General features: G+C 39.6%; 3 protein-coding genes across 27 annotated transcripts in view; all 3 read left to right on the top strand.

The window, feature by feature from the left end:
* ATP11A (ATPase phospholipid transporting 11A) overlaps nt 1-100,636 on the top strand; it is a 128,311-nt gene extending 27,675 nt beyond the window's left edge. The window contains exons 1-30 of one of the 5 annotated variants that reach the window (XM_066990520.1): nt 14,117-14,258; nt 33,383-33,505; nt 48,079-48,168; nt 49,163-49,243; nt 52,769-52,876; nt 56,041-56,169; nt 57,016-57,119; nt 60,725-60,775; nt 63,071-63,135; nt 64,684-64,765; nt 65,871-66,021; nt 66,850-67,047; nt 69,227-69,400; nt 70,812-70,975; nt 71,254-71,325; nt 72,491-72,564; nt 72,781-72,884; nt 74,117-74,298; nt 75,011-75,262; nt 77,825-77,999; nt 78,679-78,781; nt 79,032-79,177; nt 80,119-80,178; nt 80,852-80,979; nt 82,816-82,951; nt 87,541-87,606; nt 87,906-88,009; nt 89,785-89,950; nt 94,396-94,511; nt 96,390-96,529. In XM_066990520.1, the coding sequence (XP_066846621.1) occupies nt 14,154-14,258; nt 33,383-33,505; nt 48,079-48,168; nt 49,163-49,243; nt 52,769-52,876; nt 56,041-56,169; nt 57,016-57,119; nt 60,725-60,775; nt 63,071-63,135; nt 64,684-64,765; nt 65,871-66,021; nt 66,850-67,047; nt 69,227-69,400; nt 70,812-70,975; nt 71,254-71,325; nt 72,491-72,564; nt 72,781-72,884; nt 74,117-74,298; nt 75,011-75,262; nt 77,825-77,999; nt 78,679-78,781; nt 79,032-79,177; nt 80,119-80,178; nt 80,852-80,979; nt 82,816-82,951; nt 87,541-87,606; nt 87,906-88,009; nt 89,785-89,950; nt 94,396-94,485 (3,483 nt within the window). In that variant the 5' untranslated portion in view covers nt 14,117-14,153 and the 3' untranslated portion in view covers nt 94,486-94,511; nt 96,390-96,529. Of the gene's footprint in view, nt 1-14,116; nt 14,259-24,595; nt 24,651-24,782; nt 24,841-33,382; nt 33,506-48,078; nt 48,169-49,162; nt 49,244-52,768; nt 52,877-56,040; nt 56,170-57,015; nt 57,120-60,724; nt 60,776-63,070; nt 63,136-64,683; nt 64,766-65,870; nt 66,022-66,849; nt 67,048-69,226; nt 69,401-70,811; nt 70,976-71,253; nt 71,326-72,490; nt 72,565-72,780; nt 72,885-74,116; nt 74,299-75,010; nt 75,263-77,824; nt 78,000-78,678; nt 78,782-79,031; nt 79,178-80,118; nt 80,179-80,851; nt 80,980-82,815; nt 82,952-87,540; nt 87,607-87,905; nt 88,010-89,784; nt 89,951-94,395; nt 94,512-96,389 lie in introns of those variants that run through there. The other 4 variants (XM_066990521.1, XM_066990519.1, XM_013197443.3 and 1 more) reach the window with 4 other exon arrangements.
* Nucleotides 100,637-110,142: 9,506 nt separating this feature from the next.
* On the top strand, nt 110,143-271,754 carry MCF2L (MCF.2 cell line derived transforming sequence like). Of its 21 annotated transcripts, none has more exons than XM_066990508.1 (34): nt 110,143-110,264; nt 118,033-118,231; nt 205,041-205,124; nt 213,106-213,220; nt 231,466-231,556; nt 239,905-240,024; nt 240,663-240,779; nt 241,273-241,422; nt 242,119-242,243; nt 244,029-244,143; nt 245,013-245,132; nt 246,019-246,210; nt 246,430-246,621; nt 247,484-247,643; nt 247,792-247,862; nt 248,888-248,964; nt 250,017-250,083; nt 253,102-253,217; nt 254,277-254,346; nt 256,071-256,163; nt 256,289-256,381; nt 257,787-257,912; nt 258,559-258,780; nt 259,342-259,434; nt 261,211-261,289; nt 261,443-261,509; nt 262,801-262,916; nt 263,549-263,635; nt 264,491-264,550; nt 264,899-264,973; nt 268,270-268,400; nt 268,994-269,106; nt 269,226-269,329; nt 269,451-271,754. In XM_066990508.1, exons 2-34 carry the CDS (start codon nt 118,054-118,056, stop codon nt 269,543-269,545), a joined length of 3,714 nt encoding a protein of 1,237 aa, XP_066846609.1. In that variant the 5' UTR covers nt 110,143-110,264; nt 118,033-118,053; the 3' UTR covers nt 269,546-271,754. The 21 variants fall into 21 exon arrangements, with proteins under 21 accessions (XP_066846609.1, XP_047933826.2, XP_047933830.2 ...); XM_048077869.2 differs by having other exon boundaries at nt 262,798-262,916; XM_048077873.2 differs by lacking the exon at nt 263,549-263,635 and having other exon boundaries at nt 110,144-110,264.
* Nucleotides 271,755-276,655: 4,901 nt separating this feature from the next.
* Nucleotides 276,656-287,400, top strand: F7 (coagulation factor VII). The gene is made up of 8 exons (XM_013197422.3): nt 276,656-277,581; nt 279,657-279,817; nt 280,417-280,441; nt 280,525-280,638; nt 281,926-282,066; nt 284,784-284,890; nt 285,369-285,489; nt 285,659-287,400. The coding sequence occupies exons 1-8, from the start codon at nt 277,512-277,514 to the stop codon at nt 286,198-286,200; spliced, it is 1,281 nt and encodes a 426-aa protein (XP_013052876.3). The 5' UTR covers nt 276,656-277,511; the 3' UTR covers nt 286,201-287,400.
* Nucleotides 287,401-288,358: the final 958 nt, after the last annotated feature.

The following is a 288,358-nucleotide window of genomic DNA, read 5'->3' as shown; positions in this document are numbered from 1 at the left end:
CAGATGTCATTTAACTGAGCCCTTCGTCCTTTGTCTGACCTGTTCTTGTCGCACGTGCAAGCTCTTCTGCTCATCATTTCCCAACCTCACCTGGAGTCTGAGGAGGAAGGGCCAAATTCAAAAATAACTTGCAAGGTGAATGTTAACTGTGGGAAAGATGATATTTTTTTTTCCAGATAATATGAAAAGCAGTGTATGATGCCCACTGTTCTCAGGATAAGAATAGGTCTTTCTACTGACATGACCTTTATTTGCCTGTACTGTGTGTTTATTGAGAGTAACTGCTTCTAGTAAAAAAGACAACCTGAGAACAGTAAGTATAAAAATAGATATTTCCACTGCATCTCTCTCTCTCTCTCTCTTCTCTAATTGATTTAGAATCGAAGGAAAAACATTTTGGAGACTGTCAAGCACAAGGTAAAGCAGCTTGTAAAGCACAAGGCCAGAGTTAGTGAGTAATAAAAAATGTCCCGTAGCTGCAGTACATAAACAGCAAAAGCAATACTGACAGTAAGTAAAAACTGATAAATGCCACGTTGTAAACCACAGTAGAGAGACAGCTGGAGACAACTGCCGTTATACCTGATGACTTGGGGTATCTTGCTTCTGTGTTTTCAGCGGTACATCTTTTTTTGAGGGGGAGCTGTTTAGGTTGTTGTATATCAGTTTAGCTCATCACCCTTTGCAGAACATCAAGTTGCAATTATAATAAGTGTTCTTTCTGTAAAAGTGTGGGGAGAAGACACCTCAAATCTTTCAAAATCTTGTTCTTGTCTTTTAGGATCTGTATTCAGGAGAGGAGAGCAGCAGAGAGGACAGCAAAGAATAGGATTGTATTTTGAATTTATGCAACTTTAATGGGCTGAAAACATTGAAGAAGTCTTGTTCTCGACGCGTTCTGCAACTGATTATTTAAAGCAGATGCGCTGAAATAGTTACCCTAATGGAGAAGGATTTCTGAACAGTCATCAGTGAAATGTATGAAAAAATTGAGGTCACTTTTTAGTGCGACAAACTCTGAACTAAGTTTTACGTAAACAGAGATAGCCTGATTTAAACACGGTGTTATATTTAGAGCTACATCCAACAAACTCAGAAGGGGGAATTGATACAAATTGAGGATTTTGCTTTACAGTGTTAGAAATTGTATCCTAAGAGGACTGCTTCTGAAAGACTTTTTTCTCCGTCAGATGAAAATCAGTGAAAAGAAACTAAAGCAGTAGTTGAGTCTTCTGGTATGCTTCAATCTGTTACAACTGAGGATAATCTGCAATTCTATGAAACTAGCTTTTTTCCATATGGAATGATTTACATAGAAATAAAATGTAATTATTCAAGCTGGGTTTTTGATTTTGCATTTTTTAATCTTGTTATAATTTCCTGGTCTAGCTTTTTTGAATTAGATGTCTATTTAGTAGTAGAAAAATAAGTTTGCAACTTTTATTTTTTGTTGAACTGAGACAATAGTCATTTTCTTTAATATGGAGATTAGGATTGTTTACCATCTCTAATGTCTGATGTACTGAACTTTTTCCTTAAGAATGGGAGGTGACCTAACTTTCAGATATCTATATATAGCTCTCTAACATTTTTATGTACTCTTCTGAAGATTATCCCATTTTTATCTGCTTCAGGGAAACTCCAGCCTTTTCAAAGCTTACAAAACACTTCCTCTGATAGTAATCAGGGTTGTTTTTCCAGCTGCTCTGAAAGTTTAGTACTGGCCCAGCACTGCTCTTAAACCTTTGAATGTGCAGAATTTCTTAAAGGCTCTCTGTTACAGGGCAATTAAACTCCAGTTTAAAATACAGCCTAGTCCATACTAGGTCCAGATTTTTTGAATAAAAATGAGGTTTTTCAGTCTTTGCACTGGTTGTGTTTCTTGCAGGAGTGATCTACAAACCGTAGACAAACGTTTCTTGAGTTTAATTTCAAATATTCATTACTAATTTGCTGCCACAACTTAAAATTTTCATATAGGAAGAAATACTTTAGTTCGTGCAAGAATATATGTGGAAGTCAGCTATGACAGGTTTAAGATTGCAGCGGACTGGAGCAGGTTTGCCTTCAGGGACTGTGACTGAGAAATGATTTATTTAGAGGTAAAACCATTTGGCTTCATTTGCAGTTTGTGTGGATGCCAGTTTTATCTCTAGGCAAAAAGCTTCATGAAATCAACCCCTGATAATTCTTCTTTGTGAAAAATGCCAAACTTTATTGGTTAAAGTAATTATGAATCCTTTTATTTTTGTTCTGTGTGCTAACTGACACTCGACAAAAACATGACCGCTAGATTGCTTCTGTTGTGTTGTTTTTGTGGTTTACCATTTACACAGTAAATTGCTTAATCCCATTTCCTACTTAAGCATTGTCAAAGCAGTCAGTGCTGTGTGATACGGGTCACTGCCTAAAATGATATACACGTCTTTATCTGAGCAGAACAAACAATATGTGAAGTGGTTAAGACTGGTAGCCTTTCTGAAATGTAGATTTTCAATGGTTTTTGCTTTTGTCATGTTTTTTTTCCCTCTCTCCGCCTTACCTTAAGGCATTGGATGCATCAAATAGTTGAGAATTAATCACGAAATACTTTCTGGTAAAGTCAGGGTTTGGACTATTGCCTTATTTTCAGATCGGAATGAGTCTTGGTGATTCTGTCAGTGTATGTACCTGTATTGTTACTGGGGGAAGTAAGCTCGTGTGACTTCCTGCCCATGCCACGGCAGTGGAAATTATCTGAAGGATTTCGTGCTTCACAGAAGGGTTCTGCTTTCAGAATTAAAAACTGTCCTCTCAAAGCTGCAGTCATCATTGTTCTCTCACTTAATGTGTGGGAAGAATAAAGCTTTGTATTCTTAAGCTAGCTTCTAGGTCCCCTTTTTAAAATCAGTGTATGGAAGCATCAGTGCGAGCAAATTGCAGTATTTGTGGAAGTGCTTAAAAATAAGCAGTTCCAGCAACGTTGCTATCTCAGTTTACTACCACAAACAAACAAACTTGGAAAAACAACAGATAAGCATTTATAAAATTATGGAGTATAAAGTAAAAATCTTATCTATGTATTGTTTGAGTGTCAGTGCCACTTAGCAATTTGCTAGTAGAGCACATCTGTCTGAAATGGATTTCTGTCAGGAATAGAGTAGTTTCTCTGTTTTGTGTATTGCTTTTCGTTTTAAGGTAGCATCATGTTTACTAAGAATTTTAGTTGGGTAACATCTAAATGTGCCATGCTTAGAAGAAATAACGTTTCTCAGAAGACTTCTACTTATTTTCCATTTTTCTCTTTATGACCCCTCCTTTCCTTCAGGAAATTTTTCCTCTTGACTCCAGCCTCTCTTGCTTCTGGCATTCAGCATTGTGGTGCTGTTTCACAGACAATACTGTTGCCTGAAAGGGCTCATGAATTGCATTGAAAATGAGAATACTGGGCCTAGTGATCTTCATCCGCTCAGAGCATGCTTTGCCTTTTGAGATGATTTATATTCCTCAACGTCAATTCTTTTCTCTCTCTCTACACAAAATGCTTTTGCTCCCGTGCCATCCTAAACTATTTTCTTTAAGAATATATTTTGTTGGAGCTTGATTTGAGTGTCCATCTGTTGCTCCAGAGGAGCAAAGTTCCTATATCTGATGGCTATCCTGGTGAATCGGCATGTCTGAAAAGTGCTTAACAGTGCTAATAAAGTTAGGCGGCATTTTTAGCTTGTTTTCAGTTGAGTATCAAATAAGCTTTTGTGGCGACTTTTAAAGACAACTTTTATATTTATTGCTATTTCTTTACTGTAAACTTCTTGTATGTTTTCATTGGCTTCCCTTGTCATACACACTGTTATGATGTTTGGGCTTCTGGGTGTTGCACGTGCATATATATATATCTATGTGTGCAGTTAGGATATAGTTTAAAGCCTTATCTTTTTCATTTCATGGCAAGTTGAAGCTCAGTGCAGTCAAACTGACGTTAGATGATCTTCTGGTGTAAACCTGTACTTCTGGCCCTTTACCCAGTCACTTCCTGTGAGCTAGGAGTCATCTACCTTTTAGTGTTGAACACACTTTATCCAGGGAGCCATTAGAGATGCCAAGTAGTAGTGCCGTTCTTGGTAACTGTTAAAAGCTTAGGCAACACTAAAACTTCAACTGCTGCTGTCTGCAGCCACTAAATAACAAGGGGTTGGTGGCCTGTGAATCAAATGCTGTTAGAGACCAGCTGTTTATTTTGAGCGAGCACATCAGTTTTACCTCTCACACATCGGTAGGCCACTCTTATAGTGGAGGCTTGTGGGAGATTAAATGCATTACTCTTGATATGGCAGCCCCCAAAAAGCTTATCTGTAGGTCTTCTCAAACTTTTAGGTGGCTTTCCATTAGCCATAGCTTAGCAAGTTTAGACAGGTTGCCATCACTGTTTTGCTCATTTTCCTCACTAGAATAACCTGTTGAATTGAAATTCAGTGACAGTGGCACAAGCAAAATGTTCCCTCCAAGAAGCATAATCGCCTTCCGAGGCACAAGAAATTCCTGTGGAATTGCTCTTGTCCTCTTTTTTCTTATCTGTGTCTTGCTGCAACAGCTGCATAGTCAGAAGTGGAGCGCTTCATCTAGCAGTACCGAGTCTGCAACAGTGACTTGATCGTACAGATGCAAGAACAGAAGTTGCGTCATTTGTCTGTGCTGCAAGCTAAGAATGGCCCAACAGGAAACCAGGAGGAAAAGACAGATTGCCTTACGGACTGTGATGACTCTTCTCAGGGTGCTCCTAGTTGGTCACCTTTTTAACCCTGAAAACGTTGTGTAGAAATCCTGTTGCAAAACTACTGTAATTGTAATGTAAGTATAATTACAGGAAGATGTTTGAGACATCTGACATCATGCATCATCCCCATATAATACTCTCGGGATACTCCCAGTCTCAGGCACTGTTTTCTTGGGCAGGAATCCACTGATACCTTATGGATAGGTTTTTGTTTATGCAAAGAAAACACTTGCACTTGTTTTTAACCCTAGGCTCTTTGTTTCGGTATAATACTGCCACTCATCCAGGAACTTCAAAATCATTTCTATAAAAATTATGTATTTAGCTATGGTGCTACTGATTATAACAAAATACCCTCACTGATAACCAGAGGTCATTTCAGTAACTATAGTAGTAGTAGTACTGTAGTTCAGCAGCTTGAACTTAAATTCTGCAATCATGCTGGTCTCCATGTATTTTTGCATTTTCTCCTCGGTATCCAAAGCTGTTCCATAGCAATTGGTAAAGGCTCCACTTCTTAGTGTTGAGGTGGTTCTGAGAGTGTGAGGTCTGTAACTCTTCTGCTTGGAGGCTACATACACAGCATGCTGGACTTGCGTAATTGAAATGAGCAAAATCTGAGCTGCTTCTCTTTATCTGAGGAGGGAACTAATTCTCAGTGCTGACGTATTGCCAATTCTGACTGCTCAAAAGGTATGTCCACGAAATACAGATGTATAGGTGTAGTCCTCTGTCTAGTCATGTGTTAGCATGTTTGTTAAGGAAGTCTTCTGGGATGGAAGAACGTTTCAAGTATAGACTTGAAGAGCAGTTTGGGATGCTAGGTTTGGTATTTTTTCATCGTTTCCTTCTTATTCTGATGTATTTTGTACAACCATACCTTTTTAGACTTCAATTTCCTAGACTCCTAGGTTTCCTAGACTTTCCCTAGACCAAGGTAGAATCATAGAATCATTCAGGTTGGAAAAGACCTCTAAGATCATCTAGTCCAACCTTTAACTGAGCATTGACAAGTCCACCACTAAACCATGCCCCTGAGTTCTAAATCTGCAAGTTTCTTGAAGACCTCCAGGAATGGTGACTCAACCACTTACCTGAGCAGCCTGCTCCAATGACGCACAACTCTTTCAGTAAAGAAATTTCTCCTAATATCCAACCTAAACCACCCCTGTGCAACTGAAGGCCATTTCCCTGCATCTTACCACTTGGTGCTTGGGAGAAGAGACCAACCCCCACCTCGCTACAGCCTCCTTCATGGTAATTGTAGAGCGCAATAAGGTCTCCCCTGAGCCTCTTTTTCTCTAGACTAAACAGCTCCAGCTCCCTCAGCCACTCCTTACAAGATTTGTTCTCTAGACCCTTCACCAGCTGCACTGCCCTTCTCTGGACTTGCTCGAGCACCTCGATGTCCTTCTTTAGCGAGGGGCCCAAAACTGAACACAGTACTCGAGTGTGGCCTCACCAGAGCCAAGTACAGGGGAACGATCACTTCCTCAGTCCTGCTGGCCATGCTATCTCAGATACAAGCCAGGATGCTGTTGGCCTTCTTGGCCACCTGGGCACACTGCTGGCTCATATTCAGCTGCCTATCAACCAGTACTCCCAGGTCCTTCTCTGCCAGGCAGCTTTCCAACCACTCATCTCCCAGCCTGTAGCGCTGCTTGGGGTTGTTGTGCCCCAGATGCAGGACCCGGCACTTGGCCTTGTTGAACTTCATGCAGTTGACCTCAGCCCATCGGTCCAGCCTATCCAGATCCTCCTGCAGAGCCTTCCTTCCCTCGAGCAGATCGACACACGCACCTAACTTGGTGTCATCTGCAAACTTACTGAGGGTGCACTCGATCCTCTTGTCTAGATCACTGATAAAGATATTGGAGAGAACTGGCCCCAGTACTGAGCCCTGGGGGACACCAGTAGGGACCAGCCTCCTGCTGGATTTAACTCCATTCACCACAACTCTTTGGGCCCAGCCACCCAGCCAGTTTATAATCCAGTGAAGCACACACCCATCCAAGCCTTGGTAGTTTAGGTTCTTCTCATTACAATTATTTAGTTTCATTACAATTAGTTTCTTCTCTAATTATTGACATAACCCAGTTCTGTGTCTGTGTTACTGTAAGTTGATGCTATTTGAATAAGGAGGACCAGTGTCAAATATTTCACACATCTCACCCGTGCCTTGTATAGTGACATCAGTACAGTACTTTCTCTACAGGCTGCAACTCATCCCCTGTCTCGTTCCCAACTAATAAACTGTCAGCTTATAACCACAATTCTTGCTGTTAGTCATTAGAAGCGCTTCATCTTGTACACTGTACAATTAAATTTTATTGCATTTTTTTGCTATAGTTTTCAAGGTTTTCGATTGTAATACTAATTCCAGGCTTTTTATTGAAAACCCTCACTTACTGTATCCATGAAAAGTTATGTTTTACCTAATCAGTGGCTTTGTGGTACTTCATCAAATGCTGAATCGATGTCCAGACAAACCAGACAGATCTGCATCACCCAAGTATTTAAATTCAGGGGAAAAAAAAGCCTGTGTTGGTCTGGTCTAGTTCCTGTAAGGTAAATCCATACTGCATTTTGTGCTGTCTTCCATTTGCCTCTACCCTTAATTATTCTTTCCTTCAAAACTTGCTGCAGACATTGTTTACCACTGTGGCCTAACACATACCGTTCCCAGCCCAAGAAATTAAGGTGTGACACTTGCCCTTGTTCAGGTACGTGGCAACACCTGGACTTGGTTGATCTGCATATAAAACCGTCTCCCTGACTTGTTTCCTCATACATCACTGCTCTCTGAATTTTGGGGAGGTCATTATCCAGTTTCATTCTAAAGATGAAGTCATCCCACGTGTGTGCAAATGCACTCTAAATATGATACTTCTGTCCAGATGAAGTTAGTGTGTGTATATAAAAAAAAATATATATATATATTTTTTTTTTACCCCTATATCACAGACCCTCAGCATGGTTGGGAGGGACCTCTGGAGGCTGTCTGCTTCAAGCCGCCTGCAGAACCTTGTGCCATCTGTGCTGTTGTAATGGAAGGAACAGGTGCTTTGTATTTGCTGCATGTATGGGTTGAGATGTTGAAACCTGATAGTCACAGATTTGGGAAGGGGATCACAGTTTATTTGTGGGTTTCCTTTGTCGTTCTCATGCTAGTAAATAAAGCAGTCTGGGGGATGTCTCTGACCTGAAGAAGTGTCACGGAATAGTTCCCATCCCTACAGCAAAACACCTCCCTGCCAAAAGAGGGTGAACTCCACCATATCATCTGGTGGGGAAATCGTTTTTGTCCTCTGTTATTCCCTACGTTGTTCTCAGGCATCTTACAATGTGGTAGCGAGCACAAGCTAGAACTGTGCTGGGAATAAGCTAATTAATGGTATGGGTAATCCTAATTTCACCCGAGCCCTAGCTCTGTTTCGTCTACTGTAGTCGTAGCCTTTGCTTTGCTGGTCGTCCTGCCATGCAGAATGTCTGTCTCCCAGTTTGTTTACTTGCTTGACTTTTTTGCCTGGCATTTTAAGGACCACTGGGCACATGGTTTTATACCACTTAGTCTACCTGGCAGATTGCAGCTTCCAGTCTTTCATTTTGAGGCACTTCTCCACAAAAAGAAAAAAAAAAAAAAAAGATTTGTTGTTCTATTCTGAATTTCATTTGGCTTTGCTGTAATAAAATGCAGGACTATAGGCTGTATTCTTTTCCTTGCTCTGGCTTAGGAGGAAAGATATCAAGCTTGATTTTCTATTTATAAAATTGGTTTAAAAAAATAGAAAACCCAGAACAGATCATGCAGCACTCCTTATCTTTTTTGGGGGACTGATGCAAAAGCAACAGACCATGCTACGCGTCGGTGTGTGGTCCTGCTGCTGGCTGGATCCTGGACTTAATTCAAGCCTTCCATTCATTATTAAAACGATATCCTAAACACTGCTTTCTTGTGTTGACCCACTCTCATCTTGAGTGGGAAGATTTTCAAGGTAAAACTGTTCTTATGGTCAGTTTTTTGGTCTTTTGTGTTATTGTTGTATACCAGCAAAGAACAGGATGAGCCCACTTCTTTGCAAGAACAGGATGCGACTGACTGATGGAAACCTTTCTTCAGGATGGATGTGGAAAAATGCTTTCATAGGGGGAAGACAATAGAAGAAAACTTAACTGAAATTAGAAGTATAAACAGTGGAAAAGCAGAGGAGGATTTTATTAAAATACTTATATTTTTTCATAAAAACAAAAAAAAAATCTCATGTGTGGCTGTCTTGAAAGAATAAAAATGTAGAGCTAAACTTAAAAGTAGTGTTTAGAGGTCCTTTCATATGTCCTACAAAAGAAACTTTTTTTGTTCAGCTTGTGTTGTATGCTTTGTTTCCCTTGCCGTGCATCTAGGTCATGGCAATTTAAGCTATATTAAATATTGAATAAGTGACACATTGCATACGGGGATGCTTCTTATTGTATTATGTGTGGGTGACTTAACAGCTTATGCTATGGCTTACTTCTCTTTCGTGAAAGAGGAACTGTTTTTGTTAATAAAATCATTTTCTTCTAGAATAATTCTGAACAATTCCCACCACAGCTGCTTAGATTATGACCCTTTGAACACAATTAGGAATGAAGCTGAATAGAAAACTTGAAACCCTAAATTTCTTTTTAACTTGGCACTGTGTAGCACTTTATGACGTCCTGATTGAAGAATCTTCCTTTCTGATGTCTAGCAGAAAACCTGCAGCATTTCTGCTTTGTTCTTGCAGATAAATAGATTTAGTCATTTTGCAAACATTTGCAATGGATTTATGCATTAATATTAGTAGTTATCTTGTTTGTTTCAACAAGTAGGTCTTATCTGTAACAGCTGGTGCTCTGTTAACTTCTGATCTCTTATTATGCTATTACTTGGAGCACAGAAACTGATGTTTGAAATTTCAAGTGCTTTGCTTTTTCAAGAAAAAAAGAAAGTAGCACAGTCCTGCAACAAAGGTGTTTGTGTTAACTTAAAATGAAGAGGTGGAAAAAGTTTCTGACTTCTATATCAGGCAATGCTTGGGAATATTCTGTATTTTTCTGATGACGTTTTTTCCAGTAAGGAATAAGAATTCATATTGTCATTGACTGGGTTTATAGTAATTCTCAGTGAAGGATGCTATCAGATTTGATTTTGTCCAGTGGTATATAGATCCCTGGTAGAGATGGAAGTGATACTGATAAGTATGAGGACCTTCAGAGGAGCGAAGTGCTTTATCTGTGCTTGAGGCTGCTCATGTTTGGGGCACTTTGTTTTTGCTGTTTCTGAGTTTGCATAACAAGCCAAGCACCAGGACCTTTTGGAAGCGTGAAGTATCCTCCCCTCTGTGTGGCAGGTCTTTATTTTTGGTGTCATGTGGGAAGTTCCCTACCTTTTATCAGCTTCAGCAGTGTTTCTTATCATGCCTAACATGCTGCAGAACCTTCAAAACCTTAAGTCAGAGCAGCAGCTGCTGAGTGGAACGGAATTGTGTGACAGCATCATACTGAAGTGCAGCAGTCTGACAACCTGCTGAATTTACAGTTACTTTTTTTGGTAAAATGAATAAAATAAAAATAAATCTGTGGTCAAACAACCTTTCCCGACAGACACTGGGGACTTTGTGGACACTGTCCACTTTTCTTCTGGGGCTTCTCTCTTGTTTGTGCTTGGAGGCTGGACATTGAAGGTCCTCTGACCTTGGAAATTGATCCCCTGGAGCTCTCTAGAGCCTGAACTAGGGAACCTTTAGATCCTGCTCCAAGGTTTCTTTGCTCAGCATGTATAGGTTTTTTCCTGTTTAATTAGACTTCTCATTTCTCTTTAGCTAGTTGGCTGTTTGGTTTGATACTTTGTGTAGCTAAAGAAACATACAGGATAAGCAGACAGAAGATTTTTAAGTGCTAGACTGAAATGGTTATTATAGGTACTCTGATACAAGCTAGATGTGCATGGTTGATTCTTGGCTATGTCTGGTAGTGGGAGGAAAAGCAAAATATGTTTAGCTGAATGTAAGTGATAATGCAGTAGGTGATTTTTTTTATTTTTCTAGGGCAAAAAAGGTATCATACATTTGCCCCAGTCTCAGTAATTACGAATACTTAGAAATAGTACTTGTATTTAAATAACCTGTAGAAAATACCTGAAAACTTACCTTTAGAAACTGGTATAGTTCTAAGCAAGAAATACCTTTAGTGCTTTTTTCCTCTTCCATTTCTATGTGTTGGAAAGAAGCAGCAACGATGAGCTTGCATGTGTAAGCTCCTCTGTTATCATATCTGGTCTACAAGATGCAGCTGGTGCATTTAGTATTGAGCGTCCATCTATGAATGTTTCTAGAGGGCTCAAGAGGGAAAAGTAAAGTGTTGGGGGGGTGATTTTCAAGATGTTCCGAAATGAATGTCAGCTAGTCAGTTGTTTTAGTTTTGGGACTCTGGTAATAATCTCTTTAAACCCACCTCAAATTATTAATTTTAAATTTGTCTTATTTGCTTCTCTGAAAGTAATTGTAATTGGAGCAACTTGTAAAAGCTGTAATCTGTTATTTTTTCCCTCATTCTCTTTTACCGAAATAATGAAAGTAATGACTTGATGTGTGTTGATTTGCATTACTTTTTGTGACTTGAAGAAAATATGGGCCTAATGTTGGCCTTCTCACTCATTTATTAATTTTAAGGAATCACCAGCATGATTTCTATTCTTAGTCTGTTCTTGTTCTGTAACCTAGAGAATTTTTGAACAAAGGTGATTGGACAATCCAATAAATTTTATCGTATGTCTGAATTTAATGTGTTCTTACTGGAGTGGAACTTCTCAAATCAATAGGTTTTAGTGCTAGTTTTTTTGTTGTTTTTGAAGGAAATGGCACCAACCAATAATGACAAGCTAGCAATAAAAGAAGAATAGCCTTTTTGGAGAGATTTCAAAAGAATAAGAGTGTTCTTAGATCTTTTGGTGTGTGATCATTTCAGAGACGTAAACTACTTAAATAATGTTGGAGAGTCCAAAACAGAAAGCTGATTAAATGCTGGCTCTATATATAATGGGAAAGATGTAAGTTCTTGCATGGTGATTGAAGATGCCATCCTCAGTTTAGATGTCTAATACTTTAAAGTGAAATACCATGTTGAAAGACCTTCAAACTTTATTTTAATTTAGGGAGTTCATTAACTTGTGGCAATTTGTGTACCAATACAAAAGACAATGGCAATCTAAGAATAGTGTAAATGAGTTTTAGAAGCCCATCAACACAGGTTAAATGTGTTTTTTAAAAAAGCAATGAAAACACTGTCCAATTTTCAGTTGACGTAACTGGTTCTGCATAAAAGTAAGGGCTTTCCAAGACTTGTAGCTACTGATTTTTTTCAGGCTTACTGTGAAATGAAGTGATGAAATCAGTGCAATATTTAGTATTGGCATCACCTTTTTTTGATGCTGAGAGGGACGACGTTGTTTCACGTTCAGTTCCAGTATTAATAGTTTAACTGATTCAGTGATATAAATCAGTCCACAGTATTTAAAAAGCTCAGGCTCAAAGACACTAATAGAAGTTTGAGATGAATGATGTAGCGATATGGGGCTAGACTGTGTTTTGACTCTTATGTATAATTCCATGCTAATTCAGTTTTAACACTATATCATTGAACAAATTTTGGTCCCATAGGTGCAAGTCTTATCAGGGGCTAAAAATAAATATTTCAGCTAATTTAAGGCTGCCTCAAGAAAGATTTATGATCACTTTTCATGAGCTGCTTTATGACTTCAAATATTGTATGACTCTTGCTCAGCGTAAGTTATTTGAAAAAGGTAGCAAATACCTTTCGTTTCTGCTAAGATATCTGATATTTTTCAAATGCATACATACGTTTGTGTACAAGGTGGGAGGGGAAGTTTTATCCCCTACAGCAAGGGAAAATACCCATATCTTTAGAAGCCCAGAACAGCAAAGGCAGTGACCCTTTGCAGTGTTAAGGTTGTAGCTGCTACATAACACGCCTTCCACATCACTGCATCCCCAGTGCAGGTTGAAACTTATTGCAGATGTTGTCTACCGGATTATGTGCTTCACTAGGTGGTATGCGTGACCTTCTCTGTAAGATGACATTCCTATCTCCAGGCCTGTAAACTAAGTTCTAAATTCATGAATATCTCCAGTGCTATATTATTTTTTTTTTTTGGTAGAAATTCTTTTCTTGCTTTTACAGCATCTTATGAAGATTTGGCTGAGAAGCTTTCCAAACTGATAGTAATCTTTGTCTTACATAGAATTTGCTTTTTCGATGCTTGTTCTGCCTTGTGGTGGTGGCCACTGTGTAGCTCATGGCTACAGAAGGCTCTTCAGGTAGCTAATGGCACTATAGCAGAGCAGAATTACAGCTCGTGCCAGTGGATTTGTATGGAAGATGCAATTTTCCTGTGTCCACTTTTTCCTTCAGATAAAGTTTTTTTTTGTTTGTTTTTTAATAATTTGAGTGCATCTGTACACTGGTGTTTGTCACATGAGTGAGGGCATGGTGACTCTCCTGGATGGTAGCATTACTTGTGTGTGACCAGCACTGCCAAACTCACCTGAAATCAACTGTAGAGGTTGTAGGGTCAAGGTTGGGATTTCAGCAGATGCTGGACAGTCACTGCTTTTTGACATGATCCAGCAGTATCTCCTATGGTGGCCCCAGAGATTCAGAGCTATTCTACCTGTTTCCTATGTTTCATTTGTAGTCTGAGAGCAGTCGTGTTGTATGTTTCAGGCCAGACTTTAGTATATATCCTCTGTCAAACAGGTTGGCAGGTGCGTTAATACAGCAGAGATACCGAACTCACTGTTTTTGTCAGATCTTCAAAAATACGTTTGTTTGTTTTTTTAACAGGAGAAAATTCAATATTGCATGAACCCAATTCCTTCCTCCAGATGCATACACAAAAAGTGAAACCTACATACTCCTGAGTTAAAACCTGACTGCCTAGAAGAAAGCGTAGAGATAGTTCTTTATAAGATCAGAGTGTGAGTTCCCCTTTCTGTTTTACTCTGGTTTCTGTCTTACTGTCTAAACACGAACTACATCAACTGCCTGCACACCCCTTTACTTTCAGAGCCGGTGCTCAGGGGTGCTGCTGTTCAGCCATGTCAGTCAGGGGCCCTCCCCTCCTCTTTCCCCACAGCACAATGAGTTTGGCCACCTCTCTGCCCCTTCCTTTCTCCCTTTGCTTTGCTCTCCTTTCCTGCCATTTTGGGAGCTCTATGTTAAGCTAAATTTCCCCTAGTGAGGAACAGAGGCCGTAAATGGAGCCAGTCTCTGTGCCCAGGCCTGTCATGCTCCTGCCTTCTGGAAGGTTCTGTGGGGCCTCTCTGGCAGCCCCAGCTCCCAGTAGGGGTGAGCGGGCGCCATGCCAAGCTTAGGCTGCATCTTTCTGTCTGCTGAGAGCCAGCAGCCTCCGGAGCTGGGTGCTGAGACAGGATTACCTCATGGCAGATCCCCCTCTGGTCAGCAGGTTAGCATCTCGCTTGCTCGCCAAAGACTTTTGAACTGTAGGGGCTTTTTCCCTTCTAGTGTTTGTGATAGCTCTTACCTAGAATTACTTCCCTCTGTTGTAAGTACATGAGATAATACTGGGGAATTAAAAAATTTCATAGATAGCAAAGCTTTTTACTTGTTTCAGGATTCTTCTCAGGGACGTACATTTCTTCTACCTTGACTATGTAGGTCTAATGTCTTCTAACACAACCCTCTACTTGCTGGCACTTCTTTCACAGGTCAGTCTTCAACTGAATTTGCTTCACAAGTCCCATCATAAATAAATTAGGAAAAAGAATGAAGTCGATGTGATTTCCTTTCTTTGGGCTGGACGGGTTGTAAAACATAACAGAAAGGGTGTCCAGTGTGTATAGTTTCCTCTCTGAGATACACCAAGACTGGCAAATTCTATGTATTTGTCATAAGTGTATTCCTAAATATTTAATATTTAGTAAATCTAGTGCTGTGTTCTTTAAAATATTCAGAAATACTGAGACCTTCACCTCAGAGTGGAGATGTCAATAAGGAGGTTGATATTAACTGATTAAAAAGAGGGGAAAATGCTCAATTTCATCTTGAAACTGAAATATTTATTAACAGATGGAGTTGCTTTTGTTTTTTTATCCATGCAGGTTCTAGCTGGCATTACATCTGAGGAAAATCCTTTCCCATCTGTCCAGTTTCATATCTGCACAGATGTATAAATGAGGCATAAAAGGATTTCTAAATACTTCACTTACCTCCAATAAGAATGTAACATTAAAAATGGAAACACTAGGAGTAAGCAGATTTCTGTACCATTAAGAATGATGCTAGTATGCTATTTCTTCTTTTCTGGTACTTACATTGTAAGACATTTAAGTGTTGGAGAGAACACAATGAAAAGCCAAAAGTGCTGTCTGAGAATTAGAAGGAGGATCTTACACTGATTAAATTGAAAGAAACATAGAAACTAGCATTCTGTTGGGTGTATTATTATCTGAGACTTAAATACCTTATGAGTTAAAATCCATCTTAATAATATTTATTCTTTTTTTTTTTTTTTAAGATGTGATGACCTGTTTCTATGCTGAATATTCATCTATCCAAAGTGTTTTCAATGGTGGAATAGTTTCAGGCTTCAATTGTAAAATATTTTTGTCCTTGACAGTATTTCATTCCACTAAGCCAACAAAGTTTTATTTTTTTCTGCCACCTATTCAGGTGTACATTTTTTTTATTCTGTTTCTGTTCTTGATTGTTCATATGTGAATACAGAGTATTGATACCTGTTGGATGATGCAAGCTCCCCAGTTAAGAATTGCTTCATGACTCCTTCTTCCTTCTGTCTCAATTGCCTAATTCACTTCCCTTTTTGCACATGCATGAAAAGAAAATTTCTTCTGATGTGCATCCTATTTCAGCTTCCTGAGCAAATGAAGATGAATTGTCTGAAATCAATCCTATGAGTTTTTTCTGCTGCAAAATACTTGAAGAAAAAGTAGAGAATATGGCCGTAACCTCTGTATGTTTTGACTAGGTCTGCAGCAAGCAGCTTCATTTAGTTAGACATGAATAACTCTGTAGAAGAAGATATGTTTACTGTTTTTGGTCTGAGTGAAACATTTAGTCATTCCATGAGTAATCAAAATTTAGATATTTTTCTAAAACATCTAATTTTTGATACTAAACTTGCAGATTTGTGGCAGAGGGGCTTTTTAAGAATAATTACTACTCTAGAAAGCTAAACAGCTTTCAAAGAAACACTAGTTTTTTCAGGGCCCTTAGGCCAGCATGGCTTTTATATATGGGACAGAACAAGCCTTTCTTACAGCATCTCCCAAGTCTCTCTACTGTGTTGCTACAGATTACATGAAAGCATACAGTTTAGTATTTTGTATTGGTTCTCTAGTAACAGTCCAATGTTAGCATTGTTATGTGCAGGGATAAACCTTTGCATTTATCTAGTGCTAAGATTTCATTTTATAGCTCTGTCATTTATAGAGTGTATATATAAGGGAAGACACAGGCTCTGATGCAGACAATGTAATGTTTGATTTATTCAGGTGTATAGATTTTTTTTTTAATCAAGATGTTGACTCATACAAAAGAAATCATGGTTATTCTTCGTTGGTATTTTAAATCTATTTACAAAGGACAGTGAGCCAAGAGGATTCTGTGTATGATGTATGTGTCTGCAGACAGAAATCTGTCCTGTACTTGTGCACTGTACTATAAAGTGTCTTTATAAAACGTTGAGAGGTATAGTCCTCTGGGATGCATGATGATTCTAGGACTTCAACACTTTTTTGGAAAGATTAATGTTAAGGGCAAATATTATCTTGGCATACCTTCTATGCTTTCCTCTTATTCTTTCTGTGAATGTAAAAGAAGATTGCTGTGCTTGTGAAGCATTATCTGCTTTGTAAGTTTGTCAGTGTCCTCACAAAAACACCCGGGGGTCTCGTCTCTAGAAGTTTGCAGCTGAAGTCAGATTTCTTCATTCTAGATTTCATCCTCATCATTTTTTTTAAGTGTTTTTGACTAATTTAATAGAGTTATCAGTAGTGCATCTTGTTAAGAGTTGTAGTTTTTAAGTCAGAACAGTAGCATATTTAACTCGCTTGTGATGGAACTTGCCACTTAATATCCTTATTCTTTGCATGTGCCAGAACTTGTCAAACTGGTGTGAACGTGACTTTAACTGCCTTCGAAGGGAAATTCCAGTTCCATCTCCACCAGGCAGCGCTGCCTTGGCTATAGGCACTGGCTCAGCCCGAGTAAAATGTTCCAGTTGCCACCGGATAGCCTCTTACATAAGCACATAATCAACTTATTGTAAGAAACAAAGTAAGTAATTATCTCTTACACAGTCAGAATATTTACTCCATTTGAATTCAACTTATAAGGTATTATTGACCCCTTAGGAACCACATGTACTAGCCAAAAAAAAAAAAAAAAAGGCAGGACGACTGGTAGCCTCCTGATCTTTCTCTGCACTAGATTTGCAGCAACTAACTAGTTCCAGGGCACGTTTGTTGGATATCGTAACTGAGCTTGCTAGCTCTGGCAAGGCCTCAAATGCAGTCATATTCTACGAAGTAAAATAAACATGGAAGTATTTCCTGCTTTCCTTGTTTTTAGTCATAGCAATTTATTTCAGACACAGGTTGACATTTTCTTTGTGCTGTACGTGCTAAGAGAATTCAAGTTGGGATCTGTGCATAGAAATCCAATCTGCTTTTATTAAACGTAGTCATGTTTAATTTTCCAAGGAATTTTTCCAATAGAGTGCTTCCTAAAACAAAAAGGGCGATTGTTTCTAGAAGGCAAAAGTAAATTAGTTTTTCCCTCTGAAATTGCCTCTTGTTTATGGATTAAATCTTCTTACCTTTAGCAGGGGTGAAGAAAGGGAAGTATTAGGAAGTAGACAGAAATAACTCCAGTAAGGCACTGTACTACCAACCAGGGCAGTGCCAAGGATTAGCTTATCTTATTTGTAGTAATATTCCTTGGGCTGTCACCTGAAATTTTATTTTTGGCACTGGAAGTTTGGTATCTTGCTTCATCTTCTCTGCCTTCAGGGTGGCTGGTCCTGCCTGCAGGATGCTTGTTGTGAATTGTGCAGCATGTAGTCAAAACTATTTGGAAACATACAGATTTTACAAAACTGATCGTATGATTTTTGTGCAGAAGCCAAGCCATGCCTCTTGCATTCTGACTGCATGTTTGTGATAAGACTGCAGTTAAATATTTGATTATCCTTTTTATTTTTTAAACGGGTACAAAACATTGATTCTGACTTAATTTGGGCTTTGTCTTTGGTTTTCCTTTTTTTTTTTTTTTTTTTTTGTCTTAAGGCCTAAGGTAAGGTGGGACTCAGTACAGAATTGTTATGGCCATGTATTTTCAAAATAAGCATTGTTTGGAATACATGTTACAGTATAGTAACGGTATTTGATGTTCACTTTAGTTTTTATGCTCATTTATTTCCTGGATGTAGGAACATAAAAAAAACAAAAGCATAGCAAGCTAGCTAAAAATTCCTTATTGCCTTTTCTGGCCCAGTTTTGCAGCACCTGAGCATTTGCAATTTTGTTTTCTGTTCCCTGGCCTGGTTCCAGGAATTCCTGGTCAAGAGACAGCCTGGGGGGGGGGGGGGGGGGGGGGGGGGAAGTGCACACCACTCCTTTCCGGGAATAGGTGAGTTGTATTGAGCAGAGAAACTAAATTTTTAAAAAGCAAATCTGTCTACTGGACTCTTTTCAAAAAGATAACACTAAGAAAGGAAAAATTCTTAAATATTTTCACTGCTGTTTTAATGACTTCATTTCTGAAGTACGTGTGTACATTTTAGGTTCTGTCAAATGTTGCTGAAGGAAAAAGTATATAAAATAGGTTATTTTTCAGTTTTTACAACTGTCTGTTTCAGTTTGTGTGTTCTTTAGTTTGTCACGTACAGCAGATTAAAATAGATAATACTACAAATGTTGATGGTTTTGATGCTTGTTCAGTTGAAGTAACACTTCTCAAGTATTCTCCTTCTGTTTCAAGCTGAATTGTTTTTTTCCCTAAGATCATCAGTCAGAGAAAATCCATAAGCCTGATGCTCTCAGCTTGGTTCTTTAAGGGCCTGTGGGGCCTGCAACGTCCTCAAGGACGTGTATGCTTTTTCAGGTGCACTGAAGAAGCACGTTTCCTGCTGGTATGTACTTTGTACTGGGGAGTTATTTATGGCAGGGGTTCCTAATATGTGGGCTGTGGGAGACTGCCAGCCTTCCGTAAGATGCTCTTGCCTAAGGTTGGTTTTCTTTGTGCTCTTCTACTGAGAAGATGTGTTCAGTGTTTTTCTTATTGTTGACTAAGGGAAGTGATGGCAGATGGAAACACTGGCCTCCAAAGTCTGAGAAACACTTCTTTAGGGAGTAGTTCATTAGTTCTTTCCAGATGTGACTTAATGTTGTGGGAAATTTAAAATTATCTGGGGTAAAAAGGGGGAATTTTTTAGATTGCTACAAGCCCCTAGGGAGGTTTTATGGCAAAGAGAACATGTAATCACAAGCTTTTTTTGGAGGGTGATGTATTGTAAGCACTCACCTCCACCCCTCCCACATCAAAGAAATGACAGCAGTAAATCAAAGCCTAGAATAGGTGCTTTCTCCTGTGCTTTATGTAAGCTTTTACTGCTGAATAGAAACCTCAGAAGGTTGCAACATCAAAAGGTTGTTTAACCTTTTCTGCATCACTGAATGGCAGACATGTGGAGGTTGAGATTATACTTATCGTCTCATCCCAGACAAAGCTACACAACCTCCTTTGCCTTTATTGTCAAAATCATTGCAGCTCAGAATATATTAATCTCAATGTACAGTACAGTTCTAGACTTGATAGAAAAGTCTTTAAAAATATCTTGGCGTTCCTGCATGAAGGACACAGAAGAGTTTTGATATATTCAAGTTGAATACAGACCTTTCTTCTTTCATGGATGAATAAAATACAGGAAGCATCAAAAGCTTTCAAAAGCATGTTTCCCATGTTCTTTAATTATATTGACATCAGTCTTATGGTATTATTTAGGAGCTTGCATGCTGAGCTATAGATAAGTGCTGCAGTGCGTGACTTGCATTTTCAAGTGGGAAGTAGCCACGCTTTTTACTAAAATAGTCATTTGTATCTAATAGCCTCTAGGATGGACTTTCCCTTTAAGCTTTGAATTTCTGTCTGTGGTCCAGGACTGTCTGTTGGCTCCAGGACTCAACCTCGGGAGCATGTCTGGTGAAACCGCCCTGCTTGAAGCAGGGTTAGCTGGAGCAGGCTGCTTGGGGCTTTGTCTAGGAGGGTTTTGAGCATCTCCAAGGACGGAGACCCCTCAGCTGCTCTAGGCAACCTGTTCCAGTGTTTGAGTACCCTCATAGGTTTCCTGTATTTCAATTTCTGTCTGTTGTGTCTTGACCTTTCATTGAGTTGGTTGTCTTCCTTGGCTATCTTCACTCTACTCATGAGGTATTCGTGCACTCTGATAAGACCTCCTCACCCTTTTTCACTCCAGGCTGAGCAGACCCAGCTTCTCACCTTCCCCTTGTATGTCAGGTGCTCTAGCCCCATATCGCCTGTGTGGCTCTGCGCTGGACTCACTCCATTATTCCCACATCCCGTGTTTGGGAGCCCAGCAGCGGATCCAGCTCTCCGGATGTGGCCTTACCAGTGCTGAGTAGAGGGACAGAATCTCCTGTCTCAGCATTGTGGCGGTGCTTGTCCTAATGCAGTCCGGGAGGCTGTTGGCCATGTTTGCCACAGGGGCACGGTGCTGGCTCATGCTCAGTTTGGTGTTCATGAGGACCCCCCACATCTTTTCCTGCAAAGTCGTCTACCAGCAGGTCAGACCCAGCCTGTTATGGAGCATGGGATTTCTCATCCCCAACTACAGGACTTTGCATTTCCCTTTGCTGAACGTTGCGATGTTCCTGTGGGCCCATTTCTCTGGCATGTTGAAGTCCCTCTGAACAGCAGCTGAAATATCAGCTGCATCGAGCACAGCTCCCAGTCTTCTACCATCTGTCAGCTTGCTGAGGGTGTGCTCTGTCCCATCATCCGGTTTAGTTCTTAGCACTTAGTAAAAGTTGGCTCCAGGTTAAAAATTGAGTTCCATTTCCCTGTTGGTCCTATTGTTTAGTGTGTACTCCTTGTCAAAATTAGATATGCAGGTGGTCAGCAGCTCTAAAACTCAGGCCAAGCTTTAATTTTCAAGCAGTTTAGTTTTTCCTTTCTTTCCCACAAAAAAGAAAAATTGTGTTTCAAAAGTTCTGTTTCAGTTTCTAAAATCAGAATTTAGGAAGAGTGATAAATCTGTTCATTTTCTTTTCATACTGTAGTAATTTTTTTAGTACCTCAGACTTGGAGGGAAGTATCTTCAGAGTGAAAGATGAAAATGTCCTTTGTGAATAAATCAATGTTCTACACCTGCATGCATTAAAAATGAATGCTGCAATTTGGCGTTAAGCTTGGGATTCTCTTGTCTTTATAGCAATTTTTCAGTGTTCGGTAGAATTTTTATTGGCAACCTTATGTCATCTTGGCTCCACTTCCATACTTTTGTTCAGGAGATGGTCATGGACACGGGATTGAGTATACTGGGACTTGGCTTCAGGTGTGTTGGGCATACCATGTTGATCTCATTATGAATTTCTTGGCTACCATTAATGCTTTTATTAGTATTCTGCTAATAAGCAATAGTCAGTAAGTATGGTTTATCTACTCAGATCAACCAGTCATTGCAAATCAACTTCTAATACCTTGCAGGTCACCAAATCCAAGTTGGAGAAGTGTTTTACTTAAGCGTTCCTCACTTTTATTATAGCAGAAGTTCCCTATGTGAGTTATTAACGATTTTTGATTTAAACTTCACCCAGTCTGCACTGAACTGTTTAAGTTGCTCAAAACAAAGTCTGTCCTTTATTTTCTGTGTCCTGTCTTGATGTCTTGTAATGTTCACTGATCAGTTAGGAATTGGTTTCTCCGATCTAGCTAAGTTCAGTTACTGAACTTCCTTTCCATGGGTTTGACTGTTAAATGAAAGGCACTATTTTCTTACTACTCAACTTAGTACTTTTATTAATTTTGTGTTGTAGACTAATCTTTTGAAATTTTGCTGAGAATATATATGGCAAAAAAAAAAAAGCTGGAATATAAAATACTGATTTTGTATGAACATCTAGCTTAAACTAGTAAAAACAGTAGTTTACTTTTTGTAAATATTTGACAGGTTACTGTGCAATTTGGTTCTTGAAATAAATCTTTTGACGTTTGTAAATGTAAAAAGTTGTGAAATCTTTATTCTACTTATTGTACATATTGTTCGGTTGCAAATCCTCAAGTCTGTTCTTTGAGAGTAGAAGTAAATATTTAAAAGCTCGGTGCATCAAAGAAGCTGTCAAGTAATATTTAGTCTTAATGGAATTCACATTCCTCAAGTGCAGTGAAAACAAAATATTCTAAAAATCTTGTGATTGTTGGTGTCAAAGCTTTTAGTGTATTACGAGTAGGTTTATTCATGATCCTGACGTGAACACCCAGAGGTGCTGGATATTCTCCATGCCATTTAATAAGATACTGATGGAAAAAGAACTTTTTAAAAGCTTTTATCTGAAGTCAGATTTATTATCCTGATCCCCGCTAGTTTTGGAAAATATGAAAGATTGTCATGATTATGCATAGGGATTGAACAGGATATTATTTCATCTGCAGCATCTATATGATGGTAGGTAAAACTAATGGCATTGTTCTGCAGTGTTAAAAGAAGTGATGTTTTCTATTTTTTTTAGTGTGCTACAGTTGTGCTGGAGTGCAATTGGATAACTGTGTAAGAGATTGAAGCTTGCTGAAGCTCAAATAGCTTCAAAAAATGTTTTAGTAACTGTTTAAACCACCTGTATTTAGGGTCCTTTCTGATATCCAAGTACACTGTGTCTCTGTGGTGGTGGTCACCAAACTAAAATTTACCTAACATGGGATTTGGTGCTGGTACCCTGTAAAAAGTAAGGAAATAAAGGAAAGTAGTTTCTAATGCTAAATGGTTAACCATTTGTCTAACTGAATAGCCAAGCTCTTCTTGAGGTGTGTTTGTTCAAAATGAAGTTATGCTGGGTTTATGACGCGACTTCTAATAGCTCGCAAAAGCAATTACATATAAGAGAAAGTGAGGTAAATAATTTGCAGTTTGCACCACAGGGGGATATGGAAAATACAATTGCCCGTGGTAGAAATCTGGCTATTAATATTGTCATTTTGACTAATGCCAATGTTTCCAGGCTGTTGATAAACATACCAGTAATGCAGGGAAGATGTCATTTGTGTCTTACCTATTTATTTCTGTGGGTAGTATGTAGGCCAGCAGTCTGGCCCTATTTAGAGGCAGTAAAGTTTGGCACTGGTTTAAACTGAGCAGGATCTTCATTTTAAACTTAGTAAAAGTAGTTTGTGTGTTATGTTTTGACAAAGACTAGGTTTTTCCATACAGGGGTGGAAAACTAGCGTGTACTAACTACATTAGCTGTTCCACTTTCTGCAGCATCCATGCAATGCTTTTTCTCTTCCATTTTTCTTTGGAAGTTTGATTCTGATAAGGTTGCACCTCAGGTAAGCATACACTGATAAACTGAAATGCAGGTAAATATTCCCCTGAAAGGCCCCTTGTTGTGGTATACTGCAACAAATAATATTTGGGAGAAAAAAAAAAAAAAAGACAACTTTGCCTTCAGCAACTTAGTTTTTCTGTAAATTCAACTTTGCATACATGGTGCAGACTGTGATAAGAACGTTGTGTTTTGGTGTTTGTTCTGGACACATGTAATACTTGAAATGTATATAATTTAACTGATGCTAACAAAATGCTATTTCCAAACTGGTAATAAACTGAATTCTGATAATGATTTAGATAAAACTGCATTCACGAAGCAATCATTAGATGAAATAAACTATGCATTGTCAGCTCTCTTGAATCTCAGAGGTCTAAGGCTTGATTGATCTTTCCCATAATTAGCCTTTGTGTAGCAAAGAGAAGAAGAAGGTGTTGCAAAGTAAGTCACTGTTCAGTAAGTGTTAATACTGAACTGTAATTCAATATTTAAGTATAAATAGATAAGTATGTCAAGATGTATTGAATTAAATGAGCTTACAATAAATATCTTGGTAGATTTCCAGTACAAAATAGTAAGGACTAAAGCCCTAGAATATTACAGGTGTTACAACATTTGCATCACCACTAATTCAGTGGCCTGGCAGACCATCATTTTACAGATTGTTACACTTATTAGAATATAAAATACCACAAAATAGCCCACCTTCTCTCTACCAGTATCAAAGTTTCACTAGCTGCGTGTTCACTTAGGAATGAAAATCCTTTTAAACAAGAACTGATGAGTCACAACAGTGAGTGGTTACCAGTTACCTAGAACTTGTGTTCTAGGTTTAAATGTGTTTGTGTGGGGGAGAAAACAAAAGTAGATTACTGTAATGTGGATAGGGGGAAAGCTTCAAAATATCAAGCTAGGTCCCACAGTGTGTGAAGCATCCTAGCTCATGGTCTCAAGTGGCAACAACATCTTGAAAGGCTTCCAGGGTGACTGAAAGTTCATGTCTGGTGTACAAAGAAAGAGGAAGCTAATTTTCATAGGGACAAACTTGCTTTATATTTCTCTAGCGGAAATTAATACAGACGTTTCCTGCTTAGGTGCTTTGCCAGTTGACTGCAGAGTACAATAGTTGGCTTTCTCGTTCATAGCTCACCTGCACAATTAGGGAGCTGGCTAGCTTAGATGAGATGTTTTTTTGCAGAATTGCAGAAACATTCGCCTGAGTTGGAAGGGACCACAAGGATCATAAAGTCCAACTCGTAAGTCCTAGATATCTCTTATACTGAACGTGTAATAAATAATACTGAAAGATATGGGCTTTCGTGTACTTTAACTGGCTTTGCTCTGGAACCCAAGCCAGATATCTGACAATTCATTTTTTTTTTATTTAGGTGTAGTCATAGCAAGATTTTGGCCTGAGGGTCTGCCAAAGCTACCATCATGTTACAGGTAGGATAGGTATTATATGAAAATGCAGAGTTTCCTCTTGTGGCTGCTTAAAGGAGAGCGGCACTTCCATGAGTGTTTTAACAGAAGACTGGCAAATAAAACTGAATGTCAGGTTCACTATTTGCTCAAGTCCTTGCAGAGGATTTTGCCGCTCTGGCCAGCTCTGATCAAGTCCAAGTGAAGGCTGATGGTGTAGAGTAACTTACTGCTCTAAATTTAAACCATACTTTAGAGTATTTCCCCCTTGAATAACCTGAAGCTCTTCTAAGAACACCACTTAATGGCTTTTAGTTGCATCTATCTCATCAATATCATCCTAGTGTGCATTAATTTGTGCTTTTGAAAAGGTTTATAGCAGGTATTTTCGCTCAATTTTTTTTCTTATTCATTTAGTGTCTCTATGTAAAACAAAATAGTTTGTATCTGTTTGTTTTGTTTTCACTCATTGAAAAATAAGTAAAAATTTGCTCCTTTGCCTCTGTCCTCCTGTTTCTTTAGAATCTGTATTTTTCAATTCACTTTCTGACTTAAACTGTTTGATCCCTCTCAAATGTTTCTTGATGAATTACTGAAAATAAAATTATTTCCTGGCAACTATGAGGGTAAAATAACCTGCATTCTGAAGTATCTGTAAAGTGTTTTCTTTAAAAATCTCTCTTTAAAAGTGTCTTTACAGATACTGAGGTTGGTTGGCAGGGCGTGCAAATCTTAGTGCTCTTTAGTTGCCTTGCAAAAAACAAAATTGTTCTTGTTGTTTTGTAGCTTCAGATAGCACCCAAAGAAGCTGCAGAATTTCTGCACAAACCTGAATTTGTTGGCCTGGAGAAACTTGGATGTAAAGTTGATTCATAATTAAAGTGCCAAGGCCACCAAGTATTGTGTGTCTCGTGACACTTTCCTTTCTAGCTTCTCTTATCAGCTCTGCTTAGTGTTGTTTGTTTCTCATTTGCCTTTCTAATTGTGAGATGCTCTTGAAAGGATTTCCATGTAGCGATTCTTCCTGGCTTGGGCCAGGGAGATGCACAAGGAGGCACAGTGTCTCTTTGCCACTGTATCTTGTTGATACAGGGACAGCAAGGAGCAAAATGTTTCAGACGTAACAGTGGGAGAAAGGAAAAGAAAGGAAGTGAAAGCATTTTTCCAGCTGTCCACTAATTCACATATTTTATGGATCTAGCTTTTGCCATCATTCCAGTGATTCCTTGAAACCTGGGGATGGCATGTGTGAAAGGAAAAGACTTCTGTCGGACTATCTGTATTGCTTTTGTTGCTACTTTTCTTGGAAACAGGGAAACTCTATTTCATCACAAGCACCACAAATAGCTACATCTAATGGGCCATGTCAACAAAATTTGGAGTTTAAGCTCATCACTTGTGAAAGATCTTAATCTTGCTTGAATAACTTAGATTAGTTTTTATATATTTGAAACAAAGAATTACTGTAAATTTTAAGAGGAATACAGATCACAGTGTTGGGATCTGTGCCGTCATCACATCATCCGTCAAGTATAGATGAGATGGACTTCAGTTAATTGTGACATGCTAAACTGCAGATCAGAAAGAAAAACTGGACTGTCTACTATGCTGTATTAAAATATCAGCATGCAAGATGATGTTCTAATACAGTTATCCCCAGATCATGGCACATCTGCAGAGACCTTTTCTTCTGAGTATGGAGCTTAGGAGGAATGGTGTGGAAGTAAATCTACATTAAGTATGTGTCCAGAAAAGGTCATATTTTACAGAAACTTGCATATCTGCTCTCGTGTCAGAACATTTGTTCTAACTAGTGTGTTACCAAAATGTACATGATTCCATCATATTTCTGTACTTCCTCTTTCAAGGTTCAGGCAATGTCACAGCGCTTTATGCAGCCATTTCCCCAACTGCCTGCGTGCACAAGAAACCTTGCAGACAACAGTAGGTGTCCATACTGGAAAGAAGGATCAGAAAAGCAGGATCCAACAAGTGGTATAGGCAGGGCTTGGTCAGAAAATGTACTGGTGGACCTAAAGTCATTTTGTATAGTTAAGGCATACCAGACTTTGCTTCTTAAACTGCACTTGCTAAAAAGAAATGCACCAGGAAATATTCTGTAGCAGCAGTACAAAACAACAGATCCCGTGACCGTGACATCTCCCATAGGAAATGTGTTAATTAAATCATGGGATTTTCCAAATGCCACAGAAGGAGTTTTTTGGGGGATGGGAGTTGTTCTGTGGGTTTTGTTGGTGTTTTTTTTTTTTTCACTGGTTGCCTCTGAAGTGCTGTGCTTTAGTTCTTCATTAAATTCTTCATTAAATTAGTGGTTTAATGGCGTGTGTTCCTATGGCTTACAATTGCATGAAGCAATTCACTTTGTTTATAGTACCTAATATTGAGGCGGTTGTTTTTCAGATTATGAAAGTTTACAGGGAAATTAACCGATAACTATATATTTGAATTACTTTATGTGCTTTTATGTATTTCTATGAAACAGGTGTAAACAATTTTAGCAGCTTTTGAAGTCGCATTTATTCTTCATTCCAAGCTTGCTCCTGCCACTGCCATATGGCGGGCTGAAATAATCTTGTCAACAAAACTTAATTCAAATGCTCCATGTAAGTCTTGGTGTGTTTGCCTAGCATTTAAAATCTTACTAATGTCCTTTAAGTGGACAAGAATTTCACTCTATTTCCACAAAGAATTGTATGTACGTTCATGAGATTTTATGAAGTGTGCAATTTTGCTTCTCCTTTACTGGCTAGCAATTGGAGGAAATGTAAAGACTTTTCTTTAGAAATAGTCTGCTTTGTAACGTTTAGAGGGATTCAGCTTTTTATGATTTATAGATCAGATCTGCCTTTAAAATACTGTGGATTTCATCGGGTCTAGGACGGTTGGGTGAAAATTTGCATGCTGCACTGTTGTTTGCACAGGGAGATGGCTGACATTTACCTACAGAGTGGTGCTGAGTGAAGTGTAAAAGAGCAGGTACTTGGGACACTTGAAAATCCAGGCACAGGTGAGCTTGTATGATCTCATGGTTTGGTGATTAGGGTATGATAAGGAAGTCAGTATGCTTCAGAAAATTGAAATGAGTTTTTTTCTACTTCAGAGTTACATCTTTCTGAGATCCTGAAATTGTTTTTTCTCTCCACCAATTGAAAAATTGGAAACTGAGGGCATTTTTGCCATGGAGACCTGTTGTAATGTATCCAGTTAGATGGGAGCAACGTATTCTACATGTGAAAGATTTCTTCAACTGTGTGCCACTATTCATGTAGATTAAATGATAATAGCTTATCAGTATCTGTTATCCTAATATCCTAAAGTGATGAGCAGCTCTGTTTGGTGTGCAGTTTTAACAATGGTGTTGACTGTTTTATGGAGATCAAATAGTGTCTTGCTGAAGCACCCAGACATTTGCCAAACCTGCCTCCACGAACGCAAAGTATTTGTATGAAGGAACTTTGACTTACAGCCTGGATCCACAAGGTTACAACTGATGTGGAGAACTCATTGCCGGCAAATCTGTACTTACTGTATAGTCTGTTTATGACTCTGCGAAGGCATTTAGCAAAAAAGTAGGAGAGAATGTTGTACAACAAAACACACCTACAGCCTGACCAGCAGAGATTTTTAGCTGAGTTTTCAGCTGTACTTAATGCGTTATTAACTTTTTAGTAGAGTTCGTGATTACTTTATTTGGAGAGCAAATATAATTTTGAATCTAAGATTGTTGCTTCCAATTACACCCAAATTAGTAGTTCAAGTGAAGAGTCAGGAAATGTCCTTCAGTGCTCCCATTGATTCCTGAACCATGAGTTAAATCTCTACTAAAAATACTTGGAAGATCTGGGATCTTTCAAGGTCAGTTACCTTCCCAGGATCTACCCACAGTACTGATGACCCTCGTATACCCAATTTTAGTTAATGGGCTAAAATGATTTTCAGATGGAAGGAGCTAAAATAAAAAATGAAGACAACTTAACTGGTTAATCTGCTGGACTCCATCACATTGTTGTTTTTTTTTTGTTGTTGTTGTTGTTGTATTGTTTTTTACTGTGAAAAATTTTAGGGGCATTTTCAGGTTAACCTTGTAACAGGCCGAACAGCTGCCAGGGTCCTCCTGTCGTCTTCTTATTGTCATCAGTTGAACACTAACCCCTCATCTTTTGAAATAATACGCTTTATTTAAATTTAGGTAAGAATAGCATGAAGGTGAATCTTAAGCTAGTCTCAGATTGACGTATATATTTATTTTAAATCAGAGATAAGCTGTGTGAATATTTGGTATTTTTGTGTGAAGTTGTACATGTATTAAGGTATAATCCTGTTAACTGTCTCTGTTCAGCATTACATAAAGTCTTTTGCTGGTCTTTGCTTTCTGCATTGCTGACCCTGCTTGAAAGAATAAAAGCTAAGTAATGCTTCTTCACTGATGTGCCAATGGAACTTGGTTTCAGTACACTGAGCTTTATACTATTAATAGAAGCAGATAATGCTAAGATTTATTCATGGTTTCTTGCCTATATCCTTAATGGACTTGAGTAAGCTTAAGTAATAGAACTCAAAAAAAAAAAAAAGGCAAATATAGTTTATTGTACTGGCAGCGGCATCAAATTCCTTTCTTTGAATTACCCTGGTGTCATTCAGTAAATGATCTCATGTGAAGTATCTGAGAAGTAAAATAATTGTTGGTTCAAAGTGTATGGCATTGTAGGTTAGGATTACCAGACATTAAAATGTTGTGGTTTGATTTCTAAGTGCATGGCATTTGTGACTTAGTGCTGTTCTTTTTCTGCTTTGTGAAAGTGAGTTAGTTTCCTTGCGGTCTTACTGAATACTGCATTTTACTTCTTGTATTGCCCTGGTACCTCACTGCACAATATAGCCTTTCCTCCCTGATAAACTTTGCACTTGGACTGGGAATGTGTTGGAGTTTTTCAGTTTTTGTCAACTTACTGAATTGGGTTAGTAAAGTCCATTTGATTTTGATTCTCTGTTAACATGCTGGAAAATAAAAATGTTCTGAGTTAGCAGACAACTAAAATTAAGTTAGATGTGTTGTTGTACTTTGCAGTGAATTTATCACTTCCAAATAAAAACCAGATCCAGTTAAGCTGTAAATTCTATCGAATCTTTCTTTAGGGATGCCAGTTCTGGGCTGTGACATCAAGCTAGTTTATGGGGTGATAACACAATACTCCAGGGGCATGAAACCTTTAAAAATTGACAGTAGTGCAGGAGAATTCTGTTTAAAGAGCTCTGTCTTCTGTGCTTCCTAGCTTGAGAAGTAATTTCTCAGAAGACTGTTTTAACTAAGTCAGGATAAAGATCAGCTTATACTGTGAAATTAAAAAAAAATAAATGCTTATTCAAACTAATACCTTTGTCAGGTTGACTTAGATTGTCAGGCTGGGCCTGTGTAGGAGGAAGGAGAAGCTGAAGGATTTATTCTTGATGTTCAAAGATTCATGCATTGAATTCCCATTAGCCCTTTACGCAATCATCTATGAAGTCAGGCACTTAGCTGTATTAGGAGTAATCTTTGTGTTGCTTTGATGTTTGGAATGTCCTTCTTAATGAAAAATTAATCAACACTCTACAATTTGATTTACTGCTTGGGAATATCTCACACTCTTGCATTTCCAGGAGTTGCTTGCTCTTGCTTGGCACAATAGTCAGTAAATCACTTGTGTGCGCTGTACATTCAAGTGTACCAAAAAGGTAAAAATGTCATCCAATAAAATAATAAAAGATACTGGGTTCCGTTCTTGGCGCAGAAAGATGTTGGAATATGGGAACATCTTTACTGCTTTACTTCCTTCTGCAATAATCTGACGTGCTAAAAGAATCCTAGCTCGTCTGCAGGAGTGGTCTGAGCTTTTAGTATGGTGGTCCCCTTGTATTGCAACAAGCCACATGAGAGATCTGGGACTTGTTTGGTGGGATAATTAGTGTAGTTTTTTCAGAATAACCCACATTCTAACTCCAGGTCCATGCTGCAAGGATCCGACATGTCAGAGAAATTGTATGTGCGCTCCCGCTGAAATCAGTGATAGTTTAGCACAAGCTGTGACTAGGCCATTGATGTTTCTTAAGAATGGCTGCCATTTTTCCCTTCCTTTAATTTGTATTCATATGTTATTTAAGTGGCTCTTTCAAATTAAGTAAAATAAAAATTTGCATATTAAAGGAGATAAGAAAAGCAAACTTTTACCTTTGAATTTTTTGTTTAGTTCTGTAACTTCGGCCTTCAATAGCTTCTGAACATAATACCTTTGTTTTTTTTCATAAGCAAGAATTAGTAATGATTTAGGGTCCTTTTCAACTAGTTCTAGTGTAAAGTTATGGGACATCAGAAGTTCTTGTTGAAGCCTCTTATTTCACTTACATTTTACTTCTTGACTACTCAGCTATTCTGTGGTTAATAATCTGAGTTCAAATTCAAGCTTTTCTTTATATATATATATATATAAATAATTTATTTATTTTGCCAAGAAAGCCATTCATGCCACATAAGTAACTTTTAAAAGCATAGCTGCTCCAGGTTTTCAAGGTATTACAAGATTTCTATACACACATTTAAACAATTTATGTTGAAACTTTGTTCTTCACATATGTGTTGCACTTATGACAGAGGAATAATCACATAGAAGTGAACCAATGAAAGAAATGTTAGGGTGTATATTTTTGGTTAAGTTTGAGATTTAAATTTTATTTTAGACTTAACAGCCACGTCTGTACTAGTAAAGAATATATGTCCAGAGCTATTGGCAGCAAGGCTAACTGGAAAGGAAGAGGCTATGTCTACATAATGAAACTCTCATATTGTCAAGAATGGTGTGGCTGCATCCTGCTGCTCAGGGCAGTGACACTTTGGCTATGCTGACTCCCAGACTGCTCCTGGTAACTGTCTGATGGTAGCTTGTTAAGCAGCAGTCAACCTTAGAGACTTGAAACACCAGTGCCCAGGAGGACTTTGGGGCAGTATTTACTGTACTATATAGACAAAGATGTCGTAGATGCAGAAAAGAAGCTTCCGTCTCATTTGTAAAGTTGTGAGAACTCATGAGTTGACATAAAGACTATTTAGTAGATAAAGCAAAAACTGCATGCAAGCAAAGCAAAACAAGGAATTAATTTGCTGTTTCCTGTTGGGAGACAAATGTCTAGGCAGGAACATGGGGCTCCATCACATGTAACATTTACTTGGGAACACAAACATCATAACTCTTATCATCCCACCCCCCTGCTGTCCTTTTCCCCCAACTTTTATTGCTGAGCATGATGCCATATGGTATGGGATATCCCTTTGGGCCAGTTTGGTTCAGCGGTCTTGGCTGCTGGCAGGGTAACACGAGAAGCTGGACGGTCCTGGAGTCAGTGTAAGCATTGCCCTGCAACAACTGAAACATGTGTTATCACTGCTATTTTCATCACAAATCCAAAGTGAAGCCCCATATAAGTGTTAACATTCTTCACAGTAGCTATCCCAGCCAAAACGAGGACATACACTTAAAGGATGTATACATATATGCATCGTTACAGCATAAAACTGATTTTAATTGTAAATTGGTTACACATTTAAACATTTAATTTACTCCACACTGGCCTAGTGATGATGTTAAAGTAGCTGATGCATGGTATCTCCGTGCAGATCAAGAGATCATGAAATGTATTCTCTACCTGAAGTATTTTTCATATGGTAGATGGGAATTAATAAAACTGTAGACTAAGGGATGAACATTTTACAATCCAAGTCCCTAAAAAAAAAAATTGGTCCTTTTGTTTTTATGCAAGTGTTTTTCTGCAGTGAGTTGTGCTTTTTTTTTTTTGCAGTGACTTGAAAGTTTAAAATTACTAATTAAGATATAGATGGGGGTTTTCACGAACGAATAGGAAGATTTCTCTCATCTACTTTTCTTTACTTGCAGACACAGCTTTCATTAAAGAGCAAGGAATTCTGAGCTGACAAGCTGAGTTCTTTTCTGGCAGTCTAAGGTTCCCTAAACTTGCTGTGTGTCTCAGGAAATCATTACTGCTTGTATTTCAGAGAACACAGGGCTTCTTTCTAGAAACAAAGACAAAGACATTTTTTTTCTGCAAATAAAAAAAACATATTATGGCTGGCTAGTGTTAAAAATGAGATTGTACTTGTCGTATAAAAAACATCTCAAGTTTGATTTTTATTAGTGGTAAAATGAGTAGTGACCACTTGGTAAATAACTAATTTGACTGAGAATCTTAAACCATTCTTCTTTGTTCAGTTATAAAACTAAAAAGAATAGCAATTTTCATGGATTCTATTTTTTTTTTTTTTTTTGCCTTGGGGAAAGTGGTATTTGGTGCAGTTGATGAATTTGGACAATTGACTTAGATTTGTCTTTTAGTGGTCTTGATTGTACAGAGAAATTAGGGGGAAGGTAAGTAAGGGGTCATGTGTTGATGGCTCTGTGTGCACTGATGATTAGACACCTGATTAGTTAATTCAGTCTGTGAGTCATCTTACTGCAGAAATACAAAGTGAACTGAAGTGACTTTTTTCCCCCCATAGTGTGCTGGAGAAGAGAATTGGGTGGACAGTCGGACTATTTATGTGGGGCATCGTGAACCACCTCCCGGCACTGAAGCATACATTCCACAGAGATTTCCAGATAACAGGATAGTCTCATCAAAGGTATCGTGTTGTAAAAGTGTTCTTTAACTCATTTACATAAATCAGCTTCAGTTATGGTACATGTGTTCATTTATTTCCCCCAAGGTTTCCTTCTTATACTTCCTATATTTCTCCTATACCATGACTGGCAAAGGTAAAATGAGTGTGTCTCAGATTTCTTCTACAAAAACTAATTGCCAGATTGCCTCTGGATGAGTAATTTTATTCCTGTTCATGTTGTTGTTTAATGTTTTACGTAGCAAAGTCTTAGAACGATGCTGTGTTTTTTCACAAAGGAGTGAGCAAGTCATTTTCATTTGGGGTGATGCTGGAGTAAAAAACATCTTCCCAGGGTATGACCATATCCTTGGTAATCTAGAGCACCACCTCAAAGTACTAGAAATACTATGATCAGAGAAAGTGATCTCCACAATAACAGACCTGTTCCCTTCAAAAGCTCAGACTGACAGAAACCTTTTGAAATCGATTTTGTTACCCATCTATAAGTGAATCATTCTTGGTAGTTATGATGCATTTATGCCCTTTAGAAACCTTCCAGTTGCCCTTCACTCTAACTAGTTAACTTGCTCCTTCTGCTTCAGCAGTTTTCTGCGAACATCTCAGATGCTGGTTTATACTGACTGGGTTGCTTTAGCAAAGGTCTGTTCCTCCAGTGGCGTAGAAAACTGAATACTTGCAGCTTTCTGTATGGCGAACTCCCCAAGAACTTCATGTTTTTCATGTGCTCAGATCTTAATCTTCATGAATGTACACCTGCAACCCAGTTAGGAAATAGCTCTTTTACTGGGAAAAATTCTGTTTAAACAGTGGCTTAGATCCACAGGATAACTTTAAGAAGCTTACTAGACTAGCTTTGTAATCTCAAGGGGCTGAAGGCTCTCATACCTTAGTGGATCTGAACACTTGCCTTCCATTAATGTATGGTGAAGCTGTAATAAAACCTGTACTTCTCTCAAACAGTCTCATTTCTTAACATGATTTTTTGTATTTTATTGCCTTCCTTGACTACAGTTTTTCCTACCTTCTTACTTCATTCAAAGACACTGTGTCTAGACAAACAGCCTAGTGTCTAGGCATCTTCAATTAGATAGACTATTCAAAAGGCAATGAAGTAAAAAATCTAAGTGGAGTATGACCAAACTAGTACAAGGGGAAATCCTGTGCTCCACATGTCAATTTGTATTACCTCTTAGATTATTGAAGACTAAACACAGTTTTCGCAGATCTTTGTACTTGTGTGACACTTTGCGTATGTTTCGTCTCCTACATGTCATCTGGGATATGCATAAATAAAGCAGTAAGTTACTGCCAACATTTTTTTTGAAATATAAAGATTCTACTACATTCTGGAAGATGTCAAACATCTTTTTTGATAGTAAAATTGGAAGATTCAAGTTACCATGGTTTGCAGTATGGTTTGAAGTATGGTTTAGCGTGCAATTGAGCTAAGGATCCTTGCCAGCCATTATTAAATATGTAGGATTTCAGCTAGTTATCTATATTTCAGCTATTTATCTATATTTCTCAAACTTCTTGTTTGTTTATTAAAGTTGTTGCACTTTAAATAAATAATCTAAGCCTTCATTGTAAAAGTAAACAGTGGTGATTATTTCAGGAGGGAATAATTTATATAAATCCTTTATAATCTTGTACAGTTCCTTAGACTGCTTAAAGGTCAGCTTTAATGACAGTTGTTTTTATATGAGAACTTGCCTGCACTGTCTGTTTCAAGTAAACTCAATTATTCACGTGTTCCTTCCCAGACGGACTGGGTAAAGCACTACCCTGACTTGGCTTGCATTGATTCTGGTTCTGTAAGCCAGTTAGCTCATAACCTTTCACTCTGTCCTTGTCATCCGCTCCCTTAGAAACCTTCCGCAGGGGCACCTAATGCAGCTTAATAAACACGGCTTTAAACTTTCTGAAAAATGATGAAACGTACAAAATTATGATGGTAAATTGATAGTTGTTAGATTAAAATAAAGATACATGCACACAAGCACTCTGTATAATATTACTTCAACCATGAAGGATATTTTTGTAGTCCTTCATCAGTAAGATAGACAGTAACTTTCAGCTGTGGTTTTATAGGACTTTAATGCTTATACAGGAAAGAAGATGATTGTTCTTCAAGGATGAGAAACTCTGAACTTCCAAGTACAACTTTTGCCAAGTTAAGACAAACCGAGTTTCTAAAAAGGGTAGCTCAAAACCATGAGGAAACCTCATCAATTGTACTGCGTTACTGTAGAATCGCAGAATCATTAAGGTTGGAAAAGACCTCCAAGATCATCTGGTCCAGCCATTGCCCTACTCCCAATGTCACCCACTAAATCTTGTCCCTAAGCACCAGGTCCAAATGTCCTGAATAAATACAGCTGCTTGAAATAACTAGGAAAGGCAAAAGCTCTTCCTTCAGAGGTAAACTTCCTGTTGTCAGCAAGATAATAATTTGATTCCAGTACATAGGGATATTTCTTGTATATTGCAGTGTCACTGTGAAATGTGGTTAATGCTCAGCTTAACGGCATATTCCTGGTGGTGAAAAATTATATCTAAACAGACCTTGGGCAGGCAAAAATGCTCTTTTGGTTTGATGTGTTATAATTCAGTTATGATTTTTAATGATGTATTATAAAAAGGCTGTGCTGAAACAGTAAGAAGCAAAAATTTCTCCTTTGGCTTGTGCATGTAGTTGCCTTATGTTCAAAGTTAGTGATCTTTGTAAGGTGGATTCTTATGTTCTGTTTTTTTGCTACTTTACCTGCAGGAGCTGTCAGCCTTTAATGTAGCTGTTGTGTGTCCTTGATTGGAGTTGTCATAAGATAGTGATGCAGCGTGGCCAAATATAAGCTGGTAGAAAAATCCTAATGTTTCAAATGAGGGGGGAAAAAAAGTAATTGAAGTGGCAGGAGCTTATTTGCTTTTTTCATTGAAAAGTTTTCACATTTTGAAAGTATTTACTGATTATTAAAACTGTTTCAAAAAGATAAGTTAAATTTTATAGCAGTAGCAGTTAAAAGAATTTGGTGGAAATCAACCTTTTCTTCCTTCTTCTGAATCAGCATAACATCAAGTTTTTATCATTTTTACTTCTAAAGAGCGACAAATTACAAAATAATTAATATGAAACTTGCTTAAGGTCCACACTTCATACTTATGTTGTGCTCAGAGTATCCCAAGCAGTAAGCACAGGATATCTTTACATACATAGAAGCATGTGGATGTGCCAGACCAGTTAATACAATGACGTAAGAATTGTCAACGGCCCCTCTAGCACCAGTGGTAGATGCCTAGGTAAGAAAGCAAGGAAAGCAAGGAAAACAAGTAAGCACAGAGTGATACTTGCCGTCAACTGAATCTTAGTATCACAGAAAGGTTTGGGTTGGAAGGGACCTTAAAGCCCAACCAGTTCCAACCCCCTGCCATGGGCAGGACACCTCCCACCAGACCAGGCTGCCCAAAGCCCCATCCAGCCTGGCCTTGAACATCTCCAGGGATGGGGCAGCCACAGCTTCTCTGGGAAACCTGTGCCAGTGCCTCAGCACTCTGGTAGTATTTGCTGATCTGTGATTTAGCCATTTGTGAGCCAAAAGCGATGACTTTGTATTTAATTGCTTTTAATGAATTTCTAGAATTGCTTTTAATGAATTTCTAGACTGAATTTCTTCAGTGCATTTTGAACCTACTTGTATTTTCAGAATACATATTTAATGCACAATTAAACTGTAGAAGTGTTTGCCAAATAAAACTATAAACCTTCATTTTGAAATTCCCACTTCCTCATTTTATATGACGACTACAAGTTCTTGAATCTGAGAACAACCAGTATGCTGTTTATCTTCTTGATTCTGTTAATGGTCTTCTGCCATATTCCTTTCCAGGCTGAATAATTTTGGTCTGTTCAACAATCCTGTACAGAAGCTGGTTTGTGCCTTTGCTCAGATTTGTCTGTACCTTTTCACAAGCAAGCTGTAGAGTTTTAAGATTGAGAAATGCACAGAGCTTTCAATGTATAGGCTAACTATGCGTTTATACAATGGCATAAGTCTTACTTTTTTCATTTGTTAGTAATTTGTAACATACCATTTCCTTTCCCTGACGTTGATGTGGTATTTTCATAGAACTGCTGTGTTTCAGGAATCTCGTTCATTTGTAGACAAAGTAGGTATTTGCAAATTCAATTCTAGCTGAATCAGTGAACTAATAATTGGATAAATACGTTTGTATTTCTTGAACAGAGGAGAAGTCACGTAGAAAACTAAAATCTTGGAGAGAGTAGTGTTAAAGAAGTCCTGTGAGAACATGTTTAATGACAGCTGCTTACTGTTTTAGACAGAGAACCTAAAGGATGAACCACAAGAACTAAAGATATCAGAGATGCCAAGACAGTGAGTGATCCTGAGTGAAGGATCAGACAGATTCACAGATTCACAGATTTCTCTAGGTTGGAAGAGACCTCAAGATCATCGAGTCCAACCTCCGACCTAACACTAAGTACTCCACTAAACCATATCCCTAAGCTCTACATCTAAACGTCTTTTAAAGACCTCCAGGGATGGTGACTCCACCACCTCCCTGGGCAGCCCGTTCCAATGCTTAATAACCCTTTCGGTAAAGAAGTACTTCCTAACATCCAACCTAAAACTCCCCTGTCGCAACTTTAGCCCATTCCCCCTCGTCCTGTCACTAGGCACGTGGGAGAATAGACCAACCCCCACCTCTCTACAGCCTCCTTTCAGGTAACTGTAGAGAGCGATGAGGTCGCCCCTGAGCCTCCTCTTCTCCAGGCTGAACAAGCCCAGCTCCCTCAGCCGCTCCTCGTAAGACTTGTTCTCCAGACCCCTCACCAGCTTGGTCGCCCTTCTCTGGACTCGCTCGAGCACGTCCATGTCCTTCCTGTAGCGAGGGGCCCAAAACTGAACACAGTACTCGAGGTGCGGCCTCACCAGAGCCGAGTACAGGGGCACAATCACTTCCCTCGACCTGCTGGCCACACTGCTTCTTATACAGGCCAGGATGCCGTTGGCCTTCTTGGCCACCTGAGCACACTGCTGGCTCATATTCAGCCGACTATCCACCAATACTCCCAGGTCCTTCTCGGCCAGGCAGCTTTCCAGCCACTCATCTCCCAGCCTGTAGCTCTGCTTGGGGTTGTTGCAGCCCAGGTGCAGGACCCGGCACTTGGCCTTGTTGAACTTCGACATTCCAGTGTCCAGTGTGTCAAACAACTGACAAATTCAGGAACAGTGGGAACTCTGTAGGAGGACTAATTGTTTTTTCTGTACCACTCAGAGATTTACAAAAACTTTGGGTTTGGAAGCTATGTAAACATAACTTTCATTCTTGTTTTCAGTTTGTGGGTAAACAGTCCATACTATTTTGCCTTGGTGAACCTGTCTAGCTGCAAACTTTTACTGTCATCATTTTGTACAGTTTTTACAGCTACAAAAGACACTTGGGCCTCTGTCACTTAACTGGAAGCAGTAGAGCTTAAGCCTCCAGAAAGACAGTGCTGAAAGTAGAGGGATAAGACTACAAGTGAAATGCAAAATTTATTCTACAGTGGACATAGAACAGTTACTTGAAGAGCTTGTCCTTGCAAAAAGATTTCATTCAATTTAAATTACCATATGAAACTATGAAATGCAGACTGGTACTATAGCTTTATTTCCTGTGTAGGTTCTTAAAAAGAAGCAATAATGTGAATTCTGGATGGCAAAACAATACTATTACCAACTCCTGCTTTGAAATGCTTTATGGCAATGTTCACTGACCAGAATACTCCCCGCGTTTCACAAAAATCATTTTGTTTCACAAACCTCTTCGGTTGCTTGCATGCTTCCTTGGGGCTTCTCTTCACATACTGATCCAAACACTGATTTGTATGAGAATCGCCTGAAACGATAATGCTGCATGTTGAGAGTCCTATCAAATTGAAAGCAGAAGCTTAGCTACTTTCAGTGCTAATCTGATTAATTGTGAGTCATCTTGATCTCAGTGACTAATAGATAAATAAAGCTAAGTAACTCTGGCATGTTTCAGAGGATGTTGAAACGTTGCCTTCTTCCAGCAGACATTCATGCTTGCTTCCATGCAGCACTTCCTTCCAGCGTCATGCTATTAAACCACAAAGACTGGAGGCAGTGAGGCTCTAATTTCTCCTTTTTTGCCACAGTTGGAAGAAATCTTAATTCTGAAGCTTATTAAAATATTAAAATACCTCCGCCCTACAGTGCTACTTAGAACCCCGAAGAGACCCAGGCTGTCCCAGACCTCTCCAAGGTCATACTTCATAACTGTGAGGATTTGTCTGGCCTCTACAGGGACGTGACACAGCAGCTCTAAGTTGAGGAGTTCAAACACAGCCCTGAGCAGTGATATTTGAAATTCAAAAAAGCATCCTAGGCCCACAATGGGAACTGGCATAGTCATCTGTGTGAAATGCAAATATTTGTACAGCATGCCTTGTGGGGCAGAGAGGTCTGGTAGACGTAAATGCGCATGGGTAGGTACCGGTGTAGGGAAAGTTTTGTGTGCCTTTCAGCGTGAACATATTGATCTGCTCTAAAAGCAGCCACAATGCAGAGCTCCCACCTTGTGCCCTGGCACTCCACCTGCTCGCAGCTGTGCTGGCTGGCACAGAAGGTAGATTTGATGCTGCAAGAGTTAAATAGTCAGGTTTGCCCAGCTGTCCCTAAGGGTGAGTGGGGCAAGAGCTGTCAGCAATATAGAAGAGTAAATGGTCTCAATCTACAGTCAGTCTCATGTGCTTCTGAATGAATCAGCTCGCTCTCTGGTGCCAGCTCAGAGGCAGCAGTACCTGTGATGGGACGGAGTGCACGATAATACAGTTTTCTTCAGGGAAAACCCCCAGTACCTAGAGAGAACTAAGAAGAGCTGCAAGCTCTTCATGACCCTCTTCAGCATGGGATTTCCAGAATAATGGCTCCCTGCAACCCTCTTGTGTTCCCAGGAGAAGCCATTTGCCTTCCCACTAACTCAGTCCAGGATTAACAACCATCTTTTATTCTCGGCTGGGGCAGAGTTAAGTTTTTCATACAAATATGAAGTCTGCACTTTAGGGGTGGGGTAAGAGGGGTAAGGGAGAAGAAGGAAGACAACTTAAGGATGGGTGTAATTCTCCACACTTTATATGTGAGAAAGTGAAGCTTGTTTGCCCTCATTCACTGTCTCACATCTCTTTTGCTAATGCTCTCTGAGACTTGTATCTTTAGACAGTCATCCTTACTGTAAGCTTTTTTTTTTTTTTAATTGTAATTGAATAATATTTCAGATGCTGGAGGATGCATTTGTCAGAGGATTTCCTGAAGATACAGGAACAGGATTCATGCTATCTGATGAATCTGATGAAATTGACTATATTAACAGAGAGCTATGAAAGATAAAATGCTTGTTTTGGAGTAGGAATACTATTTTTTGTAGTAGGAATCCTATTTTACCACTAACTGTTTTTAAGGAACCATATAACAAAATGTTAATCTATTCATGCTCCTACATTCACTAGTCTGACAGTTAAGAGATCGAATTTATGACTATCGTGATGTGTGCGCCTCACTGGGCATTAGAGCCTTCCCCTGCATGCTTGCTACCCTTGACCTGAGAGACCCTGAATGTGTGCACACCATTTGAACTAATTTCCCCAAATCAGTTTCATTTCTGCACTCCAAGTATACATGTGACTCTTAATCACATGCAAAAGCCCTACATTTAACAGAGGTTACTGTGATTGATGTGATGTAACCTGCCCTACATCATGTGGTGTGGAGAAACAAGGGTGCCTCCCTTGATAGAGTCACAAAGAGTGTGCAGATGAAGTACAAGTTTATACTTTTACTAAAATATAGCTAACTACTTTTTCTATATTCATTCAAAGTTGTTTTCTATACATTGCAAAGTGCTTTTCAGAATTCTGTGGATATTACAATTCCATTTTTATTGAGTCTTATGTAAGTATAGATGTCTGAAACTTTTTGTCTGAAGAAGGTAGAGAGGTGAGACTGATTTAGCACATCAAATATCATGGATCAGTTCTGCTGCAAACTTCTGATACAGTTATAAAAGCAAGTCTCTTGAGATAAACAGGCCTGGACTCAGTGCTTAGGACTTCAGCTAACTTGATTTTCTTCTTCCACAGTTATTATAGTTGCCTCTGCCAATTCTCTGATCTATCAAACTTCGACAAATTGTTTAAAAAAATAATACTGATATAAATAAAACTAATTTTAAAGAAATTGTCAAACTTTTGATCGGTTCTTTTTATCTATTCTGTTGAAGGAGGATGGCTGTATGTGTGTGTATGTAATATTTATGTAGTTATAAAATATGTGTATATATATGCACACATACACATGTGTCCAGTTGTTAAACTGGCAGCTTAAGAATATATCACCTCCAGATAATTGATAGGTACTATAAAAGTCTCTATATCAACAATACTGAAGTTACTATGATCGTGCTTAAGTCTTGTGCACGTTTCTGGATTTATTAAAAGAAAGACATTGAAAAAGTTGAAGTGACTGCAAGCATTTATTGTTTAGCTTTTTTCTGTTCTTCCATGAGTTTATTTTTCCTGAAGGTGGATCTTGTTTTGCAGAAGGATTTAGAATTCAGCACAGCAGGATGTCTGCAAACCAGGACTGAAGCAACACAGGGAAATTTTTGGCAGAATAGTTCTAAGCACCTACAAGAAACAGTGAAAAGTATCTAGTAGTATTGAGGGAGAGGAGTGTCAGAATATGAAATCGGAGCAGGTTAGCAGGGTGACAATGACTATTGGAAAACAAATACAAAAAATACGCTATAAAAAAATGAGATGTTGACAGAATTCAATAATGCAAAATGGAGTGTTTTTTATTTTTTTTTTACAGCTCCAGCTTTTTATGTCAAGTAATTACATGAGAAACCTTTACTTAAGAAAGTATTTGTCTCTTAGGATGAAAAGAGAAGCTTGAGATGTGAGCCAAAAATCTGAAATGGAGATATCAAATGAAAAGATCAAAATGCAATGTTTAAAACTAAATCAGTTCATTGTTATGAGGACCCTGTTTTATATTTTTGAATACATGGGACTGGCTGTAGCAAGGCTGCAAGCCAACAAGGCATTAGCAAAGTGACAGGATAGAAGAGTTAGTAAGATGGGGCAGGTGCCTGTAGCTGGGAATACTGCTGAGGTGTGAATAAGGTTAGCAAGCACACAGTTAGAGAAATGCATCAGCCCTGCAGGTACTATCACGATAATAAATTGAAAGAAAATCTACTTAAATTATGCTCATTTGACTTAAGACAGACTGATTTTATGTTCCTTGCTCAGTGCTTGAGATGCATCTATTCATCTTAGAGATGAACACAGCTCTACTACTTGCTGTCTAACATATTACATCTTGTCTGTAAAATTCATAGGTCCTTTGATCTCTTTTATGCAGCTATTAAAAAAGTTTAGTTAAGCCTTCCCCAACTTAAAAGCTTTGAGGGCATTACTGTTCGGATACATTTATTTCCTTTAAGCGAATTATAGTTTTATACATACCCTTTTTTCACAATGTTTTTCAGAGTTTACAGAAAGTGTGACTAGAAAATATCAGAGGATATCAGGTGGTATTAGCTCTCTACCTGCACACAATCTGAGATACTAAAAATGAACATATTTAATGTCTTTTCTTCAGAGGCTTTTATTTTGTTCCTGCCTTGCTAGAGTAGAGCAAGTGCCTTGAACAGAGTCATGAGATCTTGTTCTGAGCGGCAGCTACTCTGTAGTTTCTCCTGGGAGTGATTATGGAGGTTAAATGTTAACCATCAATTTGTAGATTCTGGTCTGAGCGACTGGTGTTTGGGGGAGTGAGGAAAGGGCAAGATCTGTCTAGGCATCTTAGTGATCTTTCTTTCTTGCCTAAAATCTTTAAAAAATTGTTACTTCTTCTGTGAAGAATAGACAGAATACAAGTGTACTTCGTATGTCTGAAATGCAGTATAACGAAGGATTATACTAAAATTTATGAGGTTCAATGAAAATAAAGTTTCAAAACACTTTGTGTTAAAAGGAACATCTATTTTACATAACATCTCTCAGACCATAAAAATGTGCGCTTGCAGCCCAGAAAGACAGCCACATCCTAGGCTGCATCAACAGAAGTGTTGCCAGCAGCATAAGGGAGGTGATTCTCCCCTTCTGCTTAGGTATCACAAGATCCCACTGGGAGTGCTGCATTAAGTTCTGGGGCCCCAACACAAGAAGGACACAGAGCTCTTGGACTGAGTTCAGAGGAGAACCATGAGGATGATCAGAGGGCTGGAGCAGCTCCTCCATGAAGACAGGCTGAGAGAGCTGGGGATGTTTAGCCTGGAGAAGAGAAGGCTTCAGGCAAACTTCATTGTGACCTCCCAGTACCTAAAAGGGCCTACAGGAAAGCTGGGGAGGGACTCTTTGTCAGGGAGTGGAGTGATAGGACGAGGGGGAATGGCTTTAAACTAAAAGAGGGTAGGTTTAGATTAGATATGGAAGAAATTCTTCATTGCTGAGGGTGGTGAGGCCCTGGCACAGGCTGCCCAGAGAAGCTGTGGATGCCCCATCCCTGGAGGTGTTCAAGGCCAGGCTGGATGGGGCTTTGGGCAGCCTGGTCTGGTGGGAGGTGTCCCTGCCCATGGCATGGGTAGGTTAGAACTAGATGATCCTTAAGGGTCCCGACCAACCCAAACCTTTCTATGATTTTCTGAAAATGGTCTGCTCCCAGTATGTTCATATTTATTGAGGTAAGAGAGATGGTGAGGAAAGGTGAAGCTGCAGGAAGGAACACTGCTTCACTGGGAAAGCAGTAGATTGAAGTTGGAATATAAGGAAGATCAGATACTTTGGGTAAAGATGAACATTCAAACTTTTTTACAGGTTGTTTTAACTAACTTACTTGACTTTCTGGTGTTTTAAATATCTCGTCTCACAAAAATATGCTGCCAGCACATCTTTAGTTAAACACACTAGCACATTTAAACAGAAAGTTATTGCAAACCAGAAAAATGCAAGCAGTTCTAAACTGAAACCTATTTTTTTCTTTTCTGCAAGCAAAGATTCATAATGAAATAAATGCATTAAGATTAGAAAATAGACATAATTTTGTAGTTAATCAAAGATAATGTTGAAAACACAGAATTACTATAACCGGTTCATTCTCACATACCATTATTTACATGATAGAAAGTAACTGAAGATGACACTTCAAAGTACATTTTACGTGGCCCAGTGGAGTTTATATTTTTGCAACAGAGAGCTATTTTGTAGGTTTAAACTATTCGTCAAACTGTAGTGGCCAGAGGTAACAAAAAAGTGGTTAGGAACCTCTTAAGAACCTCTTCGGAGCCACTAATTTTGTTTAGTTACAGTAGTAATGCTTCTGGGAAGATTTCACGTGATAACCTTCTCTTAAGTTGTTTCACTTCTTAGGATGTTTTCTGAACACTGGAGTAGCAAAAATGTGGAGCAAAAGATCTGGCATCATTTCTGCAGCCCAGGGATACATTCTTCTAAGTATAGACTTAGTGTGTTCCTTCTAGGTGTGTGTCAAAAGCTGTAGTATATCACCGGGCAACAAACCCAGCTCTGAATAGGTTCATCTCAAGCCGTGATTGACTTAATCCCGTCTTTCCATGACTGGAATTGTAAGTTTAAGTTGTGTTACACTACATATGATTTTATGCGTATTGTTTTCAGAAATTAGAGAAGAAATGTGGTATTTTGATGATAGAGAAAAAAGAAAAATTATTTGGATGTCTCTGTTGTGGCTTGCAACCTCTATGCCTACAGTCATCAGAGGTACAAAACCAACCAGTCGGAGCTTTATTGCTGTGGGTAGCCGTTGAAGAGTCTGGTGAGATCACCACAGCAGTCGGCTCTAGTGGTGTGCTAACTTACATTTTGTTGGTGTGTCTGTATCACTGTCACCACTTCAGCTTCTCACTGATGTATCTCTAAGATTATAAGGAACAGGTTTCCTTGTTGCTGATACTGCTGTCTGTCACTACCAGGCAGAAATCGTGTTTGGGACTTCCCTTCTCTGTATTGTCACGCATCACAACAGCAGCTTTAAAGGACTGGGACTATTGTACAAGGAGAATTCTTAATCAAGTCTAACTGGTTCTTTCTAAAACTCTGCAGCCAAAGCAAGTAGCTGGGAAGTGGGCAGTGTGAATAGCATTCCAGCCCGATGAAGGTATTCTGATTGCAAGAGGAGAGCACTTGACTTCCCAGCTTTTGCATGTACGCTTGCATGGGTTTTGGCTCGCTAACAGGTGATACAATATTTAAACAACTTCTTAAGCAGTGTAAGTGCTTACTTAGGGAATATTTAGAATATATACTGATTTTTGGGACATCATAGAAAAAGAACATTTTGTTCCTATGAGCTACGCATGTGCAGGCTTTAAAACCAAACAAATAAAAGGATTGCTCAGGGGTCTGTATTGGGACTGGTATTGTTAAACATCTTTGTTAGCAACATGGACAGGGGGATTGATTTAACCATCAGCAGCTTTGTGGATGACACCAAGCTGAGTGATGCAATTGATGTGACAGAAAGAAAGGATGCCATCCAGAGGGACCTGGACAGGCTTGAGAAGTAGGCCCACGGGAACCTCAGGAAGTTCAACAAGGCCAAGTGCAAGGTGCTGCACCTGGTTCAGGAAAATTCCTAACATGAGTACAGACTGGGAGATGAATGGGTTGAGAATGGTACTGCAGAGGACTTGTGGGTGTTGGTAAATGAAATACTGAACGCAAGCTGGCAATGTGCGCTTGCAGCCCAGAAAGCAATCGTATCCTGGGCTGAATCAAAAGTAGCGTGGCCAGCAGGGTGAGGGAGGTGATTCTCCCACTCTGCTCTGCTCTCACAAGATCCCACCTGGAGTGCTGCATTCAGATCTGGGGCCCCCAGCGTAAAAAGGGCATGGGGCTGTTGGAGTGAGTCCAGAGGAGAGCCACGAGGATGATCAGTGGGCTGGAGCACCTCTCCTGTGGGGATATACTGAGAGAGTTGGGGTTGTTCAGCCCAGAGAAGAGAAGGCTCCAGGGAGAACATAACAGTGGTCTTCCAGTATCCAAAGGGGGCTACAGGAAAGAAAGCAGGAGAGGGACTCTTTGTCAGGGAGTGTAGTGATAGCACAAGGAATAATGGCTTTAAACTAAAAGAGGGTAGATCTAGGTTAGATAAGAAATTCTTCCCTCATAGGGTGCTGAGGTACTGGCACAGGTTGCCAGGAGAAGCTGTGGATGCCCCATCCCTGGAGGTGTTCAAGGCCAGGCTGGATGGGGCAGGGGGGTGCTTTGGGTAACCTGGTCTGGTGGGAGGTGTCCCTGTCTGTGGCAGGGAGGTGGAACTGGATGGGCTTTAAGGTTCGTTCTAACCCAAACCTTTCTGTGATTCTGCAGTTTTATGATTCTATAGTCTGCATGGTAGGGGTTTCACATACAAAGAAGGCATGTTTCTTGGAGATCCTTTTTACCCTCAGATAGAACTGAGGTACTTCCCTTCTAGACCTCTGGTTGTCTTTGCTTTCAGGGCCAAATTCAGAAGATGTATAGCTCATGGCATAATTTGCTAACAGTATGTATCAGTGTAATCTGAGCAAATAATTAGTGGAAGCTTCTTAGCCTGTCTTCTTCTTCAAAACAAACGTTACATTGGAATTGTCATTTTATGATATGTCAAATGAGAATTTGAATAATAAGATAATAGTGTTACTTTTCTTAAGCCATTTTTCATACATTTTCACTCAGTTCTAGATGACATTTTTCACATGCATTCTAAAAAGCAATGCTCTGATCCAGTTTTTGGAGCTACACAGGGAGCTATATAAGCAAAGTAAGGTTGAACCCCCTGCAGGGCAAGGGAAGGGACTAAATGATGGAATGTCCTTCCTCCTGAACTTCTACGTTTTTTCCTTTGAAATTTTTGCATTTTCAGTTTGCACTTTTATATACTGTTTCTTATTTTATTAAGCCTTAGGTATCTGTAAGATCATTAGAGAAATATGCAGCCATGTACTCTTATGCAGTGCTAGAGTTTATTTTGAGAAGTATGTTTGCATCAAAGTCAAGGAACAGGGGCTGGCAACTTTTACTTAGTACTCAGTTTGCTATGACTTCATAATTAACTCTCAGAGTGCCACGTACCTCCTTAAGTCACACGTATAAAATGGAAATGAATTAAAAACAATGTTAGGAGCTACTAAGATGTTTTTAAAAATCCTTCAATACCTTCAAATGAGCTGTTCTGTAAATGAATCTCTGGATGAGCATTGTTACTGTTCAAAAACCTTAAGTCCCTAGTACCAAGATTATCACAATTCACAAAGTCCTACCTGAAGCAAATGGTATGGTTCCAGGAATACATGATTTCAGTTAAGATCCCATATCAGTGAACTATTAAATAAAGTAACAAAAACAAGACAATTTTTAGTCTAATTTAATCTTAGATTGTGACTTCTGAATTTGTCTGATTCTTTGAACAAAAGATGTGAATAATATTTCTCTCACAAACAGTGATAATCTGTGCATTTGTTTTCAGTACACATTTTGGAACTTTATACCGAAAAATTTGTTTGAGCAGTTCAGAAGAATAGCTAACTTCTATTTTCTCATCATTTTTCTTGTTCAGGTAAGCTATCCCCATTTTTAAATAAATTTCTGGATTCTTCCTAAAAGACTGAACAACTGAAAAAGGTTAAAAAATCCAATGTTTTTATGACCAGGGAGGTAAATGGTTGAACTTGGGTAGTTTTTTGAATTATTGATATGACAAAAAAGGTTTTATTTCATTCCCAGGTTGTAAATGTGAATCTAACCTAAAGAGAAATTGACACCGTCACTGGTTTGATAATTGAATGGCGAGGCATCTCTTGATGAAGTTAAATATAATGAGCATCATTTTTAAAATTTTATTTTGTAGTAAACAAGCATCCAAACGAGTAAAACCATTGTTATAAATTGTTGATAATAAAATACTATTAGTTATGCTAAAAGTTACATTTTTTTATAACAGAATCATCCCATGGCAGAAATTTTTCAACTGCACAGTTATCAAGGCCTGTAGAGAAAACAAATTATGGATGCTTATATAATTCTTGCTTAGCAGAATACATAAAATATTTGTTTTTGTAATTATTATCTCAAGTAATTTGTTTGCTGCTTTCTCAGTGTCTTTATTCTGAACCATTCACAACACTTAAATGTATTAAACAATAAAAATTGATTAAGTGAAAAGTTCTATCACTTGACACGCTAGACTGCATAGAAAGAAAAACCGTGCAGATTCTCAGAATAACTTAGTTTCCTCCGGATTCTACCTCTTATATAATTACAGAAGACACAGCTCAGTATTTCAGGATTTACTGCTGGCGTGCTTAAGAACAGCTGTATTGTATAACATGAGAAAACAGCAGTATGCTGATTTCAAATGCTGCTTAGTGGTTTTGCCTCCAAAGCTCCCTAAAATCCTTAAAATTATATTAAAGTACTGTTCTCTATAATTAAAGGTCCTTGGTACTTTGTAACATACTGGTGAAAACACTACCTGAAACATCTTGTTTGAATAATTCACTGCTTACATTCACAAAAATATAACCTGAAGATATTTGTTCCTTTTGTTGCAGTTAATTATTGATACACCTACTAGTCCAGTTACAAGCGGACTTCCACTTTTATTTGTCATCACTGTAACAGCTATCAAACAGGTGAGCAAAAGTAAAACTAAAGATAACTTTTCTATTTGTTTAGCATTTCATTTTAACCCCACCTTTTTGTGTTAGACTGTCTCAGGGAAATGCCTATAGAATTATTGTGATGAACTTTGACAGGAAAATAGTTTTTCTTATGTAGGTAAAGTAGAAGTTTTTTGTTACATGATGATGTCTCACTAAGCTCAATTATAAGCTCAACACAAGCTTATAAATTATTTTATAATTCCTTGCGTTCCAAGGAATCATTTACATTCTTGTGTTTACTCAGCACTCTTGTGTGTTTACTTTGACTTTTGTCTATTTCTTAGTAGCTCTCCACATCCTGTTACATTTTTCCACAGTGACTCAAAATGAGTTTAGTAAGAACCAGAAAAAAATTATAAGATAAATCTCCTTTCTTTTACCTTTGAGATTTCTGTAGCCTCTACGGAATGAAGAGATGATAAAAATTATTTTGGCTCAAGTCTTCAGTATATGCTGATGGTAATGTACAGTTGGTAATGATAGCTGCTGTGCTTTCTGCAGATTAGCATTGAAAAGATGTGATAGTATTATCTCATTTTTAATGTGAAAATTAATACGTAAAATTGAAGTAATTTTTAGAAATCTGTTATTGCCACATCGAGTATAAAAGATCCTAATAAAAGTTGGTTTGTTGAATTTAAATTGCATAATACAGGTAAGGGATTGTACAGGTTTGTTATTCCATTTTCAAGGTAGTACTACCAAAATGAAAAGATTTAGTTAGTTTTTCACCTGGAACCCAAATGCTGTAGTGTTCCAATTAACAAGAGCCCTTAAATGTAGATGGAATCTTATTAAAATTAGTGGACTCACAGATGAATATAGAATGTTTTAATTCATATGGAGACAGAGTGTTCAGATCTATGCATTATCAGAGCTTGGTCTGGGTCAGAATTGAATCAGGAATGAGCATGGTTGCATATCTGTTGATTGAGCTGGACCCAAATTTATTGACTTTAGCAGTTTCAGGCCAGCTACTGAAGGACAGAGAATACCTTATCCTGCATAAACCTTGCAAATACAAATTTAACTCATCGAAATTTTTACTATATTTAAATTAGCAAGTGAGTTTATAAGCAGTACATATTGCATTCTTCATTTTCATTTACTTCATTACCATTTCAGTATAGCCACAGAACAGTTTCTAGAACTCTGGGCTTCCAAAGTAATAGTCACAGATATTGGTCTTTAGAGTATTTCTATTATTTGTTTGGCTTTTTGCGTTCAGTCCGATCTAATGATAATTGCTCTTGCATGACAGACATCAGTGTAAGAACTTAGTGGCTCAGTGAATTTCATTGCATGGTTCAATCTTCACTCTGTCAGTGGCCCAGACAGACATGGCCTGCTACATAGCAGCAAGATAAAACCAGCAAATAGGATGTGAATGTGTAAGCAAAATTTGTGCAAGCAGCTTGATGTTCAGCGTCTTTTACTGGGCCACTCAAAGGAATTAATACTCTTGATGGGCACAAGAAAGGTCTATTATTTTGTGCTTCAGTATTAATATTCTGTCTTTTGGGGAAAAAAAAAGTGTAATGAGGAAGCTGGACATCAAGACAGTGTCTATGTCAGAATGCTCCAAATTTTATCTCAAAACTTCTATATGGGGGTTCTGTATTACCTATCTTTAGTCATGCTCCAGGACTATGATGGCTAAAACTGTAACAAAAATGAGGATGTTGTGGGTTGACCCTGGCCAGCAGACTCTTACTCAATTCCCTCTCCTGTGCGATGGGGAGAAAGAGAAGGAAGGCAAAAAGACACATCAGTTGAGTTAATGATGGTTTGATAGGGAAAGCAAAAGCTGTGCACACCAGCAAAGTAAGACGAGGAATTCATTAACTACTTCCCATCAGCAGGCAGATGTCCAGCGACTCCCTGAAGCACAGGGCCTCATCATGCTTCATGCTTGGGAAGACAAACGCCATCACCACAAATGTCCCCACTTCCTCCTCTTTTCCCTGAGTTTTTCTTTCTGAGCACACCACACTGGTATGGAATATCCCTTTGGTCTGTTGGGGTCTGCTGTTCAGGCAGCGTCAGTTCCTAGCCTCTTGCCCACGCAGAGCCTACTGGCCTTTTGGAGAGGAGGGAGGTTGGATAGAAATCCTCAATGCACTGCAAGCCCTGTTCAGCAATCACCAAAATATTTGGGGTGTAACTACGCTGCTTTAATCCCAAATGCAAAGCACAGCAGCATATGGGCTGATATGAAGAAAGTTAACTCCATCCCAACCAGACCCACTACAGAGGGTAGTTTTGATTGTCCCTTAATAGGATACTGACTGCCTTCATTGTCTTCATACTAAATGCAGAATTTTCCTACATTAGTTTTCAAAAAAACCTACCATGTAGTGTTTTCATTTCTTTACAGTGCTAACTATGCATAGTTGAGTATACTCTATCGTAGGATTCAGCTCTTGATGCGCAGAACTTACGGTAAATGAAAGCCATGGCTAGTAATTTAGGTATACTTTCCTTCTCTTACTATTTTAATTGTTGCACTTAAGAGTCTTAATGTAGTTCGACAGTGGTCCATCAAAGCCTGGATTATGACATGCTGTGCATATTACTGCAGTTGTATCTCCCTGAGTCTTTATTTGGACAGCTGGTGTAGACTTTGGGGCCTGCTTGAACAGCTGTACCAGCTTCTGTATTACACTGGAGTTATAAAGACTCTGTGAGTTCCCATATTATCTCTGAGACCATTCAGCGTAGTGATACTCTTGTTCTACACTTGATTTTCAAATGTGCCCAAGACAGTTAAATGTAAAAATTTTTATGGAGTACAAGTGGTATTTTCCATCTCTTAACCACTGGGGCCTTTGTCAATTCCGGTCTTTAACCCCCTGCAGGACCTTCCAAATGGAAAGTTAAAGATTCTTTGTCCTTCACTTTGACTTTTTTTTATAAAACACAAATTCATAAGGTAATTGAGCAATCAAAATAGATTAGTCTGCAAAGTCTCTGCAAACAAAATTCTTCAGTATTAATAAATTGTATGTAGGGTTAAAAAGTTTGACATAAGTGAAAAAACAGACAGGAAATATGACCACCTTCAGTCATGGCCTCACTTGATCATCCTTCAATATGGAGTTCCAGTCTTCCAAAATATATTTTCTCCACTTCTGCCTTTTCAGCAGCAACTTCTATAAGTACTTTGCACTTACTCAAGAGTCAATAAAATGTGAACAAAAGACAATCGCTTAAAAAACATAAATTTTTCTTTATATTATAGACATCCCTATTTATCAAGATGTCTTCATTAAAATATATAATTTTGTTGATTAATTGTAACCGTGAATCTCTTTCTCATATGTCCAACATGACCGTATCGCAGTTTCATTTGTTCTAGCAAAAATCTTTTCATGTTCCTTATTTTGGTTAATGATATATTATTTTTTTTTTATTTTTTTGTTGCAAGATAGAGCTGTTCTGTGTCTTTATAGCCAAATGTGCATCACTGCGTCATTCCATTTCACTGTTTTCTAGGGTTATGAAGATTGGCTTCGACATAAAGCTGACAATGCAATGAACCAATGCCCTGTTCATTTCATTCAACATGGTAAACTGGTTAGAAAGCAAAGCCGAAAATTGAGAGTAAGTAACTATGACTTAATAGACTTCAGGAGTCAGGCTTTACATTGCACTTCTAGTTTAAAAAAAATGACACAAGAATGTAGTGTAGAAAATGTGTTTATTACCTTTCATGGTGGTCTCCATGAAATAGACCTTCAATAAACTAATTTTTGATTGAATGCCTCTGAGAAAAGTATTTTAAAAAGTTAGAGATGTTTCTGCTTTATCTTTGCTTTAACTCTTCTCTCATAAATATTGCTTTCATTTTCTGTTTTTTTAATGGAAAGTTTCACTCATGATATTTGTCCTTTGTCTTTTCTCCATTTGCGATTCTCTGTGGGTATGCACATTAGTAAGTTATTTAAGCCCAATTATGATAGTCAACCCTATCAATTTGTCCTATTTCTTACAGAGAAAATACAACACATTCAGAATACTTTCTTCATTACCCATTAAATCACAACCTCTTCATTGAGCTTCTGAATGCTTCTGCATTCCTTTCCTGTTTTTTTGAGGGTTATTTTTAGTAATAAATGTGTCTTGTGTTTTTTTTTTTTGTTTGTTTGTTTGTTTCTCTTTCTGATGCTTAGATGCACTTGTCATCCTTATAATCTTTAGAACTCAGCAAATATGATAGATATTTGTTTGGGGTTTCCTTATTTCTCATATCTCTGTTAGGAATATCTTTTTCTGCTCTGCCCTGTTTGGGCATAAATAGCTCTACAGGGCTCACAACCTTTCTGCTTTCCTTTCTGCTTTCCATTCCTTTGAGTGTGATAACTTTTGCTTAGAGCTTCCGGGCAATAAAATAAAGTAAAAAAACATGATGTGCTTCGTATTTCATGTGCATACCTAAACAATTATCCATTCTAGATAAAAACGGTGAAGTACCACATAACTGGAATTTGTATTACCGTAATGAATCCATTCCCTATATTTTCTCAATTTCTCTCCAATTCTTTGCCTTTCAGAGATTGTATTTCAAGGAACTAAAGGATAGCTGAGGCAGGCATAGGAAATACTTGTGTAGAGAGGGTATCTGTTTATGGGTAACAGGGCAAAGTTCTCTGACCTGTATTATGCAAGAAAACAGACTAGATCATATAAAGGCAGATCCTTCAGCTCCTAAAGCCTGTGGACATTCGATTACATGAAGTTAAAAAAAAATGCTGAAATATGAGGTTTCTTTTTAACTGACACATTAGCAAATGTTGTCAAAAAAGCACCTTTTATATTTTAAGAAGATACCTTTTTGTTGGTATTTCGTTTACTGTTTTTTTTTCCTGATTCCTGCCTTTTTTTCTACTGCAAATTGTTTAGATTATTAATTTATGTTTTAATAGGTTGTTATATTATAGATTGCTCCTGGTTTGCAGGCTGACTTGTATGCCATAGCTTGATAGATTGATTAGTAAATAATAAGGATCATTCAGCATTATGATGTGTGAAAATCAAAACTAAGAGGACTCTTTTGTCTGTGAGTTGTATCTGAAAATTCATTTTCCAATGTGTATTTTCAGTGGCAACCTGAAAACCTCCAGGTACGGTCTTTAGAGGTGGTTAAATTTGCAGTAATGTCACTGTGTTTTAGCTAGCTGACAATTAAATGAATATTTTCAGTGGTAAAGAGGGCCAGCAAAATCAAACTAATTACAATTTCTTACAATTTGTTCTAGTAGGTGGATTCTCTGTCTTTTAACAGTTTATTCAAGATAATGCCCTAACGGTGTTTTATCTGCTTTTGATAAGTTCTCATTTTGAGTGCTTTATTATAATTTACCATGTCACTGTTTTTAATAACTAATGATTTTGTGGCAAAAAGGCAAGTTCTCTGAGAGACACATCTTAGAAGAGTAAGGCAACTTATGCAGTAGTCAGCCAGGCTTCACTACTCTTCAGGATGAAGGCTCCATATTGTTCAGGCTGGCCCCAGCCAAGAAATTCACTGCCTCTGGTTAGAAACCTACCACTTCACTACCTCATTATGTATCCTCATTTCCCTGGGTCTGCAGATTGAAACATGAAAAATCATTTAATCATAAGGAAGTATATGAGGGAATTAATGTCTTCCTATATTTGAACAGCCAAAGACTTCCTTTTTTTTTTCTTGTTAAAATATAGCTTTTTTCCTAGACATGAAGTATGCAATTGTCATATCACATCTTTAATTAAACCTTATGCTTATCTACAAGAAGTTAAATCTTTTGTCATCATTATAGCTTTTCAGTACATTTTAGTAAATTGTATCAATGCTGTCATAATTTTATTTTTACCTGTTGCTATTGCTGATTGCTTTCAAACAATTTTGCTTAACTAGAATTAACTGAACTCTGCCAGACTGCTAGGGCTGTTAGAATTCAGCTGTATCGTGAGGATAATGATTGAGCTGAATCTTATGATAATGAATTATGACATAAAGGTATATCTAGCAGATGTTGAGTTACGTGAAAAATTCCAAAAAATACTATCTTTTAACTGAAACTGGTATTCTTAAAACATATACTATATCTTTACCATTTGTACATTTTTTTTATAGTCCTTCGTAAAAGATGAGCTCCAAAAATTTATTGAAGGCTGTTTTTCTTAAAAGGATGCTTTACAGTTATCTTTTGAATTTATAGTTGGTTGGTTGTTCCATGACACTGTTTAACAGACTGTAACATGCTATCTGTGTTTGCATTAATGAGAATTAATTTGTGCACCTTTACATGGATAAAGAATAGGATGGACTTCTAGTGACAAATTCTGCTGAAAATCTATCCTGTTTTCATTGGCAGACTTGGAATTCTTAGTTTTTTCAACTGTCTCTAATTATAACATTCTGAGATGCTTATGCTCGAGCCAATGAGAGTAGCCCACATCTCCAGCTATTTTTGAATAGATGGTTTATTGTATTTATTCTTAAAGCAAGGATAGTATCTTCCATTTCTGAAATAATGTTGCAAAGCTGAAAAAGACAGTACTTGCAAAATGGCTTGAGATCCTTAGAGGAAGGGTAGTACAAGCCTGATTCATTTCACAAGGTGTAATTCATTTTTTCAGAGATATTTCTGTAGTTCTTTACTCTTGTGGCAACATCCTGGTGTAAAGAAAGTCAGCGAAGTTTTAAAAATTTGATTTTTTGAATAGGTTTTGAAATCTGAAATTTGGGGTGACACAGGATTGATAAATGTTTTTTCCCCTAGGTTGGAGATATTGTGATGGTAAAAGAAGATGAAACATTCCCATGTGACTTAATATTTCTATCCAGTAGTAGAGGAGATGGAACGTGTTTTGTTACAACAGCTAGTTTGGATGGTGAATCCAGTCATAAGGTAATAAAATGTTCTATATTTTCTTTTAAGGCAAAGTTTACATTTTGCTTTTTTTTTTTTTTTAGCACAGAACATAATGTAACTTAAATGCATATATTTGTGAGCAGATACATTGACTTGTATAATTTTCTGACAGTTGACTAAATTTTTCTCAAAAATTACATTATTTTATGTAAAAAATTATATATTTTATGTTACATTATTTTATGAAAAGATTCAAAACATCCTTTCAGTACTTAAAGGGGACTTATAAAAAAAATATGGAGAACAACTTTTTACACTGGCAGATAGTGATATGACAAGGGGAACAGTTTTAAAGTAAAAGAGGGGAGGTTTAGATTAGCTATAAGGAAAAAAAATCTTTACTCTGAGAGTTGGTGAGGCACAGGAACAGGTTTTCCACAGAAGTTGTGGATGCCCCATCCCTTGAAGTTGTTCAAGGACAGGTTGGATGGGGCTTTGAGCAACCTAGTCTAGTGGGAGGCATCCCTGCCTGTGGCAGGGGGTTGGAACTGGATGATCATTAAAGTCCCTTCCAACCCAAGCCATTCTGTGATTCTGTGATATTTATTTGCAGTCTTGTCTGTGTTCAATATAGCCATAGAGATTACAGAGATAATTCACAAATATTTTTGTACTTAAATTTCACGTTAACCTGACTTGTAAGTATATTGCAAGGTACCTGCATGTAATGTAGAAAGTTTCCCAATAAGGAACATTTAAAGGTGCATCTTATTTGAAATATTACCTCTTATGTGAAAGCTAGTAAGTCTGTTTCACACTGAACTATCTGCATATTAATATTTTTTATATCTGTTCTTATTTATACCTTTTTATTCATTCCAGACTCACTATGCTGTTCAAGATACAAAGGCATTTCACAGTGAACAAGAAATTGATGCATTACATGCTACCATTGAATGTGAACAACCTCAGCCTGACCTTTATAAGTAAGAAAATAATTCTTACCTCTTTCATTTAAGGTACCCTACCAATATCATCATTAAAAGATCCTTTCTGCATCTGCATGGTTAGAGGGAGCCCCAGAGTGAGCTTGAAATCCATTTAGTCACCATCCGTTCAGGTAGTTCAGTGGTCTCCTCTAGAGCAGTGGTCTCCAAAGCAACCCCAGGGAGCATGCAGGACGATTCATTGGGATGCACAAAGGAAATTTCAGAACTTCTACCTAATTTATTTTTTAATCTAAAAAAATAAGAAAAAAATCAAGAGTCACTCATATTTAATGTATGTATTGATACTGACACCCTCATTCAGTCTGTATGTCAGAGCGTCCACGGTTTGAGGGTCCTGGGGTGCGTGTTCCACGATGCGGAGAGGTTGACAGGCACCCAATCTCATTTGTTCGCTTTCAGTGTGTTGTGAAGCATGGTGGTTTGTGCGTGCCTGGTTAAGTGGTTTTACAGATTATATTGTCTAGTTCTAACTAAACTAACCCTCACAAAATGGACAAGTGCCTTAAAAAGATTCCTGCAAAAAACTGCAGATTGAAGCTAGTACTAATAACACAAGCACAAGAGAACAAGAAAATGGTAGAGCAAACACTTCTACTCTTACTACGAGCTCTTCATTAGCATTTGGGCAAACAAATTCAAAATTGTGTATTCTATTCACAATTGTGAATTGTGAATACTATTTGAAAGATTGATTTATATCTGCTATTGTTAACAATGAACACCACCCTACATGCATGTTGTGTTTTGACATGATTCTATGAAACCATCACAATTATCAAGACAATTAAAATCTAAGCATCCAGAACATGAAGACAAACCTCCACATTTTTTTTTCAGTGTTTTCCCTTTAGAAAATTTCAGTAAACTTAATAAATCTTTAGAAGACTCTCTTGAACTTTCTTACTGAATAGTGAAAGATGAAAAGCCACATATCATTGGGGAAACACTTGTTCTTCCTGACACAGGAAAGATGGCTGAAATAATAGAGAAAACAATATGGCAACAAAATGAAATACCAGCAAATTTGCCAGCAAATACTGTTGGAAGGTGCATAGGAAACATTGCTGAAGATCTAAAGAATTAGAATAAATTATGCAGTGTGGGATATTGCTGTACAGATGGCTGAAAGTACAGATGTTTCTAATATTTTGTAGCTTAAGGTATTTCCAGATTCTGTTTCGATAATGGAATACATAAAGAACTACTTTTTTTTGTGAGTTACTATAATAAAGATATACTAGAGAAGATATGTCCTGAACAACAAATGACTTTTTAATAAAAACAATGTCTTATAGAGAAAATGTGCAAGTATAACTACTAGTGGAGCAGATACTTCTGCTGATACAAAAAAAGATCCCAGAGTAAGGTTACAGAGCTGGCACCACGTGTGAAATTCATTCACTGCATCAGTCATAGACAAGCTATTGCAGTCAGGAGGTTGGACCCAGAATTGCACAAAGTGCTACAGGATATCATCAATTTGGTTAGTTTTATAAAAACAAGACCTTTAAATAGAATCTTTACAATACTTTGTAATGAGCTGGGGTGGGAGTGACCATGAAAATCTTTTGTACCACACAGAAGTAGAGTGATTATGTTTTGGCAAAGTGCTTAAGAGAGTTGTCACACTTAAAGATGTTATGCATTTTTCTTTTACAAAGGGGCAAGTGTTCTGAATTTGCTAACCTTATCTGTGAAGAAAAGTGTCTCTCAGTAGAAAAAATAAACATACTTAACGTGTCCCTTAAAAGTAAAAATGATGCTTTACCACTGAGTTATGGTGCCTGATGCCAACCCTCCTGTGACTGGTGCTGACACAAATTTATATAGGGAATCAGATCATGTTGAGTCTTTGCAGACTCCTTGTAGATCTGCTTACGGTGGTAGGACTGTCCAATGCATTGTTCATTAAATCATTCTATATTTTAGAACAACTGTGTGCTTAATTCTCCTCAAGGGTACAAGAAAAAATCCTTAATAATCACAAAGTGTAAAACCAAAATTTTCGGAAATAAAGTATATTAAATCATGTAGGTCTCACTAGGAAAACTACTAATAATAAATTTTAGCACAGAAAGGTTTCTGTACAATTTATAAGATAATCTTAAAAATACTGTTTATTTCATTTTTATCTCATCCTTAAGTTCTATTTTTGCATGTTTTATCATGTACACAATGTACTAATACACTAGTACATGTGTATAGTTTATAAGGAAATATAGTGGGGGTGCACGCTCAAAAATTTTTACTGATAGGGGTGCACGATCTGTTAGGTGTGGAGACCACTGCTCTAGGCCACTTCAGCTGGTATTCGTAGGTGAAAACCCAGAGAAACCTGATGCTTACAATAACTTTAGAGAACACTTCTCTGGCTGATGAACAGTTGCCTGGCATTTCGAGAGCTCTCTAGCTATTCCAGCAGCCATTGTTGGAACACAGGAGGAAGAAAACATTTTAAACTTCTTCCTTGCAGGGCTGTAGGGGCTGCTTGGGAGTGCCTTTTAACTGCCTGCTATGAGGGTGGGATGTTTGAGCATTTTCACTGGCCAAATTCAGGCTGACTGCAGGGGCAATGTAGTTGTCCAGCACTGGGTATCAGTGGTGGCCTGGAATTTGCCACATAACAGCATGGTCTTTACCAACCATTTCTCCCGCTTCTTTTGTTTTTCACTCTGCCCCACCAGCAAGTAGGCTGGGGTTGTGCAGGAGGCTGGGAGCAGGCAGGCCAGACGACCTGAACTGACCAGAGGGATACTCAGTGCCACATTAATGTCAAGCTCAGCAATATAACAGCAGGCAGGGGGTGGTCTCTGTTGCTTGGAGATGTTTATTTATGGGGGTTGGTGAGCGTTTGCCTTTGCTTTTTTTTTTCCCCTTCACTTAGTAAATTGTTGATATCTTGCTTTTGCTCTTCCCGTTTTCTCTCCTGTGCTGCTGGTAATGAGCAAGCAGTCAGTCAGTGCTTAGTCCAGGGTCTATCCACCACATACAGATAAAATGTACTTAGAAATATTCAGATGGAAAATTGCCCATTGGCTTTATGCTGTTGATTTATTTTGTTTTGTTCTGTTTTATTTTGCTTTTAACCCAGGTGAAGGTTTTAAGATTTGTAAAGGATAGTAATTATGTTGTTACTTACCTTAGATAGTTTCAATAATATTTTCTTGTTAATTCTTGCTAATAGGTCTAATTAGAAGATTTATTCATAATTTTATACTCTTTCGTAGCTTTTTTTATACAGACTTTACACTGACATTCTGTTCTGTTTATTTTTCTATCTATACATGTATCTATGAGCTCTTGTTTATTTCCTGGATAATCAGAGAACGTTCAATTGAAAGCTGTTGGCTCACTTTAATACATGCTTTCAATAAAATAATCTATTCTCACACATACGTTTTAAAGATTTAAAAAGTGAGAGTAATTTGCTTTGTTTTTATATGTGTGTGGTGTATATAGATCTGTATATAAGGAGAATTACCTGTCCTTGTACGTTAAAAAAATTGAAATATTGAGAGATATATACATAGCAATACGCAAATTAGCACTGATATAAAACTACTTGTATATTTCCCTTGCAGATTTGTTGGTCGAATAAATATTTACCATGATAGTAATGAGCCTACTGCAAGGTAAGGAAAATACAGAGTTTCCCCACATGTAATCACTGTTAGGATTGATTGTTAGGATATCAATAATGAGAATTACTTTTGTTTTACCAACATTGTGCTGTCTTGTCTTATTGATATAAAGTATTTTTGTCTTAAAAGTCTATAGACTGTACTTGTGTATATCATAAATATTTCATCTTTTACCTTAAGCTTTTATTTGGTATGTAGTTAGCTTGTAAATGATGTTGAGAGTATTTTGACAGTATTTTGATAATATTGTTGCATTAGCAGCAGGTCTTTGTGTTTGTGTTTCTCTTCTTCTTCCTCTTCATCTCCTCCTTCTTCTTCTTCCTTTTATTCCTTCTCTTCTTCCTCTTCTTCCTCCTCTTCTTCGGGGAGATTGAACATACCAAACGTTGTGTTTAGTTTTACTGAGGGGTGGATTTGTATTTGTACATTTGTCTAAGAAGTCTTAAACGTTGTGTGTGTTCAAGAAGGCAAGATCCAAGGAAATGGACTTTATGTGTGGTATAGGAAACGATGATTTGTTATCCTGGGTCTGGCACCTAGAAGGTTCTGCCTCGTGCGCGAATAAGTTTCATCCTGGAGTGAGTGAGGTAGATTCTCCTCAAGGAGCAGTCAGTGTAGCCCAGGACATTATTTGTTTGGCAAATAGAGAATAAAAATAAAGCAGTACAAAAGTGTCATGAGTCTTCATGTCTCTTCTGTATAAGATCTTCTGTGTACTAGCAAGGAGAAGACTTTGTGTACCTGGTTTTTGTTCAGGTCCTTGCCACAAAGAGGCAAAGCAATAGGAGGGAAAGTTGTCTCGCTTGGATTATATCCAAGGCCCCAGCATGTGGGAAGTTAATTCATTCTGGCTAAGTATTTTCTTAAGCTCAGTGTGTCTGTAGATAGGTAATTTTCTATCTCAGTAAGCAAAGAGGAGGGAAAATTTGGCTGCTGAGCACGTCAGTGATCCCAAAGGAAACATATCTATGACTGCACTGCAAAGCAGTGAAAATCTCTTGTCACCATCCAGAGCAGATCATGTCCCTCTCAGCTGTTCCGGGCTGTGTTCTTGCTTGGGGGTCTCTCAGATAAGAGGGTCAGGCAGGGCCCTGGCCTCATGAGCTGTTGCAGTGACAGCTGCCTGCTTCCAGGCAGGAGGTATCCTTTCCTGAGGATACTCCTGTCCTTTCCATGTTGAGTGATACGTCATTTAATAGTAGATTGCTACAGTCTGCTGTGAAAGCTGCCTTTTTCTTTTTCCTTCTTCTTTCTAAAGAGCACTTTCCTTTTTAATCAAAACAGCAATAGCCTGCTCTGTGTCCAACACTGTGACCAAGAAGAAAATTTGTGGTGTTAAGGCTTGTATTCCTTGGACAGTGCTATTAGTAGAACTGTTGGCATTTTTTACTATATCAGGATACAATGTCTTATTACCAAATCATTCACATAACGTCACACCACTGGTTTAAATGGAAATAGTAACAGGTTTTACATCAGAACATCAGAGACACAGCCCTGGGGTTTTTGTTTTAGAGTTCCCTGACTATTTTTTTTATTATTATTTTTGAACACTTTGAATAACATCCAAAAATACTGAGTTTATTTTTTTATTATTATTTTTATTTTTCCATTGCTATATAAATAGTCTGGCAGTAGTTTAAAATGTCATCTGTGCAATTCTGCATGTTGTCTGTCTGTAAAGTAGTCCTTGTTTTTGCACTCCTGTGATGGATTGTATTACATATGCTCCAAAATGCTATTTTAAACTGCATGGGGATCCTTACAGTAATTCCTACTTCTCAATAAATTATTTTACCTATATTCATCTTTATGCTATGAAAAGTATACAGTAAATTTCAAGCAATACCTTGTATACCATTTATACTTGAAATGAAAGGGCAGAACGTATTGTACTTAATAAGTAACTCTAACATGAACAAGACTATAGTTTATGCAAGCCTAAAAAAGACGTGAATTAGTGTTTTTAAAAGTAAGTAACTTACAATTAGGATGATGAATCTTTATTTAGGTATCTACATACATGGTTGAAATGAAAGTTACTGTTTTCTCAACATGTTTCAAAATGAAATTGCTAATGCTGGACTTGGACTGTGAGGTTATTAGCTTAATTGTAGGTATCTGTATTTTTTAATATTCACTTAAATGCTTTAAGTGCCACCTATTAATTTTTTCACACAACATAAAATTAATTGAGTAATACTACTTTCCTGTCTTAGATGGCTTCCATTAAGGCCTGCTGTCTCTTTCTAAATACTTATATTTTGTAATGTTTGTCTTTTGCAGGCCATTAGGATCCGAAAATCTGCTCCTTAGAGGAGCCACTTTAAAGAATACAGAAAAAATCTTTGGTAAATATTTGTGTTGATTATTTCAATGAATGCTGAAGTAATAAGCAGACATGAAACAAAGTTACAATTCTAGAGTTGCTACCAAGAATATGATTTCTATTGAATCACTTGATTTACAACTTTTCAATAAGGTGTACTGTTTCTAGAATTTCAATAAAGTTAGTATTAATGATGTTCAATGACTATAGAGATTTTGGGGAGGGGTAAAGACAACTTGAATTCTTCCTGTAAATATTTGGGTTTTGAACAAGCATTGTAAATAAATGCTGTTCCAAACAAGGTAATAAGCTTGATAAAAAATGTTAAATCTGTTTTGCTCACTTGTCAAAACAGACAGATACCATAAATATGGCTGATGAAAAAAAAAAATGCACCTAAACAGTTCCTGACTCAAAATTAGACTTTCCACTAGTCACTGTATTTTGTTTGTGTGATCTGTCTTCATTCCATGGAAGTGTTTTAATACATTAGCAGAAATAGGAAGCACAATATGAAATACATGTTTTTGACATTCTTTAAGCAAACCTAGTGGTAGGGGTAGTTGCAGTGTTACAAACAACTCTTTGCTGGTAATGAAAGGGACAAGGGTGCAAATCATCCTCTGTCGTGTACAACTTCCATACTCCACAAAATGAGATCATAAATAACAATGAAGTACTCAGCCTAAAACATCAAAATCTTAAAACTTTTTCTCAAAAAAAAAAAAAGCATTAAAAGTATACGTTAATTTAAACTTGCCCTCTTTGCTTTTAATTGATATCTGAAATAGATAACTAATACAATTAATCTGTAACATGTCTGTAAACTTCAGAGCATGATTTTAAGATCTCAGTTAAATTGTGTATCAGGCAGAGATGTGTAAGTGGCTGTTTCTGGTCTGTGTAATGCATGCAGTGTTTGCCATTACCCCAGTATGATCTGTATCCTAAACTATATTACTTTTATCAGTGTGCAGGGGTGCTGACTTAATATGCACTTAAAATCCATTTTCTTATTTACAGCTTTTTGTAGTTGTTTTTAATCTTCTGAGGGTTAGTCTCTCAATCTGAATTATTAGCAGGAATTCAGTAATATCAGAGGATCACTCTTTTCATAAAGTATTAGATTTTCCTGGGGAAAGCTAAATCAGTAGCCTTCTCTTATTCTTCTTGGAAGTATCCTGTAGTTTAGCCCTTGCTGAATTTTCTTTTACAACATATAATTTAGATTCTAAAATTAAAGCCAAAAAAAAAAAGAACTTAAAAACACAAGATGATTTATTCAAAATACAGCTTTGTTTTGGCTTCCGTTCATAGCAGAGAACATGTTAGGAATTGGAGACTGTGGCTCTGGAATGGCATGTAAAATGCCATTCTTAAAATTTCCCCTGAAGAACCGAAATATTAAGCCATTTTTAGTGTTTGAGTATTATCCCAGCCTGTACCCTTTTTCTTCAGGCCATAGAAACTTAGAGAAATGACAGGGTATAATAATCTAGTGAGTTGTATTGTTATTAAAGTAAGTTTTTGTACTGTGCTATCTTTATTAAAACAAATTGTCTAATTTCAGGTGTTGCTATCTACACTGGCATGGAAACTAAGATGGCGTTAAATTACCAGTCAAAATCACAGAAACGATCTGCTGTAGAAAAGTAAAAATTTCAATATTTCTTTTGTGGGTAGAAAACTGCATGTTTGAATAGTGAATAAAAGGGGATATTTTATTTTGCTAAAAGTATATGATTTATTGATTTAAATTAAAAAAAAAAAGAGGTAAAAGGACTTAAAATTTTCATTTTGTGTGCTTCATTTTTGATTTATAAAATGAGTCATATAACTCCAGATGAGGTTCTCAATACTTTATTATCATTATATGTTAAAAATAACCACCTTAATGCAATGCTTACCTTTTTAAGATATGAATGTTTTAATGTTTTTCTGTTCCAGTGGACTTTTCTTTTACTGGTTAGAGTATACCTACTGACATTTTTCCACAGTTATGTTCTTCGGTATCCTAACATTACTTTACATTACAATTAAATTGAATTCAGTAGAAATAACTCCTTTAGTTTGGACCAACTGCAATAACACAAAGCCTATCTGTGGCAAGTTTTCATTGTTTTATCTAAAATCATAAATTCCCTCATCCCTTTGTTTGTTTTTTGCTTTAATAAATAGAGAGGATTAGATTCTAGTCCTGCTCTACTATTCGAAGTCATCGCATCTGAGTAAGGTGTCCAACTTTGTGGAAAAAAAGGATGTCATTGACTTAGGCAATATGTACTGACCAGCTGACAACCCTTCTCTTATATAGTGACTGAGTGATGATGTGTCTGTTTCTGTCGTTACTGGTATATAACCAATAGCTTTTAGTTCATGCCCACCATTAATGTTAACATAATTTTAAATGCAGTGTTCTTGCTCTTTCTTTTTTATATCTGTCTAGAAACAGTAACAGTTGAGCCGTTGCAACTACATTGCAAAATGTTCTAGATGGATTTTATTTCTATAAAAGTACTTTTGCAAGTATTTTTGCAAGTATTATTACATATTATAGCAGTAACATTTTAAATAGAAAATGGTCCTCGATAATGATTTTCTCCATTGGGAAAACACTGTAGAGAAGTTATTAACATCATACCATTGTTAGATTTGCAGCAAATGTTAGGCTGAAGGACAAATATATATTTTTAATAATCTCTGTAGTTTGTACGCTGATGGAATTGTCATTTTAATTTTTACTTTATTTTCTTTTAGATCAATGAATGTATTCCTTATTGTATACCTCTGTATTCTCATCAGTAAAGCACTAATAAATACTGTCCTGAAGCATGTCTGGGAGAGTAAAGAGTATCGTGATGAGCCATGGTATAATTGGAAAACAGAGCCAGAAAGGAAAAGGAATGTGGTATGGAAATAAAATACCAAAAAAGTTTCACTAAACCCTACATTTATAAGAATACTACTGAAAAGTATATACAGCCTGCTTGTTTACTAGTCATGAATTGTTACTTTTTCCAGCAGTGGTGATGGTATATTTCTGGAAAGCCTATATATGAATTTTTGCACATAAGTTGTATATGTGAATTTAACTGAAGACTGATTAAGAATTACAAGGTCTTTGTTTTAGTATAAAAACTCCCATGCAAATATGTTTTTGTTTTTTTTTTGTTTGTTTTTGTTTGTTTGTTTTTGGAGATTCCTACTATTGATGTGAGTTATATCAATACGAAAAGAGCTCAACTCTTGCAAAGAAACATAGGACTGAAAGGAATCACCCAACTAGTGGCAATTATATAACAGACATTTGATCAAAAAAAACTACTGTAGAAATCTCTGTCAAAATACCTCTCAGTTTCGTGTAGTCCTGTAACTGTTATGAGCACTAGAGACCAGCACAGTTCCCAGTGTCCAGTGTCCTTGTTCACGTAGTTGTTCACCATTCATATGTAGTCACTCTCATTAGTTGCTCTAGAACTTTGCAGCAATGTGTAACTGTATTCTCTACCTGTATGTTTGTAAAGAAAAATACAAAGTTAAAAAGGTATTTCTTTATGCCCAAATAGTTGTGATATAAATCATGAAAGTTTGCATTCTGTGCTGAACTGTGAGATGTGAATGGCGTTGCTTACTGTTTGAAAACTATTAGAAAAAATAATTTGTAAATCTAAGTAGTCATCTTCCAGTTTTTGATGGTACATGACAAATTAGTATTTTTGTCTTGTTTCTTTGGCAGTTTCTTCAGGCATTTACAGATTTCCTTGCGTTCATGGTTCTTTTCAACTACATTATTCCTGTATCCATGTATGTCACTGTGGAAATGCAAAAATTTCTTGGTTCTTATTTCCTTACATGGGATGAGGAGATGTTTGATGAAGACACAGGTGAAGGACCACTGGTAAATACGTCTGATCTCAATGAAGAGTTGGGACAGGTAAATTTCATCAAATGATACATTTTTCAACTATTTCTACCATAAAATAAACTTTCCTGATGTATAGTATTTTTTTTATTTAAAAATTCATTGCAACTATATATTTTTGCAGATTTAAATTTTCTTTAGTGATGATTAATTTAAAAATCAAATTTGATATCTTCTGATTTTCAGAATCAAAAATTCTGATTTCTTGGCTAGGTCAGTTGAAGGCAAATTAACACTTAGAACTTCTGAAAACACCTGTGACCTGATGTGCTAAGTGTTGAAACATAGACAACATCTAAATTTGATTTTAATGAGTACTTCCCAAAATCACCTCACTTAAAGCAACTTTAGTCCCTTCCATCAGTTAGAAGTACTACATTACTCTTTACACTGGTGTTTCCATTGTTGAAATTCATTTTAGGATTTCATAACATATTTTATATATTGTAGCTAATCTAGAAAATTAGTTCTGTATTCATTTTTCCTACACAAATGCTCTCTTATTAGATCTTTGGCAAATAATATTATTATTGTATATTCAAGCGGGAGCAAATTTATATATCCTCTGAACTATTTGCAGATTCTGAGAACTTAGGCTGGATCATATCACCAAACTTAAGTTATCCAGAAAGTAGACATATAATCTAAGCTGTCTGGGAATTTTCCACATTCACTGAACAGGTGCACCAATACACACACCCCTCTCAACCTGGCATAGGTGTCTGCAATATAGATACAAGAAGGCATCTATATTATAGATACCTATATAGTTGTTGTAAGTAGCTACACTAGATAATTAGCTCTGTCTATCATGGTTAACTGTATTAGTAAAGGATAAACACTTCATGAAGGTAATGATTTCTCTCCGTTGACTCTAGAGGGAGATTATATAAGCATCTAAATTCCTTAAAGTAAAAGGAGTTGAAGAGACACCTTTTTTGTCTGGCTAGACTAACACCAAATATCCAGACACCAGTTTCATCCAGTCAAATAATTGACTGGCATTCTCCTTTTAAAATATTTTAAAATATTTAAAATACCTAAGAGGATGTATTACTTTATTTTTGTACAGCTGAACTAGTTATTAAGCTTTTAGAGAACATTTATATTTATTTGGATAAAAGGTGGTGCAAGCATTTCATTATTATGGGCAGACACTGTCAACACTGTCTCCCATAAAATCTTCACAGACAAGTTCTTGATGTGCAGTCTGGATGAGCAGACAGCGATATGGATTGAAAATTGGCTGAACATCAATGGCTTAGAGGGTGGTGATCAGTGGCATGAAGTTTAGCTGGAGGCCAGTAACTAGTGCAGTGCTCCAGTGGTCAGTACTGGGTCCTGTCCTGCTTAACGTCTTCATTAATGATCTGGGTGATGGGGCACGGTGGGACCTACCCAGGGGAAAGCATCTTTGCAGAAAAGGCCCTGGGGATTCTGGGGGACACCAAGCTGAACGTGAGCCAGCAGTGTACCCTTGTGGCAAAGACAGCCAGTAGCCCCCTGGTCTACATTAGGAGAGTTGCCAGCAGGTGGAGGAAGGTGAATCCTTCCCCTTTCTACAGCTCCGGCGAGGTCACTTTTCAGTTTTGTTTTTGGTGTTGTTAGCCTTCAATGCTATGGCTCACTGTAAAAGATAAAGTGAATCAAAAATTCAGTATTGAGACAGAAAGAATGCTTTCAAGACAGTAACAACGCACATCTATATGACTATATGTGATAATTACTTGGTGTTCATTTACACTAGAGTAATTGTAGTGGGAAACTCTGACAGTAGCCTGAAGACTGTTCTGAAAGGAACTGGTGCAAATCCAGGCATGTACATTAAGTAATCATCCCTGCCAAATGACATTTTTATTCATTTTGTTTCTGTGAGTATCTGTTCTGCAGTAAGCAAGACATTAAAAAACAAAAAGGAGCTTGAGAGAAGAGTGAAAGTATGTTAAACATTATTTATAAGTGTTGTCTGGTAGGAGAGCTTTACTAGTACTCTTGTATGATAAAATCTTTTAAAGCCCCCATTTCCATGGAAGATGACTTCCAAAATAAATTTTTGTCTTCCTTTTCTGAAATAGCTTGCATAAAGATCTTTAAAGGAAGGTGTAGCCCAGTAAAAATTTCATTCATGTTAAGATACCTTGAAAGATCTCTGTTCATATTCTTGCTGTTTTTAATTTGTGTTCATTTGCAGATTGAGTATGTCTTCACAGATAAAACAGGAACATTAACTGAGAACAACATGGAATTTGTAGAATGTTGCATTGAGGGGCATGTTTATATACCACATGTTATCTGCAATGGCCAAATTCTCCATGATTGTACAGGCATTGATATGATAGATTCTTCTCCAGGAGGAAGTGGAAAGGTATGGTGACTCTTTCTAGGTCCTTGTTTTTTACAGTGAAACATGAAAATTGAATTAAGCTGATGAAGGGAACTGTAGAAATACAGCATTCTTGAACTTCAGTAACCAAAGGATATACCTGCAGGGAATGTATGACAACATGAATGCTTTCCTTTCATAGTTCAGCGTAAGATTTAGGTGCTTAATAGGAAGTTTCCCAACTTACTGAAGCTGTAAAACTGAATTAAATAAAACCAAGAAACACAGAACTTTCTCCATTTTACATTGGCTTCAATAGGGAAATCAAGGCAGGAAACTCGTAAAGGGGAAAAATGAATGTTCAATGCAAACACTTGCCCAGTCATCACTGAGTGAATATACGGTAATTGAATGGTTTATAATCAAACTCATTTACTTTTAAAAGTGAATTAATATAGCCACATCTGAAATGTATTACACACAGCATGTACATGCTTTGGCTTTTTTGCAATGTAAAGCAAATTAAATTAAGTGAAGGTTAAGGAGAATTCACATGTCAGCAGATGAGCATTGTATAAATGGTCAGGATAACCACAGCCAATGGACTATATATTTTAAAATATGTCAATACAGTCTCAGATCATACTTAAGCCATAACCTTCACTGTGGCAAAATAAGGTATCTTAAAATTCAACAGCCTTACGGTTTTTACCCATCTGAACACGGTCCCAAAGTAGCTGTGTTTTTGTCTTCGAATTAAAATGGCACAGACACAGTTTGTATTGAACAGCATGGAAGATTAAGATTCAGAAACAAAGATACAGTTAGAACACAGCCATTTATCCATGAAATAGAAATCTCTTTCTGGTGTGACTCTCAAACCAGAAACAAGAAATGGCTAAGCTGCTATTGCCGAACTATCTGAAACGTTATGGAATTTGTTGGCTCCAGCTGCCAGAATGTCCAAACTCCTTTTATTTTATATAGATCTGAGAGGTGTTCAAGCTGCGCAAGAAATTGAAATCTCGAAACCGTATTAACGCTTACGCTGCAGATGCTGTGTCCCTCTGTCTGGATTCAGGACTCCTAGAATTGTACCTTGACTAGTATTTAATATAGGTTGTCAAAGTTCAAACAAATTTAAAAAAAAAAAAAAACTTTCACCACATGTATAAATTCAGAGGAGGCAAGAGATGCACATTGGGTTTTCTAGGGCCATCAGCAGCTTGACTTGCATGGCAGTGTTAGTAGTACTAGCAGCTATTAACTAGTTGTGTGACACCACAGGGACAGACTTGGCTCCCCTTAAAGGGCAGGGGACCTATGATACTGCCTGTATGTGATAATAAACAGTAATAATCACTGATATTGCTAGCCTCCAAAAGAAAAAAAGCTTTTATGGAATACTTGAAAGTGATAACAAATAGTGACAATAATTTCTTTTATTTATTAGGAGAGAGAGGAGCTATTTTTCCGAGCTCTTTGTCTTTGCCACACTGTTCAAGTAAAAGATGATGACAGTGTAGATGGATTGAAGAAAAACCATCTCTCAAGAAGATCTCGTATATATATATCATCATCACCTGATGAAGTTGCTTTAGTTGAGGGAATACAGAGGTATGTATGTAATTAAGCATAGTTACTTTTTAAATCTGGAGATCTAATCACTGAAGTTCAAAGTTGTTTTTAGCAAAAAAAATCCTAATAGCAAACACCAAATCATCTATAGCTGATGATTTTCTTAATATGCAGTCACGATTATGTTCATAAATCAAATAAAAACAGTTGTGTTTATTTTCTGAAGATAAACTCAGCTTTAAATCTGTCTGACATGCTAAACTGGATAATTATATTTTTGTTGTGTTCATTTTCTTGATATGTGTTTCATTTTACAGACTTGGTTACACCTATCTAAGCCTGAAGGACAATTACATGGAGATCTTAAATCGGGAAAATAACAGAGAAAAGTGAGTGCTTAAAATACAACAAAATGAGACTGAGGAAAGAAAGTTTTATTGATATGTTTAATAAATCATTCTTTCCCTATACATTAATTTTAAATTCAAAAAGTCACAAATTGTGCATTTTAGTATAAAAATAAATGATCTAATACTTATAATTTTAAGCATACACTGTAGTTTTATATTTTTAAGTCTATTAGTTTGACAGTATGTGAAATAAGAAAAAATAAAATAACAAAAGTGTGACTTGGTGGTTCTTGACCTAATGTTATAGATCAATAGCTTTAGAAACTATGGATATTTTTCCTTTGTTATATGGTAAATAGTAATTTTTTAATAAAATGGTATGAGCCCAAAGTGGATCACAGTCTGTAGGCATAGACCAGATCAGATCTATTTTATAAGCAAAATATCTATAGAAGTGAATCTTGAAAAGATTAGGAATAACGATACTTAGGTTTGTGCTGTAAAAAGCAGGGTTCTCTTAGGCAAAAGAAGAGAGAGAGTAAATCATTAATGTATATAAACTGATGAATGATATAAAAACAGCACAGCAGGAGTTTCTGTTCATTTTTCTTCCTAGAAAACAAAGGAACGTGGGATCAAGTCAAATCAGAAAAAAAATGCCAATTATAATAGTGGCAAGAATAAGTTTTTTTTTTTTTCATTTGATTAACTTGTCAGTTGACACTTGAGGAGGAGTCATGAAATTACATTGGCACATTTAGGAATAGTCAGAATTTGAAGAATATTAAATAAAGACTTCTGTATAAATATCTCTGTATTTCAAGTCCTATGGCTATGCCTAGGTATTATAGGCAAGGATTTAGTTACTCATTAGGCAGTATAGTGCTCTACAACAAGGTTTCTAGTCTTCTGCTAAAATAAATTATATTGATTGTTTTCAGGAACTAGATGTTGAAGAACATCACAGAACATCACACATTCAGATTCTGTTTCAAGTAATTAGCAGATGAGCCCCCACCTCTACATTTGCTATTTGTAATGTGCTATTTCATTCTGTAGTAGTTCCATGTTCCACAGTATTCAATATAACCTTTCATGTTGGGAGTCATACTTTATTCCATATGTTTAAAGCTTTAATGCCCAGCTTAGGTATCTGAAAAAAAAAACAGAGTTGTTTAAAAAATATATTCTATTTCTTTTTCAGGTTTGAATTATTAGAGGTTTTGAGTTTTGATTCTGTGAGACGGAGAATGAGTGTAATTGTTAAATCTTCAACAGGTAGGACTACCACATGCTCTTTCCTGTTAGGTGTTTTTATGTCACTTAGATTTATTTTAGGTTTATCAGGTCTGTGTGCCTTTCATTAAAAAAGGGGAATGGGTATCAGCATGTGTGCAAATGTTATAAAACTGTTGGAAGAAATCTATTTGAAAGTTTTCTTAATTTGGGTACAAATATATCTGACTGTTTTGAATTCCATGCTGTCTCTTCTAGGTGATATATTTCTGTTTTGTAAGGGAGCAGATTCTTCCATATTTCCTAGAGTTAAAGAAGGCAAAATTGACCAAATACGATCCAGAGTTGAACGCAACGCAGTGGTAAGATTCCAGCGGGTATTAAACTTCTGCTGAGTTGTTCATATGATATCGAAGATTTTAAGTGTCCTGACCTCCTGATTGATACTGTAACAGATTTGTCTTCCCAGGCACAGAAATTATTCTATACCAGAGTGCACGCAGGCTGTATGCCTAGCAGTTTGTGTTACTCCCTGATCTGAATTTTTCCTCTACCTCATCTTCCAAGTAGCAGTTCTGGTGAGATGAGAATGCATTAGGTATTCATTGATGTATGTTGTAGCTTTTACTACACAAAACAGTTGTCAGGTAATTAGAAGTGAAGGAGGCTAATGAAACTGAAAGAAGTGTTCATGCATCATATCGATCCAATGTCTGTCAAGAGAGAAATCCAGCTGTTTCTTCATCCTAGATAATTGGGTATAGGACTTACTTCTACATACAGAAACTTCAGAGAGAAAATACAGTCAGACATTTGGCATCTGTCCTTATCAATAGCAAGAGTCCTGAAACTTTCTGAATTCTTGCTCTTCTTGCATTTGTACTAAGTAACTATACAAAGACCTACTGGAATAACGTTTATGAAGATAAAGCGCCAGTTAAATGGTGTTGTGAGAGGCAATATATTTGAGATAGAAAAACATTCTTTCTGTGTTAAAGCAGCTTTTTTTTTGCCTTATGTGGTCTATGCGCTCCTTTTCTTATTCATCACCAAATCCAAAAGTTTGATCCAGCCTGAAACACCCACAACCGAATTCTAGTTTTCACTTGATTGAAATGACACAGTTGGATTTTCACTTTGATCACTCACTGTGATGTGTTGTCTCTGTCCTTGTCCCTATATCTGCTGCAACACAGCATCAACAGACTGACTCTACAGAGCTACTATTTATATCATTATTATTTCTTCTGACTCATCCTGCCTAATTATAAAGATAGGGAAGGAAAGCTTTAGCGTGACCTTCTTTTCCCTGGTAATCCCATGCATATAGTTGTGCGGCTGATCTGTTTCTCTTCTGGAGGACTGAAGTTTGTCCCTCAGGTTGTAACTGCTTCCAGGGCAGCACAGAATCAAGCTGACCCCTATTTTCTAGTCTATATTATACTATACTCACTTTACTATAAAAATGAGCAGTGGGGCTCTTCATGTAAACAGTAAAATCATTCAATTTTTTCAAGTATTACAGTGTAAACAGCAAGAAGTCTAAGAAGAGTTGTATGGGATGCATATTGTTTCTTTTGATTACATTCTTTAGGAAGGACTGCGAACACTGTGTGTTGCATATAAAAAGCTCACAGCCGAAGAATATAGCAATGCACAGAAGCTGCTTCAAACTGCAAAGTTGGCCCTCCAGGACCGGGAAAAGAAATTGGCAGAAGCGTATGAGAAGATAGAAAGAGATTTTATTTTACTTGGTGCTACAGCTGTTGAAGATCGGTTAGTACATTTCTTAGACTATGCTTAGGGATGTTTAGGATGCTCCAGTGTTTATAAACAAGGAAATGTCTGCTAGTGGAAGTAGTTAATGGCTCTCTTGTAACTGTTTTTCTGGATTAGAGAGAAGTCCATTTATTTGAATGAATTCCATATCTCTAGTTTACTTAAGTTACTCATGGTAATTTTATAAAACAGTAATTTAATAACAATACATACAAAAATCAGTATATTCAAGCAATGTACATGCATTATACCTTATTGAGCAAACTGTAGGGAAATGTTTTGGAAGAAATAACTATGAAATGGGTATTGAGGAAATAAAGGAAGGATCTATGTTATGTCTTAAATTTAAAAACTGTGTATTAAAACTGGGAGGTGACTTTAATAACTCTTCAGTACTTCATTATTTGATGTCATTAGCTGAAAGCACTAAAAATGTTTTAAGTGAAGTACTTATCTGGGGAATAAAGCATCTTGTCCTTTAGGCTATATAAGTGAAAGGTGAAACTTTGAGCACTTTGAAAGTGTCAAAATAAATCATTTATAATGTACTACTCCTCTAAGCATTTTTAGATTTACACCTTGGGGAAAATTCTTAGATCTAATCACTTTTATTGAATTTTTTTATTTGGTTATGAAAAGCTTTCAAAAAGAACCTCTGAATTTCTCATTTCCAAGCAAACTATTGTCTGTTGTCAATTGACTTCCACAGGCTACAAGAAAAAGCTGCTGACACTATTGAAGCGCTCCAGAAAGCTGGAATTAAAGTTTGGGTTCTGACAGGAGACAAAATGGAGACTGCTGCAGCTACTTGCTATGCTTGCAAACTCTTCCGGAGAAATACACAAATACTTGAGCTAACGACAAAGAAAATTGAGGAACAGAGTTTACACGATGTGCTTTTTGATCTAAGCAGAACTGTCCTAAGACACAGTGACAGCCTAACCAGGGATAGTTTGTCAGGGTAAGGAAAAAGTTGAATTTTCAAGCTAGGAATGGACTTGTGTGCATTTCATAAATAATTAAATGATTGACTGAATAACTTAAGACCACCAATATAATGTTTCTGTTATCACAGTGTGAATTATTATATGGCGTTTATGTATAAGTTTGCTCCATATAGGTTTAGATTTTTACAGTTGTGGTTGTCTCTCCATCTCATTACTTGCACTGCTTGAACTATTAAAGGAAAGTCACAGCTGATTTTAATTATATGTCTTTCCACTTCAACAATACCGATTCTTGGCAAAAGCAATAGTAAAGTAAAATACTGTTTCAAACTTCTAAAAGGGAAGCAGACATGATTTATTTCTGTAATCAGAGTCAGTATATGACGCGACTTTCTTGATAAGACCAAGTCCTAAGGGAGCTATGCTGTGTCTCTCTACTGTGCTATTTCTAGGGAAGATTATCATGTATTTACAGACAGGTGACAGGCAACAGCATAGTACCACATCTTCTGGTGTGCATAAAAATAGTTCGAGTACCCTAAATAGAAAGGTAAATTATACAGAAAACACTGACTTACATGTTTTTTGAATGTCAGAAGAAGGATAGGAATCGTGTGCAGAAATGATTTCCTTGAAACATAACAGGGAATAAGATAGAAAAATGGCATTAAAAAGCAAGACCACCGCTATAATATGAATGCCTCATACACGTAGTCAGTTAGGCTACTTACTTGAAGCTTAGTAGCTGACACACATTACGTAGTCCTTTAGGTAACCTCTTTTTATACCCTGTAAAAAACTAGGAATTAGACTGAAAAAGATATTCATCATCTTAAGATGTTGTTGTTGGTCTTTCAGATGTAATGATGTGTATTTGCTTTGTGTTTCTTTCTAATGTGGAATCAGCTAGTATGTACATTTTATATACATTTACAATAAATTTATAGTAAAGGAACAACAAGGAATACAAAAAGTATTTGTGATACTTTAAGAGAGATATTGTAAAACTCTTAGCCTTATGGCTTGAAACTCAGGGCTGGAGCATCTGTCTTAGCTCTCCTTATACTTAAATCTCATTGGTCTAATCAATAACATTTGCATATTCAGTTAAATATATCTCTTAAACTTCATATTTAAAAAATAACTTACTAATTGTATCATCTGTTCCACTTTCAGCTTAAATTCCACAGTTCTTTCAGCTTATGTTTAAACATGTTTCTTACCTTCTTGTGCAATACCAATTTTCTAGACATTAAGACTTATCAGAATTTCTTGTGTTTGGCTGCAGAGCTGGAAAATATGCAAAGATATTAATATCAAGATTTTGCCTGGATGTTCAAATTCAAGCTCAAAACTTTTCACTGTGATATGGCCAATGATCAGTACATTGCGTAGACTTCATAACGATAAATTTTTGGTAGATTTTATACTTTTTTATACTAATGTTTTAGTTATACTAATGGTATTTTGTTGTACTAATGGTGTTTTGTTATACTAATGGTGTTGTCCTATCTGTGCCAATGGTAACAAATTGCTGAAAAGTATCTGTAAACTATTTTAAAATATAGTTTGCAGTACTTTGTCAAAAATAGCTTCTATTAGGAAGGATGGAGATGCTTAAAACAGGTTAAAAAACATTGATAAATGCAGTGGTTTTCACTGGTCATGGTGAAACCATGTTTGTTGAAAACCCACGCACAGTAGTATTACCTTGGAACACTGAAACTAGGACACAAATAAACCTGACTTTATGTTTATACAGCACTCGCTGCTGAGCTAGAGCCTGAGGCTACTGAGTAATTCAGGCAAATGGAAGGGAGCTGTGAAATAACTAGCTGGGATGCTACAGAAAACTGCTCTTGCAGCGTGACACTCAGCATAGAGCATCTCCCCTTGTTGTTCAGCATATTTTATTGTGCTAAACTGTGCTTCGTGCAACCATGGCTACACTTTTAGCAATGCCCACATTAGCTGTCTGAAAGCTTCCCCAGGTATACTTGCATGAGACTTAGTCTTTGTACTAAATGCAAAGTGTACCTACTGTAAATGCAGACAGTAGCCTTATCTCTCCAGGCCAACAAGTCTCTTTTAAGTGTTGCCTTCAAAGCATGGTTTAAACATGGTTTAAAATCTTTAATTGTAGGCCCCTGAAAAACAATGTTATGTTCCTCATCAATAGATTTTGGAGTACCAAAGGATTTCTTTTTAACTTTTTTTACCCTATATTATGGAATGTTCTATAACTCAGTTTACCTTACAGCATTTCTTGGAGCCCTTTCAGGCCACTGCAAGACCATTTCTTATACACTCATACTCACTGTTCAAGTCAGTGAGTTATCAGATTGCTGTGTTCAAACTGTTGAAGCACTGAATGCATTCAACTTAAGCTAGAATTTTAAAACATCATACATAGAAATCCTATACAATGAATTTCCTTTTGAAGTGTATTAATGATGCAATATTCTCTACTCACTATTTTTTTCATTAATTAATTTTCACAGAAGACCTATTGCCAACATTAAAATATGACTGAGAATTTTATAGTGACTCTTAGTTTATATTTTATCCCTGAACAGGCTTTCAACTGATATGCAAGATTATGGTTTAATTATTGATGGAGCGGCATTATCATTAATAATGAAACCAAGACAAGATGGGAGCTCAGCTAACTACAGAGAGCTCTTTCTTGAAATTTGCAGGAACTGCAGTGCGGTGTTATGCTGTCGAATGGCACCTCTACAAAAAGCACAGGTTTGTATTTCTTTTCTGAAGTAGCATATGTATGTAAATATTAGAAGTTAATATTCTTTATGACTTACGATATCTTAAAATGTTAACATTCACTTTTGTATCTTCTAAAATGGAAAAAGCAAAAAGAAACCAAACAAAATGAGTAGGGCTAATTTTTACTAGCAAGCAATTTAGATAATGGTATGCTAAAATGGCACCCAGCTGTGCACCTGAATTTGACTTATGTACATATTGTGCAAATTTTATGGTTGGTACGTGCTGATAAATGAACATATTTAATGAATGGAACTAATTGCTTCCTTTTTAATCTAACAAGCTTTGAATTGTCAACTATCTGTTGATATTACAAGAACCTGGATTATTTATTATTATGGAGTGATATTTAATCTTTAGTTTTAATATAAGTGGGAAGTCAAGTTAGAAGAATCCAGACAGAAAAACGTGTGCATTACGTAATTTTTAAGTACTTGGTGACTGTTGTATACTAGTTTATATCAAATAAAATTTATTTTTTTGTTAGTAGCAAAAATTTTTAATACAGAGAGTCTCCTATGATCTTAATCTGTAGTAGTTAGACTGGGCAATACTGTTTTTGTGTTTATCATTTTTAATTAATTGTACACTCATACAAAATAACCAAGCCATCATAGATGAATTTTTAACACTAGTTCTTTTCCAGATTGTAAAATTGATTAAGTTATCAAAGGAGCACCCTATCACATTAGCAATTGGTGATGGAGCAAATGATGTCAGTATGATTCTAGAAGCACATGTTGGTATAGGTAAGTGTGCTTTTTAGAGTATTAATTAAAACGAAATAACAAAAACACTTACTTTAAAGTAGGTGGTCTCAATCAGATTCTGCATTTTATAGACAACTTTTAGTGCATTTACTTCAGGAATTTTATGAGGTAGGGTTGTGATCTGCTACTAGATCAATGTCATTGCATTATTTTATAGTTTTTCTAATATTTGTGTCTTTTAAATAGCCCTTCCATTATTAAACAGCTTCATCCTTTTTTTTTTTTTAAGGAATCATTGGCAAAGAAGGTCGTCAAGCAGCAAGAAACAGTGACTATGCAATACCTAAATTTAAACATTTGAAAAAAATGTTGCTTGTTCATGGGCATTTCTATTATGTTAGAATATCTGAACTTGTGCAATACTTCTTTTATAAGGTAGGAGAATGCTTCTTATAATTATGTGAATCTCAAAAATTCACGTGATAATATCTAACTATATGTAGACAATGGTACCAAAAACCTGTAATTCCATTAAAGGATTTTGTTGACTTCCAGATGCAGAGTTGAAATGGGATTATTGTTGTTAACCAGATCATGAAGTGGAATATCTTTTATATAAGCGCATTCTGTAATCAATGCTATGGTTAAAAATGAAATTTGCCTTTTCTCTCTTAAAAACTCCAGCACTGACTTCATTAACTTCTGTTTTTTTTTTCTACAGTGGCCTTTTAAATCAAATTCCAAGTAGTATTTGAGAATTTAGCAGAATTTAATTTATGTTAGTTTCTAAATTCATCGAGTTAGTGTGGGTGGAGAAAGTTTATAATGTGCTTTCCCTTTTTTAAATAGTTTTATTACATCTAAATGTTGGGATCCAATCAAAGTTCTTTCAGTAAGCAATGGAAGATTATAGAAAGGAAGTTTCAGAGGATAATTCAAGCTCAGTGTTTGATTGAATCTGTAGTTAGGAGGGGATGAAGTTTGGGTCACAGCTAGAAACATCTTAAAAATTACTTTGCTGGGAACTCTGCTAAGCAGAATATAAACATCCTTGCTTATCACAAGTTGTGTCCTACTGTGGATTGCATCTTGTTTTGCCTTGCCTTAACTGAACTGTGTTCCTGCATAACAAATTCATTGCCTTTGAGTTTTGAAACTCTAGTCCTGTAAGTTTTCTTTCAGAATATTTTAAGTATTTTTTACCAGTATTACTGAAAAATGGTGTTGATATTTAATGAATGCAACTCTTTCTACTCTTTCTGCAGTGTTTACTGTTACTAGTGTTATAAAACTGTAATATGCATAGCTATACTGTTACATAGCATATGCATTTGTGCTTAAATTTAACTTGATAACTGTGTCACTTTATCTTTCAGAATGTCTGCTTCATTTTTCCTCAGTTTTTATATCAGTTCTTCTGTGGGTTTTCACAACAGGTTAGTGTTTTTGTTGTTGTTTTTTTTTTACCTCACTGCCGGATTCTCTCTGTCATTTTTTAAACAAATGGAGCCTTTGACACTGTGCCTATTCAGCCGATAAAATTTCTAGGTTAGTTTACACATTGTGAAAAGAAGAGTATCACTTCTGATTCATACGATTTTTAGTGGCAGTTTAAGTTACAGAAATTAATTTGATGAATTATCCTAAAAGCAATGTTCTTTCAAAGTATAAAAATAACAGAAACACAAAAACAGCAAGTCAAAGTGAAATATCTGTGGAACATGTAGGGTCCATTAGGTTTAAACTTATCAATCACAGACAGAGGCAATCCTGAAGGATAAGTATTTGAACTAGCAGTTCATTTTTTTAGAATTCAGAATGTAAAAGAAAGAACAGAGTCATCTTTTCTGGAGTGTACACTTATGAACTACTAATTTGGGACAAATAGCATCATTCAGTGAGTTGAAAAGAAAAAAATAAATGCATAAAAATAGGGAAAAAGGGAACTGTTGTTCACCAGAAGAGTACTATCTTTTAGGAGAGAAACCAGTATTTTCCCTTATAAATAAGTTTTTCTGAAGAAATTGACTCATTCATTTTAAATCAAGTGTAATGGAGTGGATTGTTTTAAAATTAAAACTAGCTGATTTAATTCTTTTCCATCTACAGCCTTTATATGATACTGCGTATCTAACACTGTACAATATCAGCTTCACTTCCCTTCCTATCCTCTTGTACAGTCTAATGGAACAACATGTCAGTGCAGACACACTCAAGAGAGAGCCTTCCTTATACAGGTAAAATTAATGCATTAGACCCCAAAGCTTGACTATTCAATTGTGGAATCTATCTCTGTTATAACCAAAGTCCTCAGGATTTTTGTACCACAAGGTACAATACAACATCAGATACACTGCAGCAGAAGGGTTGAAGACCACATGCACTGTATATAAACTAATGTAGGTGCATGTTTTTAACATGTATATACTTTAACATATATACTTAACATGTATATACTTTAACATAACTTTTAACATATATATACTGGAAGCCACACCATTCATAATGTTACTGAGAGCATAATAGAAATTACTATTCTACAAATCAAAATGTGGTTTATTTTAATACTGTTTATTTCCTTCAACCATGGGGAATAGAATAATAGATTTTTTTTAAAAAGAAATCATACTATATACATGTTTTATTGTGAAAGAAACGAAGACTGAGAGTTAAAGTGTTTTATAATTTTTTTTATTTTGTGGAATATTCTGTTCCAACATTGTCCTCTACATATTGCTTACTCACTACTGGGCATTAAAATTGTGACTGGTTTAGATTCTTAGCCACTTGAAATACAGTTCCTTGTGTGTAATAAACTGCATGTAACCATCTAAATTAGGAACAGTGTCCAATTTTTTTATTTTTGTAGCAGCAAAAACAGTACATTTTAGAGAGTGGTAACACTAGATAATCAAAGAGCAAACATTTCTGGAGAAGGTAAAAGCTGCCTAATCAGTAATCAGTGCACAGATACTGTTTAGCTATGAAATGGAAGAGGAACACAGGATACTACTGTCAAAACCAACCCCAACCTCCCCATTCTTTCCTATATTTTAAATGTTTTCAGTTAAGAAATGGTGAGTCAGAAGATTTTTCATTTTCTTTTTTGAAATTTTAACAGAGGCTATTTGGTCAAAAACACTGCCTTTTTGATATCTAACAGTTTATCGCCAAGCTGTTTTAGGCAATAGTGCAGTTGTTCTAAGCCACGTAAGGTTACAGTTAGCCACATACGGTTTTGCACCATATATTACTAATTTACTGGGATAGCATACAGTGAGAAATGATGTAATCTGATCATCAGACAGTTTTTAAACTACACGTGGTGAAAACATTGGTTCATAGTAAGTATTTCTAGCTACTATGCGAGATTTCTGTAATTCAGGGTTTTCATTTAATTGTGTGCTGATTTACTCTGTTGTGTTTTATGGTAAATAGCAAGTTGATATATATTCTTTCTGCGTGCCAGAACTAAACTTCTACTATTAAAATTTTTTCTGTAATAAGAACACATATGGCATTGAATAGTTCTATTTTTGACTAATCCGTGTATTTTTTTGTGGGAAAATATTTAAGAAATGCAATTTGACCTAAAGGTTCAACTCAGTTGCAAAATCCTTGTTTTCCATGTTCCACATAAAATTAGTATTTTGCTTTGTTGTAATGCTCTGTGTAAAAGTATCCCGTGGGAAACAAAGCAAAGTCTCCAGAGACCTCTAGTGTTTTTATTTACAGTCCACACTAGATTGTCATGTGCACAGCAGGTACTGTAAAAAGATACTTTCTGTAAAAAAAAAAAAAAAGAAAAAGAAATGTGTGCAGACCAGGAGAATTTACCATACAGTTGGAATAAGAAGTACTGCAGACAACAGTTAAAAGGATTCTGTATAAATTAAATTAAAAAAAAAAAAAGAGAGATTCAGGAAGGATTTTGATGTGGAGTTGTCGTGGCAAAATCTGGCAGTTTCTCATGAGATTTCTTAATTGTATTTCCTTCAAAAACAATTTGACATTGTTTGTCTAAGGTTTTTTTTAACATGCTATTATGAATGCATATATCTTGTTTTACCCAGAGATGTTGCCAAGAATGCTTTGTTGCGCTGGCGTGCATTTATTTATTGGACATTCCTAGGAGTGTTTGATGCTGTGGTATTTTTCTTCGGTGCCTATTTCTTGTTTGACAACACAATTGTGACCAGCAATGGACAGGTTAGTGTTGGACTTAGTCAGTGTCAATCAGAAGGTAATTTTTTAATGTCAAGTGTGTTCTGTCATCATGAATATTTCATGAGTTATGATGAGATAGATGGGTTATCTGTTTAGTAAAATGTGAATTATTTAATAGGAATACTGTATATCAGTAAACAGCCATAGAACTAGATACAACTTAGGAGAAATATGTATCATAAAGTCCAAGAATTCCTTCAGAATTTACATAGTAACCTTTCTGTCTGATGCTTAATGTTCATCTGATGAATATCTGATTAACATATCAAAAGACTCTTGGTAGAACAGTTATGAATTATCATAAAAAACTTAAATATGACAAGTTTTTTTTAATATTTTAATTATTACATATGGCAGCTGAAAATAATCTCTCTTTACTTGCTTTGCAATCACAATGCAAATTTTAAGAACCTTTTGCATTTTATTTATTTTACCCATTGATATGTTGGTCTATTTTATTTGTGTGCTTTTTTTTCCTTTTGCTACTTGCTTCTCTTCCTATACTCAGCTAATGACAGCCAACACTCACATGGTAAGACTACTGTGGATTTGTCATGATACCCATTTCTTTCACTGTTCTTTAATTAAACTGCTAATTAAAGAGCAGTTTAGTTATTTCCTATAACTATTTTACAATAGCACTTAAACCTGTAAATAGAAATGCTCTTTATTGCTACTTTAAATGCTTTTAAAATACAAAGAACTTATATAGAGTACAACGTATACTAAGGTATATGAAGTATAATAAAGAACCAAGAACTTTCAAAAAATAAAAGGCCTTTTGCTTCCTTGCACTTTGGTATTTTGTTCTATACTTTTCTGGAACCTACATTTTGTTGCTAACTCTGCTATAGAAATTTTACTGCGGTTTATGCTATAAAATATTTGAACAGTTTTAGAAAAAAACGCAAAGTGAGAGAGAAAATAAACTGCACAATTTTGTTGTCTATGTATAAAATATACATTTGCTAGAAAAGCAATATTCAAATATCATAAAATGCCATCTTTGTGACATCTATCAGTGAAATGAACTTTTAGTGTGTGAGAGAACATTTGTTAAGGACAATAGCTTTTCTAAGGACTGAACGACTGTCTGTTAGACATAACTGTACCCTGCAGCACTTCTTTTTCTGATACCATTATGTTCTATTAGTTGTTCAAAACTCTACATCAGCTCGTATTTGTAGTCCTGGAAGTCGGTCTTCACATATCTGTACAAAATTTTGTAAGTGGTTTGTACTGCAAGTATTCTGTGTTCCATTTTGAAATTTTAGTCTATTTCTGTTGCATGTATTAAATCTAGTTCTTGTTGAAGCTCTAAATTGGCACTAATGCCTAATTCCAAATTTTGAATGTGTATGTCTAGAACCAGACACCCATGTTAATATTTGATGGTAAAATGTATTGCTTGATAAGACATTCCGACTCCTGAGTGTCAGAGTGGGTTAGAAAATTCGATACCTTTCAGCATGCATGCTTCTGTGTATGAAGTGTACAGATTTACAGTTGCAGTTTTAGATTGAAAAGCTTGAAAATTTTAGTGTCCAGGAATAGAGATAAGTATGTGAGTTCATACATACATGAATGCTAGTGGGTGTCGATGGTTATTTCCAAGTGTTTAAGTTATGGTTGTGTCTGGAAAAAGGCAGTACAGGATTTGAGGATTTGAAAGGTTTACCACAACAATGCATTATTATGGAACAGGCAAAGGCAGAAAGCAGAAAAGGGAATAAAAGGGCTAAAGAAAACACTAATACCTTAAAGATAATTCAAGTTAGGTTCCAAATTGTTAAAATGGATGCTGAAGCAAAAATTTGAAAATTGTCATTCCCTCCAGAAGTGAGCTAATTGCCATTTTTGCAAACCTAGTAAAAAGTCAATGTCTTTTATTTGAATTGCTCCCTGTATCACATTAAAATTTGCATACCGTTCAGGTTGCTTCCAAACACAATCCCTCAGGATGTTTCTCAGTATTTAAAAATCTGTTTGAAAGTGTTTGCAGTCTGTAGAGTCATGTTGCTAGAATACTGAATAGTGTGTTTTCAATCAATGAAATTTACTTCATAAATGCCTACCTGAATCATTTCCTGGTAAACAAAACTAAGATGCCAAAGATTTCTCTCTTATCAGTTGTTACTAATTTGTGACAATGCTTTTTGTATGAAGTTCCACTTTGGATATGACATCATTGTTGGTGTTGTAAAACCATGTAGTCAGAGGCCAACTACATAAGGAAGGTAAGAAGAAACAAAGGCACCACCGAAGTGATTGCAGACTGTAAATGTCATCACAGTTTACTCATAGAGTAATATGTCCTGTGTGACTTTTTCATTTCAACATTTGATACAGATGGTTTTAAATATAATTGTTAGGATGGGTTCAGAGATAGATAGGAAAAACTAAGTCAAAAGGATTAACAGAAGGGGAAAAAAACAACAGGAGGGAAGAGAGGTGAGAAGAATGATGAATGGGAACATGGAAGATAAAACAAATACAGTCGCAGAAGGAGGGGGAAAGTCTTGGGAAGGCTGGGAGCAGAGCACATAAAAATATTTGTTAATAAACTACATGTTAACAAACAAACATAAAAGAATGATTCACAGCCTGAAGATGTGAACAGTATCTTGAGAGATTCATTGCCACAAATTCCATCGGGTTTTTTAACTCTCTTCATCTCATATTGCTCTGCTTATATTTTCTCTATGCCAAATTAGCAGACTCTTGGTGTCTGACGGCAGTCCCTGTACTATGACCTCATTTTCTGAGCCAAAAACATGGGTAGGTGAAGTGTTAGGTTGCAGCCTAATGCCTCCTATCTGGCCTGATAGAACAAGGAAGGTTTTTTCAATTTTTTTTCTAATCTTGCAGCTTTTACTGAAAATACAGACATATCTGTTCAATGTGCAGAAACTTAGATGCTAGGCTCTTCAAGAGATGCCAGATCCAGCATGAGAGTATTGTAAAGTCTAACTGCCAGAAGAAATTGAGTAAATGTTGGCATAATTTCAAGTTCCTGAAACAGATTCCTTCCTGGTATTAACCACTGATTTTTGTAGGGCACATAAAATAATGTAGCATGGACATGCCCCTACTAAAAGATTGTATTATATATCTAAGTAAAACTCAGATCAAAATACTGAAGGTTTTCTGCACTTCATCATGTGCTCTGTATACTTGGTCTCATACTCAGTAATTTTAAAGTAATGAAATGATTACTCAGAATAATGAATATTTCAGTCAGTTGTTTGTTTTTTTAAATAATTTTCTGTTCCTGCTTGATCAGATTATCTCAGGCAGGTTACCTACAGGTTTCTGTACTGTGGATGGCTTTGATCTCCATTCAAAGTTTTTCCCAAGGCAGGACATTTGTATGATTGCTTGCCCATGTGGATCCCTTGTCATCTAACACTGAGTGAGCTTGTGTATGTAGGTGGGAAGGGACCCCAGAGGCGATGCCATTCAGCTCCCTACTTTGTGCAGGGTTAATTAAAATCAAGTTCTTAAAGGTCTTGTCCAGTCCTTTTAAATTTTGAATATCCCTGAGGATGGAGATTCCATAACCTTCCTGGGCAACCTGTTCCAATGTTTTTCCACCTTCATGGTGAAAACATTTCTCCTAATACCTAAGCAGAATTTTTCTTGTTGCTGAAGAGATCTGCTATGTCTCCTCCTGGTACTTTGCATCTCTGAGAAGAGTCTTGTTATGTCTTGTCTGTATCCAACCATCAGACAGTTGAAGATAGCAACAAGATTCCTTAAGGGGTTGAGAAAGCCTGTTTCCCTCGTCCTCATTCATCATGTGCTCCAGCTCTTTTATCATCTTGGTTGCTCTCCACTGGACTTGCTGCAGTATGTCAGAGTCTTTCTTATCTTCAGTTCAAAATGAATGCAGTTCTTCAGATGTGGTCTGATGAGTCCTGAATAGACAGGAAGAATCACTTCCCTTTACCTGCTGGCAGCTGCCTTGCCAATAGTTTATACAGGTCAGCCTCTACCGCTGTAGGGGCACACTTGACTCTTGTTCAACTTGCTCACCCCCACTAAGAATCCTTGGTCCTTTTCTGTAAAGTTGCCTTCTAGCCAGTTGATCTCAGCCTGCAGTGGTTCATGGGATTAATCTGTTCCAGGTGCAGGGTCTTGCTTTTGCATTTGCTAAACTGTTTGAGATTAGTCAGCCCATTTCACCAAATAATAGAGGTTTGTCTGAATAGCATCCCTGCTTTCAGGTGAATCAGCTGCTTCTCCTCCATTTGGTGGGCTTTTTCCAGTTCTCTGGTCCCTCCCACGATCACCAGGATTTCTCATGGCAGTCTTGCAGTCACATGGACCAGCTTTTTCAGCACACTTCAGCAAATCCCATACAGCGCTGTGAAATATGAAGTGTGTATACATACACAAGGGCAAGAAACCAGAACAATTTGTACTGTACAGATCATACAAGAATTCAGTGTTGTGTTAAGTGTCAGTTCCTGGTACAAAGCGATACATAGATTTAAGAGGTTTATTCTGGACAACTCATGAAGTAGTGGAAGATGAAACCTATTATAACTGTCTTGAACCATTTTTTATAGATGTTTGGAAACTGGACCTTTGGAACACTGGTGTTTACTGTGCTTGTATTCACAGTTACATTAAAGGTAAGGTATTCTATGTTTTATCCATTGAAACTTTCTTAGAGCTTGTTTTCTCATTGCAACTTATTAATACCAGTTTCTCTCTACAACCCATACACTGGAAGGTATTAGTTTACATAGAGTTTTTGCTATCTGTGCCTTTTTAACTGTGCTCAAAATTAAAAACAAAAACATCTTTTTTCAGCTAATTCAGTGCAGAATCCTTACCTTTTTTCAAAAGGTGTCATTTTCATTTGACTTCTACCAAGTATTCTGTTGCTTCTAGATGGTAATAACACCATATACTGTATTGTTCTTTTCAGCTTGCACTAGATACACACTATTGGACGTGGATAAATCACTTCATGATCTGGGGATCACTACTATTCTACATTGTCTTTTCTCTGCTCTGGGGAGGAATTATTTGGTATGAACCCTAATATAAATTGCATTGCAATGTTATTTCAGAAGCATAAACCTGTTACACATTTCGTGTTGTTTTCCACACAGAATTCAATTTAGCTTTTATATATTGCGGAACTCCTAATAGCAGTCACATTTTAAACACACCAGTAATGGTAATTACAGAATGCTCAGCTACTCTTTCACTGAAAAGCTTCTAAAAATATTGTTAGAGCATGAGGACAATATCAGACCTCAGACTGCCATTAAACCTATCTCAGTGGTATCAGTTAAAAGTAGTCCAGTGATTGGTTCAAGTAGCTGAGGCTGTCTCTCTGAGGCCAAATGTCACTAAGCCAAGTAGGCCAAGTCTGTGTTGCTTGGGGCTAGCCACCCACAGTGTGGGTTTGTCTTGGAGGGAACGAGCTGTAGTGGCCTAAACTAGAGCAAGGGAGTAGAACCAACACTGAGGTCATGTGGATTATCAGGAGCCGTACGTTTGAGCTCATTAATTACCAAGTTGTTTAAAAAAGTAGATTCAGGTATTTGTTCTACTGTTGATAAGCTTTTTAAGAAATAATATAACTCTTGTCCATAGCTGATTGAAAATGTTAAAGTTTGGTGAGTTTCTTTCTATCTTAAAAATTCTGTGTACTTGAAACTGAAATTTTGGGGAAGGAGATTGAGTTGAAACACAGGTTCAGATACTTACTGTCCCTGATTGCCATCAGGAAGTTGAATTTGCATTTCTCACCCATAGAGAGGGCCCAGTTACAAGGTTATAGTTTTTAATCTTTTCTACTGGAATTGCTCAACTTCGTATACACAAGTAAACATTTTGAGTGATCTGGAGGAAGGTTTTGTATTTCAGTGTGTCCTTTCCAAATGAGTAACTTGTCCAACTTTTTTTGGCAGTAAAACCAGAGCTCAGTTGCGTCATTATCAGAATGAAAACGATTTGTGGAAGAGATAGTAGCAGACTTTCCCTGCTAATGTTTTCCAGCCAGTCTTGCTAGGTATTAGGGATGTTGCTATTTACATCCAACAATGTGGTTCAACTTGTTTACCTTTTATAATGCAAGGACTTCTATGAAATTTTGGGAACTAGCAGAAAACTGCCCTGCTGGTAGGAGGGATTTATACTGCAGTATTTCTACAATCTGACCAGTCAAGAACTTTGTTCTCAGTAAACATGCCTCTGGTTTCCATTATTGTGCAGTGATGGAATTTTAATGGCCATACAACTGCCATGAAGATGCAGGGAAACATGGAAGTGAGGGCATTGAACATGGGGGCAGATAAAAACATGGTGAATAGGATAGAGAGCTTAACATGAGACCATCAGAAATGTTTGAGGGTGCTTGAGGTATGAGAGAGGTGAAGAAAGGTGTGGTCTACAAGACTCATTCAGAGGATATATACAAAGGGAGTGCATGAAATAGGAGGGAATGGATGGGAATGGAAGAAGAAAGATGGAAAATATCTGGAGCGTGATGAGGAGTAATTGGAAGTGTTTAAACAGGATAGGAATGTACCTTAGTTTATCTTTGTTAGGGAGAGGCAGCTTGGGTTGGAGGAGAGCCTGATACTACCTACACCCTGGCAGACAAGAGGAGAACAGTTCTGTCTAGTCAGTGAAGGTTTAGATGTCCTTTTGGGAAAACTGGCATGGATGAATTCCCACAAACTGGGAAGTCGAACCTTCAGTATTTCATCAGTGTCGTAATTTTTTCATTTAACATTGTCAGTTTTTCTCTTGTGTATTGGAGAGTAACTTCTGTTTAATCTTTTTCCTACCAGGCCTTTTCTCAATTATCAGAGGATGTATTATGTGTTCATGCAAATGCTATCTAGTGGTCCTGCGTGGCTGGGTATAATTCTGCTCATAACTGTCAGCCTTCTTCCAGATGTTCTCAAGAAGGTCTTATGCAGACAGTTGTGGCCTACAGCAACAGAAAGAATCCAGGTAAAGTATTTTTCAATGTAGAGGTAATTATTTGTATCGCAGATCATAGAATCATAGAATGGCTTGGGTTGGAAGGGACCTTAAAAATCATCTAGTTCCACCCCCCTGCCATAGGCAGGGACACCTCCCACTAGATCAGGTTGCCCAGGGTCTCATCCAGCCTGGTTTTGAACACTTCGAGGGATGGGGCATCCACAGCTTCTCTGGGCAACCTGTTCCAGTGCCTCCCAACCCTCTGAGTGAAGAATTTCTTCCTAACCTCTAGTCTAAATCTCCCCTCTTTTAGTTTAAAACCATTTCCCCTTGTCCTGTCATTACCTTTAATAATTAGCCCTCTCTCAAGTTTAGAGACAAGACACAGAGCTTCCCCATCTGTGATGTATGTCACTGGTTGTATACCAGTCACTTCTTTCACCAACCAGTATGGTGAAATAAGCTGCTTGTTATTTAGTTGGTGGTATATACCTGAACCCTGGGGTGACCCCTGTACCAGCAGCCACTGGGAAATCAGCTGATAAGGCTGGTGAGAGACAGCTATATGGCTCAATGTGATTCCTGGTTTGAGGAAATAAGAAGGGTATAAGGAGGTTGAGGTCTCCGTGAGGGTAGGTAGGAGGCAGTTAAATCAGCCTGGACAGCAGTTGTTCCTGCTGTCATGGAGTAGTATTCAGGGGTACTGCCTGCACCCCTGAGTTGAAGTAATTTTTATAGCAGGCAAATATATTTTACTTGCTTAAGTAATCTCTAATACAGATGTTTTAGCGTTTACCATGCAAGCTGAGCATAGTTATCTAAAATGGAAAAACAGCGAAGATAAGCTAAGCTCAAAATTGGTAGGAAAGGAGCATGTCATTTTGTTGAAGTCCCCTTAAATCTAGGGTTAACACAAGCAATTGTAGTTCTGTACCAAGGTACTCTACAACTGCATGTGCATTTATTGTTGAATAAACTTTAATTCACACACTTAAAATAAATGTGATAAATATTTCCAAATGTGATAAATATTACCACCAAGTACGTTGGTGAGGAATATGTAGTGAACTCATGCTAACATTCATGTTTCGTGATCTGTGGAATATAACACTGTCTTAGCAAACTAATACTGATGCTGTGCCTGTTTAAAAAAACAGCATGTATTAAAACTTAAATTTTTAACTTTAAAATTAAATGCCCCACTTCAGAACAAAAAAGAATACAGAATAGCAAGAAAAAAAGGCAGATCAGCTTTTAGCATTTTTCTGTTTCAATATCTTTAATAGATGTCTCTGTCATATGTGCTACTTGTGCAAGTTGATTTTGGTGTAGGTTCTGCATGCTTAATTTAAGTCTAGAGAGAGAATGAGGGTGGGTTAATGCAAACACCTAGCCCCAGATAAAGGAATTTCACCAACATTACATGTTAGTGCTGGAAAAGGAATCAATTTTAAGGCAGACTTTGGGCTTAACACTAGCAATATTGATTTTGTAATATTTAATAGAATCTTTGACTTTTAACCAGATATATCCCTTGTGTTTCTTCTTATCTCCCTTTATTTCTGTCTTCCAATCCGCTTTGTCTAAATAACTACTACCTTGCTTTAAACATAAATGATGTGCACGATTACTTCCTACAATCTTCTGGGGAAATCAGACTAAACATCAGTGCCTTTCTGTTGAGCAGTCCACCATCTTTATGCTTTCTCAGACTTCAAGCAGTCTAAGTTTCTAATGGAACAAAAGGTGACTTTTTTTCTGCCTTTCTGCATGCTTGGCCATTTCATTCAAAAGACAGTAAAAAGTTTATCATCAGAAGTTATTTACCGTATTCATTATCTCCATTTCCGACTCACACCAACTATACTTTAAAAAATACTTTTTAATTCCGCTTTTTCCACCTTCTGTTTATTTATCTCAAAGATTGTATGAGTCATTGTCACAATCTGTCACTATCACTAACATTTTTTTCACTGATTTTACTGAAATTTACAAAGTGTTGCTGCCTCAAGAATCTGGGATTCTTAGGCCCCATTTTAATCATTTGTGTATCTGTAGGTGAATGCATGTTGTGCTTGCATTGTAAATCTCTAAGCAGAATAGTTGCCACACAAAGCGTGATAATTCTGATAATGCTGATGTTCTATCCTGATACAGAAAATACGGTGCTGGAAGCTATTTAAGCAATCTTTGGAATATATTAATATATCTGCTCTGCTGAAAATGCAACTTCTTTACACTAAGTTGTTTCTAGCATGCATTTTCAAATCAAGCTTTCCTTCTATTCCATTTTTTGAAATTCTATACTTCTTTCTAAAAATAAAAAAGCTCAAGATCCAGAAATATATGACAATTTAATATAAAAGTAGAAGAAAAGCTGGTAAATCTTGGCTTTACTGTGGTCTACATAAAGCTCCTTTTGACTTAATACTAGGAGACTCTTGGTTTCCATTACAGATTTTATATCCTTATCTTTTAACTGATTAAGATAAAAAAAATGACTTCTTTCTTTGTTCAAAAATGTATAGTCAATAAAAATACTGTAATTATTTAAGTCAAAGGGAAAATACAGAAAGGTGTTTTCACCATTGCAAATTCTAAATAAAATTGGCTTTTAAGAGCCTTAGGATTAGTTTGAAGTAAGCTTGTAACTGTTTTTAAACTTAGTGCATTCCTATAAACTATATAATCTTCTTTGTAATAAAGAGCTTCTGGAACAGTTGGCAAGATTAACGTAGGGCTAGAGATCACCTCCCAGGTTACTAAACTAGTTCTGCTCAGGCAATCAGATCACATAAAGCCTTTGGAGTAATTCTTAACACTTCTAAATTTTTCAATTATCTGGAGTCACTCCAGAGTGGGGTCAGTGATTGTTTACCATCATTATCATTCAGAGGTTTTTAATCATTCCAGATCTAGTTCTTTGGTTTTTGAAAGATCCTTTCATATATACACATGTATGCATTCACGTATGTATATGTGTGTATACGCATACACATATGTACATATATGTATGTGTGTATATATGTATGTATACACACAAGCTGTCGTCTTTCTTGTGCTAAAATGTTAATTCTGCAAAAGCTTTGGAGGAATCGGTTGTCTTTTGTTAATTTAGGTCAAAACCTGCTCATGTCTGTCTCATGCTTAGTCCCGGTGACTATTTGGCTCAATGAAACAAGCTGAATTCTGTGTTTTAACTGGAAATTACGCTGCTGTAATGTTTCTTTCATCCTTAACTTTCAGTAAGCATTAGGGCTTTTTTAATATTCAGCTTACATTAATTGATAATATTTCATTTTTTTTATCCCTCTCTAATAAATTGAGAAGCTTGGCCACTTCATATAAAAAAATATAAATTCACTTTAAATGATTCTCTTTGCATTTTTTTAATTGTCACTTTGATTGGCAATGTTTCAGTAATCCCAGATACTCTTTAGCTGAAACACCAGGTGTTTTGATTATGAGCTGTAAATAACTTCTATGTTTTTATCCCTTTTTAAGAAATACGTTCCTTTTTCTTTTCGCTTCTGATTTTTTTTACTTCACTTTCACTTCAGTCACAAGTTCAGCCCATGAGCCTCGGTATGGCATCTCTACCCTTTGCTGCTCCCACAGCGGTGCTTTTGCCTGGGGAAGCCTCTCTGGGGAGTCATCATTCTTCTGTTCCTCAATGGGCTTAGCTGCTGTTAAACAACTGCGCAGGCCTCTTAGAAACCTATTGGACCAGCCAGCTGCTGCCTTTGTCATGGCTCCTCTTCTGTGGAAAATAAAGAAATGTGTCCTGCTGTTTCAATATCTGAATCCCATAGAAATGGGTCCTGCTGTTGCAATATTTGAATCTCATAGAAGTTACCTTAATAACTCTCCTGCCCTCTTTCACCATGTAGTAATGACTAAGTTGTAAGTCAGCCTTTATCAGCACTGGCACCATCACCTTCTCTTGTAGCTCTCCCTTCAGTGCCCCTCTTGTTCTGGGGGGCAGAGAAGCAGGACATCCACTCCTTAATTTGGAGTACCTGGACTGGCTAGGGGAGAGAAGACCTTAAGGAAATCCTGGACCAGTGTGGCTGCCACATGCCCTGCAGGGCACTGGTCCAGCTACAGCACTGTCACATCATCGTATCCAGGAGAGCTCCTTCATTCAGTGCAGGTTATTGTCAGCAGGGAGGACAAACAGCCCATGGTACTTAGTCATGGTACAGTTTAAATGCTTTCGAGAGTAATTAAGCATTTTTAAAAGTTTGAAATGGAATTAAAATATTCTCAGTGTGTCTCAAAGGATTAACCTCAGGAGCAAGAAATAGAAACCTTGTTTTACTCTGATAACCTTTCCTTTTTAGATCCATCAGAAAATCTGTCACTTCACAGGACCTTGCTACAGTAGTTATATATGTACCAAATGGTACAATTCATTCACATTTCTCTCCTGTATTCAGCAAGAGTCTCACTGTTTTTCCTCATCCTTGCAGAAGACTATGAGACATAGAACAGCCCTAAATGCACTGGTGAACAGCGATGGGCCACTTCTTGAAGGAACTCTTTCAGCTTCCGAGACATAATTAGATCAAAGCTAGGTAACAGTACTGTACGTGTTGCCAGTTTGGATTGATTTCTATCTGTGCTATTTACAAATCAACTGTTTCCTCCAGAGTTTTTGATGTAATTTGTCAATATGATACAAAATCATTACGTTTTACTTGGAGAGTCTAGTTTTTGCAAAAGATGTTCCACATGACAGGTAAGCTCTTTTTGTCTCAGACACCCATGTAAGGCAGCACAACGTGTCTGCATGAATCAATACACCCATATTAAAATCCTATTCATACATTGTGTTATGTATAGGTGTTGCCTAACATCTGTTTTGTAGGAACTGCAGTTATTATTGCAGAGCGTACTCATATTATGCCATGGTGTAGAATACACAAAGTCAGAAGTAAATCTCACATTAGCAGTTTGTCTGTCATCTCTTGTGTTTTTGGATACACATATAGAACAAATGCGGACAGTAAAACAGGAAGATAACCATACAAGAGGAAGTGAGTTACTTGTGAGTAGGACCTTAAGGTAGGCATGGCAGATTGAAATATCTTGCCTTGGAACCCAACATTTTATGCATAGAAAAAATACCATTTTATTTTTAGAAACACAGTAACTAAAATGTTTCATTTTATAGTGGGAACAATAGGAAAAATAAGTTATATGGTGTATGACTACTCCCTCTGACATTTCCAAAATAAAGTTTGCTGATCTGTTACCCAATTACCTATTTTTTTATGTACTAATGTTGGTATTTGATCTATTTGTGTGTTGAAAAGAATTGAGGCCTCAGTGCTAGTGAGTATTTCTGTGCAGTTCACTGACTCTCTTCCAAGAGTGACTGTCATTAGAAAGCTTTCTACATGCTCTTGGTTATGTAAGAGTAGCATTTCAAGCCTTTGATTGGCATTGAAAGTAGGCAAACTTCCTTAAACTACACTATTAATATTTATTTTGGGATTTTCTCCCTTCTGCTACCGTGTTAATGTTAACAGGAAAAGAGTGAAGGCAGTGATTAAGAGTGGAATATTATCTAGTTTATATAGTATTCATGGAGAGAGTGATTGATAACACGGGTCTGAATCATGCTTAGAATACATTATTATCTTAAATATTGTAACATAACCTCCATATCCCTATCCTTGGAAATTTTACATAACATTTAATGAGGACACTAGATAAACTCACTGGGGACAGTGCTGTGCTGATTATTTTTTAGTCTGTTCACACACTCCAGCTTCTTGTCATGTAACCCTGCTATTAGCATAGTCCTGAGTATTTCCCGAGCTGAGGTGCCAATTCTGCCAGTGTGGGGTGATCATGTGGTACAGATAAATTTGAATGGACAATTAGACCAAGTTATCAGATGTGTGCTATAAATTGCCTACGTGTACCTAATGCTACATGTAAACCTAAGCAAATCCAAAATCTGATATTACGTAGAAGTACAAAACAAGTGAATGGATCTTTTGGAACATTCCTGTATTAGCACTAACCACCTGTAAAGATTTCCCTCTCTTTGGAAATACAGGACAAAGTATTGAACCTTTTCTGTCTTGAAATTCCCCCTAACAATTCCTGACTAAAAAAAGTTCTGAGATAAAAAGATGTACCAAAAGAGACTGCAGAAGGAAATATAAACCTGATTAAAAAAAAAAAAAAAGTTAACGTGGAAGCAGACCTCTCTGTCATCATCTGTTCTCTGGAGAGCCCCTTGTCAGGTTTAGAGATTATATGTAAAATTATGCCTAGTTCTTCAGGTCTTAATATAAAACTAATCATGCTGAAAGAGGGATTTTACCTTGACATGAATCAAATAGCCAAAGTGGTGAAAGGCATTAATATACCAAGGACATTAAGAACGCAAGTTTAGACTTAGCTCTGAAGTCAACTATTTACTGTGTATTTGGCTTTTTTTCCTTCACAGAATGCATCAAGGCACTGCCGGGACCACATCTCGGAATTCACACCTCTTGCCTGTCTGAAAAGCCCAAGATATAGGAGCAATGACTGCAGCAGTTCCCCAGCAAGAAGGTCTAATTCTCATTCTAAAAAAATGATGTTTACGCACTGGAGGGGCATTGATTATTCAGTACTTCCATCTGTCTTTGGCTATTCAAATAAGCATTGTCGTTCCAGTGCAGGCTACCACTACAGTGGGTCAGGTTTGGAAACATCTGTATGACAGAACACCAACTCAAGCCTTTAAAAACTGTACCTTTGTTTATTTCTTTTTTCAGGAAACAAACATGTCACATATTAAACTATACGTGGCTTTTGCTGTCTGAGGTAATGTTCAGACAAACAGGATCAAGAGCTGGAAGTACGAAACCTTCCAGGCCGATAGGCCTCTTTTTATGTTTTGAACTACTGGAGCAATGAACAATCTGCACAGTCTGGTACTGTGAGACTGGTAGCACTAAAATTTCTCTTCATCCTGTGTCAAGACTTTTGTGCATTTATTGCTTCTGTCATCTTTAGTCATTTTCTTTGTTACTTGAAGTGTATAGTTTCAGTCAGTGACCTACATTTTTAGATCAACAGTTTTAATTTTCAGCCAGAAGCGATGACCTCAGTTATCTCCAATGAAAGTCTCCTAAAGCATATTTAATAAGTGCTGTTTCTGATTTTCCTCTGTCCTTTTTCTTTCTTTGCTCTTTCTATAGAACAAACTGGTGTTTCCTCTGTGCAAATCTGCTTTCAAGAAACACTCTCTAATGTTCACTTCCTTGTAAGTGGCCAAATCAGGGCTATGTATGGTTTGCAGTTAGTTTTCCCCTGTAGAAAGATAGGCATAACAATCCTTGTGTACCTTATGTGCACGCTATATGAAGTCAAGTTGGCTGTTCAATAGGTAGATATCAGTGTTGCTATCTACTCAAAAACTGAATGTAAGGATTTTGCCTCAAATGTCCTTGTGAATTCATCAGAGATGCAGGTAACCAGTATTCCCACTTTTTAACTCTCTGTAATTTTGAAGTATGCATAGTAGAAAATATTATATATTGAGCTTTTTTGTCTTTTTTTTTCTTAAAAAAGGCTATTTTTCCGAATAAGCATATTTTACTATCTGGATTCATCCTTTTAATTTTCAGTTGTTTTTAATCTTTTTTTTTTTTTTTTAATTATGTGGGTAAATACAAGCTAATTGGTTCAGTAGATACATTACAAAGCATGTAGTACCCAGCCGTTACCTTTTGCAAGCAAACCAGTAGGTGGCACACGGCTATTACTAACAGTTGGAACACAATTATGATAGAATTTAGTTGAACTGCAAAGATTCTGTTTGAAATACTTCCAAGTATGACAGCCAACTTGTACCTGTTTTCTCTGCTACATATATGTTACCTTGCACTAATTCAACTGTTAGCTGTGTTCTCGTCTTGTTTCTTTAGTCCAGTGTTTTATTTTGGGGTGCAAAACTACCTGAAGGAGTAATCTGATTTCAATCTAGTTTAGCCTGATGTTTATAACAAGTTAATAACCACAGTCATTAAATACTTCTGGGAGGATATTAGCTAAAAATTCATTGCAATGTGAAAACAAAATAGTTGGAGTCAGAGCTGCAGCCTTTATTGGAAGACTTGACCAATATCTTGTTAGTTGTCTGTTTAATGGACAAGGCTGGTGGAGAAAAAATATTTCCCCTTTTTGCATTTAAGAAAGCAAAAGGTGAGACAAAATAATTTACTTGACGATTTACTTTTTAATAAAAGATCAATCAACTTACTAGGAAGTGTTCCTCACAATATTCTGCGTGACTTTCCAGTTCAACAATGAAATATTGAAAATGCCCTGGGACAAACAGAGATTGTAAAGTGAGTTGTGAAATTTTCATTATACCAAAGATAGGGGAAGAAGATTTAAAAAGGCTAATGGTGAGCACCACAAATGAAGGTATCTTTAACATTTAACATGTAGCACTTTTGAGTTTCAAAGAATGTCCTCATTGCAGAAACATTTTGAAATACATACATATGTATGTGGGTGTGGGTGTGTGTACATATATACGCCATTGCATACTTGAATGTTGGTCAGTTCAAACCGTCCCCTACATAAAACACTGGTGTATATATTTTTAAAAAAAAATTAATATGGGTATAAATTTTATACCAGTAGCAGTGACAAATTTCTTGTGTGTAGTTAACAAATTATTTGTAATGTATTTTTTAGAAATCTTAAAATTGCCTTTGCACTGAAATATTTTTCATACTGTAGCTATTTATAAATCTGTTTTACGCATACATTTGTTAACACACCATTTCTATTTTTTTTAAGTATATGTTTTGAAGGCTTTTTTTATACTTATGAGTTTGGGCCACTTAAATTTAGCTTAGAGTGGAGTTGTGGCTGAATGTTAAAATTCTAATGAATGTTAAATTAGAAATATAGGTCTGTTGCTCTGTCAGTGTCACCTAAACTATTCATGTTTTGCTGGGATTTGTGATTGCAGCAAGTAGAGTGATATACTTTCTGTGCTGTGCTATTACTGCTAGCTTTTCTATTCTATAAAGCCTCCTGCTTTTTTACTTACTGAGTTCCATCTTTTAGCCTTAAACAAGGAGATTTTTGCTTGATGCTTTCGAAAATGCTGCATTCCTGTTCTGCCTACTAACAAAGCAGTTCATTGCAAACTTCATGTAGACCAGCACTTAGAAATTATCGTCAATGTTATTCAGGCCAAAACACCTACATAAGTGCTTGGGAAAATTTAGTCGACCATGTTCATTTTTTGGAGGAGGAAGAATGCTTGAATTTAAGTGGAAGTTTCTGCTTTGATTTAGCAATACTTTTACCTTTAAAAGTTGGTACTGTTTGTTAAAATAGAACATTCAATGGAAAATACAAATGACATCAACTCGGTTTCACTTGGTATGTTTTTGCTTCAGTCCCTGTTACTCTTGCCATGCAAACCTAGTCCACTGCAGCAGGTGGTAACTTGGAGTTTCGCTGTAAATGGATCGTAAAATTCAGAGATGAAAAAGTAGAAGTTAGATCAAAATTAATTAGAATGTTTTATTATGGATGGGGCACTGAGAGGAGACAGATTTTTAAATATTATAAGAATTAAGGGGGAAAAGTATAAAAATCTATATAACTTCCTAACTCGCCTTGTTTAAATTGTTGCAGCTTTAACAGCATAATGTCTCCATAACTGCTTCTATAAATGTCTTGAAACTGGTAAGCGCTAACCAAATGTATGTGAAGACTTAGAAAGTATTTCAAGCTTTTCAGCCACTGAAATCCATATATTTTCTGCAGTGGCTTGTGGCAAAAGACATGGATCTTTTTAATTTTACAATGTACAATAATTGTTTGTTCAGCCACTTAATGTAAAAGCTTACAGTTTACTTTCTTGCTTGCATTAGCCTGTCTTGTCCCAACTGGCTTGCAAATATAAAAGTTAAAAATAGCTTAATTGAGCCAACTGCACTACTTTTCTTTTTGGAAGCCAGTGGGATCATTGTACTCATGCTACTGTCTCTGTTAAAAAAAAAAGCTTTAATGGAAATCTGTGAAAGTATTACGAAAGTGAAAAAGTACGTGATTCTACTTTGCAGAATAATCTAAAAATCAGTTTATATAGCTTTAATTTTTTACCTTATGAAAATTCACAGAATTTTAATATGCGTTGTCTCTGACAAATTCTGTGCTATGTACACGCTGCATTTTAAATGTCCTTTCATGATCTAATGTAAAGTAGAATCTGCGAAAGTGCTGTATGGGGGCTGGGGGGTAGTCTTCTGTGCATTAAACATTTAAGATGTCTGTAGTCATCAGCACCAAATACTGACACTTGTTTTTAATTGTACAATTATAGGTGCATTTATTTGAAAATAAATCAGCCTTCAAATCTAATGTTTAGATTATCCTATACCACTTCATTTATTTGCTTTGAAGAGTCAGTGTGTGAATACATTACTGTAAAGTTTCTTTTCAGTGCTATTTTTAACTTTAATTTCTGTAGATAACCAAATATAACTTGTTTATATTCAGTCACATTTTGGATCCTTATGTAGAATATATAAGCAGGAGACATGGATCTGCTTGCAATAAATATAAACATTCAAGACTGGTTTAAGTTTGCTCACGAGTAATTAAAACAATTCAAGTATGAATATGAAATGATTTCATATTAGTCTGTAATAAAACGTAAGTAGAGAACAGAAAATGGATTGAGTGTCTGACTCTGTTATTGACTATGCTTGTAGTCGCATTTATTTTCAGAGACTACCCGTAGCCTGTCAGAGAAGACCAGAAGATGAACGGTGTGAGGGGGGTGTTGCAAAGCTAGCACAACTCGGTACCAGGAGACTACTACCAGGTACCAGGTACTACTCAGTCTAGGAGAGCTTTGCCACATAGATTGGGTAGGTGCTGAAGCTCTTTACAAACTAAGCTAGTAAGCTACGCGTGAGGAGATCTTTATTTCCTTACAGTTCTGCTCTCCTGGGTGCCCTGAGCTAGTTCACCTTTCTCTTGTAATGTTGGCAGTTTAAAGAAACAGAATTAAAGGCAAAAACAATCTGCTTTGCCATCCGAGTTGGTAGCGGTGTTCTTACAAAATAGACTGACTGCACAGAAAACATAATTTTCTTTTGGTTGGTGGTACAGTATGATGGGAGAGTGCCTGTACTTTCAAAACCATTACAGATTATGCCAGCAAATGTATTCACGCAGTCAGAATGAAGCTATCCTAGAGTGCTTCTACAAAGCGGTTCAGAGCACTGGGTTAGGTGCCTCTCTCTTTCTTGGCGCTTAGGCACATTGTTTGTATATTGCTTTCTCAGTTCCCATAATAAAGATTTTAGAGTAATGATTTTGCACATATATGAACTTTTTATCAAACAATATGCAAGCATATTTACCCATCTCCCTTCTGTTCATCAAGAAATTTTGTTTTTTTTTTTTCTACTGAGTGAGCTTCTAGGTAAGGTAGTTTGAGGGAGAAAGGTAAATATGGAAGATGTTTTTTCTCTTTCTTCATGTAATGAAGAAAAAATTTACAAATTGCCATTAGATAAAAAATACTAAATGGAAAAGAGAACATGATGCATACGGATTTCAGGAGGAACACAGTAGAGAGAGGAACAAATCACTTCAAAAGTAGCCAACTTTCTATTTTGCATATAAAAATATATAATTGTTTAAAGGAAAAAGAACAGAAAGGGATTTCTGAACAGTATTAATTCTAAATTGAATACCATATGTTTTCCTTTGGCTCTTTAAATGATGCACTTTTAGTAAGTTCCATTGTAAATTACTTTAAAACTGTTTCTTCTGTTCTACAATGAGCCTACAATTTTTCCCGCAATATATGCAATACTGCTCAATAAAATGTTTCAAGAGGTTGATTTTGATATGAAATGAAATAGGTTGGATACAGACTGAAATTTCATGGTTTTGCTTTATGAATATGCTTTATGAATATTCTGATTTCCTCAGCTGCTGCTCAACAGGAAGTTAAAAATAATTTTTGAGCGTTCTAATACAGCCTTGTTGTTTTGTGTTTCCGTTATGTATACTTACAGGTCCTTTCATTTTAATTTCATTCAAATGCTAAAGCAAAAACCATGTCCATTCATAGGTTCCATTTGCACTGTGAAATGGTAAGATGGGGGTAAGAACAAAAACAGCCATTAACCCCTTTCTTTGTACAGAACAGTTTATAAGTTGCCTAATGTGCCCCACATACGTTTGGATGTGTTTTATCTGAAAATTACAGTGTTTCAGTTCTTTTTTTAACTGATGAGTCTGCAGTAAAGTAATAGTGGTGACTTTTAATAATTCAAGTCTTTATTTTTCAGTTAAAGGAGACAAATAGGACTAGTATTAAATTTTCAACCACCCAAAGGTTTGTTGTTGTTTTCTATTATTTATTTCAGTTAAGAAACCTCCTGGTGCATTAAGCTTTTAAAAATACTTAGGATGCAGGGTCCTTTTAGGTTCACAGGCTCACTGTTCAGATTATAGCAGGAGGAGCTGTTAGCATCCAGTTTCCTGACTTAATGGGTGAAAAACAGAATATGCTTCTTGTTCCTAATGAGGGAAGCAATGCTAATTGTTGTTCAAAAAGCACATCAACACTCACCTTGAGATTTTAAATGTATTTTGTAAAGATGCTTGACACTGAAATGTTAATGTCAAAACCACTGCCAGATCTGAAAGCTAATGTGATCTAGCAATTTAATAAATACTGAGCTTTAGAAAAGAAGGAAAAAAAGTCCTGGATCCATTTAACAGCATCAAGTGCTATGCTGACTTTCATTTCAGAAAATGCTTCCAACCCAGTAGCAGGAATATTCTTCCAGGAAATGCTGAGCAGCTTGCCTCTAAGGTGATTATAAATTGCATAGCTAGAGAGAGTTGTCAGTATTAATTAGGTTGAATTCTAACTGTATTCCCAGCTATGAATAGGGATTGTGTTCTCTTATTCTGATAAAATTAGAGCTCGGAAAGAGAAACTTTGTCTTGTCAGGGACTTCAGGCACAAGACCAAAGCTTAACCCTGATGCAGTGATGCAGCTCAGTAACTATTGGGATTCACTTGGTTTTAAAGTGGCCCAACTTAGGAAGTCCAGAATATGTAGTAGTTTAGCCTTAAAGAACAGAAGCATCTTAAAAACTTAAGCTGTGGTTTGTAAAATGACTGCACCAGGTATTTGTGTGTCATTGTACTGAAGGGGACTGGTCTAGATAGAAAAAAAGCTGAAGATCCCTCCTTTGTAGATTGTATGGCAACGCAGCGAGTCAGGAGGTCCCAAAGCGGAGGATTTGGAATCCACCTTGCTCCAAGGCTCTGGCCTTCATTTACAGATCTACATTTACAGATACATTCATTCAAACTTACCTCCATCCTGACACAGTTTAACCACAATTACAGTGTATACACACTGGTAAAATGCTTAGGGCATGTTAGGATTGGTGTTTCCTCAAACACAAAACATGCAGACACTCTTACTCTCTATAACTGAGAATTGTCCTTTCTAAAGCATTTGATTAGTGTTTTGAACTTCAGTGCCCGCTGAATTCTTGTTCTCCCTTTAAGTAAGAAAGGGGACACATATTTTTACATATTTTTACATATTTCTTGCACTCTTTTCCAGTGTCTGACATGCTGGGGTACAGGAAACCATTCCTTCCACATCTGAGCAAAGCCTAGTCCAGTACGTGGTAATGAGAAAGATAGAGATCTTTTGTCTCTATTTGTCTGCCTCAGAGAAGCATTCAGGTCACTCTATCCAAAAATACTTGGCCGTGCACACACCACAAGAGAAAGGAGGAGAGGGAGGCTCCTTTCCACGCCTCCCTCTCTTTCTCTTCACAGTCTCTCCAGTGCAATGAACCCCTGCTACAAGGCCTGTGTTGGATCCTCGCTGCGGGAGATACCAGCTGGGGAGTGCTTTGTGACAGGGCGCTTTTCCACGGGAATCCCACGTGGGAGGTGGTCGCTGTCTTCTGTTCCTCCTCATCCAGCCCTGTTGTTTTCCCAGGTCTCTGAGCACGTTCAGACTCAACCTCCATCCAGCCTTTCCTCTGCTAAAATTGTGCGTGTTTTGGAAACAAACCCTCTCCCTACAGCATCCATGTGTGTTAGTTCACAGAATCATAGAATCACAGAACCATTAAGGTTGGAAAAGCCCTCCAAGATCACCTGGTCCAGCCATCCCCCTACCACCCCTGTCACCCACTAAACCATGTCCCTAAGCACCACGTCCAACCTCTCCTTGAACACCCCCAGGGACGGTGACCCCACCACCTCCCTGGGCAACCCGTCCCAGTGCCTGACTGCGCTTTCTGAGAAGAAATGTCTCCTCATTTCCAACCTGAACCTCCCCTGGCACAACTTGAGGCCATTCCCTCTAGTCCTATCACTAGTTACCTGTGAGAAGAGGCTGAGCCCCAGCTCCCCACACCTTCAAGAGGATCTGTGGTGTGATGGGACTTTTTCAATTGTTTTTGTTATTAAAAGTTGTAATATTAAGGTATTGGGAAAAGGGGATTTTTAACCCACTGAATTTACTGCAAACTACCCATATCCTAGAATTTTGGCAACGTGGAAAGGGAATGGATATTTAAATTCTCCCACACACCCATGGAGATTCCTGTCCATACCTGAAAGATGCATTTCCCTCGTGCTGTTCTTGTTCTTCATCGATCATGGTGGTATCCTCCAGCAAACTTTTGGCAATGTGCCACTCTCCTTAGCCTATCTGAATAATACCCGCACACTCAGCTTTGGTATCTGTTATTTCCAGATGTAACTCATGAGAACCATCTGCCAATTCTTTATTTCCAAATATGTATGAACATTAAAATACAGAAAGCTGTGAGAATATCTTAATTTTACTGGCAGCTAATGTGCCCGTCCAAGCAATCTCCTCCCTTACCCATTGTTTAAGAGCTGCTGCTATTTTAGAGTGGTAAATGATTGTTTTTTAGAAGGTATTCTTGTTTTTCATAAGGTTAATATCTAACCATCCCATTAACTTTTTAACTGCTTTGTTTTATGAAGATTTACGTTCCCCTTGCTTTTCACACTTAACAATTCTGATTTATCGTAACAATTTTATATCCAGGTATTGAGCCAAGGCAGCATGGCAGGAGTTGTGCTGAGTTAGGGAGGAAAGTGGATGTTGGGCAAAAGCCCATGCCGCTGCTGCCAGGCACTACAAGTGCTCTGACACTCTTGTCACTCCCCTGTCTTCTCATCGTCTGTGTGCGGACACTACAGATGCTATATTAAAATGTGTTGGCTTGGGAGTTGAGGAAGTATTACAGTAGCCTGAAAATAAATTTCCGATACACAGAGGTCACTCATCTTCGCACATGGATTGACCTGTCAATCTGACGTCTGGCCATTTGACCATTTGCCTGCAATTCATCTTTTACACGACCATTTCACAGGCATGTCATCTTTCTGTCATGTTACACCGCTCTTCTCGTAGGGCTCACGGCTGCAGATCCAATTTATTCTCTACCACCACACTGGATGCAATCAAAACTAACATACTGTTCTTTACTGGCATTTCTAAAGAAATTCCATGCTTTTGTCCAGCCCCTTGCAACTTAATTCCTTAACCAGCCGTCTTTGTTTCAGGCGTTTCATGGTGCACAGTCCAAAACTCTGATCCACAGTTTGCGTTTCCCGCAGAAGAGAACTTTGACATCCCTTCCTGACACATTGCAGCCCAGAGCACGCCGTGTTTCCAGTCCCATGCAGATACCTGAGCTCCCCACAGAGCCAGCAGAAGATTCTCTGTTGGATGGCACGCTAATAAAAACAGCTGCGGATTGGTGACCATGACATTCAGCCCAAGTCCTTCAGTAGGTATTTCATTTGTTTGTTAGACATTAAAAGCGTATTTACTGTCCAAATATAAGCAACGGTACTGAATGCAAGCACAGTGAACTCCGTTAAGGATTCCAGTTATTTTTGAAACTCTTGGGAAAGCCAGGAAAAATATTAACTAGGAGGGAGAGAAAACATACACAGCATAGGATGTTTCACATCCATGTCCAAGAAAAAAAAAAAAAAGCAAAATACTCTCAATACCTTCTGTCATTCTCATACTGCAGAAATAGAAACATGCAAGTTCCAAACATGAAAGGTAAAAGTAGGATTTGGGGCTCCTGCACACGCCAGGCTTGCAACCCCATCCTCCCACATGACTTCTGTTGTTTGCAGCCGTGTCCCCAATACACAGATTAGGACTAATCTTATTTAGATGCCAAGGTGTGGACGTTGCAGCCTGAGGCAGGAGGGGTTTGTAGGCCCTAAGCATCTTTAGCGTCACAGGACTCCAGGCTGGGAATCTTCTCGCTTCCCTTCAGATGTACTCAGCGTGCCAGCTTACAGACAGATCGCCCAGTCCGCCCAGCACCTTTCATGGATGTGGGACGGCTAACGAGGGGCCTGGCCTGACTCTCGTAACCCTGAAAGGAAGGAAGGGAGGAGAGGAAAGGGAATCATTTGCTCTGCACGTCACAGATGCTTTACAGGCACCAGAAGCTGGAAGAGTCTGATAGTGTGCCAGCCCCTGAGGAAAACAACAGGACAGATTTTCCACGGCCACTTCCAGCGTGATCTTGCTAGAAATCTCACCTATTTGCAGGATCAAGGCAGAGGAGATGCTTGCCCGTGCCTGTGGGGAGCCACTTTGTGCCATGCGCGGGGTGCTGGGATTGTGGAGCTCGAGGAAAGCAGCGCCTGGAAATGAAGAGACTTCCTCTGCATTAGCTATGGTGAGGGGTCCACGGTTTCCCTTGGTCCCTGCTCCCATTGCTACAGATTTCCTAGGGCTTCCCAATAGACAGGTCCGACCACAGGATTCCCCCATTTCAGCTAATTCCCTGGAAATAGGTAGTTTTCTTCCTGGTTTACTCATTTCTCTTACACCTTATAAGATTGAAGTGTATCTTTGCTATTGCTAGTGCCCGCCTTCCTAGCTGGTACAGCAGCGAGCTGGGAGCCCGCGTCTCCAGCTGGGAGCCTAACCAAGCTGCATTTAAATGAGGATTTCAGTTTTGCTCCAGGGCCAGGTAAAAAGTCTCCCGTTTCACCATCTGTTTTGTAAAGCCCAAGCACGTGCGCTGCTTTTTGATCTAAACCAGTCCAGGAAGGGCATCAAAGAGCAGTTGGTGTGCACGTTTCTCTTTCCTTGTAGCTAATTAGATTTTGTCTTAGTCAATGTGCACATTTGAGTGACCTGTGCGTTGGATTCCTCCACAAACCATCTCCTTTCGATGCAATCCCATTTCTTATGGCATTCGTCCTGGGTTTCACTAAGCACTCTGGTTGGCACCAGAGCATCTCAGTGACACAAAAGGATCATCCAGCCGAACCTTCAGCTCTGCTCTTTAGATAAAATCTCACTTACTACAGGCTAAAAGGACACCCATAGGCTACTCTGCTTATTCTACGTCATCCAGCTCAAATATTCAGCCATTGAATATGCCTGAAACCAAGAGTTTTTCTATTATTTATGGAGAAGCTGCTGTTATTTTTAGTGGGTTCTTCGGATTTTTATTAAGGTAAATATTTCATAGGAGAGGAGGAGGAATTTCTAGAGATACTTTAAACCATCAGAAAGCAGCGCGTGATTGTGCAGTGTCCCCTGAGCCCGTGAGTCATGTTTGTTAATGTTTGCAGTGCAGCGAGAAGACAGGCGAGGTTTTTTGGGAACACATTTTGCTCACATCTTGCACAAATGTGGAATTTTTGCAGCCTACCAATGGGATTCTCTACAGTCTGCTCTCCATCTTTTCCCACTTCAGTCGCACTTCAGTGATATTAGCTGCAAATTAATCATTCAGCCCAGTGCTTTGCTGTACGTCTCAATCGCTATAATTCTCTTTTCAAACTGCCTCTCTTTAAATGCAATTTATTCTCCATCGTTCGCTATGCATTGCCTTCACTATAAAAAAGAGAATTATTATCAGTCTATTTAAAAAATATTTTGAATTTCCTTTTCTCTTTGGACAATTATGGCTATTTTATTTTCAGAAGGTTTCAAAAATGTTCCTAACAGAGCTTGAAGAACTTTTCTAAATAACTAAAAGCTTTGAAGCCTACTTTTCTGCGTATTTTTCTCGGCAGATTACTAAGAACTTAGAGATGCTGATCCCATACAGGACATAGCTACTATGATAAAGAAAGCCTTCAGATACATGGTGGACACAATTCACATAACCTCTTCCTGACAACCAACCTGTTGTCATTTTGCAGCCATCATAGCTGGTAGAAACAGCTCGTATTAAGAGAACGTCTTCCTGTAGCATCTTGGTTAATTCTTCTTTCTCCTGAAGCACACGTGTAGAGTCACAGTACAGGGCACGTAACAGCAATTCCACGTTCATACACCCTGGTGTATCTCCTCCTTACAATTTGAAGTAAACCAAGTAAACCTATATTTCACGGTGTTCTGGATAAATTTAGCAACAGGCACCGGCACTAAGCTGGGAGAAGCTAATGCCTGAGCCAAAGCCCGTCCACTGAAAACAGTCATCTGTCTTCCCCACCCTCACTCCCAAAGCACAGCTGCACCAGCAAGCCTCAAACACCTCGCTGAGTTTGTCCTTTCGTTGCCTATGATGTCTGTGCAACAGCACGTCTGGCACCGCAGCATTTATTAGGTCCTTTGGGGCTTTCTCATCCCAGCTTTTGTTTGAGCTGGGAAATTTCAAAAAATCAGCAAAACCACCCCAGTGTTTATTGATAGCACTTTCAAATTTCCAGGGCACGAGAAACACAACATACTGCATTTGAAGAAGAAGCTCAGTGGTACAGTTTTTGCCTGAGCCATAAGACTTGATTGTTTTGCAGCTCTTGGGAGTCCCAAGCCACTCCTTTTATCTAGGATGGATATCTTAACCTCATTCCAACCCACTCTCACCTTCAGCAGTTGTAATGTAAAAGCACAGGTTTGCTTCAGTAGCTTACTTTATTAATGTCTTCAGAACTCCTAAATGTCACCTGTTCTTGACATTTGCCTGAAAGTTAACTGCTTCCCTGATGAAATCCATCCTAGCTTCTTGGCACAGCCAGAACCAAGAGTATATATGGAATATAGCATCCTTATTCAAAGCCAATGTTATATTGATAAGTATATTTTATTTAATGCAGAACAAACGATATTTGAGAGGAAGCGAAAGACTATTCGTAATGAAATAAATTTCTTCCACAAGTTCTCATACCACTAGCCTGTACCACTGTACCGTCTTTTGAGCAAAGATCCCGCTAAATCAAAAAGCGCTCAGTCTTCTTGTCTGACCTAGTACTTGAAACCCTAAGTCAGTCCCTAGGCTCTGATGTGAGACACGGTCAGCATGGGGGACCACAGAAGTGATGTTTCCTCTGTCCTCTGCAGACTCTTTTTTCAGAGCTGCTTTGGGCAGTATCTCCAAGTTAAGGTGTCCTCTCTCTGCTCTTTCATGCCATTTTTAGCAGGCCCTTTTCCCTGGTCAACCAGCCAGATATTTTTAACCAACACTGAAGACGTCCTTGTGAGGTACTGAGAGAAAAAAATATATGGTGATTTATCCGAATCTCTCTCCAGAATCCCCCGTCTCACAGTCGGGGTAGCAGGGTCAGAGGGTTAGAGGCAGCAGCGGGGCTACTCAGTCCTGTGGCACACTGCAGTTCGGAGTGTCCCCTGGCAAACAGAGTCTCCTGTGGCCGCTGTGAAGGCCACTTGATCACCTTCTCTCATCTCCGCCTCCATTAACCCGCAGGTCACCACAGCGCCCAGCCGGGGCAGGGCTCCCGCAGGTGACAGCTGCTTTCCTATAGCCACAGACTTCACCTCACGGGGCCGGCTGCGAGCGCCCCAAAGCCGGCGGCTCCTCGCTGAGGGTGCCCCCGTACCTCGCCTCAATGCCCCCGGAGAAACTTCTCGTCCCCCCTTCCCCAAAAAATCCCCGAGGGACCCGGCGGCGGCGGCGGGCGGGAAGCGGCTCCCAGCGGCCGCCGCCTCTCCCCTCCCTCCGCAGCCCCCCGGGCTCCCTCCCCGGCCCCCCTCAGCTTGAGGGACGAGGGAAGGAGGGAACCGAGCGCTGCAGGTGCTCGGGGGGATGGCGGCCGGCGGGCAGGAGGCGGACAAAGGGCGGCCCCCGGCAGCACGCACGGCGGGGCGCTGACAAAAGGCAGCCGCCGGCCCCCCGCTACCCACCCGGCCGCGGGCGGGGCCCCGCGGCGCCTCCCTCCTTCCCTCCCGGCTCTGCCTTCTTCTCTCCCACTCGCCCGGGCGAGCTCTGGAGCGCCGGCGGCAGCGGCCACCGGGTCCTGGGGCAGGGCGCCGAGGTGAGTGGGGGCCCCCCGCCCGCCTCCGGGGGAGCGCCACCATTTTGTGGGGGGCGGCGGCGGCTGCGGGGCTGAGGTGGGCGCCGCGGGGCTGGGTCTTGTCCCGGGGGGGGGGGGTCGTCCCGCATCTCCCCTTCTCTTCTCTTCCCCCCTCGGTTTTGGTGGCGGCGGTGGGTTTGGGATGCGAGGAGAGGAAGCGAAACAAAGGCGAGCGCGGTGACCTGCGTGGAAATACACGGATAACAGGCTGAGGGATGCGGTGGGCGCTGCGGGATGCTGAGCCAGCGCCTCGGGGGCTGTCCCGCCTCAGCCTCCCCTACCCCTGGGTTTCCCAGCGAGGCGGGTGCCCTGGGTTTTGTAGGGAGCATCCCGACAGCGGAGACAAAGCCGGCGCTGGAGTGAAGATGTTTCAAACGGGCGGGCTCGGCGGCAGGCGTCCCCCGCGGCGGCTGAGCAGGCGGGCTGCAGGATGGGAGCGAGCCGCGTGTGCTGCTTATTTACTTCCACCAGGGCTGGGCTATCAAAACAAACGGGCCACTTGTGGTGTTTATAGACTCGGGTTTTTCCCCCCTGACTTCTGCTTCTTCTTGTGTCTGCAAGAGGAAGGAGGCTTAAGTGTTTGCAATCCAAAAGTCAGAGAGCAAGATGTGTTTAAAGATTTTTTTTTTCCCCTGAAAGCCTTACAAAAGAATGTAAAACTCTTACCTTGATAGCCCTGACTATCTTGCCTCTTGCAAGCCTTTTATTTCATTTTTAAAAGTGAGCTTCTGATTTCAGAAGGACCGAGAATGCAAACAGCAAAGGCTTGGAAAGCAAATAAAAAGAAACCAAATACATGTATTTCCTGAAAGACCTCCTCCAGCTTGCCTTTTTATGATGGTCTTCGACTGCTTTTTGGGGTGTGTCAGCACACATACAGCCTTCCTGGAGCGGGGAGCGGAGCAGTCAACATAACCTTCAGTCTCGGGGTCTCAGTTTTTAAATGCGCTCACTGAGCACGGGTTGGTTAGCGTGGTGAAAAACAAAGCATACAACGTTAAACGCAAATGGACGTCTGTTTAAAAATGTCATGCAAGTAGGAAGGGCAAGGCAAAAAATTGTTTCGGACCACAATTCAGGAGGGTACTAGAACACGCTCCTGATAAAAGTTGTAGGGTAGAGAGGACTGAGCACTCTCTTAGCACTTGTCGGTGTCATGGGTAATTTCTTGTGGTTCAGGCCTGGCTGCTAGCACACAACCCTCTTTTCTGCCCTTATCCCTTCTGTAGGGAAATTGGGGCACTTCCACGCAACTTTCTTCTGTTGAACTAGGAAATTCTTGTGCTTCAGGTGGTTTCCAGAAGTGACAAGTTTCACTGATTCAGGACCGGACTATAGAGAAGTTGTTACAGAGGTTGCGTAGAAAAGCTTTGTTTGTTTGTTTTATGACAAAATATCTGTAAAGTCAGTCCTGAAGGTAACCACCTGTGTGCACTGCTGGGGCTCTGCAGGAGGTTCAAAACAGCCACCGGCTTAATCATCCTAAAATGTACACTTACTTAAAACTCTTTATTCAGTGCCCCTTTCAAGATGAAAGTTGTTGTCGATTGCCATTTCTAACAAAATTACCCTGCTGGGTAAATCTATAAGAACTTCATTAGGAAGCATTCAGCATGGTTACTCAACAGCAAATTAAATCCCAGATAGATCAGAAGGAAGCCTACCGCTCCTTTCCTAAAGGGTCTCCTTTGTCTTGCACGGCTGCCCAGCAAATTGCGGCAGGGGAGGTTTCGTGAGACTCGGCAAACCGCAGCCGGGCGGGTTACAGTAAAAGGCTGAGCGCTGCAGCTACGGGGCTCGGGATTTTTTTTATGGGCTCTTGCAAAATGCTTTTGACCTCTGCCATGCAGGGGTCGGGAAGGAGGAGGAAGAGAAGGGACTCGTGGAGCAGTTCTGTGGTGAGCCCTTTGAAAATGGACACCTCGTACGCGTTTGTCGGCGGGTCCGTGGGATGAGGTGACCCAAGCCATCCCTCAGGGACCGCTGGCCTCCAAGCCGGGGAGGGCGCGGGCGTGCTGCGCTATGTGGTCGCTGACCAAAGGCGCTGTCCCAGGAGCTTTGTCCGGAGAGAGGTCTTTGACATTCCAAACACTGATGTTCCAGAGCTTGTTTCCATGATAAATAAGTGCAAAATAAACAGAACATGCCATGTATTTACTGACGTATGGAAAGTAGTGTCTATTTTGTTTGTTTCAGCTGAGTTACCCGAGGAGTTAGGGTTTGCGTGCTTGGCCTTGGGCACCTCCGAGTCAAAGGAAAGCCTTTGCACAGGGTAGTTTCATGATGATGGCAGCGTCTTGCATTTGTTGTGGCTTTGCACGTGCAGGACTAACACGGTGTGTTGGAAATTCAGGCTTCTCATGAGAACAGGTCTCACAAGGAGAGATTTGTCGGTGTTTAAAATACGGGGTGAAGCACCCAGCCGCCTCACCCTGCACAAAGTGCTGCGGAGCTCTCTCAGCATCTCTTGTGTGTCAGGCTTATTTTAAAAATGAGGCATAGCTTGTCATTCCCTGGGGTTTTGAGGAAAAATCTCGGAAGTGTGATCCAAGTGGAAACAGATACAGACGAGCAGCTCTGAAGGGACGTCAGCTGCTCTCCGTTGTGTTTCAGAGTCTCGACGCGTCACGCCGTGTTCGGGCCGGTGTGGTTAGCTGGCTTCTAAGGGATGGGACGAGCAACGAGTGGCAACGACAACTTTGCAGCGTGGGGGCAGGAGGAGAAGAAATGTAGATGCCTAATTCTGAAAGCTCAGTTTTCAGGAACGTAGGTGGCTTGGTGGGAGTTCTAAAGACTAAGGAAAAAATGGTTTTGCTAATAATGATCTCTAGGCAACAAGAACCCCGTAAGGTGGTGCTTTTCTCACATTCACATTAATGTTGCTCAGAGTCTGATTTTCATTGTTTGTATTCACTGAAAATGGAGGTCTGTCACCTCCACGGACATGAAGTTTGCACAAAACGGACAGCAAGACGCTTCACGGGCCCGGTATCTTACTAAACTTGAGGGCCTTTGTTTTTTCCTGTGATGGACAGAAGTGGAAATGCCTCTTGTATCACGTCCAGACTTCTGAGGGACTTGAGATATGGTTCACATGAGGACGCTTGCAGCTGGTGGGGAGGAAGTTCCAGCTTTGTCCGTGTTTCATGTCACACTTGCAAGAAGCTCTTCCCTTGCCCTCGCGCTCTGCTGTGAGGGTCTGGGACCAGCACAGTGCCTACTGGAGCCTGTAGCTCTGGAAATGGAAGCAAAATTTGACAGTTTATGTGATATTACTCTGTCACGTACCTGCAGGGTGCTGTAGGGATGATGTGATGTGTGTTTATCTGCTCCTTCCTTTTGTTAGATCTCTTAAAATCCGATACACGATTCTGGAATAACTAACAAACGATAAAATGTTCTTGTGTGGCTGCCCCAAGAGGAGGAAGAAAGACAGCTGAGGGACTTCCAGCTAAACTTGTGAGTGTTCCTCAAAAGAGAAATGGTTGCCTGTAAGATGAAAAATTGAATTAATAAGAGAGCATTTCTCTTATTAAATGTGTTTGATTTTCTTCTTCCTTTGAAGAGGCCTCAGTTTAGTGCTTGCTAAATAGTCTTGCAGTTTCTTTGAAACTGGCATTTCCTACATAAGTCCACTGATGATTTCTAATGCTTCGTGGAAGCCTTTTAAATAAAAAATGAGAACGTTTATCTTGAAGGACTTCTTAGTACCCAATTTAAATGTTGATCACAGTAAAGCTCCAAATGAAAAATAAATTAATCTTTAAATTGATTTTCTTTTAAAAAAATGTAAGGGTATTCTGCAGGCCCTGGAGATAGAGAGGAGAATGGCCGCGGTTTTTATGCTATTGCTCTTTTCCTCCTCTTTCTGAGCAAAATGCGGAAGGACTTGGGAAGGGCATGAGTAGGAATACAGTATCTGCACAGGCAGAACTTGAGTAGTTTAAAAGGCATTAATAAAATCCCATTAATGAAATCTGGGGAATTTTGAAGGGCCATGAGTCAAGTGGGATCTTAACATGGGCATCTCAGTTTAATGTCTGAATTTAGGTGGGAGGCATCTAGGCTGTAATCTAAATGTACCTCATGTGTTTTGCGGTTTCCCCGTGTATGGTGCAAAGGGAAGAGCAACCGGCCGGTACCACAAAGCACAGAAACTGTAGGGACTGCTGCATCCCAAATACATCAACTTAAAATAGTATTCTCATCAGAACAGTATTGTGTAGGTTTAAATACCATTCCTTGTATTTGAATCCATTCTGAAATAAAGAAACCTGACTTAGACCCATGCAGACGCTGGCGTCCTCTTCAGTGCAGTTTTGGGGCAGAGACCCGCAAGGCGTACCAATAGGCTCCCCATTCCTTCAGCGGGGCTTCCCCCTCTGTCGATATGGTAGCACGGACCGTGTTTAAGGCAGCTTGTTCAGGTCAGGTAACATATTAAACATTTTAAGGGTGTTGGAACGAAGTGTCATTGTGTTTATGGAAAACCAGGGTGTGAAATCTCAGTAGGTGCTAAAATAGGACCAGTTTTGCCCGTATATTTTTTTCCCTAGGGACTTAAACAAAGCAATGATGAAGGTGTGGTAAAACACGGCAGGGATTAAACCTGGCGTGAGGTAATTCACAGGATAATCTGAAAATATCAGAGATACGGTCTTCGAAGAGAAATATGTTTATATGTCCATGATATACCTGCCTGCAAATACTGCCCTGCCTAAATACCCACTGAAATAGGTAAAGAAATCCCACCAAATAGCAGCAGCAGCAGCAATCTAGTAAGAGAGACTGGACTGGGACCAGCAGGGGCACTGGGAAGAGCCCGGCGCAGCCTGGTTTGTTGTGCAGAGGTGTGCGAGGCAGATTTAACTGTCCCGGTGACGTGGCTGCAGACGATGGATGTGAGCCTGTGAGGCAGCTGGGTGCCCTATGTCGCCGGGCTACACCTGAAGGTAATTATTAACTGCTGCCTTTGTGGTGGTGTCGTTGAATTCAACGGGGATTTTGGATGGGAAACAAATTCGGTGAAGTGTGTGGGGGCAGAGGGATAAGTGAGTGGGAGGGTGGCGAGCCCTACCCAGCGGTCACTCAGAAGCTGGCCCCCGTCACGGGGGTAGCACAGAGCTTTTTACACGGAGTTCACGGTGCCCAGCACGCCCGCCGTGGTCCTGGAGACGGCGTCCTTCCCAGCCTACGGCACATGCCAGAGCTGTACCAGAGCTCTGCCTTTTTTGTACAGCAGGAGGAAACTGCCATGTCCACCACATGGACTCTGCCAGGCCCTGGGTGTTGCTGCGTGTGCTTTTATTTATTTTTTTTCCTTTTTTTTTTTCCCAAAAAAGTATGGAAAACATATGCAGTGATTATAGTGATTATGCCCTCTCATACATTTCCCAGCTTTTTGGCGCGTGGTCCTGAGCTGTTGGCTGAAAAAGTTCACGTTACTGCTCTTAAAATCAAGAAAATGAGTGGGTCAGGAAACCTAATTAAATGAGAATTAAGGTCAGAAATGTGTGTCTCTTGCTGCGTGTTTCAATATAATTATTTCTGATGATCTTCAGGCGTTCCCATTCCTTAACGAAAGGCAATAAATGAGAATTTTATTCGTAATTTGCTGATCACTCAAGCGTAGATCCACATGCATTTTTGGTTCCCCTTTCATAGGAGTGGGGGGAAAATCCACTGCAACTTTGAGATTTTTTTCTCTTTCAGAGCAGATTCTTGCTTTCTAGGGGGGAAAAAAAGAAGTTCAGGACCAGAAAACTTCAACCTTTGCTAAGTGGCTTTAAGAAGAGAAATCTATTTCATGTCTCATGGGTAATTGAAAGAAATCCCGCAGAACTGAAATAAAAATCTGTTGAAGTGCTGTGAAGTATTTCTTTCTTTAAAACTCCGGTGTGCGTGCTGCTTCATTACGTGTGCACACTTTTTCCCAGTTGCATATAGCACATCATACGCTTGCAGAAGTAGATGCAGCGTAAAAGTAAATACTGTTATTTACAAGCAGTGTGTGCTTTAGTGCAGCTGTACCAAAACCAAACAGTTTGCTGCTGCCTGTGTGAAAACAAGGATGCGTGTGCGGGGCGCGTAAGGCAAGGCAGCTGCAGAAGAACTCAAGCAATTTGCTTTTAACTGCATTACCAGACCCCTGACAAATGTTGCAAAGCCTCAGAAGTCTGGAAACGGGAAAAGGGAAAATTGTAGCTGCTGTGCCACTGGGTAGAAGTAAAAGGAAATGGCTGTCTTTGAACTGGTAAGAAGATGATGCACCTTGCACTAATATTTAAAGCACAGTGATTTAACAGGAAATCCTCTGTCCTGTTGAAGAATTCTAATGAGAGACAGAGATGCTACAGTCCTTGGGCAATTCCTGGTAAAACAGTTGCTAAATGATGTGAGATTGGTTCTTTTTGTTTATTTTTAAACAGACAGCAGAACTCTTATATCAAGCTGCCTTTTGATGGAGTTGACTTTCTTCAGGACTATAAAGTTGTCAGCTTTAAATGCAACGTAGAGAATTCTGCATGTATCCTGGTTAGTATCTGTGGTCCAGAGGGATGCTTGTACTAGAGCAGTTAGAAACAGAGCTATCCTAGAAACACCAGGTTTTGGAACAAGTGGAGATCATGCATACAAAAAGCATTACATTTACCTGGAGAGATGTACATCTCCCCCACGTGGGCTTGGTGTTTTCTAGGTATGCTCGGAAAAGTTTGTTGCGGCTCAGTGGTTTGGGGCCTTTTTTTTCAGTGTACCCTCTGGAGGAGAGGGGAATCCACCGGTGTGGATGAGGTGTAATTTCCCGAAGAAATCACACTTTGCCAGCACTTTGCAGAATTCCCAAACACAGATCAGCAATCGTAAGCGTTTGGCAAGCTGAGGCAGTCGCTGTCGATTTATCTGCAGCTTCAGGAAGGGGAGATTTTCCTTTGTGTAAAAGAGGAAAAACACGGAGGTTCCCTGGCATTTGTGTATGCAAATTTAGCAACCTGCAGGTGTTTCGGCGCAGCTCCTCCCTTACCTGCGGGCACAAATCAGGCTGGTGATGAGCTCCGGCCAGGCTCGGGGCGCTGCTGCCACTCGCTCCTGCTCAGGAAGGGCAGCATCCAAGGCCCCGGGCGCTCGGTCAGAAGCCAAACCAAACCGGTCTGCGCTATCGCTCCTTCCTGCCACGCTTCCAGTGTCAAGGCTTCCTTCAGTTAATGTGTTTATTAACATTTCTAACAGTAACTTCAGTTCCCCGTACTGTGGGAAGCGTTACATCGTTTATAATCCCTGTGTTGTTTTGCTTTTTGACAGCTCGTGTTCTTTCACCTAGTCAAATTGGGTTTCAGAGGGTGTTTTAAAGACAAATATTGACTTGTTCTGCTGAAAATACAGAGGGATATTTATATTTTTTGCCTTTATACGGTTGATACTAAGATTACACATAATTTGATTTTTGTATATTGTTTTTTTGTGTGTCTGATTTGCTCACGGACCTATTACGGGGGTCTCTTGAGGTTTTTATTTGGATACACATCATGAATAGCTATTATTTACTAATGCGACACCACATATGGTTATTATAAACCTCCTATTTCTTGTTTTCTTCAAATAAAATCAAACGTACCAGTAATCTGTACATGACTGTCAAATGTTTGAGGATTTCCTTTTAAGTAGGTAGGGTTTTGGTTTTTTTTTGTCACTTCTTGCCGCAAATGATTTTCTGTTTGTTTTCAAATTACAGAAATCAACTCACAGCCTTTTCATGTCTGACTACTGGTATTGGAGGTTGGTCCCGTGCAAAGAAACTGGAAGCTGCAACTGTTTTGCGACGGGCAATCAGTCTAATGAGGAGAAAGAAGAAGATACGAACCATCAGGTTGTGGTGTCAGACATCATGCAGCTTGTGCGAGACAAGCAGGAGGTGCCAGAAAGCACAGCAGGTGAGAAAAATATGTTGTATTTTGAAAACTGTCCTGCTGGCTGCCAAACTGTACTAAGGAGGGGACCGATGGCTTTGAGAATTTTAGCAATGGTGTAGCATCACTTGAGATGAGAACGGGGCGGGGATAAAATAAAGCAATAGCCAAATATTCACTCAGAGGAGGGCGATGTCAGCACAAAAATAAATGTTTAGTAGCATCCAGTGAAGAGTGAAGATTTTTACTCAGGAGTACTGATCCTTGTCATAAGGAATTAAAATAATTGCATAAAGTAATTGATTAGCAAAAAATAGTCATCCCACAGAAACCTGACCTACCTTCCCTCCTGTTTTAAAATCCTGCTCTAGAGAAACTGCTCAGAGAAGCAAGAACACAAACCTCTGCACTTTATCATACTGTTTTTATTGCTTTGATCCGTAAGCAGGAGAAAAATATAGTGAGTGCTAGTATATAGTGACAAGGATTAAGAATTAATTTTTTCCAGTACTATGTTGTATTTACCTATGAAGAAGATTGTTACTTTCATATCTGAATGAAGTGGCCTTTGCCTTGGTACAAATGTAGGTGGAATATAATGCTGTAATTTGATAAACCTTTTACGTCTGATAGCAATTGATCTTTATTAATACATATTCCTTTGGTTTTATTAAATTAAAAAAAAAAAAAACAACCCTCCTAGGAGATCAAAAAATACCTGCAGATATTCATGCAAACCTCTTTAGCTAGAAAGATGATCCAAAACCGGAAAGGTGAAATCCACTAAAATGCAGTTTTGCATTTATTATACAATTACAAGGCAGGATATGACTCCTTTGTAATAAAAGCAAAAAAGTGGTTCTTTCAGCCTCGATGAGCTGATGATGCTGGTGCTAGTACAGAAGAAAACAATTCATATTCTGCTGTGGCTTAGAAGGAAGCAGTTATTAGAGTAAATGTTTTATTCATGTGTTAGTGAGGTCTCAACCAGGATGCAACACTTCTTTTGAGGTCAACAAAGAAAGATGCAAAAAAACTCTTGCAGAAATTCCAGAGAAAGATGTCAGGATGGTCAGAGATTGATGAAATACTACTTCTGTGGAAATCATGCGTATCTAGACTAAAAGAGAAAAGTGGAATGGAGAGAGAATGCATACTCTGACTTTTATGGTGGAGATCTTGGATATCTTTGTGAATTAAGGGAGAAGGTGAACACTTACGTGGTTTCATTTTCTTCTTGTCCATATCTAATAGAATAAGGATAGGGAAATGCCCATTTGATTTCTGCAGAGAAGGTTTAGACTGTTTAAGAGCTTGTATAAGTCTCTAGCATATTATTAATAAAATCTCCAGTGAAACAAACTGCTGCTATTAGTGGCCTGGGTGTACTCCTCTCAGTGCTTTGAGCTAGGCTAGGAGATTTTGAGAATTTTTTTTCGTGTGCAACACTTCTGTGATGGAAGAACAAACAAACAAGGCCTGGGAAGGCAGGCCTGGAGTATGAAGTTAGAGGAAATGTAGTTCTGTCTTGTCATCTAAAGGATTAAAATGGAAAATTGCTAGTCTTCCTCTCTAGAAATTTGTGGTAGAGCTGTGTTAGGTTTAGACTAAGGTACGTGTGTATTCTCTGTTGATGTAACAGCAAATCAAAGGTTGAGTGGTTGATCTACAAAGGAAGCTCATAAACTGCACAGATCAGAGTGAATGCAGTGAAAGCAGACCAGGAACTGAGCGGGTTTTCGTACTTACGTAGACATGGGACTACCTGTAATAACCTGCACATACTAGGCTATGCTTATTTCAGCTTTTAGCTATGGTTGCTGGCTTTCTGCCACTGGAGTCCATGTAAAAGCCTCTTTTAGTTAAAGAGGTCCTGGACTAAGTTTCCTGGTCCAAGGTGTAGCAGAAATGTAGATTTTTCATTGACGTTTACATCCATGCCTGACTTGACAACTGAATTGGAGGCCATTGATCAAAACTGTAATGCACTTGATACTATTCTTTATGCCTGGAAAAGGTGGGGCATAGTTTTCGAAATATGTACATTTGTTTTCTTTCAATTTGTAGAAGAGAATGGTGTAGACCAGGAAAGGAGCTTTCCTAGAACTAGGCATGAGAAACTTCGTTGCAGATAATTTTCTGGTAAAGTTGTTGAATTTTAAGTTCAGTCTGAAAGCTCTTCGTGTGTCATAACTGATATTGTTGCTAGTATCAGGGATTGAATGAATCATTGTGTTTATGGCCATTTTGTTGAGTTTTGACTTGTAAGAAATCATGGTTCTTTATTAATACAATCTGCATGTTAATATTTTCTGAATTCATCGAGGGACTGCTAGAAAGAATCTGCTCTGAAAAGAACTACAGTGGCATAACATGGTAAATATAGTGGGCAATTTGCATGTTGGGTAGTTAAACTTGATGGGTGGTTGTTTTGCTTTAGTTCTGATACTTGTTCAGATACTTCTCTCAGGAAAAGAAGCTGCTATTTTTGTGATTGGTAAAGAAAGCTGTAGTGCCTTGCTCTGTGAAGCCAAGCACCACAGTCTGGTGGGAAGAAGAGGAGAAAGAAATGCTGCTGGAGAAAAAAAAATACTGCTGTAGCAATGTTACTGGAGTCTTTTCACTTCTCTATTTTTGGCTTCTGTAAGCAAATGTATGGGTCTTAATCTCCCATGCAGCCTAATAATACTGCGGGATGGAGAGCATCTCGCTGCTCTTCTTAGTTAAACCATATGTTACTGCTGCTGAAGTTTTAACGCCTCTGTTCCCTCCCCCTCCCTAGAAACTCATCTGCTATGCTATTGATACTATATTAATAGCAATATTTTTACTGCAATGGTTTTCTAGAAGTTATAATTAAGATCAGGTCTTCCTTGTGTCTGGGAGTTTACACATTTTTGCTGGAGAACATTTTGCATCTTGTAAGGCTTAAAAGCCTAGCTTGAAAACAATAGCTGAGGGAACATGCAAAACGCAGCTTGAAGCAGAGCATAACCGAGATGGAAGCACAGAATCCTAGAATATCCTGAGTTGGAAGGGATCCACAAGGATCATCGAGTCGAGCTCCTGGCTCCACACAGGACCACCCCAAAAATCAGACCCAATGTCTGAGAGCATTGTCCAAACACTCCTTGAACTTCGTCAGGCTCGGTGCCGTGACCACTGCCCTGGGGAGCCTGTCCCAGTGCCCGACCACCCTCTGGGTGCAGAACCTTTCCCTGGTACCCAATCTGAATGACAGCGTCCAACTGAGTTGTGTGTGCTATTGCCTCGATGCAATTTGTGTAAGACATCATTCTCATTCTTCTCTTTGGAAGGGGCTGGAAAATAGAAAGAGCATGGAGAAAGGATGCAGTTGTGGAAGACAATCATGAATCATTAAAAAATATATATATATATATATATATCCGATACATCTATCACTTCTCTGTGCCTGTTCTGTTGTTCTACCTGGTCAGTACAGGACTTCAGGAGCGTTGTGCTTGGAGGCGTGTTAACATATCAACATTTTTTTGCTTGGAGCTATTCTCCTCTGAAGATGTTCTCCTTGAAACAGTTGTCACCCTTTTTGTTTGCTTGCTTGCTTGTTTGCTTTTTCTTCAGTTCAGATTTATTTGGAGTGTGATTTTTTTCACACTTTTTTTTAACCTCCTGCCATGATGCTAAAGCAATTGTAAAGCAGGGGGAACCTTACAGTATTTGTGTTACAAAAATTTTTCTAGTGTAATGTCTTAGGAACCATAACTGCTGTTGTTGTAACAAACAGAAACGAGGGTGCTACAAACAAAGATTTTACAAAAACGGGGATTATCATGACTGCCCAGGTTTTGAAGAATCAGGTATACAGGTGGTTGCTGATCCTGAAATCTGAAGTTTCTTTGATCCAAACTTATCTGAGAAGACATACTCAGTAAGTAAAAAATATTTTCTAAACATTTTAAATTATTAAATGGATGTATTTTTTGCCATTTAAAATGATTATTAAGATTTTTATGAGAAATTAAAACGCAGCTGAAAAGATAGGTGAATATGTGATATGCCAATTCTAACAATTGTAATTGTGCTGCAAAACAAATCATCAGGTGTCGCATTCACAGGCACTCAAAATGCTCCTCTGTTACATTCACATGCTCTTGGAAAGAAACATGCTTGGTATCATCTCAAAGTCTTAAATTGCATTGTTTTGCATATATAAACACCTTTACGGTCCTACTGAATGGCATTACTGAAATGGTCATCTTTGAATTATATACTTGTTAGATCATCACTGTCTGGAATAGTTTGTTCAAGTTACATTAGTAAGACCACTGATAGCTTATCACCCGTGTCAGAAGGGGAGGGGGATAAAAAAAGGCAAAACAAACAGTCTCTTAAACACTTGTACATCCTGGCAACTCCAGTTATACCCTGAAATCCTTAATTCCCCCACTGCTGCTAGCCACAACTGCATAAATAAAATATTTTGGTAGTACTGTATGAGAGAAACACTGTAGGCATTCATTATTTTAATGGCACTGTTACAGGTTAAGTGAATCTATTCAGAAAAACAGTAGCTAATGCTGTTTCAATCAAGTCCATTCTATTCCTTAATGTCTACAAATACAACCTTTTAAAAGTCTTAACTAAAATATAAGAGATAGAAGATGATTCTGATGGTAGCTAAAAGAGTGACAGGATTAAATCATTGTGTTTCTGAGGAGAAAATACAATATATGCATATATTTATACAATATATTGGCAAAAATCCTTTATTCTTGGAATTGTTTTACATTGCCCAAGATGTTGTATCATACTTGAAATTGTATTGGAATTTTAATTTGCAAGGCTGTACACATTACACCATACTTCAAGTAACTCCTTAACAGAAAGCTTTCTCAGCAGATTACTTACAAGCTAGAGTAATACAGCTAACCAGTATATGTAGATAATGAGGCTATAAATATCATACCAAGTATTGTTGGTGGGATTTTTTTTTTCATAAACTAAAACAATTTGTCAAGACAAAATTTGTGAGGCGTTCAGAGATTCCTGTTTTAGAATTCCATATGCGGCTCCAAAAAGACTGCTTTTACCATGAGTGACAACATCGTGGTGTAATCTGATTAACATTGGTACGTCTTCTGTGGAACAAAGATGGTGTTAAAAACTTCTGAAGCTGTCCACACAGATGCTAAATAGCCCGTGACCTTTCTTGCCTTTAAAAATAAACCGATGAGGAGTCCCTAAGCTGTAATATACAAGCCACTTAGGGATACATGGTCCGGTACAGAGCTGGGAGCTATCGCTATCACTGGTGGTATCTGATGTAATGCTCAAGGGGGAACTCGGAATCTTTTTTATTTTTGGTGAATGTAAAACTGGGATTACTCTAACTGTTGGCAGAGAAGGGTGTTTGGCGCTACACTTCTCTTTGCCTGCCTGATGGCAGTGGGTTGGCACTAAAGGACTGGCTGGATTTTCCTTTGGGATCTTTCAAGTATATCCGTGTTGAGCTTTCTATTTGGCACTAGTAATTTGATATGAGGTGCACGCCCAATTAAGATATATATTATGTGTGCACAGTTCATATTTCTTAGTTTTCAAGGCTATTTTCTTACAACAGAACTCAGTTTTATAAGCAGATCTCTTTACAGGTCCGTTCCTTTCCCAACCACTCTGGGACTGCTGTCAGATTCAGCACACGTGTCTGAGCAAATGTTTGTATATGTTTATTAGCTAAAAGGCCTGCTTTTCACTAAAACTGAATTTCTATTGAAGGAATTTGACAAATTCATAGTTTAACTCCTCAGAATTAGATGTGTTCAAAGCTAATTGGAATAACCTGTCTAAGAACGTGAAAAGGAGAACATTTGCATGGTAAACTTCATCTGTTTTGTGTTTCTGCTACAAGTAATAGAGCAATGAAATGCCAGCTTGATTAAAATCGGCAGGAGTCTAGTCAGGATTTTCATCTAAGTCTTGAGCAGTGCAGGTTAACTAGCCTCTTAAATGAAATTAATATTAAGCATCTTACTGTAATTCCTTCTTTCCTGGGAATTACAGCAAATATGGAATATATTAAAATAAATTCTTGTTCAGCTAGCAGCACTCAGCTCAAGAAGTTAGTGCAGAAAAACTCTATTAGTGTGAAAAGGCATTGCCAGCTGAAAAATGAGCTACAGGGAGGTATTTCTGTAATGTCAGCAATAACTTTGAGAGAAAGAGTGTGTATGTATGTGTGCCTATATACGTATATAATTCAATGCCACACATGATGAATTTCCATGGCATTGCAGAATCATGGAATCATCTAGGTTGGAAAAGACCTTTAATATCATAAAGTCCAACCATTAACCTGACTTTGTGAGTCCTATCACTAAACCATACCCCTTGGTGCCACATCCACACTTCTCTTAAATACCTCTTGTGAATGGATGCCAGCCAGACTGAACGCCGTTCACTGTGGCAGTTTGAGCCCAGCCATCCAGCCAGTTCTTCACCCAGCAAACAGTGCACCTGTCCAAGCCACGAGCAGCCAGTTTTTCCAGGAGAATGCTGTGGGAAACAGTGTCAAATGCTTTACTAAAATCCAGGTAGACAACATCTATAACCTTTCCTTTATTTACTGAGTGGGTCATCTCATCATAGAAGGACAGCAAGTTAGTCAAGGTCAGACTGACAGGCCTGTAATTCTCTGGATCCTCCTTCCTGCCCTTCTTGTAGATTGGAATCACATTCATGAAATCACAGAAGGGTTTGGGTTGGAAGGGACCTTAAAGCCCACCCAGTTCCAACCCCCTGCCATGGGCAGGGACACCTCCCACCAGACCAGGTTGCCCAAAGCCCCATCCAGCCTGGCCTTGAACACCTCCAGGGATGGGGTAGCCACAGCTTCTCTGGGCAGCCTGTGCCAGTGCCTCACCACCCTCTTGGTGAACAATTTCTTCCTAATGTTTAATCTAAATCTACCCTCTTTTAGTTTAAAGCCATTAGCCATTGTCCTGTCACTACACCACCTGACAAAGTCCCTCCCCAGCTTTCCTGTAGGCCCCTGTTAGGTACAGGAAGGCCGCTGTAAGGTCTCCCCGGAGTCTTCTCTTCTCCAGGCTGAAACCTTCAGTCAACTGGGCTCTGCCCGGTTAGCCGGATTTGCTGATAAACTATTAAAAGCGGCTTGGCCTGCACTTCTGCCAGCGACTACAGTACCCGTGAATGAATCCTGCCTGGCCTCCAACCATCACATCGCCCACAAGTCCTTCCTCATTTGCAAACAACAGGTCAAGTAGGGCACCTTCCCTAGTTGGCTCTGTCACCAACTGTGTCAGGAAGTTATCCTCCACACGCTCCAGGAATCTCAGACTGTGTGCTCTCTGCTGTGTTGTATTTCCAGCAGACATCGGGGAAGTTGAAGTCCCCCATGAGAACAAGGGCTAGCGGTCATGCAACTTCTAATTGCTTATAGAATATTTTACCTACCTCTTCATCCTGGTTGGGTGGCCTGTAAGAGGATCCCAACGTAAAGTCTGCGTTACTGTCCCTTCCCCTGACTTACCTAGAGACACTCGACCCTTTCATCACCTTTGCCCAGCTCCATGCAGTCAAAGCAATCCCTAACATCCAGGGCTACCCCATCTCCTCCTTCTCTGCCTATTTCTCCCAAAGAGCCTGAAACCATCGATCCCAACACTCCAAATGCTGTTTGCTTTCTTGCCTGTATGGATATTCCATAAATTAACAGAGAAAGAATGCAGCTTTTTGAGTAACAATGAAATTGGTGGTAAACAGTGTTGCCTGAAATTACTCTGAGCCCTTATTAACTGCAAGTCATCTTCTCTCCTTTTTTTTTCTTTTTTTTTTTTTTTTTTTTTTTCTTTTTTGGCCAGGCCACTAAGATAATCTTCAGGAACCTGTTGTACCATCTGCAGCCATAGTGAAGGCATGAAAGCATCTTTATTTTTTCTTTGAATTTCCCAGAGCTGGGAAGGATTTTAGGAGTTTTTCCAAGTACTGTACGCAGCATTGTTGCACTTCCTTCTACTTTCTAAATTTGGAGTTTTCTCAAGTGAAAGCATTTTTATGTTGAGTAGTGAGGTATGAAATTATTCTCTAGCAATATTTAACTAGTAAAAACTAATACAACTTTCTTGCATTTCTATATTTTAATGTTATAAAGTTATAGATGTCTTGCCATTTACTCTGAAGATGAAGCAGTAATGTTTAATTTCTCATTGAAATTAATAGCTTTTGTGATACCTCTGTATGTAATTAAACTTTCTCTTTTGATTTAAATCATGCTTCACTTTTTAGATATTCTCCATGCAAGAAGAAATATTAAATAATTGATGACACCAAAGTAAGAAAGCTTTGTCAATTCTGTTTAGTCCCTGACATAAGTACCTTTGTGCTTTTGTTGCCTCAGGTGGCTCCAAAGAAATTGGAAAAGTGGCTAAGCAGAAGTGTAATTGAAATTCAGCAGGGGTTATGCATCTAACCTGCGTGGGCTTTCTGTAAATCCCATTTTTCTGCATCTGTAGGCAGTGGATGTCTGCATAAAGCTGCTTTATTACAATATCCAAACCAAGCAAAACTAAATTCTGTTGTAGAAACTGACTCACCCTTCTGACAGGGTAATGCATGACCTTAGACATGCTTGGAGATGTGCCTCCTGCGTACTGAAGAGCAGTCACATGGCAAGTTTAAAGTGCTTTCCCTGCTTCCACAGCAGCAGGCTGTGTGCTGGGTTTGGCCCTCGCTCCTAAGGCCATGAAGATGAGGTTGTGAGTGTTTACCCTAGGACTTACATAGAGCAGCAGAAACCCTCCAAGCTACGAGTTTTCTTGTGCTGCCTTATTTTCTCTCAGCATCACCAATACATCCTTAGGGTAAAAAGCGGTGGGTTAGATTGATCAACTGGCTTCCAGCTGGACCATTTATTATGGAAATGAATTGCTTTGCCTCTGTTCTGGGCAATACCCAGATTAGATTTTGGGTTCACTTGCTGCCTCTGGCTCTGGGGAATTTCTTGGGGCTATTTTACACAGATGATGAAACAGATACTCAGATTTGCTGTACTTACTGCACACTCATCGCGTTTAAAAAGTCAAACTGTCTCTGCATATGAGAGTGGTTTGATAATAGAAATACTGGAAAATAATGAGATAAACTATCTACGTTTTTTTCAAGTCTATTTTTGCATTTTGTTGCGACTACCACAAGTGTTTATGTCCAAAAAGCAATGTAGGTAGAAACCTTCCTACTGTTGAAAATATGCAGCTATCAGGGAGCTCCTATTGTTCATTATTCCCAGGTACAAACTGCAGCCTAGCTGCATGCTGCTGCGGCCACGTTTCTTGGCTGTTGAAAATTATTCTGGTTTAGAGTTGACTAAAATTGGTTAAACAGCCAGCTGTCAAAGGGAAGCCTAAAGCTAAAAGATACAGTGTTTGTTTTAATTGCTAGGGGCTAAAGAGAGTTTATTTAATTTGGGCTTGCAATTTAAGTTACTTAATGCACAGCTTTATTTTCTCAGCTCAGCTTATCAGATCTGCTTAAGCCTGTTTGTTGATCATAAGATACATTAGAAAAATTGTGATTCTTTAAAATTATTTGTTGCACATGGTTAGACTATTGCTTTTAATCTTCAAACATCATCTAAACCGATTGTTGAACAGTTAAATATATTTTCCATTGACTGTTACTAAACAACATATGTGGAGGGAGTAAGGAAAACTGATTTTGCATCTGGAGTCGGTCAGTGTAAGCTCACAGCTGTCAAATTGTTGTGCCCTGTTTTGCAAAGGCTTATCTGGGGAAATGTACTTCTGCTAATTACTACATGTGTGGAGCAAGGGGAGCCCTGCTGCGTGTGTGACTTCTATCCAACCATCAACTTGGTGCGAACGGCTACACTGAAGATGATGGATTGACTCAGTTTCCTTTTGGGAAAGCAGCAGCGGAAAGTAAGATGCCTGGGATTAACTGCTGCCAAGGAGAGCGGCCCAAAAGGTGAAGCTCCCAGAGAAATCACATCGGTATCATTTCTGCTGAGGTTTCTGGGAGGTGGGGAATGGGTCTTTGAAAAGCTAGGCAGTCTTCCCAGCAGCTGCTCTTTCCAGTAAGGCGTGTGGATATATACATGAGATCATGTGTGTGCAGAGAAGGTATTAGGGACCTTTATAGTGCTGCTTGGGCTTGCCAAAAAATCTAAGTGGACCACAGCTAGTGGGCGTAGAAGCAGAATCAGCTCTCTTAATGCAGCCCGAAAAACTCTTTACTAGCAGTGTATACACAGAGTTTTTTCTTCCCACAAAAAATCCTGAAAGTTTCCTTTTCCACATGAGCAGGGCTTAAAGTCAGAGGAGTGGGGAAAAATTCTGCAGAAATGCCCCATTGCACATGTTAAGGATGTTGTTTAACTATTTTTCTTCTCCCTGTTATTGCTTATTTTGAGAAACACCTCTCATTTTAGAACACTTTGTAATGTATTTTGTAGAAATTTACTGTTCCATTGGTCTACTCTTGCGCAGTTCCAGCTCTGAACAACAGTATGGTGTAGCATATTGTGCGCTCCAGCATATTTAATTTCACAGAAGTTGGCTGTGCCTGCCCTTTTCACTGCTACGAAACGTATTTACATAAGAAGGCTGTAAATGAGATTCTGGAAGGTATCAGAATGGGCCATATGCATGCAGCCAGGCCTGGTCCCGGAGGGAGCAGGTGGGTTATTCTCCTGTTTTACCAACTGGGAGGGCTCCAGCAGGGATGCTGGATTGGCTTTCGCTGCACTAGGTTGTGCTCTCTGCTTCCAGGAGTATTTATACATCTAATAAATAATTGCTTGAGACGTGAAGCATGATCAGTGCTTGGAGTAGGGATCCTCTTCTCATCTGATTGCATGGGAAAAGGAGAAGGATTTGTGTAGCTGTATGAAGCCAGGCAAGGACTGTGAATGTGAATCCTAGTCTGGCCGTGTGCCTGTTAACAGGCAGATGAAACGCTGGACTCTGCAGTGGGGCAGAAGGAGGGATGAAGTTGAGCCCTTGGTCGTTGTCTTTGGCTTACTTAGATGTAGCTTGCTAGAAATTTAGGTTGTTGCGTATCCCTCTCACAAGGCCTCAAATCTTCTTGTGATCCACTTAGGGAATTTAGACACCTGGCTCTGACCTGTGGATGCCATGGTGGAAGGCCAATGCTGGGCATCGTAAGGTCAAAATCCTTTGGGTTCCCTGTCCTTAGCCTTTTATAGGTTCAAATAAGATCGTCTTGTTCCCTGTACTGTTTTGAAGAACTTTCATTTGGTCTGACCTGGCTGGCTATTAGTTACTGCTGATATTTTTTAATCTGCTAATTGTTTAACAAAGAGGGAAAACAGACTGAAAGAGCAAAAAGGAGTATAATAACATTCACTGCATGAGCTTGGAAATTGTTTGAGTATTTCTACTGGCAAAATTCCTGTCAATAGTTGTTAGCCCAGTGTATCTAATATTCCTAGAATATATAATAAAAATATCTGGTCTCCAAATGACAATAAGTCACTGCTGTTTTATTAATCTATCTTTTTGTTGGATTTGTTTTCTTTTTGGAAGGGTGAACGTAGAGTGAATGCATACTTAAAGCTTCTGTTCTTTTCAGCTCACGTTCTGCAGTGACTGCGATGCAAAAGTACATAGAGAGAGATGCCGTAAATATTTTCTGCTTCTGTGTCCAGCCCCTTAATCTCTTTACGTAAATTGAATCTTGCCCCTTGGTGTCCAGTAGATGTTGCTGTTGAATCACTGAAAGAGGAGGTATGGTACTTCATACAGACAAAAGAGGTTTAATTAAAAAAAAGAAATGCAGTGTGTATAGGTTTTTGCATTTACATATGCCAGCTTGGGAATTTGCTGTTTAAATGAGAAGTAACCATTACATGTAACACAATTACAGGTTTAATGTCCTGTGCTGGAAAGTGATTTTCTAGCCTGCATCCCTGTTATGGTTTTAATAAATATTTATATTTTGTACTCATTATAAGAAGCCTGAATCATGTCAGTCATGGTGATATCTCTATAGCATGGTACAATTTTGCAAAGCTATTCCATTACAGTAAGAATAGGCATTCCTGCAGCCTCTTCAGGTCAGCATTTGTCCCTTGGAAGCTGGGGTATTGCCAAGTCATTGGAGCACTTTTTAGGATGAAAACCCGTGATACAGGGTGTTTTTTGCATGCTTTTATTGAGGGACACAAAGCAGGGGAGGCTGGTCCCTTTGGGAGACTAAAAGAGGATAAGAGGGAAATGTTTCAAGGTAGCATGCTGTTTTTAGCAACAAAGATTATGTGTAGGGAAAGCTTTTTTTAATTTTTTTTAATTTTTTTTAACATTCAGTCTGGTCTTCTGACAAAGTTTGGGGAATAGTTTGTTATTGATTAGAATAAATGTGTGAGTAAAATTGTGAGTAAGCAACTAATCTCGCTGCTGAATTTTCTTTTGCAATGACATGGGAAAGCATCTGCAGCTATTGGTTTCCTTGGAAACAGATTCACTGCAAAAGCTAAGTGCACTGCACTAAATCTGTCAATTTTACTGCATTTGAGAAGAGTTTGACATGCACACTTGGACGTTTTTACTACGTTTGTTTCTCAAAAGCTGTGTCATTTGTGCTGTTCTCACATAAAACACGTGATCAAAGGAGATGTGCTGCATGCTTTGGATTTCGGACAGAACAACAAAGGTTGGTATTTACAAAAGTAAACATGGGCAGTGTTTATATGTATATATTTTACAGCATCTACTTTTCTGCACACTTATTTTTAAAGTCTTGTAATTTAAGCTCAATGCTATTTTTTGCGTATTGCAATCTTAGCTGTTTTTGGAGATCAGAGAGCTGCTGAAAGTAATTGCTAGTACATTTGCCTCATAATAGGATTTTGGCAGGACATTGATTTTGTTTGTAGTTTATTTAATACATTCAATGTGGGATACATATATGTGTTCTCACAGAAGAGTATTTTTGTTCTGGCTGTGGTAGGGGTATGATTTCATATATTGCATTAGGATGTTTTAGTGGTGTTTATGATTAGCTTCAACAGTTCAAGCCAAAACCAAATCTGTGCAACAGTGTGGTTTGTGCGTTTATATCAGGAAGAATTTAAGACTTTTATTTGCATTATTGTCTTTTATGAAAGAGACGTTATGTTAAGCAAGCACTAAATGAGTATTAGATTGTTTTTGACAGGTATCTTTAACATAGTTCATGTGAGTAACTGGGTCGCAAGTACATGAGATAGAAGTCACACTTGTGACTATCTTTCTGTTAGTAAAATGGTTTCCCATATATATTGAAAAAATATCCTACAGCACTGAGAAGGCTGTGCTGTATAGAAAAGCAATTTTAACCCATGTTGACAAAATGTTGGCTATAGCTTGGCAAATATTACAGAGACATCTGGCAGTGATTCCATAGTGGGATCGCTTTCTCAAATTGTCTTTAAACTGTTTCATGAACTCATTTTTCTCTCTAAAAGGAGGTAGCTGTCCATGTGAAATTATAAGGACTAAACTTAGTCATTAGGTCCTTTGCATTTAGGATTTTACTCATGAGTATTTATCAATCCTCATTTCTGAGACCTTCCTGTGCTTTCTGTCCCCCACAGATAACGTTGCCTGTCTTGGCTGAGGTGGATCTATTTAAACAAATCTTTCTCTATAAGGGACTTGAAGGGAAGTTTCCATGGATTTTCTTTTATTACTATTTTCTTTTATTACTATTTGCTTTGGGTGCTCTAGGTTAGTAATATTGCAGTAGAATACAGAGTACAGCGTGCTCTGTATACAGACTTAGCTTATTGGAGGACTGGGGATGTGGGGAGAGCAGGCAGATACACTGTCTTTTCCATAAGAAACTAGTCCTTAGTTTTAAATGCCCTATTTTGCAAATGGCAAGAGGAGAGGAAGGACAGTGACAGAAGGAGAGTAGAATTATGTCATCTGTTACCCGTGATCTCTTTTCTGCATACTGTGCTTCCCCTCCTTATTGTCACTACACAATTAAAAACGTCAAAAACTAATATAAAAATATTGACTCTGTTGTAAAGCAAATAGTGCAGTTCCTTGAACAACACTACCTAATCCCATGAAAGCAGGAAAATAAAAGTTGAACCGTATCATAACTACTGCTACTTTTTGAGAGCTTTTTGTCTGCGCTCCCTTACCGCACCGCAGCTAATGACTCTACCAGATGTCCCACTCGCACATGCACGTGGCAGCAAGGAGAAATTGGATATTTAGAAAGATGAAACGAGATAACAGTTTTTACTGGTAACATTGTGTTATGCAGAGGTTTTGGATAGTTAAAGAATATCTGACTAATGTATTTGATAACGTCATTGCAAGCATTATTTGATAGGTTATTTATTTTTATGCATTTCTTTTATTTTTTCCCAGCAGAGCATTCCAACCAAAGTTACTTGTCAATTTTTACCGTTTTAGCAGGTGCTCCTAGTAATGGCAGGTCCAGCTGTGCTAATAACCACGGATGCCAAGGTGACTATTTCATTAATGCCTTACTCAGTTTCTTTAAAGGGTCTGTCAAGGTCGTGAAGGAAGTAATGGCTTTTAGAATAATGCTAATGCAGATCAGTCTCTAGGGAGACTAGAGACTTTTTTTTTTTTTTTTTTTCCTTTTGTGCCTGTTGGTGTGGCATAGCTCAAGTTTCAAATGTTGCCTTCCAGTGCATCCTATCTGGCATCCTCAAGCCTCCTCTACACACTGCCTGTTGCGATCACAGCTTTTAAATTACGTTTTGTAATCCTAGCCTCTACTGATTTATTGGCAATATTCATCTCTGAAAATGCTCTTCCTCTTGCATATGCGGGTGGGAATGGTGAAGAGGATCAAAATGTTCCCATTCAGAGATCCAGGCATTGCCACAAAGTGTACAGGAACATGACTGGAGATTGGTCCATCATATATTTGCTGTCTTGTAAAGGGAAATACAGTACAATAATTCTTTATTTCCTTGAAATCTCTTCTAGGCCTAACACCGTGACAAAAATCACACTAAAGCACTGTAATGACAAATATATGACTGGGTACAATGAAATAGTATGCGATGCTTTCTTTTTTGCCTGACACCTTTGTGTATTTTTCCTTTACTTTCTTGGAAATTTTTGTGGACTCTGAATTTTTCATGAAGTTGTAAATTTTTTATATTGTAAATAATACCTGACTGGAATCGGATCAAAACCACCAATATAGACAAGCCCTTTGAATTGAGATATCCAAGTTCTGTGAGTCTGTCTCAGTATGCATTCAGCTAGGAGTGTTTGAGGAAACTCCGTCAAATATTACAGCTAAATCGTGATGTAGTATCTATATCTGATGAGTAAACACAGGCGGGTAAACTGCATTAGAAGTACATGACATGACTGCACAGATGCTCTGCTGAGGCTCTATGTTGGTGAGCTTGAAAGCTGAAGGATCAAGTCATTTTCAGCATGTTGAAACTGGTCTGATAGAAGAGCTCTGACAACAAAACTTTGCAAAAAGAAGACTTGTAGAACTTGAGAAATACTGCGAACACAGAACCTGAAATTTTGTGGAAATCTCATTTCAAGCTTTAAGTCTCTTAAAACGTGACATGACTTAACAGACAACTAAGAACAGTGTGATTAAACAGCTATTAAGAATACCAGTGTTTAAAATATTTTCATGTACCAGTTGGTGCATCGTGGAGGTTATTAATTACCAGCAACTGTGCAGCTGACTTGACAGCATAGAAGCAAGCATGCCTGATGAGCTGGAGGAGCCAAGCTGGAACAAGAAATTGTGTACTGTGCTCTGAATATGAGTCCCTCTGAGAGCCAGTCCCTCTGTCTTAATCTTTGTGGATTTATGTAGCTAGCTCTTGATTACAATTATGATCAACTCAACTCAAAAGATATTTTTTCCAGTTATCCAGACCTTATAAAGCTTAAAAATGATTGAAACTGTAGCCCATGCAAGCTCTTACATGTAGTAAATATTTTGTCAAAGCACATTTTTACTGCATTTTAAAGACAAAGTAAATGAAAATAAAAGAGCATTGCATTAAGCTTGTCACTGAAAAAACAATGTTTGTTATGGATTGGAGATAGCTTTAAGGTGTGTGGGGGTAAAAAGCAATAGCAGCATGTAATCGAAATAATACAGAATTTTACACATGTATGCTTACCTGAGAGAAGATTTCATACTCTGGCTCTGAAACATTTCTCTTTCAAAAGCAGTAACTATTCAGAACCATGGTCCTTAAGGAAGACTAACAGCAATACTGTCAGGAGTCCATCAAAGCAGAAGTTTGATCTTTGTTTCAAGTAGAAAACATGACAGTGTGGTTTGGATGTGGCTTACAATGTAAAGAAGCTTAGGCATTTTCCTTTCTGACAGCTTTACTGTAATGAAAGCAGAGAAATAAATTGAAGAGTAGTCTTCCTGTCTCACAATGTATAGTGCAGATCAGCTCCCAGGGAAGACCAGTTTAATTTGCCTGGTTTGGGAAGTAGCATCTTCTGTGACATCTGTCAAATAGAAAAAATTATGGGACCTGAAAATATTCATTATTTCATATGCTAAGTATGAAGACAAATCATTGTGAACTAGAAATAGTGATTTTTTTTGCGTGTCAAGATTTGAAAAAGTAGTAATTGCAAAAGCCTTTCTTTAGAGGCATTTTTTTTTCCTACCTGGAATCTCTTGCCACTTCTGAGGAGATCTGACCCATTCTTTCTTTCCTACATTAGGCATCTGCCTACGCCAAAGACCAGACTAAGAACAGAACAGATCAGTAGGAAGGGACCTACAAAGATTGAGTCCAAGTGATCGACTACTTCAGTGCTAACCAGAAGTTAAGGCATGTTATTGAGGGCACTGTCCAAATGCCTGTTGAACACTGACAGGCATTGGGCATCAACCACCTCTCCAGGAAGCCTGTTCCAAGTTTTGACCCCTCTCACAGTAAAGAAATTTTCCAAATGTCCGGCCTGAACCCCGCTTGTAATGCTATTTTATTTACTGAAGACTGCATGCAATAAAATCGACTGTGACATTAGCTTGTTAAGGAGACGAACGCAGACAAGTTCACAAGCTCTGTTGTAAAAGCCACAAAGGAACCATTGAAGGAACCGGGGTGAGGGTAAATGATCAGCGAGTCTTGTGCAGGGCTTGGCCTCTACAGCTGCAACCCCTGGGGTTGTTGGAAATTATTTACCTGTTCCTGAATGCTTTTTGAGACTACTACAATTTTCCTGTTCTGCATCAAGACGAAGCCAAGACCTTTAGCGGTGCTCGGGGTGCAGTCCAGGAGAGAGACTGGCACTCAGGCCAGAACAGAAGGTAGGACTGGTGCCTGAGATCAGTCAAACCACTCACAAACTGGATTTTCTTGTGTCTTAGGTGCTTTGCTATTCTGAAAAGGGAAGAGCTTTCTGTGACTATAACCTCCAGTGAATGCTACATTTTTAAAGACGTGGAAGTGGAGTAAAGGCAGTAAAAGTTTAAGATAGGTCCCATTAATAAAGGAAGTTCAGAATTAAAGCTGACATCTTTCTACTCTGTCCTTTCTCTGTGACACAACTTGTCAGCCTGTTCCTCGGGGGGAAGCTCTTCAGTTTTGTTCTGTGCAATCAAATTGAATGGTCCTGGAAATATCCTACTTTTTTTTCTTCTGAATACCTTTTAGATTACTGACTGTATGTGAAATTAGCAATTATAAGTGACAGATCACTATCACATCTCATTACCGTCATATGCTGAGAATGTTTTAAATCAGCCCTGCCTCTTGAATGGCAGAGCTAATTAATTTGTATGTGCGTGGCCAGCTCGTTTGAAAGAGTGATTTTACAAACTGGGGCACGTAGTAAGATTTGAACTTTTCCTAATACTCCAAATCTGAACAAACACACACACACACACACACACACAAAAAAAAAGGATTTGAAGATTTAAGTCTAATACTTTTTAGGAGTCCTCAAAATCCTTGAGCTTTAAACAAATATTGGAAGGATTTTCTTCAGTAGAAATTAATTTTATGACTCCTCAGCCTGTATTTCCTCCAGCGTGACAGAAGAGTGTCTTCTGGATTGATTTCATTTCTGCATGTAAATATGAAATACTAACTCTGAGGTAAAATGTGACTGTGGCATCTCTGCATCCTACCTTCCAATATTTGCTTGCTTTTTTAAACCAGAGTTCCTTTATTTACACTTTTTTTGTCTATGTTTGAAGTACCATCGTTCCATTTTATTGTTTTTTTTAGGGGTTGGAATACAATTTCCCTTGCGTGGCCTTTCCTTTAACTATACATACCCATGGAATTGTCCTGAGGAGGAAAGCAACATAACGATATTTCATTTCTTTCCACATTCTGTATGCAGCAAGTTCTTTCCCCATTCACCTATGTGCTTCCTGTCTTTGGTCTTCCTTACCTCCTACAGAAAACGCATCCCTCGTCTCTAAATACATGTCGATAAATGTAGAAAGGTAGGGCCTTTCTTGGCATTACACTAACTAAAAGGCGACATGGTTCATTGCCATGCCTGGTTTTAGAGGAGTGCAGCTGCTTGTATGTTGGAGTAGTTTAGCTCCTCAGGTTGGAGGAGATAGAGAGCTGCTCCGGCTCTGTGCTAAGCATGGGTAGAGGGGGGGTGTTACACTAAGGAGAGGCTAGATTGCGGCTGATAAGGGAGAAAGAAAAACATTTAGGGACTGAAAATACTGGGAGGAATATTGGGCTGAATGGGGAAGGAGCATCTGAATGGGGAACAGAACGGGTTGCCCAGAGAGGTGGTGGAGTCACCGTCCCTGGGGGTGTTCAAGGAAAGGTTGGATGTGGTGCTTGGGGACATGGTTTAGTGGGTGACGGTGGTGGTAGGGGGATGGTTGGAGCAGGTGATCCTGGATGGCTTTTCCAACCTTAATGATTCTGTGATTCTGTTCTTCTCTGTACGGCACCTACCGTCTCTAAGGAAAATAAAATAAAGGATGATCTGACACTGAGAATCATAGGGATTCAGTAAATTCATGCATTAGTAAACAGGGCATAATTTTGGTGCAGTACCTCTATTAAATGTTCCTGCACGTCTGAAGGCTTCTTTATTCCATGTTCCTGCATGAACCTGGCCCACACTCTAGCTTTATGTGAATGCTTGAGTGTCAAGTTTTTAAGAGAAAACTTTCACTTTTTTTCTTTCCTGCATGTATTTGCAGGGCAATGACTTGTACAAAGCAAAGTTCTCTGTATTCCTTCAGATTGTGAATCTAGGAACAATTTTGTCCTTGTGGAAGAGCGAGGTGTTGCCAAAAACTGAATGCTGCCATCTCTGCTTATGAATCCCAGTTTCAAATCCCAGATGCTTTACATAATAAAGCCTAACTGGGCTGATTACCAAGAGAACTCAGTCATTCAGAAAAATAAAAGGGAAAAATCCCTTTGCTTCATGAAGGAAGAAGTGGTGCCAAAAAGAGGCTGAAATGTTAAAAATGCATTTTCTATTTGGATCCCTCATATCGACTGTCCTGTTTCCTCTTTTTCCCCCCTTTTATTTAAGGCGAGGGATCGGTATTGCTCTTGTGCGTTGGGTTTACGTGGAAGTTCTTTGCAGGACCTGTGAGGATCTGGGCTATGCCAGCCACGTTCAGTGGGGCTCGTCCTGCTGTGCCAGAGTCCGGCGTAGGTAAGTGGCTCACGACTGCAGCGATGTAGGTGCCCCTAGCTTCGGTGCTTCCACCTTCTGCGCTTCCACGTTTCGTGGCACACGGTGTTGGGTGCAGGATGAGGTGCAGCTGCTTTGCTGGCCTGATGCTGACCGCATGATACGGCTGGAAAGCAGCATGGGATGTGTATCAGAGGGGTTAGCTGGGTAGGCGTAACTATCCGTGTGCTCTACATGTGCTCTTTGCAGCAAGTGGTGGGGTAGGGCCCATGCAAAGTGGTAGGGAGAACTGAATGTGTTTGAATTTCTTGTAGGTTGTGTTCTTTAAATGGTCTTTCTTTCACTGAAGCTGCCATCAGGCTCTTAGAGAAACTGAGCTCCACCGGGTTAAAATAGAAGCCCTCCTGTGGATCAATCAGTAATTGATTGAAAAGCAAGAAGCGGGGTTGCTTTAGGAGTTCGGTTTGCTGTGGGTGGAGAGGAGTTACAGATGGAGTAAAGCAGGGATTTTTGCAGGAGCTTCAGCTATTCAACATATTCGTAAGTGAGCTGGGAATGGAAACAAAGCATAGAAAGACCAAATTTGCAGACATAAGAAGTTCTTAAAAATAGAATTCAATGCAATTGGTGAATGCAAATTCAATTGGTGATGCTAAGTGACCGAGCGGTACAGTAGGCGAAATTTAATTGTACAAATCATGCACATGGGAAGAGAGAACAATATTCCCTGGGTTAACTGTTACCCTCAGCGAGATATCTGGGCTCATTGTGGGCAGTTCCCTGCAAACAGCAGCAGCTCAGTCGGCACTCGGTGTTGGTCGGAAAGGCAAACAGCACGTTGCGAGGCGCTGAGAGGGGAGCGGAGAACAACAAAATCTTTATGTCACTGTGTAATCCATGCTGTGACGGCCTCTTGAGTACCGTGTCCCGTTTTGTTCACTTTGTTGCGGTAGAATCGGGGTATGGAGAAGCGTGGCAAAGGCAGCCAGAGGTATGGAATTGCTTTTGTACAAACAGGAACTAATTAGTGCAGGAAATTTTCTGTCTGGAAATAAGGCAGTTGGAGGGCACATAATATCACCTACAGTGGAAGTCTGTATAGTCATGAATGGCTTGGGAAAGTGAATAGCAAGTGTTTATTTCCTGTGGTGGTTTTTTTTTTTCCTCTTTTTTTTTTTTTTTTTCCACTGCTTCACACAAAAGGCAAACTGGGGCACCCAGAAAAATTTCAGGAAGGTAGTTTAAACAAACGCAGTTTTTCACACAGCTCGTCATTAGATGTTGAAATTCATCGACAAATAATACGTTGGAGATCAAAGCAAAGTTAACAGAGAAATCTCTAGGTATGTTATTGCAGCTATCTGTTGCTCAGGCAAAACTCATTACGTGATTACACGTTAACAAGGCAGAGCAAGGTTACTGAAGCTGGCTCCTCACACTAGAGGGTGGTGGCTTTGGATGTGGCACTCCATCCCACAGCCTTTGTTTCCAAACAAACCTCAGATCTCCATACACACCCGTGGATCTGTGCCCTTTCTCTAGTGCCTTTGCTCTTAGTTGACCACCTGAGTGAGTAGAAGCTGACCTGATTATCATGGTTTTGCTGTTGGTCACTTTTTTTTTCCTTTGCAAAAATGCTGTCTTAGGCAGCAGTCAGATAAACACAACACTTTTTGCTTACTGAATCCTTACAGATGGTGTATTTCTGTGGTAAGACTTTGTTGTGCAAAAGCTTGATTGAAGCTTTATTTTCATTTCTATTAATATACTTTAATCATTTATAATACATGGAGGTGTTGTAGGCCTGTCATACTTGGTGTGGAAATGATGTGGGACTTATAAATGAATATCTAAATATGATATAAGTTATTTATATTGACAGAAGAAGCCTGAATATGTTGAGGTGACCTTTCCAAAAAACACTTTAAGTGCATCCCCTCCTTAGTTTTATCATTGAGAGTTATGAACAAGTCTCCATAGCCATCCATACATTTTCCCAGAAAGGACTGCTACTTTTTGCCTGCTGTACATAATTTGTAGAAAAGAACTTTTGTCACAAACAGCACAACACAATCTGTTCAATTGTGCAGGAAAACATCCTTTTTTCTTTTAGCCATAGATAACGTTTTTTATTTAATGGCTAAAATACAAGAGGACATCATAGCTAAATGCCATAGGTTGATGACAATAGTGGGAAAATTAAGCTGAGCATCAACAAAATCATGACAATAATGAGATTTAGTAGGCATTGAGATAATCTTGACAAAGGGAAGTGTTAAAAGCGTCATTGTTTGAAACGTGCACAACAGGCTGTATAAAAGCACTGAAAATCAGTTGCAAGGAGCAGTACTGGGTCTCAATCTTCCGGACTTTTAATATCCCTAAAAGTTCTCTTTTTCCCTAAAATATACCCCATAGAGCCAGTGGGAATGTATAGGCTCACGGGCTTGTTTTTCCTAGCTAACTTGTGTAGTTCTTTCGTGTTTGCCCCATATGCCTCATGGGCTCCATGGATCCAGAAGTGAAAACCCGAGGGGTTTAAGTGCCTCAGGTGGCAAAAAAAAAAAAAAAAACCACCACTTTTTTCGAAATGCAGTTACAGTGACCGCAGTGGCTCAGCATTTAAGCAGTCAAGCTCGTCTGAACAGTCCGGAAGATGGTTGCGATTAATTCAGCGTTTAAAGGAAAGTCGGAGCCCTCGGCCCCCCAAAACGAGCCCTTCAAGCAGAGCGTGAAGGCGCTGTGCAGGCAGAACAGCCTTGACATTGTCAGTGAGAGCGCTTTTCCTCCACAGCAACTTGCCTGCAGCAAACCGACAAGAAGGTAACGAGGAGCCTGATGCTCACATAGGGATGAGGACAGGGCTTCGTGCAAGCCGTCACCGCTTGCTGTTTCCTAACCGTGCTGCTGATGCAGCGCAGACCTTCCCAGCGCTTGCAGCAGGCTGGCAGCGCCGAGCGAGCCAGCGTCTCATCGATGCCTCGCATTAATCCCTCAGTTTGAGGGCTCGCTGCGGGCAAATCCCTGCACAGAGGAGGGGAGAGAAGTTTCAAGCGGTCCTGCTGGCAGCACCCACCTCACCCAGGCAGCAAGGGTGCAGCCTGCTGCCTCCTGTGCGCTGACGGGGAGCTGTGGGGAGTCATTGAAATGCAGGGCTGCGGAGCACTGCTGTAGTGCTGCCTTGCTTTTTTTTTTTTTTCCCTTCTCCTTCATTCTTGAACCAGGGGGAACATGTTTGCTGTGGATTCTTTTTGTTCCGTCAGAGAATGAGATGCTGGCTGCACACTGAAGAAATGGCCCTGGAAGAACTGATGCAAAGACTAAATGCGGTTTCCCAGTGCACTGGTAGGAGGAGCTGCTGGTCTTAAATAATGTGTTGCCTTGATGGTGTTAGTGATTTTATAGGATTTACGGAAAATCCTGGTAATCTGACTAGCATTCTGTATGCATGTTCGCATTAATAGGAAGGAAAATGTTTTGTCGCGGGGTTAAACTTTTGTTTATTTTGACACTAATTAGCATTTCTAGTGCTTAGATATTCATGAGGCTAGCTTTAAAAGGTCCTCTGGAATAGTTTCGGGTAGCTGCTAGCCCAGTCAAATACTCTAAGTGGATCTCAATTCCTTTTTTCTCTCTGACTCAGCTGGAGCTAAGAAGTGGGGGGAATTACAGATTTGTCTAGTGAAACGAGTCTAACATGGAGCAACGAAAAGCCCAGCTAACTGTAAGGCACCACAGCCAGGATTTTAGGTGAATCTAGATTGTACTTTCATGAGAACGAAGAGTTGTATAGAATAATCATAGTAAATTTAGGTTTACATCTGAGTGGATTAAAAATTGCAGCAGATCTGCTAGAAAGTCTTTTTAGCTCTGTAAAAAGATTATGGTGATTTCTGAGAGATTTTCTTGAAAATGTGAATGTTTGTGTGTTCAAAACTAGAACTGAGCAGCAGTGTACAATACGGTGATCTGTGATTAGATCTGGGAGTGTTTTCCTGACTATTGCTCATGCAGAAATGTAAACGTTTCAGAATAAAAAGTTACCTGGAAAGAGAAGAGATGTGGTTTTGGCATCCTTTGAAACTGCTTTTGCCCTTTATTCGTAATCTGCTGACAGATGTCGGAAGTCTTACATCTTCTTGTCATCTGAAGCAAACTGATGGTTTGCTGATACAAAGCATTCAAGGTATTATTCTCTGCAGTATCAAAACTTGGAATTTTTCTTCTCATTTCCCTCAGCCATTGTTTACTAAGATAGACTTTTTTGGCTTTTTCAGCAATTTCCATGTGTTACAAAGAGATCATTAGCAAAATGGCTGATGCTGTAGTCCAGTGAAGAGAGAGATTAAATGACAAATGTGGAATGGACAGATTAGCTGCATCAGTGTTCCTGGGCAGGAGAAGCAGGTGTTTTACCTTCTTAGTAACATTTTTGGGAGGAAAAGCAAAACTTGATCTGATGAGAACAAGCATTAAATTACAAATAACAGTCACCATAGACGCTATTTTCTTTTTCTTTCTCTTTCTATGCACTTTTTCCCTAATAATCTTCCTGTGTTCCAAACATATCCTTATTAAATACTTGGATATTTGCTTTATTGCCTGTTTTGATTTTCTGAGTGGGTAAGTAAAAAGAAAGCCTGTTTGATACTTGCTGGGGCACACTGTCTTTTGCAGTTTATTTTAATAACTCTCGCAGTATATTTTCATTCCCTTAACATCATCGCTGTTGCTTTCCTGGGGTAAGATAAATGGTCATAAGGTGTGACAGCCCTGGACAGTGATACAGGAGCCCTTATTCCGGAACTGAAGTGCAGTGAGCCGCCGGCATGGCAGGGGTCTCCGGCTTGCTGCTGACAGCGCCCATCGCCGCCCTGTGCAAATGTATGAGCGCCGTGACCTTCATGTGAGCCACCAGCGCTACTGAGTGCTATTTTCACACTTGCCAGCAGGCTCTGACTGTGGGCTGGTCTTTAGCTTGCTAAGCTTGTGTATTTTTTCCAAAAAAGCAGCTGTTATTTTTACTGCCAGTTTCGTGTTTGTGTGGTTTAGCTGGTTCTTATCCTCCCACTTCTCTCTCTCCCTCTGTCTAATCCCTGTGTGGGTATTCCCTAGCCAAAGGCACCTCTCACCTCTTTTCTACAGCCAGTGGTTTTATTTATAGTTAGCTCGGTTTCAGTTTTCCTGTCTCTTTATTTCTTTGTTTGGTTTTGCTTTGCTTTGTTGTTGTTCCTTTCAGGTTCCTCAGACTGTTTCTCTGGCGCTATCTCCTTTTCTTGCACTACATGCTGTCCTTGGGTTAAATTGTCTGCTCTCTGGCTTCACAGCTGTCTTTCTGTTGACTCAGAAACCCTTTGTAAGCAGAGAGATTTCCTTCACAGCCCATGATCACTGCAGGTTTTATCCAAGCCCATTTTTCACTAGCTCACGAGCAATTGAAATGCAGAGGTTCCCCCGTGCCCCATAGCTCGACTATTCACCTTCAGGCATCAGTGGATTTTCTCTTTTTTAGGACCAGAGGACAAAACCTATTCCTCTTCCTTCACTTGTTTCTCTGAGCACTGCCCCAGGGAGGCAGGCTCCGATTTACCCCAGGTGGTTTTAGACATCTGAGGCAGGTCAGGCAGAAGAGGAGATCCCCTAAAGGCTGGGCATGGTGAAAGGCCAGAAGGGGGCATGTTCAAGAGGCAAGTCCATCCAGCTTCTGAGGTGCCCACATCTGTCCCTCAGCTGGGGGAGGCCTGGAGCAGCTCAGCTCCTAACCCTGGGTGTCTAACGTTAGGTATGGTAAGTCTGGGTTGCAGCCCATAATCTTTTGCTCTTTGTTCCTTTTCACCACACCAGCCTCTGCCTCTGGCTTCTCGCCCCCCTAGCAAGTCCCACATATCCATCTGTCTCTGACACAGCCTTTCTGGGCTTCTCATCCGACATGACCACACCAGCGCTTTCCTCAGGAGTCCTCCTGCTTCAGCTCTGCCTAAACTCTGATTCAGTCACATTCCCAGCCCCCCGGTAACGCTCCTTGCTCCCTCATGGCCGTGTGGGCCTCTCACAGGATCCCACAGTACCTTTCTTGGCAACTTTTTACAAATCTGAATGGCTTTTTGTCAGCTTTTCCTGATTATGTCTCAGTTTGCTCACCTTCACCTTATCCTCCAAAGCCAAATTTGGCCATAGATCTTGCTTTTCTTCCTCCTGTTCAGCTGTTGCTGTGTTAAGTTAGACTCTATCCCACATATTGCTGTTTAAGGGCAGAACTTCCCCTCCGGTGGGCCCGTGCTTTGGAGGGCTGAAGGCGCAGATGACAAACAGTTCTGATCTGGGACCCTGTGCGTTGGCTGTATGACCGTGTGATGTGGGCTATCTGCTGAGGGCTCTATTTGCTTGGACTGATGAGGCACCAGCTAATGAAGAAACTGCTTTAGGCACCAGCTTTTCCAGTCACTGCTCACATTTTGTGTCAGCACTGAGGTTGGAAGCCTTTCAGTGACAGGGACACCTGGTTCATGCAAGCCATGCAACGCAGATCTGGGAGTCCCAGCCCTAGGCCTGTGGTCACCCCATGAACGGTTTCTTTCCACCTTGGAAAGGTGCCATTGTTACAGCTACCATCTGTTTCCTCTGCTTCAACAAAACTGGAGCACTCTGCAAAAAGAAGAAACATCTGCACATCAAGGAAGATAAATATATGTGCGGTTCCTTAGGAAATATGTATGCAGTGCTAGTATTTTAAGCGCAGGTAGCATGGCTTAGACATGTCAGCTTCAGTCAGCTGCCAGTAGCTCTAGACTTTCTGTCGTACTCACAGCTTGGGCCAAAACTTTACACTTCATTTCCCTGGCTTTCTCTTCTTTTGAGTTTTGAAGGCGGGCTCACCTGTCTTGAAAAATTACGAAGAGATGTAGGAGGAGAGGACTGGCACACCACCTTGCTAAATGAAAACGTGCCGAACATCACTGGAAAGAGTTGGTTTGTGCAGGGAGCGATGGGGACACCCTCAGGCATGTTGCAAAGGTATGGGCAGCTGAAAGGACCTGTTCTGCTGTCCTCTCCATTCCTACTGTCCTCAACGTCCTCCCCTTGTGCTAAATAGTGTGTGTTAGCGAGGTCTCAGCCTGCATCTCAGTGCAGGCTCCAGGGGCTTCTGCGGCTCCTGCCATTGCTGCCCCTGGTGAGGGGCAAGCAATTATTTTGTTGTTTGTGCTGGAGGAAAGGGAACACGGAGGGGAGATGGAGTAGCTATCACAAGCATGCTTGCTCTTCCTTACTTTTCTGGCATCTGCTCTCAGTTCACCTGATTTCCCAGTTAGGGAATCTAAACAAATCTTTCTGCGTGTGGCAGAGCACTCGGGTTGATTTGGCAATCGGACAGATCTGAGTCTGAGGAGCATCAAATTACTGTTTGGCAGCTTCGTCAGATTTCTGCGTGGCTGGTGGAGTTGCAGAGGTCCAGCTGAGAGCCCCGAGATCTGCAGCATCTGCTGCACCCAGGTGACATTTGGTGGCAGCAGGTGTGCCTCTGCCTGGTGCGAGCTTGCTGGCCTTTGTTTCGCCTCTCCTGTGCCCACGTTGGGCTTTGGCATGAAAGATGCCTCTAGTTTCCCAGGCCAGAGGGTGTAGAGCAGGCATGCTCTTCCAATCGTGTTATTTACAATTTCAAGACTAAAGGTGGGAGCTTGAAAAGACCCAATTAAGCAATCGAGAGCAGATTGCTCATGTTTTGTGTGTACACGTGCTAATGTGAGGGCTTCTCTGTGCACCCACATTGCATATGTTTCTTACTATATTCTGGCCTAAATCAAAATCTTTATTTTACCCTGAAATAGCAGACCAGTGGAGCTGGTGGGAGTAGGGGTCAGAGCTGGCAGCAGTCTTCTGCTTCATTAAACAGAACTGCCTTCGGGTAATCTGAGGAAAAATGTTTTGATCAGCGTTAAGGTTGAATAAGTTTTATTTTGTAGCCAAATTAGTGTCTCTTAAAAATTACATCTCCAAAAGGGATACTCAATAGGATTTTTTTTTTAACATACAACCAAAAATAAAAAATGCTTACTGGACTTTATATCCATGTGGACTTTTGAGGGCTGCTTGTCGACAATGACGACTTCTCTTTTCATATAATTTACCCTAGTCTTTCACTCATTTGAAGTGCAGTGACTGAATTATAGTAGGAAAACTGAAATCTGAACCATAGAACCACAGAAGCACAGAATCATTAGGGTTGGGAAAGCCCTCCAAGATCGTCTGGTCCAACCAGCCCCCTACCACCAATGTCACCCACTAAACCATGTCCCTAAGCACCACGTCCAACCTGTCCTTGAACACCCCCAGGGACGGTGACCCCACCACCTCCCTGGGCAACCCGTCCCAGTGCCTGACTGCTCTTTCTGAGAAGAAATGTCTCCTCATTTCCAGCCTGAACCTCCCTGGTGCAACTCGAGGCCATTCCCTCTTGTCCTAGTAACAGCACTACACTGCTCACACCACATTATGTGGTAACATTATCAGCCAGTTTATCAAAGAAAATGCTTTTATTCTCAGAAATACATGATTAAAGCTACCTGACAGTTTTCTGTATTCAACAGTGAAAGTAGGAAAACGTTCAACAGACAGAGATCAGGGGCAATTTTGCATTAAACATTAAAGCATTAAACAGGAAGTGTTGGCACACATGGAGTAGTTCTTCAGAGGATTGCAGGACGCGTTATTGTCAGTCTCCTGTTCAGCATACGGACTTCTGGCATGCAGAGCTGGGAAAGCCCTGCCTGAACTTCTGTATTTTGTGATTTGGAGAAGAAAAAACCTGTTACTTTGATGTGTTTTTTATGATCCTGGTGACTCAAAGTACCTTCTTGGCACAACAGCCTGGCACAGCTGCCTACCACGCGTCCAACTTGAGAGAGCCAAGCCGAGAGATTACCTCATGCATATCAAATAACGAGGAATTTCTGCAGGAAAGGAACAGTAGCGCGGGGAAGAGGTGCGATACATAACAAGGCTGCATTGTTTTCAAGGTATTGTTTGTCCTAAGCTGACGTGTAGAGCAAAGCCCAGGAGCAGGAGGTGTTTGAGTCAGTCTCCTTTTCCCTTAATGAAACACGTCGAGTGAGCTACGGAAGAGACTTGCAGTTGTGTTGTTTCTGCATCAGACCGATGGCTTCTTAAGATTTTCAGGTATCTGAAACAAGGCTGGAAGTTTCAGCCTGCTGTTCCGTAATGTCCAGCACAGCCACTTTAATTTTGTTTCTTGGTTTTTCTTGTCTTGTCCTATTAAATACCAGCCAGATTCGCTTTCATTTCAGACAGGAGGAGTGTGATCTTGGATGCTTTTACAGGGATCAATTACTTGCTTGTCTCTTGGTAAGCCTGCAATACCGTGTTAGCTATTTTGACCTCACTTTAAATTCTCCAGCTATCCATGCTGCATAGCTCAAGCCATTTAACTTTGTCCCATGGAAGACAGAACTGGCTGGGATTTTCAGCATGAGAAGAAGCTGAAATGGAGAAGCCTTGTGATAGCTATCCCCAAACATTTGTAGCTTCACATCAAGGCTGAGCATGTTCGAGCTTTGGAGAAGCTGGTGTGAAGGGGTGTCAGGCAGTTAAGTTGCTTTGAAAATGCAATGGTAGACTGAGTGTGTTGCTCAAGTTGTGACAAGCATATAGAGTGCAATGCAGCCTGATACTGGTTGGTTCTGTTGATGTAGGAATGTGATGCTGTCTGGCAACAGTCTGACTTCTTAAAGTCAATAATCGGGGCAAATGGGTACTTGGGGGGGGGGTTCGGAACAGCCACACTATGGGGCTGTGACTTCAGGGTCATAAAATTCATCCCCCATTGTTACTGGGGGCTTTTGCTAAGCACCAGTCTTATTAAAAGTCTTTGCCTTCAGCACGTTGTGTAGCAGGTGGGAAACGTGCACCTGGAAGTCGCTGTCCTGGTGGTTTTGTAGTTCTCGATTCTTGTTGAACCAGAAATGTATCTTCCTTTTCTTTCAACTCCTGCCTGTAAGCAGGTGAACTTGAAGGGAGGGTGGCTTTCCCTACGAAACAATAGGATAACTGATATAAAGAGAAAATCACAAGAATGCAATGCACGTAGCTGATTTTAAAAACAGCTCTTCAGGCTACAACCTTTGTTATTAAAAACATTTGATGGTAAATTACAGCCATTCTGTAAGCAGCCCTGTGTCTGGCTTCTGGGCTGGGCACAGTGCTTTGCTTTGGTCGTGTCTTGTCCTGGGCTGCTGGTTGTTGTTCCGTCTTACCTGTGTGGCTTACCCTGTCAGTCCAGGCTACCTCGTGTCACATGCCTGTGCTTTAACAGCTGCTTTTCACATCCAGCCTCCAATCCAGTTTTGGACAATGCTGTTCACTAACCAAGCCAGTGTGTTGTGCGGTTCACTTGTTTCCTTTCTCAGTATTTACCTTGCATGTGTTAACTGCAGGCACGATGCCTCCTGTAGCAACTGCGTTGGAAAGGCCACGTCCATGTTCCCTAAGGCTCCGTGTGCTGCTGCACTGCGTATCAGTAACTGAATTGATGAGCACCTATTCCCCTTTTCTCAGTATTTTCAATTTCCATATTTACCGCAAGTGAAGAATGAGACAGTCATTTGGTGAGTTCATCTGGAAAGAGGAAAACTAGGAGCTGGTTTGTCAGAGTCCCTGCCTGCTTCTGAGAAGAGCCTAAGCTCAACTGGATGTGTTCTGTGGGCCAGGGCAAAACTTACCCCTTTTATCTCTTCCCTGTCACATAACGTGCACTCCTCTCTCCAGACACCAGGTAATTTTTCTGCTGAGTTGTGTTTTCAGCTTCCAGCCAAGTCTGTGATTTGCCTGCTGTTACCCAACTGGTTGAACAAAGGAAGTTTGAAACTTTCTTTACTTAGAGTTTTGCTGTTCTGACACAGATTTTTTTCATACATTTAGAGTATTTGTAAAGACAAAGTACATTTATATAAAATGTATGTAAAACTCTTGTAAAAATACTTCAGAACAAAATAAAAGCTCTCACACAAGCATTCAGTGAAACACACAAAGTAAAGAAAAAAAAACGCACTTGTGTTTTGAGAGAGGGATTTCCCCAGCTTTGCTTGAGGACTGTGTAAGAGTGGAAGAATTGAAGAGAATGAACAGGGAGGAAGATGGGTTCAGGAAGCAAAACAGATGTGTTTGGTTGTACAGCCTGGATGAAAATAGAAAGCTGGCAGAAACGAGGTGGCATGAAAGATTTTTTGGATATTGTGCTCATAGATAAGCATTTGGTAGGGCATGAAGCTGGGGGCACTCTGCTACAATATGTCTGAACACAATAGCTGTATGTTTAACAGTTCGGATGGAATATGACCTACATACACAGAATCACAACAGTGATGAAAATTCATCATCGTTACTTAATTCATGCTTGAGTGGATGTCAGGCTCTAATTATGAGGCAGCTCCAGTCTGCTTAATACTCAGACATTTGCTGTGACCCTGGCACAGCTGGTTTTGTCGAGGACAGACATAGTCAAAAATTCCCTTTCTGAGCTCTCTGCAAAGACTACTGAGGCTGCAAGTGACCTGTGGGATACACTTTGGAGCTCTGATATTAAAGATTTGAAGGTAAAGAAAGGCAAAGAGTGTCCAAGTGCATTGCAGAGAGCTGTAGGAAGCCATTGAAGTTGTTTATGGCGGCTGAAATGGCGTCAGCAGCTTACAGAAAAAATTGGTCATTTCCACGCCAGCCAAATCACTTGTGAAGTAATTTATGAAGGTAAGAAACAAAAATAAACCTATGGAAAGCATTCTGAGCTTTCTAATTGCATACTGTCTTAATTTTCCTCTGCTGAGCCCCTTCAGTGTTTCTTGCCCCCAGCTTATGCTGCTCTTTTCTGTTCACTTTCAAGCCCAGTGCAGTCTGCTGCTGACTTCAGTGGCATCATTGTTGCACATTAAGTTCCTCTGAAAATAGTGTACCCAAATTGCTTTGAGAGTACACAGCCCAGCGTGGGAGAGGGTTATTAATAGAAACAGCTTCTTGCTGTTGTATGAAGACAGAAGATGAGTTATCTGAGTGCAGCAGGTGGAGGTGATTTTTTACAGCAATTGTTTACATTTTCGAACATCTAGCAGGGAATTAAAAAGGTCTAGTAAAAGCTGCATGGCACAGCGGGCTGCCGTACATTTCGTATCAGCATGGTGAAGGCATGCTTTAAATATTGTGTTGTTGATTTTGTAGGATGTGCTTAGCATTGTCTAATTTACAGCAGTACTAACAATTCCCAATCAGCCTTCAGAAAATTCAGTCTTCACTGAATTCTTCACTCTTCACCATTTATGTTATGCTGCAAAGAAGTCTTATTAGAGCTGGTGAGAAATGGCAAGATTTAAATTTTTGTCCCCTAAGGAGGCCAAGAGTTGAGAGAGATCCAAAAGTAGTTTGAAGGGAAACACAGGTATTTGAGATAGTCCCAAAGACTGTTTGCCAAGGCAGGAAGGAACCTGGGTGTTGCCGTTTGGCGCTTGCACCACGAAGAAGTCCCTCCTGTTCCCACATCTTCCTTCCCCATCGAGCAGCTCCTGACCTTTTGCACGTGGTCACTACTTGGGCTGCATCGCCAGCCACTGCCTGGTGTACCTCCTGTGAACTGCAGCCTTGCCAGTTTGACATCGAGCCTGCAAATTTCCGTGTCATGGGAGACGGGTGATGCATGGCTGCTTCATCGAGTCAGCCCTGTGACATTAAATAGGGGTAAACCCAGTACACTCAGGTTTAAGGATATACGAGGAAGAAAAGGAAAATGGACAACTTGTGCACCCACTCTCTGCTCTTCCCTACCCCTCTTCTCTGCTCCCCACTGCTGGCAGCAGCTCAGCTGCGGAACAGCCGTACAGGGATTGTTTTTGTTCATTAGCCCCTGTGGGGCCTTACAGTCCTCACGTACGTGTTAAGGAGAGGAAGGCTCACAGGCCCACCCAGTTCCTGCCGTGTGCATGCTGCTGTCCTGGGCAGGAATCGTGCCCGTGTTGGGTCCTGTGGTGCGCAGGCCCTCACCAGGGCCCCTCACTACCTGGAGCCTGGGGCGCACCAGGGACACCTGCGTTAATGGAAGTTACTCAGGAAGAAGTTATTGGAAGTATCAGATTTAATTTGATAGCGTCATTAATACCAGAGACCTCGGCCTTTGAAAATGATCGTTGCATTCATGAAATACTTAGAATCATAGAATATTTTGGGTTGGAAGGGACCTTAAAACTCTGAAAAAAGCAGCTTAGTTTGAACTACTCATGCCTTTACAAGGGGATTTTTTTGAGGGTCAAAGCCAGTTTCTTAAAGTGTGTTGCTAATAACACATTAGGCAATGAATTAGTAAGTTATTAAGCTATGAACAAACGAACCTGTGTTTGTTTTAAAGGCCGGTCATCTGCTCAGTTCTATTTTCGTTGCTGGGTATCGCTCTGCACAGCCTGCCGAGCCCTCCGCGGATGAGCCGTACTGCACTTGACAGCTCCCTGCCTCGAGTAACTTGTTATCTGTGCGAGACAGCAGCAAAGGGAACATCAGACAAGCGTGCTGGAATTGGCGAGGGAGGAACATTCCCAGCGTGAAATAAGGTCAGGCACGTTGCTGCACCAGGGCTGCGCTGTACCTTCACAGCCCTGGAGCAGTTTTTCTCGCTACACCTGCTCTCGCTGGTGGGAGAGCACGAGGTGTGTGCCCCGCGGTGTGACTTGGAAGGGCTGGGCCCCAGCTTGCTGGATTTGGCAACCTGTTGTGGTTCCCGACCACTTCATTGGTTTGCTGGACTCTGACAGATGGTAGGTGGTTAGCCAACAAACCTGCAGTTTCTCCAGACGAAAGTTTCTAATGTTGAGCATTAGTTTGATTGCTAGTAATAAACCACCTTACTGCCACCTGATAAATTAAGCCCATTAAAAAAAAAAATAAAATAAAATAAAATAAAATTTAAACAACCATTTTTAATGCTTTTTCATTTCCGAAGTTTTCATTTTTTTGAAGCTTTCTGAAAGCAATTGCACATCTTTTGCCCTAGGTTTGCCTTTGGTATATGGATTAGAAAGTTATTCTTACTAGAGTTTTAGCCATGTTTGTATCAGAAGGCAGTTTTCTTCCAAAGCTGTCAGTAAAAAGCAAAAAATCAAACCTCAATGATTATTATTTGTTTTAAATCAGAGTTGATTCTAATATTTTTATCACCAAAAAAGCAAAGTTTCGACTGACTGCTGAGAATGTTCATTGGAAATCAATTTTATTTTTATTTTTTGCCACAAAGAATTAAGTGTAGCAAAAGCATATTTTTCTGTTAAAAACAATTTTGCTGAAAATTTGTGATTAGCACTGTTTATCAAAACAGTACTGGTGAAGCAAGACTTTAATAGTACTTGTGACTGCAAATATAATGAGTATTTTATTTCTAGATGCCATATTCAGAATTATGTAAGCCTGTGAAAAGGATTATCTTCTTTTACTGCAAAGATAAAGCAAAGTATGTCTGAATAACCCAATTATTATCTAAAATTGTCTTTCATTTCTAAAAACAGATACAAGATGTTAGACTTTGCTGGAAAAACAAATAAATTGTGATTCTGAAGGCAGCTGATGAAGACAGCATAATAAATTATGGAAAAAAATAATTTACTGTCTTATAAAACCATGTGTCATTGGATGCATGACTGAAAAGCAAAATATACTTGAGGAAGTAATGTATTTGCTTGCATGCTGAAATAATTTCTCAATAGTGTCCACTTTAAAAGCCATTCAGCAGCTGTAGGGAAGATTATCCCCTGTAAAGAAACAGTTCCATTTTGTAGAGACTGTGTGTATTTTTCAGCTTGTTCTCTTATAGTTTGTACTTGCTTTATCTGGCTCTCAATTACCTAATTGGATACACTTTTTATAAGTGTCAGTGTGATATCATCCTTTATTATGAAAGTATTTGGAAAATGACTACATCATTTGGCTTTGTGCAGACAACATTTGCTCTTTTGGAAGTCGTGGCCTTACGGCCCTTTTGCACTTGCTGTGAAATCCTGCCCAGCCTTTCCCAGAGGAAGTGGCAGAGGTGGGTAGGGAGCTCTTATGTGCAGCTTCCAAAGCCCTAGCAAATACTCTGGCTGGGACTGAGGTTTTCGTGAAGATGATTTCTCTGCTACAGGTGCTATGATGGGAGACGATGCTTCCATAAGCACATAGGTTTCTCTTATCCCTGCTTTTGTTTAATTGAGGATTTCAAGAGCCTGGATAGAGAAAATGATTTTTATGGCATTTTACCACGGGCACGTATTCTCACAAGCCAATTTCAGTGTAGTAAGGATGATCTGCAGCACCTTTTACACTGAGTGGAGGTGGGCACATCCTCCAAACACCTCGCACGGCAGGAGCCAACTCCTTGAGCTGTGCCCAGAGGAGACTTGTTCTCTCCGTCACTGATATTAATCACCCTTGGCTAAAGTTAAAGGACGTTTTTAAACCACATGGCATCTTGTGAAACTGCACAGTTAAAGGACAAGTTAATCCTACTTTTTTACTGTTGTGGTTTAACCCGGCTGGCAGCTAAACACCACACAGCTGTTCGCTCACCCTCCCCCCTCCCTCTCTGGGATGGGGGAGAGAAACGGGAAAGTGAAGCCGGTGAGTTGAGATAAAGACAGTTTATTAAGACAGGAATATAATAACAATAATAATAATAATAGTGATAATGGTAATAGTATTAATAATAATAATGTGTACGAAACAAGTGATGCACAATGCAATTGCTCACCACCCGCTGACCGATGCCCAGCCTATCCCCGAGCAGCCGGCCCCCCCACCCCGGCCAGCCACCCCTATATATTGTTTAGCATGACGTCAGATGGTATGGAATACCCCTTTGGCCAGTTTGGGTCAGCTGTCCTGGGTCTGTCCCCTCCCAGCTCCTGCTGCACCCCCAGCCTGCTCGCTGGCAGGACAGAGCGAGAAGCCGAAAAGTCCTTGGCCTGGTGTAAACACTGCTCTGCAACAATTAAAACATCAGCATGTTATCAGCGCTCTTCTCATCCTAATCCAAAACATAGCACCCTACCAGCTACTAGGAGGAAAAATTAACTCTGTCCCAACTGGAACCAGGACATTTACCTCTGTTGTTTTTGGCTTCCCACGGCTTCTCTCGCATCAGGTGAGAGACGGTTGCCTGGCGATTGTCTGAGCCATTGAACTGGTTCAGTTCTTTGTTTCAACAGAAAACTGCTCGTTTTTGGAGGGGAGGGAACAAGTGTGCCTGCCGTTAGACCTCCCTACCTCACCCCGTGTCCTCACAGCAGCCAGGCTGGTAGCGGGGAAGCGGTGGGAGCATGTGGCTGTGGCAGTGGGGATGGTGGGCCTACCTACCACGCTACTGCTCTGCAGCTCAACCAGACGACGTGCGGTGAAACTCCTAGTCTTTGCAGCTGTCTCCTATAATTTGTGTTTCTGGTGTTACTGCATCAAGCACAGTCATCTCTTTCACTCGTCTGGGTTAACCTCAAAGCTTACACGGGTAATTTGTGGTAGAACTTTTTGGCTGTTGGTTTGGTGGCTTGCGAAGCAGAGAAATGCTTCTCGATCCGTTTGTCGTAGGACTGACGGTACTTGATTTCCACAGAGGTTTGTGCGGATCCTGTGCCCATTAAACCCAGTTGCTGGATTGAGACTTGAATTCCTGATATATACCTCTGTCAGGGTTTAAGTTAATTTATTTCAAGCTCATTTATTATTTTAGGGTTGATTTCAGTGGGTGTTATATCAGGGTCTTAGTTTTCCATGTCTCATGAATTAGAAACGTGACATTTCTGCTCATCCTCTCCCTTTTAGCTGAAGACTGATGCATTTTAAGATCTAATATCCATACACTCTTTTCCAAAAAATAAAAATAAAAAATTAGCTTCATTGCTGTAAAAGGTAGTCGTAACTGCATTTTACATGGCACCACTTATCCAAACTCTTTTGCAAAGTTCCTTGTGCCTCTTAGAAAAATACAAGATATTTTATATGTCAAACTATTTGTCAGCAGGCTTTGAAGAGGACAAAATGCATATGTAGAAATAATAGGGATATTCAAATTGCTAGTATGTATGAACTAAGATTTGATTTGGTTAAGTACCAGGTTTTTAACTCACAAGATGAACAGATAGGATGCAGGTGCAGCCAGTGGTTGATTTATATCCTGTATTTCCCTGTGCGTCTTCATTCTTGCCCGACAATCTGAATGGAGTTTTCCATGACTTTGTGCTACATCTGAAGAAATAAATCTGTGACAGGATGGTGATCTGGAATGACATAAGCCTGAAAGGCTAATGGAGGGGTTGTGTCTAAAAGTGTTATATTTAGTGTGAGATTTTTAAGTTACTTTAGTGAGCCATTAAATTTCTCCTCCTTTCTGGTTCAGTCATTATTATCAGTTGTAATTTACAGTTTTTTCCATTGATAATCCAAAATACAGTGGGAGAAAAAAGATCTGAAAAGCATTACTGCTTAAACTAGAGACAAAGTATGCATTGTACTAGTATTAACCTTTAATATCTGTAAGTGATCCATCTCAACAATAAGAAGAACCGTAAGTAATTTATTGACTTTTTCTGTGGAGACACCGTCCTTCAGCTTTTTCCTAGCCAACTAGTAGGAGCTACGAATATTTGTCCTGTTCTTAACCAGGAAAGCCCAATTACATGGCAGCTCTGTGCTGAATGACTAGCCTTCATAAGAAATGTGCTTATTCTGTTCTTTTTGTTTGTTTGTTTTTTTCCCATTCAGAACCCTATACTCATAATAAATATATTGCAGGCTAAATTAGTTATCTTAAATGTTAACTGAGAGCATTTTGGTTGTTTACTGGTTATTAACTTTTATTATTTATTTATAATACTCGCATAGTTAAACACATGTTTTTGTACATCTTACTTTGTATATGCTATCAGTTCTTGGTGTGGTGCAGTTTGATGAGAACAGATTCAAGCTCTCAAGTTTATTCTTTCAGTTGGAAAAGTGCCTTAAATCATGTATTTGATTTATATACATAACACGCACCCCAAAAAGCAAGGACAGCAGGTTTGCATGCCTGCCAGATGACTTATGTTTTCTCCCCCAGGGACTTGCACTTTTTGCTCTGTGGGCCATAAATCATCACCTACAAAATCATGTAAAATGAGGTAACACACCGCTGTGTTGTGTTTTATCACACTTGATTAAAATCTATGTCCCTGGACAGCCAATAATTTTAATGTCGAAATAAACTGTAATTAGCCTGTTTCTTGTCATAGCATCTTGTTTACACAACAAGACAGTTGTTTCCCCAGCCTTACTGTACCGCATCCCTTCCCTTCCACCGGCCTCCTTCTCGTCTCGCCTCTCCCTAAAAGATTTCTCTTTTTGCCCAATATATTCTTGCATCTCAGTCCAACCACCCATGCCCTCATGCCACAGTCTCACCAACCATCCTTCCCCAGGCTGATGGACCGGTGTCCACCGTGTGCTTCCAGCCTCATTTATTCTGCAGGGCACCCTTCTGCCTCTGGATTCTGGAGGGCTTCCTACCAAGGGCAGTTTGCTGGGGGCTCGCTCCAAGGAAAGGAGTGAGCTCCCGGCCAGATTCTGCGTTTCAGAGGAGCTTCATCAAGCCTCATGGATGGAGGTTCCTTTACCCTGTCCCCTTGCTGTTGTTAAAGCAGAAATTATAGGCTTAATACATGTTATGGATAGAAAACTCTTTGGAACAGTGGAGCTTATATTGGGTGTTCAAAGTGGTTCCTGCTGAACTTGAAATCAATGAAAAGCCATAGAAAGCCAGCGGGTGGAAGGATGTTAACAGTGTGAGTAAGAGGCGTGACTGTTTGTCAGGACATGGAGGAAGTGAATCCTACATCTTTATTGCTATAAAGGATTGCATCACTCGGTGCCCGACAATAAAGACTACTTTCCGAGGTACTTTGTTAGAGGGGGCCCCTTCAGAAATGAAAGGAGATCTTGTTCAGCCAATCCTTTAATGACTATGTCTGTCTGTGGGCATCTTGGGGGGAGGAGGGGGTCAGATAGCCAGATGAATTTTAACAGAGGGTCTTTGTGTAAAATATATGGACATTAAAAAAATCAAGAAAAAATGTAAAGTTGCAGGGCAAAAAGTATTGCAATACTTTGTTCTGTATCATGGTTACTTCGCAGTAAATATTCTGAGGATGGCACTTCAAACCTTTTTTCCACTTTTAAATCTATTTCTGTTTAAATTGTATTCGAAAGAGGTCATTCAGCTGAGTGTGTAGGAAGATAAATACATTTCAAATGGCTGGATTATGAGGAATTATGTTCACCGTACTTGTCATCATGTGTAGAGATTATTTGTAGTCCTAAGGTACTCAAATTCAGCAGTTTAATATTAATTCTTAGTTCTTTATTTCTTGAACACCGAAACAAGCAGACATAAGCCTTCATTTGAGCAAACTGAATGGAGTTGGTAGGTTGGAGAACGAGAGGATTTGGACTCTGTTCGTTGTGTCGTAGCGCTATCCACCCATTACAAACAACTTTATAATTTACTGTATTAGTCAGTGATAACTTAATGAGCTGCCAGTGTTTGAAAGTTGTTTGAAAGTTGTGCACACTGTGTTTTGTTCAGTTCTTTCCTGCAGAAATACTGAGCAGCCTTTAGTGAGAGATGCTGCCAGTAAAAAGGTAGAGCCTCATTCCTTCACTTAGCAGCCAGAAACGGTTTTACTGACAAAATGCTGAACTTCCTACAGACTTTAGATCTACCTTAAATACAATTGCTGTAGCCCATTTTAATGTCTAAAAAAATTAACACAAATTTGAAGACTACTTTTCTCTCTTTTGTTGAAGAAGCTTGGCTATCATGCTTACAGTTTCTGTACTTTCTAACAACTGATAAATATATAATGTATCTACCATTTTTCTGCCTGCATGTCTGAACAACTTGTGAATAATTTAATGTTTTACTTTACCACTTCGCCTCTTTCCGTAACACTAAAATGAGGAAGATAAGATTCTGATAAAGTATTAATTCAATGGGAAATTGGAAAAAAATATATATATTAAGCACTGAAAATTGTTCTGTTTTTCTCTGGGGAGAGCACAAGCAGTGAATGCAGCTGGCGGACAACAAGGGAGCTAAACAGTCAAGGTGATCATAGAATAATTTGGATTGGAAAGGACTTCTGGAGGCCATCTAGTCCAACTGCCTCCTTGGAGCACATCTGCTTATCACAGGCTTGTCCAGCTGAGTCTTGAGCACCTTTGAGGGTGGAGATGATGTTCCAGGAGTCTCTTGAGTCCTCTGGTACATGGGCCACACACATGGGACCTGTTACCTGGCTGGCTGCTAGCATTTGGTGGCAGTGGTACACATTTTCCTGCTGGTTCAAATCTTTTCACCAGAGCACAAATGCGATCTAGTGCCATGGTGGCAAAGCTTATTTCTGGAGCAAAAAAATTTGCTGCTCACTCTAAATGGGATTTTAATAGATGAGAACACACTGATTTTATAAAGGCTTCTATGTTTTAGTACTTAACATAATCTGACTTTATATTTTCATAGTAGCCAGTTCTTTCTTTTTATTACTTACTAGGTTTTGCTTTGTTTTGCCATATCCATGTGGTTTACATTGCAGCAGTTTTCACACATTGGTTTTAAATGTTTGAAGAGAATTAAATGGTTCAGGGAAATGTTATAAGTATCCAGGACAGCAGCAAAGTCCAGGCATTCAGCTGCAAAGCAGGGTGCTCCACAAGTGAAGTTTGACGCAAAAAATCTTGTATGGTATAATTCACTGTTTAATAAAGTGTTATATATGTTATAGTTAGACCTGTATTCTGCCAAGTTTTTGCAGTTGATGACATCCTTTTTTCCTGATATAACTTTGATTTGATATGGATTTGTTTGGATTGGAGAGCTGCTGCAAAGTTCGGAAATGTTTGGTTGTTGTGTATCTTTAACATGAACTGCAGCATCTGTGCCTTTTCTGCTTCATTTTCCTACCTGCTTCTGACTCCCAGGATATATCTGGGAATCCCATGTGTTCTGATGGGGAAGGTCGGTATGCATGACGTTTTCCAGATGTGCTGCCTGTATTTAAGGGTACAAGATAAAGGATATCCCATGCAGATCTGTGCGTTACTAATAGAGAAGCCTGGTGCTAGTGGCATCTACACATCACAGATCTGATCAAAGATTGCTCCTATGACCCAGTCTCTGATTTATGTTTGAATGCACAATGAAAGGACTGCTTCCTGAGACAACCATGTCCTTGGGTTCAGAATTACACTGCTGATCGTTTAACACCCTGCTAACTGTTATCAGCCACACAAGTGAAACACCTGAGTTTGGAGGGGTTGTGTGTGTGGGGAATGTGTGCAGGGACTAAAATACACACAGTTTAAATGCACAGGGACAGTATATATGGCATGGCAGATGGAGTAGTGAGAGAGGGATCAAAATTGTCCCCTGGAAGTGATGCCAGTGTTCTGGAGCAGGTCATGCTTCTCAAAGATCTCAACTGCTTCATCTCTTAAACCACGTCCCCAGTACCAGTCTTGCAGTGTGAGCATTCTTCCTTTCTCTTCCTGAGTAGCTGCACTTACAGCTTTCGGTTATCTTCCTTAGACAAGCTAGGATTGATCAAGTCAGTCAAGGATGAAGAATGAAACAACGAGGTAATGGTTGTAGCTGTCATGCTTTAGCTGTTGGAAACACATCCTTGATGAAAAGCAGAGCATGCCTGTGTAATATTTCTTCTGTATGGGAACAAACAAAACCTGCTGACACAGCACTACCTTTACCTGACAAGTTTGAAGCATCATATAGATTGTCTGGAAGAAATATCTCTGAATCCAAATATGACAAATAAGACCAAAATCTGGGAGGGGGGAAGAGGATGTTGACTGGAATTGACCTTCGGTTATACAGCTCTACAGCTGTGGGAATCCCCATGGTGTACCCTTTGTAGGCTTTACTCATGTGAGAGAATAGGCAGGAAAATGTTTTTGCTCTAATGCAAGCTATTATTTTTTGTAATGACTTTTTCTTTATCCTTAGCATCACTGTTATTTCCCTCAGTGTTTTCATGCAGTGAAACCATGTCAGGAGGAGCTGTGATTTCATCAGTGCCCATTTCTGCTTAACATATTCAATTTACCAAATCATACGTGTCTTTCAACAGATTTTGGTGTAATCATATATTTGGAGACTGTAACTTCAACAATACATTTGCCCATTGTGCCTCTGTTTGGGTTCTAAGTGTGCATCCATAAATAGTAATCAGTAGTACTATTGTACGTTAGGTTTTCAGCTGAAGAACCCTAAAGATACAGGGACAGACAGCAAGAAAATATTACTACTCACTTGAGGAAATAAAGATGATAATTCTTCCCAACCTGCAAATCACTAGGTATTTATGATTTCGGCAGCTTTCCACACGCCACAATTTGTGCCAGGGTTATTGGCTTCTTTAACCTAGAGCCACATCACGCGTCACCACCCTGCTTGTCCTACCTGGAACATTTCTGTGTGTGATTCACACTGCAGCTGCAGAATCACACATGCCAACACAAAGGAAGCAAGGGAAAGGAGCAGGAATTCTCCCCTTGGCAGCAGCACGGAGCTAGGCCCAACAAAGTGCCTGTGTGACTGTGGCTGCATTCAGTCGGTGCTTGCTGATAGCATGCTATAGATGGAATGTGCTTCTCATTCTTTCTAAGAATTACAGCCATAGTAACTGCATATCATACTGCATTTGTTTTACGTTTTCAGAAGGAAATTGTCTGTTGATTCTTAGTTGTCAAAGGGCTTTTCAGTCTTAAACTTAATCATAGACTTGTCCTAGGGATTGGTAGTTCCAGATGGTCTAAAAACCCTCGGTCTCTCCCTTACTCTGTGTTTAGATCTGTTTGCTTCAGTGTCTTCAATTATGGCTATATAATTAAAACGTCGATTAGAACTGGCTAGCTGATGAGGCCAGAATGAGGAAAACTGACTCTGAACTGGCTAAAACTTGTACTGTGTTTAGTAAACTGGCAGCAGTCCCACCAGTAACTCCCTTCATCCCAGTTCAATTAAATTTGTTTATCTATACGTCGGGAAAATCCCATTTAGCTGGAATCCTACATGAATGATCATCAAAATAAGCAGCTAACAAATTCTTTGTGTTCATTAATATTATGAAAATCTTCTTTCTCCAAGCACTTGTGTGATATATCACTTTTGCATCCCCATGGCATTTCATAAAGTTGCAGTAGAAACCCCCCCGTGCTGCATAACAGTGGCTGGAGAAAAATGACGTTAGTTCTTACAACCTCAGGATTTTTATAGCGTATCTGAAACATCTCTAGAAGGTATTACGTCTAGCTGCATACCAGCTTTGTGGAGTATTAATAGCAGTGTTTCTTTTGTGCCAAGTGGATTACTGCCATATAAATTTGTAATCAGTGTAACAGTGCATGCAGAAGAATTTCAAAGCAGCTACTCAACTGAAAACTCTTTCACTTTATTAATTAACCATTCATGAAGAGACTGAAAAGGGAGGATTGTGAAATGTGGAAAAGAATTCAAGTCTTACAGGGAAGAGGTGAGAACTGAGTGCAGGATCACTTGGGTCTGAAACGCATGGCAACAGCGAACACTTTTGAGAAGGAAACTACAGTAGCAGAGACGGTAAGCTCAAAGGGTGCTTCTGGCCTGTGGTGCTATGGCAAGATGATGTCAGCTGCTTGTGTAGGTGCATGGTATTTGTTTTTTACTGCATGCATTTGATTATTGAGATTTATCCTCTTTATTATACTCTTTAATATCTTTATTGGTGATTTGGATGAGGGAATTGAGTGCACCCTCAGTAAGTTTGCAGATGACACCAAGCTGGGGGGAAATGTTGATCTGTCGGAGTGTAGGAAGGCCCTGCAGAGGGATCTGGACAGGATGGGTCAATGGGCAGAGGCCAGTGGGATGAGGGTCAACATGGCTAAGTGCCGGGTCCTGCACTTTGGCCACCACAACCTCATGCAGTGCTACAGGCTTGGGGGAGAGTGTCTGGAAAGCTGTGCAGAGGAAAAGGATCTGGGGGAGCTGACGGATGCTCACCTGCAGATGAGCCAGCAGTGTGCCCAGGTGGCCAAGAAGGCCAACGGCATCCTGGCTTGTGTCAGGAATAGTGCAGCCAGCAGGACCAGGGAGGTGATCGTCCCCCTGTACTCGGCTCTGGTGAGGCCACACCAGTTTTGGGCCCCTCACTACAAGAAGGACATCGAGGCCCTGGAGCATGTCCAGAGAAGGGCTACAAAGATGGTGAAGGGCCTGGAGCACAAGTCCTATGAGGAGCAGCTGAGGGAACTGGGGTTGTTTAGTCTGGAGAAGAGGAGGATCAGGGGAGACGTTATTGCTCCCTGCAACTACCTGAAAGGATGGTGTGGGGAGCTGGGGGTCGGCCTCATCTCACAGGTAGCTAGGGATAGGACTGGAGGGAATGGCCTCAAGTTGCACCAGGGGACGTTCAGGTAGGAAATGAGGAGACATTTCTTCTCAGAAAGAGCTGTCAGGCACTGGGACGGGTTGCCCAGGGAGGTGGCGGAGTCACCGTCCCTGGGGTTGTTCAAGGAAAGGTTGAACGTGGTGCTTAGGGACATGGTTTAGTGGGTGACATTGGTGGTAGGGGGGTGGTCGGACCAGATAATCTTGGAGGTCTTTTCCAACTTTAATGCTTCTATGATTTAATGAACATAAGAAGCTGCAGCCAGCGCCCACCCCTGCTAGGAACTACAGATGCATTGATCCAGCAGCAGCCGATACCGTATTCTGCATTTTGTTGTTGTCGAAGGTATTGTCTTCAGGAAAAGACCTTCTGAAAATCACCCATGTAACCCATCCAGTTTTGCGGTGTCCTGAAAGTGAAGTTTTGTTGGTGAGCTGATCACTAATCTCAAATGTGTCAGACCAGACTGGGAAGAGGAGCCGTACCTGGCCAGGGCATAAACCAATACAAACTCCTCCTTTCCGTCTCCTACTGCTTCTGCTGGAAATCAACCCAGTGAGTAAGTACTCTGTACCTGCTGTATGTAGTTGTTAAAAAATAAAGCTTTTGAGCTCAAACTCAGTCTTTTGAAAACAATTCAAGAACTCTTAAACTTAAAAATTATTTTAACATCAAGTTTTGGCTTTCTGTTTCCAGCCAGTTCTGCACAAAGCTGTGTTGTGGAGGGCCAGTCAATATTGTTGACTGTGTTTACTATTCATTTATATATATTCATTTATATATATATATATTCGTATATATATATATATATGTATATACACATGTATATACACAGATGCAGGTAGTTTTTGATCAAACCTTCCACTGGCACAACTGATTGTGTAGTGAAGGCAACTAGTTACCCTCACCCCCTTAGTTCAGTAATTATTTATACAGATGTAGTTGGCACATGATGGGAATGACCGCAGTGTCTCAGGGTGTATGTGCTGGGAGTGGCCAACATGCCTGAAACTGTTGTATCTTTACAGGACATTGCCAATAAAGCTATGTCTGACTGACCATTTTAAGCCACTTCTTTTCTCTGCCGTTATTTTACCAGGTTTATATCAGCAGCGGCCCCTTGCCTGTGGCTCCATAGTTTTCAGGCATCAAAGATGTGTAGTGGTATGAAAGTGGCTTCTTGGTCTCCCATCAGCTTCTTTCTCCTCTTGCCACAGAAATTCCCTCTCTGTCACCTGCCTCAGTTGTCTCCCTCCCTTGCACTGTACTCAGAGGCTCAGCAGCAGGGGACTGGGTGCAGGGTGGACATGGGAGGGGTGGCTGAAATCATGGGCCTGTATAGTATTAATTTTATGAAATTAATAGAAACAATGAAATGAAATTCCAGAAATATTTTGCGGGAGCATCCCAATCTAAGCGGGTTCCTCTTCTTCACCTGCCTTCATAGTTTTCTTTACCATCTAATATTAACACTTCCAGGACATTGAAACCCTCATTTTATGTCCTGAAGGTTGTTTTTGTTTCTTGTTTTACATTTAAGATACAAAATGATCCTCACTGATTTTAGGATTTCTTTTATGGTAATAGTTCAACTTTTTTGAGAGATTGTTTTGAAGAAAGACTGGCAGCTGCAGTTCAGCAGCATAATGTGCAAGCATAAATAGAATGCAGGAGGTCCATTTATCTCAGCCCCTATCAACTTATATTAATCTGATGCTGAGGCTTGTTACAATCATGGTTTGTGTCTGAGCAGACACACTCAATTAGGGTTAAGCTTGGAAAACTAATCTAATATGCCCATGTAACTTACTTAAAGCTTTGCCTATAGATTTCTGGTGAAATCAAGTAATTCTTTTACCTCTTAACCTTTAATAAGTTAATGTCAAAATATTGGGAAAGTTTATCACTATCTGTGGTTTTGGGAGATACTGAGTTTAAAATAGCTTTTACGTTTGCTTGGATATATTTTGATAAATACCTATTTCTAAGTTTTCTTCCCAGTCCAGCTTCTACTTGTATGTCATGGTATTTTATTAAATGTGAGTTCACTTCACAGATTTTCTAGATTACGTTACCGGAGCCCTATTTAAGCTTTTTCTTAGAGAGAGTATTCTGGTAGACAAGTCTAAAAGTGAAATTTAAGAACACTTATTGAATTCTATCAGGTATAAAAATAGAATAGGCCGAAGATGTACCTAAACTCTATGTTAATCTCATCCACATCGAGAAAGGAAAAGTCATTCTTTTCTTGTATTTCAATCTCCTTGGCATTGTAGAGTGATGATTTAGTTCTCAGGTTTTCAGGCAGGTTTTCTCTCAACATTTTCCCTTTACAAGAGCCCTGTAGAATTTATGGATGCAAAAATATCAAGTTCTGTCTCTTTGAAGTCTCAGCTACCATTTCTTTCTTGCTTAAAATCAGCCTCTGGATGACACTTCACTATTTTAGCCTAGTGGCTAGCCTCTGGCATGGATTAATTTTTATAAACTTCTTTTTAATTTAAAAAATCAACACAAGCAAAATACTTGCCATAATTCGACATTTAAGTATGGCTACAAGAAAGCTCAGAACTAAGCATCATAACAATCAGTATTCCCTTGTTACAGTGTAAGGGTGTTCAACTGTACAAAGCAGGTTACATTTCAGATTAGAAGTAACTTCTGTGTTATCTTTTTAATGTGCACAAAGCAATCATTTTGTTCAATAATGTAGTATGAGTCCAATTTAGATTTTTGTCTGTACTTCTGTTTTCAACAAAACAAGTGTCATTTGTGTGCAGAGACAAGTAATGGAGCATGCTTTAAGCAGAAAAACCTGAACAGCAGATCTCTCTTGTGGTGTGCTTTTCTTCCCCCTCATTTAATTTCCACTATTATTGAAAATGCACTGATACTGAAAGATACACATGGCACTTTTTTAAAAGACTGTGAGATTTAGCTTGTATGTGCCCTTTTACTTGTTTTTCATAAACTTTTCCAAGAACTAGTAATTTCAGACCTCCCTGTATGCATATGTTAGATGCAAATTCCCCATATAATTTTTACAGTCTCTGCGTTCTTCAGGCAAGATCTCTCTTGCAGTCCTCTGCATTATTATTTATCCCATTATTGCAGTGGGATGTGATGGCAATTCTGATAGTGAAGTTTCTCTGCAGAACCTGCTTTCTGCAGGGACTCAAGGGAAAAAGGACAGGACAAACTATAGGTGTGGATCTCATAGATGGACTCCTGCACAGTGTTTGCACGGTGAGATCTTGAAGTACAAGGTGTAGTAGGCACCATGTTTTCTAGCCCATTTTTTCCCTGAAAAATGAGATTTAAAATTAAGGAGAAATGGCAACACTGGTGGCAGTGGCTTATCAGCAGGTCTGACAATTAGCTCGTTTTAAGGAGCAGAAGAAACACAGGACCATAAATTTGTGTGCTAATGCAGTGTTGATTCTGCTGCCAGCGCCTCCTGCACTGTACTGCTAGGAGGGATACTTGGTCCTCTAACATGAACATTTCAGAGCTTGGCACTTAATGCCAGGATGTAAGGAAGGGTCTGTAAATACTTGTTGGGATCCAGGGGAAAATCACATTAAGGCATTTGAGATGTTCCCTAAAGATAAGGCTCCTATACAAACAAAAAGATGAAAGGAACAAGAATCTGGCAGTGATCAAGGTGGTGGCAGCTTAAATTAATGATCCCCAAGAAAACTTGAGGTTAATTTATTGACAAAAATATTGTGACAGTTCCCAGGAAGAACTGGAAAGAGTATACAGACGTAATTCAGTGTGGCTGCTTCTACTGCGGATGTGCAGCACTGCACCTGCAATCAAAAACAGACGTAGAGATGGAGCTTGAGAAAAACAAGAGCTGTTTCTTTGCCAGGATTCTGTTGACTCCATCAAGTTGTTTGTGGTCATTTAAAGATGTTCACGGAGGCGTCGCCCATTGAATGCTACTGTTTACATGACATGAAAGAAGAGATAGGTGCAGTCTGCTTAGATTTGCAACGTAATACTCAAAGAATACTACCGTCTTTAAACTGCTAAGTAGTTTGCTGATGCTGTACAGAGCAGAGAAGAAACCCTTCTAATACGAGCTTTTGTTGTAGTAATGCCAATGGCAAGGGAAAATATTCTGATTATTTTCCTGGAGATAGAGGCTGTGGCTGTTTGGAAAACGCTGCATTACACCATCTGTTTCCTTCTGATTGTGCTCCACCGCAGCCATTGTTGTGATTAATTTCGTTGCTTCTAGGCACAAATTTGAGTGCTCGAAAGAAGATTAAAAGCTTGTTTTACGGAGGGGGATGTAGCTAATGGGTAGCTTTCAGTTGGATTGTGTGTACTTAACAACTTTACAACTCAAGTCATCAGTCTTCCGTGTGCTTTAGGTACACGAGGGAAGCAAGGATGGCGTCTTTTTGCTTCGCTGTAATAATCCTCTGCACGAATTGTTGGTGAGATGGCCACCGCGTGCCACTAGCGTCACAGCACACCACCAGGACAGTCACCTTTCTAGCTGGTGGCTCAGCTGCGGGAAGGTGATGAGCAGTCTCACCCACCTTCCAGTCCACGGTCGGACCGGTTGCTGCCATCAGGAGGCTGCTGTGTCCCAAAAACCCAAAGAAGGAGTAGCCTGACGGACTGGAGGACTGTCCCGCTGGCTGGCAGCCTGCAGCACAGGCCACATCTCCAGGCCACATCCACCACCTCCGCTCAGAAGCTCAGCAGCAAGGAGCACGTTGTGGTGGTGTCTCTGGGGGGGTCATTGTTTCACCGCATCTGTCTCACCGTGCCCCCAAGCGAAGAGCAACCCCATAAAACGGGAGATTTTGTCTTATATTGATGCTGCACCTATTTCAGTGCCATCCTCTTTTGCATGAACACTGAACGTGTAATATAGTGGTTGTGTGTATCATGGTAGTTTTCCACCACTGGGATGTTCCCCTCCTTTCTTCCTTCCTAGCTTTTAATTCCTCTGTTACTTAAATGAGCTTGGCAGGCCTTTGATCCAGGATGAGTAGCACAGCTGCATTATGCGGTGGTCCATCTGCTTATTATAATGAATTTGGAAAACAAGTGACATTTGCATGAAATGCATTAATTCTTATTTACTTGTCTACCTCTCTTGATCATTGCATTTCAAGAATGACACATTTACCTATGATTTCATATCAGAAGTCAAGCATTTTATCCCTTGCTAGCCAGGTACATTCAGGCTAGTGTTTCATAAGTTAATTAATATTTACTTCCATGTGACTTAAGTAAAGGTTGTCTGTTTTAATTTGCTTTCAGAATAATGAGAGTTGGTAACCGTGTTTCAGAACACTTCTTCAGTTTGATGTGCACTATGGTATGGACGGGGTTGTGGTAGATCTGGAGCCATACAGGACATAGTTAAACAGAATTGAGAGGAAAATGTGACTGCCAAGTAAAGCAGTATTATCAATTTCCTCTCTCCTGCATTGAAAGAGACAGGGGGAACAGACAGTGTAGGGTTTCCTGATGTGTTTTCAGAAAGCCTGGGATTCATTTCCCCTCCCTTCCTTCCTATTAGTTGTTTGTTAACTCCCAGGAAGATTCAAGCTTTTCTTGTGAGACCTTTCTGCCTGCAGATTCTGGAGACAGGCTCGGCCTTTGAGGGGCTCACGTCTCATAGAATCACCGAATCGTTCAGGCGGGAAAAGAGCTCTAAGATCACCTGGTCTAGCCTTTAAGTCTCACCTCTGAGCAAATTCAGGGAGAGGAAGAGGAGCTTGATGATGAGAGTCTGACTCAGGGTAAATGAACGGAAGAGTAGTTTCTAATTAAGAGCATCGTATTGCCAATGGTATTTGCTTTAAATTTGCTGGCATAAAGCACAGTGGAGGCCACTGAGGGATACGGGACGCTTCAGACACAGAACTAGGAAATGCAGCAAGCGCCAGCATGAGATTTCTGCCCATCTGAGCGCTGATTTGTGAACTTGCGAGCAAAACGTGGACTTCGGCGAAAGACCTTCAACTGCCCTTCTTCACCAAAACCTCGTCTGTCTCTGTGCGACTACTGAACCTCCCCTCTCAGTAGTGAGAAGGCTGTGAAGACCCCAGCAGTAGGGCCAGCTACTCGGGATGAGAAGTGGCTTTGGAGAGCTGCGCACGGCTGGTGTGAGCTGACGGGCTGGATGCTTTGAGGGGGCTTTTCCTCAGCGGAAACAGCTGTTGTTTTGGATGAAACATTGAGAAACAGACAGTTCTGTCCTCTTTTTGAAAGTTTCATCTGCTAATCCAGCCGCTTATGTGAGCTGTGCCTCCTTTATTCACAGTAGTTGCACCAGAGACAAGAAAATAGGCTGTAAGCTGTAGCAAGGTGTCCTATCTATCTGCTGTGTGAAGTGTGCCAGAAACTGAGAGGATCTTGCAGCTTTGTGTAGAAACTACCTTGGCATTTTCTGTTCATTAACTACAAGTGATTCTTCTCTTTTCTTTGTAGTTAAAATAGGCATGGGTTTCTGAGGAAAAGCACGTCTAATCCAAATAACTGAACTGCACCTACTTCCAGTTCTTTAAATCTGTTTTGTTTTTTTATCCTTTTTTATTAGTGCTTGAATCTGACAAAGAAATCTTGTGTTCCATTGGCATTTTAAAACAAAATCAGAGTGCCTCACATTGTGTCAGAAGAGTGTAATTCTGAAGAGGTGCTTTTTTTCTTCCTTTGGTGAATAACTCGGTGAAGATACAAGAAGACGCATCCATGTCACAACGCCGGTTTTTAAAGGATGGACATGAAAGTCACTTTAGGATCCTACCCAGATTCGTCCAACTCCTTCATAATAGAAGGCATTCACGAAATAACACACGCCAAATATGCTCTGGTGAGGTGACTTTTACAAGTGATTGTATATTGTGATTTGCATATGCATAGAATGTTTGCACTTAAGTTTAAGCAGCATGCGAGGTGCATATGAGTAAGCAGCCTAGTGCTGGACTTGCTGATTTTCACAACTCCTATGGTTCTTGCAGGAACTAGTGTTTTTTTTGTTGGTGGTGGGCTTTTGTTGTTGTTGTTGTTTTGGTTTGGTTTGGTTTGGTGTTTTTTTTTTTTTTGTGTGTGTGTGTCTCAAAGCATCCTTGTGCAGGGATCCAGTATTTGTTATAGTTAAGAAAATATAAATCTTTATCCATATTAGTTATTACTCATGGGTAGTGATTACTCTCTATCACCAGTGCTTACAGGAGAAAAACATTATATGTGCATGCAGTTTTGTTGTTCCTTGCAGTTCCAGGTATACGATAGTACCTCACAGAGATTTGAATGCTTTACACCCCCCCCCCCCTTCAGTACTCTAGAAGAACTTCACTGAGTGCTTCACTCTTAAAAAACAAGTAACTATACCCCCAAAAAAATGTTTTAACTGTACTCAAAAGCTCAGGAAGCCTCTGATCTTTGAGTGTGATGTACTAAATTTAGGACTTGCAACCATTTAGTCAATCTTAAAGTCTTGTTTCATACAGTATGTGGTATAATCATATATTAGTATAAGCGAAAATTATATAATATTTGTGTTTAGTAAAGCTAAATGTTTTTATTTCTTTCTTCCCCTAAGATAGGTTAGCCCTGATTGGCTGAGATAAGCTGAAGCAGATTTTTCGATAATTAGTGGATCCTTTCTTGGTTTTATTTGCACAGTGAGCTATTATAGTTTAAAAAAAAAAAAAAAAAAAAAAAAGAAAAGAAAAAAGAAAAAAAGATTTTTTTCCTGCTTGTTTTTAAACTAATTTGGAGCATATGGATTTGAAGTAAAAATAAGCTCAGCAACCTCTATAGTAAGTATAAATTTTTCAAGGCTTTCCAATATGCCTTTCCCTCATGTTGACACTTATCCTTGGGGACAAATTGGAAAGAGAAAAAATGCCTCTGTGGTGGTTCTTTTTGCTCACACCTTCTTTTGTGCTGTGCTCACTGAGCCTTTGGTAACTTCTGAAATGCAAAGATTTCACTTTTCCTGACTGGGCATTCTTAAGGCCAAGATTTCATACAAGTGCCAACTTTTAAATCATCAAGTTTTAACAATTAATCCCATTCAAGTCAGACCAGAAAAAGGTTTTATGTTAATTGCTAGTAATCATAATATTGCTAGTAATAATTCTTCATGGGAAAAATTCAGCCATATTTTAAATACATGGGATGCAATGTTACAAAACAGAGCAAATCAAGACCTCATCAAATTTTAGCCTTACCTTTATTTAGGATTCAACCATCACATGCTCATAATCACACTGTAGTCAAATTCAAAATGTAGCCATAGAAGTGGTCACTGCTGGCCATTTGTGAATGTTAAACCCAAGTATTGGCAAAGCTTTGACTGCATGGGTTAAATGTATTGAACATGTTCTAATATAAACAGTCCTCATTTTAGCCTACTTTCCTTCAGTTTCAGATCCCTCATACAAATTTTGTAATGCTATACAATCATCTCTTACTTGGAGGTTCCTTTCTCTATATATAGACGTGTACAGTCAGAAAACTGAATGTTTCTGTGGGAAGAAACACTCTTCTCTCCCACCCATCTGTATTATTATTCCAAAGCTCCTTTTGATTGTGCTGCAGTCTTCTTTTTGAAGTCTTCAAGTATGCAAAAACTCTGTTTCCTCTCCTTCCTGTTACCCATTTTATGTTGACAGTAGAAAAGCAATTAGATGGTTCTAACGTTAACTTTACATATACAGTAAGAATTAGTCTATTGTTTTGGTCAAAGCCATTTTATGGCCTTTTGCACTGATAAGAGTCTTCCTGCCTTCCTGGTGGCAGACTTTAATTAGCCTTCAGTGGCAGTTTCAGACCAAAAGGTACACCAAATGTAGATCAAGGTTTTAGACTGGAAAAGGAGAGGTCCTAGCCTGGGAGCAGTCCTATCCCGTAGCTGTGCTGGGTGAAGTTAAAATTTTGGCAAGCATTTATTTCCTAAGTAAATGTACTTGTGAGTCTGTGAATCTCCTGACGTATGCTTCTCTTTTCTTGTGACAAAATTAAGCTGCTCAGTCCTGTTGACCTGTGCCTCGCAGGGCTGTGTTTTCTTATTAGCATCTCTGGAAACTGCTGAGAGTAGCTTTGCTCCCTGCTACTTCAGCCTTCTACCCGCATGGTAAAAAAAAATAATATAGAGAGAATTCTTTATATGAACAGTAAATATCATGGTTCATAGATTGTGACCTCATTTACCTTGATGAGGGAGGCTGTGCTGGCTTCCAGTGTCTTTATTCTTCATCAGATCTGCCTCTGCTTTCATTTTAACAGAGACAACTTTATTTACTTGCAGCTCATGGAGGTTTGGGTCCATCCTCCTTGGCCTAATCCTCAGTCCGCTGCTCTCTGCAGGTGTCTCTTTCCCCAGGCTGGCTGTAGTGCCTTTATCCCCCTGCCTTGGCTGAGCCCTTACTCCAGTGAAGCTTGCTCCTGGACCACAGAAGTTTGGGACTGAGCACCATACGGTGCCTCTGCAGGCAGGGCCCAGGCTCATATGGCTGGGACTCAACATTAGACAGGAGAGTATCATAGTCTCGGCATCCATCCCTGACTGAACATCTTCTGCAGGAGGGTGGGACAGCGGTTGTAGAGTTTGTGGAGGACGTCAGCCCTGGAAACACAGGGCTTCAAGCAGTCTCCTGTGGGGACACCTGTCACCCCTCAGGAGGGGAGGTATTCCAGGGTGCTAGCCTGCCACAGCCCATTGCAATGGGGTGGTGCTAACAGAGCATCCTCTCAGACTGTTCATATTCTCACTCCTTCTCTAAGTTATTAGGAACAGAAGGCCAGCTTCAGCCAAAAGCTGTAAAACAAGTCTGCCGAGTGGGGACTCCAGAGACATCCACCTTCAGTCTGTGCTGTGGTTAGCATGGACAGAGGTTATCTTTGGAGACATCCTGTAGTCTGCAGCTTTTCACACTGGCTTCAGGTTGGTTTTCTGATGAAGATGACTGAAGCTCTGTAGTCATTTGCTTTCACATGTACACTCTAGGTGTGTAATGAATGAAAGAAGAGACGAGGTCCCCATGTCCCAGGGTCCTTCCAATCCAGTCCAAAGAAGTTCTGCGACAAAGTGCAGTGAGGCAGTGCCATAACTCAGGTATCTAATACTTATAGACTTGTGCAGTTAAAGAGAGTTAAGAGAAAACCTGGGTAATCCATCACAAATCACAAAGAGGAGTCTAGGGGAAGAACATTCTTGCATCTTCTGTGTCAGCTGAGGGGATGGAGATGTGTAGTGCATCACTTTCCGGAGTCACATGAGTATTTCTGTAGGGTGTTGGTCTTTCTGGTGTGGGGAGAGTATGTGGTCTGTAGTTTACAGGCAGGATAGCATAATGCACAGAAGCAGGAAATGTCATTCTGAACATATGCCAGACTGAATGTATGAATACAGTGGGGGCAGGCATACTTTGGTACCTGAAGGCTTCAACGTAGCCAAAGCGTGCCTGGAACCTGTGTAAACACCGAGATTTCTGGTCAGTGTTAAAGTCTGCCACTACAACTTTATTACTGTTAGTCCCCATGCCAGATAGGCCCAGGCTTGTAAGGCTGTGTTTGCTGTTGCTATGTTCACACCTTCATTTGCTGGCTGGATAAATGTGTTGAAAAAGGATTTATTTGAGATGTGGAGTTCACATGCTTGAATCTTCCATTACCTGCTGGAAATGCCCTTGTACTTTGTCCAGCAAAAAGTTGGAGAAGAGACTTGAGTGTGAACCCAGAGGAAAAGTGATAAACTGCACAGAAATATTAAAACTAGGGAGCAATTCAATAAAACTCATTCCAGATGGTGTTATGAATGTCTTAGTGAAAGACAGTTTTGCTTTGCCTTCTTAAAGCCTAACATGAGTGAAAATATGCTTAGGGCTTGAGCCTATAGCCTGGATATACTGTATCAGACACTGGGTATATCAGCAGTCTGCAAATATTCGGGGTGGGGACATAAGAGGAGAGCACTATAATTAAACAGATAATTACAGGTACAATGGTGCTACTGGAGGAAAATATATTTGTAAAGTCATCTTGGGCCACCTGTTGCATTTATAGAACAAAGTTCAGTTAATATGAAAGCTCTTACATTCTGGGGGTGGTTTGTTCTGAGCAGAAGAAGGGGAAGGTGGACACTTCTCTGATGCTCTTCTCTTGTGATGAATCAAAGAGGAATTTCTGTAGCAGAAATGAAGAGCTACTATTTTTTCTCCGAATGGTGTTCCTGGTTGGATTATGTGGCACAGGGTAAGTTGGGTTAACTTTATAATATCACCTAGATCTTCTAAATGTCAACAGACTGTGCAGTCTGCCAAGTCGGGGGTGTGTAAGGTGTGTGACTGGGATCTGTGTTCTTGGAAGCATCTTGAACTACGTGTTTTGTATGTGCCAGAAAAACATATGCATTTCAAGAGTTACCAGTATAAATCTTGCTATCTCATTACTTCCTGAAAATAAATTTTGTTCCACATATTTGGAAAAGTCTAATAGCGCTTAAATTTTAAATGCCCTTTCCCAAAGCAAGTAAAATTTAATTTATGATCTCAATTTTCATGTAAACTTTTTGTTGAACTTTGTCCTCTCAAATAGCACCCCCCAAAACTTGCTAACATTTAATTTCTGTGGAATGCTTAAATGAAATGATTTATTGGGCTCAGACAAATTACCCAGTGAAAAGTGAGCATATCAGCAAAAACATTGTCACAGCTGATATCCTTCCAAAGTCAGAAAACCTCCCAAGCAGTATGTCCATCAAAAGAGATCTGCTTCTTTCCTCAGAAATCAATTTCAGAACATCGTCACAAAATTTTGTAGGGCGGTTTATGCTGCTGGAATCAGCTCAATATATGTTTTCAGATAAAGAGATTGTTATTGTTTCAGAGATACCAATTCAGCAACATTGGCAAAATGTTTTTCTTCCTCCGCTCAGGTGTCTGTATTGACTTGTCCCATAAACCTGAGGGACCCCAGCCTCATTTTTTATCTTTTTTTCTTGAATTTTTGAATTTAGTGTTTTTCTTATTTTAAAATCTTTATAAGGAAATGCATGATTCGAGGGGTGGAATTTACAGTCACGATAAGATGCATGCTGTAATAGTAAGTACAAATATTTAGACTGGATGACATTATCAGCATATTCCTGAGAATAGTCGCACTTAAGGTCTCTGAATCTTACTGTTTCCTGTTTCTTGTGTGAAAAAGCTATTTGAATTCATTTTTAAATAACAAAAAAGTATAATATTATAAATTATGATATTATAAAAGTTGATATTTTAAAATTCTTGGTGCCTTACTCAATTTGTAGGCAAAAAGATGTTACTTTTCTAATTGTGCACATAATGATGAAGGAATATGTAGACTCTGGGACAGTAATGTACAGGCCACCACATTCCTCCTGGTGATGAATCCTCCAAGAAAAACGATGCAAAATAGTCATTGTGTTAATAGGTCATATGCTATTTATACGTGGCAATTCTTGTCCTACAAGTCAATGAAATACTCTAAGAAAGCGTCTTTTAAACTTGTAGAAAAGATAAAAAAGTTGTCATTTCTTTGGAAAGCTTTCCTCCCTGTGTAAGGAATATAAATTCTGTGGTAGCTGCATCAGCTCTCTTTTTATCTTTCCAATTAGTCTTTTAAAATTATTATTGTATTTATGGATGTAACCTGAAGATTTCACACAAAAAAGTGTGAGACACACGTGTGCACACACATGTATGCACATGTCATTAGAGGCAATACAAGAACTTGCTGATAGACACCTCTTCCAGTTGATCCACTGACTCTGAACTCCTCAAGAGTGTACCCTTGCTCCTTGGACCTTCCCAACCTCTGCCTATGTTTTTCTCTTTGTCTCTGTTTACTAAGATTTAAGCTATCTATGAGTCCTCTTACAAGAAGACCTTTCCTAAGAGCTGTTGTGTGATATTCAGGGAGTCAATTCATGTAAAATGAATCGTCAGAAAACAAAATCTGTGTGCAGCTCTTGAAATAGGGAAAAAATGTATTGCTGAACATTAGTGCAGTTTTAAATGCCCATTTAATTAGAGGCGCTAGCGTATATGGTATTTTATATATGGGATGAGTTAGGAGAAAGTTACGCTTTTACCACTTTCATGGCTGCTGAAGAGCTTATGTCTTTATGAGGAAAGGAGATTTGCAAAAATAATGCAATAATGGAAAAAATTACTTACTGTTTCCCTGATGAATAAGCAGAGATACTTCAATAATTTGGAACAAAAGTGTCTTCCTATTTTTACAGCATATTTTTGCTTTTCTGGATGGAGAATTGTCAACAATAAGATGTTTACTCTCTGGGCAGAACCAGTCCTGGAGCCAGGATGTAATTTTATTTATTCCCTTTATCTTCGTCATTGTTCTTTCAAGACATTTGCAATCTCATGTGTTGTTGCAATGTTTAGCTAGACTAAAGTCATGCGTAATAAGATGGTCTGTACTACTTCCTTTTACTGTGTACATTTCTAGCGCTTAGCAAAATCCTACATGATCATCAAATTAACCTCAAAGGTGAATAAAACCTGGAAAGATTGAACATACATGGCCTCTTGGTAAAGCAAGCTAAGTTAAAAGGATCAAGGTTTATTGTAGGATTTCCAGCACTTCCTGATTTGAAGTAATCCTTTTTTTTTTTCAATTTCAGAACTGCTATGTCTTCTCCCAAAGCAGGAAGTGAAGATCAACACAACTTTTGTGTTTCGTTTCTTGTTCAGTGATCTTTGAAAAAAAAATCCCACAGATTCTATTTTAGTCAGCGGTTAATGCAACTTCACATACAACTTCTGTTTCTTGCACTTTGACTTGAATCTGGCATGAAACCTTCCCAAATCTTGTCAGTTGGTGTTTTTTCTAAAATTAATGGACAAAGCCTACTGATAATGTTAGTTTTCCCGTTTACTTATTCTTCTCAGTATCTGTCAGCAGTCTTTGGTATCATTGAGAATGAGAGTTGCACACCATTTCAGTGAGTGACAGGGCTGTTGGATAGGTTAATTCATTCCTTTTGGAGAGAGGCCGAAGAACAAATGGGAGCTTCAAAGAGCGAAGGAGCCTACAGGAATCTTCTGTAGGAACTTCTTCTTACCTCTTTTTATCCCCAGGTGGAAAAATCTCATTTTTCCACTTGCAATGTTGTCAGCATGCAGTAAGTCTCAGTCCAATCTTATTATTTTCATCAGAGTATTTTCATGAGTAATTCTCTAAATGAATTTATCTTTTGTTTGATTTCTCTGAAAAATCACTTTAGAAGCCTACACAATATGTGACATACAGTTCATATGGGTATACGTCAGAGGCTACTTGAAGAACTTCTTCAAATGTGTCCTTTGGCTTTTGGGGAAGGAGTTAATTGCTTTTCAGGCTTTTATGCAAAGGAAAGATACAATCTATATTTCCGTCCTTTTCTTCTTTTAGGTGAAAGTCATAAGCTTTCATGAAACATAAGCAAATTGTTTTAAGCAGGGAGTTTGTGTAGGAGAATTACACTTTAAATTCTCAACTTTCATGACCATTATTTCTATTTCAGCCAAACACGCTTATTTTAGTCAAACAATTATCTAATTCATACCATCTTTGATGGATTCGAAAGGTTTGTACGATAAAATGGAGAACAATCAGAAAGCCAGTTGTCTTGTGCTTAAAGGGAGCTAGCATGTGAAACAAAAATTCAAGACATTGTGTCTATCCTACTACAGAGTTGTTTTACCTTTCCAATACTACCAGACATACAAGTCTGGTGCAAGGTTTTCGCTCCAGAAATTCAAAACACATGCTTCCTGGGAGCCCCAAACCGTACAGTTCTCCTTCAACTCACTGTCAAACTCTCTAGCTTATGTCATCTAAATCTCTAGGATTCCAGTAGCGTGTGTTCATACATTTTAACTGGATTGTGCATGTGATGCACAGGTAATGTTTTGATATCTGTCTCCATATCATCTACCACTATGGCTGTTGAAGATTGATTAAGGTCTTCAGGTACAAGTAAAGGTGTTCTCTGCTATCTTCTTCAGCATAAACTTTTCCTCCTTTAATTAGTAGCATTTGACCTTGGTACCTACTCTTTTATTTTTTTTTCTCCCAACTTCCAGCTATTCAAAATTATGCTCTTTGTCTGCACGGTGAGTTGTACTGATAATTTTTGCAGATGTTGTCATGCGAATTTGTTAGAGTTATTTTAGGAATACTTTACTTGAAAAGAAAAATATCTAAGTGATTTTTTAAAAAGTCATCTGTGAGTGTTTTTCTATGTGATTAGAACAGGTTTTCAAAGATGAGAAGCAAAATACTCAGATGTCAGTGAAGTCAAAACATTTTTATCATCGAATCATAGAACAGCTTGGGTTGGAAGCTAGTTCCAACCCCGCTGCCACGGGCAGGGATTCCCCACACTAAATGCCATACTTTGCATACAAAAATCGAACATGATCTGTTACTTGAATCAGATAAGATATGACAGTCTCCAGATGCATGTGATGAATAATGATAAGGAGTACTAATTTAATATTTCATGAAAAGGTATCTGGTTGGACCAAACAAAGTATAAATGTTGCTTATGATGACGACTTGCAATGCTTCACAGATGAAGCAATCTGTAGACACAACAAAGCGCCTTATGGCAGAAAAGAAAATAGAACATAGATTTAATCATCTTACAACTCAAGCAACATGGCAAAGTGTATTTAAAATAGTCTGAAGGGAGATAGCTATTTTTATTCTGTGAAAAAAAATAATTAAGAAACCCTTCAGGTTTCATCGTGTTAGGAGATTTTTTTGAGGATTGTACCCTTGGACCCAGGTATCAGCTTTCTCCCTGACAGTGCTTCAGCCATCACGTGGCAGTGGATCCAGTTTACAACCTAACCATCTGCAGTTTGTCCAGGATTTTGAGTTGCAAGAATGCAACTCCATCCAGTATTTTCCATTCTGGCATGCTTCTATTATGAGGCAATTTTAAAAACAGAAAAGGCATTCCCAAACCCATCTTATCAGATGGGTTTTCAGCCATTCACCCAGTTACAGGTCACCTCAGTTTAGCCTTCTTCGGTGTTACGGAGTAACCTGGCCTATTTTGGGGAAACAAGGAGTTGTAAACAGAGTAATAACAACTGTTTTCCACATTAGATTGCTTCCTTCTCTCAGTTACAAAAGCCTATTATTATTATTGTTTACATTTAAACAATGAGAATGCTCTGTCCCCTCTCTCCCTGTCCCAAGGCACGCAAACCCAGACCCCTCACCGTCCACACAAGCTTTGTGGACTCACCACAACACAGTTCGTAGTTGCGTTGCTGCCCAAAGGTCTCCTCTCTAAACAATGGATTTGTTCGTTCTTGGATAGTTTAAGTTTTGTAAAAACAATTTCTTTTGCACAACTCCATTTTAGAAAGGAAAAAACACAGATTGCAGCCAGTACCTGCAAACAGCATCAATACTTCAAAGACAGCAGGCATCTTTTAGAGCACAGTACCAATAGCTAAGCAAGTGAGACGAGACAAAATGGTCTAAAACAATAATATAAGAACAGAGGAAACGTGACAAAGCAGGCTTTGGGTTACAGTTTGCCAAATCAGGGAGCATGCCAGGAGTATCTCAAACAGCTCCTCATCTCTGCTGGTCCTTGGGAAGCAATAAGTTCAGGGGAGATGCTCCACGTGGAAGCCAGCTCAGAAGAGACCTGAATCCATTTCTCAATGTTTCATGACTCAAGAGAAACCTCAGCTGCTGGTTTATACCATTGTGCTTTAGCTGAAGAGCAGTTTCCTAAAGAAGCATTTACACAAGCTCTTTGTCAGCCAACTGCTCATGGCTGCACCTGTGAACCTTTAAAAGCCTCTGAACCTGTCCCAGCTGGGCTGGCTGAAGCTGAATACTAGTCAGCTGGTAGGAGGTGCCAGACAGACCAACACATGCTGCTTTTGTGGGCAAGCTGATGATAGAGCTGCAAGTCTTTTCCTTCCATTCAGGTACAGTAAGAGCTCCTGCCTTCTTGCCTGAAGAAGAAAACATGAAACAAGCTCAACTAGGTCATGGCTTGTTATTGTTGGTTGAGACTAATATACTTACAGGTTTTTATTTATTTGTAGCTGAGCTGCTATTTCCTTCGTTAGCTAGTAAACTAGGGAGATTAAAAGGAAGATACCTTTCTTTCTTTTCTGCTCTAAGGAATTGAATTACATGCAAATAACATAGGGACTTGAGTACATCTTACATATAAGCTGTATCAAACTTCTTCATAGTATAGGAGAAGAAATTCCAGTGAAGAATAATCTCTGAGAGCTGCTGGAAAATATTTCCAGAATCTCAGGAGGTAAAAAAAAAAAAATGGAATATTTGTGGCACCCTCGCACCTTACTTTCCCCAAGTGCTACTTAAGAAGTCTGTACAACCTTTTTCTTAAATAGAATCCCATTTCTTGCCCTGAAATTTCCCTCAGAAATAAAGAGTGCAGCAAATAAACCCTAGCTGGGGAGTGGGCATACTGTTAATATTTTTAATGTTACTTCGATGTTCTCTTCATGTCTGAGCAGTGCCTTTGGCTCTTTGCTGATCTGATCCTTGGGGTTGTCTGGGTATCTGTAGTTGTTATACTCAGTATAGTGTGTGTGGTGACCTAAAAAGGCGTAAAAATGTTTTCAGCGTTGGCTAAACCACTGTAACGTGGGGACCAAGACAGTAGTGGTCACAGGCTGTTCTGAGTTTGAGTCGGAGAGAAGGAGGCTTTTGGCCATCCTTTGGCCGAGGATGTGAAATCTGTCCTGTTAAAAGGATGCTGCTGAATACTTCAAAGACTGGCTGCAGGATGAGACCTTAATTGAAGAAGCCTTATTTGCTTTCACCATACTGTAGGGAACTACAGAGATGATAGAGCTGCGAGTCTTTTCCTTCCACTCAGGTACAGTAAGAGCTTCTGCCTTCTTGCCTGAAGAAGAAAGCATGAAACCTTACCTTTGATCTGCTTGCCCTTCACTTTTCTTTTAGTGAAAATACAAGGGTAAAAGCCAAGTTAAAATTATGTCATACTGATTGAGTATGCACATGGTAAGTAGCAGGTGATCTGTCCGTCCTGTTGTCAGTTCGGTTGGACGGAGAGCACCTTGTGACACTGGAAAAATTGAACGTTGGCTTCTGTGCGTGAGGGGTGGGGTGGTGTTTCTTACGGGATATACAGGCTGGGAGAAACTTAAAAAAAGATAAAAAGAGGGAGCAAGATATATGACCCTACCAGCTGTACTGTTTTTTGAAGTTATCACTTTGCACCTCAGCTGTTTTGACCTCAAGAGATAGTAGGTATTTTTCCCCACTATTTTACTGAGGGTCTTAAGCACCTGATTTTCATTGTGTCGGTTGTGAGATGGAAGAAAGACAGGAGCTGCTGGCAAACACATGCAATTTTTGCAGAGGCAACAAGAGGAAGAGCAGAGAATGGCTGGGGGCTGTCTGTAGGTTGTTCCCTACTCATATGAGTGTTGAGGATGTGAGATCAGGTGCTGTGTGTGTCATCACAAGTGGAATTTGCTCCTTAGTCTTCATTTCATCCTTTTTTATATGTCCATTCTATGTTATGAAAAGGACGTGAAGCACCAAACTGTTTCAAAAGCTTTTTGGAGCTGAGATTTTACCCCAGAACTGCCAAATGGAGAACTGGGCAGGTTTTGATTTCTGTTAATTGCAAAATCCTAATCAGATGAGGTTAGGAGGTGATGTGGTAAGGTTGCCAGGTTTTTATTGGTCTTTCCTCCTTGTTAACTAAAGGTTTGCATAATTACCTTTCTTTTATGGCTGGTGCATCTACTTTAGTTACTGCTCATCTCAAAGCAGCGCGAAGGTTTTTGAGGCGAAGTCGGAGGCTAACACTAATAAAGCACCCTTGGCAGAGGAGTGGTTTTGTTGTTTGAATCCACAACCATGCCTGTGCCGTCACACCTAGGCCAAAAGTAAATACAGTGATAGTGTAGGTAGCAGTACTTAATGAGGAAAACGAAGGCAATGCTGCTGTTAAAAAGCTTGGACTCCATACTGCTATTCCGAACAGCCCAGGAAGCATCCTAGGAAACTGCAGAAGAAGGAAAATGTCTGTTGCTTTGGGTTGATTAAAATATCAGGGACTGGCTGCTTTTTCAATCAGGTAAGGGTATATGTTTCCTGTTTGCTTCCCAAAGAATAGAAACAGGACACAGTTACAGCTGCTGTGTGTCTTTGCAGTTGTTTGTGTATTTTATAACAGTTTTTTGTAGGTCTAGTGTTTTTTTTTGTAGTTGGTGGCTTTTTTAAGTGTTTTATTAAAGGGATCACTGTATTTTGTATGATACCTTTTTTTCCTTACAAATACTGCATCTACGAAGTTAAAAGGTCAGGTATGATTGTATGTCATGTCATTCCACAGAGAGCAACTGGTGTGAGGTTTGTCTTTTCCTACCCTGAGTCAATTTAACCAAGAATATTGTGCACTAAGCACAAGGGATAAGATATTTTGTTTTGTTGCACTGAGGTTTTTGTTTTTGGAAAGAAATGAAATTCTGTTGAGAACCTGAAGCAGCTCTCCAGGTTGGCTTTCCAGAAGAAACTAGTCTCTGTGTGTGTTCTGTTTTCTTTTTGACTGGTGGAAAACAAGCTTTGTTTGCTCTTTGCTGATATTAAGTTTTCTTTTTTTTGTAAAAGAGCTGCGGAGTTTGCTGAAATCTGGGAGAGAGAAGGGGTTGGCAGTGGGAGAAGTTAAGATGTTATTTTGGGAACCTCTAAGTGGAGGAACTGGTGACTTTTGAAGATTGCTTTTTTCACATTTCTTGCATGAGTGGGAACTTGTTGAGTTGCATGGCCGTGTGATCCTTGTTGCAACGTGCATGCCTTGACCACAAAAAGTCCAAATTGTGAGTCAAAATCAAAACTGGCTTGAAAAATAAACTGCTAGGGGGATAACTGTATATTTATCTGATCTGTTATGTGGGTTTTGACCATTCTGAAGTGTAGCCTCAGAATAATGCAGGTAGACTACTCTTGAAGCATCAATAAGAGTTAAGGGCAATGGCCTACTCTGAAGGATTTTGTCTAAACTCACCAATCTGAAATGACAGGTAACTGAGGTCACCTAGCAACCATTTCTTTTTATTTTTTGTATTTCATTGGGAGCTACAAATGATCCTCCAATACTGAAGTATCATAAGTAACTTGTTCAAAAGCACGCCAACTGATTGTTTCTAGAGACGTGATGGAACGAGTGTTTTCTGTCTCTGATCTTGGACCAAAAGCAAGTTTCGCTTCTGTCTGTCCTGTTTGCTCTTTCAGGATTTTGGGGAATGATGATTTCTGCAAAAGTTGTCTTCCTTTCCTTCCTTTGTAATAAATAGTTTTGCAGCCTTTATCTGTGTTCATCAGTGTTGCAGAGCATTTTATATTATTGTTGGAACGCGTTCTCCCACAACATTTGACCTGAAGGTTTTTCTGCTTCCTGAGTGTCTTGTTAATCTGGAAAAAAATAATTGTGTACTTTAAGGGTCACAGAAAGGGTTTCCTATCGTTGATGAATTTTTATTTTATACTTTGGCTATAAATATAGGTATGACTGTGGTACAACACTTCATTTGTTGTAATGGTCTCTGTTGGTTTGCCTTGCTTTCTGGAGTAATGTTGTTATTTGTGTGTGTGTGTACATATACATTTACATTTCAGAATACAAAGTAGACCTGCTTTTCCTTTCCTGAGTTCTATTTCTGGGATGCTTTCCTCAAATGTTCCTGTTGTCATTCGTTACAGTTGAGTTTTTCTTTCTGCTACCACTAAACCCTATATCCGTTTCTTCTTATCTCTTCCATTTGCTCCTTTAATCCTACTGCTGCTATAAATAATGGGTTCTATCCTCAGGATTTTTCAGAATTTTGGTCCTAGCTTCTATCTAATGTTAGATAATATTTATTCTCCCACGTGCCTGGTGACAGGACGAGGGGGAATGGGCTAAAGTTGTGCCAGGGGTGGTTTAGGTTGGATATTAGGAAAAACTTCTTTACCGAAAGGGTTGTTAGGCATTGGAATAGGCTGCCCAGGGAAGTGGTTGAGTCACCATCCCTGGAGGTCTTTAAAGGATGTTTAGTTGTTGAGCTTAGTGATATGGTTTAGTGGAGGACTTGTTAGTGTTAGGTCAGAGGTTGGACTGGGTGATCTTGGAGGTCTCTTCCAACCTAGACGATTCTGTGATAGTGGTGATTTGCATCCACTTTTAATTACAGTTTTCAATTTTTATGGGACTGCAACCTCTGGTCTACTCAATTTTGAATACTGTGTTTGACAACATCAGCACAGAGCCAGGTGTTGTCTTTTCGTCATCTCCATGCCATTTGACCGGTCATGTTGGACTGCAGACACTTTTGTATGGGTACTGCTGCTGTTTGTGAAGTTAAAGGGGTCAAATCCATTTATTTTGCTGGCTTTTGCAGCTGTGCACAGACAGAACTGTCACCAAAGACCACAGGATAACTCCTGCGTGGTTAAGTTTGATCCAAAGAAAAAGTCCAATTTTTGTCTCGTTGACATGGAAACCGTGGTAAATCCTTCAGCACAGTGAAGGGGAGACCTATGATTATAGACTTGCAGGAGCTTGTTTAGAAACGATACATAGGAAAGTATAAACTGATTAAAATTCAGTTCACAGAACACCAAAAAGATTTCATTTTGAAATCAGGAATTAAAACAGATGCATGATAAGAGCATTCAGTGGCCAGGCTTCTGTTGTGTGTGTGTTTGTTTTGGAAAGTCTTAAGTGTAGTCATGGGGTTGGAGAACTATGATCCCTGATGGTGTGCTGTATTTCCTTAGAAATTGCAGTAGTCTTCTTTTTGTTTTACCTTCTGGATACCTGATGTAAGGTATGTGATCTTCAAAGCTTTGAAGTTTATTATTGTCTTATAGTGCAAAGTGTACTTTTGAGGTGTAATTTCTCAGTGTTTTTTTCCTCATTTCTTCCTGGACATATCTTTCAAAAAGATATTGCAGGATTCATCCTATTAATTGAACAGTATCCTTCACCTTTTAAGTGTTCCAGCAACTATTGGTATTACCAGCGTACTTATTTTCATAGGAAGAGTGTCTTTCTTCATGAACGGTGGTTTTTATTGCTTTTCTCTCATCACAAATTTGGATTGCTCATGCTTGCTTAAATTTAGATGTTCATGTGCTACAGAGACCTTTTTGATGACTTAGTATCCAAATCGAAAACTGTTAAAGATGTTTCAAAATTGGTTAGTTTTGTTGTTACATAGAAATCTAGCAAGCTGCTGGTATCAGGTTAGTAAAGAAATATTTGTATAATGGATTCGTACAAGTGTGTGTGTATATAAACTCATTTTTAATGAAAATTGAATCTTTTGATGCAAACTAGAGAGAATTGGCAATTTTGAATGCTTGGTGACTTTAAAAAGAATGAAACCTTTTTTGCATTTGTTCTTTGAAAAACCGTCGTGAAGTATTAAAAGGAGAAAATGAGTAGGGCTTTTAAATAGTCTAGTATGCTAACGTAGGTGCTCACTGGTGATGCATCAAAATGTTTAATGTCTTCACAGCTCCACCCAATTATAAAGTCTGTGGTTACAGGTGTGAGGTGTATTCTGCTAGCTTTTTTTTAGGGAGAGTGCACATTTACATTATGCTAAATATGATCCTATAAGGATGGCTTGTCATGCTGAATCACATGAAGTGTCAGTTCATCTCATTGATGTGCTTTTTGCTAGGTGCCACGCCCCAAAGGAAAAAATACATTAGTAGCTATACTTTTACTATTGACTTATCAAACTTAAATATTTAAGGTGCAGTCATAGCTTCCCTCTCTGGGTTGCACAAAACTGAAGTGACACAGCCTCTTACCCTTCATGATTTTGCATTCATCCTTTAAAAGCTTCTCCCATGATATTTTCTTCTTCTCTGTGGGCTGCAATATTTCAATCACAGACCAGGATGAGATTGACTTGAGCATGGCAGGAGTTTTAATGTATTTTCTTGCATTTATAAATATACTCATGTCCTGATGTAGATTTTTCTTATGAGGGCTGTTGTTCCTCTGTGTTTGAATACAGCTTAAATTTTCCCCTAAGTCTTGTTGCTAATGTGCATGCCCACATGTTGAGGTTTTCCTCTCCATTTGTGTTTCAAACTCAACAATAAAGGCTAGAAAGGGGTTTTGTGCTTCAACACATTTGTTCTTTTTTGTCACTGCTGTTCTCTTGAAGCACGCAGCAAGGAGACAAGGTATTATAAGCACGAAACAAATGTTTCCCCACACACATAGTCCAAAATAGAGTGCTAAAATAAAAATGCATCCAGTTCCTGGCTGGAGCCCTGTTTTCCCAGGTGCATGTTTCATACTCTGTTTCATGGGAATATAGAGCATCTCTAGCCCAGTAAAATTTTGAGTTTTCTTTGCTAGGAAAAATCACCTTTATCTGAAATAGTGTTTAGCCGGGTGCCTGTGGCCACTTTCCTTAGAGATGATATGCCTGGGTTCCTGCCCCCTCCAGCGAACTGGGAGCAGTATCAGAGTCCCTTGTACACTGACAGAGCTCTCCACCCCATTTCTTCATGTATGTCCTTCAACCTAAGGACACTCTTGAGTCCTGAAGGTGAGAGGTGAAGACATGTCTAGTTGGTTAATCGTGAAGGATAGTAGGACTGAAACAACATTGTATTTTGGTTCTCTTAGCCACAGTCATTACTAGATCTTGAGTTGTCCAGTAAAAGTACATGTAACTGTGGATTTAGGAAGTTTGACAACTAGGAGAAAGCCAAGTGGGAGCACTGAGGATGGATATTACATGCATCTGTTGCACTAGTCCCAGAAATTAGATTATTTTTGAACTAGTATTTTGTTTTCTCATGAACGATTCACTCCACTGTTTCCTCTGCTCTGAAATTTTAAGACAGCAGCCTGTTCAGAGGTTGTTGTCCATGTTAGCGTGCACATCATGAAGGGACTGTGGAATAGAGTAGTTCTGGTTGGAAGGGACCTACAAAGATCCTCAAGTCCAACCGTCAGACTACTTTGGGGCTGAGCCAAAGTTAAAACATATCAACCAGAGCATTATCCTAATGCCTTTTAAAGGCAGGCAGGCCCAGGGCATCAACCACCTCTCTAGGAAGCCTGTCCCAGTGTTTAACAATGCTCTCAGTAAAGAATATTTTCCTAACATCCAGTCTGAACCTCCCATGATGGAGCTCTGAGCCACTGACATGCATCCTGTCGCTAGATACCAGGGAAAAAACCTCCCCACTTCCCCTTCTCAGGAAGGTGCAGAGAGCAACAAGGTCGACCCTCAACCTGCTCTTCTCCAGTCTTGACAAACCCAGTGTCCTCAGCCTCTCCTCACAGGACGTGCCTTCCAGCCCTTTTACCAGCCTCATTTTTCTCCTCTGGACGTGTTCAAAGACCATAACATCCTTTTTATATTGTGGAGCCCAGAACTGCACACAATGTTAAAGCCAGGGCCTCACTAATGCTACATACAGTGGGAAAATGCCCCCTCTTGACCGGGTGACTGTGCCATGTTTAATACACCCCAAGATACAGTTTGCCCTCTTGGCTGCATGCTGCTGGCTCATACTGCAGTGCTGGTGAACACAAAGGTTTACCCTTCCTTTCTGTCTCGATGGTGAGAACAAACACAGTCAGTGCACTGTAGGTGGTTCTTTCTCCTCTTCTCCATTCACATTTGTTGGTTTTATTTTATTTTTTCTTCAGGGAGTAGCCAGCTTGCCAAAATATCAGGTTCCTGTATCTTATTGAATGGGTGTGTATGAGGGTGATACGTTTCTGAAAAGGGTGTAGCTCCTCTTTCACTTGGTTTTAATCTTTGAGTGGAGACTGTAAAGCTTCCTCTTCCTCTCTTTGCATGTTTGGAAAGCACACCTATGACTGTTTTATCATTGTGTAAGACTTCCGATAACAAGAGTTAGGTTTTCATCATGCTGTGTTGCAGGTGAGACCAAACCCCTGCTGCTATTAGCAGTAATATCTAGTCAGCCAAGCATACTGCTCAGGACTCTCAGTAGCAAATGTCTGAGACTGGCTTTGTGCTGCTAAATAAGAAATGAGTATCAGTGTGTATACTTGATATAATATATAATACATGGTGGGATTTCTAGCTGCCCTAAGACGATTCTTCCTGGAGCCAAGTTACAGTGCAAGAGCTAGAAATAAAATTCTGAGTTGTGATCTCTGCCTGAGAACTAGAGTTCAAGATGCCGATCTAGAAGCACAAACCTCCACTGACAAGCCTGGAAAAGAGTGAGTATGGACTCGGAGACAAGAGGGAGATCCTGTTTCTGACGTTGCAACAAATGCTGTCATTTGATCCAACATGGGTCACTTGCTTTGTCTCAGCTTTCACGGATGTGATGGAACTGAAAGAGTATTTACATGACTTGTGGGAGTGGTGAGAAGACTCATTCACTAATTTTGAGCTCTTCAAAATTAAATATTCTAGTAACGACCTCCTGAAGTACAGAACAGTTAAGTAGAAGTATTTCTAAGGAGGGTTATTTCTTTTAAATCTACCTTTGATTAAAAACATTTGATATCTCTTAGGAATCTCTTGTAGTTTGACATATTACAGATTGTAATGAAATCAAAATAGCAGAGTTTAAAATAATCTGTCTAAATTATTTTTTCAGGCCATATTTTAATGCAAGGCAATGAATAGACCCACTTATTGGTAGACTTATTATAATTTAGCAAATTGGTTTGTGATTACCAACAGGATGAGTGGTGAGAACACAGATGTGGGGCACTCCAGCAAATAACCTTTGGTGTGGTCTGTGGGTGGCTTGCAGTTTGTTTGGTTTTGTGTTTATAGCCGGGTGTGCTGAAGCTGAAACTAAGCTCTTCCCCATCTGTAAATGCAATTTTATGAACAGATGTAACCATCAATCCAAGCTTTTTATCCTTGCTGTCCTTTTTCCTTGACCCCCCTCTTGTCAGGAAAGGGCTCTTACAACATCTCGAAGTGAGGAAAAACAATCTGTTTGTTTTCACATGGTTGTTGCTGTCACTCTCATTTATTGGTTTGCTCTTCATGGTAGGGAGTCTGGATTGCTGGTAGCTAATCTCAAGTGCATTCATTGACAGGTAGTCCATCACTGGGCAATTACTTTAAAGGATCAAGCAAAGCAAGACTGCTGGGCATTAGTGTCTGAAAGATCATATGGAACAGTTTAGTTTATTTTTATTAACTGTTGCTTTAATTTCCCATTTTCTTACAGATAAAATTTGTACACCTTCAAGTAATGTGACTTTATAAGTTGTAATATGTTTCCTTTTGACAGTTCCTATTGCTTTGGCAGGTGTCTTCCTAAGGAACAGGTGCTTAATGGGTTTGCCACCAAGCAAAACACCCTAGTTCAGTTCTGTCAAAGATGCTTGGGTGAGAACTTCCTCAGAAATATGACATGCCTGGTGCGTTTCCGAGGAACTTTTAACCAAAGGCTCATTAGAAAATGACATCTGCCCCTGGGCAGTTCATTTCCTTGTGTGCAGGACTTGGGGGATGGTTAGAAAAAGATGAAGATGGATTTACTGGGCAGCTTATCATTTGCTTAAAACTAGGGCTCTTAAACTGAGGTTTCTGACATGCTGCACTTAGAATTATTTTTTTCTGACTGATAATATTAGAACATTTGTTCACGTTTAAAGTCATAGATTGAATTTAACATATGCCAGTGCTTGATGCAGGAAGACAAAAAGTGGTAAGTAACCATGAACCAGCTAACCCCGTGGGGGACCTCAGGTCCCGCTGAAAGGCGCAGTTGCTCTGCGTGTAATTTGAAGAAAGGTATCGTGTCCCAGGTGGCTTGGCTTTGACTGAAAGATGGAGTTTTGTGCTCTTGCTGCATGCTGAAGATGGGCTCACAGATAACTAGGTCGCTGTCTGCCGAACTATTTTGCACTAAATCGATGAGGAGCAACATGACCTTAAGTCTGATCTCTTTGCTCTACAAAGATATTGCTGAATTGTGGCTTCTTCTGAAGAAATGCACAGGTGTGTCTAGTTTTTTGTTTTTCTTAGTTACTTGATTGCAGGTCAGGGAGGAATTCAGTCAGACAACATCCTACTGAGGAAAACATGACATGTTTTTAGTACAAAGGCAGAAGTTGTACTCCTTCGTTCTCTGTATGCATTTCTATATAAATATATTTTATTGTTATGGGTGTGTGTGTGTTCCGTGCTTGTGTAAATTTGCAGTGTGTATTTTTATGTGTGGATTTATTTCTCAGTACCTCAGATGCATCCACCAAATCTATGCCAGTATTTCACATGGAAGGCACTTTACTTTGTTCAGGATTCGGTCGCGCAGTGATTATGATGATCAGAAGCACTGTTAAGGCTTATGAGGAAAATCTGCTGTTGCAGCCATCCTGCTGTTCCTGAATGTGGGGTTTAATTTTCAGTTTGCTGCATTTTACGTAAATGACAGACATGTAATTTGTCTTGATCCCTATTTGAAGGGGGAGGTGAGAGCAGTTTCCTCCAGAGGATGTCATTTGGCATCCCCTTGTTGTTAGTATAGGAGAGTTAATCTCAAATGCATTATTTCTTAAATTCCTTCTGTCAAAGCTTTCTATAGGAATCTTGTTTCTGTTAAGATATAAATGAAACAGTGGAGATATTATTTGCTGTTAATAGTGCAGCTACAGTCCATTGCAAAACTGAAAGCGGGTTTTGTGAAATAGGGACAAGTAAAAATTGCTTCCTTATTCTGGTGCTTGAATTCACATTTCCAGTTCTGTTTGCTGGTTTTGGTATGCGTGACTACTGCAGAGGAATAGCAGAGAGAGAGCACTGGATCGATGGACTGGTGTCTAAACTTCCACTATCGCTGCTTTTGAAATGTCAAATTTAAACAAAACAGGTAGGTGAAGGGTGGATCTTCTGCTTAGTATTGCTAATTTAATTATCAGCAAGTGAGTAGCGAAGTGCTCCACTTCTCAGCAGCACTTCATGTTACTATGGGTAATATCAGCAGGCATGCTGCTTATGAGAAACGAACAAAAAATTCGAGAAAAGGCAAGCTAGCCAGATTGAAAGTGTGGAGGGATTAATCATTCGGAGTAAATGTTGGTCATTATGTGCATTCTTACGTGTGCCGAGAGGGAAGAAGTGGATTTAGAATACTGCTGGCTATTATATGAAAGAGGGGAGTTCTGTTTTACATTGCAGATCCAGGGGATGGTTTGTGTCAAACTGGGGTGGTTTGTGTCAAACTGGGGTGGTAGGCATGTAGTTGTGCCAGGACAACTTGTATAAATTATCAGGAGTTGGACTCGATGATCGTCGTGGGTCCCTTCCAACTCGGGATATTCTATGATTAAATAAAGGGAGTTTTAATTTCTATTTAATTATTGAGAAATAAACTTGCATGGCTGTTTTTGTTAGCAACTGCCAAGGCTCAATTTCCTTCTCACCTGTCACCATTTCTTGAGCATATTCATGGTGACACTGTTGAAAAAATTTTGTGCTCGGAGTTTCAAAAGGGACAGAGGTGATATCCCCTTTGGCAGTGCTGTTCTTTCCTCTTCTCCTAGAGTGCTCTGCGGGATATTTTTATTTTTCTAGTCAGCAAAGGGGAGAGAATGAAAACAGAGGAGAGATCTCGGAACTTTCTATTCTCAATTCTTGGAAACTTTCTTAATTTCTGAGGAGAACAATGTCATCCTGGGGAATTCCTTGGTCAGTCCATCACAGGGAGAAAAGGTAGGGAGATAGGAAGAAGGATGGACAAACTGAAAAGAGGGGATGGATGTTGGATGTGGTTGCAGGACCCAATTCTCTGTTCTGCTTAAAGACTGCAAATAGCTGTGAGCAATTCTGGTTTTCAACACACAAATGGGGATGAGAGCACCTCTTGTCTTGTAGATGCGTTGCAAGCATAGGAAGTTGCTGACCTGGTCTGGATGTTACAGTAGGGGGTCTGGACCCGGCACTGCCTTTGTATGTCCCTGGGTCCATGTGTGCTAGCAGGCTCTTCCTGAGGGACTGGATCCCCTGGAGGATCCCTCTGAGAGGTTCTCCTGGTTTGTTTTTAGGTAGGGGAAATGTGGGAAAAAGATGAGTCTTCATAGTCCCCTTCCACGTGGCACCACATGAAAGCTTTATCTGAAAGGAGGAAAGCAAGGCCAGTCAGTGCCAAGCTTGTTTGCTGTGGTCTTTTCAGAGCCATAGTACTGCAGCGGGAGGGGACCTACTGCTGGGCGAGAGCTTTGCATCCTGTGGAGTTGTTTGCTGTTGACATGGGGCCCTTTATAACCCACGAAGGATTGAGAACAGCTCTGAGGAAAAAAATCGTTGGCTGGGTCTTGTCAGAAAGCACTGCTATTTCATCATGACTCTGGGATGTTTCTTCTTTCCTTGTTCTTTGGAAATGCTATTTCTTAGTTTTGTTGTTCTTACTTTTGTTTTCCAGAAATTTGATATACTATGTAATATATAGCAGTAGACAGATTTTATTAGCCTGTGCTACAGCAGGTGTGTCAACCGAACTAAATTTTACCCTATTCTGAATTCATTTTTAAAGTCATTATCCTGAGTTTAGTACACGGTTTAATTTGCAATAATATTCTTGTTTTAAGGCCATGATAGCCCTTCTGGAAGTTTCTCTTTTCTTTTCAGGATTGTGAGGTGGACTTGGGGACTTTTGGCCAGGGAATTCCTTCAGAATTACAGAAAAATTGAGGTTGGACAGGATCCCTGGAGGCTACGTAGCTCAAAGCAAGTTTGACTTTAAAGTTGAAATAGGTTTCTCAGAAACTTGTCCATCTGAGCTTTGGACATCTCCAAGGGTGGAGAGTACCCAGTCTTGCTCTTGTGGTGATTTTTTTTTCCCCTTGTATTGAGTTGGAAGTTCCCTTGCTGCAGCATGTGACTGTTCCCTCTCATCCCTTTGCTGTGCAAAGCTTCAGTAGACATTCACTCCTCTAAAATAAGCATTAGTGGCCTTTAAAAAATGAAATAAATCATAGAAGCATTTAGGTTGGAAAAGACCTCTAAGATCATGTAGTCCGACCTTTTACTTAGCACTGCCAAGTCCATTAAACCCTATCACTAAGCTCTACATCTACACGTTTCTTGAAGACCTCTGGGGATGGTCACTCAAGTACGTCCCTGGGTAGCCTGTTCCAATATTTCACAACCCTTTCAGTGAAGAAATTTTTCCTAATATCCAGCCTAAACCTCCTCTGGTGCACTTAAGGCCATTTCCTCTTGTCTTATCACTAGGTGCACAGGAGAAAAGACTGCTCCCCACCTCACTATAGCCTCCTTTAAGGCCATTGTAGAGCACAATAAGGTCTCCCCTGAGCCTCCTTTTCTCCATGCTAAAGGTGGTCACTTTAATCGGGACACTTCCAACGTGGAAGTACTTTGGGAAAGTGTCCTTTTAAACTAGGGAAACTAATGTGAATTATGGGGAAAGAGCCATCAGGGCACTCCACAGAGGAAATGAAAGTGAGATGTATTGTTCTGTAGAGTCAAAAGATTGTGCCTCAGAATGATCGAGAAGATCTAATCCAGTTCATCTGTGAGATAAAGCAAGCTCGAAGCAGAGTGAAGGACAACGACTTATGGTGCCACATGAGGAAGTCTGTAGATCGTTGGTGGAGGAACTGTCTTTCTCATGCCATGACCCCGTGCAGTTTACATAGCAGTAAAAGCCCCAGGCCAATACCTATGTTCTGAAGACCCAACTGCAGGTTGACTTTGCAAGGCCTCTGCCAGTGACAACTCAAGAACACAAATGCATCTTAGCAGCAGTCGATCCTTTTAGCTGCTGGGCAGCAGCAGGAGGCAAGGGGAGGCCAGGAAGCGCATCCCAACACTGCAGCTGCCAGCAGAGATGAGGCCGGGGCCAAGGGGAAGGGGAGAGAGGCAGGCCCAGGGGACAGAGCTCCAAGGGTGGATGCTCCAGTGTTCTGTAGGGCACCTCGACACTGTCACTGAAAGTACTGAGCTGGTATTTACTAGGACCTGTGGCCAGGTTTTTAAAAGGAAATGCTCATCCTAATGCTGTCAGTATGACTTCTTGTTGTTCTTTTGGCCTTTTCTGTGTTTGTTTTAACTTGGGTTCAGTCTCAAAGGATCATGTGAGGTCAAATGACCACTCAGAGGAAAATACCCACCAGCAGGGAAGTTCAAGCTCAAAGTTTGCTTGTCCGCCTCTTTGCTTCACAAGATGGATGGGAGATTTTGCCTCTCATCGTTACCATGTTGTCTTGGAATGAAGGGAGCCTTGTATGTCTGTGTGTTGTGTGTGTTTGTTTTTCCTCAAATACTTCTGTAGCTGCTGTTTCTCAGGTACTTGCTGAAGCATTAAATACTCTGAACTTTTACTCAGTCTTTCATTTACAGGGCTTTTCTCTTCCAAATGCAGCCCTGTTGCATTTCTGTTGTGTGCGGAAGACGCAAAGCCTTCAAAAACAGAAGAGCAGTAGCTCATTGTGCTCACAGTGCTTTTTAAAGACACTGATTTTTATAAACCTTCGTTCCCCAGAGTCTGTGGAGTTGTAGTAAGTGAAGTTCAGCTCCACTTAGTCATCTAACTCAGAGTAAGCATATCTATTTACTTCTCAGTTAATATGACAGGTATTTGTTGATTTTATGCACTAAGCGAGGATTTTGTTTTACTTGAGACAACGAACTATGATTTCTCTTAATGAACCAACAGCAGTTGGTTACTTTTAACACGCATCTTCTTTGTATTTGGCACATAGAAAATATGGAAACTTTTTGTTCCAAGAAGCTTAAGCAATTTCCCTGTATCCCTTAAATCACAAGCTCCAGAGAAAGAGCTGTCAATCTTTGGTTTTAAACCTTAGCAAAACAGTACCTCAAAACAGAGTTAACATACAGATTAGGCTGTTTCAGAATCTAGTGTTTGTTGTTTTGGGGGGTTTTGTTGTCCCCCCCTTTTTTTCCCCTCAGATGAGACACTGATAAATAAATCCAAGAAATAATACCTTCCTTGATTTTGTTTTGCATAGTCAGTTTACATCAAAAATAACCCCTTGCTTACAGGGCCAAAGCTTTATTTAGGAGACCTTGATTAATCATTACAGCAATGTGCCAAATTCTGAGATTAGATAATGAATGGATGCTTAATTTGAGACTTAAAAGAGGTGAAAATGCATCTCTGAAGCAGAGGAAGGGCAGAAGAATATTTCCTGCCAAAACTTGAGCATGCTGCCTCCAAAATGCTGGATGTGAGCAGCAGAGCTGCCTGTGTTGCATTAAAGGATTCTTTAGCTGCCTGTGAGAGATACTGAACCATGTCCTGCCTCTCTGTTGCCAGAAGCTGTTAATATTAGCACTGCTTGAGAGAGACGTGATGTCTTTCATCTTTTTAAGGACACCAGGCAGTAAGGTACAGCAGTTCCAGAGCTGCTCTATTACCACTTCTGTCTTCTCTGGGTAAGATGGGACAGCTGCTTTGGTTACCGACTGGTCAGCCCCTTCTTTGTAAGCCATCTGTAGTCCTGAGTACTGGGAACCTGATGGACCCCTGCAGGTAAACACGTCTTAGCTGGAAAGTGTACTCAGCACCACATAAGCCTCTTGGCTCGTCCTTCACGCTGTCACATCCATGAAATTCTTTACATCCCCTTTCAAACCATTAGTTTGTAACTGTACAGCTCCATGGCGGAGTGTGCTCAGGTCTGAGTACTATCAAATTCATTGTTTGTTAGAAGTGTTTTGATCCATCCTCAGTGGTGTTGAAACCCCCATGGTTGTTATCATGGTGTTAGGCTGCAGCGCTGAACTTTGAATCCCATTTCCAGTTTTCAAGGAAAACGCTGTCTGGGACCATACTGCAGCAGTGCAGGTTGGTAACTCTCTTTGAGCAGGTGAACTTCTCTTCAAAATAGGTGTGTACAACTAGCTTCTCTGCTAGTTTTATAGCTATGATTTCTGTTTTCAATCAAGAGCAAAAGAAAGCATGCCTTGTTTAATACCTTGTTTCCAAAATACCATGCAAAAACATTGTCCTGTTTAGTAGAGTTCCCAGATACTCATGCAGCTGATTCTGCAAGTGTTCACTTTTCATGTAAAGCTTTTAGGTATGCTTTGAGATATGTGCTTTTCTGCAGAGAGAGTCTTGAAAGTAGAGGACTTCAATAGTGAAGAGTCCTCGGTTTGGTTGCCTGAAAAGATCTGTGCTTTAGGGTATGTGCTTAAGCTGATTGCACCACCAGTTTTTAAGCTATGCTAAAGATGCCTTGTAATTTGCATGCAGTTCTTCTATTTAGAGTTGTTCTTTCTAGTTTCTGCCTTGTTAAGACTTGGTTTTCCCCCCCTTTACAAGGCTTTAATACTTAAAAAGCAAAATTCCCATAATAATTTTCTCAGCCAACTGCATGTAATAAGATCTAATGCCCTAAGTCTAACACTTTTTTTTAATTCCATCGAGGTTTGCTTGATAATGCACTGAGTGAGACACATCTGGGTCAATCACCTTCTTAGTGCTTGAGTACTTGCTAGGGGAATGTTCTTCTCTGATGCTCAGTCTGTATCTAATAGTTCTGTTTAAAAAAAAAATCCTTTGATTTTTGTAAAATTTGCTCCTTGGAGATAACTTTAAGTACATCTAATACTTCAGAAATATTTTTATACTATACTTTCAGTACAGTTTGCAATATTAAGGATTTAATGCAGCAGGTTTGGCAATATCTGTTAACCCTATTTTGGGGGCATGGTTCCTAGCAGTCTGAAAATATACTGCAAGAATTGAAGAAGGTTTATCAGCAGGCAGAAGATCAGTTCATTGGCTTTCTTCGGGACAACCTGGAAAGGGGATGAGAGGAATGCTACTGTTGCATTAGGAATAACATGTCATATACACCATGTGAAGTTTTGCTTTTAGGTAGTGGGTTCATGTGACAGTCTTGCTGTCCTTTCTCTCTTTAAGTCCTCTGCTGCTGGCAAGAAGTTATGCTATAAGACGGCTGTGTGGAATGAGTCAAAGTTCCTTGTTTCAGTTTAGCAAGGGAATAATTATCATGACTTGAAATAGCACAAAGAACGTCTCTTTCTCGCCAAAACAGACTAGGTGTGTGTAAGCATTGTATAGAACAAAAGCACGTGAAAACAAATCAGACTGTAACTGGTAATTCTTTCTTGCAACAGTTGCAACATCTTTTTCTTTTTTTTTTTCTTTTTGCCCAGCTTCTTATATGATTTATCATGGTATAGATTTTCCTCAAGTACAAAGAAATATTAGATCTTGCCGATCCCTAGGTTGACTTCCTAATTGTTACATAGTTTTCTTCTGGTTACAGATTAGCTAGTGTTTGATCAGTTTTGTAAGCTAAACTTATAGTTGATTTTCTGAGAAGCTCCGGGACAATGGAGTGTGTGCGTCAAGTAGGTGTGACTGAAGACACAGGAGGAAGAAGCTGGAGTTTTTAGTATTCCCAGTACCTTGTGAGTACTTCTGTTATACACAGAAGAGAGGAGATATTTCCTCTGATGTTTGTACTTTGAGGTGGTATTATTTAGGCAAACTAAGACTAAGAATTCTGCTGCCTTCTGGAAAAGGGTGGTAGAATAAAGAAAAGAACAAAGGCAATGATATCCTTTGACATGTGTAATAAGGTTTCAAGTCCAAAAGTTTTAGAGAAGCATTTGAAACAAATCAAAATCTTGGTTGGTTGTCAAAGTTTGCTTTTGAGTACCTATTTCACAGTCAGAACAAAGAAAATGGGGACTGCTATACCTCTTGTCCTCTCATGCCAGCACTGCATTTGCAGTACCCCTCAGCCATTTCTTTCAAAAGAAAGATCAGTGGTTAATCTCCATGCATGGAAACCAGACCATCAACCTCAGAATTTTGTGGGTAGTTGGGTGCCAAAGCTCCAACTCTGTGATCTCAAAGCACCAGATGGACAGTCGTTTTTTTTCTTTTTCCTGTAACTCTGATTACAGGAAGCAGGAATTGCTTGAATAAAGCAGGTTCAGTCGGCATCTACATAATATAAAGATGTCTTAGTTCTCTGTTGTTTCACGCATAAGTTCACGTCCTCTGATTTTAAATAGAGAAATTTTCCTTTCAGGATTAAGATATGTGTTTTCTAAGTAGTTTTTTTCTTCTTCAGATATGATTAAAAAAGAAGAATTCTCCAGTTTCATTTCAATGGAATCATTTAAATATTACTAAAACTAGGGATTATGGGAGTTCTGCAGAAATATTATGGGCTCTGTTAAAGTTTCAACTGGTCAGGAATGCGTGAGCTTATATTAGAGGGAAGATCACCCATAAGACTTCAGATTTTCTTTGGCAGTTCCACTTCCAAGTCTTAACTTAATTAGATCTTTACTTAAGATTGAAAGTGCATAGAATTACAGACTAGCCTATTGTGCCAGTGGGCTATATATGTAGTCAGACTATTGTATGCATACTGTAGCAATAGGCTATACTGTCCTACTGTGTCCTTGACTCCCATGGTAAGGCCCTTTAAATTGCCCTCCTTTAATGTAAAGGGAATCAGAGACCCTAGAGAAAATAAGCTGGTGTTAACCATGCCATGGGGGTGGATCTTAGATAAAGCATGATTCAATTAAAAGAAAAAGGATCTCAACTTGAAGATTGGTTCTGTGCATCAGGACTATTGAAAGGGAATTGTCATTTCTGACTGGGAAAGGAAATAGGAGATGTAGCTTTTCTGTAGGCCGTTAAGCCTTTACAGTAAAATTCTATTCAAACAAACAGTATTCAAACAGTAAAATTCTATTCAACAATTCTATTCAAGTAAAATTCTATTCAACAGCACCTCATAAAACTCCATTTTAAATCTGGAGAGCTCTCCTTGCATTAGGATAGTCTTTTTAGACCTCTTCCACATGGCACAACATGAAACTACCTTCACCAGCCCTGATGCTCTGGCCCTTCCTGCTCTGGGGGCCACACAAAGGAACTGTCTGTTAGGGCTGGTGGTTGGAGGGGGGAAGATGAGAAAAGGATGAGGCAATGAAGGGTTTGCCTTGGGGCTGCGAGAGATGAAGGAACCCTTCTGAAAGGCATTATCTTGGCATTTATAATTTCCAGATGGAAGGGTGCTTTGGTAAAGAGATGTGTCAAATGAAGACCCCCTTCATAAAACACATTCAACCATTTGGGTGGGTGGGCCATTCCAGAAGAGATGCAAAACAAAACTGGTTGGGAACAAGACATATTTCTTCAATTTAAGGCATGCATTTAGTAGCAAAGCCATCATCATATTTCAGGAAAATGGTGTTGACTCAGCAAGAAAGAGGAGGCAGGAAAATGATTTGTAGTTTGCTTTATGGTGTGTTACTGGGGTTTGTGTTGAAAGGCATAATTGTGTCCACATGTGTAAAAAAGTACAAACAGGTTGGCTTTTGAGCTGCTACAAAGTAATGGACATAGGATTTTACTCAAAGCTACTCAAAGGGTGGTATAATTCCAGCTGGCTCAGTGGGAATTGGATTAAACCCATTACAAGAGGCTAATGAGTCCTGTTAGGAGACCTTCTTCAGCGTAATGTCGATGCGGTTTTCTCAAATGCAACTGCAGTGTTGTGTTCTGTGAAAATGGTTTTGCTTCATCCTGTCAGACCAAGTCTGAATGAGATAAGCTTCAGTTTGTTCAGAAAAGAAGGAGGAGGCTTTTAACCAATAAGTGAAAATCTTGACTTGAGTGACATTGATTGTTTTTTCAGGTCTGTATTTCTTCAGGGCTTTCTGGCACCAGGCAACTCAAGCACGGGTTACCTTTTAGCCCTCATGCTCAAACTATTAAATAGTAATCCTGCTTCATTTGAGATGTAGGCAGTTGCTTCTGGTAACACAGGGTCAGGTCACTCTAAGCCATCTTCCTCCATCATAGAGACAGAACTATGAAAGCAAGATTTCAAATAGAGTTAGAAGGTGATTTTAAACACGTCTTATAAAGAGAAACATCATGATCTTTTTTCTGTAAGAACCACATATGTAACCGATCCCTCTACATTAGTAAGATGACATCTGTCTTCTCTTAGGCACAATTTCAATACTAGAACTTGTGATGTTATGTTGTTGTTTTTGTTTATTTCTTTTAAAGAGCCTCCAGGTGCTGGCTTAAGAAAAAAAACTTTGTGCATTCCTGGCTATTGTATGTGTTCACTTTAAAAACTAAAAAAAAAAAATAAAATACTAATTTTAAAAAAATAGCATCAATGACTTCACAGAACCTTATTTTACTGTTTTATTAGTAGCCACAATACCAGATGCATTATAAATCTTGAGGACTTTATTTTAAGCAGATTCTTGAGAAAAACTCTCTAAATGAGCTCTTCAAGAAGACTGGATATTCTAGCATGTTTTGGTATGAGTATCTCTTTTCAGCTATGAATTTTACATATAGTAAAACAGACACTCTCTCTTGGGTCTCTGTTTTGAAAATACTGTGTGAGACAGTCAAGGTAAAACAGGGTAAATTATAGACTGTGTGGATGCTGTCTCATGTAAGTATAAATAGAGTCTGAGCCCATAAAAATTCCTTAGAAAACACATTTTCAGTAACTCTGTATTTTAATATGCAATTTATTAGCTTCTCTAAAATGGGTATTGTCCCTAAAGAATAGAGCAGGTGGCAGGTTCTCTATTTAAAGGATATTTCCAAGAAATCACTTTCCCCGAGGCCATGAGCTGAAGGAGCATGTGCCTTCACGGGCCCCTCAATGTGCGTGTGCTTCATCTCCTTCTAGTAAGGACACCGTATATTCAAGTAATGATGGAAAATCTTCCTGTGAGATCAGATTCCACCACAAACAAACTATGAAGAACTCTTTATTTTGGCGAGATGTTAGATATAAAGAAAATAATGTGGAGCGATGGTGCTTTTCCCCTGAAGGGAGACGAGGTATTGGAGAGGGAGAACCGTGAGGGATTTCTGGCCAAAATGGTGAGAAGAGCTTTTGGGATGGCAATCTCCAGAGGGGACTGGAGCTTGCTGAATGGCCAGTATTTGAATCTGCTCTTCCAGGGAGTAAAACACAATAAAATGCCCTCTTAACCCTGTGGTGAGCACCTTCTTGCTTGCTGAGAGGTTAATGGAGGGCTGCTCTGTGCTAGAAAGGGGATGGGAAGCTGACACTGGGGGAGCTGTATCTCTAGGGGAGGTAGCCAGGTGTATATGAGGGTTTGAGTATCTGTGTTAAATTTGGAGGGGAGAGTTGGAGAGTGAAAGGCCATGGGTCCATGACACTGGTAGGAGCATCTTGTCTCTGAGGTGCCTGGCTGTTAAAAGTTTAGGTTTGTTCCCTCCCAAACTGAGATTTGGTACCTGTGCACTGAAGACTCTCTTCCTACAGCCGTCGTGCAGGAAGGATTAGGAAATGTTGCTTGGGAACAGTTTTAGATATCTTACAGATTGCTTTTAAGAATATTCTGTATTTGGAAGCAGCTTGTGTTTGTATGCTATTTCCGTCTTGTAAACCGACATCAATTTGATTACCTACTCTGTTGCCAATGTGCTAGACCAGTTTCTGATAGATGCACTTGAAAAATGTGTTTCTTTTTGTGAGTGCTTTTCAAGAAAAAAATGAATCCTGGCATCTTAAAGAAAGCTTTATGCCAGTATTTCAGCTCTTCAGGCCTGGGAAAGAGTAATGGATATGGGTGTAATGAAAGAATTACATTAAAGAAAGAAGGTATTTTCTTTGTTTCAATATGTAAATAACAGGAAGTCTGCAAACTGTTCTTACAGTTCTGATCAGTGACTTGACAACGGCCTTCTACACTTGTGTGTCAAGGTGGTGGTGGTTGTGGTGGTGGTGGTTGTTTCATCCTTTTGTTTTAAATAATCCTATTTAGCTCAAGGAAACGTCAAAAATGATTGTTTACTTTCCAATCCTTATTGGCTGTTGATTTACTCTACCATCTTGATAGGATCGCACAAAGCAGTGCAAACAAGAATGAATGACAGTTATTGTATGTAATATTAAATCCAAAGGGCAACATTTCAGCATCAGCTTACAGTGTGGCTTTTAAAGGCTGGGGAACCTTTTGTTAGTTATTGTCCATGGAGAGTCTGGTTAGTAGTGATCCACTTACAATAGGTGCCTAGTGTAAGAAATCCAAAAATGAATCCTGCTTATATCCTGTAAGCAAAAGAAACAAAACTTGCCCCAAGAAACTTTAACTTTTGACAAACCAAAATGATGAATTACAGCACTGAAGCAATTCATGTTTCCTAGCTTGCAATGCATAAAGATTACGAAGTGGTTGGGTGCAGAACTTAATGTCCTGTGCTGGCTTTGCAGCCCATACTGAACTCTGTAGCACGTTTAGGTTTTATGTTGTAGCTTGTCACACCAACTGTTTTAGTGGTGTTTAAGTAATGTTCTATATAAACTGCAATCCCCTCATGCAGCTGCAACGTAGATTAGGAAAAGCCTTCCAATTCACTGAAACTTGCCTTTTCTTTTCTGGTGGGCACTGCAGAAACGTGGGAATTGTTGGATGCACTTTGGACACTACAGCATTAGCGCATTTGGGGTGCTTCTGCTTTTGTGTTACAGCAGTTGTCTCAACTGCTGCATTTGTATTTTTGAGTTCCATCCTCCTTCTGTAGAAGGGCAAGCTGCTTGTTGTCACAGCAAAATAAATGATAAAACTTTTATTGTTTAGTAAATGTGGCTGCAGAATTTTTCTCTTTTTATTTATCACCAGCAAGGGTGGCTAACACAGATAACTGCTACTTTTGCCTATTATTGTAACTTCAAGGTCACATCACTTAGTCCTGTTGTAATGAATGCCATCTATTGGTCAAGGTAACTTCTTGGATTATGAAGATTATATTCTATTCATAAGAAGTCAAGTGGAAAAAAAGATACTGTAATATGGTGGATAAAATTCACAACAAATGTGATAGAGAAGCAGGAATAAATCCCCAGAGTCCCGACTTGATATAAGCCTGTCTGTTTTCTTAATCTCATGGACATTCTCTGTCCATGTCTCATTTTTGATGATTACTGTTCATTCAAGTACTTAGCTTGCTCTCTATCTTTTGCCTTGTGCTTTCATGGTTTTCTTCCTCAGCCCATCACTGCTACTGGGTTCAAGTGCATCCTGTCAAGCTGTTGAACATAAACAGCTCAGGAGTTTCAAGAGTTGCATTTTCTCACTTTGTTTTATGCTGCTGTGTGTTATCTCATTATTTTTTTTCAAATTATTGAAAACCAGCTCTGATCTTAACACACAATCTGCTTCCTGAAGTGTGTCGTGAAACCAGATGAGCCAGAGCAAGGTGGGGAAGGGCTGTGCTTTGGCAGAGAGCCACAACTGGATGGGCTTCAGGAGGGTTTTGGTCTGTAAGTGGGCACGCTGCTCTGCTCCTGCAGCTGCAAGCATGCTGGCTCTTTGAATTAAAACTGAGATTTAAACCGGAGAGAGGAAAATACTGCATCTTCACTGAAAGTGTGTGATCTCAAGTTTGTGGGCTGCCCTGGCGGGTTGCAAAAGCTGTCGCTCCTGCCACAGAGAGCAGTGAGGCAACCAAAGCAATTTGCATCTCTGTGTGGCATGAGTCAGGACAGCAACGTGACAGATCACGCAGGCATGACAGGAAGCGGGGATCCTTGTGTCTGGTAAACATAAAATATAGTTTCCCCGACTTATGAACATCTTGCCTATTTAATTGTTACGTGTCACGTATTTACCTATGTATGCAACACACCTGTTTTATTATGGGCTTATGTGGCAGTAATGAAAATTACTTCTGCCTGTGACTGTAGACAGGATGGTGTATTACACAGTGATTACATTTTTTTCACTTTTCTTGTCTCCCACCAAAAAAGTTGGCATTGATCCTGTCATAGGATCGGCTAAATGGGTTCACCTGCAGAATCAGGGATTGACTTTAGTTTCTTAACCACTGCTGCAGGTGGGCTCTTTGTATTAACAAGCACTTAGAGTAAAAATAAAATCTATTTTCTTTTGGAGAGTGGGGGGTTCCCCTCTTCTGGAAACGGGTTGGCCATCTGAGATGGAACTTTTAAAAGACCCGTTTCTAATTTTCTCCTTAAGACCTTAAGATGATGACATAACTGCAGGTCTTGGAGAAATATGACTTGACAGCTAAATCTGCCCACTTACGGATTTGACAGCATGGTATGCAGAGGTCTTCTGATCCAGCAGCCGTTCACCGGATGCAGAAAAATAGCTCTGATTAGTGTGTGACCTTGACAGTGATCACGGCTGCTCCTCTTGTCAGGCTGTCAGAAAGGGAACAGAGAAGTTGTGTTTCCCAGTATAAGTTGTTGCTTATCTGGAAGAAATAGCAGAATGCTTTTTGGGGGACTGTTCTCAAATAGTTGCATTTCTCAGAATTGTACACGCATGAGAATTGCTCATAGCAATGCAGGGCTCTCCCCTCAATTTCTGGCATTTGAAAGATCTCTGTAAGAGCACAGCCTATCCTTGCGGGCCAGAGCAATACTTCTGCTCAATCAGCTTGTACTTTAATGCAGATGATATTTATCCCCATACCTCATTTCTATTTTTACTTACTTCTGTGTACACTTATGGTTCTGAGTGTAAGAATTAGGTGTATCTTAATGGCATTTAATGTACCTGAAAAAATAACAAAAGCAAAACTTCTTTATGTAACAGTGGGTTAAAAAATGCTCAAAATGAAGGAATGAAAATGCTCAGTTATACTTTCAATGCTTTTCAATGAGGCTCAAAAAATAGAAGATAATTAATATTTAGAATCACAAGATTAAAACTTTTCGTTTTCTTTTAAGAACAAGGTCATAGCTCAGTGAACGGAGGCAACTCTGACATGTCTTTGAAATGGAGGTCTTTATCGTGGTCAGCAGATTCAAGCAGTTAGCAAGACTTAGATTTCTGCTTGAGCTTTCCCTTCTGGGGGAAGCACATTGGCTCAGATACTGTGGCCGACAACTAAGATTCAGGAAATTATTACACTTCTCCTTACCGTGAGATAGAAGGGTTAAGATAAAAAGATTAGGCAAAGCTTTTTCACAGTGCATCCTGTGCGGGGCTGAATTTCCAGGCCTGTTAGGCCCGTCACGCAGAGCGGTGCTACCTTGCGGTATCTAGGCCCTAGGCAAGGTTCTGGCAGCACCCTACCCTTTATTTGGCATGTGAAATGCTAGCTATACTCCCTTTGCAGAATAATGAAGGTTATTCATCAATAAAATTTCCCTTTGGGTGGGATAGCAGTGATGGTTTCAGAGCTGTGTGCTGCTCCTTCCGTAAAATCCAGAGGAGTTGGTAGGTGCTGGAGTTTGGGAAGGTCTGTAGTGTGGGATGGTTTCAGTGAGGCCTGGCAAGCGGGATGCTAACATTTGTTCTGCTTCTTTTTCATATAGGTTGAGAAGGTTTTAATAAAAAATGCATTTGATATGTAAAATCTCACTGTTTAACATCATTCCTGAGGAATATTAGCTTTACAATGTCTGGTTCAGTGACATCCAGTATACCTTCCACATGCCAGCAAATCTACGTCGCTCTTAATCTTTTATCAATATGCTGTTCAAAGAAAAGTTTGCCCCTGGCAAACACTTGAAAGGCTCCAAATATTTTCATTATTTTTGAAAACTTAGACGATTTTCTGGGTGTTTTTTTCTTAGCGCCGATTTTGTTTTATTTTTCATGTCTGCTCTAAAACTTTACATAAAATGACTTTGCATTGCATTTTTTCTCCCCACAGATGAAATCATGCATCAGGATATCATTCCCCTCTATGCTGCAGATATTCAGGACCAGTTAAAGAAACAATTTGCTTACCTGTCAGGTAAGAAGTGTATGATGGTCCCTCATGTGGATACTGCTCAGTTCTATGGCTGGACCTGTTATGCTTTCACGGCTTCTGATGCCTCACAAATGTGTTCTTTATAAGAAACTGAAAATACAGACTACCAAGACTCGTTATTTAAGGATTTACAAAAAAGTAAAGGTATTTATTTAATTTAAAATTTCCATCATGCCTTATTATCAACCATTTTCAGCGTCTAGGATAATGGGATGGAATTGAGGGTAGGACAGAGGAATAAATGGGGAAAAAATAAGGAATTTCAGAGGAGCCTGGTATGTGAACGTGTAGTCAGGGCTAAGGGAGCTGTGCTTCCCAGTGCTCGTGGCTGAGACAGGGCTTGCATCCTGGTATAGAGTTCCCCCAGCTAACTGAGCTGTTGTTGGGAATTGGAGATGCAGCGTGGGTGTGCTGATGTCGCTGTGGTCTGGTGGTCCTCATACTGCAGGCTAAGCTGCCACCAGCTCTGCTGTTAGCTTCAGTACTGAAACCCAAGCTGACACCTTGGGCTTGACCAAAGCGATATTTGAGCAAGCACCACTGTAGCACATTCCCCAGCAGTCTCAGTGCCACGCTCAGACACATGCAGCTCTGGAAGGGCTTTTCCTCTTGGTATCCCTGCATTCATTCTGCAAAGGAACCTGCTTTGTAGACTAAAAGCTGTCTCTAAAAGCAGCACAGCTGTGTTTACACAGCATAGAGTGTTTTTGATGCCCCTGGATTACCTGTGCCAGGTAAGCAATGTGTTTATGTGCTGTGCAGGCATCAGTTGCTGAGCTTGGTCCATCCAGATGCTGGGACTGACCGTGACTAATCCCTAATGGATAAAGGGAGATGGTGCCTCTGCTTGCTGCTCAGGCTGAGACAGGGGTCTGCTAAGCTTCTGTGTTGTTGCATTTGTTTTCTTTTCTTGTCTTCCTGTCTGTAAAGCTCTCACAGGTGTGCAGCAGTGAACTTGTTGGAGTTACTGCCCTGCCCTCCCTCCAATACATGGAGAGGGACGAGCTTTGCAGAGCTGCCCTGCCTCCTTCAGTATGAAGGAGGTTAACCTTTCTAGGCTGAAGTTGGACTTTGACTGTTCTTTCTCCTTTGAATCCCTTCCTGCATCAGATCAAGGGACACCCGGGAATGAAACAATGTGCTGCTTTGTTTGATAAAACCTTTTTAAATCTCATTGTTATCGCAGCTGATCATTATTTATAACTTATTACTGCCTCATAAGCTAAACTAAGTGTTCAAACTGTAGTAGTGGTTGTGTTTTCTATGGGCTGATAGTAGTACGTGGAAATAAGATTATTTTCTTTATGAAGATGGCTGTTCATGGTTCATTTGGGATGATGGTGTGTAAGCTACAATTCTTTTCTGGCAATTTATTTTTTTGACTTTCCAAACTCTTCCTTTTTATCCAGGGGCAAAAATTAGCTTGAAATAGTGTTATGCAAGAACCAGCCTATCTAGGCAGCTCCAAGTAGGGTTTATATTTTGACCCTCAGAAGTAAGTGGAAAACTGGTGATTTCAGTAGATAACTGAAATCTCATTGAGTCCAGTGGGAGATTCTTCACCCCCTACCAGTCTTGAGTTCTTACAGCTACAAGTGTCGTCAGCACTCATTACATCTGCTGGGCAGTGGAGCTCAGTGAGGACAGCCGTTCCTCATTCTATTTTATTCGGTTTATATTTAAATCTCATATCTATTTTAAGTCTGTTTTGTTCGCCTGAAATAGTAGGACAGCTGCATTATTATGGACTGTAACTATATTCTTCATTACATTGTATTATTATTGGGCAATTAGATTGTTGTGCATTTTCATTTCACTTTGAAATTCAATTCTTTTATCCTAATGTCCTCCTGCAGGACACTGAGGGTTTTATTTTCAGTGCTGTACCAAGTAGCGTTGTTATGGGTTTTGTGAACAAAGGAACAGAGTTAATATTTTGATACTCAATTTATATACAATTTACTTACTCTTGCAGTTGTTGTGCTTACAAGTAGCTTTGCTGGAATGCCACATAAGACCTTCCCTATGTGTGTGAAGGGGACTTTTTTTAATGAATAAGTTGCCTTTCAAATAGAATCTTAGGACGTGACACAAAACACACTAAAATTAAAGTTTCTAGGTTATGAATACTTCTGGTAGATAGCTTCTTTGCAGGTGTGGTGAATCAATGTCATATATGTTTCATTTTTAGGTGTTTTTTCAACACCAATGCAACATACACTTGAGAATCACATCAGTTTCACAAATAGGATGTATCTAGGTCTTGTGGGATGCTTGCTTAATAGTGAATGCAAACCAGTCTGCTTCAACAGCTGAAGATTGTAGCCCTTCCTGAGCTAATTTCTGTGTTTTGAGCTAAAACAGGATCACCTGTTTGTCTGTCTCTTCCTCTGGAGGTACAAAGGATTCTGTCTCTCTCATTGTGTTAGATTATAATATAAATGCTCTGGGGACATCCAAGTTAGGCTTGAAACAAAACAATTTAAAATAAAACTTTTATTTTAATTCTTAAGTTTTTCAGCAAGCATAGCCAAATGTAATTGTGTCAGGGTTGCAAGGTGCTAGCTGCTCCTACAGATGCTGGAGACTCCAGCTGTTGCTCGGCAGTGTCTGCAGTTGTGTTCAGCTCACATGTAATAGGGGCAAGCTGCAAGCTCTGGATGAGGTTTCAAATCAGTCATTCACAAAACAAGATTATAAACCCCAGTGTTAATATTTTACCTCAGGCCCAGCTGCTTACATTTTTCTTTGGAGTTTCTTCCTTCTGTGGAACAAGGTCCTTAACTTCAAGAATTTTTGTTGCTCTTTTTGTTGCTGCTAAGCCATATTAGGTGTGCCCTTCCACATACCAAAGCAGACAGTCCTCTCTACATGGTTCACTGTTTCACCTGTCTAACATGTTCTTCATTTAGTTTTTTTTTTGTAACCACTTTTCCTCTATTGCAAAGGTGTTTTTTATTATTATTACTATTTTATTTATTTCTCCTCTAAAGGGATGTTGGAGGGTCTACTCAAAAGTCTCTGGAAAATGCGTACCTTGCTTACAATCTCTCATTTGCATTTTATATTTTCTTTCACAAATATTTTCTCTTCCCTGGCTTAGAAAGTTGCTGTATTACTTTCGTAGCCAACTTTGTAACTATCTGCAGTTGCTATACGCAGGTGTGTTAAAACAAATGTAGATGAACAAGAGCACACAGACAGGTGTATATGTTTATATGCATCTTAAATCATACAAGCTCTGTGATGTGCAAATGGCACTCCTGGCCAGCACAAGTACTGAAACCAGCTGTTTCAGCTCACTTTGCTTTGAATGCCTCTTCATACATTGCACAACTTCAAACAAAGTTATTTCCATTAAAGGAAAGTTGCCATTTTTAATTCTTCATGCAACTTGTATTTTTGCATATTTATTCATAGTTGGCTTTTCCTGCAGTTGAAAAAGTTAGCATTGGTTCTAGCTTTTATGCTTAATCTTTGGCCCTTAAATTATCCTTGTAAATGATTTGCTTCTCCTTGCTCTCTCTAACTTTAATTCATCAGCAATGTTCTTGCTCTCTTGTACGGAAGTGACCTGGAAATACCTTACTGGTTAAACTGTTGTCTTTGTTGTATCATTGGGTCCTGAGTCTGTAAACTGTGTTTGAGAATTTCTAAGTGGATTCCGTACTATACACATTGCAGCATTTATTTTTGAAATTTCAACTTTGTTGTCCATATAACACGTTCATTGTAAGTGTCCTGTACTGACAGTGGAAGAGGCAAAAAACAGTAGCAGTTTGTCTCACTCAGGTGTTGACCTAACTGTGGTTTTATATTCAGTACACTGAACTTGCTGTCTGTAGAAACTAAAAATGTGGAAGAAAAAAAATCTGTTTTCTAGGCCAGTATACTGACTACTGATCAGCCTGAGCAAAATGCAGCTTGTGAAGTAATCTAAAACTTCACTCATTTCAAGGAAATACTTTTTAATAAATACCTCAATTCTTTTTTTTCCTTTGCAAAGGATATGCAATGAAGCTTTTATCCACTAATTCATTGAAGTCTACTCTTAATTTCACGTACTTTGAGTACTCCAATTGAGTATATTCCTCAAGAGAAGGAAAGGAGAAATTCCTTTTCAGAAACATATAAACGTAGTATCTGAACCACAACAGCAGTAAAACAAAATATGTACTAAGCCTTTCTCTCATTCGCACAAGTACCTAACTTTTGACGTCACTGCAAACAAGATTACTTTTATACAGGCTGGATCTTTTTGAACTGAAGTTCTTGATCATCGTCATTGTCAAATGACTCAGCTCTTGAGTCTTGTGTGCCCATATTGATCAATAGAAAAATAATATCTTTCTTTTAATTTGAATGCCATTTCATTTGCATGATAGAGCTAAAATGCAGGTCCTCTAACCTGAATCTGTCATCATATAATTATATCCACCTACACTGCTTCCTTTTCGTGGGATTGGGTAGAGTGCTTTTGAGAGTACCTTTTCGTTTGCAAACTGGAGCAGAATAACTAGGGGAACACTGCAAAATAATCTGCCTTTGTTTCCTGAAAGTCTGAGCATTCTACTTTGCTGCTCCCTGATTTTGCCAGTCCTACCAGGAAAAACAGCATGTCTTTTACTGGGCTGTGGGAAATTTTCATTTTCTCAGTATACACGTGTGTTTTTTGGCAGCTGTGCCAATTTCGTAATTTTTGTAACTTTCAATGCAGTTTTAAACTGAAAAGAGTAATAACTGTCACTTCAGAGTGTTTTTGGACAACAAGTCCATCGTATGACTATTGATTAGAATTTGTGCAAAACAGTGTTAAAATTTCCTTGGCTTGGCAGTTCTTTATCACTCTACTGACTTGCAATTTTCATTTTTATGATGTTCTCTTTTTGTAACTGTGGTAGGAAAAGTTAGATGTAGCAGAATATAGAGAATAAATGCTAAATTACCTAGGCTTGCTAGTTTCTAAGGATTGTTTTTCCATTCCTTTAATATACATGAGTTCTTGATGCTCCGGATCCACATTTTAATGACTACTGCTAATTCTCTGGATCCACATAATTTTAATGATCAGTGCTATGGTTAAAAAAAATTTAGAGAAGTTAGGAACACTATGTGATATTTCATAACCCAAATTAAGTCATTTTGCTACCTAACGTGTGTAGCTAATGCAATTCAACGTATTTTCAAAATGCATATTTCCCCCAAAATACAGGGCTGTCACTGATGTAACAACTGGCTGCAGACCAAGGCCATTAATCTACTTAGAAGGCAGCCCCACCTCACTGCAAGTTTACTGGAATTGTAGGGATTTATCCACTGAAAAACTTTCATTTCACATGGGTAATTTGTTTTCTTTGATATCAAATTTGTTTTGGAAGCTTCAGTTGAATAGGTTTGCAAAGCCAGTTGTAAATGAGTTAATAACAAAGTACTGCTTTAATGAAGGCTCACGGAAATAGGGTGGAAGTGGATCTACTTCATGTAAAGTGGTATTTTGTTTTTGTTTAATTGCAGATATACGTTTCAGTGCTCTTCACTTCTATGGTGTTTCCATTTTTAGACTGAAAAATAATGAGCCTCTCATTTGGAGGTGGTTCCTTGCAACTACAAATGTAATGAGACCAGTCTCAAGTAATTCTTGGAAACCATTTCAGACAAAATGAGTGAGGACTGATTGCAGGTACTTAAGGACTGGTGTATTCTCTTCTGCTCTTTGCAATTTAACCAAAAACAAAAGCTGGCACTCAGGTGGCATTTGATGAATACCTCAAAAAGAAATAATACCAGACATTTTTCAACGTTTTCCCTTGCATAGTCATGATAGCATTTGTGTGTGTGCGTGTGTGTATACACGTATCTTCCAAAAGAAGGAGCTTTAATATCCTTTCAGGAAAAAAAAATAAATTAAAAAACAACAACAAAACCCACCTGAGATTAGATTGAAAATGCTCCCAAAGATATACTGGGTTGTCTTAGGAACACACACAATTATTACACTCCAGCTGAACAAGTCAATGCATCCCTGTTTACGCCTAGCAATAGGAGAGTAGGCTTGTGTGCAGCATAGTGAATCGAACTTGGCCAGCAAAGAAGCTCAGCTTGGTCCACAGCTGTGGTGGACATTTCAGGAGGGTGAATTGCAGGGAGAGAGATGATTTTGCAGCTGTCATGACTGTGAGCTAAGTAGATGCAGTCACTCTACCAACAGATTTGGATTTCTTTAAAAAAAAAAAAAAAAAAATTACAGTTAAATGACTGGATTATGATTTTTACAGTTTGTGATTGTGTGAATATTACAGTTGCTCATTTAAAAAATGACTAAATGACTGTACAAATTGAATTATTGTCATGAGCTGTGGCACTCGTGGAGTTCAGGTTAGTTTTCATGTCTTTTTTGTAACTGGGTTTTGAATGCTAATAGGCTAATTATGTGAATTGGTTTTAATAAGATATTTAAATTTTTGCCTTAAAAACATGTTTTGGAAAGGATGAGAGAGATCAAATTGTTTATTTTTGTCACTCTCTTGCTTTCCCACTCACTTAAAACAAACAAACAAACACCAAAAACCAAATAAACCTGGCTTTCCAAACTCCAATTTCCTTTTTATCTACTCGCACCAAAATTCTGTGGCTTGGCTTAGTTCTGGGAGAAGGAAAGAAAATCACATTTTACACAGCCAATTTAGGACTAAACTGCAAATGCTGCTTTTGCAGAGGTGAAACAAGGATAAGTGGTTCTGAATGAAGGAAAAAAAAAACACATTCCTTGCTGCCTTAAGTTCATTCTGAAATAAAGGACGTTAAAAAACAAACTCATCTACTATATTAGTATTTCATACCAACACAACTTCAATGTAGGATTTTTACTTGGCTGTATATTCTGTGATCTTTGTAACTTGCCATGACAAATGCTCATTTGCAAGTAACCAATGCTTTACTAGAGCAGTGTGTCTTTCATTTGTGGCAGTGTACTTCAAGTTGCAATATCATGTACTTCAAGTCGCAATATAGAAAGTGCCTTCTCTAGGCCAGTGATGTTAAAGCTGAAATTATGGGGAATTTATTATGCAGAGCAGCTCAGAGCACCTGGCTCTAAGCTCTGCAGCACTGAGGCTCTGTAAGGAAAAGCACTTGAGCAGCATTGGGAGGTATAGGTGTGCTCAAGTGTCCCGTCAGGAAAATACTGGATAAACGTAATCAGAGCACAACAGTGTATTTACAGGCAGGATGGAGTCGTCCCCACCCATGATAGCCACCAGTGAGTGTAATAGAAACTGAAAAATAGTAGGCTGTGTCAAGGCTGGATGGCTCCGCGTTTGCCCTTGACAATTGTTGGTGGTCTGGGAACTTCCTGAAAGTCGTGGTCTGTGGTTCTTCTTTTAGGCTGTGTCCTGCAAGAGTATTGTTCTTTTTCTTTTGTTTCATATGACCTATTTATAGAAGCTAAGTGGAACAAAGCGAGTAACCAGGGGAAAGCTGAAAATAACGTATAATTGTACCTAAAAATAGATACGTTAGAGAGCTAGCTCCCCTAGCTGAGGGGAGGGTTGCAGTAATGAGTTCAAACTGGTAAGAAGGTTGCGTTTGGTTCAAGATGGAGATTTGCCTGCTTAGTTCTGAATTATTATTTTTTTCCCCTAAATTACTTCATTTTTCTCCAAATGGGTTGTATTTACTTGCGGTTGGCGTTTATCAAATGAAAGATGCACTGCCATCTGGTGTCCAAATTATGTTCACACAAGACACTTAGCATGCACAGGAAAAAATTAATGTGTAATAAATTTCTTCCTATAAACCTTTGTAAGCTCTGAAGAAGAGATTGGACTGTTCAGAATAAATAGTGTCCATGCTGATGAGCACTGCATCAAAATAAGAAAAAGTACAATAGTTTAGTTACTGGGAAATTGCAGTCTAGGAAATGGGACGTTTATGTAAATGTGCCTGCTTCTTGTTTCTTTTATAGGTGGAAGAGGGGGAGATGGATGCCCTGTTATCACATTTCCAGACTACCCAGCTTTCAGCGAGATCCCAGAGAAGGAGTTCCAGAATGTCCTGACCTACCTCACCAGCATCCCAAGGTGAGCACCCCGCCAGGAGAAAATAATTCTTATCCAATAAAGGATTTCTTATGTTCAGAAACACATATCATAGAGGGGCTTGTATTTAATTAAAGAAAATGCAAATTCAGCAGATGATGCAGCATCAATAAGAGTCTTGATTAGTGAGAACAGCCTAATGTTGTAGTTGATAAAACTATAAATAGCAATATATCATTCATCTAGAGCATGAAAGAAGAAATTACTTTCTGGTAGGTATGGATATAGATTCTGTAATAGAAGTTTTCCTCTTGTTTCATATTTTTGCACTGATGGATTTTAGAGTGCGGTGTTGTGTGTTTTAATTGAAAACATATACAATTTTGGCAGGATATGCTAATTCCTGGATGTTACTCAAGATATTACTCAGGGTGAGGGAATACTGCATAGTTACATACTGGGATTTGTCCTAACCATTTGTGCTTCATTTCATTTTCATTATCTCAGCAATTAAGTGCTACAGTCTCTGTAGCACTTCCAAAAATCTGACCAGTAGCGCTAAGCAGGCCCAGCAATTAATCCTGATTCTCTTAGAAGGTATGGGATAGTGTTGCCAATGGGCTGCTCAACAAAGATTGTGATTTTTATTGAAAATCTGTTAGCAAAATAGTTCAAGAGCCTGACAGAGGTGAGAAAATGTATGTAGCAGAGTAGGGTACAGATGCTAGAATTCAAGAGAACAGACTGGCTTATTCAGGTAAGATTTAATGGAGGGCAATTCTGAAGAGTAAATCTGCTGAGGAAAGCTGGCAAGGTTTTGAGGACAGCACCGTCCAAGCACAAGAATGGTATATCTTGGAAAATGAGTAGACATACTAGGAGACTGATCTGGCTGAGTGGGGAACTGGTGACTTTGAGCTGCAGTACAAAGACAGTATTCAGGAGGTGAAAGTAGTGGCAGGCTACAAAGGTGAAATACAGAAACATTGCTTGAACACACAGGGGTGGCTTCAGGAGAATCACAGCACCCCCCAGAAAAAAAAAAAAAAAACCTGCTGCATTTGCAGTAAAGGAATGAGGAAGGAAAATGTGAGCCTGTGCTGTATGGGCTGGGTATTTTAGTGGCAGCCAACACAGATGAGGCTGAGACGCTTGAAGCAAAGAGTTCATCAGTCTTTTCTGACAGTCTGTCCAGGCCTTTGTGCTTAGAGACAGGATCTGAGTTTGAGAATGACTAGCAACAGGTGAGGATCTTAAGGATCTCTTGAAAAATCTTGACCCAAAACTAGTATTTGGGATAAGCTGAGCTATATCTAGAGTGGTGGAAGAGCAAGCTAATGGTGTGGTGAGGCAGCTCTTTATCATCTTTGAAAGATTTTTGAGATCAGACGCAGACTGTGATGACCGGAGAAAAGCAAATATCGTATTCATCTTCAGAAAGGGCAAGAATAATGATCTGAAGCACTACAGGCTAGTTGACCTCACTTTAGTCTGTCAGGAAGTTATGGAGTGAGTCCTCTTAAAACACATTTATATGCACAAGAAAGCTGAAAGTGCTGGGAAGTAGCCAGCATGGATTAAACAATGGTAAATTGTGCTTGATCAACCTATTTCTATGGTGAAATTACTGGATGTGTAAATGAGGGGAGGCTGTGCATGTCTCAACTTTAGCAAGACTTTCCACAGTCTTCTCCCAGCAGCCTTGTGTCCAAGTTGGGTTGTTACCGTCTTGACAGGGGGCCTACTAGGTGGGTGAAAGACTGGTTCATCAATTTGTTACTGGGAGAATAACGAAGCATTGAGACAGGATGCCAAAGGATATCATGGAGCCTTCATTCTTGAAGGTTTTCAAGACCTGACCATACAAAGCCCTGAATAACCTGATCCGAATTCGGGTTGGCCTTGCTTTGAGCAGGAGGTTGGACTGGAAACCTCCTGAGATCCCTTCAAGCCTGGACTATGGTATGAAGTGAGATCTGTTATGTCTTTCCCAAATCGGGCTATGTGGCTTTTCCAGGTTAAATACCCGTAGAAACTCAGGTTGTCTAACTCCAATTAAATGTTGGTCTCAAGCTTTTTTTCTCATTCTTTTCACTGACAACGTTCAGTGCAACTCAGCATGGGCCGTGCTGAATTCGTGTCTGAAACTAATCATGGCAGATTTCCCTCATGCATGCACGTGCTTTATTTCTCTTCATGAATATGCAGTAAACAAATTCTACATGAAAAGGTCTTTCCTCTTAATTATTTTGTAGGACCTATTCCCTTTCAGGGAACACTGGTTATACGCAGCACAGTACTGTGAGGTGCTGTCCTGGTTGAACTTGTTAACACCTAGGTAATCAGGAGAGGAGCTGTGAAGCCAACAGTCAGCTTAATTTTCTTGGTTTATCCTTATGTTGTTTAAGCTGTGTGGTGCCAAGCCTCCCTTGATAGTATCTTTCTTGAATACTGTTATTACAAATAATTATGTGCTAAATTCACATCTGCTCCTCCTTTTGAGAGTCCTCCTTTGGCAAGGCGCTTTACTGTGGCCCACTGAACTTCTTCACAGAGTGGGGTTCCTGTGAGAAATTCTGAGCGGAGCAAACAGCATCTGGTCCAGGGAGGAGCACTGAAGGCATCCCAGAGCATCAGTTTGGTGGGAGCACGTTTTGACTAATTAAAACTCTGGGAGCAGAATTTCTGGAGATTTTTTTGTTCTTTTTCCCCTAGCTTCCGATAATTATTCTATGCATATCCAGCCAGCAGCAGCCATTTCTTAAGTTTGCCTGTTCTTGTAGGATGTTTTTGTTATTTCTTGCTTTTATTTCTAATTCTTTAGATCACCATCCTGTGTAAACCAAGGAGAATAGCTCAGCTAGGTAGATATAAAAAGCAAGATACTAACTTTTATGACTATAACCATATTTTATGTTCTTGGATTTTTATATTTTTTGTTACAAGTTTTAAGGTGAAGTGTTAATGCCACTGTTAAAATGCTGATAAAACTGGGACCTTTTTAGTGCCTGAGAACTGCTGTAATCTCCAAGGGCTTTGGTCATCCCTGACATCTTCTCTAATGGTGTTACAAGCTTACTGTGTTAAATTTTGTTTATAAGCCCTTGGGTAGGTGTATAGGAACAACAAACTGCAGAAATGCTGCTAACCAGATGTCAGCATACATTCCCTCATAAAACATCTTCTGCCAACAATAAGCTATTGACTGCATATACCTCAAAGGAGGGCAGTATTGTGAACTTCTTTGAATTGCTGATATTTCTCGTGTTGTTAAAGTTGTCACAAGGCAGGATTTTTGTTATCTTAGTTTTCAGTGGCTAACATTTTTAAAGACTGTTTTGGATGCTTTGGAAACTGCTTTTGAGGGAAGCAGAGGCAGATAGTTAATCATTTATTTGTTTTGCAAGTTTATTAAAAAGGTCTAAGATATACAAATTTACAGGAAGGGTAAAAATGCAGCCCACAGCTTTTATCCATGGAATCCTCTACTGATCAGTATCGTTTAGCTTATGAAATACGTAACTTTGTCTTTTGGTTGTTCTGACTCAGGGGAAGAAGAGAGGCTTTTTCATAGAAAAGCCCTGTGGAGCACGGACACGTCTGGAGCCACAACAGTTCCTTGGAAAACATGCTAGGCTGTTTGTGCCACTTGGCCCTGTACAAGATTCCCCATCACAGCAAGGGGTTGGCAGCAATAACTCAAAGCTTATTGTCTGACTGCCTGCAGTCATGTGTTAGGGGAAATGATATTTCATGGGAATGACAATGAGAAACTGCTAAGAGCCCCATAAGAAAGGACCTTTCTATGTTCCGCAGAAGATTTTTGCCTAGTAAAATATTTACTAGTATAGTAAATTCTAGCAGTGGCATCAGATTTTCAAGATTTGTTCTCAAGTGAAAGGAGTACTAGTAAAAGTCTTGGTAATAAGACTAGCTAAGGACTTCCTGTCAAAAGAGAAAAACCAGAACCTCTTAACATGTCGTTACTATTCCCTTTGATTGCGTAGGTGTAAAAATGACCTTGTCCCTTCTCATTGAATTGTTATTCTATACTATCTAAACACTGAGTTTAACAAGCTTTTCCTGTACAAACGTTCTCTTGTCTCTTTCTTAGTGAACTGCTACAATGAAGAGTTAAATATCTCATGGGTCACCTTGCATTCAGAAATGGAACTATTATAAGTTGCACGTTACCAGCTTAGATGACCGTGGAGTAAAATGATGCAAACAGCAGACCTATCAGTGTGTGCTCAGATGTGGAAGTCTGATAAGTTGAGGAAGTTAAGAAAGGAGACAGTGGAAAGGGAATATCTCATTTCAATTTAAGATACACCGTTAACCCTGGTGCAATCGTATATTATTAAACAAAAAGCTGAACCATCTCCCTCAGATTGCTAACACTGCAAGGAAAACTATGTTCTATAGACAGCTAGATAAAGTACAGTACCTCATGTATGGTTTGTAATAATCTCAAAATACTCAGTACAAGGTTGTTGACATGCTGTTTGACAACAGTCATGTACCATGTGTACTAAAAATCCTTGCTGTATCAGGAAAAAATGACGGATTAAGGATAAGAACTATCGACAGTGGGAGAGTATAGCCCATCCTTTTATATTTCACTTTATAATGAGATGTACGTTGTAAAGGTATATATCTAATACTTCTGAAACAGATTCTTCCTTTTAGCAGCTGGTGGGTTTAGTACTATTATTGAAATACAAAATGTTTTGTATTTAAAAGCTGGGGACTCTCTTCCTGAGAATGATTTTTTTATTTTTTTTTCCTTTACTTAGTTCAAGTGATTTTTGTTATTGTTTTATACCTGTAGTACCGAAGATGAAAGAGGGGGAATTCATGGCAGTATGTAATGTACTTAGGGCAGCGCCTTACAGGAAGAGTACTTTAACTACAACGTTAAATTACTACAAATACTTTTGATATAAGTACTGATCTTCAGGAATTAATAGGTTTTAACAATGTAGTTTCTGAGTAAATTCATATCTGTAGGTACGTGTCTGTAGGAGAGAGGATCTTTAAAGTCAATTGGCTTTCAGCAGAGAGCAGTGAGCCAAGTCTTGCCTGTATTTGAGATGCTTTGAGGACACTTTATAATGTCCGTGTAGCCAGTCTGATACTCTTTAGAGCCTGCAGAGAAAGATGCCTCCTGTTATTTTACTGGTGAGTCCTTTGGGGATTGCTGCTGAGCTGGGTAGGAAGACAAGGTTGTTGAATAAAAATCTGAAGACTTCCGTACACAGTGTCTGTCATTGCTACTGCAAAGTGGGAGAGGCACCTGTGAGATGTGCCTTTTACATCACATATACAAAGAGTGGAGGAAGAATATTCCATTCAAGTTTGGAATAGATTCCTAAAGCAACTGCCAGATGTACCCTTAAGTTATTTCAGGGCATTCAGTATGCTTTTCTCTTTTTTTCTTTGTTTTGAAAATATTTTTTCACTTTTTCTATTTATCCTAGTAAATGGACTTCTAAAATCTATGATGTACACTGAAGGCAAGTGTTATACATGCTTATTTCTATCAATCACAGCTGACACTTAACATCTTTTATTAACTTACCAATGCGTATGTGTTCTTGAAAAATGAGTTGACAAAATCTGGGGTGTGACATGAGAACTTGGTCCAAAATAAATTAGATAATTGCAGTGTTTTTTTTAAAAAAAAAAAAGACAGGATTTTTCAAACATATGGCTTTGTTTCAGGCTAATTAGCAGTTTCTACTGCAATCTGATAACAATATGCTGTATGAGAAACTAAAAGGATATGGCTTTAATGTTTTTTTCATTGCTCTTATAGGTTCATCCTTGAACAAAAAAAAAAAAGGCAAGCTAAAATTTTTGTGGTCACAAGAGATTAAAAAATTAATATTCTATATGTGTAACACTGTCTTAAATACAAAGTTCCCTTCAAGAGAAATGGTATAGATTAGAAAAATTCGAGTTGTCGTGGCCAATTCTAGTCCCACGCTGCTTATTAAATACAATACACAGGCCTTTTGTGCTTGTATTCAGACAGAGCCTTGTACAGCCTCTGTTTGTAATGCCCTTCTGTCCTGCTGCATGATCCTAAGCATATCTCAGGTTAAATTGTCATGTTCTGCTATTTCCTGTTTTGAAAGCTGTCCCCGTCGGTTTCCTGCCCAGGAGAATGTCCTCGTCTTTAAGATCCCGATGGTTTACAAAGGCCTGAACACAGTGTGGTGTTCTAAGAAATGCTATTGTTCGTGGTACCGCCTGGTGTGTGAAATTAGGGAGCGAGCCTGGCCAAGTTACGAAACGGAACAAGATAACTTCACAAAGCGTTGGCGTCTGGGAGTTATAAAGTTCTGTTGTTATGGCCTGGCGAGCTCCAGACCCTTCCTTAGTAAGTGCACCAGCTCTCTGTCATTTGGGATAACATCGGGTTGCCAAAAAACTAAAAGGAAACATCTTCACTAAGCCTCCCCAGGGGGCTCACGTCCAAGAAGACTTCATTAGTATGGGCACTGCAAAGCATCAGGAGGTGGATTTAGCTAGGGACTGGATGACCATGGCACACCATGGTGTGGATGTTGATGGAGCTAACAAACCTTGGTGTGCACAGAGCTTGTGTGTGGAGCAGGCTTGGGTCTGGCCAGTCTTGTTAGCATGGTTTCACCACTGTGCCCTGCGAACTGGGGCACCTGCGTTAGGGTAACGCTGTCTTTGGGCCTGAAGAGTCCTTCATAGTCCAGGCCGACCTTCTGAAGAGCCAGTGTGGGAGAGTAACCACACGTGTTACCTCATTTATCTGCAACCTAAATAAGCAGCCCACTGCTAGCTAAGAGTTAACTACTTCTATTTTATAGAGTGCCGGGGACGAATGTCACCACATAATGGGTAAGAAGTGCCAAAAACCAGACACCCTGTCAGTTCACACTGACACACTGAGCAACAGTTTTGCAGCTTCAGTGTCTATTTGTGTCATCTGTGTTTCATTTCCACGTTCTCCTCTTTGTCAGATTACAATCCAGGCTAAAGATGTGGAACCTGTATCCTGCTGTTACCTTGGCAGCCCCTCAAATTCGTCAGTGAGTACGTCCCAGGGCTTCCAGCAAAATCTGTCATGCTGTGCGTGCCCTTCTTCTCTGAGCACAGCTGCCAAACAGTTGTAAATGCCATATGTTCCTGTAAGCAGAAAAGAAATGTAAAGGTTTACGTTTGAAGTGTTGAATCCTGAGGTAAAGTGGTGGTCGGGAGCTTTTGTGTCAGATATGTTGTTTGACATTAGGTCAAAGCTCAGTGTGTTACTTAGTCTGAATTTTTCCTGGGTTTGGGGCAATTTATGGGTGTTCTGATGTCCACCTTGTGAATGTATTAAACTTGTTTTAAGGTTCGTCCCTGTTGAGGGGATTCTTTAAATCCCACTTACACCTTCAGGGCTTAGAGGATTTGAGTAGTATATAGGCTCTGTATGCATGACACAGTTTATCCAGTGGTAAACTTAATCTGGTAGGGAGACAAGGTAAAATTGAGGAAGTTAATTAGTAAAATGCTGGAGCTTTCATTAGGTCTAATCTAAACTGCAGAGAATTTAACACCCTATTTAAGTATAAACTCACCTTCCTAAAACACAGCATGCAGCCTTCTAGAAAACGTGTGTCAGTACTTCGTGCAATGGCACTAGTGGTTGTTGAAGTGCACTGGAAATATGTTTTATTCCAATGTCATAGTTCTGAATTGGTGTAAAAATGCTTTTATGGAATCAGACTTGATTGTTCTAAAGCTAGGAGCACTCGGGCTTTCTGTTGTTCATATTTACTTAAGCTTAACCAACATGGAGCCCTTTCGCCTTTACTGACCTATTTATCCTTAATTGTCCCTCAAGGATAACATGGCCTACTTCAGCCATCTGTGGTTAAGTCTAAATGAGTCCTCAAAATTGTTGTCTTTCTTCAGTCCTTATAAAAGCAATTCTGTGTGGCCTGAAGAAATTACACTGAATTTTCTGGTCAGAAAATAAAAGTTCTTCTCTAAAAATACGTACTCTAGTTAACTTCACACATTAAAAGAGGGTCTGTTAAGCAGTGACTTTGTCTTTTAATGATTATTTCGTTTACCTGCGGAAAAGCATCTAAGCCATGCTGATTTTAGCGTGTGTGATTCCTTAGTGGTGTGAAACTTGCTAAGTTACTGTACAAAAAGGCTGATGGAAAGGAAATCAGTGTATGTGATACAAGGGGATATGGAAGATGATGCCTGGATGCTTCAGTTCTTATTCTAACATTGGCTATATTCCTTCATCTCCCTTCATCGACAGCATAAGCTTTTTGGAGCAGAAGGGATGTCAGCATATATGATGGAATATAGCCAGCCTTACTGTGCTCCAATCAGCAAATGTTTGATTGTTTTTTCATTTATTTTAAGGAGGAATTGGCATGAAAGTGCAAGTGTGTTATGAGGTGGTAGAGCAGGAGATAATAAGAGATAATGGAGAAGATAGGGACCCCCATATCTAAAGCTGAGTGGGGAGGCAAAGAGAAATGTGATTGTGCATGCTATATGAATCAGTGCAAATGCTTAAAAATAAACAAACTATGGGCCTGTGCTGCTTATTTGGCCAAGAAGCACAAGCAGTGCTGTATACAAGTGCCTCAAGTAGCCATGTTTGGATTTGTGTGGCATGATTTCAAGAGACCTGCTGCTGTGCAGGATAAAGACCTTTGCTTTCCTTTGGGACCAAGGCTTAAGAGCAGCTTTACTGATCACAGTGAGCTGGCACTCGCCTCATCTACAGTACGTCTCTGATAGGAACCCATCTTCCTGGCAGGTTCTTGCTTTGAAAGCAGATGCAAAGAGCTTTTGTGGTCACAGTCCTGTGGTGAGTGAAGGATCTTCAGGACAGGGGTAGGGCTGGAGCAGATATGAATGACCAGACTTGGCATTCTGGGCTGCAGTCATTGCAGGAGACGCCGTGAAGCTTGGAGATGTCCGAAGTTTTGTCAACCCCTTAGACAAAGCTCTTTGGAGTTGCATTCATTGCTCTGTCTGCCTGCTTATACGGCCTTCAAGGTCTCTCTTGCTGACACAGACTAATGCCCAATTATTTTGCCTATGCTTATAAAGCTCCCCAAATCATTTTCATTGTTTTCCTATTCCAGGCTCTGTGATTCTGCTAGTCTTCTCTGCCTCAGGAGCAAACTACAATCATTTGCTTAACACGTTTTTCTTATTATTTATTCATGCCACCTCGCAACCCAACATGCATCTAAATTCTTCTTTTCGTATATACTGCTGGCTTGCTGTGAGATCCTGAAGTTCAATTTTGTGTATCTGATGATTGACCAATTCTGAGCAAGATGAAATATGGTATGAATATTTCAGATATTCCTGAGGCATGAACTAGCAACAACCAAGACCAAAAGTAAGCATGATATTAAAAATAACAGATAAGCTTTTCATCAGTGGTATTCTAGATAAGATTTAGGGAGAGTTAACTGGGAAAGGGAGAAGGAAGGACAAATGCATGGGGGGGGAGGAAAAAAAATTTCTTATCTGAACCTTATCTCATGATGAGAAACTTTAACAGGTTCAGCTCCAACAGAAAGACACAGGTTTTCCATGCAGCTTCATCAGTTTCTCTGACAAGAAGGGAGTAAGTATCAAAGTAAAGAGAAGGTCCAAATGCTGTGATTTCAGTGCACGTTTAAAAATCCATTTATTCTAAAAATTCCATCGTAAAATGAAAATGAGGGCAGTATAGTATGCACGTTGCTGCATCTACAGCGATTTAGTTGTGTTTTTTGTTTGTTTAGGGGAAAGCAGTTTCTAATTTCATTTTTAAAATCAGACTATAAATGTAAGAATCAATGAGAAATGCTGTCTCCTTGCTCACAGGTTATATTCCTGTTATGGGGTGTGACAACATAAGCTGTGTTGGGTGAAATGCAGCTGGTACTGCCAGGAGCTTTATATATAAACATTTTTATTTGGTATTTCAGTGATTTTGGACAGACCACTAGAGGCTGCCCTTGGATAGCAGCACTTCTGAGTGCTTCATTTTTAATTTCTTTTGCTGGAATTCCTTCTTTCCAGTCATTTTTTTATGAACAATTGTCAGCCTAAATTTGGGTTATGTATATTTTTCCTTCTGCAGTTGAAGTGCCTTCAGCTCTCTGTGAAATGGCCCAATAATCCAAAATATCCAAAAATGAATCCAAAATAATCCAAAATAACAAATAGTTCTAGACCAATAGCCTGTTGTCAAAGCACTGTACAGGAATTCCCTAGTTAAACACAGTAATGATGAGATGGCAAATTTTGCCCAAGTTCCAGGGATTTGAGTACAGAGATATAAAGCTGCAGTGCGGTGACTTTACACCAAGCTGGGCATCTCAGGGAGCATGGGCTGAGCCTGTTCATGGATGCTATGCTCTAGGGGTGGTTTTCCAAGGAGACCAGAAGCAATGGACACGTCCTCAACTCTGCTTCCTGCACTATCTGACTTCTTCAGAGTTTTCAGCTGAAGAGAGATGGGTTAAAAAAAAAAAAAATAACGACAGAAGTGTTAGCAATTCCATCTTAATTATGCAGAAGTCATCATTGTGTTCCAACTTTGCCCCATGTGTAACAAGATGGGGCACTCTTCATTGTTTCTATGGTTTTGGTTTGGTTTGTGTGTGTTTGTTTCCCTCATAAATGTTACTGGATTAAAAAGTGATATCTGATAGACTGGTTATACACCTCAACAGGAAGTGGTTCCTGGGGGAATCCAAACTGAGATGTCAGGCCTACGGTGTGAATTGGAGCTGAAATGTCATGCCAGTTTGCTTTGGGAGCTCTGGAGGTCTGCTAGATAGCCAAAGAGCTTTACTTGAGTGTTCAGAAATGGTATGTTCATAAACGTTATGCTTGTTAGGAACAGCTCTGTTCTCGGATGTGTGCAGTCATACATCTGTGGCAGACTTTGGCACCGAAATGCTATTTTCTGTCAAAACAATTAAATGTCATCACAGTATCATGCAATTGCATATACAACCATCTTCTGGGAATATGCTTTCATTCTATTTATTTTCTTGGCAGATTTTTTTTCTTTGCCACTGATGTTTTGATAACAATGCAAAACACAAATTTTCTGACATAAAAATAGCAAATGCAATTTTAAAGTTTGATAATTTAGAGCAAGTATAATTAGTTGGAAGATACTACCTTCTGGCTTTCAAAACACTTCCAACTTGCCTTAGGTGTGTAAGTATGATTTGTGCATTTACAAAATATATTTGGAATACCATTTGTAATGTTGTCATTATAAAGCATTATAATGCATTTTTATTTTCCAGGCTATTTTTCAGTTGAATGCTTTTAAGTACTAATTTAAGTGGCGGGTTTTAGAAAACATCTGAAATGGCAACAGCATTACAAAGCAGTATTCAGCTTAGATACTGTGTTAAAACCTACAGGCTCCCTTACCAATTGAAACTAGCAAGTTCATTGTCCAGTGTAGAGCTCAAACAATGCCTGGTTTATAGTTTTATTTCAGTTCCTGTAATCGCTAAATTGATTTCTTTGTGTGCCTTCTACAGTGAGGCTGGGTATTATGAGCTATAAAAGCCTGTGATATCTGAAGCTTTCAAACTGGGGCTTTGTGGAGCATGATATAGCCTCCTATTTCCATCACTTACTCAAGAAAGCACAAAACCATTTTATTTTCCTTAAGCGTTGTGGTTACCAAGGGTAAGAAGTCATTAATCTCGGTCTCACTTTGGATAGTCAGAAGCTGTCAAAGATCAAAATACAAAGATTAGATCAAGTAAAAATATATGTGAAAATTAAGAAGTAGAATACCTTTCAAAAATTACAGGAAAGTGTCAAATCTGATTTTGTTGTTGTTGTTTTGTGTTCTCATTCTTACTGACTTTCTAAAAAAAAAAAAAATAATACCCAGCTGGTCAGTTTGTATTGGAATCAGATGGATTGGCCAGTTTTGAAACAAAGTAGGTGTTGCAATAATGAACGATGAAGAATTAAAAGACAGTGAAACTGCTATCTAATTACTACCAGTGCCTAGGTACTAGACTTTAATGTTACGATTTAACTTTTTTTTCTTTGAGTTCATAAACTATTGAATTCTTCTGCTCTAGGAAGTACTGCATCCTCTAGAACATACCGAAAACTCAAATAGAAGTCTTGGTTTTCCTATATAAAGGGCATAAGGATGGGAGACATGGGACAAGGCTATGCTGGGGGAATTGTTGCTGCTCTTCATTTTGATGGAAAACCTGTATTAAAACAGCTAACGTGAAACCAACCTTAGAGTTCCTGTCACCATAGGGCTTGACTGATTGTTTTTTTCATAATTGCTATAGCAAAGATTGGTTTATTAATACCACATTCTTCACTTTATTATCTGACTGTATTCTAGAGCCTATAAAAGCCATTAAGGAGAAGGCAAGTCTCTGCTTTCATTCCTTGCCAAGGCATTGATGTTTTCATTTTTGTGAATCTGTGAGACATTTAGGATAAAGAAAGTTCTTGCCCCCCCTCCCTCACTTCCCTTGGAAGACATCCTTTGCAGTGGCAGCAGAGATGGGAAGTAGTCTTTGAAGTGGCTGAGATTCAATCAGTTGAAACGCATCTTAAAATGTAGGATGCAAAGTTTCTCTTGGGAAATGATAACCTTGGTAGTATTGTCTGGTTTTCTACAGCCTCTTCCTAAGCAAAGTAACAGGGAATGCTGTTCTTGATTACCCTAACCTGTGCTCTGATGGCTGAATATAGGATGATATATATATGGGATGATACCATTCTGCCTTCAGAGCAGTAGCTGCTGGGAGGATTTTCATCATTAGGGCATGATGGGAACAATTGATGCTTGAAGTGCTCAGGCTATAGGACTGTCTACTTTTCATACGATGAACCTGTTTGAGCTCCAACTTATCATTTTCTGCACTAGACACAAGTCTACCTTTAAGAATGATAGATAGATAGATAGATATAAAATTTTTAGAGCTGGTCCACACAACCTTTCTCATGACATACACAAGTCTAAATGTAGCTGCTATATGGACAGGGTGGCCAGTACCATTCCTAAGATGATCTGTCACCATGTCTTGTATGGTTGCCCCTTTTGTGGTGCAGTAGGATGGTCGGTGATGGGCAGATGGGCCAGTTCCACAGTGCTTCCTACGTAGGGCCTACATGTTGTATACCAGAAGGGTATTGTATATTATATGTTGTATACCAGAAGGTTGTATACCAGAAGGTTTTGTGAGCAGCTTGAAGAGATACTACATTTCTTCAAGCTATGTCCGCATGTCACTGATTCTTATTTATGATTAGTGATGAGCTACAGAGTGAGTAAGCTTTAAGAGCTGGGGTATTAGGGATCCATAGACCGCTTCTAATGTGGTGATTTGCCTGCAGTTCACTGCAGTCTCTGCCTTGGTGTAGTTGATGCAGTAATTCCTCACAGAGTACTACTGAAGTCCTACTGCTGAGATAGCTGTTCAGCCATTGAAAGCAAGAATTCCTAGTCCTTTTGTGTGTATAGGCAGATGTAGTCAAGGTGGGGAATGATCCTGAGTATAATGTAAGCCAACTGTTTAATAGTAAGACTTTAAGACTGAAACTAATTTGTATTAAACTGGAATTGCTTAACCTGAAATGTTGCCCTGCATTTCAAACATCCTTAAACAAGATATTATCAAGCTACTGTGACAAACCTGAAGATTTGCTCTGTTTTGTTGGTAAGAAAGAGCAACTGCAAGCAGTTTCCATACAGCAGTGTAAAAGCAATAGGAACTTATTTGTGTAGCAGTTGTCACCACCCATAGCTTGGAGAAATGCAGGGATCTTTCAGATGGTGACTATGTAATTGCTTCCACATACCCCAGAGGGAAGTTCCTTTCTGCAGTCCTATGTACTGTAAGCTCTCCCACCCTTTCCCCCAGGTGCATGAGATCATAAGTCTTGCAAACTAGACAGGGAGGGAGATGTCCCTATAATCTAAAGCTGAGGAGCCACAAAGTGGAAAATTCAGGTCCTGCTCTACATGGAAAAGCCAGTGCTTGTTGGGCAGGTACTTCATCCTCGCTTTCTCACCATCCCCACATGGTGTTGCACTGGTTCACCAAGGAGGAGGGAGCGGACTGAGCAGAAAGTCTACCCTGTGCTGCATTTTCTCCCATTATCTGTCGTCTGCGGCCCCTACTCCCCTTGCCCTGCTTTCTACCTTTCTGGCTTGACCTTTGTGAGCTTGCTGGACGTATTCCCTGCAGAGCTGGGGTGGTTTCTCTGCCTTGCTAAAAATGTTCTGTTCTTTGTGCTGGTGAGTAAACAGAAGAACAGACCTTAACTCGTGATGTATTTCTTGTGTTAGGAGGGAAACAGAGGAAGGAAACACTGAATTGGAATTACAAGCTTATAATTTATCTTTCAGAAAGTACACCGGATACAAGTTAATGCATTTACAATAAAAAAACAGAGGTTGTAAGGGAAATGTCAAGGAGCCCTAATAGGCAGGTGCTTCTGCTAAGCTTGCCTGCTGTTTCTCACTGTAAGGGTTGGCTTCCAGTCATTTATAAAGCTGCCAAATTTTCTTTCCATTCCTGATGCCTCACCTGAGGTTTTTTGTTTTAATATTTGGCCACGTATCAGGTTGTTCCCAAGGGGCGAGGGAACAATTCACTGTGCTTTCAAAGGCTGAACCAGCCCTTTGTTTGAGAAGCTCAAGTGTCTCTATCCTTTGGTTGGGGACTTGATGCTTAGGAGAATGAGGGCCTTTGTGTCAAGAAAATACCTTCAGAAAAATCTGCCTAAATCACAGGTCACAGATTCTTGGGAGTTAGTAGAGTCTGTTATCAAAAGTGTCCTGCCCTGCCCAGGGCCTGAGCAGGGGCTTCACCATGTCTGGTGGGACGCAGTGGCAGCAAGCTGCTCTTGGGACCAGGCAGCATGGAGTGAGGCTGGCTGAAGTGATGAATGGCAGAAGCAAACACGGGTGGTGCTGACAAACCCATTGGAGCATGATACAGATGCATGGGAAGACCTGGGATAAGTCTGAGCGCAACACAACTGGAGCAAGGCATGGGGTAAAGCTCTGCGAGCAGGAACAGGCTGTGTCCATCAGAGGCTGCGTCCGTTCCTCTGCTGAGCCACACGCACAGAACAGAAGCCAAAATGCTTTCATCTCTGACAAATGGAGGGGAACAGGTCAGGAAATGAATATTTGGGTAGAGTGGAACAAATACAGCTGAGGGAAATTGGGGCAGGTGGCACTCGGTTAAATCAGGAGCCAATGAAAAATTGAAAACATGCGTGTTACCGGAGTACCATTCATCACAGAATGGAGGCGTCTTGGAAATTGTCTCATAACTGTGTATGCAGGTGTGGGTGGTGGGGAAGACAGGGAAGTTGAGCAAGGCTGGACTGGCAAACAGACCTGTTTCCAGTGTTTACTTGTTCTTGAATACGTAGCTTTGTTGTCTTCATAGTGTTCTCGGCTTTGTTGGCTTCCTAGTGTTCCCAACTTTGTCGTACACAACGTCTCAGTTGGGTTTGTTGCTTCCTGCCTACCACTTGCTGGAGCTGGATCGCAGACTCAATCACCAGCCCTTTGCAACAAGACGCTGCTGTCAGGGTAACAAATCTTTTTCCCACAGTAACTGTTTGAAAGTCCCTTTCCTTCAGAGCATCTGAAGTAATAAACATAAACTTAGGAAGAGCTGAATGTGTGAGGGGAACTGTTATGTTACCTTTCTGATATTTTCTGGTAACAAGCTGGAGTTCTCCTTTACCTTTTATGTTTTTCTCCATGCTTTCCTGTCTCACATCCTTCTGTATGACATGTAAAGGTTTTTGAGGGCAGGGAGGGTCAAATTTTGACTTAGGAGTTGACAGGTTATGTATTTTTGAGTGACATAACTCAGTGAAAGGTTCAGAATAGAGCATTTAATTTTTTAGGCAACCTGGTAAGAGGGCTAATGGCTTGAAGTCAGGTGCTCAAGACTTTGCTGCTGAGTCTCTTCTAGCCAGCGCTGGGAAATGGTGGCTTTTATTTCTGAGCCTGGAGGGGAGCCTTCTTCTGAATCAAAAAAGGCTGGCTAAGGACACCTTTTGGGCTATCTTGGAGATGTGTTTTCCTTTGTCAGCTCTCCCACTTCGGTAATACTTGTCTTTGACATTAGGCTCTGCCAAATGGCAGGTGCTGAGGCAGGTGATGAACACTTGTCTGTGCGGAGCTGGTGTCCGAATCTTCTCCAGGTCCCCAGCTGAGCCTGTCCTTCCCTGTGCCCTGAAAAGAAGTCTGATTGTTCTATCAGAGGCTTTAATTTTATTCCTGTTACACAACAATGTCAGTAGGTTCTGGAAATGTGATGTAGACATTGTATTGTTCTGTGGGATCTGAGATTGTGCTTCACACTAAGGAAGTATGCAGAAATTTCAGGGCTCTTGCGGACTTCCACTGATTATGGAAAACAGCTCTTTTGGAGTCTTAAAACTTTCAAATGCAAACTGTTGTAGGAACAGTCATAGCACGTTTTGGACTCCATTCATTCACGTTGGGCTGTGCGACCCAACGAGTTTGGTTTGTTACCTGGTTATTGTGGAACATGCTTGCTATTAGCATTTTATTTTGCTCAGTGACTAAACATTAAAATGGTGGGAAGTTTTAATGGGGTACATGAAAATGCTTAAAAGCAATCTAGATCCTTTTCTTCCTCTTGCCCTTCAAATCAGGAAAGAGAAGGAAGAAGGGAAGCTTTAGTAAATAGTGGAAATTTACTGTAGTGGTAAGCATATTCCTAATATAAAGCCCCGTTTGTCTGCAAGCATTATTCAGGCTTACCAGGCAAGCACTCGGATGTTGTTTATCAGCGTTATCCTAACCCGGAGGCAAGAGTTAAGTAACATGCGCTGAATGTGGGCAGTGAGGAGGGTGGCTTTTCAAATATTCCTGTGTTAAAATGACTTATTTTCTGCTTTTGAAAGAAAGTAAGTGTTGATGTTTCTTTGCACTTCCGATTGTTTGTTCCTCCAAAAATATCTGGTCTGTAAACCTGAGAGATGTACAGCTCCGAAAGGAGAGGGGATGGACTGTAAGTCATGTTTAAATTTGCAGTTTTAAAGATCAGCTTTAGATGCCACATCCAGATGCTTGTAATTTTCATTCTCCTTGACATCCTCCTGTTATTATGCTATCAGCACAATCCTATAAAGCAAAGCAGGTATTTTCATATGATTCAGCAATTTTGAATACAGGATCCTAAAATTGTGTTGTGTTGATTTTATCTTATATTTTTAAGGTACGATGACGACAAATCAATACATAATATTTCCCAGAACTTCACATAGTAGAGCCAGCAGGCCCTGCAGTAAAATTAATATCTGCAATTAAAGTGCAGCAGAGAGATTAAAAACATCGAAATAGACAAGAAAAAAACAAAGTCAAGTCTGTCTGCCTTGTATTTGCCTGTCGTTTTCGTTTTGATTGCGATTGGCCGGCAAGGTCTGCTGCTGGCATTACACAATTGGCTTAGATGGGAAATTACAAAACAGGAGCAGATCCCTTTATTTGTACTCGGTAGCACATGCAGCTGAGCACAGGCAAACAAGAAAGGTCACCCGTACGCCAGGATTTGAGTGCTCCTTCTCACAGATGTTTCCATTTCAGAGAAGTGCAGCTTATCTCATTTTTATGATCTGTGACTTTGAGTTTTTAAATGCCACAGGGATTTCTTGCTTTGGTGAATGTCAAAATGTACCTGAAAACAAGCTTGTAACCTGGAAGCAGGAGAGAATTTCAGATGCACAGAGCAATATCGTGGAATGATCAGAAAGACCTGCGTTTTTAAAGCATTTTAAATATTAGTAAGGAGGAAGACAATCCAAACAGAAGGTTGAAAGCAGACGCAAAAGGAGAATGACTTTGTTGTTGAAAACAGCATGAAGCAGGGATTATATCAGCACCAAAACAATGGAGAACCAAAGGGTGTTGTTTTCATCTGAAATAATACCTGCACAAGACATGTGAAAATTACCTTTCATGGAAAAAGAACAATTCATGATTTGAATATGGTTTGAAGTTCTGTGGGACATACTTGGGACTGCTGCATCTTTCCAATGGTGTGTAGTATATGTTCATCTAAATACCTTAAATAATGAAGATTCTGCACAAAAGGGTCAAGCTGCCTTTTTTTTTTTAACCGAGCTTATAACTCTGCTTTTTGGAATGAGAGAACCAGAGGAGTTTCATTAGTATTTTTAACTGAACTTTCTTTTTTTTTCCTTCTTTCCTCCTCCAAACTTAGTTTGCGAGATGCTGGGATTGGATTTATCCTTGTCATAGACCGCAGACAGGACAAATGGACCTCTGTGAAAGCTTCCATACTGCGGATAACAGTGAGTACTGTTTTACATTAACTCCTTAAAAAAAACTTCCCATGTTGAACCTTTCCCTTATAAATAGAAAATCAGCAAGCACTTTTTCTTCAGCAAAATGTTAGCTGATATATGACACAAAGTATGCAGTTCTTTTGTGTCCCACCTGACTGGGGCCAAGCATCATGTGTCCTTGTCATGCTTTTAATGCAGTTTGCAGCTCATAACATTGGCCTGAGAGGGTACTTGGAGAGCACGTGCTTGTGCGCGCGCGGCGTATGGCTCTCCCAGGTGGGAGCTAGTCCTTGCGTGGGCTGCCTGTGCATCTTGCTGAGCTTCAGATCTGCTTCTCACTGGCTGAGAATTTGGGGCCTGACTTAGTTTACCTCTTGTCCAAGAAAATCAGGTTTAGAAGATTAAAAGATGGTCTTGTGATGTTTGAATAAAAACAAGGGTTACCTTTAAGCCAAAATATCTTAAATACACACTCTCATCGATCTATAACCCCACACTGCTACTTTCAGTCTCTACTCCATTTTAATAACTATTTTTGAATATAAAACTAAATCTTAAAGCTGTTTTTCTTACACAAGTAGGAAAATACATTTGTATTTATCAAGTGGTCAAGTGGTTGTAATACTGCTTGTTTTCTTTTTGTCCTGGCTTGAATCGTTAGTATTTATAATCTTTCCAGTAAGCGCTGACAGAGCTGTAAGAATCTTTATTTTTTTTTATTGCTTCATCATTTCAAAATTTTAGCTTCATTACATAAGTTCAATTTTTGTTTGGCCCCATTTTGACCAAAGAGTTGCTTGTTTGTTGCAAGTTAAAAGGTGCTTATTTAAAGGTACTTTAAGGTAAAGGTACTTCCTACTTAGTACTTACTACTAAAAGTACTTCCACTATATAACTTTTGTAAATGAATTTGTAATGACCTGCAAAGCAACTTTTTCCATGATAAATGTTTTAGGGATGTTAAAACGTTGAAAATATACAGAAATATTAGCAAAATTCACTTCTGCAACTCACTTTGAATTTCTGAGATGCAGCATTGAGCAGATTTCAATAGAGCAAGCCAATAGCTTAACTTGGGGTTATTAAAGAAAAAGGATTGTATCTCTAGAGTCTGTCAATCACTTTTCTCCAATGGGCACTGTTTTGCCTAGAAGCTCAGTGTGCAGAACCTGACTGTAATTGTAGTGACTGTGTTGGTGCCTAATGCTTTTGCCTGGAGGAAGGGTCTTAAGTGCAGAGTGCACTGATGGTTGCAGTGCTTTTGATGACGGGTCACTTCTCTTTTTTCTCATTCTTTTGTGAGCTTTATTTAAAAGATAAATCATTATTCCTAACTGAATTCCTAACTAACCTATTAGGTGAACTGTCTTTTCCTATATTTGCTTCTTTTGCTAAACTTGCTCAGCTTTGGGTGTGTATTTCATCTGTGGATGCACGTGGCAATACTCCTGTTGGGTTTCACAATAATCACATCATCCCTTAACGCTTGAAAGTTTTACCCTCCCATTCCAAAAAAAAAAAAAAATATAGTGACAAGTCCTTATCTGCCATTGTCCACTGTATCTTTAGTATAGTATTTGCTATAATTGAACTCTAAGTAGGTGTCTGCTGTCCATTCATTTAAAAAAGAAGAAGAAAAAACATAACGCAAATCTTGTGCCAATGTCATGAGGGTTTCTCTGGGTTTTGCTGACAATTATTTTAAGTGGCTCAAGGGTAACTAGAGGCTTAAATCCTGTTTGTTTGTTTCTCCTATCCATCATATAGTCAGATGCTTGATCACCAACAGAAGACTGCCATTTGGGCTCTTCAGAAAACACTTTATATCTGAAAGCCTGTTATCTCTAGAAGATGTGATTGCTGATTGCTTATGCTTATTGCTGTGTATGAGGATATTAGTCTCACGTTATTTGAGAAGAGAGTTTCAGCTGTTGGCTCATTTGTACTAGCTCCTGCAATGTCTACCCTGCCACCTTTCCTGATTTTTTTTCTCTGATCACACTGAGGGGATTGACCCTTTTGATCAGAGATGCTAGGAGAGGGTACAGTAGCTGGAGCATTGCCCAACAGGAATATCCTGTCTAGAGCATCTGCCCATCACTGATATCCTAGCAACTTTAAAAAATATATTTGTAAGCAGTGAGCAGCTGCTAAACAAAAATTCTTACTAATGTGTGTTTTTGTGTTGTGAAGAGTTTTGACTATAAGATAAAACACAAATGTGTGTGTGAACCACACACACTGGTAAATACTAGTAGGTGTTGGAAGTATGCTTTGAAACAAAGCTAATAAAGAAAGAATCGTTGTTGTTGTTTCAACCTGAAATTAATGTGAAAAATCTTTCTTTTGCTGTGGAAAGAAGGCATGGCTTCTGAATGAGACTGTAAGGAGGAGCAGTCACGTAACCTGGTAAAATGGTTCCATATTGTCCAATCTGAAGATGGGTGAATGATGAACGCCCGACAAACAGATCTCCTTTTCATGTGGTCATAAATGACTCTCCCCAACCCTACCACCCTTTTTTCTCTCCTAGTGCTATCAGACCCAAGGAAGCAATATTTAGTCCACAGAGTAGGAGCAAAGCATAACACTAATCAATGTGTTTTGGGGTTTCACGCTGCTCTGTTCATAGTTCCAGTGTGCTTTCTTAAAACAAAAACAGTAACAAAAACCTATGGCTTCACCTTGTCTGCATCTACATCTGTTGTGCTGCCTTCACTGTCTTCCTCCATCTTAAGGTTTAAGTGTGAGCTCAGCCATTTGTACGAACAAAATGCACACTCAGCATCATTAAAAGTTTCACTCACAGCCATCCATCAGGCACAGATTGAAAGTCCAGAGGAAATAAACTTCCTTACACATGCAGTTTAGGGAGTAACATCTGTGTGGGCAACAGCTCTTGAAGAAGCAGTTGGTATGAAGGTCACTCAGGTAGTGAGAAAGTGGTACCCAGTTATGCAGGTTTGCAGCCCTTTCTAAATGTGACAAGGCTTGGGTTTCATCCAACCTCCTGTAGAAGTTTGCTTTGTGATTTGCTATCTTCAGTGTAGGATGCATTGCATGCAGGTTTCATGCTTTCTGTTTTGGACTGCATTGTCCAGAGCACAGTGTTTTTCTAGCTGCTCAAAACACAGTGCTCACTGTAACAGAGGCCTAGCCCATTAATTGCTTTGAAGATTAGGGCCAAGACCTTAAGCTGGCAGTAGAAGACTAGAAGCCAAAGGAGAGACTGAAGTGCTAATACCAGCCTAAACCTTACAGGAGCCAGACAGTCCTGTTTTTGTGCCATCTGGAGTCTTATCGTTGGTTTGACATCCAAGGTGAGAAACAGTGAATTACAGTAATCCAACATTGGGTTCTTTGGCCTTGTTTGTAGAGAGAGAAATTGAGTTTCTTAGTGAGTTGATGATGGAGGATAGATGTGTTTCATAACCAATGCTCCATGGTCATGAAAGGCATTATTTTATGTTATGGACAGGATTTCCTGCTAGCCCAGTATCTTGCTAGCTCTTTGCATCGTGTCCTGAAAACTCTAATGATACTTAACAGTTAGTATGGGTTATGTTTGAGAAAACTGTTCTTTCAGCCCCCAGTCAAGTTTCTTATCAAAGGCATTTTTGCTCAGGTTCAAAACAAACTCTTGACAGTATGATTAAGCTATAACGCTATTTGTATGAATTTTGTAGCTATTGTTCTGAATGGTTCTAGTAAATGATAAACTAAAATGGTTATTTTGAGATGCTGTATGCTTTTGTCTTTATTGCTTTGAATGTTTTGAAAGCATCATATGTTCAGGCACTTTCACAGTTTTCCTGGTATAGTCAGCCTTTTTTGCTTTTTATTACATGTTTTTTTAGTACAAAAAAAAAGGGGGGGGGGAGAGAAGAGACTTAAACTCTGAAAAGAGACTTGAGAAGAGACTTAAACTCTGAAAGCAGGGTCATAATATCACAAGTAGTAATATCACCTAATGCAAACCAGCTCAGTGTTTTTAAAACTAGAGATCAAACTGGTCTTCTTATGAATTGTTTTTAATTCAGGATTCTTCCTTGACAAGAAGCCTGTGTGAAAGCCTTCATTCTAACCAGGAATAAACAGTTTTTCCAAAAAAAAAAAAAAGGCTGGGGGGAACACCACCTACTTATTAGCTCCTTTATACACAGAAATAGAAGTATTTTGGAAAGAAGTGTCCTGTGGCTTATGGCATACCACTAAGCGAAGAGGAAAAACACCACCACAAGGATTGGTAATGTGGGTACATTGAGGCAGTTCATAAAGTGCAAAACAGTGCTGTTCCATGTACTTTATGACGGAACAACTGAAGCTGAGTTAAGAATTAGCTCTTTGGTGGCTCACGCTTTTCAGATAAGATTTCTGAAAGCTGGCTGTTTACCTAGGAAGGGGAAGGGAAAGAGGCTTGGGTTAGCTGTTTATCAGAGCAGCTTTCCTTTGCTGTGTAGGAGTATAAAACGTTCCTGAGTACCGAGGCAGGCAAGTGAATTGCTCTGTGGGACTGAACAGCAGCAACTTTACTGACTGAGATGCAGTTAAAACAAAGTATGTATAGCTTTGTATGTAATTCCTCTGTATAATAAATAAGCCCGAGGCACCGCAGGAGGAAACTTGAGATGTGAAAACTCAAGTGTTGTTTGTCCTTTCCAAAAGCTCCCCCCCAGTGTATGCCGCTGAAGGCTGTAGTGACTGACACCTGGCTGTAGGCCCAGGCCACCGCGCCATTCGGCCTATGTGCGGGCAGCTTCTCCCTAGGAGAACAGAGGAGGATTTTGGCAGCACCACATCCTATCTTACTGCCTGCCTGCCCCCACTTTGGTGACTGTTGTAAAATATGCAATTCAGTGAGATTATTCCTCCTTTGAAAGTGACTTCTGCCCGCTAGTTGGTCAGGCAAGAGTGGGTGGGATCGCCCTTCAGCCTGGCTGCTGGGGCTAAGATGGCGTAGTGCCTTCAGCAGCTCCTTGTTGGGAGCTCCTGTATCAGCAGGGTCAGTACTGGTGCTACAGGCAGATGATGTGTCATTAATTTTCTGAGAAGCAAAATGGTGATCAAGATTATATGCACTAAATTTTACTGTTAAGGCAGCTCCTGTTTTGCTCAGCAAGTGAAGGTTCTTCCCATGTTCCAGGTTTGGGGTAGCCTTAGAGCAGCAAAGATCTCCTGTACTGGAAAGTTTTGCTTTAGGAGTTATGCTGTTTGTAAACTCTGGATCTGTTCGGATCTGTTTCAAGTCTGATGATCACGTGCGTCTGTATCTTCTTCTATATCTTTGGAATCAGCACTTGCCTGCCTGGATGTGGAAGTGATGAAGAGAGATGAACAGACAAAGTTAGTCCCACAAAGTGTTGCGAAGCATCAAACAAATGCCAGTGCTGATGCAAGTGAGATAAGGGAATATGTGGGCCAGGCTAGGATAGAATAGGTACTACGCTGATTTAAGTAGAGGATACTAAAAATATGACAGTGTTTGGCAGTATTTTGGTTTTTTTCTCTTTGTTTGCTTCCCTGGTCTCTTTTGCATATGTATTAAAGTACAATAGTTGAGACAAGATAATGGGGGAGCAGTTAATATTAATTAATCCAGTAAAGAAAGATGCTTTTGGAAAAAAAACAATTTTCAGGTTTCTTCCTGAGGACACAGCAACGTTCAGTGACTTTACTAAAACAAACCTCGAAGGCACTTCATTTTATGACACTGCTAAATGCACATAAATATTTATGTCTGTGTGTAACACTTGGTGCAATGCCATTGAGAAGTCATTGTTTGCTGTGTCTGCTTAGGATACAATGGCTTCAAACAAACTTGCTGCTGGACTGGAATGGAGTTCTTTTTGTTCTCTCTTGTTCAGGCTTAAGTTGACTGGTTGATGAAGTTCAAATCCATCTCAGGAGTGCCTGTTGCATCATGTCATTGTCTCTGCAAGTCACCAGAGCTTTTCGGGAGGGGAGAGGGGGTGCAAAAAAAAAACACAGGAAAACAGTGATATTTGGGCAGTGAAGATATAAGCTCAGATAAACGGGAATCGCTGGCACTGGTCCAACATTGTTTACTGTGGCAATCCTCCCTTTTTTGGTTGTTGTTTCACAAAGTTTGATTTGTGGATTTGACTCCTGGCCATGCTCAGCAGTCAGTAGCATTTAACACTGCTTTGTATTTGCTTGAAAAAATGAAACCAAGTGGGAAACTGGAGTCAGACTAGGGCAGGTAAGAACAGCATTGTAGACAAAGTTAGAATAATTGAAAATTTCAGCTTTTGCTGAAAGAGAAAGGAAACTCTTCACATGTCTTTAATGGGAATTATTCTGAGTGGTGCACAACTGCAGTGATCTCAGCAGCATTGTTTAGGCACGCTGAGACGGAGAGTAATTGTAACGTGTGTATATGAACAAGAAGACCCTATTTTATTTAGTCGTACAACTAAACTGTGTATTTCATAAAAGCTAATATACAGTTTAGAAAAGTTTACTCTTGCTTTGCAGTTGGCTACTGCTGTTTGCATCATTAACAGTCAAAATATTTGCTATAAAACTGTGGCTTTGAAGTCTAGACTACAGTCACAAAGTATAAAACTGAGAATTTAAAGTTAGAATGAAGAAATTCATCACTCACTCATATAACTAAAATTTTGCATTTACTGTGTAAAGTCTGCCGTGTTTCAAAACTTCACAATTTCACTCTTATGTCTCTGATGTATCTACTAAACTCGAAGCAAACACCTATTATTTTTTCAAAATGTGTAATCTAAAAGCTTCATGGAGCTTTTTATTATGAAATGTTGGTATTACCACTGAATAAATTCCATTTTTTTGGAAGTCGGAGCTGAAAAACAGCTCAGTGAGAGTCTGCACGCTACTGTTAAAGGCACAAAATAAACTGGTGTAAATCTAAATGAATAGACTATAAAATTATCATTCTAAAAATATTATTCAAGAGTTTTAACTTTTTTAAATGGTCTATTCTTGCAGTGTTTCTTAGTATGAGTTAAATCACTTGCTTAAATTGTGGTCATCTTTGTTACAATAACTTAGATCATTTGTTTACTGTTTTTCTTAATTTTTTCATCTGAATACAGTCAGGAATTTTCTATAAAAAGTCTGTCCTCTGTTTCATAACTCTGAGTTAATAAGTCCACAGAGAAAGATTGTTTGCAGTGCAGGGATGGAAAGCTAGTGTGGGCGAACAGAATTACCTGGATTCCATCCCCAGCCCTCTGACAGACTCCACTGGGACTGAATCACTGGACTTTCTAGAAAACTTTGGCCATCATTTGAGTGGAGGCAGATTGTAAAGCACAAGTCTTTTAAGGATCCTAATCAATTTGAGATCTCTGAATACCTTGGGAACCACAATGAATCCATGAAATCTTTCAGAAAGTTTTTAACTATTTGCCTCTTTAAAACTTTGTAATTTCCAATGCTAAAAACTTGGAAGCCTGAAAAATGTGTTTTAAACCAGTCTACAGCCGTCCAGCTCCTAACAATTTCACTAGGCACAAAAATGGACCATAGCATTACAACTTCTTGAGTCAATGTATGTTTGGTTGGTTGGTTTTGGCTGGCTGCCTTTTTTTTTTTTTTTTGTAATTCTGTTTGCTATAAATATGACAGTTTCCATGTTGCATAGGGGGAGAAGACTTGTGTGATTTCAAGAATGGCTAAATGCTATGTATGTGAACTTCTGCCACAGCAGAGGTTAATTTTTTGTAATTTAATGCAGTTTCTTTGCTTTCCTTCTCCTCTCTTCTGTGTTCTCCATATCATTTGTAGAACTGAGGAAGATCCATCAGGCTACAAGTTGAAAGATGATGAGGAAAGAACAGATGAGGATTGTGGGTTTTTGTCTGCAAAATTCAAGCTTACTTCTTCTATGCTACTGCCTGAGAAATTCAGTCTTGGTGGAAATAGTTTGTGTGGGCAACTAGCAAGGCAGTATATGCACAAACAAGAAATTCGTTTTTACGTATTCAGATAATAATGGAGGTTTCTCTTGGCACCCTCTATTAAAGAAAAGATAAGGTAACCATGAAAGTACTGTTGAAAAAGTACTAAGCCATCGCTGTTCATTAGCCTCCTTGTCTATGATGTAATCTTAACTGAAGAGTGATATGAGCCAGCTCTGAAAAAATTGATTCCAGAAGAATAGATTCCTGTTCCCAAAGATGCATAAATGTCTCTTTGAATGAAGCTCTCTATGCAAGCCTTGTTAGGTTTATAATTGGTCACCCCATTATGGAAGCCCTTGATACAGTTGGTTTGTGGTTTAACAGAGGCTTCTCCTTGTTCAAAAATATTTTCTGAGCTGAGACACCAGAAAATAACAGATTAAACTTGTTTTGCAGGCATCTTTCCCAGGAAACTTGCAACTAGTCCTCGTTCTGCGCCCAACAGGATTTTTTCATCGAGCTCTCTCAGACATTGCTTTCAAGTTCCACAAAGATGAATTTAAAATGAAAGTACCTGTAAGTAATATTCTGTTTTCACTTTATTGTCAGGGATCTGTTAAAGTACTTACTCTAGCCAATGATGTTTATATTTTAAAATAAACTTTGTAAATATATAGACTAAAGATATTCAAGTAGGCGGGGAAGTTTTTATTTTACCTATCAGATACAAATTTTCAGGGTTAGAGCTAGTCAAGATATGTCCCCCCCAGTTCTTATTTATTGTTTTGGAACCAGTCCTTACATGCCAAATCCAATAAGATACTACTGTTTTCTCCCACAGACGCAGGAGAGCAAGGAAAATGAACAAGAAATGAATGAGATGCTGTTGCTCTTAGAAAATAGCCATATGTAGTTTATCAAGATTAAAAAAATAATAATAATCTAAAGTCATCAATGTTGTATAATTCAGGGTTTTTTTAATAGGTGCTGTTAAGCCTGGTGCTCATGCTTATTTGCAGTTATGTACATCATCTTCAGCAGAAACAAGTGTTAAGATGTTTTGTTTGCTTGTTTCTTACACTGAAAGGAAAGAGTTCCATCACTTGCTTCTGTATGAAACTGGAATTTTGTATTAAAGGCCGAAGGATGGCTTAGAATCCTTGATAAGGGACTTGTGACCACTGATGGTGTTTGCTTTTTATTTGCTGCTGCAGATCATAATGCTGGGCTCAGTGTCAGAACTGCAGGGTTACATTGATAAAACACAATTAACAGAAGATCTTGGTGGCACCCTGGATTACTGCCATAACAGATGGCTATCCCGTCGCACTGTAAGTCTTAGTTGTTGTTTTAACTTTTCAGTTTAATCAGCCCTTCTGTTTTATACCCTGTCATTTATAAGACATATTCCAAGTGATGCAAGTTGACTTGCTCTGAGATGTTCCCAATGGTACTTAGTCATCTTAGGGAAATAATATGAGTAATAATTTGGGAGTGGTTTTCTGACTGCTTGAAGCAAAGGAACTACAGTATATTGTTGTGTTGAGGTTTGTTGTTTTTGCTACAAGAAAGAAAAAGCGCAAGTTGTAAAATAACTCCAGATTATAAAAATATGAGGAAGATATACCTGATACAAGCCTAGGAAAACATACAATTAAGGAATTAATGGTGACGGTATCTGTTGCTTACAAAATTATTCTTAGACCATTTTTCAGTCTTGTAATTCATCTGCTTGGGTTTGTTTTACAAATTGTATGTATGTGTCTGTTTGTACATGTGCATGGGATGAGCATGAAATATCTTTAATGGTTTTTATTCCAAAAGGCTATAGAAGGTTTCGCCCAAAAGGTTAAGCAAACAGCTCAGATTCTTCAGTCCTTTGGGACTGAGCTGGCTGAAACAGAACTACCAAACGATGTGCAATCAACCAGCTCCCTTCTTGCAACACACACAGAAAAGAAGGACAAAATGAAGGTATGTAAATCTTGTTAAGATGCTGTGTTCTAGTTAAATCGTGATTTAATGTATGGCTAACAATGTTAATAGAAAACATAGGGGGTATTTGAAGTTAATAGACAATAATAACGTCAAATATTGAAATCTTACTGAAACTTTTTCTTGGTTTGAAGTTAATCTTCTTATTGCTTTCAAAAAGGACAGTTTTGTGGCTATGTGTACTTATGTGCAAATACATAGGAATTTGTTTCCACATATAAATCGTTGTGTGTGTTAGTGGTGAGTTTAATTTGTAGTTTTCATTGCAACAATAAATTTTATTGTATCTGAATGCACAGAACCTTTTGAAGAATGGACAAATATTCTTTGAAATCATCTTAAATTAAAACTGGGGTTTTAAAACTACACATCTAAAGCTTGTGAGATATTTGTAGCATAAGGAGACATGAGAATGCTATCTGTCAAGAAAATTCAACTCTGTAATACTGTCTGAAGACCCATAAGCGTACAAAAAGCTGACATTTAGCATCTAGTGTCTTTATTCATTGTCAAACACTGCTTTTAATCAAACGATGCTTGCTCTATTGCGATTAAAACAAAGTATTTTTTCCACTTTGTTGTCTTGTGGGGTATGTTTTAAACAAAACAACAAAAAGTCAGTGATTACAGAATTCTTCAGTATGTTTTGTTTGTTTATTTGCTCTTGTTTTTTAGGAGGATATAAGGTTAGCAGTAGAACAGGGAGATGATGTCCTTGGAAGTATTACAAAACCAGTTACTGAGAACCCTGAATACAAACTGAATCAAGACCAGCTAGACAATCAAACAACAGTAGAAAGGTGAGAGGAGTGATATACTGAACAAGCTGCTTCTGTGGGTTTTTAACCCTTAACTGCCTCTATTACTTAATTCTAAATGCATGCCTAGCAAGTAAACAAATGTTTCAGTGTGAATAGATAAAAGGTACTTTCAGAAGCAACTCTTCTGTTGTCAGATCTGTCTTTAGCAAGGAAATCCCCTGATGCCCATTACTGGGTCAATCTGAAGGTAGGAAAATGGACAACATGTGTATACTGAACCCCAAAACAACATAGCACTGTTTGGTTTTGTGGGGTTTTGTTGTTGGTTTTATTTGTTTGTTTTGGGGGGGGGGGTCCTTTTTGTCAGGCTTGGACTATATAGTCGAGCACATTTTCCTTAGTTTAAAGAATATTGGTGCTTTGCTTCAAAGACTGAAGTGCAATCCAAGGAAATTTTGCTGTTGTAGGGAAAGCAGGAGAAGACAAGTAATATATATCTCTTCTTTTCAGTAGATTTGTCCACTTTCATTAATTCCTTTTGAATTGAAGTGGAAGGCTTATTTTTCTTTGAACCTTCCTTAAGGAGCTTCTGACATTTTTAATATCTTATCAATGTAGTTAGTAGTCTTTAAAGGGCTATTAGGGAGTGCTCTGCTTTTGAAGTATCTATGCACAAACTTCCTATATGCTTCCTTTGGGTATATAAGTAATAGCTGTTGTTTTCCTTTGCTTCTCCCACTCCCCCTTAAATTACTGCCAGTTTTGAAGACATTATATCATCATAGCACAGATGTAAATTTAAACAAAGTTATAAAAACATAGCTCATTTCCCCAAGGCAGCCTTTTGCATTCTTTTTTTGTCTGTCATTCTATGTTCTGTTACACTTGGACTGACTTTTCTTTCCAAGTAAGTGTCAATTCCAATGGACAAAGCTTGGCAGAAGTCACTTTTTCGGGTCATTGTTGCTATTAGCTATCTGAAGGATAATCAGGGTTGGGGTGGGGGTTGCTAATTCATCCAAAATGTTCCTGCTTGATACAATAACTGACAGAAGTTGGAACAAACTGTGTATGTCTGACTATTTTCTAATGAGTTTAACTTTTAAATCCAGGGTTCGTTTCTGTGCTGTTAAAGAATAAAGTTCATTAAAATTCTGACCTGCAGCCTTCCCTGGATGTAGCCTCAATACAGCAAAGTACACCAAGGAGATAAGTCTGTAGCATACCACAATATCAAATGCACAATTAGAAGACTGGTCAAATTCCTTAAGGCTCTTCAACCTGAATTAAAATTCAGGAAGGATCTCTTCATTGCAGTACTGCTGTACAATTGTCTATGATATTGAAGTAGTATCTCTGTTCAGAAGAGAAGTAGTGGCCTTCAGTTTTTTTATGAGCCTTGTTCCAAGGAATGAAATGTGAGGGCAGTTGCCTGGTCACAGCAATACAAAATTTTGGCAAAAATCCTCATTATAGCTCAAAGTTTAGGTCCCTCGGAGTCCTGGCCCAGGTGTATTTGTAGGTTTTATTTATGTTTGCTTGTGCTGTGTCCCCAGGTCAGAGCTAAGAAGCAGTATATGCAGCAGCTACCTTCAGATCAGCACTGCCAGTTTTTCCGTACTTAATGTTTGTGTTGGATTTCAGTTATACATCAGTGTTATTCTAGAAAACAATTCTGTGCAATGCTCAAAAAAGTTTCCTGTATCCAGTTTATTTTTTCTGGAAAGTATTGCTTTGGGGAGACTTTTTGTTTAATGTGGAAGATTGTATTGTCCCTTGAAGGTTGCAACCATCATTCTTACAGGTTTGTTTTGTTTTTTTAAGGCTTTTGGCTCAGTTACATGAAACGGAGACTGCCTTTGATGAGTTTTGGATTAAGCACCAGCAAAAACTTGAGCAGTGTCTGTGCCTTCGGAATTTTGAACAGAATTTTAGAGAGGTGAGAAATTCTTGGTGGCAGTCAATATTTGGTAATATAGAAGTGATTCAGAAGCAAATACTTCCCCCTCTTGTTTTTGCAGCTCGTGTGTGTGCGCTTGAAAACTTTCTCCAACTTTTTTTCTTGTACATGTCCTTACTTGACATTCTGCTATCTTTACTACCTTGAATACTTGCCTATAGAGACATAATAGCTTCTCTTCTGCAGTGTTATTTTTTTTCCACAAGCCCAGCAGTGTATAAGCATTCAAAAACTCCTTTGAAATGTATTCTCCACCACAGAAGCATAATATGCTGTCTGCGATGCTTTCATCTTGCCAATAGGTCCTTTTATGGAACCAAGACTTACCTAAACCTTCTGGCTGAAATTTTATAAAACAGTCTCCAACACTGTGGGTGGGAAGTTGCAACCACAATGTTAGAAGCTGGGTGGAGACTGAACTAAAATTTTTACAGCCAGTTTCTGATCTCATGTTAGTTTAACTCGTGTTTAATGGCACCTACAGTCACTTTACTCTGGTGTTGAACTCAGAATATGCCCACTGTGTATCCACAGGATCAACATTCAGAAACCCTACCACAAGTGTGTGCATATATATCTTTCTCTCAAGCATTTGGTATGGTGAGGACTGCACCCTTTGCTCTTTACATTAATGTCTCTGCACTATTGTCATCTGGTAAAAGCAAGATCATAAATGTTTCTGAGCATTATTCTTCACGGATTTTTTTGCTAGTACCAGGAAACAAGATTACTTCACTGCCTTTTCTCTGAGTCACCTGATTGTGAATAGTGGCTATCAGCAATTTAACTGATATGTCTCTGGAGAGGTGGAATCATCTTCATTGATACTTCTATGTATGTCGTTTCAGGTTAAAGCGGCTTTGGATATTGTGTCCGAGAGACTGTCTGTTTTCACAGATGTGGGAAACAGCTGTTCACATGCAGAGCACATTTTGAAAGATCTTGTCAACTTTGAAGAAAAATCATGTGTAAGAACTGCACTTCTCCATATATCTACTATGACTGTGTGTGTGTGTGTGTGTAGGGAAATGTTATTTAGTTACTGAAAATATCATATGACCAGAGCTTAAGCTAACAGCAGGACAGAATTAGTGTCTAAAGTAACATGCAGAAGGAATTTGGAGCAATGCTTTCAACCATTGGAATGGCCCAGTTCTCAGGCAACCCTTAATGAAGAGTGGAATGTCTAATCATAGAATTGGTATGATTGTTTCATGGGAAAATTACATAAAATGTCTACATAGCCAAGTTCTGTACTTTATGATCAAGGGGACACTTCCACTCCTAATAAAACCACTTATTTCATTAAAACTTAAAAATGAGAAGGCTGTGTATTGAGTGTATGGTATACTAAAACAAGATCGACAAAAATATACTCTGAAAAATGTAAAAGGGAGACCTTATTAACATGTTATGATCTGGATTTCTTAATAAAATATAGCTATATAAGTGAGGCCATTGCTCTTGAGGCTGAGGTACTGGAGTTAGGTATTTTTTAATTTGGGTTCAGATTGCCACCATATTCCAGGCTGCATAAATACACACTCAAACGCACTGGTGAATAATGAAGGCATGCAAGGACTAAAAGTGGTTCCCTCACAGGGACTATATGGTTATACTCATTCATGTTTCTGAAGTACTCTGATACAATAAAGCAGGAAGTATAAAAGTTCTTAGGCATTTGGAAAGACAGAAAATCACTTTGATTTATGAAGTCAGGCAGCTATTAATTTAAAATGTGTTCTGTATCAATGTGGGTTTTACTGTTTAAAAAAATAAATGGTATAACTTCTATTTTTTTAATTGATGTTGATCCAAGGAAATATATATTTAAATCAATGCTTGCTTTCTTAGGAAACGATAACAAAAGCTAGAATGCTAGCTTCAGAGGGCGACACTTTTATTCAAAGCAATCATTATGCTGTGGACTCCATTATTCCAAAATGCAGTGAACTTCATCATCTCTGTGATGCCTTCACTACTGAGATGGAACGAAGGAGGAATCTTCTTAACAAATCTCTAGAACTGCATAGCTTATTAGAAAAGGTAAATTTTCTGTGGAATGGTTTTGTTCCCTGTCTTGTTTGCAAAAACCTCTGTCCACCCATTGTCATAACAGGATGTTAAAAAATATATGGGTATGCTGAAAGTTTTGTCCTTAAATAGCTGAATATGTCACAAGTAGAGGTATGAAATGTTTTAGAGCTCTTAGTGTTTGAAGCTGACATCAATACATTCTGAGCCTGTTCTTTTCTCTGTTTCTAGTCTATGAAGTGGTGCGATGAAGGAATTTATCTGCTGGCTTCACAACCTGTAGATAAGTGTCAGTCTCAGGATGGTGCAGAATCAGCATTACAAGAGATTGAGAAATTCCTGGACACTGGTGCAGGCAATAAAATCAAGGAGTTGAATAAAATTTACAGAGAGTATGCACAAATCCTCAATGAGGACCTAAAGGTACCAGAATATATTCATGTATATGTATGCATTCATTTGTTAATTTTAGAATTGCTTTCTTAAAGAGCCATTGATAAAGCTAATCCTACTAGGTGACTTTGTGCTAATCATCAGAGCAAGTACTTACACCTGGGAACTGGAAAGCTGACACATTTCCTTACTCAAGGTGATAGTCATGTCCTATGTTTGGATAGACATCAAGGGCTCCAGAGCCTATTAATAACAAATTCAAATTTTCAGACAGTAGGATTTAAAAAAAAAAAAAACAACTCCCAAATGAGTACTTGAGATATCTTTTTTATGTAGTTAAAACATGACTGTCTTGATCCTTGCAAAACTCCCAGAAAAAAAGCAGTTACAAAGCAGAACTTGAAAAAAGAATCACAGAATGATCAAGGTTGGAAGGGACCTTCAGAGATCATCCAGTCCAAGCCCTCTGCTCAAGCACGGTCACCTAGAGCATGTTTCACAGGATCACATCCAGGCAGGTTGTGAGTATCTCCAAAGAAGGAGACTCCACAATCTCTATGGGCAGCTTTTCTTTCTTGCTGATATCTTCTTGTAACAGAACATTAGACACTTTCAAAAAGACTTTTACCTGTTTTCTTTTTTATTATTATTTATTTGAAACCTGAATCCCATTGGTTTCACTACAGCAAGCAGAGAAAATGTTTTGTGATGTTCCAATTTTTAAGTGTACTAAATAACTCTAAATTATGCCTTGTTGGGAGTGAAGAGTATGGTAATATTTTTATATGTAGTATAAAAGCAATAGCCATTTCAAATCAATGTACCATAAATAGCTGTGTAGCTTGTTGATAGGTCTCTGACAGTGATTTTTTTTTTTCTGTGGCAATGGTAGGAGCATGTGCAAAAGGTTTTCCAGAAGCAAGAAAGCATGGAAGAAATGTTTCAAAAGAGACAAGTAAGTCTTAAGAAACTGGCAGCTAAGCAGACGCGTCCTGTTCAGCCAGTTGCACCAAGACCCGAAGCCTTTGTAAAATCTCCTTGTACCTCTCCAGGTAAGCAACTGTAGTAGCCTTTAAGTATTTTTTTTCACTGTGCTCAGAAACTTGAAGAAACTAACAGCTGTAATTTGTGGTTGCACAAACATCTGTGTCAGATCCGCTCAAGTTCTAACTGCTGTTTGATTCTGGTTTACATGCTTAGGTCTTCAAAGAGATTATGTATCCAACTCAGAAAGCAGTGTGCTTCGGAAGGTAAACTACAGAAGAGGAAAGGTAATTTTTTTTCTCTGTGTTTTTCATGTGCATACTACTTGAGAAAGTCTTAACGCAATAGAATATTCAAGAACTTCAAGAACAGTGAGGCAATTCCACTGCAAATGTGATGGTATTGCCCCTATCGAAGTAACTCTGGTTTAAATAGAGGCTGCTTTGTCGCTGGGCTAGGTATGAGAGAAGGTAAAGTAAATAGTTGCCTATATTAGGAAAAATGTTAGGGGCAGCAAAATATAAAATCTACGAACAGGAAACATTTATTATTTGCCAGTAGTAACTGGCTACTCTTAAAACTGACGAAAGTCAAGAGGTAGTTGTCATTGGCTCACAGATAGCTTCACCTGACCTAAGGGGTTGCCATTCCCAAGTGGGGAAGGTCTTCCTGCCCCGCCTCCAGCAAGGAAAGTAACCTGACGGCAGCAACAGAAACAAATAGTTCCCCACTGTGTTAGAGAGTTGAATTAACTCAGCAAAGGTTCGGCAAGAGTCAAGAGACTATGCAAGGAGAAATGCAGGACTGCGTGACCAGTAGGGACAAAAGCTGGAGAAAAGGGTTGGTTTTTTTTGGGGGGGGGCGTCTGAAAGCAGAACCTCTCCTTATTTCTGAAAATCTGGGATTAGCTCAGCCATTACAAGAGTTACTTTCTACCAACCAGAAAGTTAGCACAGTACCTCATTTTTTAGCTTGGAAAACAAACTAGGGCCAGCATTGCCTCCAAAATCTTATGCTGATGCTCGGATGTTGCCTTACTGGAGAGGGGTCTTGAGCCATGGTGTTTTCTAAGCTGGCCTTTCATGGTGAACTCCCTGTATCTAAATCTTCATGTGTGCTTCAAGACCTTCGTGTTGACTTTTTTTTTTTTGCTGAGTTTCTGCAAAATAACTTCATTTCTAATGGAACACAGTCTTTCCTGTGAAAACGCATGCAAATAGAGCTGAGTGCAAAGCTCCATATTTTAAAGTGCTTTCACCCCCATCTGTGATGCTGCGATTATTTTTTGTTGTTTGTTTGTTTCCTTCTTTAGAGTGAAATGACTGAACTCCATCAAAGCAGAGGAGGATCTACAATGGATGATGAAGAAAACCTAGCCGTGCTACGGCAGTAAGTATATTTTGATAAACAACAAATGTTCTTTCTCTGATTTGGTTCCAGTAAAGTCTGAGTTTGGCTAAGGATTTGATAAGACAAGCATGCTTCTCTGAATTAAGTCTCAGTGCTTTTTCAAATGCATTGGCTGTGCTCTGTACATAGAGGAAGGTATTTCAGTCTGTCTGCAGCATTATTTATAGTTTATATAATACCAGAGTCTAGCTTTGCTTCAGCAAGGTAATGCAATGGCAAGATAACTACATATTTTCATTTCAAAGATGACATAGTTTTGAGGAATAAGCCTCCTGTAAATCTATTGGAGGTTTTGGTCTCCATGCTTCAGAGGACTTTTGGGGTTTTTTATTTTACTCTTATTTTATTTTATTCTTTAGTCCCTGTTTTGACAAACCTTAAGAAAAATCACTTTCCTGTATAAAAACTAAATCATATCATTTATATTCCAAAAATAACTTAATACCACCTGTGTGTGGTATAGCAGAACTTGCATTTCTACCTGAACGCTGGATGCTCTTGCTGTCATTTCACAGTTGTAATTCTGTGAACCATATACTAAATCATCCAGAATTACAAGCAGGGGAAAAAAAGTATGCTTGCTTGACTATTAAGGAAATTGAACTTTACACTAAAATATCACAGTGCCTCATTTTAAAGCCTCAAATTTAAAATGACCAGTGTAACTTGAAATCTGTATTTGATAATCCTTTGCAGCCCTAACTCTTGCAAACACAGCATAAACAGATTTTGTGTGTACAGTGATAAAACTGTTCACTGCTTCAGTTTAGCTCCTACAACACTTAAAATGCTAGCTTTTGTTTTTTTTTTCCCCTGTTTAAACACATTTTCAACTTTAAAACATTTTTAAAATGCATGCTTCTCAATAAGGATATATGAACTGTTGACAGAAATGTCTATGAAAATCACATTTTACTTGAACTGGAAATGTTTCTTTTATTGTCTGAAGGAAAGTAGAAACAAAGTTAATGTTGCCTCAATGTTTTGCATACGTGAATAGGCCTTCCTTAATTACCATTTTTTGTTTACAGGCATGTAATTAATGAACTTATTGAAACTGAACGAGCATATGTGGAAGAACTTCTCTGTGTTCTTGAGGTAAAGATTAAATTTCACTGTGGCTGATATGAATCTAGTTCTGTTTCATTTCATGGATGTTCATATGATTTCCTTATAGCTCTAATTCCTCCTCTTGTCTCATCAAGCAGTGTGGTTGTTACATCTCTCCTGTCTTGTATTTTCCTGTCTCATATTCCAGAGGTAGGAATGTACAATATTTTTCCTAGAGATACTCATGCAACTAGGATTTTATATTAGTAAACACAAATTCAGCAGAAAATAAGATATGCCTAATTATTTAGGTGGAACCCAGTGACATTTGTAATGGTCACTAATTCCTGCAGAGTTCATTCCAGAGTCTTGGGTCAGCTCCTGGAAGATCGTGTCATACTGAAATGTGAATTTGCATTGAGAGAAGAAATTCACACTAGAATGTGAATTTGCGTTGAGGGAATTTTACGTCAGAGTAGCAAATCTACTTATCACATCCTTCTTTATAGATCTTTAGGTGATCTTCCATGTATCTTGGGTACAACTATGGTAAAAGAGTGCCTTGCAATAATAACATCTTGATTCAAAATTGTGAAGGAAACAAAGGTGTTTCCTTTGCTCCATGCTTATGGAGGCATAATTACGGTAATGTGTGTTGCTTGTAGAAATATGGTACAGGGTTTTGTATTGTTCCTCAAATTTGTCAAGTCTTCGTACATGGACACATCATTTTGCTGTAGTCCAGTTTTGATTGTAGGAGATGATAAAGCTTCAGATAACGTGAGGGTGAGTTATTTCAGTCAGGATGTGTCAAAATTGAGCCAGTTGGGCACTTTTGGTATCAATGCAAGTGTTAGGCTCTTAAATAGGAGCTGTCTTAAGTTATGGACTAGCAGTGATAATGTCTGGGTAGATACCTTCAAATAAGAGTACTGCAGGAACTCTGGCCTTGCCTTTGCCTAGTTTGTGCTCAGCTTCCAGTAGTGTTCCTGTTCTAGGTTATGTCCAAGTGCTGGGACATGTCAACAATAGGATAGCTGTCCGATGTGTGGTAATAAAGCAATATAGGTCTGGAGTGGACCTTAAGGATTGCTTTATTCCTTGCTTTTGTATACAATGCTATCTGTATAATTCTCTTCTTAAAATCAAGATTTGAATGGTTGAAGGGGTTTTGGTTCTTCCTACTGATAATGGAGGCTGTTACAGAAGCTTTCTATTCTTCTAGTATTTCTCTTGTTTTACGTAGAGTACAGTGCAACCTTTTGTATTGTTAGGTCAAGTGCTCTTCATTTTCTGCCAATGTGATAGACTCTCCAGCACTGTGACCATGCCAAGCTCACTTCTCAGTATCTCCTTGGAGTTTGTCATTCATCTCTCTTGAACTTGGGTGATCAGAACTGCCAACAGGAACTTTGGATCAGATCCTTGCTGATGTATGGTTCAGTGGCAGTCTTCCAGCTTTTGAGTAATTCTTAGTAGTCCATGGCTCTGACTATTTTCCCAATTCCTTTGTTTCTTCTATGGTATTAATCTTTTCAATTTTCCTGTAAAAATAGCTTGGTACTCTTTTGTATGGACAATGTCTCCTTTTATGTTGCATTTCTTTGCTATGCATTTTCTGTCTGCAAAGGATTCCAATGGAAAATGAAAGCTAGTTTTTTAAAAGAAAGTTTAAAAATAAAAATCTAATCACTAGCTTATCCAAATGCCTGAATTCTTGAGGCTAGCTGACTTTACCAGCTAGTTCTCCTACTTTTTGTCATTTGGACATAACTTTGAAATTGAGAGTCTTGATTGTAGGTGCAATTTTTGCTTATCTTTTTTACTAGAAATCTGTCACTAATGCAGTTGTTTCTTTTCTGTGACCACCTTGTCCATGACAGTGTGGTTTGGGGGAAGAAAGATCTGATCCAAATCTAAAGTAGGTCACATCTTCCTTCAGCTGCCTAGTGCATTAATAGCCAAATTTTGCATCATTCCTAATGTGTGTTCTCCAATCCGTATGATCTGTTCTTTGGTACATATGGTTTGGTTCAATTCCCCTGATTAAACTGACAAATTCAAAGGCTGTTGTTTTTAGCTTGTTTGTCTCTGAGAAGATGACTAAAAGGCATTTGGTAGTTCATTCACATAGGAGCCTAAGAAAGGCAGGTACCATTATTTGCCATTAAATTAAGCTATTCCATCACACTTGCTGTGTATTACTAGCACAGGTAATAAAGCATTCTTGCACTTTTTTTTTTCTTTTTCCTTCTGTCTGTCTGTCTTTCCTGTGAGATCTGTTAATGACAGAATAGTGACCTCAGGGGACCAGAGAAGAGCACTCTTGAGCTAAAGTAACGTGTGCGCCCTCTTTTCTTTATTTGTGCCAAATATACATATGCAGAGAATGTGGCCTTATATGATAAATGGAAGATGTCATAATCTAAAGTTATGGCTTTTAGTGGCAAGTCTAATGAAAGTATCTTTAAAATAGAATTTGTAGCTTAATGGTTTCTGTTATCTGTAGAAATAGCTGTAGTCATAGAATCATTAAGGTTGGAAAAGACCTCCAAGCTCATTTGGTCCAACCTTCCCCCAACCACCAATATCACCCACTAAACCATGTCCTTAAGTACCTCGTCCAACCTTTCTTTAAGCACCCCCAGGGACGATGACTCCACCACCATCCTGCTCCCTCATCATAAAAGCTAACACTAACATGAAGATTTGCATATGTACTGGAATTGTGGCTTTAAACTAAGATGTGTAAATTCTAACACAAAAATCAAACTGTGACTTCTAAGGAGTATGAAAATACATAGCCTTTGGTCAGTGAAAATGTTTGCAAACTTTTTCATCCTTGCTTAACAAAGAGTTCCAGTAATTATTCATGCGTCTTTCTAAGGAGTTCAGGTGTGTTTTTCTGGACTGAGGGAAGAACAGCATTTGTAGACTTATTTCATGATTAATACTGAACTCTTTCTTTGCTGTTTGGCAGACTGCCTTATAAGAGAGATAAGTACTACAAGTAACAGGAGGTGATCAGTGGTGAAAAGATCACTGTGCCCCTCTTCTGTGTTCCAGGGGTATGCTGCAGAGATGGACAACCCCTTAATGGCTCACCTCATTTCACCAGAACTCCAAAACAAGAAGGATATTTTGTTTGGGAATATGGAAGAAATTTATCACTTTCACAACAGGTGAAGATTTGCATTCATGTATAAAAATAGCATTTGAATAGGGTTCTTGTACTTTAATCAGACCTAAATTGCTAAAAGATGCTTACTGAGTCCAACCTGGCTGTCTATCAAGTCAAAATTCATATTACATTTGAGGAGAAAAGCAAAGTTCTTACAAATGATGAGCAAAGCTGTGTGAAACTGTATTTAAATGTTCTCAGAACCCAGGTAAAATTTTGCAGACTGGAACAGACTGCCCAGGGAGGTTGTGGAGTCTCCTTCTCTGGAGATATTCAAGGCCCGTCTGGACGCCTACCTGGGCAGCCTGCTCTAAGGAACCTGCTTTGGCAGGGGGATTGGACCTGATGATCTCTCGAGGTCCCTTCCAACCCCTACAATTCTGTGATTCTGTGATCTTGAGGAAAGGTATTGTGATCTGGTTACAAGCTAATGAAAGCAAAGTTTGAGGATTTTTTTATTTTTTTATTGATGAAATTTATGGTAGAAAGTAAATTATTATCCTAAAGCACAAATTCTTAATACTTTTGTATCTGTTCGAGGCTGTTTAATGTTATACTCAGGTGACCTTGCTGCTAGAAAGGTATTTTTCTTCACGTGGTAATATTTTAACGGTTAGGAAAGAAGTATTTTCAAGAGAAATATAAATCGTTGTTTCTTATTCAGGAAAAACTAAACTTGAGGTTTTGCCACTTTTTTTTTAATTATTATTTGCTCTGTGTTGTTTGGTAGCATTTGGAAGGAAAAAAACAAAGACTTGTAAACTGTACAAGTCCTGCTGCTTAATACACAAGGCAGGGAAACAAACTTTTTTCCTGAAAAAAAAATCTTGTATTTCCTTTCTATTGCAGCAACAGTAAGCTAAAAGAAATTGGTCAGAATGTTTGTTCGTTTCATTTTGCTATCCCTTTTTAAATACCTGATCTAGAACAGCTTTGTTAATTTCATAGTACAGAATTACAACTCTGTTTCCTAAGTTTACAAAACAAATTGCAAGAACATAATCATTTACTACAACTTTTTTTTTTAACATGTGCTCTAATAAAATCTTCTTCCTTGTAGAATATTCTTGAGAGAACTAGAAAATTATGTAGAATACCCAGAACTGGTAGGACGTTGCTTTCTGGATCAGGTATGTGTCATCTCTTGCTGGCATTTTATTCATAAGCTATTCTAAGGCTGTTACAAATGAAAGTAATTTTCATGTGGCAATTGCCACCAGATCCCCTTTGTTTGTCTTGAACAGGTTTGAGAGTTGGGGATATTTTCCACTGTGTGGATTAATTAATTTTGATAGAAAGAGCTACTAGAGCGTTAAAAGAAAATTGCTTTATTAAAGTTGCATTTAGGAAAACATGAAGAGGAGTCATGTACTGGATCATTTCACATCACTGTAACTGATTGTTTTACTTGATTAGCTTTCCTTACTGGAATTTTGTTTGTTTCTGTTTTCTTAAAAGAATACAACTCAGCAGAATATGTTCTTTTTTCTTTTTTTTTTTACTTTTTACTCTGAAAATGGAAAGCTATAACAGAATTAAACTTTTTAATCTGGGATTTATTAAACAATGAGTCTCACCTGTAGAATACCAAAGGCTAGATAGGAATCTGTTTATGGAAATAAATCTTAATCTGTTACTGCTAGCTGTTGAGGCTTTAAAACTGGAAGCAGTCATCCCTCTCCCTACCATTTACTGGAAGCATCCATGAGGATGGTGTTTCCTAAAATGGAAGGGCTGAGGTGCTTACTGACTTCCTACCTAGCCTTTCAATTAAATCTAAAGTTACGACCTTTTCAATGCAGTCTTACTTCCTTTTGCTTTCAACAAATGTTGAAGTGATGCTGTTCAGTTACTAACTCATCTGAATGTGTGAAAATAGATATGGGATGGTGAGATTCCTGCATCATTAGAACTGTGAGGCCATGTCTAGTTTTGTAATAAGGTGATTGTGAAGCCCTGCAGATGACTACAGAGTATATAAAACCATTCATGAGTTATTTGGGATTTTTTATAAATATTTTTTTTTATACAACAGTGAAATGAACTACAGAAAAGCTCAGCATCTAGACAGTATCTAATTTGAGGTCAACTGAGGGGCTGTACAATTCTTGGGTTGGCCATCTCTGTAAGAGAAAGTGGAAAAATTCATGAATAAATAAATTTCAGAAAGTGAAATTTCATGCATAACCAAATAAAAATAATAGATTACCCATGCATGCAAGTCTCTTGGAGCAACAAGAGCACCATGAGACCTGTGTAAGCAACCATGAATAAAAAATAGCAAACTCTTGAAGACAATGTTGAAGTGATAAGGGGGCAATAAATGACTTGATAAAATAATAATAGATGTAGTAATAGTAAATAGATGTAAAAATAGTGAATAATAGTAGTAAATAGATGATAAAAACTTGGTAAAATAGTAAATAAATGACTTAAGAAAATTTCAGTTGGAAAGCACAAAATACAAATTTGTAAAGAAGGGCAAATATTTTTTTAATAAGTTACACAGGGGGATTCACGTTCTGGCATTAAATGAATTAAATTAAAAGATCCCAAATTTTTCGTATGTTAATGTAAATATATTTCTAAATATAACATGTTTCTTCATAAGGTACCTAATATTAAACTGAAAAAAAAATTAACAGGAGCATTTTACTCATATATTCCATATACAAAATGTGTAGCTGTTACAAAATTAGTGAGTTTGAATAATTGTTTTTGCTAGGGATGCCTTAAGGAATTGCTTTTTTTTTTTTTTTCCTTAGCCTTATTGACTGTGGAAAAACTTCTTACGAAGTTCATCTATTAAAATCATAAGAATTTAGTAATATTTTGCTCTTCTCCCCAATTTCAGATGGAAGACTTCCAGATTTATGAAAAATACTGTCAAAATAAACCTCGATCTGAAAGTTTGTGGAGGCAGTTTTCAGATTCTGTATTCTTCCAGGTATGCTTGCTTGAGTCTCTGAAATATTTCTGAATTTGTTTTATGTTTACATTCATAAATTATCTCAAGAACAAATGACAAAAAATATTGATTTGGGTACCAATGAAATCTGACACTGATTACAGGAATGTCAAAGGAAACTTGATCACAAGCTCAGTTTGGACTCATACTTGCTGAAACCTGTTCAAAGAATAACCAAATACCAGTTACTGCTAAAGGTATGTGTTATGAAACTATGTAATTTTGTGTTAATAAACTGTTTTTTTTGCCTTTTTTTAAATCCTGCTTCTCTCATCCTGCTGGAGAGAAATCTAAAAGTTAGTTGAGGTGTATAAATTAAAACAGAAGGAAATTCCAGTCTATCAACTTTCAGCTCAGTTCTTTTCTCTTTCAGCCAAAAAGCTACTAGTAGGCAGGCAAACATTAAACATTACCACAGAGGCACCATGTGTAACTTCTTTTGCCCTTAAATTTCTGCTGAAGAGAAGAATGAAGACATTGATGAGGAGAAACAAAAAGACCAAGAAAGTTTTGCAACAAAGAGAAGAGAGTGTCAGAAATACGTGCCACTTGTCAGTTATAGTGGCCTCATGCATGTCACAGGAATTAGCCTTGCTGGACTTGAGAAAGTGTCCAGAAAGCTCCAGTTAATCACAGTCTTCAAAGGAACTCACATTCTACAAAATGTACTCAACTGAGCACACTCTATGGTATTTTTAGAGAAAATTCCACTGTGATTCATGTAGACATACTGAGACAGCAAAATGAGAGGAATATACCATTATAAATTTTAAAATGAATGTCTAAGTCTTTGCCATGCTTGAAATTGGCTTGTTTTAGGAAATATTTACAACATAGACACGAGTTTCAACAATTGCATTTAACAATAGTTTACTATTGACTTAAAACTGAGTTAAAGTTAACAACTTTTAAAGAATTAATTACTTTAAACTTATCTGAAGAGAAGAGCATTTGAAAGGTTTTCTATTTAAAGTGTCTTTACTTTCTACACTCTTAGTAAATGCTTATTCTCATGTTACAAAGCCTGTGGGATTCCACATGAATTTGCCACTGTGTTCATCTGGAATCAAATTGGAAGATGCAGCTTCACCAATAAGCTCTTTGGAGAAGGATTACATTTTTAAATGCGTAGACAGTACTCGAAGTTTAGGTTTGTGACTAGCATTCCAAGCCATCCCAGGTCTTTACAATAACTCAAATAATAAATGGAATTTGCCTATATTTTTATATTTGCTAGTTTTAAAAGTAACAAATGTTTCGGGTTTGTTTATTTTCTTTAAAAAGGGGATGTGACATTGGTTTTTTTTGTTTTGTTTTAAGCACTTGTGGTGAAAAATACTTGCCAACTTAGTCTTGTAAAATTCTTAGGTACTGCTTATAAAAAAAAAAGTTTGGATTAATGTGTGGCTAATTAGCAGCAGAGATAAGTAAAGAAGACCTTGGGGTCTTCTGAGTTAGTCAGTATTTAATCCACTAGATTATATGGTGTTGACTTCACTAGGTAACTTTAAAAATGTAGGCCAAATTTTGTGTTAAAATTCAAATATTCCTAGTTATTGCTGTTTCCAAAACTAAGTATGTTGTCATTCCTTGCCCACTCAGGAAATGCTGAAATACAGTAAGAATTGTGAAGGTGCTGAAGATCTCCAGGAGGCATTAACTTCTATACTGGGTATTCTCAAAGCAGTTAATGATTCTATGCACCAGATAGCCATTACAGGCTATGATGTGAGTAACAATATTTTTATTTTTTTTCAAATACATATGTACAGTGTACTCTCTGTTACATACTAAGAATGAGAAGAACGTTGTACAAAAGATGCCTTTAAACTGCATTATGTAATTACATGATAATGGGAAGTGAATCTTTATACTCTTCTGAAGTTTTCGTGCTGTGAATAATATTTTGCTCTGTCTACCCAAGTTTTCTTCCTTTGATCTACTTGACACCAAGTTAGAAACAGAAAAATCGTAGTGAACAGTGTGTTCTAGGCTACTGCCACATGGGAGTTACTACTAGTTTTTTATATCCATACGTAAAACTACACCTAAAATTTCTGGAAGAATGGAGCGGTGCAAGGAACTTTGGAGCGCACACTTGAAAAAACAAATGTGTATTGTGCTTCCCCCTTTTTCTGTGTGTAGATCTCCATATCTTTGCTACTGGTACTCTTGACTGTAAGATCCTGCCTGAACAGTGTAGGAGAGAGAGAATATTAAACACTGACTATATTTTCATTACCTTTCCAAGCTCAACATAAACACTGATGTGAGAGATTACTTGGAATGACAGAACTTGTAAAAACATGTTCAGAGTATGTGTTTTAGTCAGATGTTACCTCTTTGTAGTTATAAATATCACTTTTTGTTCTAGGGAAACCTGAATGAGCTGGGCAAGCTTTTAATGCAGGGATCCTTCAATGTCTGGACTGATCATAAAAAGGGTCACTCAAAGGTGAAAGATTTGGCACGCTTCAAGCCAATGCAGCGACACCTGTTCCTCCATGAGAAAGCAGTGCTCTTCTGTAAAAAGCGAGAAGAAAATGGAGAGGGATATGAGAAGGCACCTTCTTATAGCTACAAACACTCCTTAAATGTAAGGCACTGAGCAGTCCAATAAGGTAGTGGTACTGAGGGCCTAGGTTGCAGTAATAAAAGTTTTGTGTTGTGCTTTTTTTTTCTGTCTGTGAAGATGCATTATAGTTTTGCAGTGTAAACTTCGCCCTTTCAGGCAAACGTAATGGATATTACAAGTCTGTGTCACTTTGTGTTTGCTGGTGGAGGTGGGGGAATTCTCCTTTGACAAAATCTAAACCATACTAATGTAGCTGAATGGCAATTACATTAATCACACAGAAAATATAATAATGGGTAGTATAAAATAGATGCAGGATTTGTCAGTATGCATTTCAAGAGAAAGCTTGTGAATCAGTCTGAATTTAATGAACATAAGCCTTTCTTCCCTCTGAGGTAGCCAAGCTGACACGAAGCACTGAATGTCCAACATGCAGATGGTGTTATTATTTTCCTTGAGGGAGAAACCAAATATGGTTTTGCTTTTCAGAAATAGATTACCAAAGAATACTATTAGCCTTCTGCTTCCACTGGTATCTTAGTTGCAATTCGGTAGGTCAGCTTCTGTTCTCTTTGCTTCTAGATGGCAGCAGTTGGAATAACAGAAAATGTCAAAGGCGATGCAAAAAAATTTGAAATCTGGTATAATGCAAGGGAAGAAGTTTACATCATACAGGTAATAATAACATGCCGCTACCTTTAAAAAATTTTTTTAAAAAGTGTGGGGGGTCTAACCCAACAGGATCTGTTTTGTTTTTCTTTCCTTTATTATATCACTAATAGAAAGTGATGAGAGAATGTAAAAACAAAACAAAAAAAGCCTACACTGAATAGGTTAAATCATAAGGCAATTTCATAAATGATACTTTTCAAATACAGTGTCTTATTAAAAATAATAATTAAATCCATGTTTCCCAATATTCATGGGGGATATTGCATACACTATTGCTATTGGTTTCACTGGAGTTAGTGGATTTGGGGGAGAATCATAGATCGCAGAATGGTTTGGGTTGGAAGGGACCTTAAAGATCACCTAATTCCACCCCCCTGCCATGGGCAGGGACACCTCCCACCAGACCAGGCTGCCCAAAGCCCCATCCAGCCTGGCCTTGAACACCTCCAGGATGGGGCATCCATGACTTCTCTGGGCAGCCTGTGCCAGGGCCTCACCACCCTCTTGGTGAACAATTTCTTCCTAATATGTAATCTAAATCTCCCCTCTTTTAGTTTAAAACCGTTACTCCTTGTCCTGTCGCTACACTCCCTGACAAAGAGTCCCTCCCCAGCTTTCTTGTAGGCCCCTTTTAGGTACTAGAAGGCAGCTATAAGGTCTCCCTGGAGCCTTCTCTTCTCCAGGCTGAGCAACCCCAACTGCCTTAGACTGTCCACACAGGAGAAGTGCTCAAGCCCTTTGATCATCCCCGTGGCCTTCTGTGGAATTGTTCTAATACACCCGTGTCCTTCTTGTGCTGGGGACCCCAAAGCTGAACGCAGCACTCCAGGTGGGGTCTCATGAGAGCAGAGTAGAGGGGGAGAATCACCTCCCTCAGCCTGCTGGCCATGCTTCTTTGGATGCAGCCCAATGTGGTTAGTTTTCAGGGCTGCAAGTGCATATTGCCAGCTTATGTCAGCACCCCCGGGTCCTTCTCCTCAGGGCTGCTCTCAATCCATTGCCGGCTAGGCCTGTATGTGTGCTTAAGATTGGCCCGTCCCAGATGCAGGACCTTACACTTGGCCTTGTTGAACTTCATGAGGTTTGCACAGGCCCACCTCTCAAGCCTGTCCAGGTCCCTCTGGATGGCATCCCTTCCCTCCAGCGTGCTGACCGCACCACACAGCTTGGTGTCTTTGGCAAATTTGCTGGAGGTGCGGTCAATCCCACTGTCCATGTTGCTGACAAAGATGTTGAACTCCAATCCCAGTACTGACACCTGATGAACACCACTTGTTACTGATCTCCACTTGGACATTGAGCCAATTCTTTGTGACGATCCAACCACTTCCTTACCCACCAAGTGGTCCATCCATTAAATCCATGTCTTTACAATTTAGAGATGAGGATATCATGGCGTGCAGTGTCAAATGCTTTGCACAAGTCCAGGTAGATGACGTCAGTTGCTCTTCCCCTATCCATCAATACCGTAACCCTGTTGTAGAAGGCCACCAGATTTGTCAGGCACAGTCTGCCCTTAGTGAAGCCATGTTGGTTGTCACCAATCACCTCCCTATTTTCCATGTGCAAGGGAGCCAGGGTAAGACTGTAGCATTTGCACAGTCTTCTCCCTCAGTGTGTTCAAATTCTTACAGTAGTTTCTGTTCACTGAGGGACTAGCTGTGTAGAGGGTCTAGCTGTCCCTCTTGAAGGGTTCCTCTAAGACCGTGCTTTGGCTTGAAGTTCTTTGTGTAAGAAGTATTCTCTGCTTGATGGCTGATTGTATTTATTTTTGGGTAGGCACCAACTCCTGAAGTAAAAGCTACTTGGGTAAATGAAATAAGAAAAGTGCTGACGAGTCAACTGCAGGCATGCAGAGGTAAAATATTTTGGATATATACACACATATATATTTTTCATCTCTTTTCTCTTTGAACTTCAAAACCTACTCTGTTCACTGTGTAGGACTGTAAAAGTGAAAAGCTTAGAACACAAATCAGTTTAATGGTTCTTTTTCTTTTCTCCATTACAGAAGCTAGTCAGCACAGGACACTTGAACACACACAGAGTTTACCTCTACCAGCATCATCTTGTACAAGGTAAGTAAGTTTGTTGTCAAATCAGTCTACTTGTTTTGCAAATATACTAACACATTCACTTTATAGTTCTTTATTACTCCTGTCCCTTAATACTGACCCTTACATCTTAGAATTTTTTAGGTCTCTTTCTAATGTAAAGCTATAAAGCTTGGGGTTTATACATCTCCAGAACTCGTAGTTCTGGACAGCAACAGTGGCACAGGTTTTATAGATATGTAATTTTCTATTCCAGCCAAAATTCTGATGGTATTATAGTTCTCTTTGTTGAACAGCTAATTATAGACTTTACACCCCAGGTAAGAGAGTTATGTAGCTATGTGAAGCAGCCTTTTTCTTCGTTCTTTCTTTTCTCTCATCATCTTCATGCTGTTATTCTTTTCGTCCTTTGCAGGGGCATTCTTTTCTGTTTCTTTCTTTTTTTTTTTATTTTTTTCCTCTCCTTTCACTTTCTTACTAAGTGATGTGTTCATTCCCCCAGTGTCTCAAGTTTGGAGTCAAGCTTCTTAAATTTTTCTGTTTTGTCCTTCACTATACCAAACTACATAAGTGTGGTCTTTTGCTCTCTCCTACCATTCTGCCCTTATTTGACCTCTGCTACTCACTTTTTTTTCCCTTATGCCATTATGTGCATGTGTGTACGTATGGGTTTTACCCATAAGCCCATATACTCATATGTTCAGTCATTCCCATGCGGTGTATGCTCAAATATGTATCAGTAGTGCTCTGCCCTCATGCTTCATGCAAATACTTACCACTTACAGAACATTTCCCAGATACGTAGTATTCATGGAATCTCTCTCCCTTTCATTCCCAATCTGAGGTGTAATGGGAATCCAGCTGCAAGATTCAGCATATTGTCTTTGTTATTCCTTGTCTGTTTCCTGAATTAAGAGCTTCTAAAAGGCAGAGTTTTTTTTCCTTTTCTGTTTTTTTTCCCCCTCTCCTTAGCATATTCAGGAGGAAACTGTCATCACAGAATATGTCTATAGTTAAGAGTGAGTGGAAGTTGTACTGAGCAGCGGCCTTTTCCGTAGCTTCCATTGCCATAGTATGTGCTTGCAGTCAAAAGGGGAGCTTTTCTCCTGTATATATGCTCATGGTCTTTCTACGCAGAGTCACCAGTGTGCATAGCTTCAACTCTAGAAGCTATGAACTGAGAAGCAGCTAAGAAATGGTTCTCAGCCTTTATATCTGCATGTAAAAGGCAATCTGTGACACAAGGTCATCACCCTTGTTCAGATCCATTTGCTGGAGATGGACTGATTTGTCTTCATTTTCTTCCAATAAGCAGTCCTTCAAGGAACAACATCAGAAACACAAAAAAAATGGAGGAGAGAAAAGCTGACCTCACAAGTCTAGAAGGTTATGTCACCACAGTAGCACCAAAGTACCCCGAGAAAAGCAAAGGTGAGTTTACACGTATGTATTGTGATCTTTAGCTGTGAAGAGCATGCTCGCGCTGCAGGTGCACAGGCAGATCCACCAGCACAGTAGCCATGGTAATAGAGGCAAAAGCAACGTTATACCTGAAGGAGCAGGACTTTGCTGCGGTAGCCCTAAGGTAGCCCACCCACAAAGTGCTGCACAAGCAGCGTGAACATGCCAGTCCAATCTGCCCTTACCTGGGGGTTTTTTGTGTTCCTCTGTGTGCTGTGGACAGGCCCAAAGCCTCCCTAGTGAAGGAGAGACAAAAGGAGGTGGGAGGATCTATGGGTTATTTAGACTGTAGTAGATCTCTTAGAGTTGCCTGGCTCCTTAGTTGTCTTCTGGATAAATTCCTTGGCTTTACCTGTTCTGAAGAGTATTCTCTTGAACGCTGCTTTACATAACTGAGGTTATTTACTGAACTAGTGGTACTACAAACCCCTGTACAAGTAAGAACAACGTGCCCCTTGGGTTCTTTTGTTGTACTTGGACTTTCAGTTTTGCCTTTCTCATCCTGAAGTGCTAGTTCCCTGGCAGGGCTGTGAATGATTTTTTGCCTTGACCTTTTCTTGGCCTTCTCCCCTTTCTTTCTGTGTGTCTCTTTTCCTTTGTAGATGACACTAGCTCTACCTCTGAATGCTCTGTACTGTCAAAAAAGCGCTTTACGCTGCAGGGCTTTACTAACCTCAAAAGTCAGAAAGGTAATTAAAAATAATAATAATAAAAAAGAAAAAGCTAGATTGTTTTGTATTTAAGGTTGTAACTGGAACATCACTTTGTGTGTAGTGTAAGAGGTCCATGTATACTTTTTCAATGTATGTATTAGCTTGTTCAGGCTAGGTTTCTGCATCACAGACCATGACAGGGAGATTTTTTTGAGAGACACTGTCTCCACTGTGGGAGAGGGAGATGCAGCCTGGAAAAATGGAGAGCTGTTGGACATGTGAGGGAAGGAGTGCAGTTTCCAATGCTTCTGGTCTCACTACTGGAGCCTAAGAAGGAGTTTATAGTGCCCTCTTCCTGTAGAAAACCTAGAGGCAGTTACCTTCAGATCAAATGCCTGGTCTGCTTCTAGCTTCAGTGGATCTGCCCCAAATGTACCTGTACTTGGCAAGAAGGAATCAAGGTTTTGCTAGAGTATTTCTGTTAACTTCCCTTCTGAACAGAACTCCTAAAGCATGACTACAGCAGAATGTGTTTTGCTAGATACAAAATGCTACAAAAGTAAAGAAGAACTTCTTTATGCTTCCAGAAATGGTCTTTATTCTTTTTTTTTTCCTAAAACATAGGGCTCTGAGATATTTCTTGCTTCCTCCTGCCAAGTAATTGCACTGGTACATTCACTTCTTGCTTTGAACAGCTATCTTTGAACAGTCTGAATTGCACTAAGATGATGCCACTTGTTCAAGAGCATGCCTTTTTTTTTTTTTTCCAAGCATCTCTTTAGAATGCCTTTTCAAAACTTGATTACCTTTGAGTTCTTTCTGGAGAGGTTCTAGGGTTGTGTATCTGGTACCAATGAGGTGAGCACTAATATCCCATGCTTGCCTTGACAGAAACTCCATCTCCTACTGCTAAAAGCCAGACATTGCCAATGATCCTTCTTACAGGACCAGGTATTGCTGTAGAACTAGATTTATTTTAAAATGATTGTTTATTTGGTAATGTTTGTCTAAAATTGAAATTAATTCTATTCATTTGATGTCTAGTTCGTTTTGAAAAGTTTACGTATACTTTCATCTATAACCAGAAAATAAATTTGTCAAATCATCTTAAACTGTACATGACTAATTACCTTCTCCTGCTGTAATTAACCAATGACAGCTAAAACTAGAGCGATCACAAAAATCCATTTGTTTTCCAGTATAAACTCAAAGGTATTTAGCATGCAATCCACCAATTCTCTTTTTTCCAGTTCTTCAATATCACTCTTCTGTGTTTTTTGCCTATTCATCCTCCTGCAGCTTCTCCTACCAGTCCTGACAAAAAACCTAAACGGCATGAAGTAGTGAGTGATCCAACTCCTTTTGGTTTAAGAGGTAGAGTGTTACCGCATCTTGTACTCCCCAAATACCCACCCATCCCTGGTGTTCCATCAGAGCACTGGGGATTACCTGTATGATGATGACGTGTGCAGCAGTATTGGTATCTGCTGTGTTTTTCCAAAGGGGTCCAGCAGCTTCTGTATACGCTGGTTTTGATAGCACAACTTGTCAAAGTTTTACCTTGGCCTCAAGTAAAGTAGCGTATGGATAACTTTGGTTTTTAGGACGAGGTGGTGGGAAAGTGATCTTCTGCTGAAGAAACAACCAGGAGCTGGGTGTTAATGGAACTGCAGTGGCATCCAGTTGCTATGAGATGCATGGGTTTTCCAGTTAGCATCCTTTTCCCACTGTGCTCCTTGTAGAGAGGTTTTAACTTCTAAAAAAAAAAGGGGAAAAAAAAAGCAGGGGGAAGGAAAGTCATGTAGTGTAATTAGAGTGAGGATCATCACTGTCCTGTGGAATGTACATTGCCTTACTCCATTTTCGGTTTGCATTTATTAGTCAGTCTTGTTCAATTTTTTCTGGTTGACAGTAGGTGATTTTCACTACCCTGTTAACCTACGATGCTTTAACCGACCCCCTAGTAGCAGTTTGCCTCCTGTCCTCCCAACCCACAGCGAAGCAATGAATAAAACATTTCTGTTAAATGACCCATTTCTCACTAGCAAGGCTGTTGGCAAAGGCTTAAGTACAAATCCCTGAGATTCATTAACTGGAGTCCAAGGAAAACAGTCCTTCTCTTCCTGGCTCTCTTTTCATGTGACCATCTATCTCTTTTAGAAAATATAATCCTAAAGATTAAGCTATTTCAAGCCCTCCCACTGTCCCCTTCTCCAGGTTTCCGCAGCCTTTGTGTTTGTCTCACCTGTGGAGATGATGCTGGTTCTGCTGCTGTGCTGGGGAAACTCTGTGCAATGCCACTGACCCTGTCTGAGCAGCAGGCAATGTAATCCTAGGCCAGACTTGTGCAGAAACTCCACAAGTGTGGATATGGGAATTACAGTGTTAATTTTCTGCACGTGAGATCCGCGAGTACCGCGGAAACTCCTGAATCATTGCTAATTTACATTAAAACTTTTGAGTCCTCTGGACACGCTTCTGAATTGCTGTCCTGTCCAGCAGCCTCTCACTTTAAGAAACAACGAAAACCAAGTAAACAAATTTAAAACATCTGATAACTCCCTCCTTCTGTCTTGCACCTTCTGATCTCTTTTTTGACAGACGCTTTTTCTCCTTCACCAACTCAGAGGGATAAATGTGTGGTGAGCTCAGCCATTTCAGGATGAAGCTGCACCAGATGATGGTCACAGCTTCTCAGTGCACAACACACTGCCCCCACTTGTTTCCTTTCATGATTGCAACCCTCCTACTTGAACCCCAGTGAGCCCAAGGAAAACGAAGTAGTGACAGAATCATATCTTGCAGATTGATCCTGTCTTTGTAGAGAAACCTGCGGGCCTGTTTCTGAAGAGAAGCAATTTATGAATTCTGAGTTTTCCTGGCACCGTCGAATCTAAGCTTGCTCATTTCTGCATCGTCTTTTCTTAGGTCTCTGCCATTTCCTTGCATGCTCTGCCTTTATAGGGAGCTCTGATGTAGTCACATCATGCAGAATACACATGTACACATCAAAATAGCATGCATAAACTCAGAGCTTTTGGTTAGTTATGTGACCATAGTGACTACTTTTCTCCACAGATGATAGGCTTGTTAGAGTGCCAGCTTGTATGAGGAATAGGCGTACTGCTGCTATGGCAGGATCAGGCAGGTCTGCTCCTACCTCCGTTAGCACAATATGTGAAAAGAAAGGCAAGGGAGCTGCTACCCAAAATGTTCCAGATGAGCAGACCAGCGAATGTGATGCTGTGGGAAGAGCAATTACAATGATGTCACTTTCTTTTTCTTTTGTGCAACTTTTTGGTTCTGTTTCTAATGAGAGCTTGGAACAATTAGAAGAAACCAAGTTTTCTTCTGTTGCATTGTCCTTAACTTGGAAATAACCCACAGGCTTTTAGCTGTGTCCCATGGGCCTACTAGATGTGTGCTTCCAGTGAAATTTGCATGGAATACAGCAGGAATTTATTACTCAGTTTCTTCACAGATTTCATTCTTAACCCTGGACAGGGCCAAATGGGTCAGTACTTCTAACCTCGTGCAGGTCATCCAGCAGTGCAGGCGAGGTAAAAGACCCGCTTGGTTTGGTGTGCTCTGAGTGTGATGTCTTAGATTGCTTTGGTTTTACTCTGACAATGCTCCTGGTTGTGGTTTTCTTTTTTTTCTTAATGCACTGGCGTGACCAGCCAGGCAGCAAATGTAACCTACCTCAGCAGCAGTGAAGAGCCAAAATGCTGATGCTTACTCAGTTTAACTGATAATTACCTAGAAGTTGGGATGTTTGTTTTTCCTTTGTCTTTCATTGAGTTTTGTATTGTTACAATTTGGCTTGAACCAAAATGTTACTTGGAACTGTTTATTTGTCCTTGTTATTTTGACTTTTTCATTGTAAGCTCAGCACATGCACTAGCAGTTGCTGGCCTCAGTGAAAAGCATCCTGCTAGTAAAGCTTACTGTAGTTTTATTTGGAAAAGGATATTGTGCTCTCTGGATATGGTCCAGCCTTATAAATAAATGAAATGCTTCACACAGAGAGAAAAAGGAACACTTGGCAATAAGTGACAGGCAGGAGGTTGTTCTTGCGGTATTTGGTGCAATGACTTAACACAAAGATAATTTGGTGTGATTAAGTACCCTTGTGTCAGCCTGGATACCCTTAAATAATAAGCTGCATCATCAGATAAAGTATGAGGTGCCTGTAGCTCCTGTTGAATTTTTAGACAGCTGTTAATTGCTCAGTATTTTGAATGAGACAATGTCCATCCATCCCTCGTTCCAACAAGCTGGTTGCTTTGGGTGACAACCATGTGTGTCTATCCTCTTCCCATAAAGTGCACATTCCCATCCTCTACCCTCTCCCAAAAGAAAGTATCTACACATTGTTCAACTTCGTGTAAGGCAGAAATAGGTTCTTTTTAAGTTGGGAATTTGCTTTCTTTCCATCTACATAAATACAAACGGCCAAATTCACTGCTGTGCGTTGCCACAAATCCACTTTGATGGAAATGGGCCACCTTTTGCTAGCTTTGAATTTCACTTTGTGGCTGTAATAACTTCCCTGTCTAAAGTTTTCCTCCTTTTGTGCTGATCACTTAAGTGGCTTTCGGGGGAAGAACATTCCTCCCAGTCAGTGGCACGCTGTTGCAAAGTTAACTGTTGGCTGTTTGTCCACAAAGGCTGGGCTAAAACGTCTCATTCTCTTGATGCATCTGAAGAAAATGATGGTTGGTCTAGTGCTGAAGATCCACTGAATTCATCGGATGCAGAGGAAGAAGGAGGAGGAGGAGCGGGAAACGAAATGAAGCTGGTAACCAGAAATGCTTTCCTGTTGGGCTAAGCAAACGCTACTGTTGAGTGACAGTGTGTAGGAATGCTTTTGAAGCTTGCTGGAGACAGAAAGTATCTGCCTTGAAATCCTCAGCTGGGTAAAACTCCTGAGGCAATGAAAAATATACTGTTTTCTTAAATCAGACTTTTGTTTGTACCTGGGGAAGGTGTACCTGCAGACCAGCAAGACTGCGAATGCTTATGCTGTAGTACAGAAGTCAAGCCATGACATGCTCAGCTACTGTGTCACATACATCGTGTCACTAGTTCCCAGTTTTTTGTGTGATTTGTTTTTTTGTTTTCCCTTGTGATTTTTTTTTGTAGAGATTTGAATTGTAGTAATGGAAACATTTCACAGAGTGCTTTTCAGGGGGTGAGAATTCATACACTGAATTTGCATGGAATTAAACGGCAAAGTTATACTGCCTCTCAGTATGCATATTTACACTGTCTTCAACATGTATGTGCATGAGAAAGAAGGGAAGAGTGCTTTAATTTTCATAACAAAAGCTGCAACACACTTTAAAGTACTTGAGAAGTAATTTGTTTGTGTTTTTCCCTGTGTGCATTTAGACTCCTGGTAAATACACAGTTGTGACTGATTATGAAAGAGGAATTTCTGAAGAATTTACAGTGAAAAGTGGAGATCTAGTTCAACTGATTCGTGAAGGGGAGGATGGACTTTGGTACGCAGATCTGTGTTTGGAAACTTTTATACGTGGAACTGCGTTTAGAAGGCAAATGTTTAGGGCAAGACGTTCAAAAGCGGTAAATGAAGCAATCTGACTATTTTTTCTTTTTATAGGTATGTAAAGAACCTGAGCACTGGTAGAGAAGGTTGGATCCCAGCAAGCAATCTGCTGATGCTCATAGGCAATTCAAAATCAGCTCAATCTTTAAGCAGCTCTGGTAAGCTATTATAAATGTGATGATTGTCTATCTGAAGATTTCTGTTATGAAAGAAACTTGTGAAAAACAACCATATTGTATTTTCTTGTGTTTTTCTTTTCCTCTCCTTTCCCTTTCCCAGAATCAGGCACTGCCTCCAGCACTTTGAGCACATCATCAAGTTGCAGTGATAGCTGCAATGCCAGCAGCACCAGCTTCTCGGACATTAAGGGCTAAGATCGAATTTTCACCCCACCTCCATGGAAGGTAAACTGGAGTTTGCCATCTTGTGTGGAATTTTTGGACATTGGACTCAAATGAAGGACCACCTGTTCTGTGTTGCTGGCTTTGAGTATTTTGTCTGGTGATTTTCAGAGATTCTCACAGAAGATCACAATGAAAAGTGCATGGAATGTGAAGCTGTAAAGAAAAACTAAGTGATTTGAAATAGGGTATCGTAGAGGCTTCTGCTCTGAATTTTGGAGCCACAGAGGTGCTAGCATAAAACACATTTTTCCCATTGATATACAATCAGGTTTCTGCAGAACTGTACTTTTCGTAACATACAGAATCTGAAAGTGAGCAAACAAAATGTGTTCAGTGCTAAATCCTTATTGTAAACTAATAACATAGTAGTCACTGTACAGGATAGGTGTGCCAAAAATAAATCAGATTTTAAATTTTCTCTCCCCCAAAATACCCTTTCTCCATGGATGTACCTCATTCAGTGCAGTGAAGGGCACTTTTACAGGAATGAGGAAGTAAGTTTGGTCCAGCCATTTCTCTTCTCTTGGGTCTTTAGGATACTCTTCTGTGCCCTAGAGATTGGGATGCAGAGATGACTAATTCTCTGACCACATCATCAAAAGAAAATACTATTTTATCCTTTCCAACCTTTTGATAACACATGCAATGAAATAGCTTTTCTGAGACATTTTGGCCTCACAACCAAACTCTTTACCAATTTCACTGTTTACGTAGCCTTGGCAATTTAGTACTATCTTTCTCCTTATGCGGGTGCACAATGACACACAAACATTCTTATTCACTAGATGGTTTCTTATTAAACTATAATTGCACAGTTACCTTCAGTTCTAATTAGCACGCAGTTATAGGCAAAGGAAACTATTGTGGCTTCCCTACGGATCTAGAGCCTTTCTCCAGAAAAGCTTAAGAGGTCAAGAAGCCACACATTTTTAGTCAATGAAGTATGTTGTAAATTTATTCAAAGAGACAAAAATGACATAATTTTTCGGTCAGGGGGAGCACAGGGAGGAAAAAAAAATCTTCATTAGAGTCAGATTTGTCCTGTAGTCAAATATTTTATTTTTTTTTTAAAGGAAGGATAATGCTAAACTTGCTATTTTTCAAGGCATGATGTAAGCCACTGTTATAAATTTTTACCTTGTGAGATGTTCTTTGCACTTCGTCCTTATAAACAGTACAAAATTGTATGCATGGATGGAATAATGTATTGATTCCTTTACATATTTATAATGTTTTTACTTGTATGAAAATAGGCTTTTACCCAATTTGTATGTAATATTAGTTAAAAATACCATGGTCATTAAGAGCATAATTTTTCAGAAGCACTAAGCAAACCAAATTATGTCAATGGGAATTGCTGTTAATTATCCAACCCTCTGATGGCTGAGCCCTGAAGTCTATCTTTATGCCAGAAATTTAGACTTCAGAGGCTGTAGCTTGGGAAACTTAAAGGAGAAATACTCGAAAGAATGATCTTGGTCCTCAGTTCCAAAAGCAACCTTTCCCCAGACAAAATCAAAAAGGTAGCTGACTGTGGTCAGTACAAATTGAAACGTGTGTGTATATATATACACACCCACACATTTATGCAGATACATATGTGCGTGTGTGTGTATATATATGTGCGTGTAGATATGTATATGTGTAGATATAATGTATCAATGTAAAGGATGTATTTATAGTCTTCATGCTGCTGAATGTGTCACTTTACAATTCATCAATACTTAGGTTTCTTGCAATACTGCAATATAAAGGCGGGTCAGGGTTTTACTTCAGGCGTCTTTTCCAACACAGAAATCCTCTGATCTTTTTTTTAATTATCCCACATAATACTGTGCAGACCAGGAATATTTAGTCTGGTATTTAACAATGAAATGGCGGCATGAGATTCAGCTTATCTTCATCTGTGTAAGTTATTTTGTACATTCTGTAACATAATTTACTTATATATTGCTGTCATTGCTAGGATAAGACTGTCCTTTCATTTCTCACTGCGGCCTCATTTGTGTTATTTCAATGGTTTCCTCCACATCATTGCACTTTAATACAACCCATTTCACCGTTTCCTTTTTTTTTTTTACTGCTGTTGTGATTTAGAGGTTCAAAGTCAGAGGTCTCTATTGTAATTATGAAAATTTGAATAAATTTCAGCACTTCTTGCTGAATGCCTTTATATAGACATGCTCTGTGTTTTATTTTTGTCTCATGGTCTTAAAAGCTGCTTATGGGTATCATATAAAAACAGACTGGATTTTGAACAGAAAAGCAGGTTTGTCTAGCTGTAACAAGCCTCAAATGTGAGGTACTTGGCAGGTCTGTCTCCAAATCTTTTGCCTGCTCATTCTGGACCATCTCAGAAACACCATTTTATCCTGGTGGTTCTGCCACACTTATTTGGAACTGGGGAATTAAAGGATATCAGGAGGTTGAGGATTAAAAAATTACAACCGTTACCAACTTGATTTTCCCCCCACACCCTCCTCCCATTTTTGAAAGGAGTCATATCATGGCTGGATTCTCCCTAAACTAGCTGTGTATCCTGTTGTTCCTCTCCTCCTGCACACACCCTCCTCTTGATCGTGTGGATTTAGTGGAATATACTGGAGGTCTGTGTCTGGCCATGGCCCCAGCTGGGTGAGAAACAAGAAACCAAATTCACCCTTGCAGCATATGAAGAGGATTATGTTTGTACATTCATGGATTAATGGCTTTAAGGACCATTATATGCCGTGGTAAGAGATGAATTTCACCCTGAACTGGAGTGATTTGGGATGAGTTGGTGGCTGTGTCCAGTTACACTATCCAGCCAAGTTATCACTGGGATCTGATTGCTTTCATTTACTTTTATCAGTGTAACAGCCATGTCTGTAGCCAAGCAGGAAGTCTAGCATTCCTGAGCACAACCACATTACAGTTGTCACTGTGACCAGATTTACCTTTGTGGAAAGTAGAGTTTTCTATATAAAAAGCCTAGGAAGTAGAGATTTCTTTTTAATTCTGATGATTATTTCCTATTACAAACACTATAGGCTCATCCTGGATTTCTTATATCCTAAATAACCAGCTCAAAGTTGGAGCACAGTCTTTCCTAGATGGAGAACCAGCTGTCTAGCTGGAATTCAAAACCCTTTTTCTGTTCTGCACAGATGTCAGTGAGCAAAATGGAGGACTTTGTCATCTTTAGAGAACTGATGGAAATTAATTATGGTCTAAATTTCCACTCTACTTCTGTATCATCTGGTGACTATTATGAACTGCAGTGTACAGTTCTGAGTATCCACACAAGTCACCAGAATTAGCAGTCTCAGTGGGTTAGAGTGGGTGAATGCCAGATCAACCTGGTATGAGGGAGCTACCCCAATCCAAACCCTTAATTTAGGATGCAGTTATAGAACTGTCCCTTAAGAGTTAAACTGTGTCTAGATACAGCATGATCAAAATAAGATGCTTAGATAGTGAAATAGCTTATCTGAGCTTTTGTTTGAAAGGAGGTAAATAGGTAATGTAGGTAATGTTTAAGCAACGATGGCCACAATTAGCAATAGCTACTGTTTATCTTCAGTAACAGCTACTAAAATAACGGTGAGATCTTTGGGGAGACTTCAGAGCCCCCTTACCTGGCTCGTGCTCAGGGGTCTTTGTCTTCTGTGCTTCTGCCCGCCCTTTCCCAGGCAGTTTTTGGCTGGATCAGCTCCCAGAACTGACAAACCTTTCCTCTCCATGAGCAGAGGTGCCTGTGCTCACTCCTGTGGCTGTGCCAGGTCCCCATCAGGGACAGCCCCAAATGACAGTGGGGCAGGGGTAGGGAGTGCATGAGGCAAAGACATTCTGGGGGGGGGCTCTGCTGAGCATAAGGCGTCACAGTTGTTTGAGCACCCCTTCCCCTCCTCGCCTGCCCACGCTCTGTTGCACAGGGTTAGCTCTAAATACCTTGTCATGTATAAATAAGCACGCTCCCCAGTACTGATGGGCTCCAAAGAGTATTCACAGCGAAGCCTCCTCACCCAAAGCTTGTCTTTTCTTAGAAAATTTGAGGGTAGTGTTATGCATAGACAAGTCCTTGACTAAAAAAGGAGCGTGACGTACATAAAACACAGGCTGTGAGACAAACTGGCAGCATTTCCTCATCCAACCTACATGAGATTGGATGAAGATGAGGCCCCTCAGCTTTTCAGCACAAGAGGCCAAGTCATGGCCCGGGCAAAGGAAACCCATGAGGAGCTCTCCCAACTTCTCTGTACATGGCTCTGAGCCCTGTGGCGACAGGCCAAAATGCCCCGTGACATTAAGTCCCTGTAGAGGCCTATATGACACTACTAGACCTATATGCAAGAAGAAATGATGTGCTAAAGTATGCTTGTAGGTGTAGTTGCATCTCTCCTGAGGACCATCGCGACCGCTGCTGCCTGTACCAGCTGCAGCCTAAAGATGGTGGTAGAAAATCAAGGATCGAGGCTTGCATTTCTGTTCTGAGAGATTTTGACTAAGGTCAGCCCCTTCGGTGCTGAAATATTCTCCTTGAAAAACCAATTGAAACGAATCAATGAATCACCTTTCAGGTGTTTGGATTTATTTATTTCATATCAGTTGCCAAGACAGCAAGGGGCCCAGCTGTGCTTAAAAGGCTATGTACTTACTAGAGGTACTGGTATGGCTGTGATGGTCTTAGGAAATAGCCAAGAGAATATCTCTAGTAGAGTTAATCTCAATTATTGCCAGCTGAGATACGCAGCACTGAACATAGATTTTGGGCACACCACCTCTAGTTTAAATGTATTTTGCACAGCCTTTTCTATGTCTTTCATTTCCTTGTGGGGAAAAAAAAATCCACACCAACATTAAAAAGTAAAATTTTAAGTACCTGTATTCAGAGCTGATCACAAAAAAAAAAAAAAAAAACCCTCAAAAATATTACCTCCCCATTTTTTACTCCTTCTCTATGAGCATAGTTGCTGCACAGGGGCAAAAAACTCAGTCAAACAGGCAAGTAATTTTCTACTGGAAAGAAATATTTCTCTTTTGAGGTCTAAAAAGCAAATCATTTGCTTTAAAGCTTAGTCACGTAATATTTGTGTATTTACAGTTTAGTACAACAGAAACAGGAAATAATTAACTTGATAACAGGCTTGGATCTCTTGTAAGTAGTCTGATAAGTGTATGATGGCAAGTTACAACTGTTATTGGAGATTTAGACTGAATTTTCCATTTTTAGCTTGTTCCTAAACCCTTTTTACCTAAACTCCCTGGTCAGCTCACTCAAGTGATGTCTTATGGTATTTCAGAAATAGAAATCTCTTTTTTTCCTTTTTAAAAAAAAAAAATAATAAAAATTGTCACTGAGTGCTGACAGGAAAACTCATGTTTAAATAATCAGTGACCTGATGGATCAGATTGAGTTGCACAGTTCCCAGTAGCTTCCATATGTGTCTTATCTTCAACCCAAAATATCAACCTAAAAATAGCAAAATCATACGAGTTTTTCTTTGAAAAATGTCAAAATAAACCAAGGCAAGAATAAAGAACAGTATGTTCTAAGACATCAATTCATGTCTTCCAGGCTACTGCTTCTGGTTTAGACATTTTTACACATTGTTAACATTTTTCTTTTTTTTTATTGTTATTTTTATTTTATTTTTTATATGAACTTGGAAATGAAGCAACTTTGGACTTCCAAAGCATACACTAAAAAAATGCCCTAAATCATATTTTCTGAACAGCTGTCCCCAAACAGATTCTAGCAGCAGTCATGGGGTGAGTTTGCTTTAATATACATTTACTTTTAATTGGACAGTGGATTATTTTCCTTGGAATTGCTCAGAAAATATAAGGCAAGGCTGAAGCCTCCACTGGGAAGGAGATTTATTGAGCAGAATACCAGGATAATTCTCATAAGCTACAGCAAGACCACACAAGAAAAAAACCCACAAAGTGAGATCTAGGGATCTTCTGGGGAAAACAAGCTAATGACCTGACATTTGTTCCTCCAGCTGGGGTCCCAGACCATAAGGAAGGGGAGCTCTTCTTGAAGTCAAGAGCTCTTCTTCAACCAAAGCACTATAAGCAGAGATCTACGTGAAGCTGGCTGGCAAAGAGCTGCCATGAAGTCCTGAAGTCCAGCTGGATCTCCAGTGGCTCTTGTCATGGGCACAGGCCTCCTTGCCACCCCTGATGACATCTAATCTCAAGAATTTTTCTTGGAAGAAGGGCTGGCCCCATGGGAACCGACTGTTGTTCCCAGTACTCGGACTTCTCCCTGCGAAATAACAATGGGTTTTGTTGTATTCCCAAGCAGTAAAAACAAAATCTTTCACGTGTGCAGGCTGGCAAGGGAGAAAGAGAGCAGGGAGGCATTGCCTCAGGCCTAGAGGATGTACAGAAGCCTGTGCACCATCAAGGAAGAGAAGCCAGCGAAGTGGTGCCATGGCTGTGGAGCGGGACCACCTGCAGCCCCTAGCAGGGTGCTGGCAGATCCCACCCAGCCCAAGGAGACACCCCTGGGTGGCGACAGGGACCAAGCTGGGCTGGCCTAGGGCGCAGGAGGCACCTGGTGTTCAAACAGACAGGGGGTGCAGCTTTTCCCGAGAAGACGCGACAGAGGGAGATGTCTGCAAGCAGATCTGAAAAACTAGGCTTCGCTAAGCTGAACATGTCCTAGCTGTTTTCAGCTCACTGCCGTAGGCAAGTGAGCAAGGAATGAGGACCATGTTGGCAGGTTATGAGGTACGGAGGGGCTTCCCAGAAAGCTTGGGCCTGCTAGAGCTCCTTTAGTACCCCAGCTGCCACCCCCTGCCCTGGGACGGGACCTGCCACCATCTCTGACCATGCTGGGAGCCCAGCTGCCATCCAGAGACGTGCCCAAATGCCTCCTCTCAGGAAACCAGTTTCAGAGCAGGATGTCCAGCCGTGGCATGGAGCAGCAGGAACGCGTGCGAAGGGTGGCCGGGAGCCCAGCTGTCCGATCGATGGCGGCTTCCTGGAAGTTCAGCCGAGCGCTGGCAGCAAAGCAGCAGCACAGCTGGGGCTTTTCAGGGCCACAAGGCTGAGGTGCAGAGCCAGCCCTCCTTCCTCCGCACCAACCGAGGGGAGGACTGCCTGAAGGATGCCCCAGCCCTCAGGGCTGCTTCGCTTCTCATGGGCAAACATGCCCTTTACCTCCCTGCTATCTGAAGTCAACATTTACCTAAGCCTGTTGTCAGCTCTCTGCTGTGATGCCACTAATTGATTTCCGTTAAATCAGAGGATTGCTTATTCCCCAGATATAATATGATTTGCAGACTAGCCCCTCGAAGCCCTGTCATTACTCATGAAACGCAATGTGGATCAGCTCCGCATCTCCTCGAGCTGGTACAGCTTGCAAGGCACAGGCATCTTGCAATAAAGCCACAGGAAACCAATGTAGGGTACTTCTGCTGGTTAATTAGTGTCTCCAAGTAATCTGAGCCAGAAGTTCAGGGTTTCCACTGGTGACTGGGAGGTGGGAAAAAGGGGGATGTCAGCAGTTTGGTCATCCCCCAAATCCCTGACAGGTTGTACCTGGCCTGCCTGGTCGAGACAAATGCCCTGCTGCAGCTCTGCATGGATGGTGACACGGCCAGCACAGTGCCATACAGACACAGGGGCCTGGCATTTATTTTTTGCCTGAAAAAGGCCTGTTAGATGGAAAATAAAGGGGCAGGGTAGAAGCCTCTGCAATCAGCACAGCCTTTGCACAGCTCAGGAGAGCGTGCTTCGACAGCAAGCTCCCTGCTGGTGCAGAAAGGACACGGTGCAGGATTTGCAGGCGCCCTCGTGCTCAGCTCTCTGCGCGGATCGTTCCTGGTTTCCATGACTCGCCGGCCCCTCCTCTGCTCCGAGCGTTTGAAGCTGAGCTCTTTGGCCAAACAGTCCTTGCTGAAATGTCAATACGCCGCTGGGACGCCGACTTGTAGGGTTCATCATGGTTTCCAGGCAGTGCGTGGCTTTGCTTCTCTGCTTTCCGCTGCTGATTCCACTTTCTCTGGATGCAGGTACGTCTGCAATTACATTTACTGGCAGCAAACCTCTCTGCTGATACACTGGCATAATCCTTACTGCGAGCTTTGAGTGCTGTTGCACACAGAAATGTTTGTCCTGCCTCTGGTTGTGCCTGTGAGCTGTTCGAAGGCTCTTGTTTGCTTTCAGTGATGGCAGCCGTGTGCTTGTTTTGCCAGCTGAGGAAAATCCCTTCCACGCTCATATGCGCATCTATCACCTCACTGCACAGGCAGCAGGTCAACCATCAGCTGCCTGCCTATGAGGTGAAAACAGGAACCTAGATTTATTTTTATTTCATGCTGAGCCATGGTATTTTTCAAAGCAGAGAATCGATAGCCTCTCATTCAGCTGACAAGAAATTAAAGAGGGGAAGACCGCTATGTTTCCATTGCAGTAGATGGGAGCGAGGTGGCAGCTCTTCGGTAGTTTCAGGATGTGTCTGAAAATCAGCAACCAAATTAGTACAGCAGAACCAGAAGAAATTGCTTGGTGATTCTCAGGTAGCCATTGACTGTGTCTCTCAAACTGTGATGAACAAAGCTGGAAGAAATTTTTAGCAAAGTCTAAAATGTTCCAATGTAAATAAGTGGAGAACGCAGGAATGAAAGTGGGAGGGTGTCAGTATCCACGTGCGTTGATACATATGTAATGTATCTTCAGCATAATTATAAACCTTTAAAGAAAGCCATATTAAATGCATACAGCCTGATTTAAAAATCACAGCAGAACAACCCAGCTGACATTCCTGCAATGGACAAATGTTTATGAAACACCCTGTGATAAATTAGATGCATGACACAAAATAGTTTAATCCTTTAAGTAACTTTGAAATATGGGGAAAATGACCAGTATTTCACATGTAATTCGGCAAATGTCCTGATTTGACACTGATGCCAAGAGGCAAAGAACTCACCAGACCAAACTAGGCCCTCTCGGGATTCATGTTTATGTGTATGCCTGTGAGGGTGCCTATGAGTGTACACTCACATCCCCAGGGGTCATCAGTCTTGTCCTTCAGAGGCCACCCCAAGTCCTCCCAGCAGGCTGGAGGCAAATCTCCCTCTTTTGTGGGTCCTGTGGTGGTGGTGGAGAATGTCCTGGGGCACAGGCAGGGCATATGCACCATCCTGAATCCCCAAATCCACCCACAGTAAATGGGTTCAAGTTGCAAGTACTGATGTAAGTTGTCGATACTAAGCTCCAGAATTCTCTACTGACATGGAGGGGGGAAAAAAGAAACAACAGAAAACAAACAAACAAAAAACACACAATGAATTATTTCAAGACTGGTGCTGTGTATTATGTGGAGCAAAAGTACTTTGCAGAATTCTTGTTCATTATCCTGAATTATGCTGGGTGGGCATAACTGTGCGGTGTGCTTGTATCCTGAAGCTGAGGAGCAGGTCAGCATGGGGACAATGCCATCAGGTGTGGGTGAGGAGCCCTGGCACAGGCTGCCCAGAGAGGCTGTGGGGTCTCCTCCTTGGAGGCCTTCCAAAGCCGCCTGGAGATGGGCCTGGGCAGCCTGCGCTGGGTGGCCCTGCTGGGGCAGGGCTTGGGCCTGGTGGCCTCCAGAGGGCCCTGACAGCCTCAACCAGTCCGTGGTGCTGTGAAAGAGCGAAAGGTTTTGAGATTAAAAACAGTGAGGAATGGAGCACTGGGGAGTTAGGGTTGACTGGCTGACCCGTCACTGAGTGACTTAGTGTAGTGAGTACAGGAACACTGGGTGTTGCCATGTACTTCAGTGCTAGATAAAGCTTGATAAATGCTTTTCAGCTGAAACGGCCCTGCACATTTTGAGACCTACAACACAATGTGTGCTGATGCTTTAGGAGTCGCTGGCACCACACTGGTATAGTATGCCCTCTTCTCTTAAGGTCTGGGCTCTGTAAAATCCATGTGCTGTCACTTTACATGGGAGGCACGCCAGAGGAAGGAGGCTCGGAAAGCTGTGTGCATTTGCCCAGCTTGTCATAAACAGCTCGGGAAGCAGAAAACCTTTCCTCTGTGCCCTTTCCTTCTGGAGTGCACGAATGTACGACAAACACAACACGCCACTGTTTTTCAGTCTTTTTAAAGCGGGAAGAGGCAAATGGCGTTTTACAAAGGCACCGAAGAGCCAATAGCTTCTTCGAAGAGATAAAGCTGGGGTCACTAGAGCGAGAATGCATGGAAGAGAAGTGTTCCTTTGAGGAAGCGAGAGAGATCTACCGTGATGATGAGAGGACAGTAAGTAACGCAGGGCTGGGCAGGCGCTCCTTGTCAGGTGTACCCCCCCACACACACCCTATTGCTTTGACACTTTAAACCATTACAGAAAAAAAAAAAAAGAAAAAAAGAAAAAAAAAAAAAAGCACTTTGTGTCCTGCTCTTTGGCTCTTTGTCTTACATTTCCAGGGGGACAAACAGCAGCAGGGTGAGCTGCCGGAGGGCATCCTGCATGGACCACACGTGGCAATACTAATTTGGGGGATGGTGGGATAGTGGCTTCTCTCTAAGCTGTCTCCCCGGCCTCCAGTAATTCCAGGCCTGACAATACTGTCAATTATTGCATTATACAATGTTTGTTTCAGTCCATCCCACCTCCTCGATACAGAGGTCATTGATGGATACCCTCTCTGTGTGTACTACACAATGCCCTGTTCGCACATGAAAACAATATAGAATGTGGAAAATAATGTAGAATATTTTATGGATATACACTTTCATAAATTATAAAGGCAAATGGGGCATCACTTTGGCTATCTGCAAGCCATCCTGTGCTACAAGAGCTGTAGGACTTCTGAGCAAATTCATCTTTAATCTAATCTCGCATCTTTTTCTTCCAGAAAGAGTTCTGGCACATCTATTCCGGTAGGAGCACTCCGTGTTTTCCAACAGCCACAAAAATGCTCCCGCTGCTGCCGCTCTTGGACTGACACTGAATGTTTTTGCAGACCCCAACCAGTGTGACTCCAGTCCCTGTCAGAACGGCGGGAGCTGTGATGACCAGTTTCAGGATTACGTTTGCCGCTGTCCTGTGGAGTACGAAGGCAAAAGCTGTGAAAAAGGTCAGCACTGACATAGCTTAACAAAATAAAAACAGCATCCTTGATTCAAATGCAAGGCACTGAGATGAGTGGGAGCAATCATTATTGCTCGGCATCTTTCTAGCAGCGACAGCCACTGTTCACACCGCCCGGGGTGTTGGATGATGGATCTAACCAGCCGGCAGCCAGGCACCGCAGAGAAGAAACACAATTATTACCCTTTGAGGATTTTGTAACAAAAATTGTCTTTTGTGAACCAGCGAGAGAAAAGGAGGATTTTATTTTCCTACCCAAGTGTCGAAGTTGCTTTGACTTAGGAGCACGGTGCAGTGAATGAATGAGAACTATGCTGCATGTGCGTCGTACAAAGCCCGAGGGGACGGATCCTGCATTAATAAAGTCTTTCCAGGATAAGTCTTTCCACTGATTTCAGCGGGCAGAACAAATTGACTGTCACGCTTACACTCAGAGCATGGTGAGCCCAGATGAGGACTAGGCACCCATCAGTCTCACCAGGCAGCCTCACAGCTCCCACGGCAGCTCATTACCTGCCCATCACTCAAAGCAAGCCACAAAAATTATGCCCTCATCTCCCTGTACTGCTAAGCTGATCACAACCACCTTCTCTACCACCTCCTCACCTCCTAGGCTTTGTTTTTTTCATTGTTGCTGCACCGCAGCAGCTCTCTAGTCAGCATCTGTGAGCCCTCTCTCCCTTCTACAATGACTTCGTGCAAGGACCACCCCGTTCTCAGCCTTGCACTGTTTCCTCTTGTGCCTCTGGGCCAGAGAGAGCTCATGGCAATACAGGAGTGATTTCTACAAACACCAACGTATGTACAGCTGCCCAGCTGGCTGAAGTGAAAGAATCGGGCTGGGGAGAGGTTGTTTCATTTTACTTTGCAAAAGATAAGTTTTCTTATGACGTGATTTATTCAGTGGCCATCCCAGAGCATCTTTGTGCCAAATGGGAACTATATACTTTCAGTTTTTCAGCCATGTGTTATGATGGTACAATCACAATACTTTCATCCTTTTTCAAGTGTAGTGTGCTACTGCTGAAGCTCAGATGCTGCATGAATGCAGGTTGATTTTAGGTGTATGCTTTTTAAGCATGGACTTTTCCTGGAATCCAGTCCTACAGAGCTTTTGCCAAGCAGTAGTAGCTTTTGACGAAATCACTGTACATAAATCACTGAAATCTGCTTGGCGGCCTTGCTTTCTTGTCAACATTTCAAGTCATAATTCACTCTTGTTAAGTACCAAAATCCATACTCAGAAACCTTAATGCTCTTTCCCCGACTTTAGCTGTGGCTGAGAAGCTGAAGTGCATTTACGACAACGGCGGCTGTGAGCAGTATTGTGCCGATGAGCAGTCCAAAAAACGAGTGTGCTTCTGCGCAGATGATTACACTTTAGCGAGTGATGGTGTGTCCTGCATTCCCCAAGGTAAGACACTACGAGCCCAATGCTAAGTCTAAGCCACCCCTGGAAGAAAACTTTTCAACACCTACACGTCAGGAGGTGCAAAACTCTTGGATGTCAGTTCCCTGCTTCTTCTTCAAGGACAGAGTCTAAAGCAGTAGGTTTGGGCTTCTGCTGAAGCACCCAAAAAATGCAGTCTGGAAAGTGTGTGCACTGAGCCACCCCTAAAAGTGCTGGTGGGAAATGCTGAGCTTGATTTGGGGGCTGAAGCGGCTGAGTTGCTGCAGGTTGTGCAGTGCCCCCAGGCCCTTGAGCTGGGAACTCCCCTTTGCAAGGGGCCCACAAGTCCTCCTCTGAAAAACTGGGCAGGAACCCCATTTCTTCCTCGAAACCTTCAAGTGTGAGGAGGAAGAAGTAGTGCCACCCATTTGCTGGGCATTAAGCTTGCAGCTAGAGCACTCACTCAGAAAATAAGGAAGCTGGATTCGCTTCAGCTGGCAAAGGTTCAAAGCATGGAGACTGCATGCCAGGATGTCTTCTCAAGTGAGGTCCTCACCCGCTAGTGATGCCCTTCAGACCCCTCTTTTCTGGCCCCAGAAGTCCACTCCTCTGGGACGTGGGGAATGTGAGTTTTAACATCCTGGGACAGAGGAGGGAGCTGAGCCCCTGCCTCCTCTGTGGGGAGTGCACCCCCGATATAGTAGACAAGAACTGAGCAGTGGAGGCACATCCCATGGCCAGGTGGTCCAAATAAAGCAGAGCAGCAGGTACTCAGGAATCTGGGGGATATGGGGGTAAGGCTGAGGGCTTTCTGCTGAGTAGAGGGGCTTTGGGCCTCACAGGTCCATTTTTTTTGATCTAGCTTATACTCACTGCGGTAAATTATTTTGTGGCAGTGTTGTTTTAATGTTGATTTCCAATCCATGTGAATTTGTGACTGTAAAATTTTGCTAGCATAATTATTTCAGCTTTTTTTCTCTTCCTCTATTTAGTAGGACCAATACACTTTTGGTATTCCTCTAGACAGTATGGAGAGATATTTCTCTCACTCATCTGACAAGGTAAATTTCAGCAGGGACTACAATAGCACAAGTTCATTGTGTTTCGAATACAGAAGCTGGCACTTTACTCTGTTGCAGATGCCTGCTTCAATTACTTTCTTAGACGGGTAAAAGAGACCCCTGGGGACACACACACAACGGACAGAGCTGCAGGAGCACGTGTTCACGGCTAAAAAAGTAGTTCTGAGGGGCAATGCCCCCATGCACACACTGCAATGGAGCACTCATGCAGAGAACTGATAATGACAGCCTAGCTCTCAACAACAGCAATGTCATTTAAAAAAAAAACAGACTGGTAATGTGCTTATCCCTTATTAGCAGATTCTGCAGTATCATGTGATGGGGAAGCTGCTTTTTGGAAAAGCTGAGAACAAAGAATTCAATATTCCCCACAGGCTTTAAAGCCCGTCTTCTCCTGCGCATAGAGAGGATGATGTATTTGTTGTTGCTTGCTTCCAGAGGGCCAAAATACCGATATCGCTGACCACGCAGTGCAAGAATACAAAACCGTGCAGCTGCCAGACTGCCAGTCCCTTCACCATCCTTCTGTCATCTCTCACCACGTGCTTGCACCTTCCAGCACCCGGACCTGTGTTGCCCTGCATACAGCATTAGAAGGCATGGTTTTGTGCTGCGTCTGTCCTGGCATTTCAGCAGCTGCCACCAAAAGAGCTAGTCCTGCTACTCCACAGCGTGCCTGTATTTGTAAAAGCCTGATGCTTTCTTTGCGTTAGCTGAATTAATAGGCACGTTCAGGCCATTACAGAACCGTGGAGATGTCGGATTCAGCTTGGCACAGACTGTAGGGCCCTGGCTCACAAAGTGATAAAGAGAGAGCACTTCTCATCCTAGTGTTACTGCAGAATGGCTGCTGGACGTAAGGGACGGTGCATTCAGTTACAGCACAGCCAGCTGGCACCCCCCCAGAAAAATCCAGTGCTAGACCCTCTGCTTCACAGAAGGAAAACTCTGTTGTGTGAGGGATGTACTAAAAACACCAAGACTTCCTCTGCACTGCACCTCAGTAGCAGGTTTGGTCCTCAAGACTTGCTTCTCTTATTGCCAGTCTTCACGTGCATGCTTGGGCTATAAAAGGACCTTAGACTGAGGTGTGCAGCCTGGAAGGATTAAAGATGACCTGGACCCAAGCACACTAGGAGGCACAGCAGAAGACATAGTGTCTGCTCTGAGGAGATCTTTGGGTCCACCCGAACAAGGGATAGCAATCTGCATGTCTCATACTTAAGCCTGCGGTCTCACCATGCCATGGTTGCTGTACACTTAGTACAACTGAGTTAAAATCAGCAATGAAAATACACAGGTTACATGGCTTGACAGAGTTGCTTCTGCTCTCAAGTCTGCAGTCTACCTCCCAGTGCTGACATATATCTTAAGCATTTGTATTATTTGCAAGCTCCTGTGATACATGAATATATGTCAGTGTTGCCTGTGTGTCTGCTCTCTGTCTGTGAAACTATATCTGTCTTTTTCCAAAAAAAAGTCTGTCTACCTGCTTTGAATTACTTACAAGAGCCCATGCAACCAGACTAGAAATTTGGTTTTCACCTCACAAAACTCCATTGAAGATGTTTATAGGAATCAGTCTTAGTTTGCTGTGAATTCAGTGCAATGAAATCACACTTGTTGATCTTTTTTTTTTCTTTTTTTTCTTTTTTCCAGTGAAATACCCATGTGGAAAAATACCAGTGCTGGCAAAAAAGAATGCAACTGCAGATGGGAGAATAGTAGGTGGTTTCATCTGTCCTCCAGGTGAATGTCCATGGCAAGTGAGTCTTCAGAAGCCTCTTATTACTTTTTTTCTTGTGAAACCATTATCTTATATTCATTATTTTAAATTTGTTACGTTCAAATCCATAAAAAGTGCAATCAAATTCCCCCTTCATCCATAGCCAGCGGATTCACCTGTGTTCCAAGCTCACATCTTAGCTTTGTTATGGAGTGTCTGTTTTCATAGTAGAGTGGCAATACAACCTCCTCTGTCTCCTGACCCCCAGTCCTTAAACTTACTGCCAAGAATTTTACTTGGGAATACAGTCTTGGCCACTCTTGGCAGGGTCTGTACTATAAGACGGAGAAAATGTTGATGGAACCCCCCCCCCCTTCCTAAATTCTCCACACAACCGGCATAGTATTCTCAAACACAGTTGCATAAAATGACAGAAAGAAGCAATATAAAATCTGACTTAACCAAGATTTAGATCAAAAACAGCTGAAGACGGACATAAATTTGTTTTATGTTGGCAGGCCCTTATAATACAGAATCAAAAAGAAAAATGTGGCGGTACCCTGCTTTCCCCAGAGTGGGTGGTCACTGCAGCTCATTGTTTGGAGCACACCCATGTTAAAGAGCTTCGAGTGAGACTGGGTATGTATCTTCCCTTTCCCACGTCATCAAACTGTGTTTGTGTTGACTTCCCATTCTAACAAACCAGAGTGAAAACCAAAAAGTGCTTGTCTGGAGACTTTCTATCTCCATAAACCTCTACAGAATCAAATTGCTGTCTGACATGACTTGCAATCAACAACTTTTCCAGGTGAACACTCAATAAATGACGATGAGAAAACTGAGCAAGAAAGTGGAGTTACCAATATAATCATGCACGAAGGATACAAGTACGGACAAGTCAATAATGACATTGCCCTCCTGAAACTGGAAACACCTGTGAATCTCACTGATTACGTGGTGCCAATATGTTTGCCTGAAAAACGGTTTGCAGTGTATGAGCTGTCCTCCATCAAGTTCTCCACAGTGAGCGGATGGGGACGTCTACTAGATGGAGGTGCTACTTCTTCTGTCCTGATGAGAGTTGATTTGCCACGTGTAAAGACACAAGAATGTGAGAAGCAGACCGACTTAAATATTACAGAGAATATGTTCTGTGCAGGAGACCTGACTGGCACTAAAGACTCCTGCAAGGGAGACAGCGGTGGACCTCATGCTACGAAGTACAAGAACACTTGGTTTCTGACTGGGATTGTGAGCTGGGGAAAGGGCTGTGCTGTTGAAGGCACCTATGGGGTTTATACAAGGGTATCCAAATACATTGACTGGTTGAAGAAGTCCATGGATTCATAATGCTGAATCAGGGCATTTCAGATAGTGTTATTGACCCTTAATCCCTTTGTGACATTTTCGTATTGAAGTATTCCTTCATTAACTTAGATATGTGGTACACGAGGTATTATTGATGATTTAAAATGAGCCTAATGCCTGCCTGAATACATCAAATAATTTCTATATTGTTGTAAACTTGAATGTCTAGATGTTAAACAGGCACAGAAAGGCCGTATCAAACCCAATGCAGAGTCCCTTTCATTCTTCATCCATTTTTTGTAATAGAGCTAGATGTTGAAAGAAAGACTGTCAGCAATGTGTCAAGCACACCATGAGCCTTCCTTGGGCTACCCTCCCAGCCTCTGGTTATCAGTGATGTACAGGCTTCCTGAGCGAGAAGTTGCATTAGTCTGAATAGTCATGAATGGACCCATTCTTCCATAAACAAGTCCAATCTCTTTTGAACACATTTACACTTCTGGCTTTCACAACTTCCTGTGCTGATGGGTCCTGTAATATGACGCAATGGCAGAAGAAAGAAGAGTTTCTTTTAGATCATGCTAAGGTAGCTTTCTCTTGTAGTGGCAACAGGTATATTTGAAAGGGGAGAATTGTTCTTCAGAACAAGAAAGCTGGAAAAAGTTTAATTCCACATTTACAGGTCTGCTATGAAAACTTGATTTTAGTCTTCTGGCACCAAATATTACTGCAATAAGGCTATTAAGTGGAATATTTAATCCTAAATTTATGAACGGCGAAGAACACCACTGATTTAATCTTATCTTTGCCTTGATATTATGATCATCAATACAGAATGAAAACAAGTGAAAGGGAATGTTTGTTTAATCTGTTGGCCAGTATAATCTAACAGTGAAATGGTGTCCTCTGTCCTTTGGCCTAAAGCCAGAACAGGAGAACAATATGATCATCTGCAAAACAAAGACAGTCCAAAGACAGTTCTCTGAAGCCTTAACATATACAAGGTGGAACCTGAAGAGCTCTGAGCATGCCACAGACTACATCTTTACAAAATGTGTTTCCTTAATGTAAGCATGAGACAAAAAAAAAAAAAAAAAAACGTAAGGGAGATCATGGATGAAACTGAACATGGGATTAATAGTTTAAGTACATTATGTAAATCTTATGCTTTGGATTCATTCAAATCGTGCTGAATATCAGCTCAATCACAAAGGCTTATCAGTTAAATAGGACACTTACTGTTGACTGGTACATACCCCATGCAATACTGAACGTCCTATAATCTGCATTACTGAAATAGAACAGTGGGCTACTCATTTAAGAACTGAATTGGGAAATGCAGCAAACTCCAGAGACTCAGGAAACAAGAGGCCTTAGAGTATGAAAACACAACCCAGAGGTTTTAATTATTCCTAAAGAAATAACAAGATCAGACACAGTGGGGGGAGAGAAAATAAAAAAGGAAATCATATACGCCAGCAGAAGAAGCATGCAGAACAAACAGAAAATTGGGAAAATTCCCATGGAGAAAGGTGACTAAGGGCAACAGCCAGCAAATAAAATCTAATTTTCACTGAGACACGGCACTCAGCATTGCAAAATCATCCCTCCAGGCCCCTCGAGCTAGAATAGCTTTGGGTTTTCCAGGCTCCACAGGATGACTTCTGGGTAAATACTGATATTTATGAACAGATCATCTTGCAGAAAAAGGGCAAAACATGGACAAAAACCCCAAGCAGCATTAATGGCTGCACAGCGTGACTTTTTCATAATAAAGCCAGGTGTTAAGTATATCTTTAATGTAACAGCCTGTTTAAACAAGCAAAGGAGATGAAGCAGGCGCGACGGGCAGGATCTTGGCAGCACCGCAGCCGTGGCCTCCACGGCGCACAGAGGCCTCACTGGGCTCCACGCAGTGAGACTCCAAAAAACGGGGAGATGGAGGCCAGCTCTGGGGCAAATCTCCTTTAGCAGGGGACCCCTTCCCCACCACAGGCCACCGAGCAAAGGTGGCAAAACAACGCCGCTGGCATTGAGCGCCAGGCCAGGGGCAGACGGGCCCTGGGGGTGTGAGGAGGCAGTGGGTGGCGGTGTCGGGGTGCAGGTACGGGGTCGTTTTGGGGGGGCTGCCCAAAACCGTGGGTTTTGGAGCAGGAGGCTGAGGCCTGGCTTTGCTCCCAAGCCGAGCCCCACACCTGCC

Source organism: Anser cygnoides, chromosome 1, assembly GCF_040182565.1.
Source record: "Anser cygnoides isolate HZ-2024a breed goose chromosome 1, Taihu_goose_T2T_genome, whole genome shotgun sequence".
NCBI classification, from domain to species: Eukaryota; Metazoa; Chordata; class Aves; order Anseriformes; family Anatidae; genus Anser; species Anser cygnoides.
This window is presented reverse-complemented; position numbering and strand designations above follow the sequence as displayed.

What these genes read in the sequence shown, in the direction of transcription:
- MCF2L (XM_048077869.2), top strand. Translation starts at nt 118,054, where the DNA reads ATGTCTGACTACTGGTATTGGAGGTTGGTCCCGTGCAAAGAAACTGGA. An exon ending in GCTACAAACACTCCTTAAAT is followed by an intron (nt 258,781 to 259,341) that starts GTAAGGCACTGA and finishes CTTTGCTTCTAG; the next exon opens with ATGGCAGCAGTTGGAATAAC. An exon ending in GATCCTTCTTACAGGACCAG is followed by an intron (nt 264,551 to 264,898) that starts GTATTGCTGTAG and finishes ATCCTCCTGCAG; the next exon opens with CTTCTCCTACCAGTCCTGAC.
- F7 (XM_013197422.3), top strand. Translation starts at nt 277,512, where the DNA reads ATGGTTTCCAGGCAGTGCGTGGCTTTGCTTCTCTGCTTTCCGCTGCTG. An exon ending in TGTGTCCTGCATTCCCCAAG is followed by an intron (nt 282,067 to 284,783) that starts GTAAGACACTAC and finishes TCTTTTTTCCAG; the next exon opens with TGAAATACCCATGTGGAAAA. An exon ending in CAGGTGAATGTCCATGGCAA is followed by an intron (nt 284,891 to 285,368) that starts GTGAGTCTTCAG and finishes TTATGTTGGCAG; the next exon opens with GCCCTTATAATACAGAATCA.